Source organism: Pristiophorus japonicus, chromosome 6 (assembly GCF_044704955.1).
Source record: "Pristiophorus japonicus isolate sPriJap1 chromosome 6, sPriJap1.hap1, whole genome shotgun sequence".
NCBI lineage: Eukaryota > Metazoa > Chordata > Chondrichthyes > Pristiophoridae > Pristiophorus > Pristiophorus japonicus.
Window position 1 is genome coordinate 115,796,630 of NC_091982.1, and position 237,134 is coordinate 116,033,763.

The 237,134-nt window shown below is 46.8% G+C and overlaps 1 protein-coding gene across 2 annotated transcripts; it reads left to right on the forward strand.

Annotated features, from left to right (window-relative positions):
* Positions 1-46,053: 46,053 nt before the first annotated feature.
* On the forward strand, positions 46,054-161,168 carry LOC139265221 (sodium- and chloride-dependent neutral and basic amino acid transporter B(0+)-like). Of its 2 annotated transcripts, none has more exons than XM_070882146.1 (14): positions 46,054-46,153; positions 46,370-46,528; positions 61,730-61,861; positions 71,198-71,365; positions 81,977-82,115; positions 83,388-83,520; positions 92,892-93,032; positions 97,252-97,480; positions 113,670-113,795; positions 125,571-125,689; positions 129,654-129,753; positions 131,288-131,397; positions 145,357-145,527; positions 161,031-161,168. In XM_070882146.1, the coding sequence occupies exons 1-14, from the start codon at positions 46,054-46,056 to the stop codon at positions 161,166-161,168; spliced, it is 1,965 nt and encodes a 654-aa protein (XP_070738247.1). The 2 variants fall into 2 exon arrangements, with proteins under 2 accessions (XP_070738247.1, XP_070738248.1); XM_070882147.1 differs by having other exon boundaries at positions 46,054-46,125; positions 46,375-46,528.
* Positions 161,169-237,134: the final 75,966 nt, after the last annotated feature.

Genomic DNA, 237,134 nt, shown 5'->3' on the forward strand with positions numbered 1-237,134 from the left:
TAGAGACTGAGAACATTATTTCTAAGATAGATCTATGCAATTGGGCTACACCCATTGTTGTTATACCTAAGTCAGATGATAAGGTAAGTTTGTGTGGGGATTGTAAAGTAACCATAAACCAGATTCTAGAGGGTAATCTCCCCAATACATTGCCAAATGTAGAAGATTTGTTCACAATGCTGACATGTGGTCAGATCTTCTCAAAGTTAGATCTTACAAATGCCTCCTTACAATTTGAACTCGATGAGGAGTCCAAGTCATATATACTTGACTATAAATACTCATCTAGGCCTATATCAATTTAATAGTCTATCATTTGGAGTGTCTTCCACCCCCGTCATATTCCATGGGGTGATGAACCAGATTTTGCAAGGCATTGAAGAGGTAGTATGTTATTCAGATGACGTACTCATTTCAGCACCAAACAGGCAAATCCATAATAACATGTTAAATGAACAGCTCAAATGGCTAGAGAAGCACAGAGTATGAGTGACTGCTCACAAGTGTGAGTTATTTCAAAACTCAGTGGAATAGTTCGGGCTCAGAGTAAACAAAGGTGGTTTACATCCAACCAAGGGAAAGCTGGATGCAATCAGAAATGCACCAACTCCCAAGAATGTCACTGAACTTTGATCATTTTTGGATATTTTGAACTATTATAGGACATTCCTACCAAATTTACCTACACTAAATGAGCTATTGTCAGAAGAATGCGACACAGCATTCAAGGAATGTAAAAGCCAATTGGTAGAGGGCACCATGTTAGTTCACTATGATATATCTAAAGAGAATCGTGACAGGTAGAGTAAGAGAGAGAAGGGTGACATTAAATCAGAAGGTGAGAGTGAAGAACCATCACCATAAATGGTTAAAGTGGTTACCAGGAAGAGTGGTGAAGATATGTGGTCCTCGCACATATTTGGTCAAGATGTTTGATCATGACAGGTTAGGTTTGTTCACATTGATCATATTTTACCTACAGATGTGGAAGGAGTTGAAGGTTGGAATGATTTGATTATTCGTGACTCATCAGATAGTTTTGATACAAGTAAAGTACCAGTAGCACATCCTACGTCAAATGTACTAAACACAAGTCCAAGAGTAAGTCAGAATTTAAGTATGAGTCCGAATCAGGCAAACAAACAGTATGAAGTTGAAGAGAGTTCAAATATAGATCAAGGGCATCCCTTGGAGACAAACTTTCCTCAGGATCAGCCTAGAATGAGTCTGAGTTTGACACCATGTTTAGAAGGTTCTGTTCGAGAGTGAAGGTATCCTCTTCGAAACAGAAAGTTTGATTTGTAAATATGGCACAATAAGTCCATATCTTTTGTTTTGTATAACCATGCAATTTATGTATGATGATTGTGTGTTATAATTACTTCTTCATTAAGGAGGGAGAAGTGTAATATATAGTTCCACCTAGTGGACTACTGATCCACCTAGTGGACTACGGTGGTAATGCAACCATTGCTGTAAATGCAATAAAGACATCAGGTGACAGGTCACCTGACAAGTTCCTGTGTTGAAGCCAGCTTGTGAAGTCTGAGTATGTTTGTGATGTCGTAAGGAATATATCACAACACCATCCTATGCAATGCTCCACCCATCACGATATTATAAGTGGGCCATTATCGTTCAGCAAAAGCTATCGGGTGCTCGACTGGTTCTTGTTTTACCTGGTTCAGGAGTTGGAATGGGCTTCCCACATCCAACCCCATTGCCTTAACTATTCTACTCTTTAGCTGCTCCAGAGTGCTCCCTCCTTTCTTTTCCTCTTCCGGGAGACCCGCATAGATCACGGTGGGGAGTGCGAACAGCATGAGTTTCTTTTCCTCCTCTGCATCAAGGCCGTTCAAACTAGCTATTTGTTCTACTGCCATGAAAAGTTCCTGTGGGTCCCCTCTGGGTTCCAATTTAATCCCCCAGACATTTCTTTCAGATCTTTTGAGGTGTACGGGATTACAAACTCATGGTCTAAGGTCCCCAGGTCACCCTCCTCAGCATCCACGTCTGGTGCCTGATACCTCCGTTGGCGCATGGGGTTCATGGGAGGAGGTCGGATTTGACTGAATTCCAGCCTGTTGGTGGCCTCTACTCCCCTTTCTGCTGTGGTCATCATACACACCATTCTCCGCTGCATCTGTAGCCTTCTCTTAATCCTGTATTCTTTGCTGGCACTCCCTATGGTGGACTCTTTGCAGTCTTTCTTCTCTGAACACCTCAGCCGCATTTACCGGCTCATCCCCATTTATTATGCGGCGTACCCATCCCTCTCATAGGGGTAATTTCCCACATACTTCGTGACTAGTTCATTCATAGTTTTACCCCCTGGGTTTGATTCTGTCATTGCTCTTTGCCTGCCGCGGCCGCCAATACTGTAGGAACTTTACCTACTTCTGTGTCCAAACTGAGAGTTACAAAAGAATCACCTGGTAGATTCAAATCCAATTCAACCTAACTTTATTCGATTAATCAGATGCAAACTAACTAAGATGATGTATTCAGTGTTTAAGCTTATAACATTCACCAATAGTCTCGAGTACACTTATACATTACTAGTATGTACAGCCCTGCGAGTGGTCAGTTCACGCTGGCTATAGGCTCGCTGGGTTAGACGGACCAACGTCTTCCTAGTTTCACGACTGTAGTCCCAAGATCCCAATTACAGTCAACTTTATACCCCCTTGTTCCATAGTCAGTCTGTTTGTTCTGTTTCAATAGTTTGATGGCCTTGAGGCTAAAAAAACAGCTAGTTTCCAAACTTCAACCATCAGCAAACTCGTTCAACTTTGTCTTGTGGTTTCACAAACTCCAACCGTCAACAAACTCATTCAACTTTGTCTTGTATCTTCCCTCTCTTAATCATTTTTTTAGTCATTCTTTGCTGGCTTTGAAACGCCTCCCAATCTACTTTGCTCCCACTAGTTTTGGCCACATTGTATGCCCTTGTTTTTAATTGGATACCGTCCTTTATTTCTTTCTATAGATTTTATGACTGAGAAGAGAAGGAATTTCTTCACTCAGAGAGTTGTTAATCTTTGGAATTCTCTTCCTGAAAGGGCTGTTTGATGCTGACTCATTATATTCAAGGCTGAGATAGATTGTTGGACTCTAGGGGAATCAAGGGATGTAGAAATAGGGCAGGAAAGAGGAGTTGAGGTCGGAGACCAACCATGATTTTATTGAATGGTGGAACAGGCTCGAAGGGTCTTATGGCCTACTCCTGCTCCTAATTCTTAAGTTCTTAATCATCTTCCTTTGTGCTGGGTATGCCTCCAGCCAGTGTAGAGATTACCCCTCATTCCCATTGACTTAAGTTTTACTAACACTTCTTGGTGCCACACTCGGTCAATTGCTACCTTGATGACAAGGGCAGTCACTCTCACCTCAGGAATTCAGTTCCTTTGTCCATTGTTTGGAAGCAGACTGTAATGAAATCTGGAGTTGAGTGGTCCTGGCGGAACCCAAACTGATAACCAGGTTATTGGTGAGTAATTGCCACTTGATACCACTGTCAACAATACCTTCCATCACTTTGCTGATGATTGAGAGTAGACTGATAGGGTGATAATTGTCCAGATTTTGTGAACAGGACATACCTCAAAAGTTTTCCACATTGTCAGGTTGATGTCAGTGTTATAGCTGTACTGGAACAGCTTGGCTAGAGGCGCTGCTAGTTCTGGAGCACAAGTCTTTGGGCTAGAACCTCCATTTTTGTGCTTATCACCCAAAAATGGGCGCTATATCCGGCATGGGCGGTAAAAAAGGGTTTTCAGATCGCCGGCTTCTCGCCCATTCTCAAAACACCTAGTTTACATTTTTGCAAATCGGCAGTAGCATTACATTTTTTTGTCCTGCCATAAATTGCTGCCGTCCTTAGCAACGGCATGGCAATGCTCGATTCCTGTAATTTTGGAGGTCAAGGGTCACCTTGACATGCGCAGAAGAGGAGACAGAGTGAGAGGGAGCTCAGAGGGATTGAAGGTGTGTCTGGGTGTGGTGTAGCTGCTTTGGGAGGAAGGAGGGCAACATTAGAGTTTCACAGCAATAGGCAAACAAAAATTAGCTGTTATCAACAACATTTTTGACCGAATTTGCCCTATAATGGAGAGAGAGGAGGAGGCATCACAGCACTCTGCGGAGATTGATGCTGGAGAGACCAGTGAGGCGGGAGAGGAGCACATTGGAGGCCGCAAAAGAGCCAGGCGGTTCTTGGACGAGGCAAATGCCTGCCTCCTGCAGGAGGTCGAGTTACGCTGGGGTGATTTGACACGGGAGGGCATGGGAAGCCCACTCCAAAGGCCTACCAGAGGATATGGACCGAGATAGCAGTGGTGGTCTCATCGGCGATCAACGAGGTTCGTGAGGGCAACCAATCTGCAAGAGTATTATATTGATTTACATGTACTTATGTATTTATATAATTTGACTTGTAACAATCTGAGTGACTATCAGTAGATGTGAGATCTTGCACTTTTACCGGGAATGTTTTACTCAAAGCCTGCGGTCACGGTGTACGTGTTTAGTAAAGAATGATAATAATCATAATAATCATGATTACATCTGTTGGTTATGTGTTGTATCAGTGTCTGTGACAGTACCTAGCAATGATGTCACGCAATGATCTCATGCCATGTTGTCCTGTCATCTTTTACAGAAGAATCTATCGACGATGAGGTCCGAGCAGAGGTGAACGGGCGGGGGGCCACCAGTCCCCAGCGATATCACTGAGATGGAGGAGCGGGTGCTCGCACTCGTGGGGAAGCGCCCCCGGACAGCCACGGACACATCTGCAGACCCTGAAGTGATGCCACGTGAGTAAAGCTTACACCATTGCGTGATCTAAAGTCAATACATGCCACACCAACTCATATCTGAACAATCATATATGATAGATGATTTCTAAAATTGTCATAGAAATAATGCTGGCCTAATGAAAATCATTGCAATGCACAATATGTTGATGTTCATGAAATGTGATGTCTGCGATGATTTTGAGAGCAGTGGTGCTTTTGTTGTGCATATGCTGTGTGTAGCGCTGGATCACCTTGTCACTCTAGCACCCACATCTTCTCTAATAACCTCATTTGTGTTTTGCAGCTCAGTCAGCAGCATGACCCCAGGCAAGGGCACAGAGGCCAGAAGGTGGGGGCGTGGGGCAGGAGTCGGCGGACGATCCGACTACATCTGGTGCTGAGGAGCTCCGATTGTCACCCGTCAATCTACTGGGTCTGTTCTCGACAGATGAGAGCGCGGACTTCGAAGAACCTGCTCCAGAAGCCATTCCACCCCAAGGCTATCTAGTGGTCCTCCAGTCATTCCCGCCTCCGCTCTGGAGGTACCGGCCCCAAGCACCTCTACACAGGGCACCCCATTTGTTCCAAGGATGGCGCCGACCCTGCAGAGGCCTCGTGGATGCAGCAGGTCTTTTCCACGAGCGCGACATGACAGCAGAGAGATGGTACAGTTGTCCAGGAGGACTGTAGACATTGGTGACCAGCTCATCGAAGCATTGGGGGGCATATCCCGACAGCTGTCCACCATGACTGAGTACATTCCGCACATGGCGGAGTCCCTGGATGCGATAGCCAGGAACACTGCTGCCACAGGCCTTCCAGTGGTCCCTGAGCGCGGCACTCCACCCGTAGGTTCCGCACCAACACTGTGAATGACAGGTGAGAGCAAGGACCAAGATCCTGCTTCGGCATCAGAGATTGTTGCCTCCTTGGCAGCCTCTGCTCCCGTACCCGTGCAACAACCGCATCTACCTTCACCCCCCCAATGAGGCACTGCCTAAGGAGCTCCTCAGCCAGACGCAGTGGAGCAAGGAGGGGAAGGGGTAGAGATGGGGAGAAGGAGAGGGGGGAAGGAAAGTGAGGTGCATATACACAGGTGATGGCTGTGTTATAGCTACATCTGGGTGTATGCAATTTGTTGTAATGTATGGGGGCTGGGGACCACGCTTCTGCTTTGCCTTTGTATTATCTGTTGGTGGACATGTTGAACATGTGATTTATGTCAATGTGAAAAAAGTGTGGTGTGGGCGGGGGTTGTATGTTAATGGTTGTGATACTTATGATTTCAGACCAATGTTGGTAATAAACTTTTGTTATTGAACATAACCTTGTTGCGCATTGTCTCAATCAGCTGGACCATTACACACTGGTGATTCCTTACCATGAAAGGGTTAAATACAACTTAACATTAATCAACCTGAACTTTAATTGGCACCAAGATGATGGGCACCATTGATGTCTGAGCTGCACACATACAGGAGTGTGTCAGCATTGTCATTCACATCAGCGCTCTTTCAGGCAAATCTTTCCAATATCAGCTCCTCATGTAAGAGTGGGATTTAACAAATGCTAGTCACACCGCTGGCGTTCATTCTGGTTAGTTCCACTTTTTGTGGCCGTTTTTTTGAGTGAGCGATATTGTGGGCGATATGTGTGCGAGGTGGTAAAATTGACGATGGGCGATCTCCATGGCCGTTAGTTTGGGTAAATATGCTCTTTACGATAAAAAACAGTGGGCGGGCGTTCATATTGAATCTCGGCGTTAATTCCGTGCGGAAAGTTACGCTGGGCAATATTATGGCCGTTGATTTTGCCCATTCTGCTGATTCCGCCCAAAAAAAGTGGGCGGATAGTCATATTTTTTCCTGGCATTAAGCCCATTGGGAAAACAACGCTCGGCGATAAGTCTCCTAAAAAAGCCCGTCAGTTTCCATTTTGTGTCAAAATGGGCGAAATATGGGCGTTATACGTCATTTCAGCGGTAAAATGGGTGTTAAGTAGGTGTTAAGCATGCAAAAATGTGGAGGTTCTAGCCCATGGCCTTTGGCATCGGTCTACAAAAATATGAGGGCAGTGTTGGCTAAAGTGGGAAAATAGATTAAAGTATGAGACAGTTGATGAGCAGTGTAGACATTTAAGGAGATATTTCATAACTCGCGACAAAAATATATCCCAACGAGAAGGAAAGACTGTAAGATAAGGGATAACCATCTGTGGCTAACTAAGGAAATAAGGGATGGCATCAAATTGAAAACAAGGGCATACAATGTGGCCAAGACCAGTGGATGGCCTGAGGATTGAGAAGCTTTTAAAAGCCAGCAAAGAACTAAAAAATTGATAAAGAGAGGGAAGATAGATTATGAAAGTAAATTAGCATGAAATATAAAAACAGATAGTAAGATTTTCTAAAGGTACATAAAAAGGAAAAGAGTAACTAAAGTAAATGTTGGTCCCCCAGAGGATGAGACTGGGGAATTAATAATGGAGAATGGGGAAATGGCAGAGACATTGAACAAATATTTTGTATCGGTCTTCAAGGTAGAAGACACTAAAAACATCCCAATAGTGAATAATCAAGGGGTGATAGGGAGGAAGGAACTTAATACAATCACTATCACTAATGAAGTCGTATTCGGTAAAATAATGGGACTAAAGGTGGACAAGTCCCCTGGACCTGATGGCTTATATCCTAGGGTCTTAAAAGAAGTGGCTGCAGAGAGTGTGAATGCATTGGTTGTAATCTACCAAAACTCCTTGGATTCTGAGGCGGTCCCAGCGGATTGAAAAACCTCAAATGTAACGACCTATTTAAAAAGGAGGCAGACAAAAGGTAGGAAACTTTGGTCCAGTTAACCTAACATCTGTCAATGGGAAAATGCTGGAGTCCATTATTAAGGAAGCAGTAGCAGGATGTTTGGAAAAACATAATTTAATCAAGCAGAGTCAGCATGGTTTAATGAAAAGGAAATCATGTTTGACAAATTTGCTGGAGTTCTTTGAGGATGTAACGAGCAGGGTGGATAAGGGGGAACAAGTGGATGTGGTGTATTTAGATTTCCAGAAGGCATTTGATAAGGTGCCACATACAAGGTTACTGACAAGATAAAAGTTCACGGGGTTGGGGGTAATATATTAGCATGGATAGAGGATTGGCTAACTAACAGAAAACAGAGATTCGGGAAAAATGGATCATTTTGCGGTTGTCAAACAGTGACTAGTGGGGTGCCACATGGATCTGTGCTGGGCCTCAACTATTTACATTCTATGACTGGGATGAAGGGACCGAGTGTAATATAGCCAGGTTTGCTGATGATAAAAAGATGGGTGGGAAAGCACATTGCGAAGAGGACACAAAAAATCTTCAAAGGGATACAGACTGGCTAAGTGAGTGGGCAGAAATTTGGCAGATGGAGTATAATGTTGGAAAATGTGAGGTATCTACTTTGGCAGAAAAAATAGAAAAGCAAATTATAATTTAAATGGAGAAAATTTGCAAAGTGCTGCAGTACAGAGGGACCTGGGCATGAAACACAAAAAGTTAGTATGCAGGTACAGCAAGTAATCAGGAAGGCAAATGGAATGTTGGCCTTTATTGCAAGGGGGATAGAGTATAAAAGCAGAGTAGTCCTGCTACAACTGTACAGGGTGTGGTGAGGCCACACCTAGAGTACTACATACAGTTTTGGTCTCCATATTTAAAGGATATACTTGCATTGGAGGCTGTTCAGAGAAGGTTCACTAGGTTGATTTCGGAGATGAGGGGGTTGAGTTATGAAGATAGGTTGAGTAAGTTTGGCCTATACACATTGGGGTTCTGAAGAATGAGAGGTGATCTTATTGAAACATATAAGAAAATGAGGGGGCTCAACAAGGTGGATGCAGAGAAGATATTTCCAATAATAGGGGAAACTAAAACAAGGGGACATAGTTCCAGAATAAGGGGCCACCCATTTAAAACTGAGATGAGGAGGAATTTATTCGCTGAGGGTTGTAAATCTATGGAATTCTCTGCCACAGAGAGCTGTGGAGGCTGGGTCATTGAATATATTTAAGGCCGAGATAGACAGATTTTTGAGCAATAAGGGAATAAAGGTTATGGGGGGTGGGCAGGGAAGTGGAGCTGAGTCCATGATCTCATCAGCCATGATCTTCTTCAATGGCGGAGCAGGCTTGAGAGGCCAAATGGCCTACTCCTGCTCCTATTTCTTATGTTTCATGCAAAGGACCACTCTAGTCTCTCTGTGATTTGGCTGGAATCATCCACCAACTAAAATTTCAGCTAAGCATATCCCTGAATCCTATCCATCATCGCTAATGTAATATAGGGCCCAAGTTTCCACACGATAAAAAACGGGCGCCCCTTCGAGCTGGGCGCCCGTTTTTCGCGCCACAAAGTGGGCCTAAAAAAACCCTCCGTATTCTCCAGCTCCTTGCAGGTCCTCTGGCCCTCGGCACGGCGCAGCAGGAGCTGTAGGGGGGGCGGAGCCAGGTCCCTGCGCTGAAATCAGTGCCGGGACCTCTGCACATGCCGCTACAGTGGGCACGCAAGTGCAGTAGCTCCAGGCACCCGAAACTGTGTGGGAGGGGCCCGAAGCACGCAGCCCCTAGCCCTGGCCCAATGGCCTCACTGGGGCTGCGTGAATAAGGCTCCTCTCCCACGGCCAGCTCCTGCTTCCTGCCGACTCCCGCTCCCGCTCCTGCTCCCCACCCGGACCGGACCCGACCCGTCTGCCGACTCCCGCTCTTGCTTTCCCCCCCGCACCGGACCCGACCCGACCCGTCTGCCGCTGCCGCCCCCCCCTGACCGGACCCGACCCGACCCGTCTGCCGCTACCGCTGCCCCCCCCCCCCGCCCCCTGACCGGACTCGACCCGACCCGTCTGCTGCTGCCGCTCCTGCTTTCCCCCCCCCCCCCGCCCCCAGACTGGACCGGACCGGACCTGACCCGCCTGTCGCTGCCGCACCTGCTCCCCACCCCCCCCTGACCGGACCCGACCCGTCTGCCGCTGCCGCTCCTGCTTCCCCCCATCCCTCGGACCGGACCGGACCCGACCCGCCCCGCCTGCCGCTGTCGCTCCTGCTCCCCTCCCCTCCCCCCCGGACCCGACCCGACCCGACCCGCCTGCCGCTGTCGCTCCTGCTCCCGCTCCCCTCCCCCCCCCCCCGGACTGGACCCGACCCGACCCGACCCGCCTATCACTGACGCTCCTGCTCCCCACCCCCCCCGGACCGGACCCGACCCGACCCGCCTGCCGCTGCCGCTCCTGCTCCCGCTCCCCTCCCCCCCCCGGACTGGACCCGACCCGACCCGCCTATCACTGACGCTCCTGCTCCCCACCCCCCCCGGACCGGACCCGACCCGACCCGCCTGCCGCTGCCGCTCCTGCTCCCCTCCCCCCCCCGGACTGGACCCGACCCGACCCGACCCGCCTATCACTGACGCTCCTGCTCCCCACCCCCCCCGGACCGGACCCGACCCGACCCGCCTGCCGCTGCCGCTCCTGCTCCCCCCCACCCCCCGGACTGGACCCGACCCGACCCGACCCGCCTATCGCTGTCGCTCCTGCTCCCCTCCCCCCCCCGGACCCGACCCGACCCGACCCGCCTATCACTGTCGCTCCTGTTCCCCTCCCCCCCCCCGGACCGGACCGGACCCGACCCGACCCGCCTATCACTGCTGCTCCTGCTCCCTACCCCCCCCGGACCGGACCCGACCCGCCTATCACTGCCGCTCCTGTCCCCACCCCCCCGGACCGGACCGGACCCGACCCGCCTGTCGCTGTCGCTCCTGCTCCCCACCCTCCCGGACCGGACCGGACCGGACCCGACCCGCCTGCCGCTGTCGCTCCTGCTCCCCACCCCCCCGGACCGGACCCGACCCGACCGGACCCGACCCGACCCGACCCGCCTGTCGCTGTCGCTCCTGCTCCCCACCCCCCCGGACCGGACCCGACCCGACCCGCCTGTCACTGTCGCTCCTGCTCCCCTCCCCCCCGGACCGGACCCGACCCGACCCGCCTGCCGCTGTCGCTCCTGCTCCCCACCCCCCCGGACCCGACCCGACCCGACCCGACCCGCCTGCCGCTGTCGCTCCTGCTCCCCACACCCCCGGACCCGACCCGACCCGACCCGACCCGACCCGCCTGTCACTGTCGCTCCTGCTCCCCACCCCCCCGGACCGGACCCGACCCGACCCGCCTGTCACTGTCGCTCCTGCTCCCCACCCCCCCGGACCCGACCCGACCCGACCCGACCCGACCCGCCTGTCACTGTCGCTCCTGCTCCCCACCCCCCCGGACCGGACCCGACCCGACCCGCCTGTCACTGTCGCTCCTGCTCCCCCCCCCGCCGGACCGGACCCGACCCGACCCGCCTGCCGCTGCCGCTCCTGCTCCCCACCCCCCCGGACCCGACCCGACCCGACCCGCCTGTCACTGTCGCTCCTGCTCCCCCCCCCCCCGGACCGGACCCGACCCGACCCGCCTGCCGCTGCCGCTCCTGCTCCCCACCCCCCCGGACCCGACCCGACCCGACCCGCCTGTCACTGTCGCTCCTGCTCCCCACCCCCCCGGACCCGACCCGGCCCGACCCGACCCGCCTATCACTGTCGCTCCTGCTCCCCACCCCCCCGGACCGGACCCGACCCGACCCGCCTATCACTGTCGCTCCTGCTCCCCCCCCCCCGGACCCGACCCGACCCGACCCGCCTATCACTGCCGCTCCTGCTCCCCACCCCCCCGGACCCGACCCGACCCGCCTATCACTGTCGCTCCTGCTCCCCACCCCCCCGGACCCGACCCGACCCGACCCGCCTATCACTGTCGCTCCTGCTCCCCACCCCCCCGGACCCGACCCGACCCGACCCGCCTGTCACTGTCGCTCCTGCTCCCCACCCCCCCGGACCGGACCGGACCCGACCCGACCCGACCCGCCTATCACTGTCGCTCCTGCTCCCCACCCCCCCGGACCCGACCCGACCCGACCCGCCTATCACTGCCGCTCCTGCTCCCCACCCCCCCGGACCCGACCCGACCCGACCCGCCTGTCACTGTTGCTCCTGCTCCCCACCCCCCCGGACCCGACCCGACCCGACCCGACCCGCCTATCACTGTCGCTCCTGCTCCCCACCCCCCCGGACCCGACCCGACCCGACCCGACCCGCCTATCACTGTCGCTCCTGCTCCCCACCCCCCCGGACCCGACCCGACCCGACCCGCCTGTGACTGTCGCTCCTGCTCCCCACCCCCCCGGACCGGACCCGACCCGACCCGACCCGACCCGCCTATCACTGTCGCTCCTGCTCCCCACCCCCCCGGACCCGACCCGACCCGACCCGCCTATCACTGTCGCTCCTGCTCCCCACCCCCCCGGACCCGACCCGACCCGACCCGCCTGTCACTGTGCTCCTGCTCCCCACCCCCCCGGACCCGACCCGACCCGACCCGCCTATCACTGTCGCTCCTGCTCCCCACCCCCCCGGACCCGACCCGACCCGACCCGCCTGTCACTGTCGCTCCTGCTCCCCACCCCCCCGGACCCGACCCGACCCGACCCGACCCGCCTATCACTGTCGCTCCTGCTCCCCTCCCCCCCGGACCGGACCCGACCCGACCCGCCTATCACTGCCGCTCCTGCTCCCCACCCCCCCGGACCCGACCCGACCCGACCCGACCCGACCCGCCTGTCGCTGCCGCTCCTGCTTCCCCCCACCCCCCAGCCCGACTAGACCCGACTCGACCCGTCTGCCGCTGCCGCTGCCGCTCCCGCTCCCGCCCGACTCTACTCCCGCCCCCGCCCCCGCCCCCGGACTGGATCCGACCTGACCTCCCCCTCCTCCCCCTCCCTCTCCCCGACCTCCCTCTCCCCGACCTGACCTCCTTCCCCCCCCCTCTCTCTCCCCTTCCCCCTCTCTCTCCCCTCCCCCTCCCCTTTCCCCTCCCCCTGCCCTCCCCCTCCCCTCTCCCCTCCCCCTCCCCTCTCTCCCTCTCCCCCGCCCCCCCGCCGACCTGAACCAAACCTCTCTCCCCGATCCGACCCAACGCCACCTACCTCTGGTGCTGGGGACGGGCCCTACCTGAAATCTCGGGCCCGGCCCGTTCAGTCTTTGGTTCCGACGGCAAACCGCTTCCTAAAGGCCTGCCTGAAGAACTTTCATACAGGTAGGAACATGGTTTATTTAATCTTTTCTTTGCTTATAAATTTTTATTCAGGTTGGATTTATTTGTATAATATTTGTATAAGTATAACTAAGGATTTATTGTCGAATTTAATGACTTCCCTTCCCCTCCCCCAGCCTCCCCCCCCGTTCCCTACGCCTAATTTGTAACCTGCGCCTGATTTTTTAATGTGTAGAACAGGTTTTTTCAGTTCCACAAAAATCTTCACTTGCTCCATTCTAAGTTAGTTTGGAGTACGTTTTCACTGTGGAAACTTTGAAATCAGGCGTCAGTGGCCGGACACGCCCCCTTTCGAAGAAAAAATTCTGTTCCAAAGTGGAACTGTTCTACCTGACCAGAACTGCAGAAAAAAAAATGTGGAGAATTGCGATTTCTAAGATAGTCCGTTCTCCACCAGTTGCTCCTAAAAATCAGACGCAAATCATGTGGAAACTTGGGCCCAATGTCCTTACAACATCACAAACACACTCAGACTTCACAAGATGACTTCAACGCAGGAACTTGTCAGGTGACCTGTCACCTGATGTCTTTATTGCATTTACAGCAGTGGCTGCATTAGGTCACGAGGTGGAACTATATATTACAGATGTGAACAGAATCCAAGGGCCAGCCCTAAACCATTGGCTAAGGATCCTAATCTCATTTAGCCTGCCGTACTTGCGAGCGCACGTAATGTACTTGTTTGACCCCGAGAGTCAGGATAACACTGAGGAGGGTTTCCTGAGGAAGTTATCGCTCCGTTTTGAGGTGCAGCAAGAACTGAAAGATGGTCCGGGGGTGCCCATAAGCAGAAGGGTAAGGTATCTGAGATGAGCGGGAAGGAAAAGCGAAGGTGGAAACAGACGGGCCAGAAGGAGAAATTTGATCTGTGTTCTAACTGCGGGGGAAAGGGCCGTTTTTCTGGTAACTGTACGAAGCCTAGGAAAAGGAGTAATGGTGAACAAATGACCCAACTATCTGCCCCTCCAGTGAGTGGTGATGATGACAGGGGATTGGCTGACCTCCTGACGAAGGTACTATCCCGATTGGCCGAGAACCAGGCAGGGAAGGTCTATGCCATCACCGAAAACGGTGGTGGTGGAGGGACAGAGGAATAGATCTGATGGAGTCGTGCCCAGCCTGAGTACCTGTGTCCATCCCGTTGGGTAGGTACTCCCCTTAATACTTATCAGCATACAGAGCAAGGAGTCCAAAAGCACAGGCTACTCTCCACACGAGTTGGTAACCGGAAGGCCCATACGGACCCCCACACATCTGTTGGTCCCGACCCCTACAGACCAGCAGATTAGGGAAATAACCAGAGAAAAGTTTCTCCATGATCTTAGGGAACCTTTGAAGAAGCTACATTTAGCTGTGGCCCATAACATTGGGAGTTCACACCAACACAATCGGCTGTTCCTGGCACCCAGTAAGCCCCAGGAGTAGGAGATAGGAAGCCAGGTAATGGTACGAAACTATGTGAGGGTGGGAATCTTCGAGCCCTTGTATAAGGTACCTTACAACATCGTGGAAAAGGCCAGTCTCATGGTGTATGCGGTACAGTTACCAAAAAGGTTGCAGTGGTTGCACATTAATCATTTGAAAGTGTTTCAGCCCTCAGATGGATTCCCTAAGCAGACACAGAAACAAGCTACCATCATGTGCATGGCCTTACCCTTGCTCTGGGATGAAACGGATGAAGCTGGAGATGGAGGAGTGGCAGAGACTCCCCTTGATCTACAGGTATTGTATGGAAATGAGGACTTGGGGACCTTGGGCCCGCCGCCCTCTCCTGTTGAAGAGGGACCGTCCGAAACTCCTGGGCCCAGAGGAAGTCGCAATCGGCTGGTGGCAGGGGTGTGGCGCATCACCCGAAAAAAGAGAATACTGGGAATACTAGAGACAGGGCGTGGGAATGGAACTGGAAGTGACCCTTTTTTTGTTCCCTCCCTTACAGGTGATGAAGGAGTTTGAAAAAGAAAAGGGAAACTGAGGAGACTGCTGTGGTTGATATTGTGCGCCGTAATGAGTGCCCGGATGGCGAAAGGAAAATTACATTTTAATTATAGTGAAGAGCTGGATAAACTACACAAAAAGGATCGTGCAGATTACAAGAGTCAAATCGTAATCACTCCTACAATGCCACCCATAGGCAGTACTCGAGAGGGTGACCTTGCTATCTGGGGATATTGTCCAACAACATGCATAAAGGGGCCAAGGTGCAGATAACCACATATGATTTACAGGAAGGAAGGGGGATATGTATAAAATGCAAATATGGAATCACACATAATCCGTGCGTGTGGTTCATTCATTCAAAAACCGGGTAATGATACACATTATAGCCAGACGGGGAATCCTCGAGAAGGCATAGGAAACCTGACTCAGTCAATTGTCATTGGGGAAACTAGGTTATGGTGGCCATGATGGTGGCGGAAACATGAGGGGATATGTAGGTTGGGGTGCGGGACATTTAATGGCAGCTGACGAGAAGACCGAACTCCCCTATCAGTGGTACGAGCCGAGCTCCTGCATGTTATCTGACCTAGGCGAATGTGACTACACTTATCATGTAAACGAGTGTGTGGGCGGGATCATACGGGCGGTTGAATTTGAGATTCGCTCCAAACCCCTAACCCTATAACGCGGAAACCCCAACAGGTTTGTCCTAAACACACACGGGGAACATGAATGGGTAGTAGTGATCCCAACTCGGTTGGTGTTGTACCATGCTGTGAATCATGAAGTGGTACCTGTAATCTTAAATCTGACCGAATTCGGATTACCCGAATGGTGCAAACCAGAAACAGCACGGCAGCACAAGAGAATGATACGGGAACTACAAGAGGAATTTGGGGAAACGACTGGTACAACATTAGCAGAATGGGAATTAGAACCATTCTATTATGCAGGTCCAGAGGATAGTCCCGGGATTAATGATGTGGAAACCGCTGAAAGTCATGTTAGAAGATGAAGTGGCCTCTGAATGATATGGTGACCGGGTTTACTACCGGTACCTCCCTGGAGCAAAGCGAATTGAAAGAAGGTCAAATAATGACCATACATCTGCAGGATGTAGTGAAATATCTAGATTCTCAGGCCTAAACCATTAATCAGATGATGGCAGCGGTGAAATGATTTATGTGTAATGTACAGGTCTTGGTTGGTGAAGAAAACCCAAGAAAACCTGCAGCATATTGCTGAGGGACAACTACCCTTGTGGGTGACTGATCGGCACTTGAGGGCTATGTCCACTTACCAACTCAATGTAACTAGGTGTCCGGTCAGGTGGTTGGTATGGGTTTACTCGGTGAGGCATGAATGCCATAGAAGAGGGAAAGGTAACTCCATTCTGTTAGGGATGGTATTACATCTCCCCATCATGTCCGGAGACGCGACCCCATACACTCTGTTCCACCTGGAGAACATAGGAGTGCATCGAGGAGACTTCCATGGAAGTATGATGAACCCCCAGAATACGTGACCCGAGTGGAGGGGACCACGTGGGTGGCCCCAAACCTTCAGGTGCACTAGGGCGCACAACTTCATCTGCCCCTATGGTGTGACGGAACATGCAACCCCTGCATGTGGGTTCACCTGGGATAGGGTGGAATGGAATTGTACCAAGAAAGTGACTTCAGGGTGGCATTGCCCTGTACGATCTGCATATCGAGGGAAGGACGAATACTGTGTTACGACCATACACTGGGAATACAAATACGATGACCTGACGTGTCCCATTGCATCGGGAACATTTTGTTTTATCCAGTCAGACTTGTAAGACTCAGGGCACGGGTGTTATTAAGCAGTTATTCGCATGATCAAGTAAACATTACAATAAAGGATGAGTTAAAAGAACAACTGCACCAGTATGTGGCTCGGTTTGGGGATGACACTCCGCCACTGCCAGAACACTTGGTGGAACTTGTGTATGGAGAAAGAGTCAGACAGAATACTGTGAGCTGAAAATAACGTGTCACCTTAGTCTTTTATTGCAGGTCTCCAGAGTGCCTCTCCAACCCGTGAAGCCTTCTTAAATGCCTGTGCTCCCAAGAGATTATGGGATCCCTTGGGACTCTGGGGAATGAGCCCTCTGGTGGCTATACAGAGTAAATACAAGTCCAAATATATAACAACACTCACCCGCAAAGTCAATAGAGTAACTATTTACAATGTGAGTCGATCTGGGGCCCTTCTTGCCCTGGTTGATCGTCTTGGTGTGAAAGCTGATGTTGTTGAATCATTTGTTTGGCCCTCGCTGGGCTGCTGTGCAGTTGGCCTTGCTGGGCTGCCTGGTGTGTTGGGCCCTGCAGGGCTGCTGTGGATGATGGGTTCTGCTTCGTGGTCAACCATGGTGTCAGTAGCCACTGGTTGGTTTGTGTTGGGGGATCAAAAAAGTTAGGGTCCAAGGTGTGTTGCTCAGGGTTGTCCGTGAATCTGAATTTGATTTGGTGATCCCTGTGAATGAGTCCATTTGAAAGTTTGACCCGAAACACCCTGCTCCCCTCTTTGGCCACGACAGTGCCGGGAAGCCACTTGGGACCTTGTCCATAATTTAAAACAAATACAGGATCATTGATTTCAATCTCACATGACACATTTGCTCTATCATGGTATGCACTTTGTTGAAGCCGGCTGCTCTCTACCTGTTTATGTAGATCAGGGTGAACTGACGAGAGCCTTGTCTTGAGTGCTCTTTTCATGAGCAGTTCTGCAGGTGGGATCCCAGTGAGTGAGTGGGGTCTCGTGCGGTAGCTAAGCAGGACTCGGGATAGGCGAGTCTGCAGTGAGCCTTCCGTTATCCTCTTCAAGCCTTGCTTGATGGTTTGCACTGCTCTCTCTGCCTGACCATTGGACGCTGGTTTAAATAGGGCAGATGTGACATGTTTGATCCCGATACAGGTCATGAATTCTTTGAACTCAGCACTGGTAAAACATGGCCCGTTGTCGCTCACCAGGACATCGGGTAAGCCGTGTGTGGCAAACATGGCCCGCAGGCTTTCAGTAGTGGCAGCGGACGTGCTAGCCGACATTATCTCACATTCAATCCACTTGGAGTACGCGTCTACAACCACAAGAAACATTTTATCCAAGAACGGGCCTGCACAGTCGACGTGTACCCTAGACCACGGTTTGTAGGGCCAAGACCATAAACTTAGCGGCGCCTCCCTGGTACATTGCTTAACTGTGAGCATGTATTACATCTGTGAACGCAGGACTCTAAGTCCGCATCGACACCGGGTCACCACACGTGGGATCTGGCTATCGCTTTCATCATTACAATGCCTGGGTGGTTACTGTGGAGGTCATTGATGAAGTTGTCTCTACTCTTCTTGGGGACTACTACACGATTGCCCCATAGAAGGCAGTCTGCCTGTAGAGACATGTCATCTTTGCGCCGCTGGAACGGCTTTATCTCTTCTTGCATTTTCACTGGGACACTGGACCAGCTCCCGTGAAGCACACAGCTTTTGACTAGAAATAATAAGGGGTCCTGGCTTGTCCAGGTTTTGATCTGCCAGGCGGTGACGGTTGATTGCTCACTCTCAAATGCTTCCATAACCATGGCTAGATCTGCTGGCTGCGCCATTTCCAGTCCCGTGGTGGGCAATGGCAGCCTACTGAGAGCATCGGCACAGTTTTCTGTGCCTGGCCTGTGGCAGATGGTGTAGTTGTATGTGGACAACGTGAGCGCCCATCTCTGGATACGGGCCGATACGTTGGTATTTATCCCTTTACTCTCGGAAAACAGCGATATAAGTGGCTAATGGTCAGTTTCCAATTCGAATTTTAGCCCAAACAGGTATTGATGCATTTTCTTTACCCCATAGACACACGCTAACGCTTCTTTTTCAATCATGCTGTAAGCTCTCTCAGCCTTAGACAGGCTCCTGGATAAATAAGCAACTGGTTGCAGTTTCCCGAAATCATTAGCTTGTTGCAATACACACCAGACGCGATATGACGACGCATCACATGCTAGTACCAAATGCTTACATGGATCATACAACACAAGCAATTTGTTTGAGCATAACAATTTTCTCGTTTTTACAAAGGCATTTTCTTGGCTTTTGCCCCAAACCCATTCACCCCCTTTTCATAGTAAGACATGTCGTGGTTCTAGCAGGGTGCTAAGACCCGGTAAGAAGTTACCAAAGTAGTTCAAGAGTCCCAAGAACGACCGCAGCTCAGTCATGTTCTGTGGCCTCGGTGCGTTCTTGATTGCCTCCATCTTCGCGTTGGTGGGCCTGATGCCATCCACCGCAATCCTCCTTCCCAGGAACTCCACTTCAGGCGCCAGGAAAACGCACTTCGAGCATTTTAACCTGAGCCCCACACAGTTGAGTCGACTAAGAACCTCCTCCAGGTTCTGCAGATGCTTGACTGTGTTCCGATCTGTGACCAAGATGTCGTCCTGGAAGACCATGGTGTGCGGGACCGACTTCAGTAAACTTTCCATGTTTCTCTGGAATATCGCCGCCGCTGATCGGATTCCAAACAGGCACCTGTTATAAACAAAAAGACCTTTGTTCATGTTGATGCAGGGGAGAGCCTTCGATGATTCCTCCAGTTCCTGCATCATGTAGGCTGAAGTCAGTTCCAGCTTCGTGAATGTCTTTCCTCCCACCAGCATTGTAAAGAGGTCGTCGGCTTTTGGTAGTGGGTATTGGTCCTGCAGGGAGAAACGATTGATAGTTACTTTGTAATCGCCACAGATTCTGACAGTGCTGTCTCCCTTGAGGAGTGGGACAATAGAACTAGCCCACTCGCTGAACTCGATCGGTGAAATGATGCCCTCTCGTTGCAACTGTTCCAGCTCGATCTCTACCCTTTCTCTCATTATGTACGGTACTGCAGTGCGAGGAGTATTCGGAATAAGGTGGATGAATTAACTGCGCAGATAGCAGTTAACGGATACGATGTGGTTGGCATCACAGAGACATGGCTCCAGGGTGACCAAGGCTGGGAACTCAACATCCAAGGATATTCAGCATTTAGGAAGGAGAGACAGAAAGGAAAAGGAGGCGGGGTGGCGTTGCTGGTTAAAGAGGAAATCAATGCAATTGTAAGGAAGGACATTCGCCTGGATGATGTGGAATCAGTATGGGTGGAGCTGCGGAATTCCAAAGGGCAGAAAACGCTAGTGGGAGTTGTGTATAGACTACGAAATAGTAGTAGTGAGGTTAGGGATAGCATCAAACAAGAAATAAGGTATGTGTGCAATAAAGGTACAGCAGTTATCATGGGCAACTTTAATCTACATATAGATTGGGCTAACCTAACTGGTAGCAATGCAGTGGAGGAGGATTTCCTGGAGTGTATTAGGGATGGTTTTCTAGACCAATATGTCGAGGAACCAACCAGGGAGCTGGTCATCCTAGACTGGGTGATGTGTAATGAGAAGGGACTAATTAGCAATCTTGTTGTGTGAGGCCCTTTGGGGAAAAGTGACCATAATATGGTAGAATTCCTTATTAAGATGGAGAGTGACAAAGTTAATTCGGAAACTAGGGTCCTGAACTTAAGGAAAGGTAACTTCGACGGTATGAGGTGTGAATTGGCTAGAATAGACTGGCAGAGGATACTTAAAGGGTTGACGGTGGATAAGCAATGGCAAACATTTAAAGATCTTCAGCAATTGTACATCCCTGTCTGAAGTAAAAATAAAACTGGGAAGGTGTCTCAACCATGGCAAACAAGGGAAATTAAGGATAATGTTAAAACCAAGGAAGAGGCATATAAATTGACTAGAAAAAGCAACAAACCTGAGGACTGGGAGAAATTTAGAATTCAACAGAGGAGGACAAAGGGTTTAATTAAGAAGGGGAAAATAGAGTACGAGAGGAAGCTTGCAGGGAACATAAAAACTGACTGCAAAAGCTTCTATAAATATGTGAAGAGAAAAAGATTAGTAAAGACAAACGTAGGTCCCTTGCAGTCGGATTCAGGTGAATTTGCAATGGGGAACAAAGAAATGGCAGACCAATTGAACCAATACTTCGGTTGTGTCTTCACAAAGGAAGATACAAATAACCTTCCGAATGTACTAGGGGACAGTGGGTCTCGTGAGAATGAGGAACTGAAAGATATTCTTATTAGGCGGGAAATTGTGTTAGGGAAATTGATGGGATTAAAGGCCGATAAATCCCCGGGGCCTGATAGTCTGCATCCCAGAGTACTCAAGGAAGTGGCCCTAGAAATAGTGGATGCATTGGTGATCATTTTCCAACAATCTATAGACTCTGGATCAGTTCCTATGGACTGGAGGGTCGCTAATGTAACGCCACTTTTTTAAAAAGGTGGGAGAAAGCGGGTAATTATAGACAGGTTAGCCTGACATCAGTAGTAGGGAAAATGTTGGAATCAATCATTAAGGATGAAATAGCAGCCCATTTGGAAAGCAGTGACAGGATCGGACCGAGTCAGCATGGATTTATGAAAGGGAAATCATGATTGACGAATCTTCTGGAATTATTTGAGGATGTAACTAGTAGAGTGGACTAGGGAGAACCAGTGGATGTGGTGTATTTGGACTTTCAAAAGGCTTTTGACAAGGTCCCGCACAAGAGATTGGTGTGCAAAATTAAAGTGCATGGTATCGGGGGTAATGTACTGACGTGGATAGAGAACTGGTTGGCAAACAGGAAGCAGAGAGTCGGGATAAACGGGTCCTTTTCAGAATGACAGGCAGTTACTAGTGGGGTGCCACAGGGCTCAGTGCTGGGACCCCAGCTCTTTACAATATACATTAACGATTTGGATGAAGGAATAGAGTGTAATATCTCCAAGTTTGCAGATGACACTAAACTGGGTGGCAGTGTGAGCTGTGAGGAGGATGCTAAGAGGCTGCAGGGTGACTTGGACAGGTTAGGTGAGTGGGCAAGTACATGGCAGATGTAGTATAATGTGGATAAATGTGAGGTTATCCATTTTGCGGGCAAAAACACGAAGACAGAATATTATCTGAATGACGGCAGACTAGAAAATGGGGAGGTGCAATGAGACCTGGGTGCCATGGTTCATCAGTCGCTGAAAGTGGGCACGCAGGTACAGCAGGCGTTAAAGAAGGCGAATGGTATTTTGGCCTTCATAGCTAGGGGATTTGAATATAGGAGCAGGGAGGTCTTACTGCAGTTGTACAGGGTCTTAGTGAGGCCTCACCTGGAATATTGCGTTCAGTTTTGATTTCCTCGTCTGAGGAAGGACGTTCTTGCTATTGAGGGAGTGCAGCGAAGGTTCACCAGACTGATTCCAAGGATGGCTGGGCTGTCATATGAGGAGAGACTGGATCAATTGGGCCTTTATTCACTAGCGTTTAGAAGGATGAGAGGGGATCTCATAGAAACGTGTAAGATTCTGGCGGGACTGGACTGGTTAGATACAGGAAGAATGTTCTCGATGTTGGGGAAGTCCAGAACCAGGTGACATAGTCTTAGGGTAAGGGGTAAGCCATTTAGGACTGCGATGAGGAGAAACTTCTTCACTCAGAGAGTTGATGACCTGTGGAATTCCCTGACACAGAGAGTTGTTGATGCCAGTTCATTGGATATATTCAAGAGGGAGTTAGATATGGCCCTTACGGTAAAGGGGTATGGAGAGAAAGCAGGAAAGGGGTACTGAAGGAATGATCAGCCATGATCCTATTGAATGGCGGTGCAGGCTTGAAGGGCCGAATGGCCTACTCCTGCACATATTTTCTATGTTTCTATGTTTCTATGCTCTCGCCTTGTGATGGATGGGTCGTGCACCCGGAATTCGGTGGATCTGCACTTTTGCTCCTTGGAATTTCCCGATGCCTGGTTCGAACAGCGAAGGAAATTTGTTGAAGACCTGGGCACACGAAGTGTCGTCAGCGGGCGATAGCGCTCGGACGTCATCCCAGTTCCAGCGTATCTTTCCCAGCCAGCTCCTGCCGAGCAGCATGGGACCATTGCCCGATACCACCCAGAGTGGTAGCTTGTGTACCGCTCCATCATGGAGACCTTTACGGTAGCACTGCCGATTACAGGAATCAGTTCTTTTGTATAAGTTCTTAGTTTCGTGCGAATTTGAGTTAAGACTGGCCTTGAGGCCTTGTTGCACCACAACCTTTCGAAAGTCTTTTTGCCCATGATGGACTGGCTTGCACCCGTGTCCAGCTCCATTGACACCAGGAGTCCATTTAGTTCAACATTCAGCTTTATCGGGGGACAATTCGTGATGAATGTGTATACCCCATGTACCTCTGCCTCCTCTATCTCAGGCTCTGTTTCGTCGTGATCCTCCTCTGCAACATGGTGGTTTGCAAGCTTAACAGGCTTACCAGCTTGCCTGCACACTCGTTGGAGGTGTCCCATTGTTCCACAGCTCTTGCAAATGTATCCTTTGAATCGGCATGAATGGAAACGATGATCACCTCCGCAGCGTCAACAAGGTGTTCATGGCCTTGCATTCATCACCCTTGATGGTGGACTCTGAGACATCTGTGGATGTGTAGCTGCAAGATATGTGTGACCTGCCCTGTACGTTACGATTCGAAAACAACATCACTTTGTTCACAGTACTTGTAGCAGCACTTGTGTGCTGAGAGATTTGCTTAGTATTGTCACTGGTGGCAATGAATGCCTGGGCTATCGCTATGGCCTTGCTGAAGGTTAGGGTCTCTACAGTCAAAAGTTTGCGAAGTATGGTTACGTGGCCAATGCCAAGTACGAAAAAGTCTCTGAGCATGTGCTCCAAATGTCCTTCAAATTTGCAATGTCCTGCAAGGCGTCTTAGCTTGGCAACATAACTCGCCACTTCCTGACCTTCAGTCCTTTTGTAGGTGTAGAATCGGTACCTTGCCATCAGAACGTTTTCCTTCGGGTTCAAATGCTCTCGGATCAGTGTGAACAAATCGTCGTACGATTTCTCCGTGGGTTTCACTGGAGAGAGCAGATTCTTCATGAGGCCTTACGTTGGTGCCCCACAGATGGTGAGGAGGATCGCCCTTCGTTTGGCAGCACTCTCTTCCCCATCTAGCTCGTTGGCCACAAAGTATTGGTTGAGTCGCTCCACAAAAGTTTCCCAATCATCTCCCTCTGAAAATTTCTCCAGAATGTCCACTGTTCTCTGCATCTTTGGGTTCGCTATCTGTATCTCGTCGCCAGTTGTTGTGCATGGAGAAAGAGTCAGACTGAATACTGTGAGCTGAAAGTAAAGTGTGACCTTAGTCTTTTATTGCAGGTCTCCAGAGTGCCTCTCTGACCTGTGAAGCCTTCTTAAATACCTATGCTCCCAAGAGATTATGGAATCGCTTGGAACTCCAGGGAATGAGCCCTCTGGTGGCTGTACAGAGTAAATACAAGTTGACATATATGACAGAACTAATGAAGTGTATTCATCAGTCCCAGAAACATTATTATACCTCAGCCCAGGAAATCATGCCATAAAAAGGGAAATACCCAGGATTGGGGATGATTCATCCTGGTGGGATATTGGTATGAATATCGAGATCTATCCATGGATAAGGATCATCTCCCATGTTTTGGTTATAGTCCAGTTGATAATTGCGCTGTACATATTGGTCATGACTTGCCATGCACGCAAACAGAACAACGAACAAGAATGGATTCAGCTGTTACGAGACCAGGAGGAAGGTCACCATTTGAGGGTGGACTGTAAGATGCACAGAATACTTCGCAGTTTTAAAATGGCAGCTTGGCCAAATTTTTGGAATTTCAGAATCATCCTAGACAAAGGTGAACGAGTTTGATGATATTTAGAGTTTATGAAAGTACAAGACAAAGTTGAACGAGTTTTCTGATAGTTGAACTTTATGAAAGTACAAGACGAAGTTGAATGAGTTTGTTCAAGGTTGGAGTTCGTGAAACCACAAGACAAAGTTGAACGAGTTTGCTGATGGTTGAAGTTCAGACACTAGCTGTTTTTCTAGCCTCAAGGTCATCAGACTATTGAAACAGAGCAAACAGACTGACTATGGAACAAGGGAGTATAAAGTTGGCGGTAATTGGGATCTTGGGACTGCAGTAGTGAAACTGGGTAGACGTTGGTCCATCTAACCCAGCGAGCCTACAGCCAGCGTGAACTGACCACTCGCGGGCTGTATGTACTGGTAATTTATAAGTGTACTGGAGACTTTTGGTGAATTGTATAAGTTTAAACACTGAATGTATAGTCTTAGTTAGTTTGCCTCTGATTAATCTAATAAAGTTGATTTGAATCGGATTCGAATCTGCCAGATGATTCTTTTGTAACTCTCAGTGTGGACACAGAAGTAGGTCAAGTTGCTACACATGGAAACCATCTGGTCCTGGGGATTTGTCACTCTTTAGCACCATTATTTTCTTCATTACTGTTATTTTACTGATGTTAATTTGATTGAGTCCCTGGCCCTGATTTAATATTAGTTTCCTTAGGATTACTGGCAAGTTATCCTCTTTCTCTACTGTAAATACTGATGCAAAGTAATTATTCAACACGTCCGCCATTTCCTTATTATCTTTGATAATATCACCGCTTTCAGTTTTTAAGGGGCCATCATTGCTCCTGACTACCCTCTTTGTCCTAATATAATTGTAATAATTCTTTGTGTAGATTTTAATTTCCATTTCATGTTTTTTTCATATTTCCTTTTGGTATGTTTTTTGTGTCTTCTACTGTGATGTTACAAAATATTTATTTAACGTCTCTGCCATTTCCTTACTCCATTATAATTTCACCTGTCTCAGCCTCTAAGGGACCAATGCTTACTTTTACTACTCTCTTCATTTTTAATACTTGTGGAAGCTCTTACAATCTGCTTTTATATTTCTTGCCAGTTTACTCACATATTCTATTTTCTCTCTTGTTATCAATTTTTTGGTCAATCTTTGCTGATTTCTACAGCTCTCCCAATCCCTGGGCTTACTGCTATTCTTTGCAACATTATAAGTCTCGTCTTTGAAACTAATACCATCTTTAACTTCTTTAGTTATCCACACATGACATACTTTTTCCATGGAGTTTTTATTTCTCAATGGAATGTATATTCATTGAGAATTTTGGAGTATTTCTTTAAATGGTTATGGTGGTTAGAGGCCAATCATCACAGCCCCAGGACATCGCAGCAGGAGTTCCTCAGGGCAGTGTCCTAGGCCCAACCATCTTCAGCTGCTTCATCAATGACCTTCCCTCCATCATTAGGTCAGAAGTGGGGATGTTCACTAATGACTGCAACATGTTCAATTCCATTCGCAACTCGTCAGATATTTAAGCAGTCCATGCCCGCACGAGGCCTGACCTTGAGAACATCCAATCTTGGGCTCATAAGTGGCAAGTAACATTCGCGTTACACAAGTGCCAGGCAATGACTATCTCCAACAAGCGAGTGTCTAACCACCGCCCCTTGATGGTCAATGGCATTACCATCGCCGGATCCTTCACCATCAACATCCTGGGTGTCACCATTGACCAGAAAGTGAACTGGACCAACCATATAAATACTGTGGCATCAAGAGCAGGTCAGAGGCTGAGTATTCTGCGGCAAGTGACTCGACTCCTGACTCCCCAAAGGCTTTCCACTATAAGAAATCATGAATCCAAATAAATTGCGAATTATAAAAGAAATAATGATTTTATAAAAGAAAAACTTGTGCCAGCTCAGCAGACACAGAGAGCTAAGGTGAAGATTGAAGAACAGTCTTTCAAGGTCTAGCTTTGGCGATAAGGGATTTAGCAAGGAGCCTTAAAGATAATCAAGCTGTCTCTTAAAAGGGCAACAAGACATTCAGACAGAATTAAGAAAGACAATTATCTAATATGTACCCTTTCCCCTGTGATTGGACAATTAAATGGATAAAAAATGATTGATGCAAGGTATAAAAACAGTCAACCCAGAAAGAGAAACAGGCAGACTGAGGAGAGAGTTTCTTCAAGGTGGATCTCATGTGGGCTTCAGCCTAACAACTTGGTCAAGCTCAAACCTCTGAGGGTGAACCCCCCAAGCTGGCTTCGACCTAACACGTTCACCAGCTCGGGATGTGTTCAGAGACCACCGTTCTGCCTCAACGTCTGTCCGTTCCATTCTGGGACCGTAGATGATTCTCATCTGTCACGGTTTATATGTCTACTGTATCTATCTCAATCACGTATTGTATCTGATTATGCTTATAACCGTTGCTCTTTATTAAAACGGCATACAACTCCTAAGACCGTTGCAGTAATGTGTGTGTGACCTGCAATCCAAACCTTACACCACCATCTACAAGGCACAAGTCAGGAGTGTGATAAAATACTCTCCACTTGCCTGGATGAATGCAGCTCCAACAACACTCAAGAAGCTCAACACCATTCAAGCAAAAGCAGCCAGTTTAATTGGCACCCCATCCACCACCTTAAACATTCACTCCCACCACCACCAGCCCACCATGGCTGCAGTGTGTACCATCTACAAGATGCACTGCAGCAACTCGCCAAGTCTTCTTCGACAGCACCTCTCAAACACACTTCCTCTACCAACTAAAAGGACAAGGGCAGAATGTGCATGGGCACATCACCACCAGCAGGTTCCCCTCCAAGTCATACACCATCCTGACTTAGAAATATATCACCGTTCCTTCATGGTCACTAGGTCAAAATCCTGAAACTCCCTCCCTAACAGCACTGTGGGAGTACCTTCACTTTACAGACTGAGGCAGTTAAAGAAGGCGGCTCACCATCACCACCTTCTGAAGGGTAATTGGGGATGGCCAATAAATGCTGGCCTTTACAGCGATGAATGCGAAAAAAATGTTGGTGGATACCACGTAATCAGACACTCTGGCCTCAATAATTACTCCGAGGTGTGTTCGGAGCAGTGGGGTGTGATAACGTGAGAATACTCGGCGGGTCGGAATGCGAAAGTTCAACGGACCAACGGATTATAATTTTAATTCTGGGTTTGGAGTCCAGTGCATGACAGTGGGCTCGCATGACATGATCTCAACTGGAACATTTAAAGGGCAATCCTAGGATGGAATTTGGAGGAGTTTGGAGTTGCAGGAAACTGAAGAAGTGTTCTGATGGATTCAAGACAGCCACAGACAGGACCCAAACTTAATGATGCCTCCCTTGATGTACTGTTGGGGGAAGTGAGGAGAATATAAGAACATAAGAAATAGGAGCAAGAATAGGCCTGCTCTGCCATTTTATATGATCATGGCTGATCCGATCAAGGACTCAGGCCCACTTCCCTGCCCGCTCCCCAAAACCCCTTATTCCCTAATCGGTTAAGAAATTGTCTATCTCTGTCTTAAATTTATTCAATGACCCAGCTTCCACAGCTCTCTAAGGCAGCGAATTCCACAGATGTACAACCCTCTGAGAGAAGAAATTCCTCATCTTCTCTGTTTTAAATGGGCGGCCCCTTATTCTGAAACTATGTCCCCTAGTTTAAGTTTCCCCTATGAGTGGAAATATCCTCTCTGCATCCACCTTGTCAAGCCCCCTCATAATCTTATACGTTTCGATAAGATCACCTCTCAGTCTTCTGAATTCCAATGAGTAGAGGCCCAACCTACTCAACCTTTCCTCTCCGAAATAACCTAGTGAACCTTCTCTGAACTGCCTCCAAAGCAAGTATATCCTTTCTTAAATATGGAAACCAAAACTGTACGCAGTATTCCAGGTGTGGCCTCACCAAATTAAGACCCGCTGGAAGGAGCACTTCGAAGATCTCATTAACCAAGACTCTGCCTTTGACTCAAGTGTCCTTTACTCCATCCCGCAGCATGCTACCCGCCACCATCTCAGCAAAACCCGAACCCTGCACGAGATAAAAAAGGCCATCTTAAGAACAACAATGCAACGGGAGCGGATGAAATTCCCGCTGAGGCACTGAAGTATGGCAAAGAGGCATTATTGGCACGAATACATGACTTCAACTCTCTCATCTGGAAGGAGGAGAGCATGCTGGGAGATCTCAGAGATGCAGTAATCATGACCATCTTTAAAAAGGGAACAAGTCCGACTGCAGCAACTACAGAGGGATCTCCCTGTTATCAACCACTGCGAAAGTCGTCGCTAGAATCCTCCTTAACCGTCTTTCCCTGTGGCTGAAAAGCTCCTCCCGGAGTCACAATGAGGATTTCATCCTCTTTGGGGTAAAACGGACATGATTTTTACAGCGCAACAGCTGCAAGAAAAATGCAGGGAACAGCACCAACCCTTGTACATGGCCTTCTTTGACCTTACAAAGGTCTTTGACACTGTCAACCGCGAGGGCTATGGAGCATCCTCCTCCGTTTCGGCTGCCCCCTAAAGTTCATTACCATCCTCCGCCTGCTCCACGACAACATGCAAGTCGTAATCCTGACCAACGGATCCATTACAGACCCAATCCACTTCCGGACAGGGGTCAAGCAGGACTGCGTCATCGCGCCAAAGCTCTTCTCAATGTCTTTCGCTGCAATGCTCCACCTCACACTCAACAAGCTCCCCGCCGGAGTGGAACTAAACTACAGAACCAGTGGGAACCTGTTCAACTTTCGTCGTCTCCAGGCCAGATCCAAGACCATCCCAAACTCTGTCGTCGAGCTACAGTACGCGGACGACGCATGCGTCTGCGCATATGAGGAGACTGAACTCCAAGTCATAGTCAACATCTTCATTGAGGCATACAAAAGCATGGGCCTTACACTAAACATCCGTAACACAAAGGTCCTCCACCAAGCTGTCCCCACCACACAACACTACCACCCAGTCATCAAGTTCCACAGCGTGGCCCTGGAAAATGTGGACCACTTTCCATACCTCGGGAGCCTATTATCTACAAGGCTGACATCGACGACGAGATTCAACACCACCTCCAGTATGCCAGCGCAGCATTCGGCCACCTGATGAAAAGAGTGTTCGAAGATCAGGACCTCAAATCTGCCACCAAGCTCATGGTCTACAGGGCTGTAGTAATACCTGCCCTCCTGTGTGGCTCAGAGACGTGGACCATGTACAGTAGACACCTCAAGTCACTGGAGAAATACCACCAATAATGTCTCCGCAAGATCCTGCAAATCCCCTGGGAGAACAAACGCACCAACATTACCGTCCTCGACCAAGCCAACATCCCCAGCATCGAAGCACTGACCACACTTGACCAGCTCTGCTGGGTGGGCCACATTGTTCGCATGCCTGATACAAGACTCCCAAAGCAAGCTCTCAACTCGGAACTCCCATATGGCAAGCGAGCCCAAGGCGGACAGAGGAAATGTTTCAAGGACATCCTCAAAGCCTCTTTGATAAAATGCAATATCCCTACCGATATCTGGGAGTCCTTGGCCAAAGACCATTCTAAGTGGAGGAAGTGCATCCGGGAGGACGCTAAGCACCTAGAGTCTCATCGCCGAGAGCATGCAGAAGCTAAGCGCAGGCAGCGGAAGGAGCATGCGGCACACCAATCCCAACCACCCTTTCCTTCAACGATTGTCTGTCCCATCTGTGACAGAGATTGTAATTCCTGTATTGGACTGTTCAGTTACCTAAGAACTCATTTTTAGAGTGGAAGCAAGTCTTCCTCAATTTCGAGGGACTGCCTATGATGATGACCCTGTATAACTGTAGCAAGACTTCCCTGCTTTTATACTCCATTCCCTTTGCAATAAAGGCCAAGATTCCATTGGCCTTCCTGATCACTTGCTGTACCTGCATACTAACCTTTTGTGTTTCATGCACAAGTACCCCCAGGTCCCGCTGTACTGCAGCACTTTGTAATTTTTCTCCATTTAAATAATAACTTGCTCTTTGATTTTTTTCTGCCAAAGTGCATGACCTCACACTTTCCAACATTATACTCCATCTGCCAAATTTTTGCCCACTCACTTAGTCTGTATATGTCCTTTTGCAGATTTTTTGTGTCCTCCTCACACATTGCTTTTCCTCCCATCTTTGTATCGTCAGCAAACTTGGCTACATTACACTTGGTCCTTTCTTCCAAGTCGTTAATACAGATTGCAAATAGTTGGGGTCCCAGCACTGATCCCTGCGGCACCCCACTAGTTACTGTTTGCAACCCAAGAATGAACCATTTATCTCGACTCTCTGTTTTCTGTTAGTTAGCTAATCCTCTATCCATGCTAATATATTACCCCTAATCCTGTGAACTTTTATCTTGTGCAGTAACCTGTTGTGTGGCACCTTGTCAAATTTGGACTTTGGAAGTCCAAATACACCACATCCACTGGTTCCCCTTTATCCACCCTGTTCGTTACATCCTCACAGAATTCTAGCAAATTTGCCAAACATGACTTCCCCTTCATAAATCCATGCTGATTCTGCCTGACGAAATTATGTTTTTCCCAATGTCCTGCTACTGCTTCTTTAATAATGGACTCCAACATTTTCCCAAGCACAGATGTTAGGCTAACTGGTCTATAGTTTCCTGCTATTTGTCTGCCTCCTTTTTTAAATAGGGGTGTTACATTTGCAGTTTTCCAATCTGCTTGGACCTCCCCAGAATCCAGGGAATTTTGGTAAATTACAACCAATGCATCCATTATCCCTGCCGCTACTTCTCTTAAGACCCTCGGATGCAAGGCATCAGGTCCAGGGGATTTATCTGCCTTTAGTCTATTATCTTACTGAGTACCACCTCCTTAATGATTGTGATTTTGTTAAGTTCCTCCCTGCTATAGCCCCTATACTATCCACTGTTGGGATATTTTTAGTGTCCCCTACCGTAAAGATTGATACGAAATATTTGTTCAGAGTTCTGCCATCTCCATGTTCCCCATCACTAATTCCCTGGTCTCATCCTCCAAGGGACCAACATTTACTTTAGCCACTCTTTTCCTTTTTATATACCATAGAAACTCTTGCTATCTGTTTTTATATTTTGTACTAGTTTACTTTCATAGTCTCTCTACCCTTATTCATTCTTTTAGTCATTCTTTGCTGACTTTTAAAAGCTTCCCAATCTTCTGTCCTCCCACTAGTTTTGGCCACTTTGTATGCCCTTGTTTTTAATTGGATACCGTCCTTTAATTCTTTAGTTAGCCACAGATGGCTAGCTTTTCTTTTACATCCTTTCCTCCTCACTGGAATATATTTTTCTTCAGAGTTATGAAATATCTCCTTAAATATACGCCACTGTTCATCAACCGTCCGATACTTTAATCTATTTTCCCAGTCCACTTTAGCCAACTCTGCCCTCATACCTTTGTAGTCTCCTTCATTTAAGCTTAGTACACTGGTTTGAGATCCAACTTTCTCGCCCTCCATCTGAATTTCAAATTCAACCATGCTATGATCACTCATTCCAAGGGGATCCTTTCCTAGGAGATTATTTATAAATCCTGTCTCATTACACAGAACCAGATCTAAGATTGCCTGTCCCCTGGTTGGTTCCATTACATACTGCTCAAGGAACCCATCCCTTATGCACTCTATGAACTCTTTCTCAAGGCTACCCTGACCAAATTGATAATAAGAACATAAGAACATAAGAATTAGGAACAGGAGTAGGCCATCTAGCCCCTCGAGCCTGCTCCGCCATTCAATAAGATCATGGCTGATCTGGCCGTGGACTCAGCTCCACTTAACCGCCCTTACCCCGTAACCCTTAATTCCCTTATTGGTTAAAAATCTATCTATCTGTGACTTGAACACATTCAATGAGCTAGCCTCAACTGTTTCCTTGGGCAGAGAATTCCACAGATTCACAACCCTCTGGGAGAAGAAATTCCTTCTCAACTCGGTTTTAAATTGGCTCCTCCGTATTTTGAGGCTGTGCCCTCTAGTTCTAGTCTCCCCAACCAGTGGAAACAACCTCTCTGCCTCTATCTTGTCTATCCCTTTCATGATTTTAAATGTTTATATAAATCACCCCTCATCCTTCTGAACTCCAACGAGTAAAGACCCAGTCTACTCAATCTATCATCATAAGGTAACCCCCTCATTTCTGGAATCAGCCTAGTGAATCGTCTCTGTACCCCTTCCAAAGCTAGTATATCCTTCCTTAAGTAAGGTGACCAAAACTGCACGCAGTACTCCAGGTTCGGCCTTACCAATACCCTATACAGTTGCAGCAGGACCTCCCTGCTTTTGTACCCCAGACCTCTCGCAATGAAGGCCAACATTCCATTCGCCTTCCTGATTACCTGCTGCACCTGCAAACTAACATTTTGGGATTCATGCACAAGGACCCCCAGGTCCCTCTGCACCACAGCATGTTGTAATTTCTCCACATTCAAATAATATTTCCTTTTACTGTTTTTTTCCCCAAGGTGGATGACCTCACACTTTCCGACATTGTATTCCATCTGCCAAACCTTAGCCCATTCGCTTAACCTATCCAAATCTCCTTGCAGCCTCTGTGTCCTCTACACAACCCGCTTTCCCACTAATCTTAGTGTCATCTGCAAATTTTGTTGCACTACACTCTGTCCCCTCTTCCAGGTCATCTATGTATATTGTAAACAGTTGTGGTCCCAGCACTGATCCCTGTGGCACACCACTAACCACCGATTTCCAACCCGAAAAGGACCCATTTATCCCGACTCTCTGCTTTCTGTTCGCCAGCCAATTCTCTATCCATGCTAATACATTTCCTCCGACGCCGCGTACCTCTATCTCCTGCAGTAACCTTTTGTGTGGCACCTTATCGAATGCCTTTTGGAAATCTAAATACACCACATCCATCGGTATACCTCTATTCACCATGCTCGTTATATCCTCAAAGAATTCCAGTAAATTAGTTAAACATGATTTCCCCTTCATGAATCCATGCTGCATCTGCTTGATTGCACTATTCCTATCTAGATGTCTTTCTATTTCTTCCTTAATGATAGTTTCAAGCATTTTCCCCACTACAGATGTTAAACTAACCGGCCTATAGTTACCTGCCTTTTGCCTGCCCCCTTTTTTAAACAGAGGCATTACATTAGCTGCTTTCCAATCCGATGGTACCTCCCCAGAGTCCAGAGAATTTTGGTAGATTATAACGAATGCATCTGCTATAACTTCCGCCATCTCTTTTAATACCCTGGGATGCATTTCCTCAGGACCAGGGGACTTGTCTACCTTGAGTCCCATTAGCCTGTCCAGCACTACCCCCCTAGTGATAGTGATTGTCTCAAGGTCCTCCCTTCCCACATTCCTGTGGCCTGCAAATTTTGGCATGGTTTTTGTGTCTTCCACTGTGAAGACCGAAGCAAAATAATTGTTTATGGTCTCAGCCATTTCCACATTTCCCATTATTAAATCCCCCTTCTCATCTTCTAAGGGACCAACATTTACTTTAGTCACTCTTTTCCGTTTTATATATCTGTAAAAGCTTTTACTATCTGTTTTTATGTTTTTCGCAAGTTTACCTTCCCTTTTTAATTGCTTTTTTAGTCATTCTTTGCTGTCGTTTAAAATTTTCCCAATCCTGTAGTTTCCCACTAACCTTGGCTACCTTATACGCATTGGTCTTTGATTTGATACTCTCCTTTATTTCCTTGGTTATCCACGGCTGGTTAACCCTTCTCTTGCCGCCCTTCTTTTTCACTGGAATATATTTTTGTTGCGCACTATGAAACAGCTCCTTAAAAGTCCTCTAGTGTTCCTCAATTGTGCCACCGTTTAGTCTTTGTTTCTAGTCTACTTTAGCCAACTCTGCCCTCATCCCACTGTAGTCCGCTTTGTTTAAGCATAGTACGCTCGTTTCTGACACAACTTCCTCACCCTCAATCTGTATTACAAATTCAACCATACTGTGGTCACTCATTCCGAGAGGATCTTTTACTGGGAGATCGTTTATTATTCCTGTCTCATTACACAGGACCAGATCTAAGATGGCTTGCTCCCTCGTAGGTTCTGTTGCATACTGTTCTAAGAAACAATCCCGTATGCATTCTATGAATTCCTCCTCCAGGCTACCCCGTGCGATTTGATTTGACCAATCGATATGTAGGTTAAAATCCCCCATGACTACTGCCGTTCCTTTTTCACATGCCTCCATTATTCCCTTGATTATTGCCCGCCCCACCGTGACATTATTTGGGGGCCTATAAACTACGCCGACCAGTGACTTTTTTCCCTTACTATCTCTAATCTCCACCCACAATGATTCAACATTTTGTTCATTGGAGCCAATATCATCCCTCACAACTGCCCTGATATCATCTTTTATTAACAGAGCTACCCCACCTCCTTTCCCTTCTTGTCTATCTTTCTGAATCGTCAGATACCCCTGTATGTTTAATTCCCAGTCTTGGCCACCCTGCAACCATGTTTCTATAATGGCCACCAAATCATATCCATTTGTAATGATTTGTGCCGTCAACTCATTTACTTTATTTCGAATGCTGCGAGCATTTAGGTAGAGTGTTTTCATCCTTGTTTTTAAACCATGATTTTTAGTTTTGACCCCTCCTGCAGCCCCTTTATATTCAGTGGCCCTTTTTGTTTCTTGCCTTGGGTTTCTCTGCCCTCCACTTTTACTCATCTCCTTTCTGTCTTTTGTTTTTGTCTCCTTTTTGTTTCCCTCTGTCTCCCTGTATTGGTTCCCATCCCCCTGCCATATTGGTTTAATTCCTCCCCAACAGCACTAGCAAACACTTCCCCTAGGACATTGGTTCCGGTCCTGCCCAAGGGCAGACCGTCCGGTTTGTACTGGTCCCACCTCCCCTAGAACCTGTTCCAATGCCCCAGGAATTTGAATCCCTCCCTGCTGCACCACTGCTCAAGCCACGTATTCATCTGTGCTATCCTGCGATTCCAACTCTGACTAGCACGTGGCACTGGTAGCAATCCCGAGATTACTACTTTTGAGGTCCTACTTTTTAATTTAGCTCCTAGGTTACAAGCCCCACTATTTATTGGTTTATACTCCGACCAACAGAGTTGCTACTGTTCTGGACTACACTCACCTTTCCCCTTATTATTCCTCATCTCCACACAAACTGTTTCAACATCCTGATCATTTGAGCCAATATTGTTTCTCACTATTGCAGTGATCCCATCCTTCATCAACAGAGCTACACCACCTTCTTTTCCTTTCTGTCTGTCCTTCCAAATTGTCAAGTACCCCTGAATGTTTAGTTCCGAGTCCTGATCACCTTGCAACCACGTCTTTGTTATGGCTACAAGATCATACCCATTTGTAACTTTGTCGACAGCTCATCTGATTTGTTACGAATCCTGCATGCATTCAGATAAAGAGCTTTTAAATATCTTTTCTTACCATTTTCTCCTGCTTGGCCCTAGTTTCTGATACACTCTTATGTTTATAGATTCTGTCCCTTCCTGTCACGCTCTGGTTTTCGTTTCTCTCAATGCTACCCTGCTCTATTGCCTTCACCTTGTTCTTTGAGCTTTTAGGTTTCTGCTCACCTGAACCCTCCCCCCCACTAATTAGTTTAAAGCTCTCTCTGTCGCCCTAGTTATTCGGTTCACCAGGACCCTAGCCCCAGCACGTTCCAAGTGGAGTCCATCCCAACGGAACAGCTTCCTCTTAGCCCAGTACTGGTGCCAGTGCCCAGGAACCAAAACCCATTTCTCCCACACCAGTCTTTTAGCCATGAGTTTAGCTCTCTGAACTTATTTAACCTATATAAATTTGCTCGTGGCTCGGGTAGTAATCCAGAGATTATTACCTTTGTGGTTCTGCTTTTTAATTTGGCCCCTAGCTGCTCATAATCCCTTGGTAGAACCTTCTTGTCTGTCCTATCTGTCCTTGGTACCCACGTGGAGCTCGACAACTGGCATCCACCCCCTCCCATTCCAAGTTCCTCTCCAGTCCTGAGGAGAATTCCTTAACCCTGGCACCGGGCAGGCAACACAGCCTTCAGGACTCACGCTCACAGCTGCAGAGAACTGTATCTATCCCCCTAAAGATACTCTCCCCTACTACTACAATGTTTCTTTTTACTCCCCCTGCTTGAATGGCCCCCTGTACCATGGTGCTGTGGTCAGTTTGCTCATCCTCCCTGCAGTCCTTGCTGTCGTCCACACAGGGAGTAAGAATCTCGTACCTGTTGGACAAGAGCAAGGGCCGAGGCTCCTCCATCACTACCTTCTGCATCCCCTTACCTGCCTCGCTTATAGTCACACCCTCCTGTCCTTGACCGCTAGACAAATCTGAGTTAGTTAACCTAAGGGGTGTGACTACCACCTGGAACACAGTGTCCAGGTAACTCTCCCGCTCCCTGATGTGTCGCAGTGTCTGCAGCTTGGACTCCAACTCATCAATGCAGAGCTGAAGACACTAACCTCAGAGGTGGCCACCGTGGACCTCAATGGGGGCCACCAGCTCCCACATGTTGCAGTACTGATACATCACCCGTCCTGCCATCTTAATGTATTTAATTAATTAATTAAGTTTTATTTTTAGTACTACCAATGCCACAGAATTCTAATCCTTAGTAAAACACACACTACTGCTATTTTGAAAACAGTTGAATAATTAAGCAAGAAAAACAAGAAAGGAGAAAGAACTCACCAACCAATCACTTCCCTGCTTTCCTCTGACGTCTAATATAGTCGCTCAGTTCCACTTTGCCACAGTCACTAACCTGCTCGCGCTGCTCCCTGGAGTATCTCACCGCCGCTGATTTAAGCTGCCTTAACTTAACAGAGAAAAAAAACACTTACCAATCAGCTACTTCCCTTGTGCCGACATCACTTTTTAAACTCTGATATCCCTTTCGAATGTTGCCTTTTGAGCCTTGCCTTTTAAGCCTCTGCCTCCACCTCAGCTCCCGCTGCTGCTCCCACGCAGGTCCACTGCCTCTGTGAAATATCACTTACCTATTTTTAACTTTTAAATTAATCTTCCCCTTTTCTCCGAATTCCCACTCTTTCCAAAATCCCGAATCAATAACTCTGTTTAACTCCACTCCATTTAAAACCTCTCTGTGCAGATCACTCTGTGCTCTGAAAAACTGTTGACTTTTATACCCTTAGGAGCTACACCCAATTTACAAGTGTTGACTCAGCACACCTTTTGACTATGATCAACACCTTCACAGGAGCAGCAGAGAGATTCTCTTAACCAGCAATGGGAGGAAGAAATCTGCTGCTATCATAAAGAAGGCGTGTCTGGAGGTGGCCCAGGAGGTCCACAGCAGGAGCATTGTGCCACAGTCCTCGATTTAGTGCAGGAAGAGCTTTAATGATCTAACCAGATCAGGAAAGGTCAGTACAGATGCACATTCGCCCACGCCTTGCACATCACACATGCCTCTCTGCCTTGGGAAGCTTATTCCATCACCTCACTCCTCACACCTTGGCACGCCTACCCATCCTTCCCTTTCTTTGCACTTCCCCACATCCCCATCTATCCGTTTAGCACTGCCACTCACCCTCATCCAGCTGAAATTTCACCCCTCTGATAGTCACCCTCACCAAAGGCGCTGCACAATTGAGTGAACGTATGCCATACATTCACTCATGGTTCTGTTCTTTCCCTCATTGGGAAGGGCGAGGGAGAGGGCTGGAGATGGTCCTCCACAGATTATGCAGTTGAGATGGGGAGCCCCCAGTTACCAGGTGATACAATTAACTAAAAGCCCCCTCATATCATACGGCATTCAGTCATGTTGACTTGATTTCAGCAATGAGTGAAATATGATAATCTTCATGACGCTATCTTGCTACATTCTTACCTCGCCAGTACTAATTCATATCTTTTTTCTCCGCCGGGGCCTTCAAGCATGCAGCAGCAGTCGGTGGAGCGCCTGGATGACGATTCCTCCTCCGAGCTGATTCCTTCTGAGGTGCACCATCACAGGATACATGCTTACCATTCACAAGCTCAGGTACTCACACTTCAGTGGGTCCTGTTGGACAGATAGTTGTGTCTTCACTTGGTGACTCACACTTCACAATGAGGAAGAGCGGAGATTGCTGGTAGTCCCCTAGTAGGGACAGTTGTGGATGATCCGCGTCGGAGGGCACAGCCCTCTCCTAGCCCTCCCAGCTGGACACAGATGTTGCACCCCGAGGGCCATCGATGAAAAGGTGTATCATTGAGGGGCAGCAGATCCCTTAGCCTTGGCCTTACACAACCTCACTGATCTGCACCAAGCTGCCAGCAGAGTGGTAGCAGAGTGCTAGCAGCAAAGTTCGGCTGGCCCATGAGAGTGATAATGGCGAAAGGTGACATGGAAGTGGGGAATCCACTCAAAGAGCTTTCACTTCTCCCCCCTTGCCCTCCCCTACATGACATGCTGCCTCGTGTCCCGATGGCCGAGTCTGCTGCTGGATCAATCTTTGGCAGGACCCTCAAGGGCTCCAACACCCAAACGTAGTTGTCCAAGGGCATCTCAGAAACAAAGCAGGTAATGAGCAGCCTGCCTCTACCTCTGATGGAGACACAGGGGTTGCACCACCTAGGAGTTGCAAGAAAAAGAAGAGCAAAGCTTTGTATTTCAACAAGGGTATGCACATGAGTTAACATTTCAGGTCAATGAACTTTTGTCAGAAGATCAACCTGTCCCTCTCTCCACAGATGCTGCCTGACCTGCTGAGTATTTCCAGCATTTTCTCTTTTTATTTCAGATTTCCAGCACCTACAGTATTTTAGAAACATAGAAACATAGAAAAATAGGTGCAGGAGTAGGCCATTCGGCCCTTCTAGCCTGCACCGCCATTCAATGAGTTCATGGCTGAATATGCAACTTCAGTACCCCCATCCTGCTTTCTCGCCATACCCCTTGATCCCCCTAGTAAGGACTTCATCTAACTCCCTTTTGAATATATTTAGTGAATTGGCCTCAACAACTTTCTGTGGTAGAGAATTCCACAGGTTCACCACTCTCTGGGTGAAGAAGTTTCTCCTCATCTCGGTCCTAAATGGCTTACCCCTTATCCTTCGACTGTGACCCCTGGTTCTGGACTTCCCCAACATTCCTGCATCTAACCTATCTAAACCCGTCAGAATTTTAAATGTTTCTATGAGGTCCCCTCTCATTCTTCTGAACTCCAGTGAATACAAGCCCAGTTGATCCAGTCTTTCTTGATAGGTCAGTCCCACCATCCCGGGAATCAGTCTGGTGAACCTTCGCTGCACTCCCTCAATAGCAAGAATGTCCTTCCTCAAGTTAGGAGACCAAAACTGTACACAATACTCCAGGTGTGGCCTCACCAAGGCCCTGTACAACTGTAGCAACACCTCCCTGCCCCTGTACTCAAATCCCCTCGCTATGAAGGCCAACATGCCATTTGCTTTCTTAACCGCCTGCTGTACCTGCATGCCAACCTTCAATGACTGATGTACCATGACACCCAAGTCTCGTTGCACCTCTCCTTTTCCTAATCTGTCACCATTCAGATAATAGTCTGTCTCTCTGTTTTTACCACCAAAGTGGATAACCTCACATTTATCCACATTATACTTCATCTGCCATGCATTTGCCCACTCACCTAACCTATCCAAGTCACTCTGCAGCCTCATAGCATCCTCCTCGCAGCTCACACTGCCACCCAACTTAGTATCATCCGCAAATTTGGCGATACTACATTTAATCCCCTCGTCTAAATCATTAATGTACAGTGTAAACAGCTGAGGCCCCAGCACAGAACCTTGCGGTACCCCACTAGTCACTGCCTGCCATTCTGAAAAGTACCCATTTACTCCTACTCTTTGCTTCCTGTCTGACAACCAGTTCTCAATCCATGTCAGCACACTACCCCCAATCCCATGTGCTTAAACTTTGCACATTAATCTCTTGTGTGGGACCTTGTCGAAAGCCTTCTGAAAGTCCAAATATACCACATCAACTGGTTCTCCCTTGTCCACTCTACTCGAAACATCCTCAAAAAATTCCAGAAGATTTGTCAAGCATGATTTCCCTTTCACAAATCCATGCTGACTTGGACCTATCATGTCACCTCTTTCCAAATGCGCTGCTATGACATTCTTAATAATTGATTCCATCATTTTACCCACTACTGAGGTCAGGCTGACCGTTCTATAAATCCCTGTTTTCTCTCTCCCTCCTTTTTTAAAAAGTGGGGTTACATTGGCTACCCTCCACTCCATAGGAACTGATCCAGAGTCAATGGAATGTTGGAAAATGACTGTCAATGCATCCGCTATATCCAAGGCCACCTCCTTAAGTACTCTGGGATGCAGTCCATCAGGCCCTGGGGATTTATCGGCCTTCAATCCCATCAATTTCCCCAACACAATTTCCCGACTAATAAGGATTTCCCTCAGTTCCTCCTCCTTGCTAGACCCTCTGACCCCTTTTATATCCGGAAGGTTGTTTGTGTCCTCCTTAGTGAATACCGAACCAAAGTACTTGTTCAATTGGTCTGCCATTTCTTTGTTCCCCGTTATGACTTCCCCTGATTCTGACTGCAGGGGACCTCCGTTTGTCTTTACTAACCTTTTTCTCTTTACATATCTATAGAAACTTTTGCAATCCGTCTTAATGTTCCCTGCAAGCTTCTCGTTTTCCCTGCCCTAATCAAACCCTTTGTCCTCCTCTGCTGAGTTCTAAGTTTCTCCCAGTCCCCAGGTTCGCTGCTATTTCTGGCCAATTTGTATGCCACTTCCTTGGCTTTAATACTATCCCTGATTTCCCTTGATAGCCACGGTTGAGCCACCTTCCCTTTTTTATTTTTACGCCAGACAGGAATGTACAATTGTTGTATTTCATCCATGCGGTCTCTAAATGTCTGCCATTGCCCATCCACAGTCAACCCCTTAAATATCATTTGCCAATCTATCATAGCCAATTCACTAGCTAATTCATCATTTTGCTTTTGTATGCACATGGGTGCTTGATAAAATGTTATGCTGTTAAGTTGCCATCTGTAGTAGAATCATATACAATGTATTACTTTGCACCACTTTCCTTGTTGCCCATTCTTGGTTGCTGGCTGGCAATTCGCCATTTCAGTTGCTCATCAATGAACGGGAAGACATGAATTTATGGGAACCATTGGGGATGTGCAATGTGGGGGAGAGTGGCCATAGGATGTGATAGTTACATCGGTCCAGTGGAAATGAAAAAATTAACCTTTAAATAATAAGGGAATCGCTAGCTTCCCGGCCAGCCTCTGACTGCTTTGAATCAAAATGAAGACAGGTTTGAAGTTTTAGAGGGTTAGGGAACAAAGGAGGAGGATGAGTCAAGACCTTAACAGCACAACTTTAAGACAATAAAGTGAAGATTTTGAAGAGGGTTCTGATCACAAGTTTGGAGGTGAAGAATTTGGATTAGATAACAACAATGTAGCCAAGACGGGATGTATTCTAGAAAACAATGAAGATGAAAGGGAGACCAAGGAACATGAAGTAGAGCCTGGCATTCCAACCAGACGTATTTCCTAATGGCAAACTAATAGTGATATTGAGGCCTTGCGTCATGCACATCTTAATATTAATCCCTGGCTTCCCGGACAGCAATATGAGCGGCTGGTGTGGTGTCTTCATCTTCATCTTCATCCTCCTCTGCCTCCCTCTCCTCCTCCTCGGATTTGTCCGCAGATGATTTGCACTTAACGCCTTGTTCCTCCCGCAGGTTCAAACCTTGAGGTGCGTAATGTTGTGCAGGACGCACCACAACCATTCTTGCTGGTGTGTACTGGAGGGTGCCTACAGATCTACCCAGGCACCTGAAGCGCATCTTGAGCATGCTGATGGCTTGTTCGATCGCACATCTGGTGGTCATATAGCTATTGTTTTACTGTTCTTGGGCTTGATTGGTTGGATTCCTCAAGGGTGTCATCAGCTCAGTTTGAAGGGGGTATCCTTTGTCTTCTAGCAGCCACCCCTTCATTTTGCTTGCATATCCAAAGAGCTTAGATTGTCTCAGGTTGAAAAGTTTATGATAGACACCATGAATCTTGTGCACACCTACAGAAATATCTTTTGCTTGTTGCACACCAGCTGCACATTGATGGAGTGGAATCGCTTGCCGTTGAAGAATACTCCTGGCTGCTCTGCGGGTGTGTGGATTACCACATGTCTGCAGACACCCTGCACCTGTTGGAAGCCAGCCAGAACGAGCACCCGCTCATTCGGTTGGTTTCATCGCAGGCAAAGTGGACATAATTGCCGGTCAGGAAAACAAGCCAGAAGTCTCTGGGAGAACCTGGATATGTTTCTGGCAGGGCCCGGGAAGGATCTGGAGGCAAGAAGTTGAGGGCAGTGGTGAGTTTGACAGCCTCATTAATGTCCAACAGGGAGCAGCTCTTCTTCTTGGAGGCTGTAGTTGTCTGCCGCTACCTGATGTGACAACTGTTGTTCCAGCATATCTAGGAAGCTCAGCCTCTGCCTGTAGACCCTGTATTGTGGGCAGTGCTTCCTATGAGCTGTACCCCTTTGCTGGTCCCCTCTCTGACGACCACCTGCAGGTGTCTCCACATTGGGCCTTTGCTGCTGCTGGTGGTCATTTTGCTCCTCGTACAAGGTCAATCTAAGGCAGCCATGGTGCCACCCTTACTGATGTTGTAAGTCTCAATGCCTCCAAATTTCACAACTTAGCCTCACAACACAAGTACTCGCAACAAATGCTTTCCTAGTGGGAGGTTTGAAAGCAGCTGAGTAATTATTGATGTCTGTATCCGTGACTTTTAATTAGCCCTATGAATTGCCATACAATCTTATAGAATCATAGGATCAAAGAATAGTGCAGCACAGAAGGAGACCTTCTCGTATCTTGTATCTTCTCGCTCTCCTTTAAATGACAACTTTCAGGGAGCCCAGGAAACCTGTGCATGTGCTATTAGATTTAAATGCTGGTCAAAATCTCATTAAAATTACCTCATTTAAATATAAGCAGAAACCTAGCTCTCCGGAAGGGATTGCACCCAGAGTTGAACCCAGAATTTGGAGCCGGCTTCCAGACGCGCTGCCATTTCCGCTGATTTTAACAACCCTCCCGAAACCCAACCTACATGCTCTTTTCTATTAGAATTACCTCCAACCCCATCTCCATTGTTATCTCGTGTTGCTTGGCTCAAGGCTTGGGAAACCGTTAGTTGTCTGTTCCTGCCTTTTTGTGGAATGTGTTGAAGTCAGCAGAGCCTGAGACAGAATGATTGATGTGCGGGCCGACAAAGGGAGGGAGCAGGGCTCAAGGTTCAGCAGAATGATGGGCGATTGTAATGTGTATATAAGTCCGGACCTTATGCTGAGATGTTACAACGTTCTCAGAGCGAGACTAGACCGCTCAAGTGTTATCACAGGGCCTTTTGACAGTGCACCTCGGAACTGTGTCAATGTTAAGCTTTGCCAGGTTGCATCCGAGCGTCTTTAGTCTGTTATAATTGTACTCTTGTATTTTAACATCTTTACTACATATAGTGTAAGTTCTTAATAAAACCTTTCTACTTTGGAACAAAGCACCCTCTGGTTTCTTTCCATAAGGGACCAAACCTTTTCTTTGCTCACTTTGAAATTTTGTTTATTATGGTCTGTATTTTTCATTACTGCGTTTAGGTTATCAGTGGTTTCTGCCTTTTAAGGAATAAGTGCTGGAATTCTGACCGTTCTTCATACCAGTCAGCACTACAGTCACCAAACACTTCACAATTATATTGCTCAAACTCTGAGGCCTCTTGTGAAGAGAGAGGCAAAATACTCCCTTATTGATCGTCCCATTAAAAACCTGCCACATGATGAGACATTTTATTCTGCAGCAGATTCAGAGAACTTCCCACTTCCCTGGGCAGACGGGGTTTGTAAATTTACACATTTACCTGAATATAATGAATTAAATTGTCAATTATTTATCTTGTTTCTCAGTCCTCTTGTATCTCAGATGTATTTTGTAGGTGGGAGTGGAATTTTAAAAATTGCCATTTGAACAGTTAAAAACCAGCTCCAAAGGCCAGATTTTCATCTCCTGGAAGAAGAGGATTAAAACAGGAATTCTGATCTCTGTTATACCCAATTAAATCTCTTCATTGAACACACAATCCATCGCTCATTAGATTAGCAAATACTGTTGATGATATTAGTGAATGAACATTGAATGTATTGAGATCACATTCTTCTTTCTGGTGTTTTAATGGAGACATTAACTGTTAATTTTAAAGGGTTAACACCTCCACTATTAGAGCAGATAGAGGCATCTCATCTGAACTTGTTAATCGTCTGTCTGCTAATATTACTGACAGTAATTTCTCTTTGCTCGTGTTAAGGACACCTTCAGTGCTAATAGTGCAGTGACACTGCACATCCTGTGTGACTGTGACCACACATAAACCCCACAGGTGCAGCTGAACTGACCTCAGTCTGTTAATTTGCATTGGGTATGAGACCACTTGGAACTGACAGTCTCAATACAGGTTGAGTCTCCCTTATCCGGAACCCTCGGGACCTGGCCTGTCCTGGATAAGGGATTTTGCGGATGAGGGGTGGTCATGTTAAATTGGATGGTACAGATAATGAGCAAGGGAATATCGGGACTGGCTGGCTTGGGGCTGGGAGTGCAGCAGAAAGATCATGGGGGGGGGCGGCGGGGGATGGGGGGGTGGTGGATCACAGGGTCAGGCCAGCGATTGTGGGAGTCGGCAGCGAAGAAGGACTTCAATTTGTTCATGTCGGAGTTCTGCGCATGCGTCACCTGGTGGCCGGGAATGGTTCTGGATGAGGGGTGCTTCTGGATAAGGGAGTTCTGGACAAGGGTGGTTCAACCTGTATAACTAAATATTCAAAATATTATTTAAAAGTGTAAAATAAACTCAGGAACCAGTGGATTATCTTCAAGTTTCTGTCATTAGAACAGATTCTCCCATTTTTGAGCAAACACATGCAGATTTCTGCATTGCCTGATTGGTGCAGGTGCACTTGGTGCTGACCCCTTTAAAATGCAGTTTTTGTCAAACCTGTAGATGCAAAATAATTGCACTTTGGTACTGCATGCTCAGAAACTATTGCAAATAACCTGCAATATTAATGTTTAGTCTGGAAATTGACTAATTAACAACAGAAATACTCTGGGATGCTGGGTGTCAGCAGACCATGAGTAAACAGAGCTAAACTGCTTTTAAACAGCGTAAGGGACTGGCTTCTGAGTGTAGAAGTATCATTGCCTGGTGTGGAGCTGAATCATCCTTAACAAGAATCCCGGAGCAGTACAAAGTTCGAAGACTTCTGGACAACAGTGTCCTCAAGGTTTGCATCCAACCCCTGAGCAAGTAGAAGATTCGTTCATCATTGTCCTGAAATGGACCAGAAAGAATTGTCTTTATCTGGGTTCCCACAGAATATCCACCAAACACACCCTCCCCAGGACACAGTGAGTATTTTATCAAAACATGACAGTAAACTCATGTAAAACCCTGAGAGGTGCTGATGATTTGGGGATTTTGGTTGTTGTGAATTGTAGAGGCTCTCTGTGGGGTTCGGCATATTTCCAAACTACCAACCGATCGCTGCTAAATGGAGAACACAGTGTTTCTATAGTGGGTGAAAACGTAACTTTTTGCTTGCGTTCTAGTCTGACAAAGTCTAACTTCTGAGTCGACCATTTTCTGTCTTTCCCCAGGCTGCCCGCTATGAACATGTGGGTAAAAGTGACGAGAATGTGGAGAGAGGCAACTGGTCCTCGAAAACTGACTACTTGCTCTCAATGATCGGCAGTGCTGTGGGTCTGGGCAATGTCTGGCGATTCCCTTACCTGGCTTACAGAAATGGAGGAGGTATTGTAGTAAAATCCATAATATAGGGGAGAGAAAGGCAGAAATAAAGAGATAAGCACATGGTGTGGGACTGGAGTCATGTGTAGGTCAGACCAGGTAGGGGTGGAAGTGAACTTTTCAGCTCCACATTAGTGACCCAGTTGGGTTTTTACAACACTCCATCACCTGTTATTGGCATTTTTAGTTCCAGCCCACAGGTTCCCAGATTTATTAAATTCAGTTTGATGGGATTTGAACTGGTGAACTGTACGCTCCTAGTCCAGTACCAGAACCACTGCACTTAAAGAGTGTTTTCATGATTTCCTTACCTTACAGTAGAACCAGAGGCCACAGCCTTCAATTGAGAAGTTTAAATAAAAAATGAATTCATGGAAACATCGACCTCGATATTAACCCTCCCACGATGGATGGCAAAAGGTCGGGCGGTTTGCGGTTAAACCGTCAAATGCAGGAAAAACGCACCTAACCTTTTTTACGGTGGCAAATATCGGGCTGTCCAAATGTCCTGCTGTGGAGAGGTGGGGCACATCATTAGCATATTAAAATTGGGCTCCTACAGTGCAATAAGGAGCCTGATTTTAAATGAACTGCTGCTGCATGTGCTTCCATTTCCCAGGGATCAGGAAATCCTGCAACAAAAAGGAGGCGGGAGCTGTCAGGTCTACAATGTAAGTGCCTTCCTCACCACTCCTTGTGGGCCAGGAGTATCAGGAGTTCTACCCCTAACCTTCAAGGAAGCCTTCAGCATCCCCTCTGCCCATCGAAGCCCCTCTCTCCCTCCTCCCAATCAGTGACATCTCTCACTCCAGCCCTGATGGCCTCTCTCCCTCCAGCCATGATGTCCTCTCTCTCCCCCCAGCCGCGATGGCCAACCTTTCCCCTTTCCAGTTGCCATGAGCACCCCAAGGGTTGAACATAGAAACATAGAAACATAGAAAATAGGTGCAGGAGTAGGCCATTCGGCCCTTCGAGCCTGCACCACCATTCAATAAGATCATGGCTGATCATTCACCTTTCCTGCTTTCTCTCCATACCACTTGATCCCTTTAGCCATAAGAGCCATATCTAACTCCCTCTTGAATATATCCAATGAACCGGCATCACCAACTCTCTGCCGTAGGGAATTCCACAGATTAACAACTCTCTGAGTGAAGAAGTTTCTCCTCATCTCAGTCCTATATGGCTTACCCCTTATCCTTAGACTATGTCCCCTGGTTCTGGACTTCCACAACATCGGAAACATTCTTCCTGCATCTATCCTGTCCAGTTCCGTCAGAATTTTATATGTTTCTATGAGATCCCCTCTCATCCTTCTAAACTCCAGTGAACACAGGCCCAGTCGATCCAGTCTCTCCTCATATGTCAGTCCTGCCATCCCGGGAATCAGTCTGGTGAACATTCGCTGCACTCCCTCAATAGCAAGAACGTCCTTCCTCAGATTAGGAGACCAAAGCTGAATACAATATTCCAGGTGAGGCCTCACTAAGGCCCTGTGCAACTGCAGTAAGACCTCCCTGCTCCCATACTCAAATCCCCTAGCTATGAAGGCTAACATACCATTCGCCTTCTTCACTGCCTGCTGAACCTGCATGCCAATTTTCAATTTCTGATGTACCATGACACCCAGGTCTCGCTGCACCTCCCCTTTTACTAATCTGTCCTCATTCAGATAATATTCTGCCTTCGTGTTTTTGCCACTAAAGTGGATAACCTCACATTAATTCACATTATATTGCATCTGCCACATGTTTGCCCACTCACCTAACCTGTCCAAGTAACCCTGCAGCCTTTTAGCGTCCTCCTCACAGCTCACACCGCCACCCAGCTTAGTGTAATCTGCAAACTTTGAGATATTACACTCAATTCCCTCATCCAAATCATGAATGTATAATGTAAATAGCTGGGGTCCCAGCACTGAGCCCTGCGGCACCCCACTAGTCACTGCCTGCCATTCTGAAAAGGACCCGTTTATCCCGACTCTCTGCTTCCTGTCTGCCAAACAGTTCTCTATCCACGTCAGTATATTACCCCCAATACCATGTGCTTTAATTTTGCACACCAATCTCTTGTGCGAGACCTTGTCAAAAGCCTTTTGAGAGTCCAAATACACCACATCCACTGGTTCTCCCTTATCCACTCTACATAGGCTCAATACACTGGCACAGCAGTTGTCCACTGACATAATGTTGTTCTCTCTCAGGGTAGCATCATATGGAGTCCCAGGACTCAGCTGTCATAGGACAAAGGCTCTTAGTCCATGAGTGCAGCCAATAACCTTTCGTGGCACTGGTCCTCAGGAGACTCCCAGGAGACGCTCTGGAATAGTTCACAGGAAGGATTGTCTAGACATCCAGGGGAAGCACGGTGATCAGAGGCGGTCTGAGCTATCAGATGAGTCCTCATAGTCACTCATTAAAGAAATGTTAATGTATGAATGGGACCTGTTGATTAATTACCTCCTTAGTTTTGAGAGATTGTAAGGTTTTAATGCCCCATTAATATTGAGCCTATGTAGAGTGGATAAGGGAGAACCAGTGGATGTGGTGTATTTGGACTTTCAAAAGGCTTTTGACAAGGTCCCGCACAAGAGATTGGTGTGCAAAATTAAAGAACATGATATTGGGGGTAATGTACTGACGTGGATAGAGAACTGTTTGGCAGACAGGAAGCAGAGAGTCGGGATAAACGGGTCCTTTTCAGAATGGCAGGCAGTGACTAGTGGAGTGCCGCAGGGCTCAGTGCTGGGACCCCAGCTATTTACAATATACATTCATGATTTGGATGAGGGAATTGAGTGTAATATCTCTAAGTTTGCAGATGACACTAAGCTGGGTGGCAGTGTGAGCTGTGAGGAGGACGCTAAAAGGCTGCAGGGTGACTTGGACAGGTTAGGTGAGTGGGCAAACGTGTGGCAGATGCAGTATAATGTGAATAAATGTGAGGTTATCCACTTTAGTGGCAAAAACACAAAGGCAGAATATTATCTGAATGATGACAGATTAGTAAAAGGGGAGGTGCAGCGAGACCTGGGTGTCATGGTACATCAGTCATTGAAAATTGGCATGCAGGTTCAGCAGGCGGTGAAGAAGGCAAATGGCATGTTAGCCTTCATAGCTAGGGGATTTGAGTATGGGAGCAGGGAGGTCTTACTTGATTATTGTTTCAACAAAATAGTTGTAAGGAATTGTCATGCTGCTGCCTTGGTGTCTCACCAAAAGGTATGAATTCTCCAGCTTTCCTAAAGAGAACATCCATTACCTGGTGAATATGGGCCTGGACTGAATCCCTGGCTAATGTCACACAGATCCCCATTTGCAGCATGGAAGGAGCTTGTGGCATAAAAGTTGAGAGTCCTGGGGCTAGATTTTCCCCTATTTCTGCATGCATAACGCCCACTTAGCATCCATTTTACCGCTGAAATGACATATAATAGTCAGATATTACCCATTTAGCCACAAAATGGAAACCGATGGGCATTTTTCAGACACTTATTGCCGAGCGTTACTTTCCCCATGTGCGTAATGCTGGGAAAAAATAATACCGTCCGCCCACTTTTTTGGGGCGGAATCATCAGACTGGGCGAAATCAACGCCCATAATACTGCCCAGCATTACTTTCCGCATGTAATTAATGGCGAGATTCAATAATACCGCCTGCCCAACTTTTTTTGTCGTAAAGATCACATTTGCCGAAACTAAAGCACAGGAGATCGCCCAGCATCACTTTCACCACCTCACACACATCTCGCCCACAATATCGCTCGTCCAAAAAAACGCCCGGAAAAAGTGGAACTGGTCTGAATTAAAGCCAGCAGTGTGGGTGCCATTTTTAAAATCAGAGGGCGCTTCATTCAAAAGGCTGCTTCAACTTCGGGGAATTTGGATTGACTCTGGAGTTCTTCTCAGGTGAAGTGACCATCTCAACAGACGTATTTTCAGACTCTGGACTATTGGGTTTTACTGTAGGTGTATTTTAGTGAGGAAATTATTGCTTCTGATCAATCGCTATTATACTTTCATTGCAATGGGGCCAACCATTTCTCAGCCTACATTGATTAATACACAGATGCTGCAGAGTGCAGATGGCTCAATGTGTGATGCACATCATTATGTGCCCAATTTAAGATGTGCAAGAATGAGGAGGAGGTTCAGAGCATGTATACCCCACACTCACAGGGAAAAGAGGTCTTACCTCCACATGTCCGAGCACACCTGCCTTCGGAGACTGCACTTCCACAAGGTGGTGATCAATGAAATATGTGAGCTCATCAGGCCACATATGCAGCCTGCCATCAGGACATCAGTGTTGCTCGAGATCAAGGTCACTGCAGCATTGTCTTTCTACTCGTCCTGTTCCTTTTGGGTCTCCGCAGTCGAGATTTCCCCTCTGTCTCTGCATTAGACGGGTCACGGAGGCCCTGTACACGTGAAGGATGGACTTTAGCAGCTTCCCCATGACCACGGAGGCTCAGACTGACAGGGCTGGAGCATTCTACTGCATTGCTAAGTTCCCCAGGGTGCAGGGAGCAATACAGTGCACTCGCATCGCCAGGTGGGCACTTTCTCAGGACCCAGAGCTTTTTCGTAACAGTAAAGGATTTCACTCCCTGAAGGTCCAACTAGTTGTCGACCACAACCAGATCATAATGACAGTGAATGCCAAATGTCCGGGCAGCTTCGATGAGGCTTACATCCTGCGTGAGAGCGCTGTCTCTGACATGTTTAAGAGTCAGCCACAAGGACAATGCTGGATGCTTGGTGATAACTGATATGGCCTAGCCACCTGTCTGATGACCCTCCTGTGTGACACCCACACCGAGGCCGAGAAGCGATACAACCAGAGCCACAGAGACACATGCAATGTGGTCCAGAAATCAATAACTGTGCCCAAGCAGTGCTTCAGATGTCTGGACCACTCAGGAGGGGAGCGACAATAGAACCCTGAGCAAGTAGGTAAATTCGTGGTCGTGTGCTCCATGCTGCACAACCTGGCTATCAGGAGGGGCCAAGAATTGTCAGAAGGGACTGATGCTCCACCTCAGGAGAGAGAGGAAGAGGAGGACGAGGGGCTGGACGCTGACCTAGGGCCAGACAATCAGGCTGGCTATGCAACCATATCCACGCCTCCCTCCAGACCGCAGGAAAGGGCCCGTGGTGGCTACATAGCTGCAACACTCTTACGTGAGGAGCTGATATCTGAACGATTTGCCTGAAAGAACGTTGCTGTGAGTGACAATGCTGACACACTGGTGTGTGTGTGCAGCTCAGACATCAATGGTGGCCATCACCTTGTTGCCAGTTAAAGTTTAAGTTGATTGAAGTTAAGTTTTATTTAATCATTTCATATTAAAGAATCACCAGTGTGTAATGGTCCAGCTATCTGAGACAATGCGCAACAAGGTTATGTTCAATAAAAAAATTTTTATACCAACGTTGGTCTTAAATCATAAGTATCACGAGCAAAAACACCCCACCCCTGCCCACACCCGACTTTTTCCACCATTAACATCAATCAAATGGTCGCCGTATTATAGGAAGGATGTGATTGCACTAGAGAGGGTGCAGAGGAAATTTATTAGGATGCTGCCTGGAATGGAGAATCTTAGTTATGAAGACAGATTGGATAGGCTGGGTTTTTTCTCATTGGAACAGAGGAGGTTGAGAGGAGACCTCATTGAGGTGTACAAAATATTGAGGGGCCTGGACATAGTGGATAGTAAGGGCCTATTTCCATTGGTGCAAGGATCTATTACGAGGGGGCATAGAATTAAAGGTGATTGGTGGAAGGTTTAGAGGGGATTTGAGGGGGAGGCTTCTTTACGTAGAGAGTTGTGGGGATATGGAACTCACTGCCTGGAAGAGTGGTGGGTGCAGAAACCCTCACCATTTTTAAGAGATGGTTGAATGGGCACTTAAAGTGCCGTAACCTGCAGGGTTAAGGACGCAGAGCAGGTAATTGAGATTAGACTGGATGACCTTTTATTGGACGGCGCAGATATAATGATAATACTGCAGGGAATCGAATACGGCCAGGGTGATCTCCTGGACTTGTTTTGATCGCCTGGATGGGTCGGAGAGAAATTTTCCCACATTTTCTCTCCATAAATTGGCCTGGGTTTTTATCTGGTTTTTGCCTTTCCCAGGAGATCACATGGCTCCGGTTGGGGTGGAGTGTAGAATGTTTCACTATAAGGGGTGTCGCAGTTGTGTGAGGTGGACTGGTTGGGCTGGGTGCTCGCTGCCTTTCTATCATTGTTCATAGGTTTATATGTCACCTTTAGGGCTGCAGACCAAGGGCCTTGCAGCTCTTTGTCAGCCGGCGTGGACACGATGGGCCGAAATGACCTCCTTCTGCGCTGTAAATGTCTATGTTTCTATGTCCAGCAACACAGAATACAAGTGCAAAGCAGGAGGGTGGCCCCTCCCCCCATACATTACAACAAATTGCAAACACCCAGATGGAGATATAACCTGCGGACATGCGCCTCACTTTCCTTCCTCCTTCCCCTTCTTCTCCCCACCTCTACCCCTTCCCTTCCTCACTCCATGCCGCCTGACCGAAGAGCTCCTCAGGTGGTGCCTCATTGGGGGGGGATGAAGGCAGATGCAGTGGTTGCATGGGTACGGGAGCAGGGGGTGCCGAGGCGGCAACATTCTCTGATGCAGAAGCAGGATCTTGGTCCTGCCTCTCATCTGTTGTTCGCAGTGGTGGTGCGGAATCTAGGGGTGGAGTGCTGCGCTCCGGGACCACTGGGAGGCCTGTGCCAGCAGTGTTCCTGGCTATCGCTTCCAGGGCTCCGCCATCCGCAGAACATAATCATGGTGGCCAGCTGTTGGGATATTCCACCCAATGCATTGAGATGCTGGTCACCAATGTCTACAGTCTTCCTGGATAACTGTACCATCTCTCCGCTCTCATGCCGCGCTCATGGACCAGACCCGCTGTGTCCATGAAACCTCCGTGGGGTCGGCGCCGTCCTGGGGACAAATGGGGTGCCCTGTGGCGAGATGCTTGGGGCCGGTACCTCTAGAGTGGAGGCGGGAATGACCGGACGAGCACTAGATGGCCTTGGGGTGGAATGGCTTCTGGAACGTGCGATGAAGGTTCCTTGAAGTCTGCACTCTCATCCGTAGAGAACAGACCCAGCGGATTGACGGGCGAGAATCAGAGCTCCTCAGCAGATGTAGGATTGTCCGGCGAGTCCAGCCCCGCACCCCCACCTTCTGGCCCACCGTCTTGCCTGGGGCTGCGCTGATGGCTGAGCTGCAAAGCACAAATGAGGTTATTAGAGGCGAAGGGGGCGCTACAGTCACAAGGTGCGTCCAGCGCTACACACAGCGTATGCACGACAAAAGCACCACTGCTATCAAGATCATCGCAGACATCACATTTCATGACCATCAACACATTGTGCATTGCAATGTTTTTCATTAGGCCAGCATTATTTCTAGGACATTTTTAGAAATCACCTATCATATATGATTGTTTGGATATGTGTAGGTGTGGCATCTGTTGACTTTGCATCACACAATGGTGTAAACTTTACTCACGTGGCATCACTTCAGGGTCTGCAGATGCGTCCGTGGCTGCCTGGGTGTGGTTCCCCACGAGTGCGAGCACTCGCTTCTCCATCTCAGTGATGTTGCTGGGGACTGGTGGCCCTCCACCTGTTCACCTCTGCTCGGATCCCATCGTCGAGATCTTACATAAGAACAATAACATAAGAACACAAGAAATAGGAACAGGAGTAGGCCATACGGCCCCTCGAGCCTGCTCCGCCATTCGATAAGATCATGACTGATCTGATCATAGACTTAGCTGAACTTCCCCGCCTGCTCCCCATAACCCCTTATTCCCTTATTATTTAAGAAACTATCTATTTCTGTCTTAAATTTATTCAATGTCCCAGCATCCACAGCTCTCTGAGGCAGCGAATTCCACAGATTTACAATCCTCTGGGAGAAGAAATTTCTCCTCATCTCTGTTTTAAATGGGCTCTCCATTGTTCTAAGATCGTGCCTTCGAGTTCTAGTTTCCCCCAACAGTGGAAACATCCTCTCTGTAAAGTCCTGTCCCCTCAGTACAGATTCACATGATGCATGTAGTGAAGTCAAGGTCACTCTGGACCTGCACCTTTATTTCACAGCTCTGGAATGCTGCATTTGCCTGAGACCAGTCCTTATATAGCTGTCTCTTGCAAGTGCACCCTTGGTGGTAAGGTATGCTGGTGGTTACAGGTCATATCTTATTATAGTCATGTATAGCATATTAGGATACAGTTATATATAATAATGTAAGATACATGATATCACCCTCCCCCAAGGTCTTATTGTCTTTATAGGTTCAGTCTCTCAGGTGGTCTACACTCTCGCGTGGAGCGTCTGAGTTGTGGTTCAGTTGTTTGCCTTGGTGTCTGTTTTTCTTTGGGTGTGGTTGCTGGTATCTTGCCTGGGCTGTCTGTTTCGATTGGTGTGATTGTTGTTGACTCACCTGGGCTGTCTGTTGGGATTGCCCTTTCCTCAGGTTGTTCCCTCTGTCTGTCCAGCAGGTGTGGTGCGAGTTCCACATTGTAGTCTGCCTCTGGTTCCGCAGTGTTGTTGGTAAATCTGCTTTTGACTTGGTCCAAATGCCTCCGGCAGGTTTTGCCATTGTCCATTTGTACTACCAGTAGCCTGTTTCCTTCCTTGCCCGCTACGGTCCCTGCAAGCCATTTGGGACCCCTGCCATAGTTTAGTACAAACACTTTGTACACTATCTCATTCCATCTCCCCCTCGAATTTCTGTCATGGTACTCAGTCAGCTTACGGCGCTTTGCCTCAACGATTTCGTGCATGTCTGGGAGGATTAATGAGAGCCTTGTTTTTAAAGTCCTTTTCATCAACAGTTGCACGGGAGGGATCCCAGTCAATGAGTGCGGATGAGATCTGTATGCCAGCAGCAGTCGCGACAGGCAACCCTGCAGCGGGGGACCATGGATTTTAAGCATGCCTTGTTTAATGATTTGTACTGCTCTCTCCGCCTGGCCGTTGGAGGCCGGCTTGAACAGTGCCGTCTTGACAGGATTTATGCCGTGGTCAATTATAAAGTCTTAGAATTCTGCGCTGGTGAAGCACGGGCCATTGTCACTGACCAATATGTCAGGGATTCCGTGCGTTGCAAACATGGTTGCAAGGCTCTCCACAGTGGTGGAGGCTGTGCTCGAGTTTAAAATGGTGCATTCGATCCACTTTGAAAATGCATCTAAAACTACAAGGAACATTTTGCCCATGAATGGGCCCACATAGTCTACGTGCACCCGCGACCACGGTTTGGTAGGCCAGGGCCAGGGGCTCAGTGGAGCCTCCCTGGGGGCATTGCTGAGTTGGGCAGAAATGGTACACCTTCGGACGCAGAGCTCCAAGTCCGCGTCAATACCAGGCCACCAGACGTGGGATCTGGCTATGGCCTTCATGAGAACGATCCCCAGGTGCTCGCGGTGGAGCTCCCGGACAAATGCCTCTCTGCCTCGCAGAGGCATGACTACTCGGCTGCCCCACATCAGGCAGTCTGCTTGTAGTGATAGCTCATGCATGCGCCTGTGAAAGGGTTTTAATTCCTTGGGGCAGGCATCGCGAGCCTCTGCCCACTCACCAGTTAGGACACATCTTTTTACTAAGGATAACGTGGGGTCGCTGGCCGTCCAGGCTCTGATTTGGCGAGCCGTCATGGGCGAACCTGTGAACTCAAAGGAATTGATTGCCATGACTATCTCACAGTCCTGTTCGTCAGACCCTTCCGTGGTCACCAGGGATAGCCTGCTGAGCGCATCGGCAAGTTGTCTGTGCCTGGTCTGTGCCTTATGGTATAGTCGTAGGACGCCAGCATGAGTGCCCACTGTTGAATTCGCGCCGAGGCATTGGTGTTTATTGCCTTGCTCTCGGATAGGAGGGACGTGAGGGGCTTGTGGTCGGTTTCTAACGTGAACTTGGCCCCGAAAAGGTATTGGTGCATCTTTTTGACACCGTACATGCACGCGAGCTCCTCCTTCGCTGCCATTCCGTACCCGCGCTCCGCCTGCGAAAGTGACCTGGAGGCATAAGCTATGGGTTGTAATTTGCCCGCACTATTGACATGTTGCAAAATGCACCCGACCCCATATGCTGACACATCGCATGTGAGAACTAGCTTTTTACCTGGGTCAAAGAAAGTCAAAACACTGTTGGAACACAGAAGGTTGCGTGCCTTATTGAAGGCGCGTTCCTGGGCGTCCCCCCCAAAACCAATCGCACCCCTTCCTGAGTAGCATGTGGAGAGGCTCCAGCAGCGTGCTTAAGTTCTGCATAAAGTTCCCAAAGTAATTGAGTCGCCCGAGAAAGGCGCGCAGTTCTGAGACATTCTGGGGCCTGGGTGCCAGGCGAATTGCTTCTGTTTTGGACTCTGTTGGGCGGATTCCATTAGCGGCAATCCTTCTGCCCAAAAATTTAACCTCGGGTGCGAGAAACAGGCACTTGTATTTCTTGACTCGTAGGCCTACCCGATCCAACCGCTTTAGTACTTCCTCCAAATTACGGAGATGGGAGTCGGTGTCCCTGCCTGTGATAAGTATGTCGTCTTGAAATACAACTGTCCCCGGGATGGACTTGAGCAGACTCTCCATGTTGCGCTGGAATATGGCAGCTGCCGACCTGATGCCGAATGGACATCGATTGTACATGAAAAGGCCTCAATGTGTGTTGATGGTGGTGAGTAGCTTGGATTCCTCGGTCAATTCTTGCATCATATACGCAGATGTGAGGTCTAATTTTGAGAAAAGTTTACCTCCAGCCAATGTGGCAAATAAGTCCTCCGCTCTGGGCAGCGGGTACTGGTCCTGTGGGGAGACTCTGTTTATGGTAGATTTGTAGTCCCCACAGATTCGTACGGATCCATCAGGCTTCATGACTGAGACGATGGGACTTGCCCAGTCGCTAAATTCCACAGGTGATATAATGCCTTCCCGCAGAAGCCTGTCTAGTTCGTGTTCAATCTTTTCCCTCATCACATAGGGTACAGCTCTGGCCTTGAGATGGACCGGTCTAGCATCCTGTGTGATGTAGAGTTTGACTTTGGCCCCTTTGAAAGTGCCCACACCTGGCTGAAAGAGATGTTCAAATCGCTTTATAACTGTTGAGCAGGAGGTCCGTTCCTCTAATGACATGGCATGGACATCATCCCATTTCCAGTTTAGTTTTGCCAGCCAGCTTCTCCCCAGCAGTGCTGGGGTGTCTCCGGGGACAATCCACAGGGGAAGTCAGTTCACTGTCCCTTTGTGTGTGACAGAGAGCATGGCGCTGCCGAGGACTGGTACGATTTCTTTGGTATAGGTCCTTAGTTTGGTGTCGACCTTTGTGCGTTTTGGTCTCTCTCTTTTATGCGGCCACAGTTGTTCAAATTGTTGAGCGCCCATGAGAGATTGACTCGCTCCCGTATCCAGCTCCATGTTGACAAATATCCCGTTGAGTAGGACCCTCATCATTATAGGAGGCGTCCTGTCGTAGGAGCAGCGGCCATTGATCGTGTTGACCCGCTGTACATTGGTGTACCGGGTACTGTCCCCACCATCTTATGGTTCGCTTTCCGACCCATCCGATTGGTACACCAGCCAAACTGCCGTTTATTTGCACATGCGGGCCAAATGCCCTGTATTTTCGCAATTTCTGCAATCAGCCTGCTGAAATTGACATCCCCTTGATGAGTGCCCACCCCCACACCTCCAGCATAGACCTGTTCCATTGTTCAAAGTATTCCCAAAGAATGAGCTGCGTCTGGCTGATCGCTCTTGAGCTTCTTTCAGTTTGTAGTTAATTGCTCTCATTGTGGATTGATGAGGTGTGAACGGCCGTTCCTGTGACCCTTGATGGCTTCTGTTGCCACTGCTTGCTGTCGAAAGCCTGTTCTGCCGGTTTTGTCTGTGTGTTGGGGTATCAGCTTTTCTAATGCTGTGAACTTCTTGTTCCGATATTTCGTTAGTTGTCATACCTGCATTGTAAATTAACCTCGTTTCTTCTTCCCCTTCCAAGAATGTCTGTGCAACCAGTGCTGCTGCCTCTAAGGTCAGGTTCTTGGTCTCTATGAGCTTTTGGAATATGCCTGCGTGGCCTATTCCTTCAATGAAAAAGTCTCTCAGCATTTCTCTCCTTAGTTCATCGGAGAACTCACATAAACTAGCCAACCTCCGAAGTTCCGCCACGAAGTCGGGTATGCTCTGGCCCACACACTGTCTGTAGTTGTAGAACCTGTGTCTGGCCATGTGTAGGCTGCTCGCTGGCTTCAGGTGGTCTCTTACCAGTGTGCTCAATTCTTCAAACGACTTGCTTGCTAGTTTCTCGGGTGCCAACAGATCCTTCATTAAAGCGTATGTTTTCGAGCCACGGCTGGTCAAGAGATGGGCTCTTCTCTTGTCTGCCTTATCGTCGCCTAACCAGTGTTCGGTTACAAGGCTTTGCTGGAGCCTTTCTATAAAGTCCTCCCAATTGTCTCCTGCATTGTACTTTTCATCTGATCCATTGTTCGCCATTCTGTGGATTCTATAATCCCATAACTCGTCGCCACTGTAAAGTCCTGTCCCCTCAGTACAGATTCACACGATGCATGTAGTGAAGTCAAGGTCACTCTGGACCTGCACCTTTATTTCACAGCTCTGGAATGTTGTACTTGCCTGAGACCTGTCCTTATATACATGTCTCTTGCAAGTGCACCCCTGGTGGTAAGGTATGCTGGTGGTTAAAGGTCATATCTTATTATAGTCATGTATAGCATGTTAGGATACAGTTATATATAATAATGTAAGATACATGACACTCTCTGCACCCACCTTGTCAAGCCCCCTCATAATCTTATACGTCTCGATAAGATCACCTCTCATTCTTCTGAATTCCAATGAGTAGAGGCCCAACCTACTCAACCTTTCCTCATAAGTCAACCCCCTCATCCCCGGAATCAACCTAGTGAACCTTCTCTGAACTGCCTCCAAAACAAGTATATCCTTTCGTAAACATGGAAACCAAAACTGCATGCAGTATTCCAAGTGTAAAAGGTGACAGGACGACATGGCATGAGATCATTGCGTGATATCATTGCTAGATACTGTCACAGAGATTGATACAACACATAACCGACAGATGTAATCATGATGATTATGATCATTATCATTCTTTACCTAAAGACGTGCACCGTGACCGGAAGCTTTGACTACAACATTCCCGGTAAAGTGAAAGACCTCGTATCTGCTGATAGTCACTCATGACTGTTACAAATCAAATTATATAAATACATGATATAAATACTTACTCTTGCGAATCCCACAAGGTCGTTCCATCATTTGCGGCATTTGTTACCCTCATGCACCTCGTTGGTCGCCGACGAGGCCATCTTTGCTATCTGGGCCCATTTCTTCTGATAGGTTTTTGGGATGGGCTTCCCACGCCCTCCCTGGGTCAAATCACCGCAGCATAACTTGCCCTCCTGCAGGAGGGAGGCATTTGCCTCGTCCGAGAACCTCCTCACTCTTTTACGCCCTCCAAAGTGCTCCTCTCCCAGCTCACTGCGCTAGCCAGCATCAGTCTCCACAGCATGCTGTGATGCCTCTTCTTCTCCTTCCATTATAGGCCAAATTTGGGCAAATATATGGCTGGTAACAGCCAATTTTTGTTTCCCTATTTGCTCTAAAGCTCTAAACTCTCCCTCCTTCCTCCCAAAGCAGCTACACCACACCCACACACTCTTTCAATCTCTCTTAGTTCCCTCTCTCGCTGTCTCCTTTTGTGCGCATGTCATGATGACCCTTGACCGCCTGAATCACGGGAATCGAGTAATGCCATGCTGTTGCTAAGGAAGGCGACACTTTACGGCGAAGGTCAGAGAGATTTATTGCTATCGCCCATTTCATATCGCTCGCGGTGACGCCCAATTTCACAAATGGAGACTAGGGGCTTTGAGAATGGGCGACAAGTCAGTGATCTGTAGACCCATTTTTATCACCCTCATCGGAAATACCGCCCATTTTTGGGCGATCTGCACAAAAGTGTAAAATCTAGCCTCTGGTCACTTTGACAACCATTGGCACTGAATTCCTGGTCTGAGTCCAGAGGTTGGCAGAGTTCATCCAAGGCTTTCTTAGTGAATCAATATCTCCAGAGACTAATTTTATTTTTCACATGCCCTCATATCACCTCTGGGCCTATAGAACTGTACAGATGAATATTGGGTCTTCTCCTATGGTGTCACATTATCCTTTGGTCACATTTGGAATTCTTCCTCTCATTCCATAAAAAGGGCACAAACAGGCATCCCATTGGAAACCCAGGGTGCAAGGTTATATCCTGAATTGCCAGTGGGTTCAGCAGAGAATCCCTCACTAAACCTCCACAATTCCCTGGGGAAAATAGAATAAGTTAGTAAATGCTGCGACATCAGTCAAACTTCTCCCGGTTCAGAGCTCTCTTCCGTCCAGCTTTTTCCAGGACCAGCTGATCCTGGTTAGCCACAATGCCTGCTTTATAAGTTGCTTGTTAGACAGGGTGCAATGTGATGGTAATGATGAGAATCTGGACTCATGACCACATCCTGTCGTTACCGTTCAGTTTCCTTATGAACCCTGTAAAAGGGGCAGAAAGCACTGGCCTGGACTTCCACCGGCAATCTTATTGGGGCAAAACAGGTGTAAAACTGATGAGAATAGGTCCCCCCCTGAAATCAACTCCAGGGAAAGGTCCAACACGGACATTGTGGCTTGATCTAAAAATAGTGAAGAAATTCAGGGCTATGACTGATTCTCCATTTCCTGGTGAAACATCAATGCAAGAAGTTTCTGCTGGGAGCACAGATTGTATTTTCACCTTTATAATGAATTACATGTAAACTACTTGTCTGTGCTGAAATAGAGCATTTGTTTTGTGCCAGGTGCCATTTGAGACTCTGAGTGCAAGGAAGTGGGGTGTTGGGTGCAATGCAATAGGATAAGAGCCTGAATGTTTATTGTGACTGTTTTTGTTTTATATTCAGATGCTGAGTAAACTTGCAATCTGCAGTCGCACTGTTCTGTCAATGACAACATTTAGTTCCTGTGTTAATATGAAATGGTCTCTCTGGATGTTTAGCACCCACCCCCAAACCTGCATCAATAAACCTGGTGACTCTAACATCAATACAATCTTTTACAGTTTACTTTACTATATTTTCCAGGTGCATTCCTTATTCCCTACACACTCATGCTGGCACTCGCTGGGATACCAATGTTTTTCTTGGAATCTTCCTTTGGTCAGTTTGCCAGCCTCGGCCCTGTTGCAGTGTGGAAAGCCATGCCAATACTACAAGGTTTGTGTTTATTCAGCAACACAAGCTCAGCAACAGTTTAAACATGTTAATACACTGGTTATATTTTGCTTATCAGATGGTGGTTTAAGCCAGCCTTGCTGAAATATTATTTGTAATCTTATCTGTCGTACACTTTACAAAGACAGATACAGACAGTGAAATGTTTTCTTTCCTCGTTCCAGACTTAGTCAGATGTTAATTCTTCTCCAAATCATTGCGATGCTCTTCTAAAGGATCACTATGTACCTAGTGGGACCGCTGGAGAGGTCAGCACGAGGGCACCAGTATATTTTAGTAGTCATTGACTATGCTACGTGATATCACAAGGTGATTGAACTGAGGAGCACAACCTCTAAAACCTTAGTCGGTGCATTAGTGAAGATGTTCTCCAGGGTAGTGATCCCAAAGGAGATCTTAATGAATCACGGGACTCTCCTTGTGTTCAATTTGATGAAATACCTTTGTACCCTTGTGATATCTTCACAGAGCACCTCACACACAGCTCCTAACATGGCAGGCAGCTCTCTCGGAAGCCTCCGGAATCTGCCTGGTTCTGTTTATTATTAACTCTGCAGTTGCAGTACACAATACGTCCACATCCACAGTGTGGAGCTACAAACATTACAAGCTTACAGACATTACACTTCTCCCTCCTTAATGAAGAAGTTATTATAACAAACATCATATATAACTTTCATGTTTATACATAACACAGGATATAAACTGATATATTTTTTTCCATATATACAAATTTAACTTTACCACTTGTTTTCTGTTTCGAAGAGGATACCTTCGCTCTTGAACAGAACCTTCCAAACATGGTGTCAAATCTAAACTCATTTGAGGTTCATCCTGAGGAACGTTTTCCTTCACGGAATTTCCTTGATTTTCATTTGAACTCACTCTAACTTTAGGCTGTTTGTTTTTCTGACTTGGACTCAGACTTTCATTCTGATTCTCTCCTGGATTTGTTTCCAGTACATTGAATTTAGGATTTGCTACTGGTGTATCAAAACTATCTGATGAGTCAGAAATAATTGAATCATTCCCACCTTCAACTCCTTCCATGTCTGTAGGTAAAATATGATCAATATGAACAAACCTAACCTGTCCATTATCAAACATCTTAACCAAATATGTGCGAGGACCACATATCTTCACCACTCTTCCTGGTAACCACTTTAACCATTTATGATGATGATTCTTCACTCTCACCTTCTGGTTTAATTTCACACTTCTCTCTTTTACTCTACCTCTATCATGATTCTCTTTCTGTCTTAATTGTGTCTCTTCTATGGACTGTGCCAAATTTGGTTTGAACAACGAGAATCTGGTTCATGGCTGTCGTTTGAGAAACAACTCTGCTGGAGTTCTACCTGTAGTTGGTATGAGGAGTATTTCGATATGTAATCAAAAAATTAGCCAATTTGTGATCAAATGACAACTGTCGTTTCCTTGGATTTGGATTTAACATTTGTTTTATGAGGGCACGTTTTACAATTTGTACAGTGCGCTCTGCTGCACCATTCGAAGCAGGATGGTATGGTGGAACCTTGGTATCTTTCACACCATTTTTGCTCGTGAATTGTGCAAATTCTTCTGAATGAAATTGTGGTCCATTATCCAAAACAATTTCTTCAGGGAGGCCAAATGAAAAAAATAATTTTCGCAAAATGTCCAATGTTTTACTTGTTATTTTCCACATTGGAAGCACCTCAACCCACTTCGAATGACTATCAATCACAATGAACAATTGTTGTCCTTCTAACTCAGCAAAATCAATATGTCGCCTTTGCCACACCCTGGGAGGCCATTTCCATGGCTGTAATGGTACTGGTGGTGGTTGCTTGCTTACCGATTGACATGTCGTACACTGACTCACGATGTACTTTATATCTTTATCAAGACCTGGCCACCATAAATAACTGCGTGCAAAGCTCTTGGTCAAACACATTCCCAGGTGCTGGTCATGGAGGCCTCCTAATAATTTGGACCTGAATTTATTTGGTATAACCACTACTGCACCCCACATGGTACAATCTTTATCGACTGGTAATTAATTCCTATGAATGAAGAATGGATGTGTATCTTTGTCTGTTACCTGGTTTGGCCATCCATTTGCAATATACTCATACACCTTTGACATCACTGGGTCACATTTGGTTGCTGTACCAATCTCTTCAGCTGTGACTGGCAGTTCATCAATGTATGAAAAATAAAACACTTCTTCCCTATCGGGTGTAACTTGTAATGGGGAAGGCAATCTAGACATTGCATCAGCATTACTGTGATCAGCTGATCATCTGTATTCAATATCATATGTGTATGCTGACAAAATCAAAGCCCATCTCTGCGTTCAGGCTGCAGCTAATGTTGGAACTGGGGACTTTGGATGGAGGATTGCTGTTAGGGGATTAAGGTCCATAACAATGGTAAACTTACGACCATACAAGTATTTGTGAAACTTCTTGACCCCAAAAATTAATGCCAAAGCTTCCCTTTCAATTTGCGCATAATTACTCTCACTGGCTCTGAGAGTCCGTGAAGAAAAAGCAATTGGTCTCTCCTCCCCACTACGTGATACATGAGAGATCACTGCCCCAACTCCATATGGAGAGGCATCACATGCTAGCTTAATCTCCTTAGATATGTCATAGTGAACTAACATGGTGCTCTCTATCAATTTGCTTTTACACTCCTTGAATGCTGTATCGCATTTTTTTGACCACTTCCAATGGACCTGTTTTTTCAATAGTTCATGTAGTGGATGTAATACTGTAGCCAAATTTGGTAGGAACTTCCCATAATAGTTCAAAAGACCCAAGAATGAACGAAGTTCAGTGACATTCCTGGGAGTGAATGCATTTCTAATTGCATCCAATTTTTCCTTGGTTGGATGTAAACCATCTTTGTCTAGTCTGTACCCTGAGTACTCCACTGAGTTTTTAAATAACTCACACTTATGAGCAGACACTCGTACTCTGTGCTTCTCTAGCTGTTTGAGGACTTCATTCAATATGTTATCATGAATTTTCCTATCTGGTGCTGAAATTAATATGTTATCCAAATAACAAGGCAAAGAACAAAAAGGGCCATTGTACTCAAAATTCTAAAAGGACAGAGGGTGTTAAAAAAACAAGCCTAAAGGCTTTGTGTCTTAATGCAAGGAGTATCCGCAATAAGGTGGATGAATTAACTGTGCAAATAGACGTTAACAAATATGATGTGATTGGGATTACGGAGACGTGGCTCCAGGATGATCAGGGCTGGGAACTCAACATCCAGGGGTATTCAACATTCAGGAAGGATAGAATAAAAGGAAAAGGAGGTGGGGTAGCATTGCTGGTTAAGGAGGAGATTAAGGCAATAGTTAGGAAGGACATTAGCTTGGATGATGTGGAATCTATATGGGTAGAGCTGCAGAACACCAAAGGGCAAAAAACGTTAGTGGGAGTTATGGACAGACCTCCAAACAGTAGTAGTGATGTTGGGGAGGGCATCAAACAGGAAATTAGGGGTGCGTGCAATAAAGGTGCAGCAGTTATAATGGATGACTTTAATATGCACATAGATTGGGTTAACCAAACTGGAAGCAATACGGTGGAGGAGGATTTTCTGGAGTGCATAAGGGATGGTTTTTTAGACCAATATGTCGAGGAACCAACTAGGGGGGAGGCCATCTTAGACTGGGTGTTATGTAATGAGAGAGGATTAATTAGCAATCTCGTTGTGCGAGGCCCCTTGGGGAAGAGTGACCATAATATGGTGGAATTCTGCATTGGGATGGAGAATGAAACAGTTAATTCAGAGACCATGGTCCAGAACTTAAAGAAGGCTAACTTTGAAGGTATGAGGCGTGAATTGGCTGGGATGGATTGGCGAATGATACTTAAGGGGTTGACTGTGGATGGGCAATGGCAGACATTTAGAGACCGCATGGATGAACTACAACAATTGTACATTCCTGTCTGGCATAAAAATAAAAAAGGGAAGGTGGCTCAACCGTGGCTATCAAGGGAAATCAGGGATAGTATTAAAGCCAAGGAAGTGGCATACAAATTGGCCAGAAATAGCAGCGAACCTGGGGACTGGGAGAAATTTAGAACTCAGCAGAGGAGGACAAAGGGTTTGATTCGGGCAGGGAAAATGGAGTATGAGAAGAAGCTTGCAGGGAACATTAAGACGGATTGCAAAAGTTTCTATAGATATGTAAAGAGAAAAAGGTTAGTAAAGACAAACGTAGGTCCCCTGCAGTCAGAATCAGGGGAAGTCATAACGGGGAACAAAGAAATGGCGGACCAATTGAACAAGTACTTTGGTTCGGTATTCACGAAGGAGGACACGAACAACCTTCCGGTTATAAAAGGGGTCGGGGGGTCTAGTAAGGAGGAGGAACTGAGGGAAATCCTTATTAGCCGGGAAATTGTGTTGGGGAAATTGATGGGATTGAAGGCCGATAAATCCCCAGGGCCTGATGGACTGCATCCCAGAGTACTTAAGGAGGTGGCCTTGGAAATAGTGGATGCATTGACAGTCACTTTCCAACATTCCATTGACTCTGGATCAGTTCCTATGGAGTGGAGGGTAGCCAATGTAACCCCACTTTTTAAAAAAGGAGGGAGAGAGAAAACAGGGAATTATAGACCGGTCAGCCTGACATCGGTAGTGGGTAAAATGATGGAATCAATTATTAAGGATGTCATAGCAGTGCATTTGGAAAGAGGTGACATGATAGGTCCAAGTCAGCATGGATTTGTGAAAGGGAAATCATGCTTGACAAATCTTCTGGAATTTTTTGAGGATGTTTCCAGTAGAGTGGATAAGGGAGAATCAGTTGATGTGGTATATTTGGACTTTCAGAAGGCGTTCGACAAGGTCCCACACAAGAGATTGATGTGCAAAGTTAGAGCACATGGGATTGGGGGTAGTGTACTGACATGGATTGAGAACTGGTTGTCAGACAGGAAGCAAAGAGTAGGAGTAAATGGGTACTTTTCAGAATGGCAGGCAGTGACTAGTGGGGTACCGCAAGGTTCTGTGCTGGGGCCCCAGCTGTTTACACTGTACATTAATGATTTAGATGAGGGGATTAAATGTAGTATCTCCAAATTTGCGGATGACACTAAGTTGGGTGGCAGTGTGAGCTGCGAGGAGGATGCTGTGAGGCTGCAGAGCGACTTGGATAGGTTAGGTGAGTGGGCAAATGCATGGCAGATGAAGTATAATGTGGATAAATGTGAGGTTATCCACTTTGGTGGTAAAAACAGAGAGACAGACTATTATCTGAATGGTGACAGATTAGGAAAAGGGGAGGTGCAAAGAGACCTGGGTGTCATGGTACATCAGTCATTGAAGGTTGGCATGCAGGTGCAGCAGGCAGTTAAGAAAGCAAATGGCATGTTGGCCTTCATAGCAAGGGGATTTGAGTACAGGGGCAGGGAGGTGTTGCTACAGTTGTACAGGGCATTGGTGAGGCCACACCTGGAGTATTGTGTACAGTTTTGGTCTCCTAACCTGAGGAAGGACATTCTTGCTATTGAGGGAGTGCAGCGAAGGTTCACCAGACTGATTCCCGGGATGGCGGGACTGACCTATCAAGAAAGACTGGATCAACTGGGCTTGTATTCACTGGAGTTCAGAAGAATGAGAGGGGACCTCATAGAAACATTTAAAATTCTGACGGGGTTAGACAGGTTAGATGCAGGAAGAATGTTCCCAATGTTGGGGAAGTCCAGAACCAGAGGTCACAGTCTAAGGATAAGGGGTAAGCCATTTAGGACCGAGATGCGGAGGAACTTCTTCACCCAGAGAGTGGTGAACCTGTGGGATTCTCTACCACAGAAAGTTGTTGAGGCCAATTCACTAAATATATTCAAAAAGGAGTTAGATGAGGTCCTTACTACTAGGGGGATCAAGGGGTATGGCGAGAAAGCAGGAATGGGGTACTGAAGTTGAATGTTCAGCCATGAACTCATTGAATGGCGGTGCAGGCTAGAAGGGCCGAATGGCCTACTCCTGCACCTATGTTCTATGTTTCTATGTTTCTAACACACTACCCCTTCAATACCTTGCAAAATCTGGTTCATCACCCCTTGGAATATGGCAGGGGCAGAAGACCCTCCAAAAGGTAGCCTATTAAATTGATCTAAGCCTAGATGAGTATTTATAGTCAAACATGACTTGGACTCCTCATCTAGTTCAAGCTGTAAGAAGGCATTTGTAAGATCGAGAGTGTTGTGAACAAATCTTCTATATTTGGCAATGTATTGGAGACATTACCCTCTCGAACCTGGTTTACGGTTACTTTATAATCATCACACAATCTTACCTTACCATCGGACTTAGGTACAACAACAATGGGTGTAGCCCAATTACATCGATCTATCTTACAAATAATGTTCTCAATCTCTAGTCTTTTGAGTTCTTGCTCAACTTTCTCCTTGAGTGCATATGGTACAGAACGTGGCTTGTAGTAAACTGATCTAGCGTCCTTCTGTACCCTGACACTCGCCTTGAAGCCTTGGATCGGACTGCCCGTTTCGCAGAACACCTTCGGATACTTCTTGATAACCACATCCGTTGATGAAAATCTCGCTTCCACACAGAAAATCTTACTCCAATCCAGCTTCAGTGAGCTCAACCAATTTCTTCCTAATAAGACAGACTTGTCTTCTTTCACAACTATTAGAGGCAAGTTCTGAAATTGAATTTTATATTTCACCGGTACGGTGATACGACCTACCACAGAAATTTTCTCTCCCAAGTAGCCTCGCAGCTCTATCTTGGATTTCTCCAGTTGAAAATCACGCAATTTGTCGTGATATAGTGACTCTGGGACTACACTCACGGATGCACCCATGTCAATTTCCATTGGTATCTTGAATCCCGCAACATCTATGTGGAGTTTGATGCTTTCCAAATCGCTGTCCATTAACCTCGTGCTCCTGATGACGTGTAAGTCTAACACCTCCTCGTCCTGTTGTTCTTCCATGCAATGTAGTCTCTTGGGATTTCTACTCATAGCTTTGAACGCTGGACTCATAGATTTAAAAACTGGTTTACCCTTCAGTTGGCATGCCTTCGCAGGATGCCCAGTCTTTCTGCAGAAGAAACACTCTGCCTTCACGTATGGACAATTTTGAGCAATGTGTTGTCCCAGGCATCTATAGCATGACTTCGACGCTCTGTTAGAATTTCCAGTTTCTGAGACTTTGGGCCCCCACCGTCTTTAACTTTGAACCTGCAGGTGATTTACCTCAGTTGACTGATGACCGTAATAATTATTTAATTCTCGGGAATATTGTTCGGCCATGCCCATTGGCCTCGATGTCTGACAAGCAATCTCAAAAGTCAAGTCATCTGTCGTCAATAACTTCCTTCTGATCACATCATTTTTCACCCCATAAACAAAACAATCCTGTAATGCTTGGTTTTGAAAGTTTCCAAAATTACAGTGCATCAATAGCTTTTTTAATGCTACGATGTAATCACTGATACTTTAATCCGCCTTTTGAATCCGAATCCCAAAACGATAGCTTTCAGCAATTTCTAATGGTTTAGGGTTATAGTGCTGCTCTAGCTTCGTTAAAATCTCTTTTTAAGCGTTGTGTCCTTTGGCTCGTCAGGCACAAGCAGATTTACAAGGGTTTCGTACAATGCCGGACTCGCCTCTGATAAGAAAATCGCTTTCTTACGTTCCAACACAGCACGGTTCTGGACTGCATTGTCTGGAACTTTGATAATGTTATTTGCAGTGAAACATATTTCTAGCCGATCCACATACGCTTTAAAATGTTCCCGGTCATGTCTATATTCCCCCAAATGTCCATTACACCTGCCATTTTAATCTCTAGCTGTTCACACTGTGTGCTGTATTTTACCTCAGATTTTGTAGCTTTTTTCCAAAGACAGAAACTTCCAAAGTCTCTCTGTCGACTGGTTGAATCCTTCCCCAACAAAATTTAAGCTTTAATTCATCCGAAAAATTCCATCTCACCGCCAAATGTGATATCTTCACAGAGCACAGCACACACAGCTCCTAACATGGCAGGCAGCTCTCTTGGAAGTCTCCAGAATCTGTCTGGTTCTGTTTATTATTAACTCTGCAGTTGCAGTACACAATACGTCCAAATCCACAGTGTGGAGCTACAAACATTACAAGCTTACAGACATTACAACCCTGTTCCACTTTAAGAGTCTAAGGACCTCCGTGCACCATCCTCAAACCGATGGCCTTGTGGAGAGATTCAATAGAACCCTCGAGAATGCAGAAAAAGATTGTGGAAATGGATGACAAAATCTGCCGTATCTCACATTTGCAGTTAGGGAGGTGGCCCAAACCTCTACAGGGCATTCTCTGTTGGAGCTGTTGTATGCACAACGGCCTCATGGAATTCTTGACATTGTGAAAGAGGAATGGGAGGAACAAAACAGTTCCTCCAAAAATATTGTGGAACATGCAGTGAGGATGAGGGAGCAGATGGAGTGGATATGCCCATAGTGAGTGCTCATTTAGAGAAGGTGGAGTAAAACCTGAGTGCCCAGAATAATGAAAAGGCTGCGGACACAGGTAATGGATGTCCACTTGGACAGAAGACCAGAGGGTGAGCAACACCTGTGGGACCAAACCCCAGAATGAGTTAAACCTTTGGAAAAATGGGAGAGGAGCTAACACCCAACTTGTATAATTTATCTAATTCCATTTAGTTTCACTTAATCCCAGAATTGAAAATGATAACTAGTTTTATGCTTTAAATCTTTAATTATTTCAGTAGCATATCTCCCGTGGCATTGCTCAGTGTGAGTCAGATGATCAGCTGTTTATAAGGACAGAGACATGCAATAAACAATGTATTATTCTGCTGCTAAGGTATCACTGCACTTACCTTGTCCTTGAGGCCACAATGTCTAATTACTGCACATAGCACATCCTGAGACCACTTAGAGGGTAATTATTTCTGTATAAATTTGCAACTGTTTGTAATTGCCTAGCTTCTCCCCAAAGTCAGAAAAGGCAGCAGGAAATGACTGATTCTCTTCCTCTTATTTTTATGCTTATATTTATCAAGATTTGTTTGGATATGTAACAAAAGCGTGGCAGCTGAAGTAGGATGGACTCAAGACTTTTACATTTATATAATTAGAAACATAACTATTTGCATTAAAATAGAGCGTGTCCTCATCTGTGAAATAATTCTAGAGAATTATGGGCACACAAATAACAGCAGAAATTACAATGCTGACCAATGGCAACTAAATACAACTGGTTTGTCTGATCTGCTGAATCTATTTGAGAATGTATTTCTAATAAGCTCATTTTCCTCATTTCATTTTAAGGTGTGGGGATTGCTACGATCCTATATTGTACAATTGCCAACATTGTCTACCCCTCCATCATCGGCTACAGCCTGTTCTACTTATTTGCTTCCTTCCAATCCCCCCTGCCGTGGGCAGACTGCTTCAGTTGGTGGGGTGCAGATGAAACATGCAGCAGGACTCCCAGAGGTACTGTGTTAACTTCAATTGGGTAAAGTATCGATGCCGACTATTCATCTTTCATTCTGTCGGTCTGACTGAGTGAGAAAAGTTGACAATAGTTACAGTGACCATCTTCATTTTGATCGTACAGCAGAAATGCTTGGATAGAAATCAGCAGCAGGAATCACGTTACTGAATGACTGAGCTTTCAGGATAGTCAGGAATCAATTTTATTTTGAATACGAGAAAAGCTTTAAAGAAAATAGTTGATCTCCTATGGTATTGCTCATGAGAAAAATTTTAAAAACCTGTTGGGTTAAATTCACTTTGGGTGGTGGTGCAAACGGGTGATGGTGAATTGGCATCCCGGTTACAGCCCGCCTCACTTTCTTTTCCATGAACGTCAATGGGAAAGAAACACACTGCCTTTTCCTGTAACTGCTTGTCAACTAATCTCTAATTCTTTCTCTTTTGCTCTCTTTGTATCTCTATTTTTCTTCCACTGTTTGTGTCTCCCTTTTTCTATCTGTTTGTCTCTCAGTCTCTGTGTTAGTGCGGGGATATTTTTCTCACTTTCTCCCCAATGTGTCTCCCAACTTCTACATAGTTCTTATTCTGTCTGCCTCTTAGACGCTGCATGACAGCATGTTCATCTTTTATTTCAATGTCTTGTTCTCTTTCCTTTTCTTCTCACCTAAAAACTCTGTTTATTAAGAACATGAGAGCATGGAGCAGGAGTAAGCCATTCGGCCCCTCGAGCCTGCTCCACCATTCAATAAGAAGATGGTTGATCTTCTGCCTCAACTCCACTTTCCCGCATGGTCCCCACATCCCTTGGATTCCCTTAATATCCAAAAATCTTTTAAACTCTGTACTGAATATAGTCAATGACTGAGCACCCACACCTCTCTGTGGTAGTGAATTCCAAAGAAATTTCTCCTCATCTCAGGCCTAAATGTCCGACCCTTATTCTGAGACTGTGACCCCTGGTTCTAGACGCCCCAGCCAGGGGAAACATCCTCCCTGCATCTACCCTGTCAAGTCCTGCAAGAATTTTAAGTTTCAATGAGATCACCTCTCATTCTTCTAAATTCTAGGGCATATAAGCCTAGTCTTCTCAATCTCTCCTCATAGGACAATTTCCTGCCCCACCCCCAATCCCAGGATTCAGTCTAGTGAATCTCTACTGGATCGCCTCTATGACAAGTATATCTTTCCTCAGGTAAGGAGACCAAAACTGTACACAGTACTCCAGGTGCGGTCTCGCCAGGGCCTTATATAATTTCAGTAAGACTTCTTTACTCTTGTACTCCAATCCTTTTGTAATAAAGGCTAACATTTGCTTTCCCAATTGCTTGCTGTACCTGCATGTTACCTTTCAATGATTTGTAAATGACTCCCAGGTCCCTCTGAATACCAACATTTCTCAATCTCTCACAATTTAAAAAAAATAGTCTGCTTTTCTATTTTTCCAACCAAAGTGGATAAAAACACATAATTTGGTCATTAACACATTATTGTTTGTGGGAGCTTGCTGTGCACAAATAACTGCCACATTTCCTACATTGCAACAGGGACCACACTTCAAAAGTACGTCATTGGCTATAAAGCGCTTTGGGAAGTCCTGAGGTCATAATAGGCACTATATTCCTCAGCATTGTGCCATGGGATCTTTAAGGGCAGGTGGGCCTAGGTGTAATGTCTCATCTGAAAGATGGCACCTTTGACAGTGTTGCACTGGAGTGCCAGCCGATGGACTCAAATCTCTGGAGTGGGACTTGAACCCACAACCTTCTGACTCAGGTGAGAGTGCTACTCACTGAGTCACAGCTGACATCTATTCTGGGATATCAATGTCTGATTCTGAATGGATGCTCCTTGGTAAGTGGCTCACTGAATGGAACCTGCTCACTGAATGATTCACTGAATGGGACCTGCTCACTGAATGATTCACTGAATGGGACCTGCTCACTGAATGATTCACTGAATGGAACCTGCTCACTGAATGATTCACTGAATGGGACCTGCTCACTGAATGATTCACTGAATTGGAGCTGCTCACTGAATGATTCACTGAATGGATCCTGCTCACTGAATGGCTGGCTGAATGGGACCTGCTCACTGAATGGCTGGCTGAATGGATCCTGCTCGAAATGTATCCTACTCTGATAATGGATTCTGCTCCATGAGTGAAGGGGTGAATGTATTGTGCTCGGTGTATGGTTTGACTAATGGATCCTGTTCAGTGAGTGGCTTGATGATTGGGTCCTGTCTGATGAGTGGTTTGTTGAGTGGATGCTGCTCCATGAGTGGCTCGATGAGATAATCCTGCTCGTTCAGTGGCTCAGCGAGGGGCTCTGTGAATGAATTCTGCTCAATGAGTAGATCCTCTTCAGTTTTGGCTCATTGAGTAGCTCCTGCTTGTTCAGTGGGTCCTGCTCGGTGAATCAATCCTACTTAGAAAATAGATCCTGCCCAGTTAGTGACTCAGCGAGTGGATTCTACTCGACGCATGTCTGGGTTATTAGCTGCTGCTCAGAGTGTCACAGTAAGTGGATCCTGTTTGAATGGATTCTGCTCATCGAGTGGTTCCTGCTTGGTGGGTGGCATATTGACAGGATCCTGATCTGGGAGGGGTCACTGAGCAAATTCTGCTCATTGAATTGCTGGATGCGTGGCTCGGTGAATGAATCCTGGTTGGTGACTCAGTGAGTGGATTCTGCTCGGCCAGAGTCTGGGAAATGGGATACAGTTCAGAGTGCTAGTTGAGGAGATCCTGTTCATTATGGTACGGAGACATAGTGGTTATGTTACTGGACTAGTAATCCAGAGCCTGGACTAATGATCTGGAGATGTGAGTTCAAATCCCACCACAGCAGATAGGCATTTAATTGTAAAAATCTGGAATAAAAATCTCGTATCAGTAATGGTGACCATGAAACTACCAGATTCTCATAACCTCCCAGGTGGTTCACTAATGTCTTTTAGGGAAGGAAATCTGCCATCCTTACCTGGTCTGGCCTATATGTGATTCTAGACCAACACCCACAGCAATGTGGTTGGCTCTTTACTGCCCTCTGAACTGGCCTAGTGAGCAACTCAGTTGTATGAAACTGCAACAAAACCAATAATAAGATTTAAACTGGACAGACCAACCGGCATCGACCTTGACACCAGATACGACAATGGCACATCCAGCTCACTGGACCCTGCAAAGTCCTCCTCACTGACATTTTGGGATTTGTGCTAAAATTGGGAGAGCTGACCCACAGACCAGTCAAGCAACAGCCTGACATAATCATACTCACAGAATTATACCTTTCAACCAACATCCCAGATTCCTCCATCACCATCCCTGGGTATGTCCTGTCCCACCAGCAGGACAGACCCACCAGAGATGGCAACACAGTGGTATACATTTGGAAAGGAGTGGCTATTGGAGTCCTCAACAATGATCCCATGACGTCTCATGACACCTCTCTTACCGATTACCACCTACCGCTCTCCCTCAGCTGATGAATCACTACTCCTCCACATTGAACACCACTTGCAAAGAGCACTGAGGGTAGCAAGGTTACAAAATGTACTCTGGATGTCGGACTTCAATGTCCATTACCAAGAGTGGCTCAGTAGCTAAAATGCTGGTTAAGTCCTGAAGGACATAACTGCCAACCCAGGCCTGTGGCAGGCGGTGAGAGAACCAACACGAGGGAAAAAGGTGGGAGTGACCACCACACAGTAATTGTTGGAGACAATGTCCCACCTTCACACTGAAGACGCCCACCAGGCTGTGTGGCACTACCACCGTGCTAACATTCAGAGCAGATTTAGCAGCTCAAAACTGGGCATCCATGAGGTGCTGTGGGCCATCAGCAGCAGCAGAATAGTATACTGCTACAACCTGGAACATCATTGCCCAGCATATCCCTCACTCTACCATTACCAACAAACCAGGGGACTAACCCTGTTTCAATAAGGAGTGCAAAAGAGCATGTCAGGAGCAGCACCAGGCGTACCTAAAAATGAGGTGCCAACCGAGTGAAGCTACATCACAGGACAACATACATGATAAACAGTGGAAGAAGCGCTCTATAGACAGAGCTAAGCGATCCCACAATCAACAGATCAGATCAAGACTCTGCAGTCCTGCCACATCCAGTCGCGAATGGTGGTGTACAGTTAAACAGCAAACAGGAAGTGGAGGCTCCATGAACATCCCCATCCTCAATGATGGTGGAGCCTACCATGCGATTGCAAAAGACAAGGCTGAATGTTTGCAACCATCTTCAGCCAGAAGTGTCGAATGTATGATTCATCTTGGCCTCCTCCTGAGATCCCCACAGATCTTCAGCCAATTCGATTCACTCCACGTGATATAAAGAAATGGCTGAGTACACTGGATAAAGCAAAGGATATGGGCCCTGACAATATCTCAGCTGTCGTGCTGAAGACTTGTGCTCCAGAACTAGCCATACCTCTAGCCAAGCTGTTCCAGTACAGATACATCACTGGCATCTACCTTGAAGTGGAAAATTGCCCAGGTATGTCCTGTTCACATAAAGCAGGTCAAATCCAATCTGGCCAATTAACGTCCCATCAGCCTAATTTCAATCATCAGCCAAGTGATGGAAGGTGTTGTTGACAGTGCTATCAAGCGGCACTTACTCACCAATAACCTGCTCACCGATGCTCAGTTTGGGTTCCGGCAGGCCCACTCGGCTCCAGACCTCATTACAGCTTTGGTCCAAACTTGGACAAAAGAGCTGAATTCAGAGGTGAGGTGAGTGACTGCCCTCGACATAAAGACAGCATTTGACAAGTATGGGATCAAGGAACCCGAGTGAAATTGAAGTCAATGCGAATCAGGGGGAAAACTCTCCACTGGCTAGAGCCATAACTAGCACAAAGGAAGATGGTTGTGGTTGTTGGAGGTCAATCGGTGCAGGTGTTCCTCAGGGCATGGATCATCTTCAGCTGCTTCACGAATGACCTTTCCTCCATCATAAACTCAGAAGAAGGGATGTTCGCTGATGGTTGCACAATGTTCAGTGCCTTTCGCAATTCATCAGATAATAGAGCAGTCCATGCCCGCATGCAGCAAGACCGGGCTTGGGCTGATAAGTGGCACTTAACATTCGCGCCACACAAGTGGCAGGCAATGGCCATATCCAACAAGCAGGACTCCAACCACCTCCCTTGACGTTCAACGGCATTACCATCGTTGAATACCCTACCTTACAACATCCTGTCGGTCACCATTGACCAGAAACTTAACTGGACCAGCCACATAGGTACTGTGACTACAAGAGTGGGGAAAAGTGACCATAATATGGTAGAATTCTTTATTAAGATGGAGAGTGACACAGTTAATTCAAAGACTAGGGTCCTGAACTTAAGGAAAGGTAACTTCAATGGTATGAGAAGTGAATTGGCTAGAATAGACTGGCAAATGATACTTCAAGGGTTGACGGTGGATAGGCAATGGCAAACATTTAAAGATCACATGGATGAACTTCAACAATTGTACATCCCTGTCTGTAGTAAAAATAAAACGGGGAAGGTGGCTCAACCATGGCTAACAATGGAAATTAAGGATAGTGTTAAATCCAAGGAAGAGGCATATAAATTGGCCAGAAAAAACAGCAAACCCAAGGACTGGGAGAATTTTGTAGTACAGCAGAGGAGGACAAAGGGTTTAATTAGGAGCGGGAAAATAGAGTATGAGAGGAAGCTTGCTGGGAACAGAAAAACTGACTGCAAAATCTTCTACACATATGTGAAGAGAAAGAGATTAGTGAAAACAAACGTAGGTACCTTGCAGTCAGATTCAGGCGAATTTATAATGGGGAACAAGGAAATGGCAGACCAGTTAAACAAATACTTTGGTTCTGTCTTCACGAAGGAAGACACAAATAACCTTCCGGAAATACTAGGGTACCGAGGGTCTAGTGAGAAGGAGGAACTGAAGGAAATCCTTATTAGGTGGTAAATTATGTTAGGGAAATTGATGGGATTGAAGGCCGATAAATACCTGGGGCCTGATAATCTGCATCCCAGAGTACGTAAGGAAGTGGCCCTAGAAATAGTGGATGCATTGATGATCATTTTCTAACAGTCTATCGACTCTGGATCAGTTCCTATGGACTGGAGGGTAGCTAATGTAACACCACTTTTTAAGAAAGGAGGGGGAGAGAAAATGGGTAATTATAGACCGGTTAGCCTGACATCAGTAGTGGGTAAAATGTTGGAATCAATTATTAAAGATGAAATAGCAGCACATTTAGAAAGCAGTGAAGGGAGTGGTCCAAGTCAGCATGGATTTATGAAAGGGAAATCCTGCTTGACAAATCTTCTAGAATTTTTTGAGGATGTAACTGGTAGAGTGGACAAGGGAGAACCAGTGGATGTGGTGTATTTGGACTTTCAAAAGGCTTTTGACAAGATCCCACACAAGAGATTGTTGTGCAAAATGAAAGCACATGGTATTGGGGTAATGTACTGACGTGGATTGAGAACTGGTTTCCAGACAGCAAGCAGAGAGTCGGGATAAATGGGTCCTTTTCAAATGGCAGACAGTGACTAGTGGGGAACCGCAGGGCTCAGTGCTGGAGCCCCAGCTATTTACAATATTCGTTCATGATTTGGATGAAGAAATTGAGTGTAATATCTCCAAGTTTGCAGATGACACTAAGCTGGGTGGCAGTGTGAGCTGTCAGGAGGAGGACGCTAAAAGGCTGCAGGGTGACTTGGACATGTTAGGTGAGTGGGCAAATGCGTGGCAGATGCAGTATAATGTGGATAAATGTGAGGTTATCCACTTTGGTGGCAAAAACACGAAGGCAGAATATTATCTGAATGGCGACAGATTAGGAAAAGGGGAGGTACAACGAGACCTGGGTATCATGGTACATCAGTCATTGAAAGTTGGCATGCAGGTTCAGCAGGCGGTGAAGAAGGCAAATGGTATGTTGGCCTTCATAGCTAGGGGATTTGAGTATAGGAGCAGGGAGGCCTTACTGCAGTTGTATAGGGCCTTAGTGAGGCCTCACCTGGAATATTGTGTTCAGTTTTGGTCTCCTTGCTATTGAGGGAGTGCAGCGAAGGTTCACCAGACTGATTCCCGGGATGGCAGGACTGACATATGAGGAGAGACTGGATCAACTGGGCCTGTATTCACTGGAGTTTAAAAGGATGAGAGGGGATCTTATAGAAACATATAAAATTCCGACGGGACTGGACAGGTTAGATGCAGGAAGAATGTTCCCGACATTGTGGAAGGCCAGAACCAGGGGACATAGTCTAAGGATAAGGGGTAAGCCATTTAGGACTGAGATGAGGAGAAACTTCTTCACTCAGAGAGTTGTTAACCTGTGGAATTCCCTACCGCAGCGAGTTGTTGATGCCAGTTCATTGGATATATTCAAGGAGGAATTAGATATGGCCCTTATGGCTAAAGGGATCAAGGGCTATGGAGAGAAAGCAGGAAAGGGGTACTGAGGTGAATGATCAGCCATGATCTTATTGAATGGTGGTGCAAGCTCGAAGGGCTAAATAGCCTACTCCTGCACCTATTTTCTATGTTTCTATGTTTCTAAGAGCAGGTCAGAGGCTGGGTATTCTGCAGTGAGTGAATCACCTCCTGACTTCCCAAAGCCTTTCCACCATCTACAAGGCACAAGTCAGGAGTGTGATGGAATATTCTCCTCTTGCCTGGATGAGTGCAGCTCCAACAGCACTCCAGAAGCCCGACACCATCCAGTACAAAGCAGCCCGATGGATCGGCACTCCATCATCCACGACCTTAACCACTCATTCTCTCCATCACCTGCACAGTGTGGCTGTAGTGTGTGCCATATACGACATGCACTACAGCAACTCGCCAAGGCTTTTCAACAGCACCTCCCAAACCTGCGACCTCTACTACCTCCCTAGATTGTGTCTATTCTCTCTAGAGTTTAGGAGAGGTGATCTCATTGAAACATAAAATTCTGATGTAGAATGATAGGGTAAACGCTGAGGTTGTTTACCCTGGCTAGAGAGTCTAGAGCTAAAGCCATTGTCACAGGATAAGCATCGGCCATTTTAGACTGAGATGAGCAGGAATTTCTTCATTCATAGGGTTGTAAACCTTTGGAATCTCTGTGTCAAAGGGCTGTGGATGGTGAGTCGTTGAGTACTTTCAAAGCTGAGATAGATAAATATGGAAATCGAGGGATATGGGGATCAGGCAGGAAAGTGGAGTTGAGGTCAAAGCTTAGCCATGATATTGAATGGTGGAGCAAGCTCATAGGGCCTTATGGCCTACGCCTGCTCCTAATTCTTATGTTATATTCTTCCAAATCTGCAACCTCTGCCACCTCGAAGGACAAGGACACCAGGCGCATAGAAACACCACCCCCTGCAAGTTCCCCTCGAAGTCGTACACCACCTTGACTTGGAAATATATTGCCATTCCTTCATCGCTGTGTCAAATTCCTGGATCTAACTACTTAACAGTACTGTGGAAGTACCTTCACCATATGGACTGCAGTGATTCAATGTGATGATTCACCACCACCTTCTCGATGAGAATTAGTAATGGGTAATAAATGCTCATCATCATCATCATTGGCAGTCCCTCGGAATCGAGGAGGACTTGCTTCCACTCCCAAAGTGAGTTCTTCGATGGCTGAACAGTCCGATATGAGAGCCACAGACCCTGTTACAGGTGGGACAGACATTCGTTGAGGGAAGGGGTCGGGGGGGCTGGTTTGCCGTGCGCTCCTTTCGCTGCCTGCGCTTGGCCTCTTCATGCTCTTTGTGAAGAGCTCAATGCCCTCCCGGATGGATTTTCTCCACCTCGGGCGGTCTGTGGCCAGGGTCTCCCAAGTGTCAGTGGTTTACCAGCGAGGCTTTGAGGGTGTCCTTATAACGTTTCTGCTGTCCTCCTTTGGCTCGTTTACCATGAAGGAGCTCCACATAAAGCATTTGCTCAGGGAGTCTCATATCTGGCATGTGTACTATGTGGCCTTGCCAGCAACACCCACATCCTGTGAATGAACAAATATATATATATTTTGAAAATCCTGCTCGGTGAATGGATCCTATTCATTGAGTGGATTCTGATTGAGTGGATCCTGTTTGGTGACTGGCTTGCTGAATGAATCCTGCTTGGTGCACAACACGGTGTGTGGATCCTGTGCCTTGAGTAGCTCACAGCAGGCCTATGTATATCTCAGATGACAGATGCAATGCTCGCACACCACTCCCGCCCTGCTGTGCACTCCAGATTTGATCCTTCTCGGTTTATGGCTCGGCGATTAGATTCTTCTAGGTGAGTGGATCCTTCTACAGGAGTGACTCTGTGAGGGGCTCATTGAGTTGATCCCTGCTCAATTGTTGGATCCTTCCTGGTGAGCAGCTTGATGAGTGGATCCTGCTCGGTCAGTAGCAGATTCGGTGGAGGGTCAACATTTGTTGTTCTGGGGTACACAGCAGGGTGGGAGTGGTGTGCAAACATTGCATCTGTCATCTGAGATGTACATAGGCCTACTGTGCTGTCTCCTTCTGTCTGTGGAGGTGAAAAATGTGTGTAGCAAAGTTTTTGAGTAAATTGATTCTTTTGTGACCTGTTCTGTGTTTGATATCTGAAGTGTTATATTTAGAGTAATAGAGGAAGCTGTGCAGGTAACTGTCATGGTAACTGCAACTTGGAGAATTTTCTTGCTGGAATATGGTTGGATAGAATGTGTTAGAATGTGATTGAAATTGAGGTACTATTTTGTAATTGGTGAATATTGAAAGAAATAAATTACCGTATTTCGAATGGAAACAGAGTTAACCACTGAGGGCGAAGAAAAGATACTTAACTAACAAAGAAGAAAATTGGTAAATAGTCCTTACAGTATGTCGACGATGGATATAGGGTCACGTGTTACTAGTGGTCGTGTGATACCAATGAGTCACGTATCCCTATCTCTCTCTGTACAGGTTTGATTAGGAATGAGTGAAAGTGAATCAGAACTGAGCTTTGATTGAAACAAGTTGAAGCCCTGAAGTGTGTCCTTTCATATCCTGAGGCCTTCTGTGATAACCACAACTTATTGAAGGAACTGTTTATACTTGAATGCCTTAATCTAGTATTGTGGTTACAAGCATTACAGAATCTGTCAAATAAAATCTCCCATTACAAGCAGAGTGAGCACCAGGGCTGGACTGTGCTGTGAGTGGAGTGTGCAGACTGTACCTCTGTGTTCTGACCCATCCACAGCCTCACCCATGTAATAAAATGGATTGAACTAATTCAGTCAGAGTGAAACAGTGGCCCTGATTATATAACCAGAAATCACAGCATTGCAGAAAGAGAATTTAAAAAAAAAACAGGAAATAAAAAGCTGGTATCAGTAAAAGCGACCATGAAGCTGTTGGATTATCGGGAAAAACCCAGTTCACTGATGTCCTTACCCGGCCTGGTCTATGAGACGCCAATCCCACACCAAACTGGTTGACTCTTAACTGCCATCTGAAGATGCTGAGCAAACTACTCAGATAAAATTGGCAATAAATACGAATGATGACCACATCCCAAGAACTATATACAGGGTATTGTTTTTAATTCCCAATGAAATGTATTTCTAAAACACATTCCACATTTTCCAGATCCACTCTGCAATCTCACTCTGGATGATGGATATTTTGAAATAGTTAACACAACATGGCTGCAGGCAAACAATGAAACGTGCACGAATGGATCAGAAATCTACGTTCCTCACCAGGGTCCAAGTGAGCAATACTGGGAGTAAGTAAATTGCTACAGATCGCTGCACCTATAACCTGCACAGCTGTACCAGTAGCTTCCTCTTGGGATGGTCAGTTGGGTGAATGTCCTGTTTAATGAGTGAAAAGCTGTTTGATTTAGATAGAGGTTTATTTACAGCATACGTCTGTTACAAACTAACATCACAACAGGGGCCCTTTCATTAGTTAATAGCATCCTGGTTTAACACTGCAGGTTTACTTTAACAATATTTATACAGAGAAATCTTTATTAAGCATTTTTTCTTTTCTTGTTCTTCAAGAAAGAAATTCACCACTAAAACTTCTAAACATTAAATGGTTCAAATTATCTGTGACTGATATCCCTTTCTCTATGTTTTTAATTGAATACAGTATTGTGTTTAACCCACAGACCTGGTAACTGAATTGGGGAAACTGTCTGGGAGCAGGTCCCATGTTTAAAAATATGAAGGAGCTGAATTCATTGGGAGATACAGTGACTAACCCAGGTAGTTTTAACAGTGCTTTGTAAGTCAGTCAATGAAGCACTGACAGGAACTCCTTCAGATCAACTCTCCAGGGAATCTCATCTGCACTCACTGTTTAAACAAAGCTTTATATTTAAAATTCAATAGAAATAGGGGGCAGAAACAAAAGGATATTAAATTGAATCTCCATTTTTATTGAAGCACTGGAGAAAATGCAGAAAAGTTTTACAAGGCTGTTACCAGAGTGAAGAGGATGCAACAATCCGGAAAGATTGATTAGGCTGCGGCTCTTTTCTCTGGGAGAGAGAAGACGAGGAGAACCGACAGAGATCTTTCAAATTATGAAGATGTTTGATAGGGTGGATGTGGAGAAATTGCTTCCACTTGTCAGCCAGTCTAGAACAAGAGACCATAAATAAGGTAGTCACTGAAAGATCAAATAAATAATTTTAAAGGAATTTCTTTCTGCAGTGTGGTGGGAATGTGGAACTCACTGCAACATATGAAGGCAGCAGATTGCATTGGTGCTATTGACGGTGGCATTGTAGGAAGAGGTCATTAGAGTGTGGTAGGCTTGTGTGAAAATAAATACTGGCATAGACCAGTTGGGCTGAATGACCTGTAACTGTATTGTAGGTTCTGTGTAGTTCTATAACTTCTAAACACCAAACTGGTTCTTTTTAATTTCAATAGCTTTCAAATCCATGTATATTTGACTAAATACTCCTGTGCATTGTATCTAATAGTGACTGTGTGTAATGAACAGTACCCTTATACAAGATGTTTTCTGTTGTTATTTTATTTAGTAAAGGGGCTTTACGCCGTACAAGTTCAATAGATGAGACTGGGGAGATAGTCTGGCATTTAGCCCTCTGTCTGCTTCTGGCCTGGCTGATAGTTGGGACAGCGCTATCTAAAGGAATCAAATCATCAGGAAAGGTAAAACGATTGGTGATGAATAGAGTTAAAACTCTGGTGGCAAAGCACAGATTTCTGCAACAATAAAACTAGAATTTCTAAATCATTTGTGAAGGGGGCTGGTTTATCTCTCAGGTGATGTTAACAGTGACTCTTTGGGGAGTGTGAGATCTATAATTTATGAGCACTGCAGGCTTGAGTGATATCTGAAGATCTTTCTCCTGAGTGAAAGAACAGCAGTAATTCCCCAAACCCCTGAAATGTGCCCCTCATTCTAAGGGTTTCACTCGCTGATACAGGACTTTGGGTGAATTTCCAATTACTCTGGAAGGCTGGGCAGGGCTGGCTAAGTGAGTGAGCAGATTAGGGTCATGGGGCTCAATTTTCCCGGGTCATTTGCGCCGTTATTTTGGCGCGCGCCATTTTTTCTGGAGCAATTATTTAATTCAAAGTTTCCTCCTGGAATCTGCACTGGCATAACTGCTTTAGTTTCGATTTTTCTAGGTTAAGTTTTTAGCATTTTTCGCAGTTTCCCAAATACTTTTTATCCTAGGTCGGCGTATCTGGCCACTCCTGAAAAATCTTCCGGTGAGTTAACAGAAAGCAGCCCACATTGAAAAATCGGCGCTGAAAGACGTCATTGTTTTTCATCAAAGTTTTTGGAGGGAGTCTCTAACATTTGAAATATCCTTAATAAAGTTCAACTTTTTTTTTTACCTTTCAACGGGGTACATGGAAGTTTCTTGGATTGCTGAAGTTTTCTTTTTTTTTTACTTACACGCCACCACTGGACATCTTCAAGCAGGGCTCGAGGGGGGTCATAGCATCGGCCGTCAGAATTGGCCCCGCGCCCAGACACACGGGCTCGGCTGGAAAACAAGCCCAGGGGTTGGGGTGGGTGGGGGGGGGGGTGCGGGGAGGTGGAGAATTGGAAGGCTGCTGCACTTGGCACAAGACTGCAATGAGTTTGGAGGAGGGGGTGAGAGGGTCGAGAAGTCACAAGACCTGGGTGTTGTCCATCCAGACAGATCTTGGGGAAAGAGAACAAAGAACCTGTCCTGCCTGCCTTCCTGCCATTTTGTGCTTTTTGCAAAGGTAAAATTTAACTATGGGGAAATACTGACAATGCCATACCTTGTATGAGCCTTCTGCATCATAGTGCTACATAAAAGACAATTGATTCGACGTCATCGCATCAGGAACATCAGAGCCCATAGAGTGCTGGGCAGGAGGCCTTACCCACCTCGGGAATATCGGGACAGGTGTTCGCACCTGCACCTGAGTGATGCAGACTGTGTTAGAAGGTTGCGTTTCTGCAAATAAGTTGTAACTGAGATCTGTGAGTTGGTGAATGCAGACCTGCAAACCTAGAAGCGTCAAGAGGACTGAAGGTTGAAATGAAGGTTACAGCTGCACTTTCATTCTATGTCTCCGGATCGTTTCAAGCTACAACTGGGGATGTGTGCACCATCTCTCAACATGCAACTCATGCCTGCATTTGGCAGGTGACAGCTGCAGTATATGCATGGAGGAATAACTATATAAAGTTCCCCATGACCACCCAAGCAATGCGTGACAGGGCTGTGGGCTTCTCCAGGATTTCTGGCTTCCCAAAGGTACAGGGCTGCATTGATTGTACCTACATCGTCTTGCGAGCACCTTTGGAGGATTCCAAGATGTACAGGAACAGAAAAGGCTTCCACTACATTAATGTGCAGTTCGTATTTGACCACATGCATCGCATTATGTCAGATACCCTCTCACTTCAAGATGCAAGATACCCTGGGAGCACCCATGATGCGTTCATCCTACGTGAGAGTGTTATATCTGTCATGTTTCAGCAGCAGTCAGAAGGGCAGAGCTGGCTACTGGGAGACAAAGGGTACAGCCTCGCCACCTGGCTCATGATGCCCCTACGCATAACCTGGACGGAAACTGACCGGGAATACAACATGTCGCACACGCAGCATCAAAGCGAGGACCATTGGCATCTTGAAACAGTGTTTCTGATGCTTGGACCATTCCGGAGGCGACTTGCAATACTCCCCTGAGATGGTCGGTCAGTTCACTGTTGTATGCTGCATGCTGCTTAACTTAGCCATCATGAGGCAACAGCAGCTGGTAGCGAAGACCCACCTGAAGTGAGAGTGGCTGATGATGAGGAGGAAGATGCAGATGACGGGTAGGAGGATGAGGACAAGGGCGAGGAAGCCATGCAACTACCTGAACCCGGAGCACGACGGTGGAGGAGGGCGGGCCATCATGCCTTTTTAACAATTGCTTGAGCCTTGCGCCAGCAGCTCATCCGTAAACACTTTGCTGCCTGAAGGCTCAGTGACAACTATTCCACGTGGACCATGTTTACTGTTTGAACCTGTTCCATATGTTGTGTTGTGTTAATGAAATAAATGATAGAAATGATTCATGTTTACTTCAAAAGTTGTGATAATAATGGAACAAATAAAGTAATGATTCAGATTTAATGTAAAATATATTTTATTCAAAAGTTTAACAAACACTTCTTTTTACTGAACTTTAATAAAATTATTCTTGTAACAAACTTTAAAGTTTTCAGTTATGATCACTTACAAACTTTAAGATCACTTACAAACTCTAAGATCACTTAAAAACTTTAAGATCACTTACTAACTTTTAAACTTGTAAATTTACATAACTTATTAAAATCTTTTCATTTGAGATGAGAACAACAGTTACAACACTAACAACAACAACAGCAGCAGCAGTAGCAAAGAAAGGCTTACCCATGTCTCCTCCACCTTATTCTAAGACTGCTTCCCGTACTTGTTCTTGGTGACTCCACCACCTCTGCCCGCAGGTGGTGGTGCAGTCTTTCAGGGTTGGTATGAATGAAGCTTATTCTTTCTAAGATCTCGGGTAGTGCGCACCTGTTGAGGTGGGTGGGGGGGGGGGGGGGTCGGGGGGAGAGCGGCAATGTGGAGGGCCCAGGCGGCAATGTGGAGGGGCCTGGCTTGGGGCTCTTCAGAGGCTGGTGTGGGGATTGGAGTGGGAGTGGCAGTTGATTCTGTCAATGGGTGCAGGGTCTGGGCGTGTTCCCTTATTGCAGCAGCTAACTCCAACATGTCGTCCCTCATGTGCCTTGACAGTATCTCAATGACCTGCAACATTCCCTCCCTCATGTTGATCAAAACTGTCTCAACGATCTGCAACATTCCCTCCCTCATGTTCACTAAGAGTGTTTGTACTACCTGTGACATTCCCTCCCTCATGGTCACTGACATGGTTTCAGTTGACTAAGATATTCCCTCACTCATGGTCCCGGACATCATTCCCATTTCTCATGAGATTGCTCTTACTTGTCCCGACAGTCCCGCTACCTCATTACCCACCCCATTGATGGTGTCCGGGAATGATCGTGTAAGGTCAATGCTCTCCACACTCATTGCTATCACCTGAACCACATCTGTTAGATCCTGCACATCAGGAGAGCGCTGTAGAGCTCTCCTTCCCCTCTTCATCCTGGGTGTGGCTCACTGCACCCCACTGGGACCCGCAGCCTCGGACGGTAGGAAACCATGGAATGTCCCACCGACACTCAAACCACTAGTCATGGAAGGGGCTGGCACCTCAATGGGTGGCACCTGCACCTCCTCCAAAGTCAGTAAAACAGTGGGGTCTTCATCCATCTCCATCCCCTCCCCCTCCCCCCTCCCCCTCACCCCCATGCTCTTGGTCTGTAGGATGTGATTGGAAGATGTTCTCCTCTTCAGGCTCGTCCTCGTCTGAATCGTCTTCTGCATCGTCAGGGTTGGCCTCAAGTTCTGCAAAATATAACAGAACAGACAAATGGTTAGCAGCAGAGGAGGGGGCAGGATGCGTGGCATGAGTAGGCTCACACAGTGCAGGCAGTAGGCTCATTTGAAGGACCACGATGAATGGTAGCACATTGCATCAACTGAAGCGTAGCTGACAGAGACATCCCCAATAACCAAAATGTGGCTAGCCCATGCAGTACTAAACATTTAGCAAAGCCTGACTCTGGAATTTGCAGGAATTTACCCTCTCACTCGAGTGTGGGCCCAGCTTGTGCAGTGGTGGTTGCTTTTCTCCAGGCAGGACCCATCAAAGCAGTGACCCTCTCTTCCAAAGGTGTCAGTGGATGCAGATTTGCCGGGCGTCCTCCTGTTCAAGTTCTTTCCCTTTTATTATGTGCCACCTTCCTCTGCAAAGATGAAAATGCAACTTTTTAGAGAGGATGTCTTTCTGCTGGGTGGGACATATACAGATGGTCACATTTACAATTGCAATTCCATTGAATAAATGAAAATATTATTTACACTAACTACTTGACCAAGGTCCTGCCATTTCTTTTTACACTGGCCTCCAGACCTCAGGGTGGTCACCACTGCGCACATTTCTTCTGCAACTTGGTTCCAACGTTTCTTCATTTCTTTGGGTGGAACTTTTATGTGACCTCTGCTGGTGTCCAACTCGTGTCATCTGCCCTCAATCACAGTAACTAGTGCCTCCACTTCATCCTGTAAGAAATTCTTGGTCCTTGCACCGCGTTGTATCTTGTATTGCTGCAGTTCCGATTTTTCTAATGCTCTCACACAGCACTCTTTCTCACACACACAACTGGCTCTTTAAAAATGGCCGATTGCCAACCCGGAGCTGTACTGTGCATGCTCATCCATTGAAATAACGTCAAAAACCTCACTTTTTTTGAAGCACATGCATAAAGGTGCGGCATCGTTTTTTCGGCGCAGACAGCAGGCTCTACCCCCCGAGGCGACTGGACACGCTGCGCGGCGTCAAATTTGAATTATACATCGGGGAAACTTTGGCAAAATAGTTCTGGTGCATTTATGGCCAAGAAAAAAGGGGCGTAACTTTGGCAATACGCCAGAAAATGGGCTTAGGCAAAATTGAGCCCATGGTTTTATTTGTCCAGACAAATCTCATTTCACTCAGAATGGGAAAGTATCCTGGGGTATAAATGTGAGGAGTTAAATATATTCATTGCACTCTGTTCTAATCTCCTGTATAAATGTGTTACTTCACCTGGTCAAGATAGGATAGAATATAGGTTGCTGAGGGTTGGACAAGCACAGACTAATAAAGGAGAACTAGCACAGATTTGTTAAGGGCAATTCATGTTTGACTAACTTGAGTGTTTTGATGAGGTAAAGGAAAGAGTGCAGTTGATGTGTATACGGACTTCCAAAAGGCACTTGGTAAAGTACCACATTAGGGCCTAGAACCTCCACTTTTGTGGTTATCGCCCAAAAATGGGCGATATTTCCGGCGTGGGCATTAAAAAAGGGTTTTCAGATCGTCGGCTTCTCACCCATTCTCAAAGCACCTAGTCAGCATTTTTGAAAATGGGCGTTACCGCAAGTGATATAAAATAGGCGATATTGTTCAATTTTTTTGACCTACTACCGTAAAGTATGACCATCCTGAGCAATGGCATGGCAACGCTCAATTCCCGCAATTCAGGAGGTCAAGAGTCATCATGACATGCGCAGAAGAGGAGACAGAGAGAGAGGGAGCTCAGAGGGACTGAAGGCGTGTCTGGGTGTGGTGTGGCTGCTTTGGGAGGAAGGAGGGAGACTTTAGAGTTTCACAGCAAGTAGGCAAACAAAAATTAGCTGTTACCAGCCACATATTTGCCTGAATTTGGCCTATAATGAAGAGAGAGGAAGAGGCATCACAGCACACTGTGGAGACTGACAATGGAGAGAGCAGTGAGGTGGGAGAGGAGCACATTCGAGGGCGCAAAAGAGCCAGGAGGTTCTCGGACGAGGCAAATGCCTCACACTGGGGTGAGTTGACACAGGGAGGGCATGGGAAGCCCACCCCAAAAGCATAGCAGAGGATATGGACCGAGATAGCAGAGGTGGTCTCGTCAGCAATCAATGCCGTGCATGAGGGCAGCCAATGCTGCAAACGATGGAACGACCTTGTGGGATCCGCAAGAGTAAGTATTACATTGATTTACATGTTTCTATGTATTTATATAATTTGATTTGTAACAGTCATGAGTAACCATCAGCAGATGTGAGGTCTTTTACTTTTACCGGGAATGTTTTACTCAAAGCCTGTGGTCACGGTATATGTCTTTAGGTAAAGAATGATAATTTTCATAATAATCATGATTACATCTGTCGGTTATGTGTCGTATCGGTCTCTGTGACAGTACCTAGCAATGATATCACACAATGATCTCATGCCATGTCGTCCTGTCACCTTTTACAGAAGAAGCTATCGATGATGAAGTCCATCAGAAGTGAACGGGTGGGGGGCCACCAGGCCCCAGCGACATCACTGAGATGGAGGAGCGGGTGCTCGCACTCATGGGGAAGCAGCCCTGGACAGCCACAGATGCATCTGCAGATCCTGAAGTGATGCCACGTGAGTAAAGCTTACACCATTGCGTGATGCAAAGTCAATAGGTGACACACCCACTCATATCCAAACATTAATATATGATAGATGATTTTTAAATTTGCCATAGAAATAATGATGGCCAAATAAAAATCATTGGAATGTAAATGTGTTGATGGTCATGAAATGTGATGTCTGCGATGATTTTGAGAGCAGTGGTGCTTTTGTTGTGCATATGCTGAGTGTAGCGCTGGACTCACTTTGTCACCCTAGCACCCCCTTCTCCTCTAATAACCTCATTTGTGTTTTGCAGCTCATCCAGCAGCGCATCCCAAGGCAAGGCCACAATGACCAGAAGGTGGGGGCGCGGGGCTCGACTCTCCGGACAATCCAACATCTGCTGCTGAGGAGCTCCGATTCTCGCCCGTCAATCCGCTGGGTCTGTTCTCCACGGACGAGAGTGCGGACTTCGAGGAACCTGCATCACCACACTCTAGGAGCCATTCCACCCCAAGGCCATCTAGTGGTCCTCCGGTCATTCCCTCCTCCACTCTGCTGGTATCGACCCCAAGCACCTCGCCACAGGGCACCCCATTTGTCCTCAGGATGGCGCTGACCCCGTGGGGGTCTCATGGATGTGGCAGGTCTGTTCCACGAGCACCACATGACAGCAGAGAGATGGTATAGTTGTCCAGGAGGATGGTAGACATTGGTGACCAGCACATCGAAGCATTGGGGGGCATATCCCAACAGCTGGCCACCATGATTGTGTACATTCCACGGATGGCGGGGGCCCTGGATGCGATAGCCACAGGCCTCCCAGTGGTCTCCGAGCACGGCATTCCACCCCTAGGCCCCGCACCACCACTGCAAATAATAGATGAGAGCAAGGACCAAGATCCTGCTTCTGCATCAGAGAATGTTGGCCCCTCGGCACCCTCCCGCTCCTGTACCCGTGCAACGACCGCATCTGCCTTCATCCCCCCCCAATGAGGCACCACCTGAGGAGCTCCTCGGCCAGGCACTGTGGAACGAGGAGGGGAAGGGGTAGAGGTGGGGAGAAGGAGAGGGGGGGAGGAAAGTGAGGTGCATGTCTGTGGGTGATGGCTGTTATATCTCCATCTAGATGTATACAATTTGTTGTAATGTATGGGGGCTGGGGATCACCCTCCTGCTTTGCCTTTGTATTCTGTGTTGCTGGACATGTTGAACATTTGATTGATATCAATGGTAGAAAAAGTGAGGTGTGGGCGGGGGTTGGGTGTTATTGCCTGTGATACTTAGGATTTTCGACCAATGTTGGTGTAAACATTTTTTTATTGAACATAACCTTGTTGCGCATTGTCTCAGATAGCTGCACCATTACACACTGATGATTGCTTAACATGAAAGGGTCAAATACAACTTAATATCGATCAACATAAATTTTTACATGGCACCAAGGTGATGGGCACCATTGATGTCTGAGCTGCACACACACAGTAGTGTGTCAGCATTGTCACTCACATCAACGCTCTTTCAGGCAAATTGTTCAGATATCAGCTCCTCACGTAAAAGTGCGATGTTAAAAATGCCAGCCACACTGCTGGCGTTTGTTCAGAACAGTTCCACTTTTTCTGGGTGTTTTTTTGGGCGAGCGATACTGTGGGCGATATGTGTGCGAGGTGATGAAAGTGCCAGTGGCCGATCTCCTGGGCGTTAGTTTTGCCAAATGTGCTCTTTACAACAAAAAATAGTGGACAGGCTTAATTATTGAATCTCGGCGTTAATTTTGCGCGGAAAGTAACGCTGGGCGATATTATGGGCGTTGATTCTGATGATTCCGCCCCCAAAAAATGGGCGGGCGGTAATATTTTTTCCCGTCGTTAAGCACATGGGGAAAGTAACTTTTGGCATTAAGTTTCCTAAAAATGCCCGTCAGTTTCCATTTTGTGCCAAAATGGGCGATATATAGGCGTTATACGTCATTTCAGCGGTAAAGTGAGCGTTAAGCATGCAAAAAAAGTGGAGGTTCTAGCCCCATGCTTGTTAGCAAAATTGAAGCCCATGGGATAAAGGGGGCAATAGCAGCATGGATAAAAAATTGGCTACAGGCTAGAAAACAGTTGTGTTGAATGGCTGATTGTTTATCGTACTGGAGAGAAGTGTACTGTGGAGTTCTGCAAGGTTCAGTACTAGGACCACTGCTGTACTTGATGTATATTAATGACTTGGACATGGGGATACAGGGCACAATTTCAAAATTTGCAGCTGACACGAAACCTGGAAGTGTAGTGAACAGTGAGGAGGATAGTGATAGACTTCAATAAGACATAGACAGGTTGGTGGAATGGGCAGACACATGGCAGATGAAATTCAAAACAGAAAAATGTGCGGTGATACAGTTTGGTAGGAAGGATGAGGAGAGACCATGCTTACTAATTGGTACAATTTTAACGGTAGTGCAAGAAAAAATACCTGGGGGTGTTTATGCACAAAGATTTGAAGGTGGCAGGACAGGTTAATAAAGCATAAGGAATTGTGAGATTTATAAATAGAAGTATAGAGTACAAAGCCAGGAGGTTATCCTAAACATATTTTTTGAGTTCCCTGATGAGGTGACAGAGAGGGTTGATGAGGGCAATGCAGTTGATGTGGTGTACATGGATTTCCAAAAGGTGTTTGATAAAGTGCTACATAATAGGCTTGCCAGCAAAGTTGAAGCCCATGGAATGAAAGGGACAGTGGCAGCATGGATATGAAATTGGCTAAGTGACAGGAAAGGGAGAGTAGTGGTGAACGGTTGTTTTTTAGACTGGAGGAAGATATACAGTGGTGTTTCCCAGGATTTGGTACTAGGAACACTGCTTTTCTTGATATATATATATTTACGACTTGGACTTGATGTATAGGGTACAATTTCAAAATTTGCAAATGACATGGAAGTATAGTGAACCTATAAGTTTTCTATTCAATTGGATTCAATACTGTAGATGTTGTACCAGCAATACAGGAAGATCTAACAAGCTTCTCTCCATGCTCAGGTGGTTTATTTAACTGCGACATTCCCTTATCTGGTTCTTACCATACTTTTGATCCGAGGAGTTACCCTGGAGGGAGCCTATAAAGGAATTGAATTCTACATTGGAAGCCAGTCGGACTTCTCAAAACTGGCTGATGCTGAGGTAAACACATCCGGGGGCTGAAATTCAGGGCCGCCACAAACCTGGCGCACCCGCCATCTTTTTTGCGTGATTACCGCCGCTATTTTTCCGTCGGCCTGTCTATCAATTTTCAGCGATTTAGAAAAAAAAAAATTTTTCTGGCGGTAATGACTGGCGGGAATCGGGAGTTTGTAGCACTGTGGGTGGGTTGATTGGAGCAGAGTAACCCTGGGGAAATTCAGCCATCTGATCATGTGCAGCTAACAAGCCAGCTGCACCCTGGCCTGGTTTTGCAGCTAGGCCCTGAGGAGGGGAGGAGTCGTGTTGAAGGATGGCTGGTGCTGCTGGACCAAGTAGGGTAAGCCGATTTTCGGATACCGAGCTGGACACCCTGATCAGGGTGTGGAGGGAAGGAGGCGAGTCCTTTACCCAGATGTGGGGAGACACACTTGTGAGGTCTTTACAAATGCCTTAACCATCCCCCAGGTCTGTGCTGGGCCCCTCCAATGGCACCTGGCTGATCCCCTTCTCCCTGTTCCTGCTAATGGTTTGGAACCTCTGCAGGCTGCTGCTGGCAAGGCTCCTGGCCCAGTATGAGGTGTGGGGGGTCAGCGTACCTGACCCTCCTCCTCATGCCATCTCACTCCTGGCCACTCTCTCTACATGGAGATCTGTGGCCTTCTGCAGGCTCTCCTCTCTGTTGGGCAGCCATGGCTGCTGCCTCCCTTGCCAGCTGCCACTGCACAAGTTGCTGACAGCGTCGCTTTCTCCAGCATGCCGCCCTGCCTCTCACAAGGTGCACAAGGCGTTGCCCTGCCTACACTGAGCCCATTCTGTTTGAAGGCTCGACCCTCACAAGCAGGCCCGTGTGTAGCAGAGAATGAGGCCCACAGGCCACAGAGAGTCAAAAAGTGTTCTACACTCACAAAAAGTTCTGTAAAGTCCGCTGCAGGTTTACCAAAACTCTGCAGAGAAATCCAAAAAAGTTTGGACCACAAATTCCCGATATCGCACAAACTCTCCGTTCTCCTCCTCTGGCGCTGTACAGCAGCCCCACAAAGTGCACCAGCCCAAAAAGTGGCGGGGGCACTGTCAGGAAAAAGGCTGGGTTTTTTATCGTGAATATGGGCGGTGTGGCCGCACAGCAGTGGTGCGCAATCTAATGATGTCATCACGGCCGCAGGACCCACACCGCAGCAGAAGTCGGCAGTTTGGGGCGGAAGAGGACATCGCCCCAAAACCTCCCGCACTCAATATGGGTCGTGGTGGCCAGTTGACTATAATGTGGTGGCCACTCGATTCCGCCACATGGCTGCCACAAATCCGCGGTAACGGGCCTTACCGGGACCCTGAATTTCAGCCCCAGGATAATCCAGGTGTAATTTTCAGTCAAACTGTTTCATGTTTCACCCTTTTCTTGCATGTCTTAAGATACTCATTTTAAGAGCTGTGTGTTGCTTTTGTTCAAATGTGGGAAACTTAATTTCAACAACCAGATAAAGTTTTCATCGAGACCGTGTGATAAATTCTAATGAGCTTAGTTTCTGACTTTTGACATCTTGATGTTAGCATATTGGGAAGGGATGGAATGGGAGGGGATGGGATATAATGAGATGGGAATTAAAGATATAGAATGGAACAGCGCGAGATGGAATGTAATTGGATGCGATGAAATTGGACAGGATGGGATGGAATCACGGCCATATTTCATTCTTGGTAGTGACTGTAATTTAGTATCTTGTAACAGATTCATCAATAAAGTATCGTAGCAATCCATGAGTTTGGGTCATTTTATTTTACTGTACTAACATTTAACTGGACAATCAGAGTTATGACAAGTTTTTTTATTGATACGGGGTTAGAAATTCGGTTGAAGGTTTTTAAGACGCAAATATTTTTTTTTAATTATTCGTTCATGGGATATGGGCATCGCTGGCAAGGCCAGCATTTATTGCACATCCCTAATTACCCCTGAGAAGATGGCGGTGAACCGCCTTCTTAAACCGCTGCAGTCCTTGTGGTGAAGGTACTCCCACAGTGCTGTTAGTGAGGGAGTTCCAGGATTGTGAACCAGTGACGATGAAGGAATGGCGATATATTTCCAAGTCTGGATGGTGTGTGACTTGGAAGGGAACATGGAGGTGGTGGTGTTCCCATGCACCTTCTCCCTTGTCCATCCACGTGGTAGCGGTCGCAGGTTTGGGAGGTGCTGCCGAAGAAACCTTGGCGAGTTGCTGCAATGCATCGTGTAGATGGTACACACTGCAGCTACGGTACATGGGTGATGAAGGGAGTGAATGTTTAATGTGGTGGATGGGGTACCAATCTAGTGGGCTGCTTGGTCCTGGATGGTGTCGAGCTTCTTGAATGTTGTTGGAGATGCACTCATCCAGGCAAGTGGAGCGTATTCCATCACACTCCTGACTTGTGCCTTGTAAATGGTGGAAAGACTTTGGGGCGTCACCACAGAATACCCATCCTCTCACCTGCTCTTGTTGACACAGTATTTATGTGGCTGGTCCATCTAGGTGGTAATTTCTGGTCAATGGTGACCCTCAGGATGTTGATGGTGGAGGATTCGATGAAGGTAATGCCATTGAATATCAAGGGTGGTTAGACTCTCGTTTGTTGAGAGAGTCATTACCTGGCACTTGTGCGGCATGAATGTTGCTTGCCACTTATCAGCCCAAGCCTGAATGTTGTCCAGGTCTTGCTGCATACATGCATGGACTGCTCCATTATCTGAGGAGTTGCGAATAGCACTGATCACTGTGCAGTCATCAGTGAACATCCCCACTTCTGACCTTATGATGTAGGGAAGATCATTGATGAAGCAGCTGAAGATGGTTGGGCCTAGGACACTGCCCTGAGGCACTCGTGCAGTGATGTCCTGGGTCTGTGATGATTGACCTCCAACCACCACAACTATCTTCCTTTGTGTTAGGTATGGCTTCAGCCAGTGGAGAGTTTTCCTCCTCATTCCCATTGATTTAAATTTTACTAGGGTTCCTTGATGCCGCATTTGGTCATATGCTGCCTTGATGTCAAGGGCAGTCACTCTGACCTCTGGAACTGAGCTCTATTTTGAACCATGTTTGGACCAAGGCTGTAATGAGGTCTGGAGCCGAGTGGTCTTGGCGGAACCCAAACTTGATAGCACTGTTGACGACACTTTCCATCACTTTGCTGATGATTTAGAGCAGACTGATGGGACGGTAATTGGCTGGATTGGATTTGTGCTGCTTTTTGTGGGCAGGCGTGCGGGCGGTAAATTTAGCGCATGAATTAGTTTGCGACGGCAGCCAAAAAATTCAGTGGTTGCGCCCAGAGAGTGGAGTGGATCGCAAAGGGAAAGGTTCCACACTACTCTTCAGATGCTAGGCTGGGTGAGCAACTGAAGATCCCGTGCTAAAGAGCCGGCTTCATAGCGCCCTATGATAGGCCAGCCAGCAAGAAAAAATCGGAAGAGAATACAGCAAATAACATTCCCTATGCATTACTCACCCCAAATAAAGTTAAATCGCGAAAGGAAAAAAAAAAATTTCAATCACACTTGCCTCGTGCAATCATTCCTTCCCTTAGTGCCCCAAGACAGCTCTGCACGCCAGCTTTCTCTGGTGATGTCACTACGGGGCACAATGGGTGCAGTGCAAAACAAATGTTTTATCCGCGTTGCTATGGGGGGCGTTGTTCACCGGGCGATACTCCTCAGCGCCACCGGTACAGGCACACTGAATTTGTCGAGCGGCACAAATGCCGCCGCTCGTGGCTGCAAACCCTTTAATGCCCTTGTTCCAACCTTCGAGAGGGCACTATCCAAACAGATTTGCAGCCCCTGATTGTTAATTTAGTCAGACTTTGTTGTCCTTTCAATTTGGGGCTTTATTTTGTAGTTAAAATCTTTCCTTGTTGCTGCTTTCAACAAAAGAATGGAGCCCACTGGGTGAGAGTGAACATGCTGCAAGTAAAGGATCGTCACTCACTAGAAAACATGGCTGATGGTGGAAAGCATCAAAGCTCCTGGAGGGAATTTGGCAGCAAGTGATAGACAGGGAGGCAGAACGATGGCCTGACTATTTAAGGGAGACATTATTGATCAGAGGGAGCTCATTCAGTCAGTTCACCATTGAGCTGTGGGACTAGCCCAGCCCTTGTTCCTTATGGTTAATATTGTTTTATCTGTTGACTGAGTTTGTGTAAAATCTCCTGGTGCTGACTAATTCTACCTTCTATTCACCAGGTCTGGAAAGATGCTGCAATACAAATTTTCTTTTCCCTCTCGGTGGGTTCAGGCACCTTAACAACACTGTCATCCTACAACAAATTCCACAACAACTGTTACACAGATACCATCATTGTCTGTGTTGTTAATTGTGCTACGAGTGTGTTTGCTGGATTTGCCATCTTCTCCATCCTTGGACACATGGCACATGTACAAGACAAGCCAGTTTCAGAGGTTGCACAGTCAGGTACCTACAGAGTCAAACTTACTGTCTTCTGTTAAAATGTTTCAAACTGTGGAACCGGGTTGACAATCTCCACCTTTCCATTCCATTGGCAAAATCCGGACCAAATAGTTTTGAACTGAAAATAGCTGCATAATGTGCTGGAATATCTTCACTAAATAGAGGAGATGGATCCTGAAGTGGTTGAGAGTGAAATGAGCGACCTTGTGATGGATAAATGTAAAATCTTAGATAAGTTAGTTAAGCTCAGTGAAGACAAAGCTTCAGGCCTGACAGGATATAACCTATGATCCGGAAGGAGTTGAGGGAGGAAATGGCAGAGGCCCTGTTAGTGGGACTCCCATGGTTACGTTCACAACAAAGGGTTACACAAGAACATAAGAAATAGGAACAGGAGTAGGCCATATGGCCCTTCAAGCCTGCTCCACCATTCAATAAGATCATGGCTTATCTGATCATGGACTCAGCTCCACTTCCCCGCCCGCTCCCCATAACTACTTATCGTTTAAGAAACAGTCTATTTCTGTCTTAAATTTATTCAATGTCCCAGCTTTCACAACTCTCTGGGGCAGCAAATTCCACAGATTTACAACACTCAGAGAAGAAATTTCTCCTCATCTCTGTTTTAAATGGGCGGCCCCTTATTCTAAGATCATGCCTTCTAGTTCTAGTCTCCCCCATCAGTGGGAACATCCTCTCTGCATCCACCTTGTCAAGCCACCTCATAATCTTATACGTTTCCATAAGATCACCTCTCATTCTTCTGAATTCCAATGAGTAGAGGCCCAACCTACTCAACCTTTCCTCATAAGTCAACCCCCTCATCCCCGGAATCAACCTAGTGAACCTTCTCTGAACTGCCTCCAAAGCAAGAATATCTTTTCGTAAATATGGAAACCAAAACTGCACACAGTATTCCAGGTGTGGCCTCACCAAAACCTTGTATAGCTGTAGCAAGACTTCCCTGCTTTTATACTCGATCCCCTTTGCAATAGAGGCCAAGATACCATTGGCCTTCCTGATCACTTGCTGTACCTGCATATTATCATTTTGTGTTTCATGCACAAGCACCCCCAGGTCCCGCTGTACTGCGGCACTTTGCAATCTTTCTCCATTTAAATAATAACTTACTCTTTGATTTTTTTCTGCCAAAGTGCATGACCTCACACTTTCCAACATTATACTCCATCTGCCAAATTTTTGCCCATTCACTTAGCCTGTCTATGTCCTTTTGCAGATTTTTTGTGTCCTCCTCACACATTGCTTTTCCTCCCATCTTTATATCATCAGCAAACTTGGCTATGTTACACTCAGACCTTCTTCCAAGTCATTAATATAGATTGTAAATAATTGGGGTCCCAGCACTGATCCCTGCGGCACCCCACTAATTACCGGTGTTAAGTTCCTCCCCGGCTATAGCCCCTTGACTATCCACTGTTGGAATATTGTTAGTGTTCTCCACCATAAAGACTGATATAAAATATTTGTTCAGAGTTTCTGCCAATGAATGAACCATTTATCCCGACTGTCTGTTCTCTGTTAGTTAGCCAATCCTCTATCCATGCTAATATTATTACCCCCAACCCCATGAACTTTTATCTTGTGCAGTAACCTTTTATGTGGCACCTTGTCAAATGCCTTCTGGAAGTCCAAATACACCACATCCACTGGTTCCCCTTTATCCTCCCTGTTCGTTACATCCTCAAAGAACACCATCAAATTTGTCAAACATGACTTCCCCTTCATAAATCCATGCTGACTCTCCCTGACCGAATTTTGCTTTTCCAAATGTCCTGCTACTGCTTCTTTAATAATGGACTCCAACATTTTCCCAACCACAGATGTTAGGCTAACTGGTCCATAGTTTCCTGCTTTTTGTCTGCCTCCTTTTTTAAATAGGGGCGTTACATTTGCAGTTTTCCAATCTGCTGGGACCTCCCCAGAATCCAGGGAATTTTGGTAAATTACAACCAATGTATCCACAATCCCTGCCGCTACTTCTCTTAAGGCCCTAGGATGCAAGCCATCAGGTCCAGGGGATTTATCTGCCTTTAGTCCCATTATCTTACTAAGTACCACCTCCTTAGTGATTGTGGTTCTGTTAAGTTCCTCCCCTGCTATAGTCCCTTGACTATCCACTGTTAGAATATTATTAGTGTCCTCTACTGTAAAGACTGATACAAAATATTTGTTCAGCGTTTCTGGCATCTCCATGTTCCCCATCACTAATTCCCCAGTCTTCCTCTAAGGGACCAACATTTACTTTAGCCACTCTTTTCCTTTTTATGTACCTATAGAAACTCTTGCTATCTGTTTTTATATTTTGTGCTAGTTTACTTTCATAGTTGTTAGTCCTGCAGCAATAACCACTGCATGATTCAGGCCCGAGTAGTTTTAAACAACAAGCTTTCATATACTTTGATTCATTACAGTATGGGTCTTGCACAACTGTCCTACAGATTACATTAAATGGCAAGCAATTAGTACGACCTGGGCCCAGAGTGATCAGCTCTGGCTCTCAACCTTCAAGGGGAATGGACCTCTGACTGTCCCGCGAGCACTCTGGGGCCCAAATGCCTCTTTTTTATGACCTGTTAGTGCCTCTGACAGATGGTAACGAGGAGGTGGGGCCTTTCCGACTGGGAGCAGGTGGCTGGGCTGACCCATGTGCAATTGCCCCCCCCCCAGTCCAGGGGCGGCAGAAACGGCAATCCGCCACACCCCGTATTTCCGCCCCACCCAGTACGCGGATCCCTTACCGGCTGCGCGGCGACCCCTTCCGCCCAGCAGCGACCCCTTTTCTGCCACACGGGGGAAATTGCCTGGTGAGACCGCAGCCGCCGCCGGTCGGTGCCACTAACAGTTTGGCGAGACGGGAAGCTGCCAGTGGCTGGGCGGTGTGGTCACCTTTAAACCGGACGGTGCAACACCACATCTGCCATTTCCTTCTAATTGTCGGGCAACTCTGCAGTCAGCCGATTATGGCGGCCGTTGGTTTGGCCGAGCCGCCAACAGGCTGTCTGGCACCCGCTCTTGGGTGCCGGGCTACTGGCTTGACCGAACCCCTCCCTAGTGGCCCAGTGGGCAGCATGGAGGCCTCACTCGGCCTCGCAGCATTCCTTTCCTTTAAGGTTTCATGTAGGCGCTGGGAGGTAGTGTCTGAGTTAAAGAGCTGAATTTCACGGCTCCTCCCTCCAACCCTTGCCAGATGGTAATAATTCAAATAATTCAAATTATCCACCTGAAACGGGACGGAGGGCAATTTCCCCCACCCCTCCCCCCAAGTCTTTATGTAAGGGTTGAAATTAGCATTATATCAAGAGAAATAGTTCAAAGTAGCCACCAAATATTTCAAAAGGGGCAATTGTGTTTGAAAATCCTCATAGAATTCTTTGAAGAAGTAACAGACATGGTAATGGGGGAAATGCAGCGGTTGCAGTGTTGACGGTTCAGGAAAGCCTTTGACAAGGTGCCACATGGGAGATTACTGCAGAAGATTCAGCGGTATGGAACGAGAGAGAGGATAGCAAACTAGGTTAAAATTGATTCATGAGGAGAAAACAGAGTGGGGGTTAAAGGCAATTTTACAGATTGGTTGGAGATGGGAAGTGGTGTCACTCGGGTTTCAGTTCTTGTGCCACTTCTGTGCACTGTGTATGTCAATGATTTTGATGCAGGCCACGAGGGAGTTGTGTCGGAACTTGTAGATGATTTATTAAAAATGTATTTAACTCCCCTCCCCTCCCCCCTCCCCCCCCCCCACACCGCCCCCCCCCCCCCCCACTTACGCACAGCTGAAGAATCTAGAACATGGAGCACAATCTCAGGATAAGGGGCTAGTCTTTTAAGACTGAGATAAGGAGGAATTTATTCACTTAGAGGGTGGTGAATCTTTGGAATTCTCTACCCTAACATTCGGTGGATGCTCAGTCATTGAGTATATTCATGGCTGAGATCAATTGATAGATTTTTGGTCACCAGAGGAATCAAGGGATGTGCAGATAGGGCAGGAAAGCAAAGTTGAGGTCAAAGATCAGCCATGATCATATCGATGAGTGGTCAGGAGTGGTGATTGTGTGTGAGGACATAGATAAGCTAAGTGAGTGATCAAAAATTTGGCAGATGGAGAATAATGTTGGAAAGTGTGAGGTCATGCACTTTGGCAGAAAAAAATCAAAGAGCAAGTTATTATTTAAACGGAGAAAGATTGCAAAGTGCTGCAGTACAGCGGGACCTGGGGGTACTTGTGCATGAAACACAATGGGATAGTATGCAGGTACAGCAAGTGATCAGGAAGGCCAATGGAATCTTGGCCTTTATTGCAAAGGGGATCGAGTATAAAAGCAGTGAAGTCTTGCTACAGCTATACAGGGTATTGGTGAGGCCACACCTGGAATACTGCATAAAGTTTTGGTTTCCATATTTACGAAAGGATAGACTTGTTTTGGAGACAGTTCAGAGAAGATTCACAAGGTTGATTCCAGAGATGAGAGGATTGACTTATGAGGAAAGGTTGAGTAGGTTGGGCCTCTACTCATTGGAATTTAGAAGAATGAGACATGATCTTATCGAAATGTCTACGATTATGAGGGGGCTTGACAAGGTGGATGCAGAGAGGATGTTTCCACTAATGGGGGTGACTAGAACTAGGGGGCATAATCTTAGAATAAGTGGCCACTCATTTAAAACTGAGATGAGGAGAAATTTCTTCTCTCAGAGGGTTGTAAATCTGTGGAATTCGATGCCTCAGAGAGCTGTGGAATCTGGGACATTGAATAAATTTAAGACAGTTTCTTAAACGATAAGGAGATAAGGGATTATGGGGAGTGGGCAGGGAAGTGGACCTGAGTCCATGATCGGATCAGCCATGGCGTACTCCTGCTCCTATTTATTATGTTCTTATGATACTAAAATAGGGGAGATTGTTAATTCTTTGGCGGATGAAAGGAAACTGCGAAGGGATATTGATAGGAGATACTTGGCAGTACAGATTCACAACACTAGAGGCAGCACCTCTGGTTGATAAAGCTGTGGAAAAAAATAATGGAATGCTAGGTTTTATGTCAAGGTATAGAATGTAAAAACCAAGGATACAGCCTACATGAAACCTTGATTAGTCCTCAGCTGGAGTAGTGGGCCAGAATCTTCCCAGCCCTGCGAGTGTGGGTTTGGGGGCATTCCCACTGTCAAAATGGCCCTGATTGACAGCGGGGCAGAAGTTCACTCTGAACCTGCCTCCATGTCAGTTTCTCAACTGTCGGGTCTGCGTGCGGATCGCTGACTCGACACCAAGCGGCGGGCCAGTCAATTAAGATGCTTAAGAGGTAATTTAAAGATATTTAAAAGGATTTTACCCAGGCACTTACCATTTAACCAAGTTTTCAAAGAGTTTGCCATCCCTCGGGATTCACGCCAGATAAGTGTGTCGAGTTCTCAGTGACTCTCCATTGCTTTGGCTAGTTGACAGCTGCAGAAGTCATATAAAAGCTACCATTTCACAGCTGCTCACTTTCCAAGGTCAGAAGCTGAAGCCTTCAAGATTTGGAATATACTTTTCAGCTTTATGCAGTTGGAAGTGTTTGCAGTAAACTTTCTATCCACTGTTACCTCCTTGAAGCACTCTCTCTCACCATTGACAGATCGCTTCTGTCATCTCAACCTGTCATTTATTCCAGCAGCATCAGTGCCCTTGAAAAAAATCTCACCTTGGTCCTCAGAATCCCACCACAATCAGCCCGAATACCAACATCACTAAACACACCAGCATCACCAACAACAACACCAACCTTCTCCGCAACTACCTGATGCTGCACAGGACAGAGGGCATCAGCACCTGACCACATTGCTGCCCAGGATGTCAGGGATGGCCTCACCATGGCCACATTTACTTCACTTGATGCTGTGCACGCTGGCTGCCACATGATGTGCCAGGTTGGCATCAACCCACACCCACACCATAAAGCATTCCTGGAATGCCCAAACCATTTCTTTCACATTCATAACCATTGTGGGTGGTACCCTTATGTCTGGCCATTCACTACAACTCACTGAGCCACTTCCAAAGGTGCACACAAATCTGTCCAAGAACACAAAGGGGCCGAAATTGCCCCTCTCCTTAAGATCTGTTACCACCACAAATCGGCGGCCATGCTGCGGAGTGGTGTAGCTGCCAACTTTTTGTGGAATGGCCGCTGCTAGCCCAATTGCCGTCCAGTGTTTTCCTGGCGGTGCCTTGAGCCCCCCCTACCGCTCAGCTGTTGCCGATCCATGGTAGACGCATCATCACCATGCACACCGCCGATCTACCTCCCCCGCCTCCCCCCCCCCACCGATGGTGATATTCTCCTCCAAAAATATTCGGCTAGCCCGGCGGTGCCAAAATCTATTTTTTCCCAGTGGTCCAGTGAGGCTGCCTTCTGCAATGGTGGTGTGGCTTCCCTTAAAGGGGAAGATGCACTGTCGCAGCCACCGTGTTTTTTTTTGTCGGCCAACTGCCATGTCTTCCGACAATTATGCCGCAGGGTTTGCCGGGCCACTAACAGGCAGCCTGGTACCCCTCTTGGGTGCCAAGCCACTGGCCCGGCAGAAACCCTCCCCGATGGCCCAATGGACCAAAATTTTAAAATCGCAGAGGCTCTCCCCTTTAAGTGAAGAGGAGAGCCATGGTGACGTGGTACCGTGATGACGTCATCGTGGCGGTCACTCCGCACCGCCCCCAACTTCCGCCCCTCCGGTGTTGTCACTGCCCCCATTAAGAGCGACTTCCGGAGACAGACAAAAAAAACCAACAAAGAGCCGAATGTCGCTCAAGAGGTGATCCGAACCACAGTTGTGGTAAAAACCATCGGAACAGAGTGGGAATGTGTTGTTTTGGGCAGAGGATAATTTCTAACTCAAAGTGTTCAAAATAAAGATTTCAATGTTTGACAACACATCAGCAGAAACTCTACATGCTTACCCTTGTGTGTTTGTTAGTTGGTATAATTGGACAAGGATGAGGGTGAGTGTGAGGGATGACTAGTGAGATGGGGAAGTGATAATGTAGATAGAGAGAGAGAGATAGGTGGAGGTGCAAGGTAAGTTGATGTGAGTAAAGATGTGCAGGAGTAGGATAGGAATGGCAGAGTGATGGGGATGTGATGAGTGGCACAGCAGGATGAGGTTGAATGCGGCTTTGCAGTAACATTTTGTGATCTACTAAGATCATTGAAAGATTTGCGCCACTGTAGCCTGGTCCTCCAGATAATATCCCTGCTTGTGTCCTCCTGTGCAATGGGCAACCAAGCTGCATTGGTCTCCTGGGGAGGTTTCTTCTGCCCATTGGAAGGGAAGAGAACTTCCCTGTGTGCTGTGACTCCCTCAATAATTACCTGGAGGGAATGATGAGAGAGCCTGGGTGCAGCCGTGCACCTTTGTGCATCTCTGACAGTGTTTGCAGCAACTCAATGCTGTAGAACACTGACAGCATAAGTGTCAAAAAAACGTTGGCCATGGTCCCTTTAAGGAAAGCGGCTGATTTCAGTCGGAAATGCCTTGCGTACAGTCAACCAATAAAGGGAAATGTACTTAACATCTAACACACTGCTTTTTATCTCAGTATTTTACCAACAAACACACAAAAAAGTTAACTATACATGCATACACCATGTGAATATGAGCATTGAGATCACTTGCCCAACAAGGATCTTTTTAAATTTACTAATTAGAAATCCAATTAGCTAAATCTGGATATTCAATTAGCCATGTGTTGGACAGCACTGACTTTGAGTCCTGTGTGCAGTATTGGGCTCCAGACTGTAGGAAGGATGGTGAGAATTTCGAGAGGGTGCAACACAGGTTCACTGGGATGTTGCCCGTATGAGGAAATAAAAATAGTGTGTCTGAGAGATGAAAGATAAATGTAAGAAATGTAGAACAGAGGACTAATATGGCAGGGGGATGGGAACCTATGCAGCGAGATAGGGGAAGTAATATGGAGTCAGAAACAGATGGTAGAAAGGTAAAAAGCAATAGTGGACGGCCGAGTAAACAAAGGCAAGAAACAAAAAGGGCCACACTAATTCTAAAAGGACAAAGGGTGTTAAAAAAACAAGCCTGAAGGCTTTGTGTCTTAATGCAAGGAGTATCCTTAATAAGGTGGATGAACTAACTGTGCAAATAGATGTTAACAGATATGATGTGATTGGGATTACAGAGACGTGGCTCCAGGATGATCAGGGCTGGGAACTCAACATCCAGGGGTATTCAACATTCAGGAAGGATAGAATAAAAGGAAAAGGAGGTGGGGTAACATTACTGGTTAAAGAGGAGATTAATGCAATAGTTAGGAAGGACATTAGCTTGGATGATGTGGAATCTATATGGGTAGAGCTGCAGAACACCAAAGGGCAAAAAACGTTAGTGGGAGTTGTGTACAGACCTCCAAACAGTAGTAGTATGTTGGGGAAGGCATCAAACAGGAAATTAGGGGTGCATGCAATAAAGGTGCAGCAGTTATCATGGGTGACTTTAATATCCATATGGATTGGGCTAACCAAACTGGAAGCAATACGGTGGAGGAGGATTTCCTGGAGTGCATAAGGGATGGTTTTCTAGACCAATATGTCGAGGAACCAACTAGGGGGGAGGCCATCTTAGACTGGGCGTTGTGTAATGAAAGAGGATTAATTAGCAATCTCGTTGTGTGAGGCCCCTTGCGAAAGAGTGACCATAATATGGTGGAATTCTACATTAGGATGGAGAATGAAACAGTTAATTCAGAGACCATGGTCCAGAACTTAAAGAAGGGTAACTTTGAAGGTATGAGGCGTGAATTGGCTAGGATAGATTGGCGAATGATACTTAAGAGGTTGACTGTGGTTGGGCAATGGCAGACATTTAGAGACCGCATGGATGAACTACAACAATTGTACATCTCTGTCTGGCGTAAAAATAAAATAGGGAAGGTGGCTCAACCGTGGCTATCAAGGGAAATCAGGGATAGTATTAAAGCCAAGGAAGTGGCATACAAATTGGCCAGAAATAGCAGTGAACCCAGGGACTGGGAGAAATTTAGAACTCAGCAGAGGAGGACAAAGGGTTTGATTAGGGCAGGGAAAATAGAGTACGAGAGGAAGCTTGCAGGGAACATTAAGATGGACTGCAAAAGTTTCTATAGATATGTAAAGAGAAAAAGGTTAGTAAAGACAAACATAGGTCCCCTGCAGACAGAATCAGGGGAAGTCATAACGGGGAACAAAGAAATGGCAGACCAATTGAACAAGTACTTTGGTTCGGTATTCACTAAGGAGGACACAAACAATTTTCCGGATATAAAAGGGGTCAGAGAGTCTAGTAAGAAGGAGGAACTGAGGGAAATCCTTATTAGTTGGGAAATTGTGATGGGGAATTTGATGGGATTGAAGGCCGATAAATCCCCAGGGCCTGATGAACTGCATCCCAGAGTACTTAAGGAAGTGGCCCTAGAAATAGTGGATGCATCGGTGATCATTTTCCAACAGTCTATTGACTCTGGATCATTTCCTATTGACTGGAGGGTAGCTAATGTAACACCACTTTTTAAAAAAGGAGGGAGACAGAAAGCGGGTAATTGTAGACTGGTTAGCCTGACATCAGTGGTGGGGAAAATATTGGAATCAATTATTAAGGCTGAAATAGCAGCGCATTTGGAAACCAATGACAGGATCGGTCCAAGTCGGCATGGATTTATGAAGGGGAAATCATGCTTGGCAAATCTTCTGGAATTTTTTGAGGATGTAACTGGTAGAGTGGACAAGGGAGAACCAGTGGATGGTGTATTTGGACTTTCAAAAGGCTTTTGACAAGGCCGCACACAAGAGATTGGTGTGCAAAATCAAAGCACATGGTATTGGGGTAATGTACTGACGTGGATAGAGAACTGGTTGGCAGACAGGAAGCAGAGAGTCGGGATAAATGGGTCCTTTTCAGAATGGCAGGCAGTGACCAGTGGGGTGCCGCAAGGCTCAGTGCTGGGACCCCAGCTCTTTACAATATACATTAACGATTTGGATGAAGGAATTGAGTGTAATATCTCGAAGTTTGCAGATGACACTAAGCTGGGTGGCGGTGTGAGCTGTGAGGAGGACGCTAAGAGGCTGCAGGGTGACTTGGAGAGGTTTGGTGAGTGGGCAAATGCATGGCAGATACAGTATAATGTGGATAAATGTGAGGTTATCCATTTTGGGGGGCAAAAACACGAAGGCAGAATATTATCTGAATGGCGGCAGATTCGGAAAAGGGGAGGTGCAATGAGACCTGGGTGTCATGGTTCATCAATCATTGAAAGTTGGCATGCAGGTACAGCAGGTGGTGAAGAAGGCAAATGGTATATTGGCCTTCATAGCTAGGGGATTTGAGTATAGGAGCAGGGAGGTCTTACTGCAGTTGTACAGGGCTTTGGTGAGGCCTCACCTGGAATATTGTGTTCAGTTTTGGTCTCCTAATCTGAGGAAGGACGTTCTTGCTATTGAGGGAGTGCAGCGAAGGTTCACCAGACTGATTCCCGGGATGGCTGGATTGACATATGAGGAGAGACTGGGTCAACTGGGCCTTTATTCACTGGAGTTTAGAAGGATGAGAGGGGATCTCATAGAAACGTACAAGATTCTGACGGGACTGGACAGGTTAGATGCGGGAAGAATGTTCCCGATGTTGGGGAAGTCTAGAACCAGGGGACATAGTCTTAGGATAAGGGGTAGGCCATTTAGGACTAAGATGAGGAAAAACTTCTTCACTTTTAGAATTGTTAACCTTTGGAACTCCCTGCCGCAGAGAGTTGTTGATGCCAGTTCATTGGATATATTCATGAGGGAGTTAGATATGGCACTTACGGCTAAAGGGATCAAGGGGTATGGAGAGAAAGCAGGAAAGGGGTACTGAGGGAATGATCAGCCATGATCTTATTGAATGGCGGTGCAGGCTCGAAGGGCCGAATGACCTACTCCTGCACCTACTTTCTATGTTTCTATGTAAAATGACAGGTGGGTTATAACAAAGTGTGCAGTACCAGTTATGCCTGTAGATGGTGCTGTGATGGATAATTAGAATGATAACCAGGTAACGTTACATCAAAACACAGTTTACATATTCAGCCTGACTATTCAAATACCCTGGACATAGTGTGGTGCTGCTGTAGTATGTGTCTACCAAGTAAACACTCTGCTTGAGTTTAGAAATAGGCCGATAGGGCAGATTAATGTGGCTCGAGAGATGGTTCAGGAGGGAGGGCTTTAGATTCTTGAGGCATTGGGACCAGTTCTGGGGGAAGTGGAACCTGTATAAACCAGATGGGTTGCACCTCAAAGGGCCGGGACCAATATCCTTGTGGGATGTTTTGCTTGTGATGTTGGGGAGCGTTTAAACTAGCTTGGCAGGGGGATGGGAACCTGAGCTTAAATTCAGAAGGGAGAGAAGCAAAGTTGGAAATGGAAGGCAGAACATTAGTAAGTGAGTTTGGAAGGCAGAGGAAACAAAGGCTAGAAAATAGACAACAAAGGGGTTTGGCAGTGCTGAATGGTATATACTTCAATGCAAGGGGTCTAGTGAATAAGGCAAATGAGCTGAGGTCACAGAGAAACGTGGAAATATGATATCATAGCTATTAGAGAAACATGGCTGAAAAAGGGCAGGAATGGCAGCTCAACATTCCTGGTTACAGGGTTTTCAGGTGAGATATAGGGGATAAAAAGAGCGGGGGGGTTGCAATATTGGTTAAAGAAACAATTGCATGCTGTGAGGAGGGATGATATGTTAGAAGGATCATCATATGAGGCCATATGGGTTTAACTGAAGAACAAAAAAGGGGCAATCACGCTGCTGGGAGTGTGCCATAGACCCCCAAGCTGTCAAAGGGAGATAGAAGAGCAAATATGTAGGCCAATTTCTGAAGTGCAAAAAATAATAGAGTCTCGTTTCAACATCTCATCCAAAAACAGCACCTTCAAAATCTAGGCTGACACTCCCTCAGTACTGCACTGGAGTGTCAGTCTAGATTTTTGTGCTCAAGTCTCTGGAGTAGGACTTGAACCCAGAATCTTGTGACTCAGAGGCAAAGGTGCTACCAACTTAGCCATTGGCTGACACTAAGGGAGGGGATGATTCAGGACTTGGTTTTAGAGAATGAAGCTGGGCAGGTGGAAGGGTTATCTGTGGGAAAGCATTTTGGTGGTCGTGATCATAATTCTCTTGAACTTAGCGTAGTTATGGAAAAAGAATAAATGTAGACCAGAAGTAAAAGTTCTTAATTGGGGAAAGGCCAATTTTACTAAGCTGAGATGTGATTTAGCAAATGCTACATAAATCAGTGTCAGAGCAGTGAGAGGCATTCAAGGAGGAGATGTTGCGAGTTCAGAGCTAATATGTCCCTACAAATAAACTTGAATGCCTCCCACTGGTTCTCTGCAATCTAGAGCTCCCTGGGTGTGAAGGGGTATACAGAGCAGGATATGTCATAAGAGGGAAGCTGGTCAGATGCCGAGCACTAAATATTGCAGAAAACGTGGAGGAGTAGAAAGTGCAGGGTGAAATTAAAAAAGAAATTAGGAAAGCAAAGAGGGGGCATGAAAAAATATTGGCAGATAAAATCATGGAAAACCCAAAAATGTTATATAAATACATAAAGAGCAAGAGGATAACTAAGGAAAGAGTAGGGCCTATTAGAGACCAAAAAGGTAATATGTGTGTGTGTATGCGTGTGTGTGTGCGTGCGTGTGGAGGCGGAAGATGTGTGTATGATTCTTAATGAATACTTTGCATCTGTCTTCAAGAGAGGGATGATGCAGATTAGTAATTAAGTAGGAGTTTTTTTATTTGTTCCTTTGATGTGAGCGTCGCTGGCAAGGGCTGCATTTATTGCCGTTCGCTAATTGCCATTGAGAATGTGGTGGTGAGCCTCCTTCTTTAACCGCTGCAGTCCATGTGGTGAACGTAATCCCACAGTGCTGTTGGGGAGCGAGTTCCAGGATTTTAACCCAGCGACGATGAAGGAATGGCAATGTACCTCCAAGTCAGGATTGTGTATGACTTGGAGGGGAACTTGCAGGTTATGGGGTTTCCATGCACCTGCTGCCTTTGTCCTTTTAAGTGGTAGAGATCGTGGGTTTGGATGGTCGAAGAAGCCTTGGCGAGTTGCTACCGTGCATCTTGTAGATAATACACGCAGCAGCCACGGTACGCCGGTGGTGGAGGGAGTGAATGTTTAAGATGGTGGATGCGGAGCCAATCAAGCGGGATGCTTTGTCCTGGATGGTGTCGAGCTTCTTGAGTGTTGTTGGAGCTGCACTCATCCAGGCAAGTGGAGAGTATTCCATTACACTCCTGACTTGTGCCTTGTAGATGGTGGAAAGGCTTTGGGGAGTCAGGAGGTGAGATCCTCGCTACAGAATACCCAGCCTCTGACCTGCTCTTGTTGCCACAGTATTTATGTTGCTGGTCCAGTTAAGTTTCTGGACAATGGTGACCCCTAGGATGTTGGTGGTGGGGGTTTCGACAATAGTAATGCAGTTGAATGACAAGGGGCAGTAGTTAGACTCTCGCTTGTTAAAAGTAGTCATTGTCTGGCATTTGCGTGGTGTGAATGTTACTTGCCACTTATCAGCCCAAGCCTGAATTTTGTCCAGGTCTTACTGCATGCAGACATGAAGTGCTCAGTTATCTGGGGATTTGTGAATGGCACTGAACACTATACAATCATCAATGAACATCCACACTCTTGACCTTATGATGGAGGGAAGGTTATTGATGAAGCAGCTGAAGATGGTTGGGTCTAGGACACTGCCTTGAGGAACTCCTGTAGCAATGTCCTGGGGCTGTGATGATTGACCTCGAACCACCACAACCATCTTTCTTTGTGCTAGGTATGACTCCAGCCAGTGGAGAGTTTTACTCCTGGATTCAATTTTACTAGGGCTCCTTGATGCCACACTTGGTCAAATGCTGCCTTGATGTCAAGGGCAGTCACTCTCACCTCACCTCTGGAATTCAGCTGTTTTTTTCATGTTTGGACCAAGGCTGCAATGAGGTCTGGAGCCGAGTTGTCCTGACAAAACCCAAATTGAGCATCAGTGAGCAGGTTATTGGTGAATAAGTGCCACTTGATAGCATTGTCAACAACACCTTCCATCACTGCTGATAATTGAAAGTAGACTGATGGGGCGGTAATTGGCTGGATTGGATTTGTCCTGCTTTTTGTGGACAGGACATATCTGGGCAGTTTTCCATATTGTTGATAGATGCCAGTGTTGTAGCTGTACTGGAACAGCTTGGCTAGAGGCGTGGCTAGTTCTGGAGCACAAGCCTTCAGCACCACAGCCGAGATGTTGTCAGGGCCAGGGCGCTCAATCGTTTCTTGATATCATGTGGAGTGAATCAAATTGGCTCAAGACTGGCTTCTGTGATGGTGGTGTAGTCAGGAGGAGGCCAATATAGATCATCCACTTATCACTTCTGGCCAAAGATAGTTGTAAACGCTTCAGCCTTGCTTTTTGCACTCGCGTGCTGGGCTCCACCATCATTGAGGATGAAGATATTCATGGAAATATTAGATGAGATAAACATAGTGAGAGGAAATATTAACGGGTTTAGCATCATTGTAGATAAATTGCCAGGCCTGGATGCAATGTATCCCAGGCTGTTAAGAAAACTAAGGAAGGAAATAGCGGAGGCTCTGATCATTATTTTCCAATCCTCTCTAATTGCAGGTTTGGTGCCAGAGGACTGGTAACATTGTACAGTTTAAAAAGGGAGAAAGAGATGGAGCAAGTAATTACAAATCAGTCAGCCTAACTTCAGTGATGGGCAAATTATTGTAAAAAATTGAGGGATAGTAAGAATCGCCATTTAGAAAGGCACGGATTAATCAAGAACAGGCCGCATGGATTTGTTAAGGAAAGGTCGTGTCTGACAAACTTGATTGACCCCCACTTGTTATCTCCTCAAAAAATTCAATGATGGTGGCGCATTTGTAGTCTACATGAATTTTAGCAAGGCTTGTCACAAAGTTTCACATGGCAGATTAGTCAGAAAGGTAAAAACCCATGGGATCCAAGGGAAAGTAGCAAGTTGGATGCAAAATTGGCTCAGTGGCAGGAAGCAAAGGGTAATGATCAACGAGTGTTTTTGTGACTGGAAAGCTGTTTGGAGCCTGCTCTCTTCCCTGTTGTGCCACGATTACATCTTTTTCCATGTCCAAATGAGTTCCACACGATTTCCCCTACCTGCTCCAGCCACAATGCACCTACCCTTTAAGTGGTGCAGGCTCGGTTTAAGTGGTGCTAGCCTCTCACAATTGTGGGCCCACTGCTGAGACATGCAAACACCCAACAGTGGGGTTAGCACCAGCTGTACTCTACAATCAGGTTATTTAGAAGGCAGTACGAAGTTGGCATCCTCGCTGCAACACATTGAACGGATGCTGGTTAATCCCACATCGCGAGCCATGTGCCTGTTTTCGGGGACTGTCGAGTTGACCCCCAACACTTCTTATCAATTAGTTTGAATTAAAAGATTACTCTAAAACTATATTTTAAATATCATAGGCAGTCCCGCAGAATAGAGGAAGACTTGCTTCCACTCTAAAAATGAGTCCTTCGGTGGCTGAACAGTTCAATATGAGAACTACAGCCCCTGTCACAGGTGGGACAGCTAGTTGTTGAGGGAAAGGATGGGTGGGACAGGTTTACTGCATGCTCTTTCCGCTGCCTGCGCTTGGTTTCTGGTTACAATTTAAAAAAAAATCTAAATATGAAGCACAAATACTGTGAGGCTAAATTATTTTTTTGTAAATTTATCCACAGCGCAAACCTGGCACTGAATTGGCAACATCACGGCTGGTCTGGCAATGGGAAAATGTCGCACTGGTGCAAGCTCTTCTGATGGAGGGGCTGAGGCACATTGTTTGGGCAGAGTGTAGGGATCTTTACTCTGCAAATAACTGTGATAAAAACTGGGGCCTAGAATGGAAATTGTCCCATTCCCCAGCACTGACACCACTCACCCTGATGGAAATAAATCACAAAATCTCAAGCCGAATGCACAACTACTGAGCAAAGTGTGTTGCATTTTAACAATCCTGGATTCAAAAGAAATGAATAGGGTTTAAATAACTAACATCTGTTTACAGTATCTTTTTTTAAGCACCATTAATTGCACCATTTCAATTGTATCCACTGTTTAGGTTTCGGTTTGGTTTTTATTGCCTACCCAGAGGCTCTTGCACAGTTGCCGTGGGCACCTTTATGGTCCATTTTATTTTTCTTCATGCTGGTCACTCTGGGACTCGACACTCAGTTTGCAAGTTTCGGTAAGTGCGTCATTACTTAATTGAATCTATCACTTTGCACTCATGAACGAAAAATTATCTATAGTATTAGTTTTGCAATGTAAGGTGAGAATTTACTGTTGTGGGTGTAAGGGGATGGTAGCTTAATGATTATGTTACTGGACAAGGAATCCAGAGGCTTGGACTAATGATCCAGAGATGAGAGTTCAAATCCCACCATGACAACTGGGGGATTTAAGTTCAGTTAATAAATAATTCTGGAATAAAAATCTAGTATCATTAATGGTTACTGTTATATATGAAGAAAGAGTCAGACTGAACACTGTGAGCTCAAAGTAACATGTGATCTTAGTCTTTTATTGCAGGTCTCCAGAGTGCCTCTCCAACCTGTGAAGCTTCCTTAAATACCTGTGCTCCCAAGGGATTATGGGATCCCTTGGGACTCCAGGGGATGAGATCTCTAGTGGCTATACAGAGTAAATACAAGTTTATATATATAACAACATTCCTTCCAAAGTCAACAGTGTAACTATTTATAATGTGAGTCGATCTGGGGCCCTTCTTGCCTTGGTTGATTGTCCTGGTGTGAAAGCTGGTGTTGTTGAATCATTTGTTGGGCCCTCGCTGGGCTGCTGTGCAGCTGGCCTTGCTGGGCTGCCTGGTGTGTTGGGTCCTGCTGGGCTGCTGTGGATGATGGGTTCTGACTCGTGGTCAACCGTGGTGCCGGTTGCCACTGGTGTGCGTGTTGGGGGATCAAAAAAGGTAGGGTCCAAGGTGGGTTGCTCAGGATAGGCCATAAATCTGAGTTTGATTTGGTCCAAGTGTTTCCGGTGAATGAGTCCATTTGAAAGTTTGACCCGAAACACCCTGCTCCCCTCTTTGGCCACGACAGTGCCGGGAAGCCACTTGGGACCTTGTCCATAATTCAATACAAATACAGGATCATTGATTTCAATCTCGGGTGACACATTTGCACTATCATGGTATGCACTTTGTTGAAGCCGCCTGCTCTCTACCTGTTCATGTAGATTAGGGTGAACTAACGAGAGCCTTGTCTTAAGTGCTCTTTTCATGAGCAGTTCAGCAGGTGGAATCCCAGTGAGCGAGTGGAGTCTCATGTGGTAGCTAAACAGGACTTGGAATAGGCGAGTCTGCAGTGAGCCTTGCTTGATGGTTTGCACTGCTCTCTCTGCCTGACCATTAGACGCTGGTTTAAACGGCGGAGATGTGACATGTTTGATCCTGTTACGGGTCATGAATTCTTGAACTCAGCACTGGTAATACATGGCCTGTTGTCGCTCACCAGGACATCGGGTAGGCCGTGTGTGGCAAACATGGCCCGCAGGCTTTCAGTGGTGGCAGCAGACATGCTAGCCGACATTATCTCACATTTAATCCACTTGGAGTACGTGTCTACAACCACAAGGAACATTTTACCCAAGAACGGGCCTGCATAGACGACGTTTACCCTAGACCACGGTTTGGAGGGCCAAGACCATAAACTTAGCAGCGCCTCCCTGAGTCCATTGCTTAACTGCGAGCATGTATTGCATCTGTGAACGCAGGACTCTAAGTCCGCATCGATAACGGGCCACCACACATGGGATCTGGCTATCACTTTCATCATTATGGTGCCTGGGTGGGTACTGTGGACGTCATTGATGAAGGTGTCTCTGCCCTTCTTGGGAACCACTACTCGATTGCCCCACAGAAGGCAATCTGCCTGCATAGACATTTCACCTTTGCACCGCTGGAACAGCTTTATCGCTTCCTGCATTTCCACTGGGACACTGGACCAGCTCCCGTGAACCACACAGCTTTTGACTCGGGATAATAAGGGGTCCGAGCTTGTCCAGGTTTTGATCTGCCGGGCAGTGACGGGTGATTGCTCACTCTCAAATGCTTCCATAACCATGGCTAAATCTGCGGGCTGCGCCATTTTCACCCCCATGGTGGGTAATTGCAGCCTACTGAAAACATTGGCGCAGTTTTCTGTGCCTGGCCTGTGGCGGATGGCGTAGTTGTATGCGGATAACGTGAGTGCCCACCTCTGGATGCGGGCCATGTGTTGGTATTTATCCCTTTACTCTCGGAAAACAGGATATTAGTCGCTTATGGTCAGCTTCCAATTCGAATTTTAGCCCAACCAGGTATTGATGCATTTTCTTTACTCCAGAGACACACGCTAATGCTTCTTTCTCAATCATGCTGTAGGCTCTCTCAGCCTTAGACAGACTCCTGGATGCATAAGCAACCGGTTGCAGTTTCCCGAAATCATTAGCTTGTTGCAATACACACCCGACGCCATATGATGATGCATCACATGCTAGTACCAAACGTGGATCATACAACATAAGCAATTTGTTTGAGCATAACAATTTTCTCGCTTTTACAAAGGTATTTTCTTGGCTTTTGCCCCAAACCCATTGGTCCCCTTTTCGCAGTAAGACATGTAGTAGTTCTAACAGTGTGCTGAGACCCGGTAAGAAGTTACCTAAGTAGTTCAGGAGTCCCAGAAACGACCGCAGCTCTGTCACATTCTGTGGCCTCGATGCATTCCCGATTGCCTCCGTCTTTGCGTTGGTGGGCCTGATGCCGCCGGCCGCAATCTTCCTTCCCAAGAACTCCACTTCAGGCGCCAGGAAAACTCACTTCGAACATTTTAACCTGAGCCCCAAACGGTTGAGTCGACAAAGAACCTCCTCCCGGTTCTGCAGATGCTCGACTGTGTTCCGACCTGTGACCAAGATGTCATCCTGGAAGACCACGCTGTGCGGGACCAACTTCAGTAAACTTTCCATGTTTCTCTGGAATATCGGCGCCGCTGATCGAATTCCAAACGGGCATCTCTTCTAAATAAAAAGACCTTTGTGCGTGTTGATGCAGGTGAGGGCCTTTGATGCTTCCTCCAGTTCCTGTGTCATGTAGGCTGAAGTCAGATCCAGCTTCGTGAACGTCTTTCCTCCTGCCAGCTTTGCAAAGAGGTTGTATGCCTTTGGTAGTGGATATTGGTCCTGCCAGGAGAAACGATTGATAGTTACTTTGTAATCACCACAGATTCTGACGGTGCTGTCTCTCTTGAGGATTGGGACAATGGGATTGGCCCACTCGTTGAACTCGATCGGTGAAATGATGCCCTCTCTTTGCAGCCGGTCTAGCTCGATCTCTACCCTTTCTCTCATCATGTACGGTACTGCTCTCACCTTGTGATGGATGGGTCGTGCACCCAGAATTAGGTGGATCTGCACTTTTGCTCCTTGGAATTTCCCAATGCCTGGTTCAAACAGCGAAGGGAACTTGGTTAAGACCTGGGCACACGAAGTGTCGTCAGCGGGCGACAGCGCTCGGATGTCGTCCCAGTTCCAGTGTATCTTTCCCAGCCAGCTCCTGCTGAGCAGCGTGGGACCATCGCCTGGTACCACCCAGAGTGGTAGCTTGTGCACCACTTCATTGTAGGAGACCTTTACGGTAGCACTGCTGATTACGGAATCAGTTCTTTTGTATAAGTTCTTAGTTTCGTGTGAACTGGCGTTAAGACTGGCCTTGAGGCCTTGTTGCACCATAACCTTTCGAAGGTCTTTTTCCCCATGATGGACTGGCTCACGCCCGTGTCCAGCTCCATTGACACCGGGAGTCCATTTAGTTCAACATTCAGCATTATCGGGGGACAATTCGTGGTGAATGTGTGTACCCCATGTACCTCTGCCTCCTTGATCTGAGGGTCTGGTTCATCGTGATCCTCCGTGGATCTGTCCTCCTCTGCAACATGGTGGTTTGCAGGTTTATCAGGATTTGCAGCTCGCCTGCACATAAATTGAAGGTGTCCCATTGTTCCACAGCCCTTGCAAACATACACTTTAAAGCGGCATGAATGGAAACGATGATCACCCCCGCAGTGCCAACAAGGTGTTAATGGCCTTGCATTCATCACCCTTGATGGTGGGCTCTGAGATATCTGCGGACGTGCAGCTGCAGACATGTGTGCCCTGCCCTGTACGTTACGATTCAAAAACAACATCACTTTGTTCACACTTCCTGTAGCAGCACTTATGTGCTGAGAGATTTGCTTTGTATTGTCACTGGTGGCAATGAACGCCTGGGCTATCGCTATGGCTGTACTCAAGGTTGGGATCTCTACAGTCAAAAGTTTGCGAAGTATGGTTTCGTGGCCAATGCCAAGTACGAAAAAGTCTCTGAGCATGTGCTCCAAATGTCCTTCAAAATCGTAATGTCCTGCAAAGCGTCTTAGGTCGGCGACATAACTCGCCACTTCCTGGCCTTCAGACCTTTTGTAGGTGTAGAACCAGTACCTCGCCATCAGAAACGCTTTCCTTCGGGTTCAAATGCTCTCAGAACAGTGTGCACAAATCATCGTATGATTTCTCCGTGGGTTTCGCTGGATTAAGCAGATTCTGCATGAGGCCATACGTTGGTGCCCCACAGACAAAGAAACATAGAAACATAGAAAATAGGTGCATGAGTAGGCCATTCGGCCCTTCGAGCCTGCACCACCATTCAATAAGATCATGGCTGATCATTCACCTCAGTATCCTTTCCTGCTTTCTCTCCATACCCCTTGATCCCTTTAGCTGTAAGAGCCATATCTAACTCCCTCTTGAATATAGCCAATGAACTGGCATCAACAACTCTCTGCGGTGGGGATTTCCACAGGTTAACAACTCTCTGAGTGAAGAAGTTTCTCCTCATCTCAGACCTAAATGGCTTATCCCTTATCCTTAGACTGTGTCCCCTGGTTCTGGACTTCCCCAACATCGGGAACATTCTTCCTGCATCTAACCTGTCCCGTCCCATCAGAATTCTTATATGTTTCTCTGAGATCCCCTCTCATCCTTCTAAACTCCAGTGAATACAGGCCCAGTCGATCCAGTCTCTCCTCATATGTCAGTCCTGCCATCCCGGGAATCAGTCTGGTGAACCTTCGCTGCACTCCCTCAATAGCAAGAACGTCCTTCCTCAGATTACATCCTCAAAAACTTCCAGAAGATTTGTCAAGCGCGATTTCTCTTTCATAAATCCATGCTGACTTGGACTGATCCTGTCACTGCTTTCCAAATGTGCTGCAATTTCATCTTTAATAATTGATTCCAACATTTTCCCCACTACTGATGTCAGGCTAACCGGTCTATAATTACCCGTTTTCTCTCTCCCTCCTTTTTTAAAAAGTGGTGTTATATTAGCTACCCTCCAGTCCATAGGAAATGATCCAGAGTCGACTGTTGGAAAATGACACCAATGTATCCACTATTTCTAGGGCCTCTTCCTTAAGTACTCTGGGATGCAGACTATCAGGCCCTGGCGATATATCGGCAATCAATCCAATCAATTCTCCTAACACAATTTCCTGACTAATAAGGATTTCCTTCAGTTCCTCCTTCTCACTAGACCCTCGGTCCCCTAGTATTTCCGGAAGGTTATTTGTGTCATCCTTTGTGAAGACAGAATCAAAGTATTTGTTCAACTGGTCTGCCATTTCCTTGTTCCCCATTAAATTCACCTGAGTCTGACTGCAAGGGATCTACGTTTGTCTTCACTAATCTTTTTCTCTTCACATATCTATAGAAGCTTTTGCAGTCAGATTTTATGTTCCCAGCAAGCTTCCTCTCATACTCTATTTTCTCCCTCCTAATTAAACCCTTTGTCCTCCTCTGCTGAATTCTAAATTTCTCCCAGTCCTCAGGTTTGTTTTTTTTTTTGGCCAATTTATATGCCTCTTCCTTGGATTTAACACTATCCTTAATTTCCCTTGTTAGCCATGGTTGAGCCACCTTCCCCGTTTTATTTATACTCCAGGCAGAGATGTACAATTGTTGAAGTTCATCCATGTGATCTTTAAATGTTTGCCATTGCCTATCCACCATCACCCCTTTAAGTATCATTTGCCAGTCTATTCTAGCCAATTCACGTCTCATGCCATCGAAGTTACCTTTCCTTAAGTTCAGGACCCTAGTCTCTGAATTAACTGTGTCACTCTCCATCTTAATAAAGAATTCTACCATATTATGGTCACTCTTCCCCAAGGGGCCTCGCACAACAAGATTGCTAATTAGTCCTTTCTCATTACACATTACCCAGTCTAGGATGGCCAGCCCTCTAGTTGGTTCCTCGACATATTGGTCTAGAAAACCATCCCCAATACACTCCAGGAAATCCTCCTCCACCGCAGTTTGGTTAGCCCAATCTATATGTAGATTATAGTCGCCCATGATAACTGATTAACCTTATTGCACTCATCCCTAATTTCTTCTGGCTCCAGGGTGATGAGGATCGCCCTTCGTTTGGCAGCGCTCTCTTCCCCATCTAGCTCATTGGCCACAAAGTCGTGGTCGAGTCGCTCCACAAATGTTTCCCAATCATCTCCCTCCGAGAATTTCTCCAGGATGCCCACTGTTCTCTACATCTTTGGGTTCGCTATCTGTATCTCATCGGCAGTTGTTATGTATGGAGAAAGAGTCAGACTGAACACTGTGAGCTCAAAGTAACGTGTGACCTTAGTCTTTTATTGCAGGTCTCCAGAATGCCTCTCCAACCTGTGAGGCCTTCTTAAATACCTGTGCTCCCAAGCGATTATGGGATCCATTGGGACTCCAGGGGATAAGCTCTCTGGTGGCTGTACAGAGTAAATACAAGTTTAGATTTCTAACAGTTACTGCGTAACTATTGGGTAAAAATTCATCTGGTTCACTGAGGTCCTTTAGGGAAGGAAATCTGCTGTCCTTACCTGGTCTGGCCTATATGTGACGCAGCAAAATGGTTGACTCTTGACAGCCATCTGAAATGGCCTAACAAACCACTCAGTTAAGGGCAATTAGGGATGGGCAATAAATGCTGGCCATGCCCGTAAATAGAATTAATTTTTAAAAAGTGGATGAATGCTCAATGCGTTTGTGTATCAATTCTCTGCTTGATGTCTTAATGGAGCTTTATATACCTGTTTGTTTTAAATGGGTTAACACCTGCAGTAATGTCGCATTCAGAGGAAGTCACCCCAACATTTGGAAGAGCTGATAGTACAATCTTTGTTTCTTTTTAACCAGAAAGTTTGCTGCAGAAATTAATTTAATTGTTCCAATTTTAAACTTATTTAGCTAAACAAAAAATCTCACAAATTGCAGGACAGAAGGAGGTCATTCAGCCCATCACAGCTGGTCCACTGCGAGCTCTTTAACTGCTTTATCTGCTCAATTATATTTCCTCACCCTTCCAATGTATCTTTTCATTCTTCCTTTTCAGATATTTACCCAATTCCCTTTGAAATGATGTAAAGTATCTGCCTTAACAGCCACTTGTGACGAGGCAATTCACAATCCAATGTAGAGAACATAGAGAAGGTATTTCCACTTGTGGGGAAACCAAAACTAGGGGCCATAAATATAAGATAGTCACCAATAAATCCTCTAGGGAATTCAGGAGAAACAGCTTTACCAAAAGAGAGATAAGAATGAGGAACTCGCTACCACAAGAAGTAGTTGAGGAGAATATCATAGCTGCATTTAAGAAGAAGCTGTATAGTAGAGTAGAACAGAATAGATGAATATGGTTAGATGAAGATGGGTGGGAGGAGGCTTGTGTGGAGCATGAACACTGGCACAGACTAGTTAGGCTGAATTGCCTGTTTCTGTGCTATGTATGGAAAACTTTCTTTGAATTTCCCCTTAGTTATTTTCATTATGATCCTAAGTCGACGTCCCCTTGTTACCAATTCAACAACCAGTGGAGACAAGCTTTCACTATTTTCCTTTCATCATTTTTTGAAAACCTCCATTAGATCGCCTTAATCTCGGTTCCAGTCAAAAAGTCCCAATTTTTCAAGCCTTTCTTCATAACTATAACCTGCAATTCTTGGTCTCATTCTGGTGTATCTTCTCTATACCCTGTCCATAGAGCCAATATCTCCCCAACAGGGGGCTGCCAGAACAACACACGATGTTCCAATTACTCTAACCAATGTCCTGTACAAATATGTTCAGTACCCCAGTGTATAAAACCCACAATCATTCTCGTGGCTTTTCAAACCTGCACTTCCACCTTAAAAGAGCTCTGTATCTGCTCCCCTAGTTCTCTCTATTCTTCCACACTGTTAATAATCTCACTGTGCAGGTTATAATTATTTTCCCTGTTCTTTTTTCCAAAATGTACCCCTCACATTTCTTTGCTTGTGCCCAGCTACTGCTGTACTGGGCTTCTGAGGATAATTATTATACAGTTGAAGTTCATCCCTAAAAGTTCACCACACACCTTAGTAACAGGAAGGGGATGGGTAAAACACATGTTTTCCTATTATTTTAAGCCTTTGTCCTATATTCAACTTCTGATAGAAAGGGATTTTGAGGACTAACTAATTCAGTTATTGCTGAGGGATCACACTCAGCAATATTCAGATTCACTGCTTTGTAACTTACTTTCAGGTCTATCATCATCATCCATCATATCTAGTCCCTTGGAGTTGAGGAAGACTTGCTTCCACTCTAAAAGTGAGTTCTCAGGTGACTGAGGAGTCCAATGCGGGAATTGCAGTCTCTGTCACAGGTGGGGCAGACAGTGGTTGAAGGACAAGGTAGGTGGGAAGCCTGGGTTGATGCACGCTCCTTCTGCTATCTACGCTTGGTTTCTGCATGCTCTCAGCGATGGGACTGGAAATGCTCAGTTCCCTCCCGGATGCTCTTCCTCCACATTGGGTGGTCTTGGGCCAGGGATTCCCAGATGCCGGTGGGGAGGTTGTACTTCAGTAAGGAGCCTTTGAGGGTGTCCTTGAAGCATTTCCTCTGCCAACCTGGGGCTCACTTGCCATGTCAAAGCTCCACGTAGAGCGTTTGCTTTGGGAGTCTCGTGTCGGGCATGCGGACGATGTGGCCCGCCCCACAGAGCTGATCGAGCGTGGTCAATGATTCGATGCTAGGGATGTTGACCTGACCGAGAACACTGACATTGGTGAGTCTATCCTGCCAATGAACTTGCAGGATCTTGCGGAGGCAGTGCCGGTGGTACTTCTCCAGTGTTTTGAGGTGTCAGCTGTATATAGTCCACATCTCTGAGCCATATAGGAGGGTGGGTATTACTACTGCCCTGTAGACCACACTGAAGGTGGTGTTGGACTTCGTCATCAATGTCTGCTCTTGCTGACAATAGGCTCCCGAGGTATGGAAAATGGTCCACTATATTCTGTTGGTCAGTTCCATACTGCCTTCATTCTGAAGTTGAATTCTGAAGGCTTCATTCACTGAGTTCATGAGATGCTGGACTATGGATTGGGTGAAGTCCACACCAGAAGGAGCAGTGGCTGCTGCTGCAGCAAAGCCATTTCGGGAATGGTGGGAAGCAGTGTATTCATTCTGGCTTTGGTAATAAAGTCTGGTTTGATTGTGACTCTGCAAATGTAAAGGGCTTCAAATATCAAATGTCAATCTCGCTGCATCCGGACAGCAAACACAGTAAAGGTGAGAGTACTGCCCCATTTTCTCTGGATGGATATTTTCCATTCTATCCCAGCACCCCATTCCAGGACTGACAGCACATCTTCAGCTTCCTCTGTACAGAGGCCACCCATGGATAGATCTGCAATGGCTTTAACTGTCCAAGTGAGAAGGTAGGCTTAGTGTCCCAGTCACTACTGTGGGGCAGTGCCCCTCTGTGGCATCACTGCTTGGGACACTGCCTCTCCCTGAAACCTCTTGCTGGGCATGGAGGCAAGATTGTCCCTCCCATTGCTCTCATTACAGCCCCAGAAAACACCAGCAGGTTACTGAAAACATCCACTCGTCAGATAGGAACATGACAATAGGAGTAGGCTGTTGAACTCCCTGAGCACCTTCCACCATTCAATTAGATCAAGGCAGATCTGCATTTTAACTTGATTTGCCTGCCTTCATTTCATATCGCTTAATATTGTTGCCTAACATAAATCTATTAATCCCAGTTTTGAACTTTTCAATTGACCTAGCCTCAATAGCTTTTTGAGGGAGAGAGTTCCAGATTCCCACTGCTCTTTGTGTGGAGAAGTGCTTCTTAATGTCAGCCCTGAAAGACCTATCTCTAATTTTAAGGTTATGCCTTTTTTTCTGGACTGCCCCCACCGGAGGAATTAGGATCGATAGAGAAAATCTGACTCCTTTAATCATCTTAAACACCTGAATTATATCACCCCTTAATCTCTATAAACAAGGTATGCAACACTTACTCACAATTTAACCCTTTTAGCCCCGGTATCGTTCTGATGAATCTGTGCTGCACACCTTTCATGCCCAATATATCCTTCCTGTGGAGCAGTGCCCAGAACCTAATGCAGTACTCTACATGGGGTCTAACCAGAGCTTTATATGATATAACTTCCAACCCTTTCTAACCCAGCCCCCTTGAAATATAGGCTAACATTCCATTGGCCTTTTTAATTATGTTTTTGTACCTGTCCATTAATTTTTAGTAATTTCTGTACTTGGACCCCTAAATCTCTAGGTTCTGCCACAGCTCCTAATTTTTCAGAGAATATTCTAATCTATCTTTCTTATGTCCAAAGTAGATGAATTCACACTTTCCCACATTGAACTACACCTGCCTGCGTTGCCCACTCACTTAATTTATCAATATCCTGTTACAATTTTCTGCTCCCATTTACACTACTTATTTTGCCGGCAGCAAACTTGTATATATTACTTATTGACAGCCGTGGCTTAGTTGGTAGCACCCTTGCCTCTGAGTCACAAGCTTGTGGGTTCAAGTCCCACTGCAGGAACTTGAGCACATAACTCTAGGCTGACACTCCCAATGCAGTGCTGAGGGAGTGCTGCACTGTCAAGGGTGCCGTCTTTCAAATGAGACGTTACATCAAGGTCCTGTCTGTTCACTCAGATGGACATAAAATATCTCATCGCACTATTTTGAAGAAGAGCAGGAGAGTTATCCCCAGTGTCCTGGCCAAAAAATATCATCCCTCAATCAACATCACGAAAACAGATTATCTGCTCATGATCATATTGTTGTTTGTGGGAGCTTGCTGTGTGCAAATTGGCTGTTGTGTTTCCTACATTACAACAGTGACTACACTTCAAAAAGTACTTCATTGGCTGTAAAGCGCTTTGGGACACCCAGTGGTTGTGAACGGTGCTATATATAATGCAAGTCATTAAAAAAAATCTAAGTTGTTGATAAAAGCTGAGGCCCTAGTACAGATCTCTGGGGAACACCACTAGTCACATCCTGTCAAATTGGAGTACATACCCATTATCCCTACTCTTTGTCTCCTACCTCCTAACCAAGTCAAAATGTTGCCTCCAAATCCACGTGCTTCCATTTTCCCTAACATTCTCTTGTGTGCAACCTTATCGAATGCCTTCTGAAAGTCCATATAAATTATATCCATGGAAGCTACCTTATCTACCATGTTCGTGACCTCCTCAAGAAATTCAACACGGTTAGTTAGACAAGTCTGACCCATTACAAATCCATGATGGCTCTCTCTGGTCAGCTCATATTTGTCCAAGTCTCAGTCACTCTCCACAATAACAGATTCTAGATCTTCAGATTCCTGCGTTCCTGGTGCAAACACACTTTAAGGACAAGTAAGCCTTGTGATAGGCGATAGTCTGCTTATAATCTTGTAAAGGGCTGACAGCCTGACCACGTCTCTCCAATGTTTCAGAGAGCGGACTCACGGATAGAGGAAGCTGTCCTTATCTGCCCCTCTGGTCTGCAGGACTTTGGTCTCTCCCAGTGTTGGGTTTATCTGGGACTGTGTAAATCATTAATTAATTACTGATATCAATTAACATTTTTTTTCATCAGAAGCTGCTATAACAATTCTGCTGGACCAGTTCCCTAAATTTCTACGATCAAAGCGCCTTTATCTGACAACTGGTGTTTGCTTGTTATTTTATTTAATTGGCCTTGTATTTGTAACACAGGTATGTGGTCCTTTAATAGTTTGCTATGTTTCCACATGTAATGCTGATTATAAAGTGATAAATTTCACAGGATTAAGTGATAAAGAAGGACGGGCTAGAAATTTGAACAACCGATTTTGGGGCGTTAATCCTGTCGGGGCAGTAAGTTTAGCGCCGGTGAGAAGTTTCCACCGCCTACTGGGAAATTAGATTGAAATGCAGCAAGAGGGAAAGGGGACACTAATTCAGGCGTTCCACACTTTTCCTTTGGTGGTGAAACCGAAAATCGGAGCGCTAAATTGAAGAGAAATTTCTTCTCTGAGAGGGTTGTAAATCTATGGAATTCTCTGCCCCAGAGAGCTATGGAGGCTGGGTCATTGAATATATTTAAGGCAGAGATAGACAGATTTTTGAAAGATAAGCGAGTAAAGGGTTCTGGGGAGTGGGCGGGGAAATGGAGCTGAGTCCATGATCAGATCAGCCATGATCTTATTGAATGGTGGACCAGGCTTGAGGGGCGAATGGCCTACTCCTGCTCCTATTTCTTAAGTTCTTATGGTCCAGGGCATCATGCTAGGCCATCTGTACTGTCTCCTTTACACACACAGCAGCGCTCAAACAGCCTTGCTGCAGGCACAGAGCCCACATTAAGGTGGAGGAGTAGACGTGGGAGTGGGTTAAAGGTAAGGGGTGGCAAATCCCAGCCCAAGTCTGAATAAAGACTTTGCCCACCATGGACAGATATCCTCATCCTGTAAATATCATTGTAAATATCTCATTGCTGTTGTTTGAATATAAGAACGTAAGAAATAGGAGCAGGAGTAGGACATTTGGCCTCTCGAACCTGCTCCGCCATTTAATAAGATCATGCTGATATGATCTTCGGCTCAACTCCACTTCCCTGCCCGCTCCCTATAACCCTTCACTCCCTTATCGTTCAAAATGCTGTCCATCCCCATCTTAAATATATTCAATGACCCAGCCTCCACAGCTTTCTGGGGCAAAAAATATCACAGATTTACGACCCTCAGAGAGAAGAAATTCCTCCTCATTTCAGTTCTAAATGGGCGACCCCTTATTCTTAAACTATGACCCCTAGTTCTAGATTCCTCCATGAGTGGAAACATCCTCTCTGCATCTACCTTGTCGAGGCCCCTCAGTATCTCTTATGTTTCAATAAGATAACCTAAACTCCAATGGGTATAGGCCCAACCTGCTCAACCTTTCTTCATAAGTCAACCCCTTCATCTCAGGAATCAACCTCGTGAACCTTCTCTGAACTGGCTCCAATTCAAGTATATCCTAAATACGGAGACCAAAACTTTATGCAGTACTCTAGGTGTGGTCTTACCAATACCCTGTACAGTTGTAGCAGGACTTCCCTGCTTTTATACTCTATCTCCCTTGCAATAAAGGCCAACAATCCATTTGCCTTCCTGATTACTTGCTGTACCTGCATACTAACTTTTTGTGTTTTATACACAAGGACCCCCAGGTCCCTCTGTACTGCAGCATTTTGTAATCTCTCTCCATTTAAATAATCATTTGCTTTTTTATCTTTCCTCCCAAAGTGGATAACCTCACACTTTCCAACATTATACTCCATCTGCCAAATTTTTGCCCACTCACTGTTTATATCCCTTTGCAGATTCTTTGTGTCCTTCTCACAACTTGCTTTCCCACCCATCTTTGTATCATCAGCAAACTTGGCTACATTTCACTCATCCAAGTCATTAATATATATTGTAAATAGTTGAAGCCCCAGCCACCCTGTGCCACCCCACCGTTTGCCAATCAGAAAATGACCCATTTATCCCGACTCTGTTTTCTGTTCGTTAGCCAATCCGCTATCCATGCTAATGTATTACCCCCAATCCCATGAGCTCTTATTGGTGTATGGGTTTGGCCCTAATATGAAACATGGAAGCTGGTGTGGAAATACAAATGGCATGGGCGATTGTACACATATTGCTGAAGTTGATTGTGCATTATGCTGTTTCAAGGGGCATTTGTTGAATGTTTTCTTTGTTGCTGGTGAGGGGTGTTGGTGTGATGCTTGCGGCGAGACTTTTGATGCCTTTTAATAAAATGTTTATTTGACCGGTTGCATTCCTGTTGTGTATTAATGTGTAATTTCACGGAGATATGCCATTCTCGTAGCACATAGCACGGTCAGTATTAGTTGCATCCCTCAGCTTCTTCCATTCAAGAGAGCCGATGCATTATGAGCCGCTGACGTGTGGCCCTTGCACCGGCAGCATTGCCACACTGCCTCCACCGTGGATGCAGCTCCTTTTCCATGTGTGGCTGGCCATTCGGGGCCCTGGCAGACTCCTGTTCCTCTTCCTCCTCCCCCTGAGGTGGGGCTACAATCCCCACTGGCAATGCCTGGGCCCTCATTATGGCCAAGTTGTGCAGCATGCAGCACACAACAATAAATAGCGACACCTGTTGAGGGGAGTATTGAAGGCTGCCTTCAGAGCGGTCCAGACATTGGAAACGCTGCTTCAGCACCCCTATTGTCTGCTCGATGATGTTGCGGGTGACCGCATGGCTGTCATTGTAGCGATGCTCCGCTTGTGTGGTGGGGTTGCGGAGGGGAGTCATTAGCAGGTGGCTAGGCCATATCCTTTTCCCCAAGCAACCAGCCGAGCCCTTCCCGTGGTGACAAACATTCGTGGCACATTGCTCTCACGCAGGATGAACGCATCATGTAGGCACTCCTAGGATAGCAGGCATTCACTGTGAGGATGTGCTGCGTGTGGTCGCACACCAGCTGGACATTTAGGGAGTGATATTCCTTTCGGTTTCTGAATACCTCGGCGTTCTTGAATGGTGCTCGCAAGACCATGTGTATGCAGTCAATGGCTCCTTAAATCATTGGGAAGCTCGCTATTCTGGCAAACCCACATGCCCACTCATTGGTAACGTTATGAAGTCCAGCTGTAGAGAGCCTGTTATGACATTGCGAATGCAGCGATGTGCAACAAATTGAGAGATGTTGCATATGACCCCTGATGCAGCCTGGCAGAAGGCATAGAAGGCCAGCACCACACTGACCTTCAGTGCGACGGACAGCGCAGTCCTGGTGCCGATGTGAGGCTGCAGGTCTGCCTGTAGGAGATGGCATATCTCTGTCAGCACTGCTTCTTTGACAGGTCGAGGTATGAACCTTGCTGCCGGTAAACCATGGGGGATAAGGCCTCCTGCCCCTACATCTAGGGGCTCTCCTCATTCATGGTCTGACATGGCCAACAGCTCTTCTATCTTGACGCCGCCTAACAAGAGCATGTAGCAGGTGACGCTGGCGAGTTAGTAATCCATCCATTCAATTGTTAAACTCAAGTTGAAACGACCCTGTAATGTCAGATAAATCTGCCACTCCAAAGTTGAACGTTCACGCACAGTCAACGTGACGTTCGATTAATGTTCTGCCTCGTCCTTTTAAATAGTCTGCAGGTATTGAGTACGGAAGGTGGGACCGCCAGGGTTCTCCGACATGATTAGGGGAGGACGCTAAATGAGGCGGCCAGACCTAATTTTGCGAGCGGGGTGTTAGCAGGTTGTTGCACGAGGACTGACGTCATGATCTGGCAGTGAGCCAGTAGAGTTTTGCATCGCTGGAAAACCGGAAGCAAATTTCCCGGCGGGTGCAGCAAGCTGTGCGGCCGGGCGGTAAGCAATTGGAGACGAGTTATCGCCCCTCCAGGTGTCTAACTGAGGTGCTAGTCAACTGAATCTCTCCCCCCTTGTGTGTTGTCCTGTTGTTTTTCCATCTATTTAATATTGTGCAGTGATGGTGTGGGACTGACTGACCCTTCCCCATCTGTTGTTACTAAATACAGAACCTGACAACATTGTCAAGTTAGGGTTAGACTCGAGCAAAAGCACACATTGTTCATATTCCAGTAATCCATTGTTTTGATATTAGAGTGTTATGGTTTTCTCAAGCTCCACCCTTTACAATTTCCATTTTAAATTTTAGGCTGGGATTTACTGGATGAATTTAATTGATAATTTCTGTGTTGGATGGGGCCTCATTATAACAGCTCTGCTGGAACTCATCGGTCTCAGTTGGATCTATGGTAAGTGCAACAGGGAAAGCACTGAAACAAAATGAAATAATTCAATTAAAATTACTTGTGTGGGTCTTCAGGTCTCTTCAGAACAAAATACAATTGAACAGGGTGATGTGATGTAGATAGTCTTTCATATCTGAAGATGATGGGAATTCAGGTGCTGTTCTTAGTTCTTTCTCCATTTGGTTCCAAAGGCCAATATGAGACAGGCAGTGCCTTCTGCATCCTTCACCTGTGATCCCCTTGTTCTTGCTGGGTTACAACTGGTTGTTGTTGGGGTAAATTTTGCTGCAGCCATTTTCATGCTAATTGCTGACGGGATGTTGTTCAAACAACTCTTTTGTAGAAAACAAAAATAAACAATTAAATCAAGTGTCCCCTGATTAAAGGGGAGAAACTCCAAAACTTTCAAACGAGTGCCCTTTTTTGTGGGGTTTTTTGTGTTTTTTTTTGTATTTTGGTTTTTTTTTGTGTGTTTTTTTGGATGTTGTTCAAACAACATCACCCCGTGTTGAACAGCTGTTTGCCGCTTGACTCAGTCAATTACCAGTTTCTCCTAACAATCCAGGCAGCTAGAACAACAGGACAGGTCCTGCTTCAGTGTGTTCATGATGTTTCTTCCGACGTTCTGGAATTCATTTGCTAATCTTCAGGTCAGGACCTGCTCCACAAGTGTAAGATGACTCAATGTGTGACTGCAGCCATGAGTCCCAGACACATCACTTCAACAGCCCAATATGATCTGTTGCAGGAGACACCTCATTTTTCCACTCGGCATCTCGGGAGGGCATGGAATGAAGAGCCAAACTAAACATCCCATTGTAAGCTATGCCCAGGCTATGAAACAACAGCTCACGGCAAAGGACTCTGGGCTAAAAACAGAATAGATTAGCGGCACCTGTTAGTGCACGCGAGGGCGATAACGGAGCGATAAAGGGTTATCGCCCAGACCCAGACACAGTGATATTAGCGGCGCTTCTGTTGTTCAAATTAGCTCCCTTACATTTTTTTTTAACTTTTCAGATGCTCCAGTTGACCTCCCCTTTGAGCGCTAGGATACATCGCTAGAACTTCAGTAGTGCTCCCGCGATTCCAGTTTAGCCCTGAGAGAAGTGTGGAATGCTTCCCGTAGTGCTCCACTCCACTCATAGGGCGCTACAAGGCAATAACGCTACCGCAGGTATTAAATACCGCCTGGCGCTAAACCTTTCACCCAGTCGATGTTACCGCCTCAAACCCGGCTATAATCAATTTTCCCCCCTCTCTTTGAAAGTCCATCCTCCCCCATTCTGATAATGGGACCTGTACATCTCAGCAATGATCGAATACATGAGCCTTTTCTAGAGTGAGATCATGCTTTTCAGCATTTTGTACAAACCTTTTCCCTTCATTGGTAATGGGGAGAGATTACTCATCCAGTTGGAAATCCTGTGTGATTCCCTCCTGGCCCAGTATGAGATGAACTTCTACAGTAAACAAGCTGCCATAAAGACAGGACAAAGCAACCGATCATGTATCACTACTCTTTTGTTCTTCACAGGGGTAAACAGATTCATCAAGGACATTGAGATGATGATTGGGCAAAAGAATTGGCTCTTCTGGCTGTGGTGGAGAATATGTTGGCTTTTTATCTCTCCGTGCTTGCTGGCAGTAAGGAGATGTTACATTGTTGCTCAATAAATTATTGCTAACTAATAGTGTAAACAAATAAATAAAGATTAGAAATGTTATCACGGGAATGGCAGTGTGTTGGAATTGCAGTAGGTGGGAGTTTGTGGATAACGAGGCTGTCACCTATTACCACATCTGCAGGACATGGCTCTACTTTGAGAACCACAATGTGAGTTAGAGACACTTTTACACAAGGGAGGAGGAGGAATATCTAACTAGTTTCTCCAGAGTCCAGTCATACCTCAGGAAAGCGCAGGAAGTGGAGAATGTGACTACCAGCAGGGTAAGGCGAACCTAGGGGAGGTGGCAAAGGAGGACGCAGACACTTATTCTATCCAACAGAGAAGGAAGAAGGGGAGGGGTTAGCTGTATTAATTAGAGATAACGGTCTGGAATTTGCGGTCAGCAGTGAAGCAAAGAAATTAGCTGCTGGTCCTGAAGTATGCTCCGCACATGGATCTCGCAATCCCTTTGTCAAAAGCCTCTGGTTTTCAGACCTTGAATTCAATTCAATGTCATTTAATCGGAGTCCCCTTGTTCAAACTACTGTGATATCAACAGGCTGTCTAAGCAGCCAATCAAAAGGCAGAAATCTCAGACAGTGAACAAGGTAGTAAGTAAGCCCTTCTGTAGTTTAGTTCCACTCCAGCGGGGAGCTTGTTAATTGTGAGGTGGAGCATGGCAGCGAGGAAGATTGAGAAGAAGATTGGGGCAATGACGCAGCCCTGTTTGACCCTGGTCCGGACGTGGATTGGGTCTGTAATGGATCCGTTGGTAAGGATCACGGCCTGCATGTCGTCTTCAAGTCAGGTCCAAGACCACTCCAACCTCTGTCATCGAGCTACAGTACGTGGACGATGCCTACATCTGCGCACATACAGAGGCTGAACTCCAGGACATAATCAACGTATTTACTGAGGTGTACAAAAGCATGGGCCTCACGCTAAACATCCGTAAGACAAAGGTCCTCCACCAGTCTGTCCTCCCCGCACAGCACTGCCCCCAGTCATCAAGAGTCACGGTGCGACCTTGGACAACGTGGACCATTTCCCATACCTCGAGAGCTTCTTATCAACAAGAGCAGACATTGACGACAAGATTCAATACCGCCTCCAGTGCGCCAGTGCAGCCTTCAGCTGCCTGAGGAAAAGTGTGTTTGAAGACCAGGCCCTCAAGACTGCCATAAAGCTCATGGTCTACAGGGCTGTATGCCCGCCCTCCTATATGGCTCAGAGACATGGACCATGTACAATAAACATCTCAAGTCGCTGGAGAAATACCACCAACGATGACTCCGCAAGATCCTACAAATCTTCTGAGAGGACAGACGCACCAACATTAGCATCCTCAACCAGGCCAACATCCCCAGCATTGAAGCACTGACCACACTTGATCAGCTCCGCTGGGCAGGCCATATCATTCGCATGCCAGATACGAGACTCCCAAAGCAAGCGCTCTACTCGGAACTCCTTCACGGCAATCGAGCTAAAGGTAGGCAAGGGAAACATTACAGGGACACCCTTAAAGCCTCCCTTAAAAAGTATAACATCCTCACTGACACCTGGGAGTCCCTGGCCAAAGACCGCCCTAAGTGGAGGAAGTGCATCCGGGAGGGCGCTGAGCACCTCGAGTATCATCGCCGAGAGCATGCAGAAATCAAGCGCAGTGCCGGAAAGAGCGTGCGGCAAACCTGTCCCACCCACCTTTTCCCTCAATGACTATCTGTCCCACCTGTGACAGGGACTGTGGCTCTCGTATTCGACTATTCTGCCACCTAAGGACTCATTTTAAGATTTTAATTCCGAGGGACTGCCTATGACGATGATGATGATGATGAAGTAAGCCCTGAAAGTTATAACTTTTAAAAATAGTTCGATAGGAATAGAAAGATTTGGGTTCTCACAGAGGGGAAAGGCAAACCTCAAATAAAGATGCAAAAACTTTAAATTGTTTTGAAACGTTTCTTAATTTTTAATTATTAAAATGGCAAATTTCACACTACGCAAAATTAAAATGAGTTTTCCAGGCCCTTAGATTCAATACACTGTTAAAACCTCAGTTGCACCTAATCCCTTTGCATCTAACTTTTAGCGGGAAATTTAACAGCGTCTTTACGAAGGAAGAGCCAAGGTTTTCACCAGTTTCAATGATTTACGAGATTTTACTGATTGCCAGCTCTGTGGCCCGGCAGAGTGAGGGGGGGGGGGGAGTGCGGGGGGCGAGGGGGAGGGGGGCGCGATGCTCAGCCAGATTCGGAGCTGTAATTGACAGACCATAAATTCTGCAACAAATCTCTAAGTTGCAGTCAATTTCAAAGGTGGTGTAACGGCGTACTCGAGATCGCCATCATCCCAGCCACAAATTCAGGGCCAGAGACTGATCATGCTAATACGGGTATTCGACAGACAACCTAATAGTGAAAGGGAAGAAATATCTAAACCAATCTATGAAATGAGTAAAATATATAGAATAATAATAATGGAGACTTCACCTATCCTCAAATAAATTGGCAAGAAGCGGGAGGGAATGGAGTGTTTTAAGTGTGTTCGGGACTCCTTTCTTATCCAGTACATAAGAAGCCCAACAAGAGAGGAATCACTGCTGGATCTAGTGATGAGAAATGAACCAGAGCAGATAAGAGAAGTAAGCCTAGGAGATCGTCCAGTCAATAGCAATCACAACATAATAAGGTTTAAAGTTTGAGAAAGATCAAAGTAATAGATTGGGGGGGAAAAAGTAATTTTGAGGGGATGACAATAGAACTAGGGAAAGAAACTGGAAAATGAATTGACAGGGAAAGAGTTGTAAATATTTAAAATGGTGATCAATAGCCTGCAGGAGAAAATATCCTGCTAAAAACAATAAAAACTAACCAATAATGAATCATGAGGAATGAATAAAAAGATAAAGGTAAAATTGAAACTAAAGAAAAATGCATGCACGAAGTATCTGAAGACGTAAGCGCAGAAGTCAAAAAACAATTAGAGAAGCAAAGAGGAACTATTAAATTAAATTAAATTATTAAGGAATATAAAAATATGTAGTAAAGTATTTGATACGTCCTTACTATACAGTATAAATGCACACGAGGTCCATGCTTGAGAGAAGGTCAGTCTGTGACCTGTCCTTTATTCCTCAGCACTCAAGTGATGGAAGTGGGTGGAGCTTCCCCTTTTATATCTGAAGGTCCAGGTTAGGAGTGTCTCCCACAAGTTCACCACCTAGTGGTCAGTGTTCTCACAGTGTACAACTTAGGTCAGATTATACATGGGTTACAATGCTGGTTGAATACATGATATCACCTCCCCCCCAAAGTCTTATTGGGATCACAGGTTGAGTCTCTCTGGTGGTTTACACTCCCTTGTAGAGCGCCTGAGTTGGGGCTCCGGTTGTTGGGCGCTGGCCTGAGTGTCTGCTGTTTGCGGTGCCTCAGGCCTGTCCGGACTGCCCACAGTGACTGGGCTCTCCTCCCTTTGGTTCCTGTGTTCGGTCACCTGTGGTGGAGTGAACTTTATATCGTGTTCTTCCTCTGCTTCTTCTATGGGGTTGCTGAATCTCCTTTTTGTTTGATCCACATGTTTGCGGCAGATTTGTCCATTGGTAAGTTTAACTACCAGAATCCTATTTCCCTCTTTGGCAACCACAATGCCTGCGAGCCATTTGGGCCCTGCAGCGTAGCTGAGGACAAAAACAGGGTCATTTACATCAATACATCGCGCCCTCGCATTCCTGTCATGGTAGTCATATTGTGACTGGCATCTGCTCTCGACAATTTCTTTCATAGTGGGGTGTACAAGGGATAATCGGGTTTTGAGCGTCCTTTTCATTAGTAGCTCTGCGGGTGGAACCCCTGTGAGCGAGTGTGGTCGGGATCTGTAGGCCAACAGGAAGCGTGATAAGCGGCATTGTAGGGAACCCCCTTGGATTCTGAGCATCCCCTGTTTGATTATCTGCACTGCTCGTTCTGCCTGGCCGTTTGAGGCCGGCTTGAATGGTGCCGTTCTGACATGGTTAATTCCATTGCCTGCCATGAAGTCCTGGAATTCAGTGCTTGTGAAGCACAGGCCATTGTCGCTGACCAAGATGTCCGGTAGACCGTGGGCGGCGAACATTGCCCGTAGACTTTCTACCGTGGCAGAGGATGTGCTTGAATTTAAAATGTCACACTCGATCCATTTGGAGTAGGCGTCCACTATAACCAAAAACATTTTTCTCATGAAAGGACCTGCGTAGTCCACATGGATGCGTGACCAAGGCTTGCAGGCCATGGCCAGGGGCTAAGGGGGGCTTCCCTGGGCGCATTGCCCAGCTGGGCACACGTGTTGCACCTGCGAACACAAAGTTCCAGATCTGCGTCTATCCCTGGCCACCAAACGTGTGACCTGGCAATTGCCTTCGTCATGACAATGCCCGGGTGCTCATTGTGGAGTTCTCTGATGAACACCTCTCTGCCCATCTGGGGCATGACTATGTGGTTTCCCCACAGTAGGCAATCGGCCTGAATCGAGAGTTTATCCTTGCGCCTGTGAAATGGTTTAAATTTCTCAGGGCATGCCCTGTACGTGGCTGCCCAGTCCCCATTCAGGACACATTTCTTGACTAGAGACAATAGCGGGTCTCTATTTGTCCAGACTTTAATCTGACGGGCTGTCACAGGTGAGCCTTCGCTTCCGAAAGCTTCAACAGCCATGACCATCTCAGAAGCATGCTCGATAGCCCCCTCAGTGGTGGCTAGTGGGAGCCTGCTGAGTGCATCGGCGAGGTTTTCGGTGCCCAGTCTGTGCCGAATTGTGTAGTCAAATCCGGCTAAAGTGAATGCCCACCTCTGTATGCGGAACGATGCGTTTGCATTTATGGCCTTGTTATCGGCCAAAACGAACGTTAGGGGTTTGTGATCTGTCTCCAGCTCAAATTTCCTGCCAAACAGGTACTGGTGCATTTTCTTTACCGCATATTCACATGCGAGCGCCTCCTTTTCTACCATCCCGTAGCCCCTTTCTGCCTGGGACAGACTTCTGGAGACATAAGCTACCAGCTGTAACTGACCCTTGGCATTGACATGCTGCAACACACACCCGACACCATAGGACGACGCATCACACGTTAACACAAGTTTCTTACATGGGTCATATGGCGTTAACAGATTGTTGGAACATAACAAATTGCGTACCCTTTCCTGGCTGTCCCCCCAGACCCATTCGCGACCTTTGCATTGGAGCACGTGTAGCGGCTCTAGCAGCGTGCTCAATTTGGGAAGAAAATTGCCAAAATAGTTCAGGAGCCCCAGGAATGAATGCAGCTCCGTCGTGTTACGGGGTCTGGGTGCTCTCTGGATCGCTTCCGTCTTGAACGTATTAGGGCTGATCCCGTCTGCTGCTAACCTCATCCCCAGGAATTCGACCTCTGGAGCTAGGAAGACGCACTTCGTCTTTTTCAGTCGCAGCCCTACCCGGTCCAGTCTGCATAGCACCTCCTCCAGGTTGTGGAGGTGTTCTTCAGTATCGTAACCCGTAATGAGGATGTCGTCCTGAAAAACCACCGTCCCTGGAATCGACTTGAGGAGGCTTTCCATATTTCGTTGGAAGATTGCGGCGGCCGAGCGAATCCCGAACGGACATCTGTTGTACTCAAACAACCCTTGTGTGTCGTGATGGTGGTCAGCTTCTTCGACTCACTCGCCAGCTCCTGGGTCATGTAAGCTGAGGTCAGGTCCAATTTTGAAAAAAGTTTGCCACCGGATAGCATCGCAAAGAGGTCCTCCGCTCTCGGTAGCGGGTACTGGTCTTGGAGTGACACCCGATTGAAGGTGGCCTTGTAATCGCCACATATCCTGACAGACCCATCCGCCTTGAGCACCGGCACAATCGGGCTCGCCCAGTCACTGAATTCGACTGGCGAGATGATGCCTTCCATCAGCAGGCGGTCCAATTCACCTTCTATCTTTTCCCGCATCACATACGGCACCGCTCTGGTCTTGTGGTGTACTGGCCTGGAGTCCGGGTTTATGTGAATCACTACCTTGGCCCCCATGAAAGTGCCAATACCGGGTTGAAATAATGAGTCAAATTTGTCCAGGATCTGTGAGCATGATACTCGCTCCACAGGGGAAATTGCATTGACATCGCCCCATTTCCAGTTCATGACAGCAAGCCAACTCCTCCCCAGTAGTGCGGAACGGTCCCCTGGGACAATCCAGAGTGGCAGTCTGTTTTCCGAATCTTTGTGGGTCACGACTACCGTGGCGCTGCCTAGCACCGGAATGATCTGCTTTGTGTAAGTCCGTAGCTGTGCGTCAATCGACGATAATTTTGGCCTCCTGGCCTTGGACGGCCACAACTTTTCAAATGTTTGATACCCATCAGGGACTAGCTGGTCCCCGTGTCTCGCTCCATTGATACTGGGATGCCATTGAGGAGCACTTTCATCATTATCGGTGGCGTCCTGGTGTATGAACTGTATACATGCTCCACATGAACTCGCTGAACTTCAGCTTCCAGCGATTTCCCCCAGCGTTCATTTCTGCAATTTCTGCAGGTATTTTGCTCACCTCTGCAAACTCCGGCTGAGTGTGTGCCTCCATGCCTCCAGCATGAGCTGCTGTTTGAAACAAAAGGTCCCTTGCCAGTCGATCGCCCCTGACTGCCCCTGTGTCTGCCTAGAGAACTGTGTGCTGCTTTAACAATGTTGAATCTCTGTCCCAACCATTCCTTAACACAGTACCTCTCATCTGTTCTGCTCATGGCCATGCTCGCGTGGTTTCTTGTCGCCATTGATACGTCCTTACTATACAGTATAAATGCACACGAGGCCCATGCTTGAGAGAAGGTCAGTCTGTGACCTGTCCTTTATTTCATAGCACTCAAGTGATGGAAGTGGGTGGAGCTTGCCCTTTTATATCTGAAGGTCTAGGTTATGAGTATCTCCCACAAGTTCACCACCTAGTGGTCAGTGTTCTCACAGTGTACAACTTAGGTCAGATTATACATGGGTTACAATGCTGGTTGAATACATGACAGTAGTCAACAGTCACTTAAATAACAAAAGAGAAACCAGGACTGGGATTGGCCCACTGAGAGATGCACAAGATAAACTCCGTGGTAATGACAGCAAAATGGCAGATATATTAAATAATTACTTTGCCTCAATATTTGCCACAGACTTGACCTTAGATGAAGAGATCAAAAAAAATGTAAAGACAATTAATATGGAAAGGAGGAAAGACAATTGATAAACTAACCAAACTGAGAATAAAACCCTGATCCAGATGGATTGCATCCCCACATATTAAAAGTAGTTAAGATAGAGATAGCAGAGACATTATTACACAGGTGTGTCTCTTTGTGTGTGTGTGTGTGTGTCTCTCTCTCGCTCTCTCTCTGTCTGTGTGTGTGTGTGACTCTCTCCCTTTGTATCTTGCTCTCTATGGCTCTCTCTCTGTCTCTCTGTATCTGTCTATGTGTGTGTATATGTGTGACTCTCTCTCTGGCTCTGTGTGTGTGTCTCTTCCTCTCTCTCTCTGGCTGTGTGTGTGTCTCTGTCGGTTTGTCTTTCTCTTTCTCCCTTTGTGTGTGTATATGTGTGTCTCTCTCTCTGGATTCTGCCTTTCTGTGTCTGTGTGTGTCTCTCTCTCGTTGTGTGTGTGTGTGGTGTGTGTGTGTGTGTTTGTGTGTGTGTGTGTGCGTCTCTCTCCATGTCTCTCTCTTGCTGTGTCTGTGTATGTGTGTGTCTCTCTCTCCCCATCTCTCTCTCGCTGTATCTGTGGCTGTGTGTGTCTGTGTGCATATGTCACTCTCTCCCTGAGTGTGTGTGTCTCTCTCTATCTTTCTGTCTTTCAGTGCGTGTGTGCTTGTCTCTGTCTCGCTTTCTTTCTCTCTCCCCCCCGGTGTCTGTGGGTCTCTCTCTCTGTCTCTCTTTCTCTCTCTTTCTCTCGCCCTCTGTGTGTGTGTGTCTCGATCTCTCACTCTCCATGTCTCTCTCGTTCCGTCTCTCTCTCTCCGTCTCTCTCTCTTTCTGTGTGTCTGTGCATGTGCATGCGTGTGTGTGAAAAAGGGAATAGTGCTAGAAGATTGCGAGATAGTTAATGTGCCTGCTCCCTTTTTAAATATAGGAATCATAAGTCCAGAGAATTAATGACCAGTTAGCTTAGTGTCAGTGGTAGGAAAGATAATGAAATATTTATTCAAAGGTGTAATAGAAAAACATCTAGAAAATGAAAATATAATAAAGAATAGCCAGCACGGATTTCAAAAGGGAAGTGACCAACCTTTTTCAATTCTTTGAAGAAGTAACAAAGATTAGACAAGGGTAACGTAGTAGATGCAATATTTTCAGATTTTCAAAAGGTCTTCGGTAAGGTACCACATCATAGACTCATGATGAAGGTCCAAGCATAGAAACATAGAAACATAGAAAATAGGTGCAGGAGTAGGCCATTCGGCCCTTCGAGCCTGCACCACTATTCAATGAGTTCATTGCTGAGCATGTGGAGTCAGGGGTAAGTAGTGGAATGAGTAGCAAGCTGGCTCTAAAACAAAGCAGATCAAGGGTAGTTAATCACACTAGCATAATGTGGGAAGTGGTGTTCCACAAGGATCAATGCTGGGACCACCATGTTCACCATTTACATACATAATTTGGACTCGGGCATGGGAAATATAATTTCAAAATTTGTGGTTGACACCAAATTGGGAGCATTACACTCATAATAAATGGTCAGACTGAGTATTGTGTGTAATGAGTAAGTGTGACCTTAGCTCCTTTATTAAGATTCCAGAGTGCAGGTACCTCGTGGGTGGCCTGCTTATATACTGTGCTCCCTTGAGACTCCAACAGCAGGGACCTCTGGTGATCAGGTGAGATTCAGGTTACAAAGAGTTAAATACATAACATCACTCCCCCATGAAGTCAACAGTACACTTATTTACAAGGTGAGACGATCTAGGGCTTTGCGCTCCCTTGTCGATCGTCTCGGTACAAATGCTGGTGTGGGTGAGCTGGTCACTGCTTCATTGGGTTGTTGGGCAGCTGACCTTGCTGGGCTGCTGGGGATGATGAGTTCAGTTTCGTGGTCAACTGTGATGTCAGTTGCCACTTGTGTGTGTGTTGGAAGGTCAAAGTTGGTGGTGTCCTCTTCAGGTTGTTCGTAGCTGTTGGCGAACCTCAATTTGATTTGGTCCAAATGTTTTCTGTGCGTTTGTCCATTGGTCAGTTTGACCTGAAACATCCTACTCCCCTCTTTGGCTGTGACCGTGCCATCGAGCAATTTGGGACCATGTCCATAATTGAGCACAAATACAGGATCATTGATCTCACTATCACATGACAAATTTGCGCGGTCATGGTAAACACTTTGTTGATGCCGCTTGTCCTCCACGTGATCATGTAGATTAGGGTGGACAAGAAAGAGCCTTGTTTTAAGCGCCCTTTTCATGAGCAGCTTAGCTGGGGGAATCCCGGTGAGTGAGTGGGGTCTGGTACGGTAGCTGAGCAATACTCGGGACAACCGGGTCTGCAGGGAGCCTTCCGACATGCGTTTCAAGCTTTGCTTGATGGTCTAAACTGCCCGTTCTGCCTGGCCGTTGGATGCGGGCTTGAACGGGGCAGATGTGACATGTTTAATCCTGTTGCGGGTCATGAATTCCTTGAATTCAGCACTGGTGAAGCACGGCCCATTGTCGCTGACTAGGACATCGGGCAAGCCGTGCGTGGCAAACATGGCTCGTAGGCTTTCAATGGTGGCCGTGGATGTGCTTACAGACATTATTGCACAGTCAATCCATTTTGAGTAAGCATCCACGACAACCAAAAACATTTTGCCTAGGAATGGGTCCGCATAGTCTACATAGATCCTCAACCATGGTTTGGAGGGCCAGGACCACAAACTTAGTGGTGTCTCTCTGAGTGTATTGCTCAACTGAGAGAAAGTGTTGCACTGACGCACGCATAACTCGAAATCTGAGTCGATGTCAGGCCACCACACGTCGCATCTGGCTATGGCTTTCATCATTACGATGCCTGGGTGGGTGTTGTGCAGTTCGCAAATAAATGTGCCTCTGCCTTTCTTGGGTAATACTACGCGATTGCCCCACAAAAGACTGTCCGCCTGCAGGGACAACTCGTCTTTGCGCCGCTTCCTGCATCTCCACTGGGACACTGGACCAGCTCCCATGGAGGACACGGTTTTTTACCAAGGATAGTAAAGGATCCTGGCTGGTCCAGGTCCTGATCTGGCGGGCCGTAACGGGGGACTTCTCGTTCCCAAATGCCTCCATGACCATGAGCAAGTCCGCTGGCTGTGCCATTTCCACCCTGATGGTGGGCAATGGTAGCCAACTGAGAGCATCAGTGCAGTTCTCTGTGCCCGGTCTGTGGCGGATTACATAGTTGTATGCCAACAGCGTGAGCGCCCATCTTTGGATGTGGGCAGAGGCATTGGTATTAATCCCTTTGCTCTCCGAGAACAGCGATATGAGTGGCTTATGGTCAATTTCAAGCTTAAACTTGAGGCCAAATAAGTACTGGTGCATTTTTTTTACCCCGTAAACGTACGCCAGAGCCTCTTTTTCAACCATGCTGTAGGCCCTTTCGGCCTTGGACAAACTCCTGAATGCATACGCAACCGGTTGCAATGTTCCCGATTCATTAGCCTGTTGTAACACACACCCGATCCCGTATGACGACGCATCGCAAGCTAACACTAATAGTTTGCATGGGTTGTACAGGACAAACAGTTTGTTAGAACACAATAAGTTTCTGGCTTTCTTAAAGGCAGCCTCGTGTGAATTCCCTCATACCCAGTCGTCTCCTTTGTGCAGTAGCGCATGTAGGGGTTCTAGCAGGGTGCTTAACCCAGGTAGGAAATTACCGAAAAAAGTTAGAAGTCCCAGGAACGACCGCAGCTCCGTCACGTTCTGTGGTCGTGGCACATTTTTGATGGCTTCCATCTTGGCGTCGGTGGGTCTGATGCCGTCTGCTGCGATTCTCCTTCCTAAGAATTCGACTTACTGTGCCAGGAAAACACACTTCGAGCGTTTCAATCTGAGCCCCACGCGATACAACCGACTGAGAACCTCCTCCATATTCTTCAAGTGTTCAATGGTGTCCTGACCTGTAACCAATATGTTGTCCTGGAAGACCACTGTGCAAGGAACTGACTTTAGCAGGCTCCCCATGTTCCGCTGGAAGATCACTGCGGCCGACCGAATCCCGAACGGGCACCGGTTGTAGATAAACAGACCTTTGTGCGTGTTGATGCAGGTGAGGCCTTTCAAAGACTCCTCCAGTTCCTGCGTCATGTAGGCCGAGGTCAGGTCCAGCTTGGTGGACGTCTTCCCTCCAGCCAGGGTTGCAAATAGGTCGTCTGCCTTGGGTAGCGGGTACTGGTCCTGCAGCAAAAAACGGTTAAGCGATACTTTACAGTCCCCACAAATTCTAACGGTACCATCTTCCTTGAGTACCGGAACAATTGGACTGGCCCAGTCGTTGAATTCCGCCGGCGCGATGACGCCTTCACGTTGCAGCCTGTCCAGCTCGATTTCCACTTTTTCACGCATCCTGTACGATACCGCCCGAGCCTTGTGGTGGATGGGTCATGTACCGGGAACCAAATGGATCTGCACTTTCGCTCCCGAGAAGCTTCCAATGCCTGGCTCGAATAACGATGGGAACCTGCTTAGAACCTGGGTACATGCGGTGTCGTCGACGGACGAAAGCGCTTGGATGTCGTCCCAGTTCCAGCAGATTTTCCCCAGCCAGCTTCTGCCAAACAACGTGGGGCCATCCCCTGGCACAATCCACAGTGGGATTTTGTGTAATCATAGAAGACTTTGACTTCAGCACTGCCAATTACAGAAATTAATTCCTTGGTGTAAGTCCTTAGTTTGGTGTGAATGGGTCTGAGCTTGGGCCTATGTGCCTTCTTTCCCCACAGCATGTCGAAGGCCTTTTTACTCATTATGGACTGACTTGCCCCCGTGTCCAGCTCCATAGACACTGGAATACTGTTCAGTTCAACTTTCAACATTATTGGTAGACATTTTGTCGTGAATGTGTGTACCCTGTACACCTCTGCCTCCTCAGTACGAATTTCCTATTCAGTCTGATCCACTGTGGATCGATCTTCCTCTGCAACATGGTGGTTTGCAGGGTTTGCAGGGTTTGCAGCTCACCTGCACATTCTTGGAGGTGTCCCATTGTTCTGCAACCATTGCATACATAGTGCTTAAAACGGCATTGATGGGGCCAATGATCACCTCTGCAGCACCAACATGGTGTTAACTGCCTCGCAATAACAGATGATGGCGGCCTCTGGGTCAATTGAGGTCAGGCCACAGCAGCCAGCGTGTACGTTCTGCCCTGTACATTTCTGTTCAAAACCGACGTTACTTTATGCACAGTACTGGCAGAAACTTCTTTGTTCTGCGAAATCTGCTTGGTGTTGTCGCTGATGGACACAAATACCTGGGCTATCGTTATGGCTTTACTTAGATTCGGAGTTTCTGTAGACAACAGTTTGCGAAGGATTGTCTCATGTCCGATGCCCAGTACAAAAAAGTCTCTGAGCATTTGTTCTAGGAATCCCTCAAACTCACAATGTCCTGCAAGGCACGTTAGTTCGGCGACATAGCTCACCACTTCCTGGCCCTCCGATCGTGTAGAACCGATATCTCGCCATCAAAACGCTTGCCTTAGGATTTAGGTGCTCCCGGACCAGCGTACACAATTCTTCGTATGATTTCTCTGTTGATTTTGCCGGGGCTAGGAGATTCTTCATGAGGCCATAGGTTGTTGCCCCACAGACAGTTAGGGGGATTGCCCTTCGTTTGGTAGCGTTCTCGTCCCCTTCCAGCTCATTGGCCACAAATTATTGGTCGAGTCTCTCCTCGAAGGCCTCCCAATTGTCCCCTTCTGAGAACTTCTCCAGGATGCCGACTGTTTTTTGCATTTTTGTGCGGTTCTTCGCTACCTCGTCGCCAATTGTTACACTCATAATAAATGGTCAGACTGAGTACTGTGTGTAATGAGCAATTATGACCTTAGCTCCTTTATTAAGATTCCAGAGTGCAGGTACCTCGTGGGTGGCCTGCTTATATACTGTGCTCCCAAGGGATGCTGGGATCACTTGGGACTCCAACAGATGGGCCCTCTGGTGGTCAGGTGAGATTCAGGTTACAAGGGGTTAAATACATAACAGGGAGGTACAGTTAATACCGGAGGAATGCGACAAAGTACAAGAAGACAATATGAAGTTGGAGAATGGGAGTGTATTGGGCAGATGAATTCTGGAGCATTCTGGTAGGAAAATTAAGAGGCCACATATTCCTTTGGAAAATAAGTGTCTAAATGCAATAGAGGAATAAAAGGATCTTGGGTACAGATAGACAAATCACTAAAAATAACGATGCAGGTTAATAAGGCCATAATAAAGCAAACAAAGCATTCGAGTTCATTACTAGAGTGACTGAATTGAAAAGCAGAGAAGTTTCGCTACACAATTCCAGAACCTTAGTTGGACCACACTTGGAGTACTGTGCACATTTCTAGTCTATTATAAAAAGGATAGAGGAACTGGAGAAGGTGTAAACAAGATTTACAAGGATGATACCAGAACTGAGGTTTTAACTATCAGGATAGATTGAACCTGCTGGGTGTTTTGCTCCAGCAGTTGAGGCGAATAGCATAGATGCATTTAAAGGGAAGCTAGATAAATACATGAAGGAGAAAAGAATAGAAGGTATTGCTGACGGGGTTAGATGAAGAGCAGTGGGAGGAGGCTCATGTGGAGCTTAAACACCTACATAGATCTGTTGAGCAGAATGGCCTGTTTCATAGCTTTACATTCTATGTAATTCAATGTAATCTTTGAGTGATTTAAACTGAAAGTAAGCAAGTCTATCTCATTCAGTTTCTGATCTTGTTTTGTGGAATCATTTTAAACAGGCAATCTTAATCTGGTCCTTAGCAACATTTGCCCCTCCAACATATGGACCTGTTGAGTACCCTTTCTGGGCAACAGCACTTGGCTGGTGTATGATGATCTTCTGTATGATGTGGATCCCCATTGTCGCCATTGTGAGAGTTATCCAAGCTAAGGGCGCCACCTTGTGGCAGGTAAGGAAACACCTTGATATCTTTTAAAGAGCAAGGGACAGAATTTCTGAAGGTCTCCCAATTCTCACCGGACCTTCAGTGGAAGATCATCAAAAAATTGGAGAAATGTCATAAGCAACCATTTTAGGCTTTAAACTGTTTTTCTGGGGATTCTGCCAATCTTTTAATGCTGGTGTTGAATCAATTCAAAATAATTTATGCTATTATTTAAATAATGCCAATCAGAAAACCCAGAGCACAAAATTCAGCTCCACTGTGCCAGGTTTCGACACTCCACGTGCCATTATGGCACCTGTCAGGTATGCACCCACTCTTGGTGTGGCCCGTGCTGAACGCCACCTTGGGCAGGGCGTTAGCGCGGGCACAGTAAAGTTGCGCTGTAAGTATGCAGGGTAGGCAGATCGTGATGTCAATTAGCGTATAATGCTGATTTGTAACTAGTGCTGCCATTTTAGAGCTCAATGCTCCAGCTAGTGACCTCTGAAGCACGCACAGTTGAACATGCGTTGGTGGAAGGACCCCCACAAGCTCTATTTAATAGGATCATTATGTACGGGTTAATTGCTGATTGATTTCTACTGGCTGTTGCTGTGTTTGTAGAAGTGTTTTGTGGTTTCTAGAGTTACTTAAAGTTGCTAAAGTCTACAGGGAATGGTGTGGCCGGAGCTGAAGGACTTTGTGCTAACTTCAAGGATTCTGTACAGACCACTTGCTCCCAGACATGGGTGCAGTAGTAGAAATTCTCCTTGGACTACAGCAGGACAGGGACAATGAGCAGAGGTGACACAGAGCAGGACAAGATGCTGGAAGAGGGAGGGTGAGGAGAGCGAGAAGGGCTCTCAGCAGGATGCCATATCCATCCATGGTGTTCAGGGAGCAATACTCCGACCTGAACCTCAGTGAGGAACAGTGTGTGAGATGTCTGCACTTCACCAAGGACATCCTCACTCAAACCTGCCACTTGCAGCAGCCACAGCTGTAACCTCAGCATGGTGAATATCTCATTGCTAGTGGCTGTGAAGGTCATGGTGGCCATGACATTTTATACACCCAGCTCCCTCCAGACTGGAGCAGGAGATATTGGCAACATCTCACACATTTGCAACAGTTTTCATCCACTGTTGCACAAGGGTGGTTACTGAGGTTCTCTGACAAGAGAATGAAATGTATTCAACTCTCTTGGAATAGAGAGCAGCAGGTGGAACGAGCATGCAGCGTTGCAAGGATTTCCGGGTTCTCCACGTGCAGGGTGCCATTGACTGTGGGCATGTCGCTTTGCGGGCGCCGCACATAAACCCGATGTACCACAACCAAAAGAGATTCCACTCACTCATTATCCAGCTGGTGTGACCGTACTCAGTGAATCATGCAGGTGAATGCCGACTATCCCGGCAGCAGTCAATCCAGAAAAGTATGAGGTAATGCATTTGGGGAGGGGCAACAAGGCAAGGGAAGAACAGAGTGACCTTGGAGTGCATGTCCACAGATCTTTAAAGGTAACAGGACAGGTCGATAAGGTTGATAAGAAGGCATACGGAATGCTTTCCTTTATTAGTGGAGGCATAGAGTACAAGAGCAGGGAAGTTCCGATAGAACCATATACAACACTACTAGGTTACCTCTTGAGTATTGCATATGGTTCTGATCACCACATTATAGGAAGGATGTGATTGTGCAAGAAAAGGTGCAGAGGAGATTCATGAGGATGTTGCCAAGATTGGAAAACTTTAGCTATAAGGAAAGATTGGATAGAAACATAGAAACATAGAAAATAGGTGCAGGATTGGCCATTCGGCCCTTCTAGCCTGCACCGCCATTCAATGAGTTCATGGCTGAACATGCAATTTCAGGACCCCATTCCTGCTTTCTCGCCATACCCCTTGATCCCCCTAGTATAAGGACTCCATCTAACTTCTTTTTGAATATATTTAGTGAATTGGCCTCAACAACTTTCTGTGGTAGAGAATTCACCACTCTCTGGGTGAAGAAGTTTCTCCTCATCTCAGTCCTAAATGGTTTATCCCTTATCCTTAGACTGTGACCCCTGGTTCTGGACTTCCACAACATTGGGAACATTCTTCCTGCATCTAACCTGTCTAAACCCGTCAAGAATTTTAAACGTTTCTATGAGATCCCCTCTCATTCTTCTGAACTCCAGTGAATACAAGTCCAGTTGATCCAGTCTTTCTTGATATGTCAGTCCCGCCATCCCGGAAATCAGTCTGGTGAACCTTCGCTGCACTCCCTCAATAGCAAGAATGTCCTTCCTCAAGTTAGGAGACCAAAACTGTGCACAATACTCCAAATGTGGCCTCACCAAGGCCCTGTACAACTGTAGTAACACCTCCCTGCCCCTGTACTTAAATTCCCTCGCTATGAAGGCCAAAATTCCATTTGCTTTCTTAACCGCCTGCTGTACCTGCATGCCAACCTTCAATGATTGATGTACCATGACACCCAGGTCTCGTTGCACCTCCCCTTTTCCTAATCTATCACCATTCAGATAATAGTCTGTCTCTCTGTTTTTACCACCAAAGTGGATAACCTCACATTTATCCACATTATACTTCATCTGCCATGCATTTGCCCACTTACCTAACCTATCCAAGTCACTCTGCAGCCTCATAGCATCCTCCTCACAGCTCACATTGCCACCCAACTTAGTGTCATCCGCAAATTTGGAGATACTACATTTAATCCCCTCGTCTAAATCATTAATGTAAAATGTAAACAGCTGGGACCCCAGCACAGAACCTTGCGGTACTCCACTAGTCACTGTCTGCCATTCTGAAAAGTACCCATTTATTCCTACTCTTTGCTTCCTGTCTGACAACCAGTTCTCAATCCATGTCAGCACACTACCCCCAATCCCATGTGCTTTAACTTTGCACATTAATCCCTTGTGTGGGACCTTGTCGAAAGCCTTCTGAAAGTCCAAATACACCACATCAACTGGTTCTCCTTTGTCCACTCTACTGGAAACATCCTCAAAAAATTCCAGAAGATTTGTCAAGCATGATTTCCCTTTCACAAATCCATGCTGACTTGGACCTATCATGTCACCTCTTTCCAAATGCGCTGCTATGACATCCTTAATAATTGATTCCATCATTTTACCCACTACCGATGTCAGGCTGACCAGTCTATAATTCCCTGTTTTCTCTCTCCCTCCTTTTTTAAAAAGTGGGGTTACATTGGCTACCCTCCACTTCATAGGAACTGAGTCTATGGAATGTTGGAAAATGACTGTCAATCATCCAAGGCCACCTCCTTAAGTACTCTGGGATGCAGACTATCAGGCCCTGGGGATTTATCGGCCTTCAATCCCATCAATTTCCCTAACACAATTTCCCGACTAATAAGGATTTCCCTCAGTTCCTCCTTCTTACTAGACCCTCTGACCCCTTTTATAGGCTGAGGTTGTTTTCTTTGGAACAGAGGAGGCTGAGGGGAGATTTAATTGAGGTGTATAAAATTATGAGGGGCCTACATAGAGTGGATAGGAAGGACCTAATTCCCTTAACAGATGGATCAATAACCAGGGGGCATAGATTTTTTAAGTAGCTGGTAGAAGGATTAGAGGGGAGATGAGGAAACCTTTCTTCACCCAGAGGGTGGTCGGAGTCTGGAACTCACTGCCTGAAAGGGTGGTAGAGGCAGAAACCCTCATTACATTCAAAAAGTATTTGGATGTTCACTTGAAGTGCCATAACCTACAGGGCTACAGACCTAGTGCTGGAGGGTGGCATTATGCTGGGTAGCTCTTTTCCATCTGTATTTGAGCCACCACAAAAATACGGAGGGTGGCTATTGGGCGACAAGGAGTATCCATTAACTATATGGCTCATCACATCGGTGCGCAACCCATGCACTTGTAAGCAGTATTCGTTCAATAAAAGCTATGCTACCACACCAAATACCATCGACAAGACCATTGGCATGCTAAAGCATTGCTTCCGCTGCCTGGACCGCTCTGGAGGAGCCCTGCTCTGCTCTGCTCGTGGTGGTATGCTGCATGCTGCCATCATAAGGGCACAGCCCTTGCCACCAATTATACGGCGACCCGGTCAGGAGGAAGGGAGGAGGCAACTCAGACAGCCACTTTCTGACTGATTCTCTTCGTGACCAACACCAGTAAACGCAACTCTAATTCCACATTCTCCAACAGTTCCAAACCTTACCTTCCCTCTGTTATTGACCATCACACTGTCTGCTTGTCCACAATGCAAAAATAAAAGCCAATACAAGATAAACATTTCAAACCAAATTTATAAAACAAACCATGCCATATTGCATACAAACATCAACTTATCACCCTTGTGCATTCAATTTGTGCCTGTCTTCCGTGTGCCTTTGCATAGTATTCCTACCCTCTGCTCTCCCTGTGGCTGCAGCATGTCTCGTGGAAGGTTTTTGACGTTCAGTGGGGGAGACTGCAGATTGCCTTGGAGGACGACCTCGAGCAGCTCTGGACCTAAGAAGGCCCACATGTGGACTGCACCATCTCGGCATGGGCGACAGCAGTCTGGACTGGAAGGCTGACAGGCAACTGCAAGAACAGTGGTGGAGTGGCAGTGGTTGGGCCATGTATGCAGTTGTCCTGACAGGACAACAGGTTTGTGCTCCACAGACCTCTAGAGGACAGATTGCTGGACTACTGTGAGACCTTGCAAGTCCGTGTAAACACTGGCAGCCACAGCTCTGATGGCAGCAATCTGAGCTTGCATGAGAGCATTCTGAGCTTGTATAACAGACATCTAAGCTTCCACTGCAGCATCCAGATGTTGGGTGGCTTCTAATTGTGCTGCAATGGAAGTTGCGACATCAGCCATCAGCCGTTGCATTATGGTTGGGTCCACAAGGTTGCAAACAAAGTCAGCCATTATGTCCACACTGGAAAGGATGGACTCCAAGCTCTGTGCAAAGCCCTGTGCAAAGTTGGTGCTGAAATCCTCCATGTTCCTCGATATTGACTGTAGGCTTTTTGGCAGGCTTCCCACTGCACCAATCACTTTATTGTGCTATGCATCAGCCTGCCTGCCCCATCAAAGTGTGTACGTGCATGCATGCGCCTTGTGCCCTGATTGATGGCTGAGTCGTGTGATGGTGCTATGTCTTCATCATCACTGACTTCTTCCTCTTCCACTTGTTTCTCTTGCACCAGTGCCTGAACAGATTCCAGTCCTTGGGTATCTGAAAGGAGAAAGGCACAAGGGTAGGGTTGCGGTGCATGCAGGGAGAAAGTAAAAGGTGCATGCTTACACCATCTGCAGCTTTTATATCAAATACACAGTGAGATGAGAAGTGCGATGTGTGAAGGATGATTAGGTATGAGGATACTGTCATCTCCAAAGATTTCAGCCTGAATGAAGAGTTGGCAGTGTGTGCAAGCTGAGATGTAGACATGAGGCCTGCAGCAGTGGTAAGTGGAGGGTGAGGTGATGTATGAGTCCCATTAGAAATTGTTGGTAGGTGAGTGAGGATATGGTGTAGTGTGTAAGCCGAGTGATGCAGTTAGTGTGATTTGGCATTTGACGATGAATTTACTGAACTTAACTATTTGTTTGAGATCTTTGAAACTCTTGTGGCACTCCTGGCATTGACCGCTCCGCCTATCTGCTCCCATTGCCTTCGCAGAGTTTGTCTGCGAATTCTGTGGATAGAGGATCTCTCTGCTCCTGTTCACTGCATCCGCCAAGGCCTTCGGAACAGCGTCTGAGCACTTTGGAAACACGCTCGCTCTCCTATTGTGTCATTATTTAGTCTTCTTTCTACTCAGACTCTTTTCCACAGAGTTCCAGCACCTGCTCCAGCCAGAATGCACCTCTCCTTTAAGAGGTGCAGGCAGGCTTTAGTAGTGCAGGCTAGCTTTAAGTGGTGCTAGCCTCACGTAAACTTGGGCCCCCTGCTGAGGTGTGCATCCACTCAACAGCGCATTTAGCACTGGGTGCGCACTCTGATAATTTAAAATATTAGGCAGCACGAAGTTTGTGCGCTGCCTGCATCGGAGCAACATGCGCGGATTAATCATACATCACGAGCCCCGCACCCGTTTTCGGGGGCTAGCAAATTTAGTCCCCTAGTCTGCAGTATCCGCATCAAGCTCTACCAGTTCAGGTATATTCCAGCCAGAGACAGATACTCTCCCATCTACCCCATATGAACAATAATAGTATTTACAATCCACGAAGAGCTTCTCCCAGTACATTCCCACTCTCTTTCATACACACAGTACATCCTGCATCCATCAGAAGGAATGATATTTCATCCCGTCGGTCCCAGAGATGAAAGGACAGGGTGAAACCTCACTGGGACACTCAGTCTGTAGGAGACATAGAAACATAGAAAATAGGAGCAGTAGTAGGCCATTCGGCCGTTCGAGTCTGCACCGCCATTCAATATGATCATGGCTGATCCTCTATCTCAACACCATATTCCCGCTTTTTCCTCATACTGTTTGATGTCTTTTTTGTCTAGAAATCTATCAATCTTCCTCTTAAATATATTCAGTGACTTGGTCTCCACAGCCTTCTGTGGTCGAGAATTCCACAGGTTCACCACCCTCCGAGTGAAAAAAATTCTCCTCATCTCAGTCCTAAATTTCCTATCCTATATCCTGAGACTGATCCCTTGTTCTAGACTTCCCAGCCAGGGAAAACATCCTCCCCACATCCAGTCTATCCAACCCAGTCAGAGTTTTATACATTTCAATGAGATCCCCTCTCAGTCTTCTAAACTCGTGAATACAGGCCTAGTCGATCCAATCTCTCCTCATACGACAGTCCTGCCATTGCAGGAATCAGTCTGGTGAACCTTTGCTGCACTCTCTCTATGGCAAGTATATCCTTTCTTAGGTAAGGAGACCAAAACTGCACACAATATGCCAGGTGCCCTGTATAACCATAGTAAGACATCCTTGCTTCTGTACTCAAATCCTCTTGCAATGAAGGCCAACATACCATTTGCCTTCCTAACTGCTTGCTGCACCTGCATGTTTGCTTTCAATGACTGGTGTACAAGGACACCCAGGTCCCTCTGTACATCGACATTTCCCAAGCCATCACCATTTAAATAATACTTTGTCCTTATGTTTTTCCTACCAAAGTGGATAACTTCACATTTATCCATATTATACTGCATCTGCCATGCGTTTGAAGACTCACTCATCCTATCTAAATCACCTTGCAGCATCTTTGTATCCTCCTCACAACTCACTATGCCACCTAGTTTTGTGTCGTCAGCAAACTTGGAAGTGTTACATTTGGTTCCCTCATCCAAATCATTTATATATATTGTGAATAGCTGGGGACAAGCTCTGATCTCTGTGGTACCCCACTAGTCACTGCCCGCCACCCCGAAAAAGATCTGTTTATTCCTACTCTCTGTTTCCTGTCAGTTAACCAATTTTCAATCCATGTGGTTGAGAATTCCACAGGTTCACAATTCTCTGAGTGAAGAAGTTTCTCCTCATCTCAGTCCTAAATGGCTTACCCCTTATCCTTAGACTGTGATACCTGGTTCTGGACTTCCCCAACATCGGGAACATTCTTCCCGCATCTAACCTGTCCCGTCCCGTCAGAATTTTATATGTTTCTATGAGATCCCCTTTCATTCTTCTAAATCCCAGTGAATATAAGCCTACTCAATCCAGTCTTTCTTCATATGTGAATCCTGCCATCCCGGGAATCAGTCTGGTGAACCTTCGCTGCACTCCCTCAATAGCAAGAATGTCCTTCCTCAGATTAGGAGACCAAAACTGTACACAATATTCAAGGTGTGGCCTCACCAAGGCCCTGTACAACTGCAATAAGACCTCCCTGCTCCTATACTCAATTCCTCTTGCTATGAAGGCCAACAACATGCCATTTGCCTTCTTCACCTGCTGTACCTGCATGCCAACTTTCAATGATTGATGTACTATGACACCCAGGTCTCATTGCACCTCCCCTTTTTCTAATCTGTCACCATTCAGATAACATTCTGCATTCCTGTTTTTGCCACCAAAGTGGATAACCTCACATTTATCTACATTATACTGCATCTGCCATGCATTTGCCCACTCACCTAACCTGTCCAAGTCACCCTGCAGCCTCTAAGCAACCTCCTCACAGCTCACACCACCACCCAGCTTAGTGTCATCTGCAAACTTGGAGATATTACACTCAATTCCTTCCTCTAAATCATTGATGTATATTGTAAATAGCTGGGGTCCCAGCACTGAGCCCTGTGGTACTCCACTAGTCACTGCCTGCCATTCTGAAAAGGACCCATTTATCCCGACTCTCTGTTTCCTGTCTGTAAACCAGTTCTCTATCCACGTCAGTACATTACCCCCAATACCATGTGCTTTAATTTTGCACACAAATCTCTTGTGTGGGACCTTGTCAAAAGCCTTTTGAAAGTCCAAATACATCACATCCACTGGTTCTCCCTTGTCTACTTTACTAGTTACATCCTCAAAAAATTCTAGAAGATTTGTCAAGCATGATTTCCCTTTCATAAATCCATGCTGACTTGGACCGATCCTGTCACTGCTTTCCAAATGCGCTGCTATTATATCTTTAACGATTGATTCCAACATTTTCCCCACTACTGATGTCAGGCTAACCGGTCTATAATTCCCTGTTTTCTCTCTCCCTCCTTTTTTAAAAAGTGGGGTTACATGAGCTACCCTCCAATCGATAGGAACTGATCCAGAGTCTATAGAATATTGGAAAATGGCCCCCAATGCATCCACTATTTCTAGGGCCACTTGCTTAAGTACTCTGGGATGCAGACTATCAGCCCCTGGAGATTTATTGACCTTCAGTCCCATCAATTTCTCTAACACAATTTCCTGACTAATAACGATTTCCTTCAGTTCCTCCTTCTCGCGAGACCCTCGGTCCCCTAGTATTTCCAGAAGGTTATTTGTGTCTTCCTTAGTGAAGACAGAACCAAAGTATTTGTTCAATTGGTTTGCCATTTCTTTGTTCTCCATTATAAATTCACCTGATTCTGATTGCAAGGGACCTATGTTTGTCTTCACTAATCTTTTTCCCTTCACATATCTAATGAAACAGTTCCAATCAGTTTTTATGTTCCCTGCAAGCTTACTCTCATACTCTATTTCCCCCTCCTAATTAAACCCCTTGTCCTCCTCTGCTGAATTCTAAATTTCTCCCAGTCCTCAGGTTTGCTGCTTTTTCTGGCCAATTTATATGCCTCTTCCTTGGATTTAACACTATCCCTAATTTCTCTTGTTAGCCACGGTTGACACACCTTCTTATTTTATTTTTACACCAGACAGTGATGTACAATTGTTGAAGTTCATCCATGTGATCTTTAAATGTCTGCCATTGCCTATCCACCGTCAACCCTTTAAGTATCATTCGCCAGTCTATCCTAGCCAATTCATGTCTCATACCATCGAAGTTATCTTTCTTTAAGTTCAGGACCCTAGTCTCCGAATTAACTGTGTCACTCTCCATCTTAATAAAGAATTCTACCATATTATGGTCACTCTTCCCCAAGGGGCCTTGCACAACAAGATTGCAAATTAATCCTCTCTCATTACACAACACCCAGTCTAGGATGGCCAGCTCTCTCGTTGGTTCCTTGACATATTGGTCTAGAAAACCATCCCTTATACACTCCAGGAAATCCTCCTCCACCGTATTGCTACCAGTTTGGTTTGCTCAATCTATATGCAGATTAAAGTCACCCATGATAACTGCTGTACCCATATTGCACGCATCCCTAATTTCTTGTTCGATGCCATCCACAACCTCACTACTACTGTTTGGTCTGTACACAACTCCCACTAGCGTTTTCTGCCCTTTCGGGTTCCGTAGCTCGACTCATACAGATTTCACATCATCTAAGCTAATGTCCTTCCTTACTATTTCATTAATCTCCTCTTTAACCAGAAACACTACTCCATCTCCTTTTCCTTTCTGTCTATCCTTCCTGAATATTGAATACTCCTGGATGTTGAGTTCCCAGCTTTGGTCACCATGGAGCCATGTCTCTGTAATCCCAATTACATCATATCCGTTAACAGCTGTCTGCGCAGTTAATTCATCCACCTTATTACGAATGCTCCTCGCATTGAGACACAGAGCCTTCAAGCTCGTTTCTTTAACACTCTGTCCTTTTAGAATTATGTTGTAATGTGGCCCTTTTTGATTTTTGCCTTTGATTTCTCTGCCTTCCACTTTTACTTAACTTCTTTCTACCTTTTGCTTCTGCCCCTATTTTACTTCCCTCTGTCTCCCTGCATAGATTCCCATCCCCCTGCCATATTAGTTTAAACCCTCCCCAACAGCACTAACAAACACTCCCCCTGGGACATCGGTTCTGGTCCTGACCAGGTGCAGACCGTCCGGTTTGTACTGTCCTACCTCCCCTAGAACTGGTCCCAATGTCCCAGGAATTTGAATCCCTCCCTCTTACACCATTCCTCAAGCCACGTATTCGTCTTAACTATCCTGCTATTTCTACTCTGATTAGCACGTGGCACTGGTAGCAATACTGAGATTACTACTTTTTAATTTATCTCCCTAAATTCAGCCTGTAGGACTTCATCCCATTTTTAACTATATCGTTGGTACCTATATGCATCACGACAACTGGCTGTTCACCCTCCCCCTCCAGAATGCCCTGCAGCTGCTCCAAGACATCCTTGACCCTTGCACCAGGGAGGCATCATACCATCCTGGAGCCTCGATTGCAGCCGCAGAAATGCCTATCTATTCCCCTTACAATAGAATCTCCGACCACTATAGCTCTCCCACTCTTTTTCCTGCCCTCCTGTGCAGCAGAGCCACCCTTGGTGCCATGAAGTGTCCCTGATTTTCCACATAGCACAGGAGGAGCATCACACGGGTCTGGACTCTCCTGCCATGACTTAACCTTTAAATTAACTTAATTTGGCAATAATGCCAAAGGTTTCCTACTGATAAGAAAAAGAAAAAAGATAAAGATAAAAGAAAAACTACTCACCAATCAACCAGCCAATCACTTATCCTCTTAGCTGTGATGTCACACCAATTTCCTTTTACTTCATTTTTTACTTTTGACTCTGCTGCAGCAGCTGGCTCCTCCCTGACTGCCGCTGGGCCTTTTATAGGCCTCGCCGCTCCTTCCCGACTGCCGCTGCTCCTCGCTGCTGCTGGGCCTTTTATAGGCCTCGCCGCTCCTTCCTGACTGCCACTCCCACCAATGTTTTCTGCCCCTTGTATCCTTTCCCACTATTGCTCTGATTTCATCGTTTACTAACAACGCCACACCACCCCCTTTTCCTTTTTGCCTGTCCTTTGTAATATCGAATATCCTTGGATATTCAGTTCCCAACCCTGGTCACCCTGCAACCATGCCTCTGTAATTACAACTGTATCGTATCCGTTTACATCTATTTGCCCTGTTAATTTGTCTACCTTATTACAGATGCTTTGTGCATTCAGATACAATGCTTTTAGATTTGTCTTTATAAAATTATTAGACATTTTAACACTATTTTGTACTATAGCCCTATTTGTCTTATCGCTATTTTTTCTTACCTGGACCCTATTTGTTAGTGCACTCTTTTGTTTGTATGCTCTGCCCCTTTCTGTACTCCTGTATAAAGCAAATAGATAAAGTTACTGAGCTGTATTGGCTGCCCTGAGTTGTGTAGGTCTGATGTCGGACACATTCACTGGTTGGGTTAGGATGGGATTGGAACAATACTACAAAGAATTTCATTAATTTCTGTCTATGAATGGATGAAGACAACTCGAGTATCACAACTGGAGAGACACACACATAAATAATGTCTGCTCGATGGGGGACGTGATGAAAGATTCATCGCTGAAGTGTTGGATATTGTAACATTAATAGTCAAAACATTAATACTTATTTAATTATATAATTTGGCCACAAATAATTCCACTCCACAAAGTGAGCTTAGTGAGTCCACCATTGTAGCTTTCTATGAGGTTTCACACCTAAATATGAAAAGGATGGGAAAGACCATCTGGTCCATCAAGCCCGTCCCATCGGGCAAGGTGCAGCACTGTACACCATTGACCCAGCGCAGGCCCCTCCCCACCCTGAGTCATCATCTCCTGCCCCCTCCCCACCCTGAGTCACACAATCTCCTGCCCCCTCCCCACCCTGAGTCACACAATCTCCTGCCCCTCCCCACCCTGAGTCACACCATCTCCTGCCTCCTCCCCACCCTGAGTCACACAATCTCCTGCCCCCTCCCCATCCTGAGTCACACAATCTCCTGCCCCTCCCCATCTTGAGTCACACAATCTCCTGCCCATCCCCACCCTGAGTCACACAATCTCCTGCCCCCTCCCCATCCTGAATCACACAGGGTCCTCAACTATTTACTATCTATATTAATGACTTGCATGAAGGGACCGAGTGTAATGTAGCCAAGTTTGCTGATGATACAAAGATAGATGAGAAAGCAAATTGTGACGACACAAAAAATCTGCAAAGGGATATAGACAGGCTAAGTGATTGGGCAAAAATTTGGCAAATGGAGTATAATGTGGAAAAAGATGACGTTATCTACTTTGGCAGAAAAAATAGAAAAGCAAATTATTATTTAAATGGAGTAAAATTGCAAACTGCTTCAGTACAGAGGGACCTGGGGGTCCTTGTGCACGAAACACAAAAAAGGCAAATGGCATGTTGGCCTTTATTGCAAGGGGAGTGGAGTATAAAAGCAGAGAAGTCCTGCTACAACTGTACAGGGTATTGATGAGGCCACACCTAGAGTACTGCGTACAGTTTTGATCTCCGTATGTGAGGAAGGATATATTTGTATTGGAGGCTGTTCAGAGAAGGTTCACTGGGTTGATTCCGGGGATGAGGGGGTTGACTTATGAAGATAAGTTGAGTAGTTTGGGCCTATACTCATTGGAGTTCAGAAGAATGAGAAGTGATCTTATTGAAACATATAAGATAATGAGGGGGCTGCACCCTTAGTCGCACAATCTCCTGCACCTTCCCCACCCTTATAAGAACATAAGAACATAAGAATTAGGAACAGGAGTAGGCCATCTAGCCCCTCGAGCCTGCTCCGCCATTCAACAAGACCATGGCTGATCTGGCCGTGGAATCAGCTCCACTTACCCGCCCGCTCCCCATAACCCTTAATTCCCTTATTGGTTAAAAATCTATCTATCTGTGACTTGAATACATTCAATGAGCTAGCCTCAACTGCGTCCTTGGGCAGAGAATTCCACAGATTCACAACCCTCTGGGAGAAGAAATTCCTTCTCAACTCGGTTATAAATTGGCTCCCCCATATTTTGAGGCTGTGCCCCCTAGTTCGAGTCTCCCCGACCAGTGGAAACAACCTCTCAGCCTCTATCTTGTCTATCCCTTTCATTATTTTAAATGTTTCTATAAGATCACCCCTCATCCTTCTGAACTCCAACGAGTAAAGACCCAGTCTACTCAATCTATCATCATAAGGTAACCCCCTCATCTCCGGAATCAGCCTAGTGAATCGTCTCTGTACCCCTCCAAAGCCAGTATATCCTTCCTTAAGTAAGGTGACCAAAACTGCACGCAGTACTCCAGGTGCGGCCTCACCAATACCCTGTACAGTTGCAGCTGGACCTCCCTGCTTTTGTACTCCATCCCTCTCGCAATGAAGGCCAACATTCCATTCACCTTCCTGATTACCTGCTGCACCTGCAAACTAACTTTTTGGGATTCATGCACAAGGACCCCCAGGTCCCTCTGCACCGCAGCATGTTGTAATTTCTCCCCATTCAAATAATATTCCCTTTTTCTGTTTTTTTTTCCAAGGTGGATGACCCCACACTTTCCGACATTGCATTCCATCTGCCAAACCTTAGCCCATTCGCTTAACCTATCCAAATCTCTTTGCAGCCTCTCTATGTCCTCTACACAACTCGCTTTCCCACTAATCATTGTGTCTTCTGCAAATTTTGTTACACTACACTGTCCCCTCTTCCAGGTCATCTATGTATATTGTAAACAGTTGTGGTCCCAGCACCGATCCCTGTGGCACACCACTAACCACCGATTTCCAACCCGAAAAGGACCCATATATCCCGACTCTTTGCTTTCTGTTAGCCAGCCAATTCGCGATTCATGCTAATACATTTCCACTGACTCCGCGTACCTTTATCTTCTGCAGTAACCTTTTGTGTGGCACCTTATCGAATGCCTTTTGAAAATCTAAATACACCACATCCATCGGTACACCTCTATCCACCATGCTCGTTATATCCTCAAAGAATTCCAGTAAATTAGTTAAACATGATTTTCCCTTCATGAATCCATGCTGCGTCTGCTTGATTGCACTATTCCTATCTAGATGTCCCGTTATTTCTTCCTTAATGATAGTTTCAAGCATTTTCCCCACTACAGATGTTAAACTAACCGGCCTATAGTTACCTGCCTTTTGTCTGCCCCCTTTTTTAAACAGAGGCGTTACATTAGCTGCTTTCCAATCCGCTGGTACCTCCCCAAAGTCCAGACAATTTTGGTAGATTATAACGAATGCATCTGCTATAACTTCCGCCATCTCTTTTAATACCCTGGGATGCATTTCATCAGGACCAGGGGACTTGTCTACCTTGAGTCCCATTAGCCTGTCCAGCACTACCCCCCTAGTGATAGTGATTGTCTCAAGGTCCTCCCTTCCCATATTCCCGTGACCAGCAATTTCTGGCATGGTTTCTGTGTCTTCCACTGTGAAGACTGAAGCAAAATAATTGTTTAAGGTCTCAGCCATTTCCACATTTCCCATTATTAAATCCCCCTTCTCATCTTCTAAGGGACCAACATTTACTTTAGTCACTCTTTTCCGTTTTATATATCTGTAAAAGCTTTTACTATTCGTTTTTATGTTTTGCGCAAGTTTACCTTCGTAATCTATCTTTCCTTTTTTTATTGCTTTCTTAGTCATTCTTTGCTGTCGTTTAAAATTTTCCCAATCTTCTATTTTCCCACTAACCTTGGCCACCTTATACGCATTGGTTTTTAATTACAGAATCTCTTGCCCCCTCCCCACCCTGAATCACACAAACTCCTGGGGAATCAAAAAACATCAAAAAGAAAATTTGAGGCGAATAAGAAGATTGTGGGGAATTCCTCTCTGACTATCAGTCAATGTAGAATAGCTCCAGAAGACGGCGATAACTTTTTAATCCTACTATTATGAACTAGCCCAGAACGTGCCCTCTTGAACTGGAAATGTTCTCTCTCATTAACATTTGAAGCACTGAAGGGAATCCATATGTCTCGCACACTTTGGTGATCTGTTTCAGAGAATGTTGACTATGGAAAGCAATAAGTTCTCTTATTGGATGGGTTCTTAAGGTAATTCTCGGATTATCCATTAACTTCCAAACTCTCCAGGTGATCAGAATTCCCTTCACAACTTGACCTTTGTTGGAACAAACTTCAGGATAATCTGATTAGCATCAAGGTTTTTTCTAGTTGGATGGTAACAGAAATGATTAAACATTTAACTTTTCTTTTCACAGAAAATTTCTGCTGCTTGTACACCAGCTCCTGATTGGGGTCCATACTTGGAACAACACAGAGTGGAAAGATACAGAAACAGGCCCGATTCTACAGAAGCCCCTATCCGTGTGCAACTTCTTACTCTGCCCGAGCTGTGAAACTTTAAGGGGAAATTTCTGTTTAATTTGTAAACAATGACCCTGAAAATCCACCGCTGGCCTGGTGTACTCCCACTGTGACTTCAGTGGGAGTTCCCCGGAACAGCCAGCAACTCAGCCAGGACCATGACACGCCGGCTCACTGTGCCTCTCTCAATCTCTTTGCTCTATTTTTGCTGTTTTCTGTTTAAATTACCATGAGTTCTATCCAGCTGTCTCGATCTTTTCCTCTTATTTCTTTGAGTGTTGCAATGGGCTCTTTTATTAAGTTCAACCTGGGTTCCTCACTGTCGTGCTTGTTGTACGAATGTTCCTATATATATTTGCTTCTGGGTTCTTTGCTTAAGAATTCATAGCAACACATTGCTATTAAGAACTAGTTGGTTTATTAGCAAAGGTTTAACAGTCACAATACACATTACCAGTTCATCTACTAGGCTCACAACCATCTGCCTCATCATGGATCCCCTGAAACCAACTGGCTGGGATTTTATTGAGTCTTGTTAAGATCACATGACTCACTAAACCACTCCCAACTCAACAGCTCTACAACTCATTTGTTGAGAACAAAAATAAACATTAAATCAAGTGCCCCTCCCTTTTTTGTTTTTTGGGTTTTTTTTTGGGTGGTGGTGGGGGGGGGGGGGGTTGTGGGATTTTTTGTGTTTTTTTGGGGCAATCAAACCACAATTTATACAAGTGCCCCCTGGCTAAAAGGGAGGGGACACTAAAACCCGGCAATAAAACAAATTAAACTTTAAAACAGATAAAATCAAATTAAAATTTGGTTGCCGGGGGTGATGATGCACTCCAGTCCCTCCGGCGTCCACCTCTCGCAGAAGGCCGCGAGCGTACCGGTGGACACTGCGTGCTCCATCTCCAGGGACACCCTGGCTCAGATGTAAGCGCGAAAGAGAAGGCAGGCAGTCAGGCTGAACGACCCACTCGACCGCCTGCTGCCTGGACCGGCTGATGGCACCCTTGGCCGTGCCCAGGAGCAGTCCTACAAGGAGGCCCTCGAACCTACCCGCTCCCCTCAGCACAGGGTGCCCAAAGATCAGGAGTGTGGGACTGAAGTGCAACCAGAAATTAAGGAGGAGCCCCTTTAAATAATGAAACAGGGACTGCAACCTCGCACATTCCATAAAAACATGGAACACAGACTCTTCCAGACCGCAGAAATTGCAGGCGGTCTGGAGCCCGTGAACTGACTTAAAAATTTATTGCACGGGACTGCTCTGTGCACCACCCTCCAAGCCAAGTTCCCAATAAATAGTGGGAGGACTCCCGCGTAGAGTGCACTCCATCGGGGACCCCCGCCTCCTCCAGACGGCAAGATGGTGCGCCATAGTGTGTCCGGATGGCAGACGAGGATGGCAAGGTGGAGAGTGTGCTGGAGCAGCCTATACAGGAAACCCCTCCGCACAGAACTGAAAGGCACGGAGGGGATTTCCCCGAGGCGGCTCAAGTTGTGAGGGGCCAGCTCCCGAGGGAGGTTTCGGGGCTTGGCGCCGATGAGGAATTCCGTCCGGACGGGGGTCAGTTCGGACGGGATCTCCCCATGTGCTTGAACCTCCTCGACAAACCTAACGGAGTCAGGTCCCAGAGCTGTTTTGAGCGACTCGATGGCATTGGCCGCGCGGCGGACATCGGCCGAATTTAGGCGCCGTGCCAGCACGTCTGGCACCATCCAGCCCGCTCCTCCGCCATCAAGCAGGTCCCTGACCCTGGTCACCTCGCTAGCCACAGCCCTCTCGTCCGACTGCCACCTAAAACCTCGGTCATGGAGGTACGGATTCCTGAGCAGCGGCTCCTGCAGGACAGCCGCCACTCCAGACGGTGGAGAGCTGCACTTGGTGGTGACTTTGTTCCAGACCCTGATGAGTTCCTGGTAAAAGACAGGCAGCCCCTGCATAGCGGTCCTGATGCCCCCCCAGGCTGACAAACAGGAGCTGCATGTCGTAGTTGAGGCCGTGCTGCTGGCGGAAGAAATATGTCGCCAGCGCATGCCAACTAGGAGGGGGCTCGACATAAAGGTATCTCTGCAGGGTCTGAAGACGGAAAGTCACTAAGCTGGGTGCTGACGCACACCAACGACTGACCGCCCTCCCTAAGCAGGAGACTCAAGACCGCAGCAGAGACCCAGTGCTTCCTGTTGTTCCAGAAGAAGTCTATCAGCTTCTTCTGTATCTTGGCGACAAACGCAGGGGGAGGGGCCAAAGTGACCAGCCGGAACCACAGCATAGCAGCCACCAGCTGGTTTATGACTAGCGCTTGACCCCTGTAGGACAGCACTCGGAGCAGTCCTGTCCAGCGCCCTAGGCGAGCGGCGACCTTGGCCTCCAGCTCTTGCCAGTTCACCGGCCAGGCTTCCTCGTTGGTGCTAAGGTAGACTCCCAGATAGAGGAGATGGGTCGTGCTCCAGGCAAAAGGCCTGAGCTCCTCTGGCAGGGAGTCCACCCGCCACTGACCCACCAAGAGTCCAGAACATTTCTCCCAGTAGATCCTGGCGGAGGATGCGGCCGAGTAAATCTCCTGGCACTCACGCATCCTCTGCGGGTCAACGGGATCCTCTACCGTGAGGAGCACGTCATCGGCATAAGCCGAGAGGATGACCTCCACATCCGGCCCTTGCAGAGCCAGTCCTGTCAACCTCGTCTGCAGGAGGCGTAGGAAAGGCTCCACGCAGATGGCATATAACTGGCCAGACATGGGGCATCCCTGGCGCACCCCTCTCCCAAAGCGAACGGGCACCGTCAAAGACCTGTTAACCTTAATCAGGCACTCCGCAGCGGCGTACAAAAGTCGGATCCGGGCGACGAAATGCGTCCCGAACTGGAAAGCGCGCAGAGTTCCGAACAGATATTCGTGATCCACCCTGTCGAACGCCTTCTCTTGGTCGAGAGATAGGAAGGCGGCCGACAGACAAGCCTCCTGGGAATGATAGATGAGGTCCCGGACCAGATGGATGTTATCGTGGATTGTCCGGCCCGGGACCGTGTAGGACTGGTCGGGGTGGATCATGTGGTCCAGCACGGCGCCAAGGCGAGCAGACATCACCCTGGTGAAGATTTTGTAATCCGTGCTGAGGAGGGAGACCGGGCGCCAGTTCTTAAGGAGGCGGAGATCGCCCTTCTTAGGCAGCAGGACGATGACTGCCCTGCGCCAAGAGAGTGGCATCTGTCCGGTTGCCAGACTTTCCCCCAGAACCCAGCGTAGTCGCCCCCCAAGACATCCCAGAATGCCCTGTGGAACTCCACGGTCAGCCCGTCCAGCCCCGGGGCTTTTCCCCTTGAGAGCTGGTCAAATGCACCAGTTAGCTCCGCCAGGCTTAGCGGAGCGTCCAGATTTTCGGTGTCCTCTGGGCTGACCTTCGGCAGGTCCTCCCACAAAACTCTATGCGCTTCCTCACTGGACGGATCCGGAGAGAACAGAGCCCTGTAATAGTCTCGGGCCCTGTTGCTGATGCCCTCCGGATCCGAGACAAGAGACCCATCGTTGGCCAGCAGCGTCAAGAGCTGCTTACGGACCCCCTGTCTTTTTTCCAGTGAGTAAAAGAAGAGGGAGCCGCGGTACTGGTCCCAGAGGAACCGGATCCGCGACGTCACGAATGCGCCTCGGGACCCGACGAACTGCAGGTCCTTCAGTGCGGCCTTCTTCGCTTCGTACACCGTCCGCAGGGCCGGGTCCTCGACGACTTGACCGAGACGGGGATGCCAGGTCGAGCATCTCCTTTGCTAGGCGCCCCAACCTGGCCGCCTGCCTCAGCTCTACTCTTTTGGGGGGACAAAACTAACAGTTAGATCAAGTGCCCCACGATCTGGGGGACACTCCAGACACTTTTCAACTGCCCCTTTTTTAAAAAATATATATTTTTGGGGGGTTTTTTGTGTTTTTTTTGTGGGGTTTTTTGTGATTTTTTTTGGGGGCGTTAAAATAATATATTTTACAAGTGCCCCCTATAAAAGGGGAGGGGGACACTAAAACCGTCAATTAAAACAAATTAAACTTTAAAACATATAAAATCAAATTCAAATTTGGTTGCCGGTGGTAACGATGCACTCCAGTCCCTCCGGCTCCCACCTCTCGCGGAAGGCCGCGAGCGTACTGGTGGACACTGCGTGCTCCATCTCTAAGGACACCCTGGCTTGGATGTAAGCACAGAAGAGAGGCAGGCAGTCAGGCTGAACGACCCCCTGGACCGCCCGCTGCCTGGACCGGCTGATGGCACCCTTGGCCGTGCCCAGGAGCAGTCCTACGAGGAGGCCCTCGGATCTGCCCGCTCCCCTCCGCACAGGGTGCCCAAAGATCAGGAGTGTGGGACTGAAGTGAAGCCAGAAATTGAGGAGCAGTCCCTTTAAATAATGGAACAGGGGCTGCAACCTCGTGCATTCAATAAAAACATGGAACACGGACTCTTCCAGACCGCAGAAATTGCAGGCGGCCTGGGAGCCCGTGAACCGGTTTCAAAATTTGTTGCACGGGACTGCTCCATGCACCACCCCCCAGGCCAAGTCCCCAATAAATAGTGGGAGGACTCCCCCGTAGAGTGCACTCCATCGGGGACCCCCACCTCCTCCGGACAGCAAGATGGTACACCATGGCGTGTCCGGACGGCAGACGAGGATGGCAAGGTTGAGAGTGTGCAGGAGCAGCCCGTACAGGATACCCCTCCGCGGGGAACTGAAAGGCACGGAGGGGATTTCCCCGAGGCGGCTCAAATTGTGAGGCGCCGCTCCCGAGGAAGGTTTCGGGGTTTGGCGCCAATGAGGAATTCCGTACGGACGAGGGTCAGTTCGGACGGGATCTCCCCATGTGCTTGAGCCTCCTCGATACACCTAACGGAGTCAGGGCCCAGTGCTGTTTTTAGCGACTCGATGGCATCGGCCGCGTGGCGGACGTCGGCCGAATTTAGGCGCCATCTGGCACAATCCAGCCTGCTCCTCCACCATCGAGCAGGTCCCTGACCCTGGTCACCTCGCCAGCCACAGCCCTCTCGTCCGACTGCCACCTAAAACCTCGGTCGTGGAGGTACGGATTCCTGAGCAGCGGCTCCTGCAGGACAGCCGCCACTCCAGACGGTGGAGAGCTGTGCTTGGTGGAGACTTTGTTCCAGACCCTGATGAGTTCCTGGTAAAAGACAGGCAGCCCCCGCATAGCGGTCCTGACGCCCCCCAAGCTCACAAACAGGAGCTGCGTGTCATAGTTGAGGCCGTACTGCCACCTAGGAGGGGGCTCAACGTAAAGGTATCTCTGCAGGGTCTGAAGACGGAAAGTCGCTAGCTGGGTGCTGACGCACACCAATGACTGACCGCCCTCCCTAAGCAGGAGACTCAAGACCGCCGCAGAGACCTAGTGCTTTCTGTCGTTCCAGAAGAAGTCTACCAGCTTCTTCTGTATCTTGGCAACTGTTAGCGTGAATGTTTTCTCAGAAGAATCACTCAACACTCAGAGTCGGTTCCAACGCCAATGCGGCCTTTATTAACACTCAGCGGGGAGGAAGTCTCAGGACTGGATCCAGGCTTCTCTCCACAGAACAAAGGGTTACATGGATTTTTATATGTTTCACAACAGTTTACTATAGTTACTCAGCCCATCATGGCTGGACACAATCCAATCATAACGATTATAGATTACATATAGATTCTTTTAACCCAATAGAATTCCCCTGGTGCCTCAGGAACTGCATGTTCGGTTTTTGTCAGCTCGGGCTGATTAATGACCTTGTTATAGGAGATAGGTTCTCTCCTTATCTCTTTCTTCCTGGGAAAATAATTGGTTTATTATTCTTATCTTGTATCCAAGGCATTCCTGGTAGTGGGCCTCACAGGGTCATTGCTCGGTCAATAGTTCACAGCTTGACTACCTAATTTCCCATCATGCCTGTGCAGCCATTTTATGTGGGCCACTTTAAACTTATATGAGTTTAGATACATTTAGCAGGTGACTAATGCCGAGTGTTTTGATATATTCTGCAGGTGCCTACTTCCTACAACAGCGACAAATGCAGGGGGAGGGGTCAAAGTGACCAACCGGTACCACAGCATAGTGGCCACCAGCTGGTTTATGACTAGCGCTCGACCCCCGTAGGACAGCACTCGGAGCAGTCCTGTCCAGCGCCCTAGGCGAGCGGCGACCTTGGCCTCCAGCTCTTGCCAGTTCACCGGCCAGGCTCCCTCGTCGGGGCTAAGGTAGACTCCCAGATAGAGGAGATGGGTCGTGCTCCAAGCAAAAGGCCTGAGCTCCACCTGCAGGGAGCCCACCCACCACTGTCCCACCAGGAGTCCGGAACATTTCTCCCAGTTGATCCTGGTGGAAGATGCGGCCGAGTAAATCTCCTGGCACTCACGCATCCTCCGCAGGTCAATGGGATTTTCTACCGCGAGGAGCACGTCATCGGCGTAAGCCGAGAGGACGACCTCCACGCCCGGCCCTTGCAGAGCCAGCCCAGTCAACCTCGTCCACAGGAGGTGCAGGAAAGGCTCCACGCAGATGGCATATAACTGGCCGGACATGGGGCATCCCTGGCGCACCCCTCTCCCAAAGCGAAGGGGCGCCATCAAGGACCCGTTAACCTTAATCAGACACTCTGCGGCAGCGTACAAAAGTTGGATCTGGGCGATGAAATGCGTCCCGAACCCGAAAGCGCGCAGAGTTCCGAACAGATAGTCGTGATCCACCCTGTCGAATGCCTTCTCTTGGTCGAGATATTGGAAGGCGGCCGACAGACCAGCCTCCTGGGAATGATGGATGAGGTCCCGGACCAGATGGATGTCATCGTGGATTGTCCGGCCCGGGACCGTGTAGGAATGGTCGGGGTGAATCATGTGGTCCAACACGGCACCAAGGCGAGCAGACATCACTCTGGCGAAGATTTTGTAGTCCGTGCTGAGGAGGGAGACCGGGCGGCAGTTGTTAAGGAGGCGGAGATCGCCCTTCTTAGGCAGCAGGACGATGACTGCCCTGTGCCAAGAGAGGGGCATCTCCCCGGTCGCCAGACTTTCCCCCAGGACCCGCACGTAGTCACCCCCCAGGATGTCCCAGAACGCCCTGTGGAACTCCATGGTCAGCCCGTCCAGCCCCGGGGCTTTTCCCCTCGAGAGCCGGTCGAGGGCGCCGGTCAGCTCCGCCAGGCTTAGAGGAGCTTCCAGATTTTCGGCGCCTCTGGTCCGACCTTCGGCAGGTCCTCCCACAAAACTCTCCACACTTCCTTGCTGGACGGCTCCGGAGAGAACAGAGCCCCGTAATAGTCTCGGGCCCTGTTGCTGACAGATCCGAGACGAGAGAGCCGTCGTTGGCCAGCAGCGTCAAGAGCTGCTTAAGGACACCCTGTCTTTTTTCCAGCGAGTAGAAGAAGGGGGAGCCGCGGTCCAGATCCCGCAGGAACCGGATCCGCGACCTCACGAACACGCCTCGGGACCCGATGAACTGCAGGTCCTTCAGCGCGGCCTTCTTCGCTTCGTACACCATCCGCAGGGCCGGGTCCTCAATGACTTGACTGAGACGGGGATTCCAGGTCGAGCACCTCCTTTGCTAGGCGCCCCAAACTGGCTGCCCTCCTCAGCTCTACAAACCTGTGAGCATAATCATAGGTGCATATATTACACTGTTTCCCCCTTTTTTTAGAAGCATGGTATTTATACAATATTTCAAAAGATTACTTATCAAGCTTACAATTTTACAAATTCAACTGCTGAGCCTGAGTTTCTGGTTGTAAGTTTTTTCAAAAGAGAGATCATCCATACCTAACAATTTCGATTGGATGCATTCATCCATGAGTCCACATACAAATTTATCTCGAAGAATCCTGTCTAGGAATCCTCCAAAATTGCAGTGTAGAGATAAGTTTCTTATGGCAAGAATGTATTCACTAATGGTTTCATCAGATCTTTGGTTTCTCATTGCAAACTTATTTCTAGAAGCTATGGATCAAAATGATTCTCCAATATCTGTAGTGTGTCAGAGCATCCTTAACCTTTCTCGGGGTTAACAAATGCACTAAGATACTATAATTCTCTGCTCCAATCATGACCGACAGAGTAGCTTTCATCTTCTCCTTCTCTGTGTGATTCCTTAATTGCGAATCTGCCACACCTGCTGGGACTTCATTGGCATCATTAGCTCTAAAAATAAAGTTTGCAATCTTTCCCTGTAAGATCTAAACGATTCCTTATTCTTGTCAAAGGCTCCCAAGTTACTGACATAACTCGTTTTCATATCCATAGTGCCTTCTTAGCTTAATAGCCAATAATCACTCTCAATAATCTTGAATTGCTTTTCAATTACTCTAAATGGCTTTCCACAACCTCTTTTTGTCAGTTCAACATTGTTTGGTACTCACAAACAAAATAGTACTACCAGACTCTCATTCAGGAATCATGCTGCCGGTATAGCTCCTTGCTGTGCTCCACTTGCATTTGTCTTCTCACAAAAGGAAATTCCATCAAAAATTTCTTCATGAAGAAAGTCCCATCCTCATCATTATTTTGTAATGTATTTGCTTCATGGGTTTTTGGCTTAAGAATTCATAGCAACACATTGCTATTAAGAACTAATTGGTTTATTAGCAAAGATTTAACAATCACACTACACATTACCAGTTTATTTACCAGGCTCACAACCCCCTGCCTCAGCGTGGATCCCCTGAACCCAACTGGCTGGGATTTTATTGAGTCTTGTGAACATCACATGACTGGCTAAGCCACAATAGTACATTACAACTATCAGTTTATTTTCTGTGCACTGTGATCCAACCTCCTGCATAGCTAACACTTTCTGGCTCAACTGTTGTGTGAACTCCAATTCTTCCAGTTAGCGGTTACTCGCTCTCTTTGTGCCAACTGTTGTTTAAATTTCATTTGCTCTCTGCTTAACTTTGGCGTGATGAAATACATTAATGCAACAAGAAAAGATCAGTCGGCTGATTTTGATTGTTCAGTCTGTCCGCTTCCAGATTGCTCAGAAGTATCTTTTTTAACTGCAGCAGGCAACTACTTACAAATTTCAGGAGGCAACATCTCCACCTGCAACATCTCAACAGGAATGATGGCTACATCTGATTAATCAAAGTTTAACACTGGCTGAGAACTATAACCGTTGATTTTCCAGCATGAATTCTATTCACTCAGTTATCCTTGGTTTGTAACATATTAACTATATAAACCACTCATGTTTAGCTTGGGCCTCTTAATGCATAAACAGCACATGCTTAGAAAGATAAGCGAGTTTGATGGCCCGAATGGCCTTTCTTTGTGCTGTAACCATTCTATGATTCTATTCTATAAGATGCTCAAAATCATAGGATAGTAGCTAAGGATCATGAAATGGCTAATTTAAAACTATCTGTCCAACATTTGTCCGTAAACTCAATGGCGAGAAATTCCGGTCAAGATATACATGCAGTTCCAAGGGATAATACCACACATCCCATTATACAGAGAGAAAATGCGATAAAGCTGAAGGGAAGGACTACAACAGGGATGTCCACTTGGAACAGGATAGATATAACGATGTGATCAAACTATCATAAGATTTAGTTTAGTTATGGTGAAGGACAAGGAGCAATCTCAAATAAAAAATACTTAACTGGAAGAGGGCTAATTTCAGCAAATTGATGAGAAATCTGGTCCGAGTCAATTGGAGTCCAAGACTGGCAGGCAGGAATATAATGGAACGCTGTGCGGCCTTTAAAGAGGAAATAGTTTGGGTACAGTCTAGGTACATTCCCACAGTGGTCAAAGGAAGGGCAACCGAAGCCAGAGCTCCCTGGATGGCAAAGGAGTTAGAGAGTGGGATGAAGCAGAAAAAGGGTGTCTGACAGATAATCCAGGCTGAATATAAAAAGTACAGAGGAAAAGTGAAAAAGGAAATAAGAGGGACAAATAGACGGTATGCAAATAGATTGGCGGCTATCATAAAAGAAAATCCAAAGGTCTTCTATAGGTATATTAACAGTAAAAGGATTATCAGAGGTGGTGTCAGTTAGGCACTAAAATGGAGATCTATTGGTGGAGTCAGAGGGCATGGATTGAGGTACTAAATGAGTGCTTTGCATCAGTGTTTACCAAGGAAGAGGACTTTGCCAAACCTATCTAAATGAGGAGGTTTCCAGGATACAGCATGAGATAAAAATAGATAAAGAGGAGGAATTAGAAAGGCTGGCAGTAAGTAAAGTGGATAAGTCACCTGGTCCGGATGGGATGCATCCTAAGTTGCTGAGGGAACTAAGGGTAGAAATTGTGGAGTTGCTGGCCACAATTTTCCAATCCTCCTTAGACACAAAGGTGTTGCCAAAGGACTGGAGGATTGCAAATGTTACACCCTTGTTCAAAAAAGGTGAGAAGGATAAATCTGGTAAATACAGGCCAATCAGTTTAATGTCGTTGGTGGGGAAGCTTTTAGAAACAATAATCCGGGAGAAACTTAACAGCCACTTGGACAACCATGGACTAATAAAGCAGAGTCAGCACGGATTTGTTGAGTACAAATCATGTTTGGTTAACTTGATTGAGTTTTTTGATGAGGTAACAGAGAGGGTGAATAAGAAATAGGAGCATGAGTAGGCCATTCAGCCCCTCAAGCCTGCTCTGCCATTCAATAAGATCATGGCTGATCTACCTCAACTCCACTTTCCTGCACTATCCCCGTATCCCTTGATTCCCTTAATATCCAAAAATCCATCGATCTCTGTCTTGAATATACTCACTGAGCCTTCACAGCCCTCTGGGGTAGAGAATTCCAAAGATTCATCACCCTCTGAGTGAAGAAATTTCTCTTCATCTCAGTCCTAAATGGCTGACCCTTTATTCTGAGACTGTAACCCCTGGTTCTAGACACCCCAGCTAGGGGAAACAGCCCTGCATCTACCATGTCAAGCCCTGTAAGAATTTTGTATGTTTTAATGAGCTCACCTCTCATTTTTTGGAACTCGAGGGAATATAGGCCGAGTCTACTCAATCTCTCCTCATAGGACAATCCCCCCATTCCAGGAATCAGTCTGGTGAATCTTCATTTCACTTCCTCAGTGGTAAGTATATCCTTCCTTAGGTAAGGAGACCAAAACTGTGCACAATACTCCAGGAGTGGTCTCACTAGGGCGCTATATAATTGCTGCAAGACATCTTTAGAGGCGCGTTTCTCATACTACAGCAGTGACTACACTCCAAAAGTATTTGATTGGCTGTAAAATGCTTTGAGAAATCCATTGGTCATGAAAGGCGCTACTTAAATGCAAGTCTTTATTTCTTTACTCTTATACTTATATGCTCTTGCAATAAAGGCCAACATACCATTTACTTTCTTAATTGCTTACTGTACCCGCTTGTTAATTTTCAGTGATTCATATACAAGCACACCCAGCTCCCTCAGAACATCAACACTTCCCAAACTCTCACCATTTAAAAAAAATACTCTGCTTTTCTATTTTTCCTACCAAAGTGGATAACTTCACATTTCTCCACATTATATTCCATTTGCCATGTTCTTGCCCATTCACATAGCCTGTCTATAGCCCCTTGAAGTCTCTTTGCATCCTCCTCACAACTTACATTCCCACCTATCACCAGCAAATTTGGATACATTACATTTGGTCCCCTCATCCAAATCATTGATATAGATTGTGAATATCTGAGGCCCAAGCACTGATCCTTGCGGCACTCCACTAGTTACAGCCTGCCAACCCGAAAATGACCCATTTATTCCTACTCTCTGTTTTCTGTCCGTTAACCAATGCTCAATCCATGCTAGTATATTACCCCATGAGCCATAATTTTATTTAATAACCTCTTGTGTGGCACCTTATCGAATGCTTTCAGAAAATCCAAATACAACACATCCACTGGTTCCCCCTTCTGCTAGTTACAACCTCAAAAAACAGATTAATCAAACATGATTCCCTTTCGTAAATCTGTTTTGACTGCCTAGTCCTATTATTATTTTCTAAGTTCTCTGTTACCATGTCCTTAATAATAGATTCTAGCATTTTCCCTACTACTGATGTCAGGCAAACTGGTCTGTAGTTCCCCGTTTTCTCTCTCTCTCCTTTCGTAAATAGTGGGGTTATATTTGCTACCTTTCAATCCGTGGGAACTGTTGTAGAATCTAGGGACTTTTGGAAGATGACAACCAATGCATCCACTATCTTTATAGCCACCTCTTTCAAAACCCTAGGATGTAGGCCATCAGGTCCAGGGGATGTATTGGCTTTCAATCCCATTAATTTCTCCTGTACTATTTTTTTATGAATATTAATTTTTTTTCTGTTCCTCATTCTCGCTGGACCCTTGGTTCTCCATATATCCTGGATGTTTTTTGCATCTTCTTCCATGAAGACAGACACAAAGTATTTGTTTAATTTCTCTGCCATTTCCTGATTCCCATTATAATTTCTCCTGTCTCAGTCTGTTAGGGACCCACATTTACTTTCTCTAATCTTTTCCTTTTTACATACCTATAGAAGCTTTTATCATCTGTTTTTATGTCTCTTGCTAGTTTACTCTCATATTCTATTTCCCCTTTCTTTATCAATTTCTTGGTCCTCCTTTGCTGAGTTCTAAAATCCTCCCTATCCTTAGGCTTACTGTTTTTTTGGCAACATTATAAACCTCTTCCTTTGATCTAATACTATCTTTAACTTTTCCTATTAGCCACACTTGGAGCACTTTCCCTGTGGGGCTTTTGTGCCTTAAAGGAATGTATATTTGGTGTAAATTGTGTATTAATTCTTTAAATGCTAGCCATTGCTTGTTTGCCGTCATACCTTTTAATGTAGTTTCCCAATCTACCTTAGCCAACTCGCCCCTCATTCTTACGTAGTTTGCTTTGTTTAGATTTAAGACCCTAGTTTCGGATTTAACTAAATTACTTTCAAACTCAATATAAAATGTTATCATTTTATGGTCACTCCTCCCTAAAGGTCCCTTTACTATAAGGTTAATAATTAACCCTTTCTCATTGCACAATACTAGATCTAAAATAGCCTGTTCCCTTGTTGGATCCTCAACATACTGATCTAGAAATCTGTCTTGTCTCCATTCCATGAATTCGTTCTCCACACCATTACTCCAAATTTGGTATGTCCAGTCTATATGTAGATTAAAATCAGCCATGATTACTGTATTACCCTTGTTACATGCACTTCTAATTTCCTGATTTCCAGGATGAGGGCAATGCAGTTGATGTTGTGCATATCGACTTTCAAAAGGTGTTTGATAAAGTTCCACATGTTAGGCATGTTAGCAAAATTGAAGACCGTGAGCTAAAAGGGGCAGTATCCTGGATACAAAATTGGCTCAGGGCATTGTGGTGAATGGCTGTTTTTCAGACTGGATGAAGGTATACAGTGGAGTTCTCCAAGGTTCAGTACCAGTACCACTGCTGTTTTTGATATATATCTTAATAACTGGACTTGGGGGTACAGGGCACAATTTCAAAATTTGCAGATGAGCGGAAGTTTGGAAGTGTAGTGAACAGTGAGGAAGAAAGATGTTAAAGGGGTTTCAAGAACAGAGAGACCTGCGGGTGCTTGTGCACAAATCTTTGAAGGTGGCAGGGCAGGTTAACATAGCAGTTAATAAAGCATTTGGGATCCTGGGCTTTATAAGTAGAGACAAAGAGTACAAAAGTTAGGAGTATTATGCCAAACATCTATAAAATATTAGTTTGGCCCGAGCTGCAGTATTATGTCCAATTCTGGGTCCAAGTGTTATTCTGGATAATGTCTTCAAGTTCTGGAATGGGCCTTGAACTTATGACCTTCTGACCAATTTGGGTACATATATGTCCTCCTCACCTGGGTAGTAATCAGGCAAAGCGGATTGGCTGCCATTTATAGAATGCGGCCAACTTTCATCCATTGAAATCAATAGAATGAAAATTGAGTGGGTTTCTTAAAGAGTGTGCTTCAAGATGCTCCTTAAAACCTATCTCTTTGACAAAGCTTTTGGTCATCTGCACTGATTTCCCCTTATGAGCCTCAGTGTCAAATTTTTTATCTTATAATACTCCTGTGAAGCGCATTGGGACATTTCACTATGTTAAAGGTGTTAGTTGTTGTTGTTGTTCAAGAATTGGTTTGTGTGAAGAAGGGGTGAAGACAGCAGTTTGAAAGGGGGCGGGGGGAAACAATACCTGAGGAGAAGAAACTATTTACAATGTCAGCTAGCATGGGAGCCAGAAGGGGAAGTTGGATCATCAGCAGTTTAGGGAGAATGGGATTAAGGGAGCAGAAGGTGAGTCTCATGGACAAGATGAACTTAGGAAGGACATGATTGGTGATAGGAGAGAACTAGAGAAAAACAAAGAATCAGGACTATGCCAGGGGAGAGAATCTGGGGAGATATGGCTTGGTGGGCAAGGCGAAGGGAGTGGGAAGCAATAGAGGCAGCAGAGTGGATGCTCTCAATTTTAGTGACAGAGAAGTCCATGAGCTCCGATAATGTTGGAGGTGAGGGGGGAGTAAGATTTATAAGTTGGGTAATGGTGGAGACAAAAGCCAGTAGTTACGTTTGCTCTCTAGGACGATCCTGGAGCAGTGGCTGATTCTGGAAGGAGAGAATGAAGTCTGATTGCACTTGATGTGGTCCAGCCAGATCTGGAGATGAATGACTGGACCAGTTGTTGGCGGAAATGCTTAAGTCTGTGCCACTTAAAGTTGAGGGAGTAAAGATGGGAGGCATACCAGGGGGAATGAGAGTAAATGGTTTACTGGTGACAAAAACATCAAATGTGGAGGTGAGGGAATCGTTGAGCAGATCGACAGCTGCAGAAGTATCATGGTGAATCGAAGGACAAAGGCTAAAGAGTTGGAAGTTTGAAAGTGCAATTGTAAGTGACTTGTGGGAGAACATTTTCCAGGGGTGTTTGCAAAAAGAGGCGGGATTGGAAGGAGGTGGATGATGGGGAGATACAAGGAATTGATCAGAGTCGGTCTTGTCTGTAATTGAGACCTTGGGAGCAGGGAGGGCAAATAAGATGGCAAGTTTGAGAGGGTCACCATGAACATGGGTAGGATTGTTTATATGAAGGGAGAGGACAGGAAGTCAATGAAATCAGAGGGAGCAAGGTGAGATTAAAATTCCAAGGTAAGTAATCACTCAATAGAGAGACTAGGGGAGGAAAGCAGGGAGGAATTACTGTTTGGTACTTGGAAGAGGCTAGTAGCACAAAGTTAATAAACAGTTGTCACCTTTATGACTATCAATAAAACAGCAGCCTTAAAACTCTTGCATCTTGCCATGTTATTGTAATATTAACTAGTATTTTCAATAATAACAATTATTTCTATCGTGCTCGTCATGTGAAGGAAGACACCAGGAGCGGAAGCAGGGAAACAGTGGACACAAACTGGAGGGAAAGGAAAACAGAAAATGAGGGGGGAGGAATGAAGGCACTGATGAAAAGAAGGATCTTGAGGAGGTTTGACAAACAGGGAAGAAGGTGGTGAGATGAGGGAACTAAGGAGAGAGTTCCAGAGGATCGGCTTAGTGGTTGAACGATTATTTACCAATGATGGGATGGAGGAAGTGGGGAACAAAGAGTAAACCAATGTCAAAGGAATGGAGGCTGAGTACAAGGATATGTGGCTGGAGGAAAATGTGAAGGTAAAGTTGGATGAGACCGTGAAAGGATTTGAAAGTGACGAGAATGATGATATTGAAGTTGATACAATGGAGTCTATGGAGTTTGCAAAGGACAGAGATTATGGGAGTGCAGCATTTTGTCTGGGTAAACACTTGGGTTCTGAAAGTGGAGGAAAAGGCAGGTTAGGTGAACATTACAGATGTTGAGACTCAAGTTGAGCTCGGGTTTTGGTGATTGGAAAGGGGTAGGGACAGAGGTGTGAAGAAAGCAGATTTGGTACCAGTGTGGATTTGTAGAAGTACAATCAATTTGAGGTCGAGCAGAAGGAGATGGCTCCACACCTTCTGATTTAGATTGCGTTGTCTACCATGGAGATTAAAGGAATGTAGTTGCTGGCAGGAACCAAACAGTTCTCTTTTCTGATGATCCTGTCACTTCAATATTACAGTTTGGGCCTTCTTTATTCCAGTTGAAACCACATGTGTCTTTCAAATGGTCATACAAATCATATGATTTTAGCTTTTGCATCAAAGTCTTGCTACATGCTCAAAATGTAAAAACTTATCTCCTTAATTAAGACAGAGTTAAGACTTATTTATGACATAAGAACATAAGAATTAGGAACTGGAGTAGGCCATCTAGCCCCTCGTGCCTGCTCCGCCATTCAACAAGATCATGGCTGATCTGGCCGTGGACTCAGCTCCACTTACCCGCCCGCTCCCCATAACCCTTAATTCCCTTATTGGTTAAAAATCTATCTATCTGTGATTTGAATATATTCAATGAGCTAGCCTCAACTGCTTCCTTGGGCAGAGAAGTCCACAGATTCACAACCCTCTGGGAGAAGAAATTCCTTCTCAACTCAGTTTTAAATTGGCTCCCCCATATTTTGAGGCTGTGCCCCCTAGTTCTAGTCTCCCTGACCAGTGGAAACAACTTCTCTGCCTCTATCTTGTCTATCCCTTTCATTATTTTAAATGTTTCTATAAGATCACCCCTCATCCTTCTGAACTCCAACGAGTAAAGACCCAGTCTACTCAATCTATCATCATAAGGTAACCCCCTCATCTCCGGAATCAGCCGAGTGAATCGTCTCTGTACCCCCTCCAAAGCTAGTATATCCTTGACTAATGTAAAACTTGTCTTAATTAGGACAGTTTTAACTTACATAAGAACATAAGAACATAATAGGAGCAGGAGTAGATCATTGGCCCCTCGAGCCTGCTCCGCCATTCAATAAGATCATGGCTGATCTGATCCTGGCTTCAACTCCACAACTTGTGAGACAAACAATGCAGACAAAGAAAACTGACATTGTAAAGAAAGCTGAAGTTTAACATCTAAACAACAAGGCATGGACTTAAAAGATTCTCCCGATCTCTTTTACTTGTATCCATCCATTTATTGTGGATAATTCTTACTAAATGTATTTCTCCCTAGCCTTCAATTGTTTTTTTTTAACTTAAACATATTTTCAATCCCCCTAACAGGTACCAGTGCATTTAACTCTTTTCTGATTGTTTCATTAATTAGATAGTTTCTCGATGGTGTATGTGAAAATTCATTAAAAATCTCAATTCCTGAGCCACATTAACCATTTCACGTCTTGCTGTTGTCAAATAACTGAGCATGTCTGAAACCCATTCTTCATTGCAAATTTACCATGCATTTCCGCATGCTAATTGCTTCATATACTACAAATCACATCTGCACACTTACACCGGTAACAATGCCATCCGATACAAGCCATCTTGGGCTTTCAGGTGATCTTAGCAAAAGATTGCCTGGAGATCTTTGCTCATCTTCCACTGCATGTTCTGGATGTCTTGCATAGTGGCCAGGCTATCAATGCAGTTTCCAAGAGAAAGCTATCGGGTTACTATTCTTAACTACTTTCCTGACTTTCACTAGAATGTTAGAAAAATTCCCATTAGGTGGTGTGCTTTCCCTGTTTCTATCTTGCATCTTAGTGGGGCTTCCCATTAATTATTATTCACATCCCATGAGCCCTGGAGTAACCTCACTGTGCAATATAATATTAAAGATAGAAAACATAGATCAAATGTTCTAATTTGATCCAAGTTATTAACACTTCACTTTTTTTACATTCTTTATAATCTGCTATATTGTGCCCAAATCCATTTAATTCAAACTTATCACAAATGCAAACAGCAGTATTGCTGCACTGAAAGATTTTGTCAATGTTCAATTTTATTTCCTCACAAACTTTTCTCTTGATATACAGCAATTATCCCCTTAAACTTCAGTTCGATTTTCCTTGCTCGAGTGTCTGAAATGTAGCTCTACTTAAGAGCCTAAGGAGTTAATTTGTCAAATCATAATTTTCCTCCTGGCACATGGGAAAATATTCACCTAAAATTAAGAAGCTTAAATTAATAACATCCAATATCTTTAAAATTTCATTCAGCAATTCAAAAGTGGTTCCTTGCTGAATAAAGAATACACTTGACAGCGGTTTATAACACATTATATGACGTCATTACGTCACTTCACGTAATTTTTTAAAAAACTTTTTTTTTAACTTTTCCTGATATTTTTTCCCAAGTGTTTTACCTTCAAAACTTCCTCTCTTGATTTTACACTTGAATTGCAATTTCAATCTCAAAAACAGTTTACAAAGTTTACAAAGAGTATGAGAGTAAGCTTGCAGGGAACATAAAAACTGACTGCAAAAGCTTCTATAGATATGTGAAGAGAAAAAGATTAGTGAAGACTAATGAAGGTCTCTTGCAGTCAGAATCAGGTGAATTCATAATGGGGAACAAGGAAATGTCAGACCAATTGAACAAATACTTTGGTTCTGTCTTCAGTAAGGAAGACACGAATAACCTCCTGAAAATAATAGGGGACTGAGGGTCTAGCGAGAAGGATGAACTGAAGGAAATTCTTATTAGTCAGGAAATTGTGTTAGGGAAATTGATGGGTTTGAAGGCCGATAAATCCCCAGGGCCTGATAGTCTGCATTCCAGAGTACTTAAGCAAGTGGCCCTAGAAATAGTGGATGCATTGGTGGTCATTTTCCAACATTCTATTGACTCTGGATCAGTTCCGATGGATTGCAGGGTAGCTAATGTAACCCCACTTTTTAAAAAAGGAGGGAGAGAGAAAATTGAATTATAGACTGGTTAGCCTGATATCGGTAGTGGGGAAAATGTTGGAATCAACTATAAAAGATGTAATAGCAGCGCATTTGGAAAGCAGTGACAGGATCGGTCCAAGTCAGCATGGATTAATGAAATCATGCTTGACCAATCTTCTAGAATTTTTTGAGGATGTAACTAGTAGAGTGGACAAGGGAGAACCAGTGAATGTGGTGTATTTGGACTTTCAAAAGCCTTTTGACAAGGTCCCACACAAGAGATTAGTATACAAAATTAAAGCACATGGTATTGGGGTAATGTATTGACGTGGATAGGGAATGGTTGCCGGACAGGAAGCAAAGAGTAGGAATAAACGGGTCCTTTTTAGAATGGGCAGGTAGTGACTAGTGGGGTACCCCAAGGTTCAGTACTAGGACCACAGCAATTTACAATATGCATTAATGATTTAGATGAAGGAATTGAAGGTAATATCTTCAAGTTTGCAGATGACACTAAGTTGGGTGGTAGTGTGAGCAGTGAGGAGGATGCTAAGAGGCTGCAGGGTGACTTGGACAGGTTAGGTGAGTGGGCAAATGCATGGCAGATGCAGTATAATGTAGATAAATGTGAGGTTATCCACGTTGGTGGCAAAAACAGGAAGGCAGATTAGGAAAAAGGGAGGTGCAATGAGACCTGGGTGTCATGGTAGATCAGTCATTGAAAGTTGGCATGCAGGTACAGCAGGCAGTGAAGAAGGCAAATGGCATGTTGGCCTTCATAGCGAGAGGATTTGAGTATAGGAGCTGGGAGGTCTTACTGCAGCTGTACAGGGCCTTGGTGAGGCCACACCTTGAATATTGTGTTCAGTTTTGGACTCCTAATCAGAGGAAGGACATTTTTGCTATTGAGAGAGTGCAGCGAAGGTTCACCAGACTGATTCTCGGGATGGCACGACTTACATATGAAGGAAGATTGGATCGATTAGGCTTATATTCACAGGAATTTAGAAGAATGAGAGGCGATCTCATAGAAACATATAAAATTCTGACAGGATTGGACAGGTTAGATGCAGGAAGAATATTCCCGATGTTGGGGAAGTCCAGAACCAGGGGGTCACAGTCTAAGAATAAGGGGTAAGCCATTTAGGAGCAAGATGAGGAGAAATTTCTTCACTCAGAGAATTGTGGACCTGTGGAATTCTCTACCACAGAAAGTTGTTGAGGTCAGTTCGTTAGATATATTCAAAAGGGAGTTAGATGTGGCCCTTACGGCTAAAGGGATCAAGGGGTATGGAGAGAAAGCAGGAATGGGGTACTGAAATTGCATGATCAGCTATGATCATATTGAATGGTGGTGCAGGCTTGAAGGGCCAAATGGCCTACTCCTGCACTTATTTTCGCTGTTTCTATGTTAAACATTAGAGACACAAGTGCTCACAATTCATTTGCAAGACTACTTCCATATCTTATGTCGACTCCCCATCACGAGCAATTCTGTCTCTCATCAGAGAAAGTAGCATTTTAGATTGTTTCCAAACTTTGCAGTATTATTTATTTTAAAAAGGTTTCCAAATCCAAGATGTATAGCAAGGAGAATCACCTCAAATATCTCAAAATTCCAATTCAAATACTGCCAATCGTTATATTTTTCCAAGAATAATCATTATCAATGTAGTGTGTCTTCATTTTTATAACGTGAAAGTCTCATGTCCGGAACTAGGGACATTCACACTTTGAAATAACCAGGATTTCACCGTGGCCTCAATGAAAGTCGGTTTTCCATCGGTTAATTAACTTCAATAATTCCAATCAATTTCAGACCAATATCTTACTTTTCATAACCAATGTCTTATTACCTAAATACAATACAGAGCAGATAAAATAAAATAGCACAGTAAGCTGCATCACTTTCCATATTCTTTTCTTCAGATGCTTTTCCAATTGAGTGTAAAAATACTGAATATAACTGGAGAAACATTAGTTTTTGTATTTAACAAACATCACACACATTATACACAAAAGAAAAAAAGAGGGTGGAGCTTTGCTTTGCTTGTAGCTTTGAGAAATTCATGCAGGCTTTTTATTAAAGGCATTACACGGAAAGGGATACAACATTCCCCTTTCCTTTCTTTATCTCATTCATAGACTAAATTTAGTATCTTTCAACCCCGTGTAATCAATAACCAAGGGCTAGATTTTCCACGTTTTTTGCATGCTTAACGCCCATTTTACCGCTGAAATAACGTATAACGCCCATATATTGCCCATTTAGCCACAAAATGGAAACTGACGGGCATTTTTCGGAAACTTATCCCTTGTGCATAACGCCTGGAAAAAATAATACTGCCTGTCCACTTTTTTGGGCAGAATCATCAGAATGGGCGAAATCAACACCCATAATATTGCCCAGTGTTACTTTCCGCACGGAATTAACGCCGAGATTCAATAATGCCGCTCGCCCATTTTTTTTTGTCGTAAAGATCACATTTGGCGAAACTAACGCCCAGGAGATTGCGCACCATCTCTTTCACCACCTTGCACACATATCGCCCACAATATCGCCCACCCAAAAAAACGCCCAGAAAAAGTGGAACTGTTCTGAACTAAAGCCAGTGATGTGGCTGCCATTTTTAAAATCACAGTTCGCTTCATTCAAAAGGCTGCTTCAACTTCGGGGGAGTTTGCATTGATTTGGGAGTTCTTTTCAGGTGAAGTGACCATCTCAACAGACATATTTTCAAACTCTGGACTTTTGGAGGTTTACTCTAGGTATATATTAGTGAGGAAATGATTGCTTCGGATCAATCACTATTATATATTCAATGCAATGGGGCCAGACATTTCTCAGCCTGCATCGATTAATATGCAGCTGCTGCAGAATGCAGATGGCTCAATGTGTGATGCACATAATTATTTCTCCAATTTAAGACATGCAAGAATGAGGAGGAGGACCAGACCATACACACCCCACACGTACAAGGAAAAGAGGTCTTACCTCGACGTGTACAGGTGGGACCTGTACAAGTCGGAAAGGTTACACCTCAACAGAGACGGGACCAATGTTCTCGCGGGTGGTTTTGATAGTGTGGCTGGGAGGGCTTTAAACTAGCTTGGCAGGGGGATGGGAACCCAGGAGAGGGCTCTGAGCTAGTTAGAGTGGGTGAGAGCTCAGATGAACAGATCCCCAAGAAAGGATGCAAAAGGCAGGAGGCAACAGAACAGAGTAGCACTGGGGTAAGTGTAAACCACAAGGTGATAGAAAGGGACAATATGTATGAATATAAAGGGGCTGCAGGAGGGGTCAAAACTAAAAATCATGGTTTAAAAACTAGTATTAAAACACTTTACCTAAACGCACGCAGCATTCGAAACAAAGTAAATGAGTTGACGGCACAAATCATTACAAATGGGTATGATTTGGTGGCCACTACTGAAACGTGGTTGCAGGGTGGCCAAGACTGGGAATTAAACCAACAGGGGTATCTGAAAATTTGGAAAGATAGACAAGAAGGGAAAGGAGGTGGGGTAGCTCTGTTAATAAAGGATGATATCAGGGTAGTTGTGAGAGACGATATTGGGTCTAATGAACAAAATGTTGAATCATTGTGGGTGGAGATTAGAGATAGTAAGAGGAAAAAGTCACTGGTGGGCGTAGTTTATAGGCCCCCAAATAATAACTTCACTGTGGGGCGGAAAATAATCAAGGGAATAATGGAGGCATGTGAAAAAGGAATGGCAGTAATCATGGGGGATTTTAACCTACATATCGATTGGTCAAATCAAATTGCACGGGATAGCCTTGAGGAGGAAATCATAGAATGCATACGGGATTGTTTCTTAGAACAGTATGTTACAGAACCTACAAGGGAGCAAGCTATCTTAGATTTGGTCCTGTATAATGAGACAGGAATAATAAACGATCTCCTAGTAAAAGATCCTCTCGGAATGAGTGATCACAGTATAGTTGAATTTGTAATACAGATTGAGGGTGAGGAAGTAGTGTCTCAAACGAGCGTACTATGCTTAAACAAAGGGGACTACAGTGGGATGAGGGCAGAGTTGGCTAAAGTAGACTGGGAACACTGACTAAATGGTTGCACAATTGAGGATCAGTGGAGGACTTTTAAGGAGCTCTTTCATAGTGCTCAACAAAAATATATTCCAGTGAAAAAGAAGGGCGGTAAGAGAAGGGATAACCAGCCGTGGATAACCAAGGAAATAAAGGAGAATATCAAATTAAAAACCAATGCGTATAAGGTGGCCAAGGTTAGTGGGAAACTAGAAGATTGGGAAAATTTTAAACGACAGCAAAGAATGACCAAGAAAGCAATAAGGAAAGGAAAGAGAGATTACGAAAGTAAACTTGCGCAAAACATAAAAACAGATAGTAAAAGCTTTTACTGATATATAAAATGGAAAATAGTGACTAAAGTAAATGTTGGTCCCTTAGAAGATGAGAAGGGGGATTTAATAATGGGAAATGTGGAAATGGTTGAGACATTAAACAATTATTTTGCTTCGGTCTTCACAGTGGGAGACACAAAAACCATGCCAGAAATTGCTGGTCACGGGAATGTGGGAAGGGAGGACCTTGAGACAATCACTATCACTTGGGGGGTAGTGCTGGACAGGCTAATGGATCTCAAGGTAGAAAAGTCCTCTGGTCCTGATGAAATGCATCCCAGGGCATTAAAAGAGATGGCGGAAGTTATAGCAGATGCATTCGTTATAATCTACCAAAATTCTCTGGACTCTGGGGAGGTACTATCGGATTGGAAAGCAGCTAATGTAACGCCTCTGTTTAAAAAAGGGGGCAGACAAAAGGCAGGTAACTATAGGCCGGTTAGTTTAACATCTGTAGTGGGGAAAATGCTTGAAGCGATCATTAAGGAAGAAATAACGGGACATCTAGATAGGAATAGTGCAATCAAGCAGACGCAACATTGATTCATGAAGGGGGAATCATGTTTAACTAATTTACTGGAATTCTTTGAGGATATAAAGAGCATGGTGGATAGAGGTGTACCGATGGATGTGGTGTATTTAGATTTCCAAAAGCATTCCATATGGTGCCACACAAAAGGTTACTGCAGAAGATAAAGGTATGCGGAGTCAGAGGAAATGTATTAGCATGGATCGAGAATTGGCTGGCTCACAGAAAGCAAAGAGTCGGGATAAATGGGTCCTTTTCGGGTTGGAAATCGGTGGTTAGTGGTGGGCCACAGGGATCGGTGCTGGGACCACAACTGTTTACAATATACATAGATGACCTGGAAGAGGGGACAGAGTGTAGTGTAAGAACATTTGCAGATGACACAAAGATTAGTGGGAAAGCGGGTTGTGTAGGACACAGAGAGGCTGCAAAGAGATTTAGATAGGTTAAGCGAATGGGCTAAGGTTTGGCAGATGGAATACAATGTCGGAAAATGTGAGGTTATCCACCTTGGAAAAAAAAACAGTAAAAGGGTATATTATTTGAATGGGGAGAAATTACAACATGCTGCGGTGCAGAGGGACCTGGGGGTCCTTGTGCATGAAACTCTTTTAGAGTTTATCTGTAAAACAAAACATTAAACCGTGCCACCCGAACTGGGTGACACACCAGACATTTACAAGGCCCTTTTTTACCTTTTTTTTTTTGTGTTTTTCTTTTTTTTGTTTTTTTTTGGGCACTAAAATCACAATTTTTCCCCAGTGCCCCCTATAAAGGGAAGGGGGACACTAAAAGCACCGGCAATTAAAACAAATTAAACTTTAAAACGTAAAATCAAATTAAAATTTGGTTGCCGGGCGTGATGATGCACTCCAGTCCCTCCGGTGCCCACCTCTCGCGGAAGGCCGCGAGCGTACCGGTGTCCTTGTGCATGAATCCCAAAAAGTTAGTTTGCAGGTGCTGCAGGTATCAGGAAGGCGAATGGAATGTTGGCCTTCATTGCGAGAGGGATGGAGTACAAAAGCAGGGAGGTCCTGCTACAACTGTATAGGGTATTGGTGAGGCCGCACCTGGAGTACTGTGTGCCGTTTTGGTCAGCTTACTTAAGGAAGGATACACTAGCTTTGGAGGGGGTACAGAGACGATTCACTAGGCTGATTCCGGAGATGAGGGGGTTACCTGATGATGATAGATTGAGTAGACTGGGTCTTTACTCGTTGGAGTTCAGAAGGATGAGGGATGATCTTATAGAAACATTTAAAATAATGAAAGGGATAGACAAGATAGAGGCAGAGTGGTTGTTTCCACTGGTCGGGGAGACTAGAACTAGGGGGCACAGCCTCAAAATATGGGGGAGCCAATTTAAAACCGAGTTGAGAAGGAACTTCTTCCCCCAGAGGGTTGTGAATCTGGAATTCTCTGCCCAAGGAAGCAGTTGAGGCTAGCTCATTGAATGTATTCAAGTCACAGATCAATAGATTTTTAACCAATAAGGGAATTAAGGGTTATGGGGAGCGGGCGGGTAAGTGGAGCTGAGCCCACGGCCAGATCAGCCATGATCTTGTTGAATGGCGGAGCAGGCTCGAGGGGCTAGATGGCCTAACTCCTGTTCCTAATTCTTATGTTCTTACGTGTCCGACCACACTGCCTTCAGAGACTGCGCTTCCACAAGGTGGTGATCAATGAAATATGTGAGCCACATATCAGGACATCAGTGTCGGTCGAGTTCAAGGTCACTGCTGCACTGTCTTTCTATGCATCCGGTTCCTTTCTGTCCTTCGCAGTCAAGATTTGCCCTCTGTCTCACCATGCAACCCATCACTGCATTAGACAGGTCATGGAGGCCCTCTACGCGAGAAATATGGACTTCATCAGCTTCCCCATGACCACAGAGGCTCAGACTGACAGGGCTGGACCATTCTACTGCATTGCTAAGTTCCCCAGGGTGCAGGGAGCTATACAGTGCACTCACATCACCATGCGGCCACCTTCTCAGGACCAGGAGCGTTTTCGTAGTAGAAAAGGATTTCACTCACCGAAGGTCTAACTAGTTGTCGACCAGAACCAGATCATCATGGCAGTGAATGCCAAAAGTCCTTCAATGAGACTCACATCCTGCGTGAGAGCACTGTCTCTGACAAGGACAATGCTGGATGCTTGGTGATAACTGATATGGCCTCGCCACCTGGCTGATGACACCCCCCTGCGTGACACCCACACCGAGGCTGAGAAGCGATACAACCAGAGCCACAGAACACACGCAATGTGGGCCAGAAAGCAATAACTGTGCTTAAGCAGCTCTTCAGATGCCTGGACCACTCAGGAAAGGAGCTACCATACAACCCTGAGCAAGTAGGTAAATTTGTGGTAATGTGCTCCATGCTGCACAACCTAGCTATCAGGAGGGGCCAAGAATTGCCAGAAGGGACTGATGGGTCCACCTCAGGAGAGTGAGGAAGAGGACAACGAGGGGCTGGAGACTGATTTATGGCCACACAATCAGGCTGGCTATGGAACCATGCCAACGACCTCCTCCAGACTTCAGGAAAGGGCCCATGGTGGCTATATAGCTGCAAGACTCTTACATGAGGAGCTGATAGCTGAACAATTTGCTTGAAAGAAAGTTGCTGTGAGTGACAACTCTGACATACTGCTGTGTGTTTGCAGCTCAGACATCAATGGTGCCCATCAGCTTGGTGCCAGTTAAAGTGTACGTTTACATTTTTTTTTAAGCCTTTCCTGTTAAGGAATCACCGGTGTGTAACGGTCTAGCTATCTGAGACAATGCGCAATAAGGTTATGTTCAATTAAAAAAAATGTTATACCAACATTAGTCTGAAATCATAAGTATCACAGGCAAAAACACTCAACTCTCTGTCCACATCCCACTTTTTCCACTATTGACATCAATCAATGTTCAGTAACACAGAATACAAATGTAAAGCAGAAGGGTGGTTCCCTCCCGCCATACATTACAACAAATTGCATAAACCCAGATGGAGAGACAACAGCCATCACCTGTGGACATGCACCGCACTTTCCTTCCCCCATCCCCTTCTTCTCCCCACCTCTACCCCTTCCCCTCCTCACTCCATGGCGCCTGGCCGAGAAGCTCATCAGGCAGTGCCTCATTGGGGGGGATGTGTTATGTCCTTACACACTACAGCAAATCAACACGAGACACATACTGGAGACAAGGTCACTCTGTGACCTGTACCTTTATTCACAGGACCAAGAAGTGCTGACCCTGCGTGGGACCTCCCTTTATATACCTGGATGACCAGGTGAGGAATGTCTCCCACAAGTTCACCCCCTGTGGTCAAGGTGTGCATTTCTCAGGTGTATACAGTGTACAGTGTTGTTACATAAAGGTTACAGTTATGTGAAGGTTACACACACGACATCACCTTCCCCAACGTCTTTGGGTCAAAGATTGAGTCTTTCAGGCGGTCGACGCTCTCTCGTGGAGCGCCGCAGTTGGGGCTCTGGTTGTTGAGCCTTGGTATGCATCTTTGTCACCTGTGGTGATTCCGGCCTGTCCGGGCTGGCCGCAGGGACTGTGCATGCTGCTGAATGTTCTTGTTGCTTGTTCACTGGCGGTAGTGTGGGCAGCATCTCATGATTTTCCTCAGGTTCCTCAGTGTCCATGCTGAACCTTTTTTTTTACTTGGTCCAGATGCTTGCGGCACATCTGCCCATTGTTGAGTCTGACCACTATGACCCTGTTCCCCTCTTTACCAATTACAGTACCCTCGAGCCACTTGGGCCCCACAGCGTGATTAAGAACAAATACAGGGTCATCGATTTCTATCCATCTCCCCTTTGAGTTATGGTCGTGGCACTCATTTTGGCATTGGCGCTTGCCCCCAACAATGTCTGACAAGAGTGAATGAATGAGGGACAGCCGAGTTTTAAGTGCACGTTTCATGAGTAGTTCCATGGGCGGGACTCCCATGAGCGAGTGCGGTCGGGACCTGTAGCCCAGCAGGAGGTGCGATAGACGGTATTGAAGGGAGGGTCTTTGAATCCGGAGCATGCCTTGCTTTATAATTTGGACCGCACGTTCTGCCTGGCCATTGGAAGCTGGCTTGAACGGCGCTGTCCTGACATGTTTGATGCCATTACCCGACATGAACTCCCGGAATTCATAGCGAGTGAAACTCGGGCCGTTGTCGCTAACTAGGATGTCCGGCAAGCCGTGGGTCGCAAAGACCGCACACAGACTCTCCACGGTGGTGGATGTCGTGCACGAATTCAATATGATGCACTCGATCCATTTCGAGTATGCATCAACAACAATGAGGAACATTTTTCCCATGAACGGGCCCGCGTAGTCCACGTGAATACGTGACCATGGCCTGGTGGGCCAGGGCCACAGACTGAGTGGGGCCACCCTGGGGGCATTGCCCAGCTGGGCACATGTCGTGCACCTGTGAACACAGTGTTCCAGGTCTGCATCAATTCCTGGCCACCATACATGTGACCGGGCAATGGCCTTCATTAGCATGATGCCTGGGTGCTCGCTGTGGAGTTCCCTGATTAATGCTTCCCTTCCCTTCTGGGGCATGACTACCCGGCTGCCCCATAGTAGGCAGTCGGCTTGGATGGAGAGTTCATCCATCCATCTGTGAAACGGTCTGACCTCTTCAGGGCATGCTCCATGTGCGGGCGCCCAATCCCCAGTCAGGATACATTTCTTAATCAGAGATAGGAGGGGATCTCTGTTTGTCCAGGTTTTGATCTGGTGGGCTGTGATGGGGGAGCCTGCGCTGTCAAAGGCATCGACAGCCATGACCATCTCAGCGCTTTGCTCCGCTGCCCCCTCAGTGGTGGCCAGTGGAAGCCTGCTGAACGCGTCAGCGCAATTTTCGGTGCCTGACCAGTGCCGTATAGTGTAGTCATACGCAAGCAGCGTGAGAGCCCATTGCTGTATGTGAGCTGACGCACTGGATTGACAGCCTTGCTGTCTGACAACAGGGATGTTAACGGCTTGTGGTCCATTTCTAACTCGAACCTTCTGCCGAAAAGGTACTGGTGCATCTTTTTCACCCCGTAGACACATGCGAGTGCTTCCTTTTTAACCATCCCATACCCCCTTTCTGCTGGGTAGAGCGACCTGCAGACATAAGCCGCAGGTTGGAGTTGGCCCTCATCATTACTCTGCTGCAACACGCACCCAACCCTATAGGATGATGCATCGCATGTCAAAACCAATTTCTTACAGGGGTCGCACAGGATCAATAACTTATTAAAACAAAGCAGGTTCCGCGCCCGATTGAAAGCCCGTTCATGACAGTCCCCCCAAAACCAATCGCAACGCTTATGCAGGAGCATGTGTAGTGGCTCCAACAATGTGCTTAAGTTCGGCAGAAAGTTCCCGAAATAGTTCAAGAGTCCCAGAAATGACCGCAACTCCGATGTGTTGGCGGGCTTGGGCGCACGACGAATCGCCTCCGTTTTGGATTCGGTAGGCCGGATCCCGTCTGCGGCAACCCTCCTGACCAAAAACTCGACCTCTGGGGCCAAAAACACACACATGGACTTCTTTAGTCGCAGGCCTACCCGGTCCAGTCAGCGTAGCACCTCCTCCAGGTTGTGGAGGTGTTCCTCGGTGTCTCGATCCGTGATAAGGATGTCGTCCTGAAATAGGATTGTTACAGGGATGGATTTGAGCAGGCTTTCCATGTTACTTTGAAATATAGCGGCCGCTGATCGAATGCCAAACGAACACCTCTTGTCGACAAACAGCCCCTTGTGCGTGGTGATGGTGGTCAGTAGCTTGGATTCTTCAGCCAGTTCCTGGATCATGTCGGCCGAAGTGAGGTCCAACTTGGTGAACAGCTTGCCGCCTACCAGCGTGGCAAAAAGATCCTCCGCTCTCGAAAGCGGGTATTGGTCCTGAAGGGACACTCGGTTGATAGTAGCTTTGTAGTCGCCACAGATCCTGACCGAGCCATCCATTTTTAGAACAGGGACAATGGGGCTTGCCCAGTTGCTGAATTCAACAGGCGAAATTATGCCCTCTCTTAGCACCCTGTCCAACTCACTCTCAATTTTCTCCTGCATCACATACGGCACAGCTCTGGCTTTGTGGTGCACTGGTGTAGCATCCGGTGTGATGCGTATCCTTACTTTGGTGCCTTTGAAAGTCCCGACGCCAGGTTGAAATAATGACTCGAACTTTTGTAGGACCTGTGAGCATGAACTTCGCTCCACAGATGAAATGGCGTGCACATCACCCCATTTCAGTTCATCTCGGCTAGCCAGCTCCTCCCCTAAAGCGCGGGACCATTTCCCGGGACAATCCAGAGTGGCAGCCGGTTCTGAGATCCATTATGTGTGACCACCAACATTGCACTGCCTAGCACCGGGATGATCTCTTTGGTGTATGTCCATAATTGCGTGTCAATGCATTCTAGCTTGGGTCTGCTAGCTCTGAGTGGCCATAGTCTCTCGAATTGTTGGACACTCATAAGTGACTGACTGGCTCCTGTGTCCAGCTCCATGAGTACCAGGATGCCGTTTAACAGTATCATCATCATAGGTGGCGTTTTTGTGTATGAGCTGTGGATGTTTTCCACCTGAACCTGCTGAACTTCAGCATCCATTGGTGTGTCCCAGGCATACTCCTGCCTTGCAGACCCCTCTTGTGGTTCATCCACTTCATAAACTAGCCTCGTTGCGGGCTTCCTGCACTTCCTGGTTAAATGTCCACTCAAGTTACAATTTCTGCAGATGAATTGTTGAATCCGGCAGTTCTTCGCAGCATGTTTGCCCCCGCACCTCCAGCATGAGCTGAGATTGTTGTGAGCAAAAGAGCTGTTACCAGGCATTCCTCTCTGATTGTTTCTTTGATTACTCTTGAGCACTCTGTTAGTGGATGTCAATGGACCCATCCCAGAACGTATTGTCCCTTGTGATGGTGTAAATGTCCATTCAACCTGCCATTGTCTCTGATGAGGACCCACCCTAGAGTCTGATACTACCTGGTTGGTGTCGAATTGCCCTTGCCTGCCTGCGGGGTCTGAATCGCGTTTAACATGTTAACTCCCTGCTCCATCGCCACGTTGGGAGCAGAGTTGCGTGCGTATATTTCCTCCTCCCCCGCCACGAAGGTTTGAGCCATCAATGCCGCTGCTTCCAAGGTCAAGTCCCTGCTCTCAAATAGCTTCCTAAAAATCACGGCATGACCAATGCCCTCAATGAAGAAATCCCGCAACATCTCCCTGCTGCAGGCGTCTGTGAACTTACAGAGGCTGGCCAAGCGCTGAAGGTCCGCAACGAAGTCCGGTATGCTCTGCCCTTCCGGACGTCGGTGCGTATAGAATCGGTGTCGAGCCATGTGTATACTACTCGTTGGTTTGAGGTGCTCACCGATCAGTTTGCTGAGCTCCTCGAAGGTCTTGTCCGCCTGCTTCTTGGGTGCGAGCAGGTCTTTCATCAGCACGTACGTCTTAGGTCCACAGCTGGTCAGTAGATGCGCCCTTCGCTTGTCAGCCGCTGTCGCTCCCAGCCAGTCCTTCGTGACAAAGCTCTGCTGGAGCCTCTCAATGAAATCGTCCCAGTCCTCACCAACACAGTACCGTTCATCTGTGCTACCAGTGGCTATTCTCTTGAGTTGTTGATTCCCATTTCTCATCGCCAAATGTTATGTCCTTACATACTGCAGCAAATCAACACGAGGCACATACTGGAGACAAGGTCACTCTGTGACCTGTACCTTTATTCACAGGACCAAGAACTGCTGACCCTGCTTGGGACCTCCCTTTATATATCTAGATGACCAGGTGAGGAGTGTCTCCCACAAGTTCACCCCCTGCGGTCAAGGTGCGAATTTCTCAGGTGTATACAGTGTACAGTGTTGTTACATAAAGGTAACAGTTATGTGAAGGTTACACACATGACGGGATGAAGGCAGATGCGGTCGTTGCATGGGTATGGGAGCAGGGGGTGCCGAGGGGGAAACATTATCTGATGCAGAAGCAGGATCTTGGAACTTGCTCTCATCTGTCATTTGCAGTGGTGGTGCGGAACCTAGGGGTGTGTTTTGGATCAATAATAATAGACAAGACAAATGAAGTAAAGAATAAAACACCGTTTACTGAGAGAAAAGAAACATTAATAATACAGTTTACGAAGAAAAGAGAAGTATGATAAGATGCAACAACGCTCACAGCCTTCCGCCCGTCGGGAACTCCACAAGCGATGGCTGGTCTGGAGCATTGGGGGTCCCGGCACCGCTCGCGAATCACAGTCCAAGGTGAAATTCAAAAAGCTACAGAACAGTGCTGTACCTTTATACTATCAAATAAACATACTAGTGAACAAAACATGGGTGCATATGGCTTATGGCCAACTCCTAATCTGGAAGGCCCCAGGTGCTCGTCCACAAAGCATGAGATCTCGAGCCGCGGACCGTCTCATAACAAGCTGGTGTGCATCCAAGGTCTCTTTCTCTCTCTCTATATAGCAACAACATCCACGAAGCATGGAGCAGAGACACACTGTGAATGACAAAATATCATAATTAATCCTATGTGATTAACCCTACACAATACAGGGTGGAGTGCCGCGCTCTGGAACCACTGGGAGGGCGGTGGCAGCAGTGTTCCTGGCTATCGCATCCAGTGCCTCCGCCATCCGCAGAATGTACTCAGTCATAGTAGCCAGCTGTTGGGATATGCCCCCCAATGCTTCGATGAGCTGGTCACCAATGTCTACAGTCCTCCTAGAAAACTGTACCATCTCTCCGCTCTTATGTGGCGCTCGTGGACCAGACCTGCCGTGTCCACGAGGCCTCCGCGGGGTCGGCGCTATCCTGGGGACAAATGGGGTGCCCTGTGGCGAGGCGCTTGGGGCTGGTACCTCCAGAGTGGAGGCGGGAATGACCGGAGGACTACTAGATGGCCTTGGGGTGGAATGGCTTCTGGAATGTGACGATGCAGTTCCTCGAAGTCGGCGCTCTCATCCGTGGAGAACAGACCCAGCGGATTGACCAACGAGAATCGGAGCTCCTCAGTACCAGATGTAGGATCGTCCAGAGAGTCGGGCCCCACCTCCCCATCTTCTGGCCGCTGTGGTCTTGCCTGGGTCCACGCTGCTGGTTGAGCTGCAAAACACAAATTTGGTTATTAGAGGAGAAGGGGGTGCTCGGGCCACAAGGTGAGTGCAGCGCTACACAAAGCATATGCACGAGAAAAGCACCACCGCTATCAAAATCATCACAGTCATCACATTTCATGCCCATCAATTCATCAAGCATTATTTATAGGACAATTTTAGAACTCATCTATCATATATGATTGTTTGTATATGAGTGGGTGTGGCATGTATTGACTTTACATGACGCAATGGTGTAAGCTTTACTCACGTGGCATCACTTCAGGGTCTGCAGATGCTTCTTTGACCGTCCGGGGCTGCTTCCCCACGAGTGCGAGCACCTGCTCCTCCATCTCAGTGATGTCGCTGGGGACTTGTGGCAACCCCCCCACCCATTCGCCTCTGCATTGACCTCATCATTGATAGATTCTTCTATAAAAGGTGACAGGACGACATGGCATGAGACCATTGCGTGATATCATTGCTACGTACTGTCACAGAGACTGATACAACACATAACCGACAGATGTAATTGTGATTATTATGATAATTATCATTCTTTACCTAAAGACGTACAGCGTGACCACAGGCTTTGAGTAAAACATTCCTGGTAAAAGTAGAAAACCTCACATCTGCTGATAGTCACTCATGACTGTTACAAATCAATTTATATAAATACATAAGTACATGTAAATCAATGTAATACTTATGCTTGCAGATCCCACAAGGTTGTTACATCGTTTGCGGCATTGGTTGCCCTCATGCACCTCGTTGGTTGCCGACGAGACCACCTCTCTTATCTCGGTCCATATCTTCTGGTAGGCCTTTGGGGTGGGCTTCCTATGCCCTCCCTGTGTCAAATCTCCCCAGTGTAACTCGACCTCCTGCAGAAGGGAGGCATTTGCCTCATCCGAGAACCTCCTCGCTCTTTTGCGTCCTCCAATGTGCTCCTCTCCCACCTCACTGCTCTCGCCAGTATCAGTCTCCACAGCGTGCTGTGATGCCTCCTCCTCTACCTTCATTCTAGTCGAAATTCGGGAGAATATGTGGCTGGTAACAGCTAATTTTTGTTTCCCTATTTGCTGTAACGCTCTAAAGTCTCCCTCCTTCCTCCCAAAGCATCCACACCACACCCAGCCACACCTTCAGTCCCTCTCAGCTCCCTCTCTCTCTGTCTCCTCTTCTGCGCATGTCATGATGATCCTTGACCTCCTGAATCGCGGGAATCGAGCGTTGCCATGCTATTGCTAAGTACGGCGACACTTTACGGCAGAAGGTCAGAAGCGAGATTTAACGCTACTGCTCATTTCATATCGCTCGTGGTAATGGCCAATTTAAAAAATGGAGACTAGGTGCTTTGAGAATGGGTGAGAAGCTGGCGATCTGAAAACCCATTTTTACCACCCACGCTGGAACTAATGCCCATTTTTGGGCGATAAGCACAAAAGTATAAAATCTAGCCCTAAGTTTTTTGACAAGTGGGCATCTCGGGCTTGCCAATAACCAAATTGAAAAGACAGTGCTTTGTTACGATTCGAATTGATTTAAAACAAGACCACACGTTTTTAAGTTAAACTATATAAGGCAAAAGCAATTTTTTACTATAATCCAATTAAAAAGTTCAAATTCATCTTTTTTAGCAACTGTAACTTCAAGGCTGAAGTTTATCTTTTGATAAACAAATTGTCTTTTGTACATTTCAAAATAACTCATAATCAAAATAAATCCACACCTGCATTTGTAACTTAAAACGTAATTCAATTCCAGGTACACAATGTACATTTTAACACTCAATTTATCCACACTTTTGTAAAACTTCCCACATCCATGACAAAAGAGTTAACCAGCTAGCTTTAACACAGAAAAGTGGTTGGAGCTTAAACAAACATAACAGACACTTTCTTACCATTCTTTCTCTCTCTCTCTTCCCTTTTCTCTTTCTCTTCCACCGCCTGCTCTCTATCCCTCCTCTCCCTCTCTCTCTTTCTTGCTACCTTCCCCTCTCTCTCTCTTCCTCTCCTCTCTTCCCACTCTCTCTCCCTCTTCCCCCTTCTCTCTTCTTCTGTCTCTCTCTCTCTTTCCCCACTCTCTCTCTTCTCCTTTCTCTCCCCTCTCTCCTGCCCCCCTTCTCTCCTCTCCTCTCTCTCTCCACCACCTCTCTCTTTCCCCCTTTCTCTAGCTCTATCTTTTCCCCCTCTCTCACTCTTCTCTCTCTCTTTTCTCCCTCTCTCTTACCCATTTCTCTCCTGACCCCTCTCTCCTGCTCTTCTCTTTCCACCATCTCAGTCTTTTCCACTTTCTCTATCTCTTCCCCTTCTCTCTTCCACCTCTCCCTCTCTTCTCCCCACTCCCTCAATCTCTCTCTCCACAAACTCTTTCTTCCCCCTGCTGTCTTTCTTCCCCTCTCTCTTTATCTTCCCTCTCTCTCTCTTCCCCCTCTCTTCCCCTTTCTCTAGCCCTCTCTCCTGCCCCCTCTCTCTCCTCTCTCTCTCCACTGCCTCTCTTTCCCCCTTTCTGTATCTCTCCCCCCTCACTCTTCCCCCTCTCTCTTCTCCCCTCCCTCTCTCTTCCTGCTCTCTCTTCCCCTCTTCCCCTCTCTCTATCTTCCTCCTCTCTTCCCATTCTCTCTCAGTCTCACCACTTTCTCTCTTTCGCTTTCTCTTCCCCATCTCTCTCTCTCTCTTTCTCTTCCACTGCTCTCTCGCTATCCCCCTCTTTCTCTCTCTCTCTATCTTCCCCCTCGCTCTCTCATCCTCTCCTCTCTAACTTTTTCCTCTCTTTTTCTTTTCCCACTCGCTCTCTCTTCCACCTCTCTGTCTCTTCAACCCTCTCTCGCACTCTCTCTCTTGCCACCCCCCTCTCTTTCTCTCCCTCCTCCCCCTCTCTCTCTCACCCCCATCTCTCTCTCTCTCCCCATCTCTCTCTCCCCCTCATCTCTCTATTTCCCCCTCTCTCTTACCCTTTTCTCTCCTGACCACTCTATCTCTCCTGCCCCTCTCTCTCCTGCCCCTCTCTCTCCTCCCCTCTCTCTTCCACCCTCTCTCTCTTTCCCCCCCTCTCTCTTCTCCCCCTCTCTCTTCTCCCTCATCCCCACCTTCTCTTCATACTCTCTCTCTCTCTTCCCCCCCTCTCTCTCTCTCTCTGTCTTCCCCTCTCTCCCGCTTCTCTCTCTCTTTTCCATTTCACTTTCTCTTCCCACTCTCTCTCCCTCTTCCCCCTTGTCTCTTCCCCTGTCTCTCTCTCTTTCTCCACACACTCTCTCTCTCTCTCGCCTGCCCCCTCTCTCCTCTCCTCTCTATTTCCACCATCTCTCTTCCCCCCTCTCTCTCTATTCCCCCTCTCTTTCTCTTCCCACTCTCTCGATCACCGCACTCTCTCTCCCCTATCTCTCTCTCTCCCCCGTCCCTCTTTCTCTCTTACCCATTTCTCTCCTGACCCATCTCTCTCTCCTGCCCTTCTCTTTCCTCCTCTCTCTCTCTCCACCGCCTCTCTTTTCCTCTTTCTCTATCTCTACCTCTTCCCCTTCTCTCTTCCACCTTTCTATCTTCTCTCCACTCCCTCAATCCCTCTCTCCACACACTCTTTCTTCCCTCTGCTTTCTCTCCTGCCCTCTTTCTCTCCTCTCTCTCCACTGGCTCGCTTTCCCCCTTTCTTTATCTCTCTCCCCCTCTCTTCCTGCTCTCTCTTCCCCTCTTTCTCTCTATCTTCCCCCTCTCTATTCCTCCTCTCTCTTTTCCCCCTTTCGCTCTCTTCCCATTCTCTCTCAGTCTCACCACTCTCGCCTTTTCTCTTCCCTCTTTTGCTTTCTCTTTCCGTTCTCTCTCTTTCTCTTCTGCCCCTCTCTCTCTATCTCCCTCTTTCTCTCTCTCGCTCATCCTCTCCTCTCACTCTTCCTCCTCTCTTTCTCTTCCCACACATTCCCTTCCACCCCTGTCTCTCCAACGCTCTCTCGCTCTCTCTTTTGCCACCCCCCTCTCTTCTGCTCTCTCTCCTCCCTCTGATCCTCTCCCCCTCTGACTCTCTCCCTCCCTCTCTCTCCCCCTTCTCTTTCTCTCTCTCCCCCTCTCTCTCCCCACTTCTCTCTCTCCCCCTCTCTCTCCCCACATCTCTATCTCCCCCTCACTCTTTTCCCCTTGCTCTACAACCTGTCCCCCTCTCTCTTATTCTTTTCTCTCCTGACCCCTCTCTCTCTTCTGCCCCTCTCTATCCTCCCTTCTCTTTCCAGAGCCTCTCTCCTCCCTGTTTCTCTATCTCTTCCCCCTCTCTCTTCCACCTCCCCTCTCTCTCGCTTCTCCCTCATCCACCTTTCTCTCTTCCCCCTCTCTCTCTCTCTATCTTCCCCTCACTCTCTTCCCCGTCTCTTTCTTTTCCCACTCTCTCCCTCTTCCCTCCCTCATCCACCTTTCTCTCTTCCCCCTCTCTCTCTCTCTATCTTCCCCTCCCTCTCTTCCCCGTCTCTCTTTCTTTTCCCACTCTCTCCCTCTTCCACCGTCTCTCTTCCCCTCTCTCTCTCTCTCTCTTTCCCCACTCTCTCTTCCCCCTCTTTCTCTTCCCTTTTCTCTTCCCTTTTCTCTCCCCCTCTCTCCTGCCCCCTCTCTCTGATCTCTCTCCACCACCTCTCTCTTTCCCCCTTTCTCTATCTCTATCTCTTCCCCCTCTCTCTCTCTATTCCCCCTCTCTTACCACTCTCTCACTCTTACCACTCTCTCTTTCTCTTCCCTCTCTAGCTTTCTCTTCCCCGTTCTCTCTCTTTCTCCTCCACCAGCCCCTCCCTATTCCCCTCTCTCTCTCTCTCTATCTTCCCCCTCTCCCTCACCTCTCTCTCTCTCTCTCTTTCTCTTCCCAATCCTCACTCTCTCTCTCACCGCTATCTCTCTCTCCCCCAATCTCTCTCTCTCCCCTTTCATTTCCCCTCGCTCTACACGTCTTTCTTCCCCCTATCTCTCTGTCTCTCTTACCCATTTCTCTCCTGACCATCTCTCTCTCTCCTACCCTTCTATCTCCTCCCCTCGCTCTCTGCGCCACCTCTCTCCTTTCCCCTTTCTCTATCTCGATCTCTTCTGTCATGTATTCAACTATCATTGTAACCCATGTATAAGCTGACCTAAGTTGTACACCTTGAGAACATTGACCACAAGGGGGTGAACTTGTGGGAGACACTCCTAACCTGGACTTTCAGGTATAAAAGGGGAAGCTCCACCCACCTTCATCACTTGAGGTCTTGGTAGTAAAGGTAACTGGTCACAGAGTGACCTTCTCTCAAGTATGGGCCTCGTGTGCATTTATACGTAAAGTAAGGACTTATCATTGGAGAAGAGAAACTGGGATTTAAACTACGCGAGCATGGCCACTAGCAGCACAGAAGAGAGGTACTGTGTTGGTGATGATTAGGACGACTTTATTGAGAGACGACAGCAAAGTTTTGTCACTAAGGAATGGTTGGGACAGGATTCGGCCAACAAACGCAGGGCTCATCTCCTGACATTTGTGGATCCAAAACATACTCCCTGATGAAGGACCTTCTAGCGCCAGAGAAGCCGGCGGACAAGACGTTCAAAGAGCTCAGTAAGTTAATCGGGGAACACCTTAAACTGGCGGGTGGCATGCACATGGTGAGACACCAGTTTTACATGCACCGGCGGCGAGAAGGGCAAAGCGTTCCAGACTTCATGGCGGACCTCCGGACTGCCAAGCCTATATAAGTTCCCAGATGCATGCAGAGCAGAGATGCTGCGAGACTTTTTTATTGAGGGCATCGGGCACACTGGGGTTTTCAGGAAACTGATTGAGACCAAAGACTTGACCTTGGAAGCAGCAGTTCTGAAAGCCCAGACATTTATCTCTGGGGAGGAAGAAACCAGAATGATGTATGACAAAAATCTTGGCTCAAGTGCGGCAAACGACCAGGGAGTCAACATTGTTAATGCGGCACACAGTTCTCTAGGCAGACAAGGGCAATCGGACATGCCACAGCATGTAGTCGAACCCAAATGGGGAATTCAACAGAGACAATGGCTAGCTGAACGGCGATTCATGCCATCGCAATGGGCAATGCAGCCAGTAATAGGGCCATCAACACCAGTTAATGGTACACTTAAGGACAGTTACAGAGAGTCAGAGATGATCGACTGGTAATGGACCTTTTGTTTCCAACAACGGCTCATGCTGCAGGTGTGGAGGCAAACACCCAGCCAGAGCTTGCAGGTATCAGCAATATACCTGCAGAAACTGCAACGTCAGTGATCACTTGGCGCGTATGTGCAGGAAGCCTGCAGCCAGGTTGCTGTACGAGGAGGACGGGCCCAATGTAAGCCCTACGAGGCCAAATGAATACTGGGGGAAAACGCTGGAAGCTGAAGTTCAGCGAGTTCATGTGGAGCACATATACAGTTCATATACTAGGACGCCACCGATAATGATGAAAGTGCTCCTCAATGTCATCCCAGTATCAATGGAGCTAGACACGGGGGGGCCAGCCAGTCCCTGATGAGTTTCAAACAGTTCAAAAGGTTATCGGTGTCCAAGACCAGGAGGCCAAAATTATTGCTGATTGACACACAGCTATGGACATATACAAAGGAGATCATTCCAGTGCAAGGCAGCGTCACAGTAGTCGTGAACCACAAAGATTCGGAGAACAGGTTGCTACTCTGGATTGTCCCGGGGGATGGTCCCGCACTACTGGGGAGGAGTTGGCTTGTTGTCATGAACTGGAAATGGGGCGATGTCAATGCAATTTCTTCTGTGGAGCGAGTATCATGCTCACAGGTCCTGGACAAATTTGACTCATTATTTCAACCTGGCATCGGCACTTTCATGGGGGCCAAGGTACTGATTCACATAAACCCGGACGCCAGACCAGTACACCACAAGGCCAGAGCGGTGCCGTACGTGATGCGGGAAAAGGTAGAATGCGAATTGGACCACCTGCTGAGGGAAGGCACCATCTCGCCAGTCGAATTCAGTATCTGGGCGAGCCCGATTTTGCCGGTGCTCAATGCAGATGGGTCAGTCAGGATATGTGGCGATTACAAGGCCACCATCAATCGGGTGTCACTCCAAGACCAGTACCCGCTACCGAGAGCGGAGGACCTCTTTGCGACGCTATCCAGTGGAAAACTTTTTTCAAAATTGGACCTGACCTCAGCTTACATGACCCAGGAGCTGCCGAGTGAGTCGAAGAAGCTGACCACCATCACGACACACAAGGGGTTGTTTGAGTACAACAGATGTCCGTTCGGGATTTGTTCGGCCGCCGCAATCTTTCAGCGAAATATGGAAAGCCTCCTCAAGTCGATTCCAAGGACGATGGTTTTTCAAGACGACATCCTCATCACGGGTCGCGATACTGAAGAACACCTCCATAACCTGGGGGAGGTGCTACACAGACTGGACCAGGTAGGGCTGCGACTGAAAAAGGCGAAGTGTATCTTCTTAGCTCCAGAGGTAGAATTCCTGGGGAGGAAGGTAGCAGCAGACGGGATCAGACCTACTGTGTCCAAAACGGAAGCGATCCAGGGAGCACCCAGACCCCGTAACACGATGGAGCTGCGTTCGTTCCTGGGGCTCCTGAACTATTTTGGTAACTTTTTTCCCAAATTGAGCACACTGGTAGAGCCGCTACACATGCTCCTACGCAAAGGTCGCGATTTGGTCTGGGGAGACAGCCAGGAAAGAGCTATTGATAGAGCACGCAATTTGTTATGCTCCAACAAACTGTTAACGTTATATGACCCGTGTAAGAAACTTGTTTTAACGTGTGATGCATCGTCCTATGGGGTCGGGTGTGTGTTGCAGCATGTGAATGCCACTGGTCAGTTACAGCCGGTAGCTTATGCCTCCAGAAGTCTGTCCCAGGCAGAAAGGGGCTACGGGATGGTAGAAAAGGAAGCACTAGCATGTGTATATGCTGTAAAAAAAATGCACCGTACCTGTTTGGCAGGAAATTTGAGCTGGAGACAGATCACTAATCCCTAACGTCCCTTTTGGCCGACAACAAGGCCATAAATGCGAATGCATCGGCCCGCATACAGAGGTGGGCACTCATGTTAGCCCCCTATGACTACACAATTCGGCACAGACCGGGCACTTAAAACTGCGCCAATGCACTCAGCAGGCTCCCACTAGCCATCACTGAGGGGGCAACTGAGCATGATGCTGAGATGGTCATGGCTGTTGAAGCTTTCGAAAGCGAAGGCTCACCTGTGACAGCCCGTCAGATTAAAGTCTGGACAAATAAAGACCCGCTACTGTCTTTAGTTAAGAAATGTGTCCTGAATGGGGACTGGGCAGCCACGTATGGAGCATGCCCTGAGCAATTTAAACCGTTTCATAAGCGCAAGGATGAACTTTCGATTCAGGCCGATTGCCTACTGTGGGGAAACCGAGTAGTCATGCCCCAGATGGGCAGAGAGGTGTTTATCAGAGAACTTCACAATGAGCACCAGAGCATTGTCATGATGAAGGCAATTGCCAGCTCACACGTTTGGTGGCCAGGGATAGACGCAGACCTGGAACTTTGTGCTCGCAGGTGCAACACGTGTGCTCAGCTGGGCAACGCACCCAGGGAAGCCCCCCTTAGCCCCTAGTCCTGGCCCGCCAAGCCATGGTCACGCATCCATGTGGACTACACAGATCCTTTCATGGGAAAAATGTTTTTGGTTGTAGTAGACGCCTACTCCAAATAGATTGAGTGTGCCATTTTAAATTCAAGCACATCCTCTGCCACGGTAGAAAGTCTACGGACAATGTTCGCCACCCATGGTCTACTGGATGTCTTGGTCAGCGACAATGGTCTGTGTTTCACAAGCACTGAATTCCAGGACTTCATGGCAGGCAATGGAATCAACCATGTCAGAACGGCACCGTTCAAGCTGGCCTCAAACGGCCAGGCGGAATGAGCAGTGCAGATAATCAAACAGGGGATGCTCAGAATCCAAGGGAGTTCCCTACAAAGTGCTTATCATGCCTCCTGTTGGCCAATAGATCCCGACCACACTCGCTCACAGGGGTTCCACCCACAGAGCTGCTCATGAAAACGACGCTCAAAACCCGGTTATCCCTTTTACACCCACTGTGAAAAAATTGTTGCGAGCAGGCGTCAATCACAATGTGACTACCATGACAGGAATGCGAGGGCGCGATGTATTGATGTCAATTACCCTGTTTTTGTCCTTAATTACACTGCAGGGCCAAAATGGTTTGCAGGCACTGTGATTGCCATAGAGGGGAATAGGGTTTTGGTAGTTAAACTTACCAATGGATAAATCTGCCACAAACACGTGGATCAAACTAAAAGGAGGTTCAGCAGCCCCATAGAAGAATATATAAAATGGAAAAGAGTGACGAAAGTAAATGTTGGTCCCTTAGAAGATGAGAAGGGGGATTTAAAAATGGGAAATGTGGAAATGGCTGAGACTTTAAACAATTATTTTGCTTTGGTCTTCACAGTGGAAGACACAAAAACCATGCCAAAAATTGCTGGTCACAGGAATGTGGGAAGGGAGGACCTTGAGACAATCACTATCACTAGGAGGGTAGTGCTGGACAGGCTAATGGGACTCAAGGTAGACAAGTCCCCTGGTCCTGATGAAATGCATCCCAGGGTATTAAAAGCGATGGCGGAAGTTATAGCAGATGCATTCGTTATAATCTACCATAATTCTCTGGACTCTGGGGAGGTACTAGCGGATTGGAAAGCAGCTAATGTAATGCCTCTGTTTAAAAAAGGGGGCAGACAAAAGGCAGGTAACTATAGGCCGGTTAGTTTAACATCTGTAGTGGGGAAAATGCTTGAAACTATCATTAAGGAAGAAATAGCGGGACATCTAGATAGGAATAGTGCAATCAAGCAGACGCAGCATGGATTCATGAAGGGGAAATCATGTTTAACTAATTTACTGGAATTCTTTGAGGATATAACGAGCATGGTGGATAGAGGTGTACCGATGGATATGGTGTATTTAGATTTCCAAAAGGCATTCGATAAGGTGCCACACAAAAGGTTACTGCAGAAGATAGAGGTACGCGGAGTCAGAGGAAATGTATTAGCATGGATAGAGAATTGGCTGGCGAACAGAAAGGAGAGAGTCGGGATGAATGGATCTTTTTCGGGTTGGAAATCGGTGGCTAGTGGTGTGCCACAGGGATTGGTGCTGGGACCACAACTGTTTACAATATACATAGATGACCTGGAAGAGGGGACAGAGTGTAATGTAACAAAATTTGCAGATGAAACAAAGATTAGTGGGAAAGCGGGTTGTGTAGAGGACACAGAGAGGCTGCAAAGAGATTTGGATAGGTTAAGCGAATGGGCTAAGGTTTGGCAGATGGAATACAATGTCGGAAAGTGTGAGGTCATCCACCTTGGGAAAAAAAACAGTAAAAGGGAATATTATTTGAATGGGGAGAAATTACAACATGCTGCGGTGCAGAGGGACCTGGGGGTCCTTGTGCATGAATCCCAAAAAGTAAATTTGCAGGTGCAGCAGGTAATCAGGAAGGCGAATGGAATGTTGGCCTTCATTGTGAGAGGGATGGAGTACAAAAGCAGGGAGGTCCTGCTGCAACTGTACAGGGTATTGGTAAGGCCGCACCTGGAGTACTGCGTGCAGTTTTGGTCACCTTACTTAAGGAAGGATATACTGGCTTTGGAGGGTGTACAGAGACGATTCACGAGGCTGATTCCGGAGATGAGGAGGTTACCTTATGATGATAGATTGAGTAGACTCGGTCTTTACTCGTTGGAGTTCAGAAGGATGAGGGGTGATCTTATAGAAACATTTAAAATAATGAAAGGGATAGACAAGATAGAGGCTGAGAGGTTGTTTCCACTGGTCGGGGAGACTCGAACTAGGGGGCACAGCCTCAAAATACGGGGGAGCCAATTTAAAACAGAGTTGAGAAGGAATTTCTTCTCCCAGAGGGTTGTGAATCTGTGGAATTCTCTGCCCAAGGAAGCAGCTGAGGCTAGCTCATTGAATGTATTCAAGTCACAGATAGATAGATTTTTAACCAATAAGGGAATTAAGGGTTACGGGGAGCGGGCGGGTAAGTGGAGCTGAGTCCACGGCCAGATCAGCCATGATCTTATTGAATGGCAGATTAGGCTCGAGGGGCTAGATGGCCTACTCCTGTTCCTAATTCTTATGTTCTTACGTAAGAAGCAGAGGAAGAACATGATGTCGAGTTTACTCCACCACAGGTGACTGAATAACGGAACCAAGTGGAGGAGAGCCCAGTCACTGTAGCCAGCCCGGACAGGCCTGAGGCACCGCAAACAGCAAACACTCAGGCCAGCGCCCAACAACCGTAGCCCCAACTAGGCGCTCTACAAGGGAGCGTAAACCACCAGAGAAACTTAACCTGTGATCCCAATAAGACTTTGAGGGGGGAGGTGATGTCATGTATTCAGCTATCATTGCAACCCATGTATAAGCTGACCTAAGTTGTACACCTTGAGAACATTGACCACAAGGGGGTGAACTTGTGGGAGACACTCCTATCCTGGACTTTCAGGTATAAAAGGGGAAGCTCCACCCACCTTCATCACTTGAGGTCATGGTAATAAAGGTAACTGGTCACAGAGTGACCTTCTCTCAAGTATGGGCCTCGTGTGCATTTATACTGTATAGTAAGGACAGATCATCTTCCCCTTCTATCTTCCACCTCTCTCTCTTCTCCCCACTCCCTCAATCCCTCTCGCCACACACTCTCTATTCCCCCTGCTTTCTCTCTTCCCCTTTCTTCCCCTTTCTCTCCCCCTCTCTTCTGCCCCTCTCTCTCCTCTGTCTCTCCACTGCCTCTCTTTCCCCCTTTCTCTACCCACTCTTGCTCTTCCACCTCTCTCTCTTCCCCTTCCCCTCTTTCACCCCCTCTCTATTCCACCTCTCTTTCCCCCCTCTTGCTCTCTTCCCATTCTCTCTCCATCTCACCACTCTCTCTCTTCCCCTTCTCTCTCTTTCTCTTTCACTGCTCACTCTCAATCCCCCTCTCTCTCTATATTCCCCCTCTCTCTCTCATCCGCTCCTCTCTCACTCTTCCCCATCTCTTTCTCTTCCCACTTGCCCTCTCTTCTACCCCTCAGTCTCTTCAACCCTCTCTCGCTCGCTCTCTTGCCACCCCCTCCCTCTCTCCCTCCTCTGACTCTCTTCCCCTCTCTCTCTCTCCACATCATTTCTCTCTCCCCATATCTCTCTCTCGCCACATTTCTCTCTCCCCCTTGCTCTCCAACCTCTCCCCCTCTCACTTACGCTTTTCTTTCCTGACACCTCTCTCTCTCCTGCCCCTCTCTCTCCTGTCCCTTTCTCTCCTGCCCCTCTCTCTCTCCACAGCCTCTCTCTTCCTCTTTCTCTATCTCTTTCCCCTCTCTCTCCCCCACCTCTCTCTCTCCCCCAGGCTCTCACTCTCTGTCTTCCCTTCTCATTTTCCTCCCCCCTCGCTCTGTGCCATCTCTATCTCTCTTACCCTACTCCCTTCTCCCTGTGTCTCTCCCACTCTCTTCATCACTCTTCCCCCCTCTCTCTCACCCCTCTCTCTCTCTCTCTCCCCTCCCTCTCCCCCAACCTTTCTCTCCCCTCGCGCTCCCTCTCTCACCCCCTGTTAAGTCCTGACTCTAATGTACTGACTTACACGAGACACATGCTGAAGTCAAGGTCACTCAGGACCTCCACCTTTAATTCCAGCTCTCCAGTGCTGCACTTGCCTGAGACCTACCTTTATATACCACAGTGGGACAGGTATGGAGTGTCTCCTGCAAGTGCACCCCTGGTGGTAAGGTATGCTCATTGTTATAGGTCGTATCCAGTTACAGTAATGTATGGTATGGTAAGATACAGTTTTATACAGTAATGTGAGATACATGACATCACCCTCCCCCAAGGTCTTATTGTCTTTATAGATTCAGTCTCTCAGGTGGTCTGCGCTCTCGCATGGAGCGTCTTAGTTGTGGTTCAGTTGTTTGCCTTGATGCCTGTTTTTCGTTCGGTGTGAGTGCTGGTATCTCGCCTGGGCTGTCTATTGAGACTGCCCTTTCCTCAGGTTGTTCCACCTGTCTGTCCACCAGGTGTGGTGTGAGTTCTACATTGTAGTCTGCCTCTGGTTCTTCAGTGTGATCAGTGAATCGACTTTTTACTTGGTCTACATGCCTCCGGCAGGTTTGGCCATTGTCCATTTGTACAACCAGTAGCCTGTTTCCCTCTTTGTCTGTTACTGTCCCTGCAAGCCATTTGGGACCCCGGCCATAGTTTAGCACAAAAACTTTGTCCCCTATCTCATTCCACCTCCCCCTCGAATTTCGGTCATGGTACTCAGTTAGCTTTTGACACTTAGCCTCAACAATTTCATGCATGTCTGGGAGGATTAATGAGAGCCTGGTCTTTAAGGTTCGTTTCATCAATAGTTGTGCAGGGGGAACCGCAACCAATGAATGCGGACGAGATCTGTATGCCAGCAGCAGTCGCGACAGGTGGCTCTGCAGCGTGGGACCTTGCATTCTGAGCATGCCTTGTTTAAAGATCTGCACTGCTCGCTCCGTCTGGCCATTGGAGGCTGGCTTGAAAGGTGCCGTCTTAACGTGATTTATACCGTGGTCAACTATAAAATCGTGAAATTCTGCGCTGGTGAAGCATGGACCATTATCATTGACCAATATGTCAGGAATGCCATGCGTTGCAAACATGGTTCTAAGGCTCTCCACAGTGGTGGAGGTGGTGCTCGAGTTTAAAATGGTGCACTCGATCCATTTTGAAAATGCATCAACGACTACGAGGAACATTTTATCCATGAATGGGCCCGCATAGTCTACATGTACCCGCGACCACGGTTTGGTGGGCCAGGGCCAGGGGCTTAGGGGAGCCTCCCTGGGGGCATTACTGAGTTGGGCACAAATGGTGCACCAACGGACGCAGAGCTCCAAGTCTACGTCAATGCCAGGCCACCAGACATGAGATCTGGCTATGGCCTTCATAAGGACGATCCCTGGGTGCTCGCGATGGAGCTCCTGGACAAGCGCCTCCTTGCCTCGTAAGGGCATAACTAATCAGCTGCCCCACATCAGGCAGCCTGCCTGTAGTGAGAGTTCATGCAGCGCCTATGGAAGGGTTTGACCTCCTCGGGGCGGGCATCGCGAGCCTCTGCCCAGTCACCGGTTAAAACGTATCTTTTAACTAAAGATAACGTGGGGTCGCTGGTCGTCCAGGCTCTGATTGGCGAACCGTCGTGGGCGAACCTGTGGATTCAAAGGCATTGATTGCCATGACGATCTCACAGTCCTATTCGTCGGACCCTTCTGTGGTCGCCAGGGGTAGCCTGCTAAGCGCGTCTGTGCCTGATCTGTGCCTTATCGTGTAGTCGTAAGCCACCAGCATGAGCGCCCACTGCTGAATGTGCACCGAGGCGTTGGCGTTGATTGCCTTGCACTCGGATAGGAGGGACGTGAGGGGTTTGTGGTCGGTTTCTAACGCAAACTTGGCCCCGAAAAGGTATTGGCGCATCTTTTTGACACCGTACACGCACGCGAGCGCCTCCTTCTCAACCATACCGTACCTGCGCTCCGCCTGCGAAAGCGACCTGGAGGCATAAGCAACGGGCTGCAATTTACACGCATCATTGACGTGCTGTAAAACGCACCCAACCCCGTACGCTGACGCATCACATGTAAGGACTAACCTTTTACCTGGGTCAAAAAAGGCTAAAACACTCTTGGAACATAGAAGGTTGCGTGCCTTATTGAAGGCGCGTTCTTGGGCGTCCCTCCAAAACCAATCGCACTCCTTTCTGAGTAGCACCTGGAGAGGCTCCAGCAGCGTGCTCAAGTTCTGCATAAAGTTCTCAAAGTAATTGAGTACCCCGAGAAAGGCGTGCAGTTCCGAGACATTCCGGGGCCTGGGTGCCAGGCGAATCACTTTGGTTTTGGATTTGGTTGGGCGGATTCCATCAGCGGCAATCCTTCTGCCCAAAAATTCAACCTCAGGCACGAGAAACAGACACTTGGATTTCTTAACTCGTAGGCCCACCCGATGCAATCGACTTCGTACATCTTCAAGATTGCGGAGATGAGAGTTGGTGTCCCTGCCCGTGAAGAGTATGTCATCTTTAAACTGCTTGAAGCTATCACTAAGGAAGATGCTTGAAGCCATCATTAAGGAAGAAATAGCGGGACATCTAGATAGGAATAGTGCAATCAAGCAGACACAACATGGATTCATGAAGGGGAAATCATGCTTAACTAATTTACTGGAATTCTTTGAGGATATAACGAGCATGTCGGATGGAGGTGTACCGATGGATGTGGTGTATATGGATTTTCAAAAGGCATTCGATAAGGTGCCACACAAAAGGTTACTGCAGAAGATAAAGATACACGGAGTCAGTGGAAATGTATTAACATGGATAGAGAATTGGCTGGCGAACAGAAAGGAGAGAGTCGGGATGAATGGGTCCTTTTCGGGTTGGAAATCGGTGGTTAGTGGTGTGCCACAGGGATCGGTGCTGGGACCACAACTGTTTACAATATACATAGATGACCTGGAAGAGGGGACAGAGTGTAGTGTAACAAAATTTGCAGATGACATAAAGATTAGTGGGAAAGCGAGTTGTGTAGAGGACACAGAGAAGCTGCAAAGAGATTTAGATAGGTTAAGCGAATGGGCTAAGGTTTGGCAGATGGAATACAATGTCGGAAAATGTGAGGTCATCCATCTTGGAAAAAAACAGTAAAAGGGAATATTATTTGAATGGGGAGAAATTACAACATGCTGCGGTGCAGAGGGACCTGGGGGTCCTTGTGCATGAAACTCTTTTTGGGATCCCAAAAAGTTAGTTTGCAGGTGCAGCAGGTAATCAGGAAGGCGAATGGAATGTTGGCCTTCATTGTGAGAGGGATGGAGTACAAAAGCAGGGAGGTCCTGCTGCAACTGTACATGGTATTGGTGAGGCTGCACCTGGAGTACTGCGTGCAGTTTTGGTCACCTTACTTAAGGAAGGATATACTAGCTTTGGAGGGGGTACAGAGACGATTCACTAGGCTGATTCTGGAGATGAGGGGGTACCCTTATAATGATAGATTGAGTAGACTGGGTCTTTACTCGTTGGAGTTCAGAAGGATGAGGGGTGATCTTATAGAAACATTTAAAATAATGAAAGGGATAGACAAGATAGAGGCTGAGAGGTTGTTTCCACTGGTCGGGGAGACTCGAACTAGGGGGCACAGCCTCAAAATACGGGGGAGCCAATTTAAAACCGAGTTGAGAAGGAATTTCTTCTCCCAGAGGGTTGTGAATCTGTTCTTACACCAAGACGCCTCCAATTATGATGAGGGTTCTACTCAACGAGATACCCAATTCTCTGCCCAAGGAAGCAGTTGAGGCTAGCTCATTCAATGTATTCAAATCACAGATAGATAGATTTTTAATCAATAAGGGAATTAAAGGTTATGGGGAGTGGGCAGGTAAGTGGAGCTGAGTCCACAGCCAGATGAGCCATGATCTTGTTGAATGGCGGAGCAGGCTAGAGGGGCTAGATGGCCTACTCCTGTTCCTAATTCTTATGTTCTTATGTTCTTATGCGCTGGAATAAAGCAGCTGCCGACCTGATGCCGAATGGGCATCGATTGTACACAAAAAGGCCTCGATGTGTGTTGATGGTGGTGAGTAGCCTAGACTCTTCGGTCAGTTCTTGTGTCATATACGCAGATGTGAGGTCAAGTTTCGAGAAAAGTTTTCCTCCAGCCAACGTGGCAAATAGGTCCTCCGCTCTGGGCAGCGGGTATTGGTCCTGTAGGGAGACTCTGTTTATGGTAGACTTGTCATCCCCACAGATTCGCACGGATCCATCAGGCTTCATGACGAGGATGATGTGGCTTGCCCAGTCGCTGAATTCCATGGGAGAAATTATGCCTTCCCGCAGAAGCCGGTCCAGTTCATTTTCAATCTTTTCCCTCATCACATAAGGCACAGCTCTAGCCTTGTGATGGACCGGTCTGGCATTCTGTGTGATGTAGATGCTAACTTTAGCCCCTTTGAAGGTGCCCACACCTGGCTGAAAGAGATGTTCAAAACGGCTTAGAACTGTTGAACAGGAGGTCCGTTCCTCTGATGACATGGTGTGAACATCATCCCATTTCCAATTAAGTTCTGCTAGCCAGCTTCTCCCCAACAGGGCTGGGAGATCCCCGGGGACAATCCACAGGGAAAGTTGGTGCACCATCCCTTTGTGTGTGACTGAGAGCATGGCGCTGCCAAGGACTGGGTCGATTTCTTTAGTATAGGTCCTTAGTTTGGTGTCGACCTTTGTGAGTTTTGATCTGTTGCTTTTGTGCGGCCACAGCTGTTCAAATTGTTGAACACTCATGAGGGATTGACTGGCCCCCGTGTCCAGTTTCATGTTGACGGGTATCTCGTTGAGTAGAACCCTCATCATAATTGGAGGCGTCTTGGTGTAAGAACAGTAGGCATTGATCGTGTTAACCCGCTGTACCTCGGCGTCCCGTACACTGTTCCAACCATCTTCTGGTCCGCTTTCCGACCCTTCTGATTTGTATACCAGCCGAGCTGCTGTTTTTCTGCACATGCAAGCCAGATGTCCTGTGTAGTTGCAGTTTCTGCAAACGGCATGCTGAAATCGACACACCCTGGTTGAGTGCCTTTCCCCACATCTCCAACACAGACCGTTTCCATTGTTTCCGAAGGATGAGCTGCATCTGGCTGATCTCCCTTGAGCTTCTCTCAATCTGTTGTTGATTGCTCGCATTGTGGGTTGATGAGGTGTGATCGGCCGTTCATGTGGCCCTTGATTTTGATGGCTTCTGGCGCCACTGTCTGCTGTTGAAGGCCTGCTCTCCTGCCTTTGTCTGTGTGTGGGGGTAGCGGTTTGTTTCACAATGTGAACCCCTTGTTCCGATGCCTCGTTGGTTGTCGTACCTGAAGTATAGATCAGCCTCGTTTCTTCTTCGCCTGCCAAGAACATCTGTGCGATCAGTGCTGCTGCCCTCTAGAGTCAAGTTCTTAGTCTCTATAAGCTTTCAGAATATGCCTGCGTGGCCTATTCCTTCAATAAAAAAGTCTCTCAGTACTTCTCTCCTTCGTTCATCGGGGAACTCACATGAACTAGCCAGCCTCCGAAGATCCGCCACGAAGTCGGGTATGCTTTGGCCCACACAGCATCTGTAGTTGTAGAACCTGTGTCTGGCCATGTGTAAGCTGCTTACTGCCTTCAGGTGGTCTCTCACCAGTGTGCTCAACTCCTCAAACGACTTGCTTGCTGGTTTCTCGGGTGCCAGCAGGTCTTTCATTGAAGCGTATGTTTTTGAGCCACAGCTGATCAAGAGATGGGCTCTTCTCTTGTCTGCCTTATCGTCGCCCAGTCAGTCTTTGGTCACAAAGCTTTGCTGGAGCCTTTCTATAAAGTCATCCCAATTGTCTCCAGCATTGTATTTCTCATCTGAGCTGTTGGTAGCCATTCTGTGCATTCTGTGATCCCGTAACTCATCACCACTGTTAAGTCCTGACTCTAATGTACTGACTTACACGAGACACATGCTGAAGTCAAGGTCACTCAGGACCTGCACCTTTAATTCCAGCTCTCCAATGCTGCACTTGCCTGAGACCTCCCTTTATATACCTCAGTGGGACAGGTATGGAGTGTCTCCTGCAAGTGCACCCCTGGTGGTAAGGTATACTTATTATTACAGGTTATATCCTGTTACAGTCATGTATGGCATGGTAATATACAGTTATATACAGTAATGTGAGATACATGACACCCCCTCTGTCTCTCTTCCCCCTCTGTCTCTCTACCCCCGTCTCTCTGTCTTCCCCTCTCTCTCTCTCTCCCGCCTTGTCTCTCACCCAATCTCTCTCTCTCTCCCTCCCCCTCTCTCCCCCTGCCCCCACTCTCTTCCCCCTCACCCCCTTGTTCTACCCCCCTCTCCTCCTTCCTCTCACACACCCTGTCTCTCACCCCCACCCCCCATCTCTCTCTCCCCCATCTCTCTCTCCCCATCTCTCCCCTCCCTCTCCCTCTCACAACCCCTCCCTGTTCCCTCTTCCCCTCTCTCTCCCCCCCTCTCCTCCTCCCTCTCACACCCACCCCCTCTTCCTTCTCTCCTCCTCCCCCTCTCTCCTCCCTCTCACCCCCTCCCCCATCTCTCTCTCACCCTCACACCCCCTTCCTCTCATCCCCTCCCCCATCTCTCTCTCTCCCCATCCTCTCTCTCCCCTCTCTCTCTCCCCTCTTGCTCCTCCTCCCTCTCACACCCCTCCCTCTCTCCCCCTCCCCCTCTCTCTCTCCCCCTCCTCTCTCTCTCCTCCTCTTTCTCCCCCCTCCCCTCTCTCTCTCCCCTCCCTCTCTCCCCTCCCTCTCTCACACCCTCTCTCTCTCTCTCCCCCTCCTCTCTCTCTCCTCCTCTTTCTCCCCCCTCCCCCTCTCGCTCTCCCCCCTCCTCTCTCTCTCCTCCTTTTTCTCTCTCCTCTCTCTCCCCTCCTCTTTCTCCCCCTCTCTCTCCCCCTCCTCTCTCTCGCCTCATTTTTCCCTCCCCTCTCTCTCTCCCCCTCTTCTCTCTTCCTCCCTCTCACACCCCCTCCCTCTCTCCCCCTCCCCTCTCGTCTCAGGCTGCTTCTCCAAATAAAATAGATTTTTTTTCCGCAATTTTTTATAATAATTGCATTGGGACATCTCCACTGCAAGGTCAAATCCATTAAGGGCACTAGTTAATTTAGTATTAAACCACCTGTTGCTACAAGCAGTGGGAGTAATGTTCAACAGTGTAAAATATCTCAATCGACAGCTTTGATGTTACCAAGAGTAGTGCTGTGTAGTCCACAAATAATTTTTATAAATGTGCAACTTAAAATAGTTTCTATTAACTCCATGGGAAAAGTGATCCATCTGTGGCTAAATAAACAAGTTAAGGATAGTATTTGATCAAACGATGAGGCTTACAATATTGTGAAGAATAGTGGTAAGCCTGAAGATTGGGAGCGCTTTAGAAACCGGCAAAGGATAACCAAAAAATTAATCAAAAGGGGGAAAATAGAATATGAGAGTAAAATAGCAAGTAATGGCCCAGAAATTCCATTTTGGCCTTCCCGCAGGCATTTTAGAAAAAAATACGCACCTACCTTAAGTTGCTGCCCACGTTCGACTTTCCGATGCTGAGGCCTCTCCTGACTGCCGGTCGCAGCGCGTACACGTCAACGCGTGTGCAGGCCACATGGCTCTGGGCAGCCAATCAGGTAAAGTATCATAGTAACAGGAGTTCCGCTGGGTCCTAAATTCCTATTATTATAATTGTGATAGAGCCCGAAACACCTAAAACACTAATGAAATATAGAAAATAATTACACTACATTCATTTAAATTAAAGTTATTAATGTGTTAAAAAAAGAATAATTTCCCGATTTTTAAAAAAGTTTTTTAAAATAAACTTACCGTTGTGGGGAGGGTTTTTAATGATAAAATATCTTTTAATAACTTTATTTTTATATGTTTTTGTGTTTTTTAAAACACTTGCGCTGGTAAAAGTAGGCTATGCACCTGCTTTTTCGGCACAAGATTTTTGAGGACATTTGTAAGCGTAAATATTGGAAATTTCCACTTACAAATGTCCTCGCTCCCGAGATGCAGCCATCTGTCAAGCCAGAAACTTGACGGATCGAAAATGCCGGTTTTTAGCGCATGTGCATTGCGTGCTGGAAACCAACATTTCCGATGCCTTCCTGGGTCCGTAGGAACTCGGTACGGACCCGGGGAGGCCGGAATTGTTGGCCCAATAGTAAAATAGGTTATGAGCTTCGATAAGAAAATGCCAGCATTGGTCCCTTAGAGGCTGAGACAAGTGAAATTATAATGGGGAAATAAGGAAACGGCAGAGACTTAAAACAAATATTTTGTATCTGTCTTCTGGCATGGACACAATGGGCCAAATGGCCTCCTTCTCTGCTGTAAATTTCTATGAGAAGAAACAACAAGTATACCAAAAATAGTTGGGAACGAAGGGGCTAATAAAAGTGAGGCACTTAAAGTAATTAGTTCAGAAAAAGGGATAGAAATTTGGTGGCGCATCGTTTGGGACGTTAATTTTTGAAATGTTGAAAAATGAGGGCCAAAATCTAATGATTCTGAGGTTCCACTAAATTGGCTGTTAGCAATCCAGGAAAGAAATGGAGTGCTAAATCAAGCACTAATGACCTCAGTCGGGTGCAACAGGGGCTCTACCAGCAGAGTAATAATGAATTTCAGGTGCAATACAATCAGGAATGATCCTTCACACTGGCTCCTTCCAGCTCTTAAAGGTGAGGTTCCATCATTGGGAAGATCCTCATTATCAAAATTGCTGGTTGTGAAGGTGATCTGCAAGCAACTGAATCCAGTAATTCTCATGGCTGATCACACTCTCAGGGAGAGAGCTCACCGTTTCACCGACGAGGCATTGGAGGCATTGGTCGCAGGGGTGGTACGAAGGAGGGCAGTGCTGTTCCCGGCTTCTGGAAGGAGGTCATCACCCAGGTCTTCAGGGCAATGTGTAGGGTAGTGGCTCAGGAGGACTTGGCCAGCAGTGTCATTGTGAGGAGCCTGACACAGTGCTGGAAGAAATTCAACGACCTCAATCGGATGATCAGGGTGAGTACATGCTTCAATAGGTCTTGCATACCAGCATATGAACCTCAGTCTGTACACATTGCACACGCCACCAGTCACCCACCAAGCATCTCATAAGAACATAAGAAATAAGAACAGGAGTAGGCCATATGGCCCCTTGAGCCTGCTCCGCCATTCAATAAGATCATGGCTGATCTGATCATGGACTCAGCTCCACCTCCCTGCCCGCTCTCCATAACCCCTTATCTCTTTATCATTTATCTCATCCACATCTTACGCCTTGTCTACAATTACAACTATTCAACTATGGAACTCGCATCTCCCAAACATATAGCTGCACTCTCACTCACACACATATATGTTTCTCTTGCAGGCCAAGAAGGCTCACAATAGGAGGGAGCAGCAGAGAACAGGTGGGGGTAATGCACAGTTCCAGCAGCTTAAACATCTTGAAAAGCGAGTGCTGCAACTCATTGGGCACCAGGTGGTGGTCACTGTGGCCATTGATGACATCAACCCCCTTGGGGACAACAACAGTATGTTCATCTCCTCTCGTTCCCTCATCTCATTTCCCTCCCTCACACCACAAGCCTTTCTCACTTTCCAGCTTCTGATACTGTCTGCATTCCTTGCTCCATTCCTCTCCCCCTGCCCTCAGCTTAACACGAGTCTTGTGCCTTTATGCTTTGGGATAATCAACAACCAGATGAGCAGCCTGTCTCTGAGCCTCGCAGTGAGAATGAGGCAGAAGAAGAAGAGGAGGAGGAGGAGGAGCAAAGCATCGCGTCACTGCATCTCTCTCTAGAAGGCACCATCTCAGATACTGGCACTATGTGATCGTTAGAGGCAAGTTTAGTAGAGGAGTCTGCACTGGGTGATACACCAGGGATGAGCGGGCTGCAGCAAGGCCAGGGGGAGAGGGTAGCTCGGGTGCCAGCTCCCCAGAGGGAAAGTTACTGCACAAGTTCTACTGCACAGGACTCTGATGAGGACCTCGATGGAGAGGCGTTCATAAGAAGGGTGATAGCCATGGCCTCCGAGATGATGGGTGTAATGGCAAGGGTGTCCAAGAGCCTCTCGGCAATGGCAGCTGGGTGGGACTACAATCGCCTGGTTCCATTCTTATCTATCTAATAAGATAACCTGCAACGGCCTCTCTTCCCGCCCCCGCATCGTTACCTCTGGTGTCCCCCCAAGGATCTATCCTCGGCCCCCTCCTATTTATCATCTACGTATTGCCCCTTGGCAACATCATCCGAAAACACAATTTCCACATATACACTGATGACATCCAGCTCTACTTCACTACCACTTCTCTCAAGCCCTCAACGGTCTCTAATTTGCCAGATTACTTGTCCGACATCCAGTTCTAGATGAGCAGAAATTTTCTCCAATTAAATATTGAGAAGGCCTAAGACATTGTTTTCGATCCCCGCCACAAACTCTGTTCCCTAACCGCTGACTCCATTACTCTCCCCAACATCTGTCTGAGGCTGAACCATTCTGTTTGCAACCTTGGTGATATATTTTTCAAATGAGCTTTCAACCACATATCCGCCGCATAACTAAGGCCACAAATTTCACCCCCATAACATCGCCTGTCTCTGCCCTTGCCTTAGCTTATCCGCTGCTGAAACCCTCATCCATGTCTTTGTTACCTCCAGACTTGATTATTCCAATGCACTCCTTGCTGGCTTCCCACATTCTACCCTACGTAAACCTGAGGTGATCCAAAATCGGCTGCCCATGTACTAACTTGCACCAAGTCCCGCTCGCCCATCACATCTACATTGGCTCCCGGTTAAGCAACACCTCAATTTCAAAATTCTCTTCCTTGTTTTCAAATCCCTCCATGGCCTCGCCCCTCCCTATCTCTGTATTCTCCTACAGCCCCACAACTCCCCGAGATATCTACGCTCCTCTAATTCTGCCCTTTTCAGCATCCCTGATTACAATCGCTCAATTATTGGTGGCCATGCCTTCTGTTGCCTGGGCCCGAAGCTCTGGAATTTACAACCTAAACCTCTCTGTTTCTCTTCCTCCTTTTAAGATACTCCTTAAAACCTATCTCTTTGACCAAGCTTTTGGTCACCTGTCCTAATTTCTCCTTATGTGGCTTGGTAACTTTTTTGTCTCATAATACTCCTCCAATGTGCCTTGTGACGTTTTACAACATAAGAACCGAACATAAGAACATAAGAAATAGGAGCAGGAGTGGACTATACTTCCCCTCGAGCCTGCTCTGTCATTTAATATGATCATAGCTGATCTGATCATGGACTCAGGTCCACTTCCCTGCCCGCTTCCCATAACCCCTTAATCAGTTATCGGTTAAAAAACTGTCTTTGTCTATCTTAAATTTATTCAATGTCCCAGCTTTCATAGCTCTCTGAGGCAGTGAATTCCACAGATTTATAACTCTGAGAAGTAATTCCTCCTCATCTCAGTTTTAAATGGACGGCTCCTTATTCTAAGATTATGTCCCCTAATTCTAGTCTCCCTTATCAGTGGAAACCTGCTCTCTGCATCCACCTTGTCAAGCCCCCTCATAATCTTATACGTTTCGATAAGATCACCTCTCATTCATCTGAATTCCAATGAGTAGAGGCTCAACCTACTCAACCTTTCCTCATAAGTCAACCCCCTTATCTCCGGAATCAACCTAGTGAACCTTCTCTGAACTGCCTCCAAAGCAAGCATATCCTTTCGTAAATATGAAAACCAAAACTGTATGCAGCATTCCAGGTGTGGCCTCACCAATAGCTCATATAACTGTAGCAAGACTTCCCTGCTTTTATACTCCATTCCCTTTGCAATAAAGGCCAAGATTCCATTGGCCTTCCTGATCACTTGCTGTACCTGCATACTAACCTTTTGTGTTTCATGCACAAGTATCCCCAGGTACTGCAGCACTTTGCAATCTTTCTCCATTTAAATAATAACTTGCTCTTTGATTTTTTTTTTCTGCCAAAGTGCATGACCTCACACTTTCCAACATTATACTCCATCTGTCAAATTTTTGCCCACTCACTTAGCCTGTCTATGTCCTTTTGCAGATGTTTTGTGTCCTCCTCACAGATTGCTTTTCCTCCCATCTTTATCATCAGCAAACTTGGCTACGTTACACTCGGTCCTTTCTTCCAAGTCATTAATATAGATTGCAAATAGTTGGGGTCCCAGCACTGATCCTTGCAGCATCCCACTAGTTACTGATTGCCAACCCGAAAATGAACCATTTATCCCGACTTTCTGTTAGTTACCCAATCCTCTATCCATGCTAATATATTACCCCCAACCCCGTGAACTTTTATCTTGTGCAGTAACCTTTTATGTGGCACCTTGTCAAAATCTTTTGGAAGTCCAAATACACCACATCCACTGGTTCCACTTTATCCACCTGTTCATTACATCCTCAAAGAATTCCAGCAAATTTGTCAAACATGACTTCCCCTTCATAAATCCATGCAGCATCTGCCTGACATAATTATGTTTTTCCAAATGTCCTGCTACTGCTTCTTTAATAATGGACTCCAACATTTTCCCAACCGCAGATGTTAGGCTAACTGGTCTATAGGTTCCAGCTTTTTGTCCGCCTCCTTTTTTCAAATAGGGGCATTACATTTGCAGTTTTCCAATCTGCTGGGACCTCCCCAGTGTGGTGTCCTTACACCTTACTATAGAATCACACAAGGCATGTACTGCAGACAAGGTCACTACGTGACCTGAACCTTTATTCCCAGGACCAAGAAGTGCTGACCCTGCGTGGGACCTCCCTTTATATACCTGGATGACCAGGTGACGAGTGTCTCCCACAAGTTCACCCCCTGTGGTCAGGGTGTGCATTACTCCGGTGTATACAGTGTTACATAAAGGTTACAGTTATGTGAAGTTACAAACATGACATCACCTCCCCCCAACTTCTTTGGGTCAAAGATTGAGTCTTTCAGGTGGTCGATGCTCTCTTGTGGAGCGCCGCAGTTGGGGCTCTGGTGGTTGGGCCTTGGCATGCGTCTCTGTCGCCTGAGGTGATTCCGGTCTGTCCGGGCTGGCCACAGGGACTGTGCATGCTGGTGATTGTCCTTGTTGCTCGTTCACTGGCAGTGGTGTGAGCAGCATCTCATGATTTTCCTCAGCTTCCTCAGTGTCCATGCTGAACCTTTTCTTTACTTGGTCCAGATGTTTGCGGCATATCTGCCCGTTAAGTCTGACCACTACGACCCTATTCCCTCTTTGCCAATTACAGTACCCTCAAGCCACTTGGGTCCCAAAGCATGATTGAGAACGAATACAGGGTCATCAATTTCTATGCATCTCCCCACTGAGTTGCGATCATGGCACTCAATTTGGGACTGGCGCTTGCCCTCAACAATGTCTGACAGGACTGGATGAATGAGGGACAGCCGCGTTTTAAGAGTGCGTTTCATGAGTAGTTCCACTGGCGGGACTCCCGTGAGCGAGTGCGGCCGGGACCTATAGGCCAGCAGGAGGCGCGATAGGCGGTAATGAAGGGAGGATCCTTGAATCCGGAGAATACCTTGTTTTATGATTTGGACCGCACGTTCCGCCTGGCCATTGGAAGCCGGCTTGAACGGTGCTGTCCTGATGTGTTTGATACCATTACCTGACACAAACTCCTGGAATTCATAGCTGGTGAAACACAGGCCATTATCGCTAACCAGGATGTCTGGCAAGCTGTGGGTTGCAAAAACCGTACGCAGACTCTCCACGGTGGTGGATGTTGTGTACGAATTCAATATGATGCACTCGATCCATTTCAAGTATGCATCGACAATAATCAGGAAAATTTTTCTCATGATCGGGCCCGCGTAGTCTATGTGAATACATGACCATGGCCTGGTGGGCCAGGGCCACGGGCTGAGTGGAGCCTCCCTGGGGGCATTTCCCAGCTGAGCACACGTCTTGCACCTGTGATCCCAGTGTTCCAGGTCTGAGTCAATTCCCGGCCACCATACATGTGACCGAGCAATGACCTTCATTCGCACAATGCCTGGGTGCTCGCTGTGGAGTTCCCTGATGAATGCTTCCCTTCCTTTCTGGGGCACGACTACCTGGCTGCCCCATAGTAGGCAGTTGGCTTGGATGGAGAGTTCGTCCATTTATCTGTGAAACGGCCTGACCTTCTCGGGGCACACTCAATCCCCAGTCAGGACACATTTCTTTATCAGGGATAGGAGGGGGATCTCTGTTGGTCCAGATTTTGATCTGGCGGGCTGCGATGGGGAGCCTGCGGTGTTGAAAGCCTCAACGGTCATGACCAACTCCACGCTTTGCTTCGACGGCCCCTCGGTGGTCGCCAGTGGGAGCCTGCTGAGCGCGTCAGCGCAATTTTCGGTGCCTGGCTGGTGCCGTATGGTGTAGTCATACGGAGCCAGTGTGAGGGCCCATCGCTGTATGCGAGCTGACGCATTGGCATTGACAGCCTTGCTGTCGGACAACAGGGATGTTAACTGTTTGTGGTCCGTTTCTAACTCTAACCTTCTGCCGAAAAGGTACTGGTGCATCTTTTTTACCCCATAGACACATGCGAGTGCTTCCTTTTCAACCATCCCATATCCCCGTTCTGCCTGGGAGAACGATCTGGAGGCATAAGCCACAGGTTGGAGTTGGCCCTCATCATTACTCTGCTGCAACACGCACCCAACCCCATAGGATGATGCATTACACGTTAAAATCAGTTTCTTACACAGGTTGTAGAAGGTCAACAGTTTGTTAGAACAGAGCAGATTCCGCGCCCGATTGAAATCCCAATCTTGACAGTTCCCCAAAACCATTCACAACCCTTACGCAGGAGCACGTGCAGCGGCTCCAGCAATGTGCTTAAGTTTGGTAGAAAGTTCCCGAAGTAGTTCAATAGTCCCAGAAATGACCGCAACTCTGATGTGTTGCCGGGCCTGGGCGCACAACGGATCGCCTCCATTTTGGATTCGGTAGCCGGATCCCGTCTGCTGCAACCCTCCTGCCCAATAACTCGACCTCTGGGGCCAAAAACATACACTTGGGCTTCTTTAGTCGCAAGCCTACCCGGTCCAGTCGGCGTAGTACCTCCTCCAGGTTGTGGAGGTGCTCCTCGATGTCTCGACCGGTGATTAGGATGTCATCTTGAAATACGATTGTTCTAGGGAAGGATTTAAGCAAGCTTTCCATGTTCCTCTGGAAGATAGCGGCCACTGAACGAATGCCAAACGGACACCTGTTGTAAACGAATAGCCCCTTGTGTGTAGTGATGGTGGTCAGAAGCTTGGATTCTTCAGCCAGTTCCTGAGTCATGCAGGCTGAAGTGAGGTCCCATTTGGTGAACAGCTTGCCACCTGCCAGTGTGGCAAAAAGATCCTCCGCTCTCGGAAGCGGGTATTGGTCCTGTAGTGACACTCGGTTGATGGTGGCCTTGTAGGTGCCACAAATCCTGATCGAGCCATTCGCTTTAAGGACAGGAACGATGGGGCTTGCCACTGAATGCAATGGGTGAAATTATGCCCTCTCTTAGCAGCCTGTCCAACTCAGTTCTCTCAAGCCTCACATATGGCACGGCTCTGGCTTTGTGGTGCACTGGTCTGGCATCCAGGGTGATGCGTATCACTACTTTGTGCCTTTAAAGGTCCTGATTGAAAAAGTGGCTCGAATTTCTGTAGGACCTGTGAGCATGAACTTGACTCCACAGATGAAATGGCGCACACATCCCCCCATTTCCAGTTCATCTCGGCTGGCCAGCTCCTCCAAGAGCGCAGGACCATTCCCCGGGACAATCCAGAGTGGCAGCCGGTTCTCCGATCCATTGTGTGACCACCAAGTTTGCACTGCCTAGTACTGGGATGATCTCTCTGGTGTACGTCCGTAGCTGCGTGTCAATGTGTTCCTGTTTGGGCCTGTTAGCTTTTAGTGGCCATAGTTTTTCAAATTATTGGGCACTCATAAGTGGCTGGCTGGCTCCTGTGTCCAGCTCCATGCGTACCGGGGATTCCATTTAATACAACTTTCATCATAGGTGGCGTTTTGGTATACGAGCTGTGGACTTCTGCCACATGAACCCGCTGGACTTACACGTCCATAGCTTTGCCCCCAGCATCACCCTGCCTTGCAGACCCCTCGTCTGGTTCCTCTGCCTCACAAACTAGCCTTGCTACGAGCTTTCTGCACATTCTGGCCAGATGTCCACTGAAGTTACATTTTCTACAGATAAATTGTTGAAACCAACAGGTATTCGCAGCATGTCTGCCACCGCACCTCCAGCATGAGCTGAGATTGTTGTGAACAAAGGAATCTATATGGGTAGAGCTGCAGAATACCAAAGGGCAAAAAACGTTAGTGGGAGTTGTGTACAGACCTCCAAACAGTAGTAGTGATGTTGGGGAGGGCATCAAACATGAAATTAGGGGTGCGTACAATAAAGGTGCAGCAGTTATAATGGGTGACTTTAATATGCACATAGATTGGGTTAACCAAACTGGAAGCAATACGATGGAGGAGGATTTCCTGGCGTGCATAAGGGATGGTTTTTTAGACCAATATGTCGAGGAACCAACTAGGGGGGAGGCCATCTTAGACTGGGTGTTGTGTAATGAGAGAGGATTAATTAGCAATCTCGTTGTGCGAGGCCCCTTGGGGAAGAGTGACCATAATATGGTGGAATTCTGCATTAGGATGGAGAATGAAACAGTTAATTCAGAGACCATGGTCCAGAACTTAAAGAAGGGTAACTTTGAAAGTATGAGGCGTGAATTGGCTAGGATAGATTGGCGAATGATACTGAAGGGGTTGACTGGATGGGCAATGGCAGACATTTAGAGACCGCATGGATAAACTACAACAATTGTACATTCCTGTCTGGCGTAAAAATAAAAAAGGGAAGGTGGCTCAACCGTGGCTAACAAGGGAAATCAGGGATAGCATTAAAGCCAAGGAAGTGGCATACAAATTGGCCAGAAATAGCAGCGAATCCGGGGACTGGAGAAATTTAGAACTTAGCAGAGGAGGACAAAGGGTTTGATTAGGGCAGGGAAAATGGAGTATGAGAAGAAGCTTGCAGGGAACATTAAGACGGATTGCAAAAGTTTCGATAGATATGTAAAGAGAAAAAGATTAGTAAAGACAAACGTAGGTCCCCTGCAGTCAGAATCAGGGGAAGTCATAACGGGGAACAAAGAAATGGCGGACCAATTGAACAAGTACTTTGGTTTGTATTCACTGAGTAGGACACAAACAACCTTCCGGATATAAAAGGGATCGGAGGGTCTTGTAAGGAGGAGGAACTGAGGGAAATCCTTATTAGTCGGGAAATTGTGTTGGGGAAATTGATGGGATTGAAGGCCGATAAATCCCCAGGGCCTGATGGACTGCAACCCAGAGTACTTAAGGAGGTGGCCTTGGAAATAGTGGATGCATTGACAGTCATTTTCCAACATTCCATTGACTCTGGATCAGTTCCTATGGAGTGGAGGGTAGCCAATGTAACCCCACTTTTTAAAAAAGGAGGGAGAGAGAAAACAGGGAATTATGGACCGGTCAGCCTGACATCGGTAGTGGGTAAAATGATGGAATCAATTATTAAGGATGTCATAGCAGTGCATTTGGAAAGAGGTAATATGATAGGTCCAAGTCAGCATGGATTTGTGAAAGGGAAATCATGCTTGATAAATCTTCTGGAATTTTTTGAGGATGTTTCCAGTAGAGTGGACAAGGGAGAACCAGTTGATGTGGTATATTTGGACTTTCAGAAGGCTTTCGACAAGGTCCCACACAAGAGATTAATGTGCAAAGTTAAAGCACATGGGATTGGGGGTAGTGTGCTGACATGGATTGAGAACTGGTTGTCAGACAGGCAGCAAAGAGTAGGAGTAAATGGGGACTTTTCAGAATGGCAGGCAGTGACTAGTGGGGTACCGCAAGGTTCTGTGCTGGGGCCCCAGCTGTTTACACTGTACATTAATGATTTAGACGAGGGGATTAAATGTAGTATCTCCAAATTTGCGGATGACACTAAGTTGGGTGGCAGTGTGAGCTGCGAGGAGGATGCTATGAGGCTGCAGAGCGACTTGGATAGGTTAGGTGAGTGGCCAAATGCATGGCAGATGAAGTATAATGTGGATAAATGTGAGGTTATCCACTTTAGTGGTAAAAACAGAGAGACAGACTATTATCTGAATGGTGACAGATTAGGAAAAGGGGAGGTGCAAAGAGACCTGGGTGTCATGGTACATCAGTCATTGAAGGTTGGCATGTAGGTACAGCAGGCGGTTAAGAAAGCAAATGGCATGTTGGCCTTCATAGCGAGGGGATTTGAGTACAGGGGCAGGGAGGTGTTGCTACAATTGTACAGGGCCTTGGTGAGGCCACACCTGGAGTATTGTGTACAGTTTTGGTCTCCTAACCTGAGGAAGGACATTCTTGCTATTGAGGGAGTGCAGCGAAGGTTCACCAGACTGATTCCCGGGATGGCGGGACTGACCTATCAAGAAAGACTGGATCAACTGGGCTTGTATTCACTGGAGTTCAGAGGAATGAGAGGGGACCTCATAGAAACGTTTAAAATTCTGACGGGGTTAGACAGTTTAGATGCAGGAAGAATGTTCCCAATGTTGGGGAAGTTCAGAACCAGGGGACAAAGTCTAAGGATAAGGGGGAAGCCATTTAGGACTGAGATGAGGAGGAATTTCTTCACCCAGAGAGTGGTGAACCTGTGGAATTCTCTACCACAGAAAGTTGTTGAGGCCAATTCACTAAATATATTCAAAAAGGAGTTAGATGAAGTCCTTACTACTAGGGGAATCAAGGGGTATGGTGAGAAAGCAGGAATGGGGTACTGAAGTTGCATGTTCAGCCATGAACTCATTGAATGGCGGTGCAGGCTAGAAGAGCCGAATGGCCTACTCCTGCACCTATTTTCTATGTTTCTATGTTTCTAACTGTTAACAGGCATTCCTCTCTGATTGTCTCTTTGATTACTCCTGAGCACTCTGTTGCTGAGTGTCAATGGTCCCATCCTGGGACACTTTGTCCCTTGTGATGGCGTGAATTGCAGATTCCCCCTGCCATTTTCTCTGTTGCTGGCCCAAACTTGCTGCCTGGGCGGTGTCGAATTGCCCTTGCCTGACTGCGGGGTTCTGAGTCTCATTTACGATGTTAACTCCCTGGTCCATCGCCACGTTGGAATCAGGGCTGTGCGCATAAGTTATCTTGGTCTCCTCTTCTCCTGCCATGAAGGTCTGAGCTATCAAGTCCAAAGTCAAGTCCTTGGTCTCAATAAGCTTCCTGAAAATCCTGGCATGACCAATGCACTCAACGAAGAAATCCCTTAACATCTCCCCCCTGCAGGCGTCTGTGAACTTAGAGGCTGGCCAAATGCCGAAAGTCCGCAATGAAGTCCGATATGCTTTGTCCCTCCCAATGCCGGTGTGTATAGAACCGGTGCCGGGCCATGTGTATGCTGCTGGCTGGTTTGAGGTGCTCACCAATCAGAGTGCTGAGCTCTTCAAAGGACTTGTCTGCTGGCTTCTCAGGTGCGAGCAGGTCTTTCATCAACGCATATGTCTTGGATCCACCGCTGGTTAGCAGATGCGCCCTCCGCTTGCCAGCCGCTTCCTCTCCTAGCCAGTCCTTCGTGACAAAGCTCTTCTGGTGCCTCTCAACGAAGTCGTCCCAGTCCTCACCGACACAGTACCGTTCCTCTGCTACCGGTGGCCATCCTCGTGGATCATTGATTCCCGTTTCTCGTCGCCAAATGTGGTGTCCTTATACCTTACTATAGAATCACATGAGGCATGTACTACAGACAAGGTCACTACGTGACCTGAACCTTTATCCCCAGGACCATGAAGTGCTGACCCTGTGTGGGACCTCCCTTTATATACTTGGATGACCAGGTGAGGAGTGTCTCCCACAAGTTCACCCCCGGTGTTCAAGGTGTGCATTACTCAGGGTATACAGTGTACAGTGTTGTTACATAAAGGTTACAGTTATGTGAAGGTTACAAACATGACACCCAGAATCCAGGGAATTTTGGTAAATTACAACCAATGCATCCATTATCCCTGCGGTTACTTCTCTTGACCCTACGATGCAAGCCATCGGGTCCAGACGATTCATTTGCCTTTAGTCCCATTATCTTACTGAGTACCACCTCCTTAGTGATTGTGATTTGTGTTAAGTTCCTCCCCCTCCCCCAACCCCCATAGTCCTTTGACTGTCCACTGTTGGGATATTGTTCGTGTCCATTACTGTAAAGACTGATACAAGATATTTGTTCAGAGTTTCTACCATCTCCATGTTCCCGATTACTAATTCCCTAGTCTCGTCCTCTAAGGGATCAACATTTACTTTTGCCACTCTTTTCCTTTTTTTATATATCTATAAAACTCTTTCTATTTGTTTTTATATTTCGTGCTAGTTTACTTTCATAGTCTATCTTCCCTTTCTTAAATCATATTTTTTAGTCGTTCTTTGCTGGCTTTTGAAAGCTTCCCAATCTTCTGTCCTCCCATTAGTTTTGGCCATTTTGTATGCCCTTGTTTTTAATTGGATACCATCCTTTATTTCTTTAGTTAGCCGCAGATGGCTATCTTCTCTTACACCCTTTTCTCCTCACTGGAATGTATTTTTCTTCAGAGTTGTGAAATATCTCCTTAAATGTACACCACTGTTCATCAACCATCCTACACTTTAATCTCTTGTCCCAGTCCACTTTAGCCAACTCTGCCCTCATACCTTCATAGTCTCCTTTATTTAAGCTTAGTACATTGGTTTGAGATCCAACTTTCTCACCTTCCATTTGAATTCGAAATTCAATCATGATCACTCTTTCCAAGGGGATCATTTACTAGGAGATTATTTATTAATCCTGTCTCATTACACAGGACCAGATCCAAGATAGCCTGTCCCCTGGTTGGTTCGGTTACATACTGCTCAAGGACCCCACCCCTTATGCACTCTTTGTCCAATCAATATGGAGGTTAAAATCACTCATGATCATTGCTGTTCCCTTTTTACAAGCCCTCACTATTTCCTGGTTTATGCTCCGACCAACAGAGTTGCCACTGTTAGGGGGCCTACAGACAACACCCACCAGTGACTTTTTCAACTTATTATGTCATCGTTCGAGCCAGGGATCGCAAGGATGCGCGCATCACCCGTGCCATGACAGGAGCTGACGACTATTGGATAGACCACCGCCTAATCCAATCCAACATTGACATCAACATAGTCCCAAAGCGGAGGGGGCAGCAGATGCAGTGCCACAAAAAAAGTCAATGCCGGGGCACTTAAGGACCCAACTAAGAGAGCCCTATGCAATCAGCGCTTCACAGCTAACCTGGCGTGGCTTGATGACCCTTAGACGCAGAATGCCCACAGTGCTTGGTCTGCTCTCCAGGCCTCCATAATCAGTGCCTGCAAAGAGACGCTCGGTCACTCAACCAGGAAACACCAGGATTGGTTTGATGAGAATGATCAGGAGATCGAAGAGCTAATAGATCACAAGTGCAGGGCATTTCTGAGCCTTAAACAACAACCCAACTCTGGAGCAGCAAAGCAACATTACAGACGTCTCAACGCTGAGGTCCACCAAAAAACCTGGGACCCAAAGAACAGGTGGTGGATGGAGAAAGCACAGGCGATATAGCAGCTGGCTGACAGTGTAAGAATAAGTGTTCAGTAATAAAATTGATTCTGTGTATGTATAAATGTTGAAAGTGTACGAAATGACAGTTTTGAAAGATTCAAAATGGAAGCTCACAGACCTCCAATATGGTGTTTGTGTATTGTTAATTGGAAAGCCATTCACCTAATCAGGGAATGTGTCCAGGCAGACACATGGTTGAGGAGAGCCAATAAGGAACTGCCCTGGGACCAAGATCCAATCCTGGAGCTTTGAGGAACAATGGCTTTGAGCGGTATAAGAACTCAAGCCAAAGATTTTACTCACACTTCTCCTTCTCTCCTGAGCACATGGCAGACCTCCTGCAGAAGACCAGCCGAAACAGCAAGCCACGTGCTCAGCCAGTCAGCCAGAGGAAAGTAACGTGTACCTTTTTAGCCGCAGTGCCTGCAGCAAGGCTGCTTGCAGGCTGCTGTGTCTGTGAGGCAGAGTGCAGATGGCCTAGCAGGTCGCTGTGGACCACCTCTAGGCCTGGAAGCCCCCACTAAGGACTGCATCACCTCAGCATGGGCAACAGCAGTTTCGGATGGCTGGGGTGTAGACTGCGGTAAGTGCAAAGGCAGAGTGGCAGTGGTGGGAGCCGGAATGCTGTTCTCTCTCTCGAAGACAGCACCTTCCATTTCCAGTGACACACTGCCACTCCCCCATCTGGAGCAATCTGCTGCAGCACAGATTGCTGGCCTGCTTTGGCACTGAGGAATCCAGAGAGGATGGCAGCAGTCAGTATTTGCGTGGCATCAATCTGAGTCTGCATGAGAGCAGACTGAGTCTGCAACGCAGCAGACTGAGAGTTGATGCCACCAGCCTGAGCCGTGATAGCTGCTGCCATGTCAGCCATGGCACGCACCATCACCTCTGGGTCTCCATGGTCACTCGTTGAGCCTATCTCCTTCTGGAATCACTCCAGGATTGGCTCGATGGGCTGCTGAGTGGAATAGGCAATGGTTGAGGCAGCCTCTCTCCATCAGAGCAAGTGCATCCATGCTCTGTGGGACCCTCTCCAATGCACCCATAAGCTCGCAGTGCCTTCCCAGTGACTCTGTCGCCATAGTTTCCAAGTCCAGGTCCACATCTAAGTCACTCTCAGCAGGACGCATGGGCCGACTCACAATCCAGGGAGATTACCCCCAAGCTTCCCTTGCGCTTGGTGTTGCTGCAGGTCATTGTGGCCAGGAAGCTCAGCCTCGTCAAACCCCAGGAATGTCACGTCTTCCACCGAGGTGGTGTCCCCACTTTGTGCAGCTGATGGAGCGTCCCCGACAGGTGCAGAACTGTCGTCCCCTTCCTCCTCGTCTCCCCCGTCGTTGGATGTGGTCGCCTCACGGGCAGGCTGTTGCGCTTCTGGCTCATTATCTGTAAGCACAAAGCAACAGAAGTGTGGTTAGCAACAGGCGAGGGAGCAGGAAGGGATGGAGGTGGTGACATAGGACACTTATATGTAAAGGTGGTTAGGCATGTGGATTCAGGGATAAAAGGTGTCATATAAAAGGCAAATATCATCACTGTCCCCAGGGCGCTGGGCTTCCCCGACCCCCACCGCACCCTCTTGTGCGCCCATGAGGGCAGACACTCACTCTTTCACCTCCGTGAGGTCTTGGATGTCAGGCTGCTCTCCTCAGGTACACATTTGCTCGTGTCTGTTCTGAGCCAGTTTGGACTGCAATAACAAAACAGAAGAAAGTGTGAATGAGTGCACAGCTAATCATGTGCGACGGAGCAACGAGATCGGGGTGAAGGAGCTGAGACTGTGGAGGGATGTGATTGGGGCCCAGGGGAGACGTGAGTTCGGGGCCAGGGACCCAGGGGCAGTACGGGCCAGCCCAGCCCACACTGCGATATGTGTGCGCACTGGGTCCGTGCAGCAGAGCAGGTCTCCAGTCGTCTTGGTTAACCCTTGCCACTGGACCAAGACCTAGCTCTGTTAAGCCCGTGTGGTGGCTGGTGTGCAACTGCCACAGCATGTTTTTTTTTACATCCACGCACTGGCATCTTCCACCCTTGAGGATGTAGTTCGGGTTCTTCTTTCGAAACACCTGTGAACTCATCCCTTTTTTTGGCGTAGAAGCAAGTCATCCTCATTTCGAGGGACCGCCTATGATGATGATAATACCTTTTTATAAATCATTATTGTAACATTGTATCTGTTGTAACTAGTAACTGATGACTGCTGATAAATGTGCACATGTGTGTTCAATAAACTGTTCCTAATTATTTTAAAAGAATCCATCTCACTGTCTATTTAATGCCAGAGATTTAGAAATCTTACAACAGTCATGATGTGCGAGGACTCTTCATCGCAGTCAAGGCCACCTACGGTCCAAACACCCAAGGCCCCACCCGACTGCTGGCCAAGAACGGGGAAACACTCATCAAGGACAACGAAGCAGTCAGGGCCCACTGGAAGGAGCACATCGAAGATCTCCTCAATTGAGACCCTGCCTTTGACTCGCGTGTTCTCAATTCCATTCCGCAGCATGTTATCCGCCGCCACCTCAACAAGACCCCAACACTGCACGAAGTAGAAAAAGCCATAAAACACTTTAAAAACAAGACTACGGGTGCGGATGGAATCCCTGCTGACGCACTGAATATGGCGGAGGGGCACTGTTGGCATGGATACACGACCTCATCTCTCTCATCTGGAGGGAGGAGAGCATGCCGGGAGATCTGAGATGCAGTGATCATGATCATCTTTTTTAAAAAAGGGGACAAGTTCGACTGCGGCAACTACAGAGGAATCTCCCTGCTATCAACCACTGGGAAAGTCATCGCTAGAGTCCTCCTCAACAGTCTTCTCCCTGTGGCTGAGGAGCTCTTCACGGAGTCAGTGTGGATTTCATCCCCTACGGGGCACAACGGACATGATTTTAGCAGTGCGACAGCTGCAGGATAAATGCAGGGAACTGTTGTGTCCTTAACTCTTAACCATAATCACACGAGGCATGTACTGCAGACACAGTCACTCTGTGACCTTCACCTTTATTAACTGGACCAAGGAGTCCTGGCCCTGCGAGGGACCTCCCCTTATATACCTGAATCTTCAAGTAAGGAGTGTCACCCACAAGTACACCCCCTGTGGTCAAGGTGTGCATTTCTAGTAAGTATGTACAGTATGTAGTGGTTACCTGAGGGTTACAATTGGATAAGGGTTACAGTAGTATGCTGGTTACATACATGACCGGAACAGCACCAGCCCTTATACATGGCCGCCTTCGACCTTACAAAGGCCTTTGACACTGTCAACTGCGAGGGTCTATGGAGCGTCCTCCTCCGTTTCGGATGCCCCCAAAAGTTCGTCACCATCCACCGCCTGCTCCACAATGACATGCAGGCCGTGATCCTTACCAACGGATCCATCACAGACCCAATCTACGTCCGGACCGGGGTCAAACAGGGCTGCGTCATCGCCCCAACCCTCTTCTCAATCTTCCTCGCTGCCATTCTCTGCCTCACAGTCAACAAGCTCCCTGCTGCAGTGGAGCTAAACTACAGAACCTGTTCGACCTTCGCCATCTCCAGGCCAGGTCCAAGATCACCCCAACCTCTGTCGTCGAGCTACAGTACGCGGACGACGCCTCCGTCTGTGCACACACAGAGGCTGAACTCCTGGTCATAGTTGACGTATTTACTGAGGCTTACGAAAGCATGGGCCTTACGCTAAACATCCGTAAGACAAAGGTCCTCCACCAGCGTGTCCTTGCCGCACAGCACTGCCCCCCCCCCCCCCCCGCCCCCAGTCATCAAGATCCATGACGCAGCCCCGGACAACGTGGACCACTTTCTATACCTCGGGAGCCTCCTATCAACAAGATACGACAAGACGACGACGAGATTCAACACCGCCTCCAGTGCATCAGTGCAGCCTTCGGACACCCGAGGAAAAGAGTGTTGAAGACCAAGCCCTTAAAATTGTCACCAAGCTCATGGTCTACAGGGCTGTAGTAATACCCACCCTCCTGCATGGTTCAGAGACATGGACCATGAACAGTAGATACCTCAAGACACTGGAGAAATACCATCAACGATGTCTCCGCAAGATCCTACAAATCCCCTGGGAGGACAGACGCACCAACATTAGCGCCTCGACCAGGCCAACATCCCCAGCATTGAAGCACTGACCACATTTGATCAGCTCCACTGGGCAGGCCACATAGTTCGCATGCCAGACACGAGACTCCCAAAGCAAGCACGCTACTCTGAACTCCTTCACGGCAAACGAGCCAAAGGTGGGCAGTGGAAACGTTACAAGGACACCCTCAAAGCCTCTCTGATATAGTGCAACATCCCCACTGACACCTGGCAGTTCAAGGCCAAAGACCGCCCTAAGTGGAAGAAGTGCATCCAGGAGGGCGCTGATCACCTCGAATCTTATTGCAAGAGCATGCAGAAATCAAGCGCAGGCAGCGGAAAGAGTGTGCGGAAAACCAGTCCCACCCACCCCTTCCCTCAATGACTATCTGTCCCTCCTGTGACTGAGACTGTGGTTCTCGTGTTGGACTGTTCAGCCACCTAAAGAACTCATTAGAGTGGAAGCAAGTCTTCCTCGATTCTGAGGGACTGCCTATGATACAGTCTAATCCCACTTACCAGCTCTAGGTCTGTAACCCTGCAGGTTATGGCACTTCAAGTGCCCATCCAAGCACCTTTTTTAAATGTAGTGAGAGTTTCTGCCTCTACTACCTTTCCAGGCAGCGAGTTCCAGAACCCCACAACACTCTGCATGAAGAAGCTTCCCCTCAAATCCCCTCTAAACCTATGCTCCCTCATAATTGACCCCTCCACCAAGGGAAATAGGCCCTTGATATCCACTATATCCAGGCCCCTCAAAATTTTATGCACCTCAAATGAGGTCTCCCCTCAGCTTCCTCTGTTCCAAGGAGAACAAACCCAGCCTGTCCAATCTGTCCTCATAGCTAAGATTCTCCATTCCAGGCAGCATCCTCATAAATTTCCTCTGCACCCTCTCCAGTGCAATCATGTATTCCTATAATGCAGTGACCAGCTGTGGCCTCACCAGTGTCTTATACAATTTAAGCATAACCTCCCTGCTCTTGTATTCTATGCCTCAGCCAATAAAGGCAAGCATTCCGTATGCCTTCTTAGCCACCTTATCCACCTGGCCTGCTACTTTCAGGGATCTGTGGACAAGCACTCCAAGGTCCCTTTGTACGTCTACACTTCTAAGTGACCTACCATTTAATGTATATATATCCTTCCCTTATTAGTCCTCCCCAAATGCATTACCTCACACTTCTCCGACTTAAATTCTATCTGCCACTGTTCTGCCCACCTGACCAGTAGATTGATATCCTCCTGCAGTCCATGACTTTTTTCTTCATTATCAACCACACAGCCAATTTTAGTGTCATCTGCAAACTTCTTAATCATACCCCCTATATTCAAATCTAAATAATTGGTGTATACCACAAAAAGCAAGGGACCCAGCACTGAGCCCTGTGAAATCCCACTGGAAACATTCTTCCAGTCACAAAAACATCCATCAGCCATTACCCTTTGCTTCCTACCTCCTAAGCCAATTTTGGATCCAACCTGGATCCCACAGGCTTCTATCTTTGTGACCAGTCTGCCATGTGGGACCTTATCAAAAGCTTTGCTAAAGTCCATATACACTACATCGTACGCACTACCCTCATCGAGTATCCTGGTTACCTCCTCGCAAAATTCAGTCAGGTTAGTCAAATACGATCTTCCCTTAACAAATCCGTGCTGACTGTACCTAATTAATCCTTGCCTTTCTTAATGAAGATTTATCCTGTCCTTCAGGATTTTTTCCAAGCATTTTCCTACCACTGAGATTCGGCTAACAAGCCTGTAATTACTCAGCTTATCCCTTTCTCCCTTCTTAAACAAGGGCACCACATTAGCAGTCCTCTGGCATCATGCCTCAATCCAGGACTGGAAAATGATGGTCAAGGCCTCTGCTATTTTGGTTTGCTCTACAGCCAGGGATGCATTTCATCCGGGCCTGGGGACTTAGCCACTTTCAAAACTGCTAAACCCCTTAATACCTCCTCTCTCCCTCTGTTTATTTCATCCAAAATTTCACACTTCTCGATAGCAGTATCTGCATTGCCCCTTTCCTTTTGTGAAAACAGATGCAAAGTATTCATTAAGAACAATACCCACATCTTCCGCCTCCACACACAGATTACTCTCATGGTCTCTAATAGGCCCTAGCCTTTCTTTAGTTATCCTCTTGCTCTTAATATATTTATAGAACATCATTGGGTTTTCCTTGATTTTACTTGCCAAGAATTTTTCACGCTCTCTCTTAGCATTCTTAATAACCTTTTTAATTTCACCGCAGAACTTTCTATATTCCTCCAGAGATTCTACAGTATTTAACTGTTGGTATATGACAAGCTTCCTTTTTTTCATTTCTGATTGGCAGGCTGTAACTAGTGGGATGCCGAAAGGATAGTGCTGGGGCCTCGGCTATATACAATCTATATTAATAACTTAGATGAAGGGACCGAGTGCAATGTATCCAATTTTGGTGAACATACCAAGCTAGGTGGAAAAGTAAGCAATGAGGTAGACACACACACCTCAATTTTGGTCAGAAGTTGCTCCGTTTTTTTTAGAGTAGGCTGCTTTTTCTGGCGTAACTTAAAAATGCTCAGTTTCCCCAATCAATTTGCACCAGCGTAACTCACTTAGTTACATTTTTTTTAGGTTTTTTTTTCTCAAAAGAGGGCATTACGAGCCACCTACGCCAGTTCTGGCCATTTAGGCAACTTTGGCCAGCTAATAGTTACTCCATTTCTACTTAGGCCAGCGTATGTGGTCACTGCAGAAAACTCATGCGGGGAGATATAGAAATCGGTGCAGGTAAGTATATCGGAGGCCATTCGGCCTGGGATAAAGACGGGAAGCAGAGAGGACCTGGACCTGAATCAACCAAAACTTACCCTTAGCAATGCTTGCAAACAAAAACTACTAACAATTCTATAAGAAATAAAAAATTATAATTCTACCTTCATCCTCAAACTGAAACTCACCTTTCTGCACTCAGCCCGGGAAGGCAGTGGGCCCATGCGGGAGGCCACTCGGCCTGGACAACGCACCAGGAGACCAAGTGAATTGGCCGGCATCAGGATTCAATGGAGAGGCTGCAAGCAAATCAACGGAGAGGCTGGGGGCGAGGAGTGAGTGAACTGGCCGGCATCAGGATTCAACGGCGAGGCTGCAAGCAAATCAACGGAGAGGCTGAGGGGGGGAGGAGGGGAGGAAGAGAGGGAGCTGGCAAGCATTGGGGGTCACAGAGAGGGAGAGATTGCAATTCAACAGAGAGGCTTGGGTGTGGGGAGGAGGGGGTGGGGAGGGATGGAGAGACGTGGCAAACATTGGGGGCCAGAGAGAGGAGGCTGCAATTCAATGGGGAGGCTGGGGGGGCGGAAAGAGATGTCACGAGACTTGAGGAGAGGGGAGAGGAGGAGGGAGAGAGAGAGAGGTCACAAGACTCAAGGGGGGGAGGAGAGGACAAAAGATATGGCATTGTCAATATTGCTCCAATACTTAAAGTTAAACTTTCAAAGAAGGTCAAAATGGCAGGAAATCTTTGGGTGTGGTCCATCCATACAGACCTTGGTGGGAGGGGGGGCCGGAGGAGAGAGAGAATTGCGAACCTGTTCTGCCTACTTTCCTGCCATTTTGACCTTCTTTGAAAGTTTAACTTTAAGTATTGGAGCAATATTGACAATGCCATATCTTTTGCAAGCGTACTGCATCATTGTTCTACGTAGGAGACAATTGATTAGAGCTCATCACATCAGGAACATCAGAGCCCATAGGCTGCTGGGCAGAAGGCCTTGCCTACCTCGGCAATTTCGAGTCAGGCGTTCGTACCTGCACCTGAGTGATGTAGAATGTGTTAAAAGGCTGCGTTTCTGCAGAGAAGTTGTCTATGAGGTCTGTGAGTTGCTGAGACCAGACCTGCAGACGAGAAGCGGCAGGTGGACTGCTTTGTCAGTTGAAGTGAAGGTTACAGCTGCACGTTCATTCGATACCTCTGGATCATTTCAAGCTACAATTGGAGATGTGTGTGCCATCTCCCAACATGTAATACATATCTCCATTTGCCAGGTCACGGCTGCACTGTATGCTCAGAGGAATGACTTCATCAAGTTCTCAATGACCGCCCAAGCAATCCATGACAGGGCTGTGGGGTTCTCAAGGATTGCTGGCTTCTCAAAGGTACAGGGCTGCATTGATTGTAGCCACATCGCCTTGCGAGCATCTTAGCATGACTCCGAGCTGTTCAGGAATCGAAAAGGCTTTCACTCCATTAATGTGCAGCTCGTGTGTGATAACATGCATCGCATCATGCCAGTCGATGCAAGATACCCTGGCATCATCCAAGATGCGTTCATCCTACGCGACAACATTATATCTGCCATGTTTGAGCAGCAGCAAGAAGAGCAGAGCTGGCTACTGGGAGATAAAGGGTATAGCTTTGCCACCTGGCTCATGACACTCTACGTGTAACCCGGGCGGAAGCTGACCATCAATACAATAAGTTGCACATTACGACGCGCAGCATCATAGAGAGGACCATTGGCATCTTGAAACAGTGTTTCTGATGCCTGGGCCATTCCCGAGGCTACTTGTTGTACTCCCCTGAGATTGTCGGTCAGTTCACTGTTGTGTGCTGCATGCTGCATAACTTAGCCATCATGAGGCAGCAGCACCTGGTAGTGCAAGACCCATCTGCAGTGAGAGTGGCTGATGATAATGATTTGGAAGATGCAGGTGACGAGCAGGAGGAGGTGGAGGACGATGATGCCTGAGGCTGGAGCACGACGGCAGAGGAAGGTGGGCCATCGTGCTCCTTTAATGATTGCTCGAGCCTTGCACCAGCAATTCATCTGTGAACGCTTTACTGATGCCTGAGGACTCAGCGACAACTATTCCACATGGACATTTTTATTTTTTGGAGCTGTTCGATAATGGTGTGTTGTGTTAATGGAA

What these genes read in the sequence shown, in the direction of transcription:
- LOC139265221 (XM_070882146.1), top strand. Translation starts at nt 46,054, where the DNA reads ATGGACCAGAAAGAATTGTCTTTATCTGGGTTCCCACAGAATATCCAC. An exon ending in GGCTTACAGAAATGGAGGAG is followed by an intron (nt 46,529 to 61,729) that starts GTATTGTAGTAA and finishes TATATTTTCCAG; the next exon opens with GTGCATTCCTTATTCCCTAC. An exon ending in AGGGCGCCACCTTGTGGCAG is followed by an intron (nt 145,528 to 161,030) that starts GTAAGGAAACAC and finishes TTCTTTTCACAG; the next exon opens with AAAATTTCTGCTGCTTGTAC.